At 38.7% G+C, this 278,771-nt stretch overlaps 1 protein-coding gene and 1 long non-coding RNA gene across 7 annotated transcripts; one reads left to right on the plus strand and one right to left on the minus strand.

Moving 5' to 3' along the window:
• The first annotated feature begins 11,739 nt into the window (after positions 1-11,739).
• On the plus strand, positions 11,740-223,927 carry SIPA1L1 (signal induced proliferation associated 1 like 1). Of its 3 annotated transcripts, none has more exons than XM_027749332.2 (22): positions 11,740-11,823; positions 32,377-32,478; positions 143,709-145,527; positions 154,801-154,931; positions 155,546-155,734; positions 162,067-162,241; positions 171,255-171,358; positions 172,586-172,743; positions 176,316-176,892; positions 177,994-178,268; positions 185,236-185,514; positions 194,670-194,819; positions 199,553-199,677; positions 202,393-202,511; positions 204,970-205,409; positions 211,199-211,438; positions 212,519-212,684; positions 215,597-215,840; positions 217,831-217,977; positions 220,413-220,527; positions 221,020-221,101; positions 221,840-223,927. In XM_027749332.2, the coding sequence occupies exons 3-22, from the start codon at positions 144,030-144,032 to the stop codon at positions 221,981-221,983; spliced, it is 5,358 nt and encodes a 1,785-aa protein (XP_027605133.2). In that variant the 5' UTR covers positions 11,740-11,823; positions 32,377-32,478; positions 143,709-144,029; the 3' UTR covers positions 221,984-223,927. The 3 variants fall into 3 exon arrangements, with proteins under 3 accessions (XP_027605133.2, XP_039244995.1, XP_027605143.2); XM_039389061.1 differs by having other exon boundaries at positions 215,618-215,840; XM_027749342.2 differs by lacking the exon at positions 32,377-32,478 and having other exon boundaries at positions 11,754-11,823.
• A 41,745-nt stretch (positions 223,928-265,672) lies between these two features.
• Positions 265,673-276,025, minus strand: LOC120324786. 4 transcript variants are annotated; one of them, XR_005566366.1, is made up of 3 exons: positions 275,837-276,025; positions 269,595-274,258; positions 265,673-268,961 (listed from the first exon to the last, which is right to left on the minus strand). It is a non-coding gene; the product is annotated as an uncharacterized LOC120324786 (long non-coding RNA). The 4 variants fall into 4 exon arrangements; XR_005566365.1 differs by having other exon boundaries at positions 265,673-265,853; positions 268,845-274,258; XR_005566367.1 differs by having other exon boundaries at positions 265,673-269,697; positions 274,099-274,258; positions 275,837-276,022.
• Positions 276,026-278,771: the final 2,746 nt, after the last annotated feature.

Below are 278,771 nucleotides of genomic sequence, written 5' to 3' on the forward strand. Positions count from 1 at the left end.
CCCACTAGTCTTGCTTCTTCCTTCAAAGACTTTTTATGTCCTATTAAGTCTTACACAATTTTCAAATCCCACTGCTCCCTTTCCTGCTTTCCCATTTTGTTTTAAGCCATGGCATCAGATGCACATTATGGACACAACTCCTTGTAAATACTGAACTGCCCCTTTTACGGTACTCTGGGAATGTCACTTATTCCCACTTTTCAGGCTGCCAGAGCCACAGAGGCATCTTTGTGTAAGCCATAATCAGGCCTCATAAATCCAAGCATGAGATCCTCTTGGCTACAGCTGTGTTTTTTAGGAGTATGATAACAAAAATAACATTAAACAAAATGAGCAAATATTGGCTCATCTAGTGTCACATCAGCAGTACTTTGGGTTGCCACGCAAAAAAAAAAATAAATCAGGATGCTGGGAAGACAGAGTTTCAGAGTGGTGAGAAGCCAGGCTCATCAGGGAAGACAAGTGATTTAACATGGCCCTTCACGGTAAGTGCCTGCAAGCTAGCTGATTGCTAAAGCAGCATTGAGAGCATCTGTAGAGGAGGTTACACAATCAACCAGGCCAGCTAGCGAAAAGGATGCTGTCATGGCAATAGCTGCAACAGTTTCTGTTGGAAAGGAGGCAGATTCCTGTTAGTAGTGTTCTTAGACATCTAAAGATCACCTAGAGTAAGCATTACCTGGTTTTGTAAGCATTGCTTGGTTTACCTTTTTTGTAAGTTTTTTTAGTTTGCTTTCTTTTTGTCTGCCCAAAGAAAGAGGATCATATGAATTGTTGCTCCTTCACTTGCCTCTATCAGCAATCCTTAAGACAAGACTTTCCATTTCAGCTACATACAGTGACTTAAACCCCAAGCATGTGAATTATAGGACAAATACTATATTTTGTGGGGCTGCCCATTAGTAAAGTTAAGCATGTGTTTGTTCTCTGGGGAAAGAGATGGGAGGGGATATCCTGTCACGAGAAGCCATATTTGAACAGCCAACAGAGATAGCTACAGAGTTGTTGCTCTTCAGGTAGCATTCTTAAAATCAAATAATCAAAACCAAATTTTGAGTTAGCTGCACAGAATGCTACTCGTGGACCATGAGGCCAATCCATAAAAGTACAGTTAATGACAACATATGAATTTTAAAAATGTGATTTTTCAAATCATCAACCTTAAAGATAATGATAGCTGTAAAGAATAGCAGATGGAGAGTGTCTTTTTCTTGCCTAGTCCCAGGCTTTGATGTTAGAGTGACTGGTAAACACTAAACCATAAAGGGTTGCACACAGTTTACATGAAATACCCTGAAGAAGTCAAGATTGATTTCTGGGTAGGTTCAACAACAAGATTACTTGTTGTCATATAGCTTTACCATGCTACTAGAAATCCTTCTACTGCCAATAAGAAATTACTCTCTGAATAGTAAAGATGTGCCAAGAGCCATAAAGCACTGTACAGATCTGATTCCATTCCTGCCAGTGCTCAGATGAGTAGTGACTCCCGCTGATCTGAACTGTGATGTGCATTAAACTGTGACAGTACGTGCATATTGACACAAAAAAGGTCTAGATCAATATAGCCACTTGCAAAATTAAGGGGATACATTGATATGGAACTAATATTAGGCAATGTAAGAGAGGAAATTTGAGCCCAAGACATTAGTGAAAATACTGAAGACAGAAGTGTTATGGGAAGTTTAATATCCACACAGGACACAACAGTACAACGCTAAAGCTCTCACCTGGAAGATAACATCAGGAATATTTTACTCTATGTGCTTGCATTAACTGCATGTTTACATTTTCAGAAGGGCACCAGGGACCTAACAAAAAGCAAACAGAAAAGAATCTTCCATCATATCTTACTTCTAACCAAATGTATTCGTCTGATGTTAGACCACGAATCTGATTTCTATTAAACAAGCATAAATCTCAACAACCCCCATCTAATTTGATGTTGGTGATGGATTTCACAGAACAGCTTTTGTCTCCCCACTTCTTAGAAACAACAGAGATAGATGAAAAAAAATGCTGGAGAATTTGCAGCAGGAAAACTTGCAGAATTATTGTCCATACATTTTCAGGTGTAATGATCTTGTACAGTCATAAACTATTTCATTGCTTACAAAAATGTTTAGTGTTATTTGTTCCTTACATAATTGTTATATTTGTTTCATCAAGGCTTAAAATTACTAATAAAAGCAAATTTTCAAGCAGTGACCTAGTAGAAAAATAATAATTCTTATGCTATTTGTCAATAATTTACAATGAAGAGGTGATACACTCATGAAATAAAGAGTGGAAAGCAAATCAGAAAAAGCGACTAAAAGTATTTGTACACAAAACTCATCTATTGTAATTTTGGAAGTCCAATCTCAGTAAAGGCCATTTAAGTATTTAGGCAAGAAATACCAGCTAGGAAAAATGTAGTGGTGCATTTAAACCTATTGCCTTCAATTTGGAGAGCGTTGCCAACAACACCACTTACAAGGAACTTTAATCTGCTCAAGTATAGATTTTCTAATTACTACCCCAGGGCAACTACCAGAGAGAATGGCCACATATAGGATGTCTAGACAACTAACGCTTGCCTCATTTTTACAATACACTTACATATCTATTGAGTCTAGAGATCACAGGAGGCCAGAACATGAAAGTTGCTAATCCATTAATGTTCCCCGTTTGTTTCATGAGAGGGTTATAAATTGTTTCAGTGTTGAAATACAGTGACTTCAGGAGTTATCAACAGATGTCTCAGATTAATGAGTCATAGTTACTGTAATTCAGACAGGTTATGGTTTTTTTTCTTCACAGAAATTAACTCCACCAAACAATATCATAGAAGAACAATCACTGCAAATTTAACTGTCTAGCAGGGCAAGAATTGAAGCTCTGCGTGTATTCCTAGTATACGAATGAAACACGTAAAATTGAAATTGTGGAAAAAAATGCAAAAATCATAAAACTTGCAAAGATTCTGTCAAGACAGGAAGTCCTGCAATCCATGTGCCTCATAAATAGATCAGCAGACCCATCTGTGTCATTAGGTGACTTAAGGGACACTGAACTGAAAGAACATATATTATTCTGCTAAATTGCATGTGAACTCCTAGGGGTTTTTTTTCAAAAGTTTGAAATTTGGAAAAGAAGAAATCTGTTCAAACTCAAAATACCTATAGAGCCAGTGTTTCAGGCCACCCAAAGTAAGGAGAAATGTAAAGTAAGTCTGGAGACAGGGTGTGTGTGTATGTGTGCAGTGATGTCACTAAGATGTCTCATTAAGACAGACAGACTTAGATTTTAATCCCAGGAGGGCTTTCAGAAAACTGAGAAAGAAACATAAGGATTTATTCACCAGAAAGTGGGACAGGGAATTCTACAGTTATGACAACAGCCTGAAGTATAAGCATGTCAGCTGCTCTAGATCAGAGCTGATAAGAATATCCTGAACTCTTCCTCCAAGTTTCAACTGAGGGGAATATATACATACATTTAAAATAGCCCCATTAATTTCTGAATAAGTTTCATATGGCATTATGTAAGGCTTTTATATTTTCTTGAATGAAAATTAACCTTTTATTCAATTTAAAAAAAATTTGACTCTTAAAATCCATTGTTTTCTTCCCTGCTTTCACTGAAATGAAGTACACATTTTGGCTTTGGCTGGCATTCTGAGATCTAGTTCATTAGTCCCTTGGAAAAGATTTTTCTTAAAACAGGATCTCGAGGCCACTTTTTTTCTCAGTTCCCTCCCCCAAATAATCACCCAAGGTCCCATTTTACAAGCTCCTGTGTATTTTTTTTTCAGGAGATGCTAATACCACTGGTATTTGATAGTCTTAAAATGTTGTCAGTACCTCAGGCTCTCAAAGTCCCAGCCTAGTATTCATGCTCAACAGTCTCTGTAGCCACATCTATCTAAGGTTTATGCAAATACACTTGGGATTGTTCCTGTAAATAATTTTTGTGTGATTAAACAGCTATTTTAAAAACCATTAAGCACTGAATGAACATTCGTATCAACCAACCGGATTTCTGAAATCTGAACTCTGAAACCACAGTTTACAATAAAAAATTATTTTATTGATTCTGCTTGTGAAAATGCTGAGAAACTTGAAGAGGGACATATATGCAAGACTGAATATTTGACCCTTGAGAAGAAAATGTTTATCAAGTAGCAAGAGGATCTTCCCTTAGAATATTACTTTCAGGCCATAGGATACTTTCAAAGCTTCTATGATTTAACAGACCTGCAGTAATCCTGGGCTAGGCCAGACTCTTCTGTTTTCTACCTTAGCAGCAAAAATAAGTCTATATTGGTGCACTCGCGTTACTGAAAAGTAATCCATCATACTTACAGCCTCATTGATTTACTTTAAATAACTCTTTAGTTTCTGCAATAATTCTGGCTACCGGTGTAGATTGATATAGGTGTTATTGCAACATAACTAGTTAATAAAAAGCTTGCAATACATATTTGTAACTTTATAGCATGTTTAAGAGTCTTATGGTAAAGAAGTTCTACAGCAAAAGACAGAACTGCAATTCTCCCTCTTTCATGTATTTCATACGAAATATAAACTACAAAATCATATACCTGGCACTTTTCCTTTACAGATCCCTGCACTTGTCCTTTAAAGACTACTTCAGTTTCCTACTTGTTCTGAAGTTGAATTCCAATTGCAATTGTAAGTTGAATGGCAGTTACAGTTCTAACATGCTCCTTTTTCAGTGCAAAATATCTGGAAGATGAATTCAAAGCTGCTGAAACCTGATGTACACACAGCAACAGAAGACGATGGTGGATGCTGAGTTTTGGATGATCTTATGAGATCTTAATTTATCCGTCTCTTCCAAGTACCCTCCCAAATCCTGCAACAAGATTTTCAGGCCCTGTGAAGGCAGAAAGGCCAACCAGAATGTAAAGATAAAAGGATGGTAGCTGGAGCAGTCACATACTCTATGGAAACCCTATGGAATGGATACCAGAGGAGAGGAAATTCTGATTTCCACACTTCCCTCCCTCACCCAAGTCTTACTTTAGACAGAGTGGACACAAGATGGGAAGGACTTTTCCAACAGAAAAAGGAGAATTCAAGCATGAGATCGATAGAAAAATCTGTTGACCCAGAGTGATCTAGGATGAGCCATGTAGAACTGAATAACCAAAACAGAAGTACAACTACTCAGCATATCTGGCTTCACTGTCTTAATGTACTCCGTGAGTACAAATATACTTTCATAATATGCATAGTAACTATAGGGGGCTTAGCTCCTTCAAAATAATTTGGAAAATAATTTCATGTTTTAGCCATGCTCCAGTATCTTTTTGTCAGTTTTTCGATTTGAAAAATCACAAAGTGTTTTTTCCATCTTCTTCCTGATATATGAAATCCTCAGACAAACAACAGAATGACTAACACCCTTTGCTATGGAAAGAATGAAACTGAGTATTCGGAGAGTTCCAAATGCAGAATAAACAAACTGATACAACAATTTCCCCCTCTCTATCTAATATGGTGATCTCAGTTTGAGTTTCAACATCAATACAGAAATCCTCAGACAGATCAGTTTTCCAAATAAAGAATCTCTTTAAATGTCATATTAGAAGAAGCAACTTACTCTGCTGAAAAATTGAAGCCACTGATACCACAATATTATCCTCTCATGGTAACAGTACGATCTCTTTCCCTGCAAAGTAATTGTTTCTTCCATAATAATTTAAGCCATGGAAGCCTGCAACTTCAATTTTTGATTCTAAGAGAGTTCTCAGAATATTTCCAAGCACTCTTGGTGATTGGCAGCTTTGTAAAAAGCGATAGCTAGCCCAACTATCCATCAAACAAATGAGTGGTAAGTCATTTGGAATTTCTCCCAATGTTATTCAGTTTTCTGTAGAATTTAATTCTGTTGCGTGTAGGAGAGGTTTCCCAAAGGTTAATAACTGTGTCATTTTATATTTTGCTCAGAAAACTGCGAGCTAGAAAACCATATTTCAGACTAATTGTGTATAAAATACTTTACAAAATAGTCACCTTGAATTATGGACATACAAAAATGAAATGTATCTGAAGGATTTTATTTTATATTTTCTTCAGGATGAATCATTCAGGTTTGTTTAAGAATGCTGCTCAAATTTTCTAGACATTTCTAAGGATACTGGCTTTTGTTTTCCTCTCCTTTTAAATGAGTCTACTAATAACATCCAAGATAAGACTAGGAGATACCTCCATTCCTTAGTATTCAGAACCCAGAACCCTTTGCTGAAGATAAATGCTTATTACAAGTAGCGATGAGAGGTCACTCTTTCATTTTGAGATCTTGCCAGCAGAAGGGGTGCTGCTCTTTTCTGCCTGGACTAAACTTGCCATAAACACGGAGCACTTGGGTTATGTTTCTCTCTGGAGCACATCAATCTCCAGCTACAAGTTCCACTTCCCAGGCACATGCCATAAGCATTGCCGTTGTAAGCTCTTCTTGGTGGGAATGTTCTCCATGGGTGTTGCTAAAATTTTGCCATTTCCCAAAAGGAAGACAGGATTTTTGGTGCCAGAGCATAAAAGTCAGTCCTTGGACTGACAGTTTTTGGACTTTACATGAATATCAGCCGGAATGTGTTTTTCATAAAACATAGAAACAACCCTCCTGATTTGCAGGAGTATTCACATTTCCGAGTGAATTCCTGGGGAGATGTGCTTCCTGGAAAAGAAGAGCTGTCCCTTGCTAACCACATTGGAAAAGCAAGTGCTAGCTATTCAATCTGTAAAATGGGGATAACAATATCACCTTACAGGAAAGGGGTAAAAATGTATTTATTGCTGTTTGTGAAACATTCTGTTCTGATGAATGCTCCAGATCAACCTAGTTGGCAAAGCATCCGCCTGTTTCCAGAGCTAGTGAATAACAGTGTGCAGAAAGGAAGGCGTGGAGCTGTGCTCTGATTCTCCAGGCTTCAGAGAAGCTGAGGAGAAAGTTACATAATTGCAATTTATATTATAGAGCGTGTATGCCCAAGAAATCTGAAATAAAGGTATAAGCAGATGGCATTTGGGATATTACTTTTGAGTATTTGAATTTTCATCCCTAATCTTTTAATGCATGGGAAGGGAGTTTTTGATTAAATACAGTATACAATGGAATTCTGCTTATGTTGTTTTTAAATACTTGAATAGTATGATTCGATGGCTGACATTGCATCACATCACTTGCAAATTTATAACAAAAGAACCCCCTCTCCACAAACGCCCCTTTTGCATTACCTTCTTGTTAGACAAGGAAGATTTCTAATTTTCCTTCTCTTTTCCTACATTTTCTGCTAAGCCTGTAGTACTATGACTACTTGACACACTATGCTGAATTAGCGTACATTGGTCTAACCATCTATGTTCTTGCTCCAGGTACTGAATTAAAACCAAAAGCTAACACCAAAATAATATTCTTAAGTATTCTGATGTGCATCCAAATAAAATGTGGGGGTTTTTTTGCATTAGCCAAGGTTATTAACTGTGCCTTTGCTATTGAAAAGCCTTCTTGATTCATAAAGTTAATGTCTATGTACATTGGTGCCTCTGTAAATGCAGACTTGGGACATGTTCTGAACGTGTGTTTTGCAACTCTTTTCTGAGGATTATATAGCTGTCTAGGTACTAAGTGGCTCATTTTCTGGGCTTCTTTTCTCTATTCCAGTGGTTTGGCATTCCATCAAAATGCATAAGAATAATGCAGATCCTTGCAAATTGTGAGAAAGGGCCTGTTGACTGTGAAGCAGGACAGACAGGCTTGGCAGGAGGGAACTGCAATGTGGATGGGTGCCTCTGTAAGCCCATGTACGGCTGAGAGGTCACAATCCTGGCCTGTTCGACTTGACACCAATAATTTCATTTTGTACTTCCTACTTGACAATCCCTTCACACCAGCCTTCAGGATCACCTGCACACTTTCCTCCATGCTGCTGCTTTGTTGCAAACGCTCCTGCATACTTTCTCTCTTTTCAAATCCTTGTTGATGGAAATCCTTTCTACTAAGTTAAATGTACCAAAGTCTGAAACATTTCCTTACATTTATCAAAACATACATTTTTTCCACTTCTAACTAATGTGTATTTCTCATGTTGAGTTTTAATGACTTCAAATACTTTTATGCCCTATTAGTAATTACCCATGCCAATTAAATGGAACAGATTTACTTCAGGATGAATTCTTATAAGCTGCAGAGAGGGTTTAAAATGCCTCTGAAATCCTTTAGAGAGTTCAAATGATGAGTTGCACAGAATTATAACTGGTGAAGTCAGGGAGTGTTTATATCTACTTCATGTCAGAAAAGGTCTGTTGGTGAATGACAAAAGAAGAACACAGAAGTTATAATTCACAAGATGCTGCCTTTTCTGCCAAAGCTGGCTAAAGAAGTTGCCCCTTGTTCATGCCCCTTGGGTCCAAAAGCAAAACCGGCCTTTTCTTATGGCAGTATAACTGTTTATGTGTTATAAACTGGATCACTGAAGTGATCCGTATGAAAGACAGTCCTCTAATCCCCAGACCAATAATTCTAGAGAATACTCTAAAACCCTAAAGCCTTCCCCACATATACAGACTTCCTGAGGACATGAATGAGAATATGGACGTTTTCCATACCCTGAAACTCATTGATCTTGGGCTCTATCAAATCATCACTATGTGAATTACTTAATCTATTTTTCTGGTGAGTTGTATATCTAAATCGTAATGCTTCTTGGAAGGGTGTGCTGTTACAAACTTTCACATGTTCATTGTTCAGCAATGAATAAATTCCGCACTCAGTTTCAGGGTAGTTCAGATTCTTAGCCAAATTTTCCCTGTGCTTCCAATATTTCCAGTCAGATCTACTCAGAAACAGCCCTACTATCTACCCTTTCATAAAACCAGATCTTCAGAGAACAACATAAATGTTAATTAATTTACATTCACCTTGCTCTTCTGAGGTAAATAACTGTGTCATTTTCCCTTTCTGTTTAAAGGAGAATATTAAAACAGAAATGAAGTGACTTGCCTATGGCAACACAGCAAATTAGTAGCAGAAGAAGGTTTGGCATTCAGAAATTCTTGGAGTTCTTGAGGCTTGTCTCCACGGGGAAACCAACTGTGTATCCTTCATTCTGTAACAGCTACTTAAGCAAAGGCCGATGTATGAGTGCTCTTAAGAAGGGAGGAGAGTCCTTTTGTTCTGGAATTAGTTGTGCATTATTGAGGCAAGACAACTATTTTGGAATAAGCCCCCTCTTATCCTTCTTATTCTAGATCAGCTATTCTGATGACTTCCTTAGATAGAGGAGGTAAACTCTGAATTCTCCTTCTCTCCCCGCTTCAAACCCAATTAATAATTGCTTAATTATAAAGACACAGAAATGTCTGTACTTGCACAAAAAGAAAATAATCGAGTTCTGGATATTCTGACACCACAGCTCTAGACATCATGCATGGGGAAAATGTAGCGAGACCAGCATCTCACACCAGCAGCCCTCACACTGGGACCTCTGCACTACCAGATGTCGACCTCTCAGATCTGGGATTCAGGGAGAGACTACAGGAGCCTGGGAGCAGGAGCCAGCTCTGGGCTGAACTGCAGCCAAGGGTGTGTGCCTTCACTGTGGCCTCATCTCAGATAGCTCGTAGGCTGGGCTGGTGTTTGGTGTCAGAGACTCCCTTCCTATGTGACCCTTCTGAATATCTTCCTCATCTTAAGATCAGACACATCAGCAGCGTGTGAAGGAAGATCATAGAAACAGTTTGGGAATGTGCTTGCCTCATTAACCTCAGAAAAGAACTTGCAAGCCTTACTATCTAATTTCCTCTGATGAAGGCAAATTCAGTAACTGCATACCACAGTTCCTGATGCTGCAGTCACATACGGTGCTGTTATGTGTATGTACCAGAGGACTGTAAGACTCTTTGGACTTCCCTCTATAAGAGTGGGGCTACAGCTGTCAATAAAAAACTTTTAAGTAAAAATCACTGAGCTTTTTAGGTGGGTGATATAAGGTAAACATATTTAAATTACTGAAAATGTTCCTGTTTATTTTCCTGGTTTGTCAATTCTGATTTTTGTTACATGTTGGAGCACCACTGGGATCAGTTCTTTGTCCATCCATAACATTTTTTCTGCTCATGAAAATGACACTGGGAGTGCTTTTCTGACCCCTTAACACCTGCAGGAGTTGTGACTTCAAGTTGGAAACCCGTAAGAGAGTGATTGCTCTCTGGATATCCAGGTATTTTTACAATACTAAACACCGTGGTATTTAAACATCAGTACTGACTCTTCAGAAGACATCAAGCCATTTAGAGCTGTATGTAAGTTTTGTTGGTCTTTGCTGTCCTGACATTCCTGGAAAGTCAATGGGGGAGTGAAGCTACCATCTCTGCAGCAGAGCAGCTGCTCAACACAGCTCGGCTGTTCTAGCTATCACTGTGCTGCACGTTGCTGGAACACTGCCAGCCCAAATCAGAGGTGTTTTCTGGAGTGTCCTTATTTCAGGGAAAGCTTCAGTCACAGTGGTTTAACTGAGATTGGCAATGTCCTATCAAGCCGAGGACAATAACAACCACCAGCAGAGTATCCAGAATGGGTTACCCAAAGCTAGTTTTGTTCAAAATTTTGGCCATTTGAAAACAGAGCAGTGTTCCTGCAGAAGAAGGGGTGATGTTGATGTATACTAATTTTTTAATTGTTGTTAATTTGTTATCTGTGGTGGATATCTAGAGAGATAATCCATTTTAATTTGGCAGCAAAAGAGCTTGGGATATACTATCCGGTACCGGAAGGTTTTGACTTTGTGGCAGCAGTTGCAGCGACCTTCTCGCTACAGGTCTCCAGGAGGATGGAAAGCGATGCAAAGATCAAAACGGGAAAAAGCCAATCAAAACGGAGGGAGCTAGGCTAGGGCCTGTGCCGCCCGCTGGGCCCGGCGCTTGGCTGTTGCCATGGGAACGCCGCCGGCGCGCGGGCGGGCGGCGAGGCGGCCTCTCTCGCGAGAGCGGCAGCGGGCGGAGCGCGGCGGGGTGAGCTCATCCCGGGCGGCGCGGGCGGGAGTGCCGCGTTCAGCCCAGCACAGCCCAGCGAACGGAGCGGAGTAGAGTCGAGTCGAGCTGAGCCGAGCCGAGCCGAGCCGAGCTGAGCTGAGCTGAGCCGAGCCGAGCCGAGCCGCCGGCAGCCGTCGCCGCAACTTTGTTGGGTGAGTTGCGAGCGGCAGCGCCGAGCCGGGACGGGCTGCGCGCCGTGCCCTCTCCTTCCTGGCGCGGAGCCGGGCGTGGGGAGCCGCCGTGCCGGTGGCCGAAGGGGTGTGCGGGCGGCTGGGTGGATGTGCGACGGGGGGAGCGGCCCCCAGCCCCGGGGCTGGGCCGCCCCCAGCCCGACAGCCCGGGGTTAATGGAGACGAGGGCAAGGGGACCCGGGCGAAAGTGGTCCGCAGAGTCCCCTCCCGCCGCAGCTCCCGGAGCCGGGTTGGGGGCGCCCGCCCCGTGCGCCCCCGGGGCGGCGGGAGCCCCCAGTGCCGGCAGCCTCGGGGCGGGTCGGGCGCGAGTACCCCTGCAGCGAGCCGTGCCGGGTGCTGTATTCCGGATTTGTGTCTCTTTCCCCGCAGGAGAGGCAGCGTGGAGCGGGAGCAGCGCGGCCGGAGGCGGCGGTGAGCGACGGCGGCCCGGCCCGGCCCGCTCCGCTCCGCGGCTCCCGCGCCGCCCGTCCCTGCGGAGGCGGCCGCGCCGAGCCCGCCCTGCGGCGGGGGACGCGCTCCCCCGCGGCCCCGAGCGGCACACGCCGCTCGCCTCCGCGGTTCGGGAGATAACTTGGCTCTTGTTCGCCGCTGTAAGTTGCACTTCAATGTTTCCCCCCCCTTCTTTACTTTTTATAGCCAGCGAGGGTGTAGTGGGGCTGGTTTTGTTCTGAGCCGATGCTGAGAACGCAATAATGATAACAATTAGGTGATTTGGAGGCAGTGCCAGTGGGGATGTTCTGAATGCTCAGCTCACGAGAGGGGGATGGAGGAACAAAACGTTTGCGGATGGTCGATTTCTTCACTGGGAACCTGGAAAAGTGGGAAAACAGGGAATGCCTTAAACTGGATCTTATGGGGAGGGAGAAGGACGTGGAGAAGCAAGGAAAGGTAGATGAGAAGGCGATAACCCTCCTAAGCTGAGTTCGTTTGCTCTTTCCCGGTTTTATTCATTACATGAAGTCCTGATGTTAACGTTCTCATGCTATATTTAAAAATATCTGTATTATTTGCACTGGATAGCTGTGATGCAGCTTCATTTAATAAGGAATGCTCTCATTCATGTCTGGTAAAGCAGTGATACAAAATGGGAATTACTCAACTTAATGAAGATCTCCTTGTATAACCTTGACCACAACATCTGTATATTTTAGATCAAGGGGGCACGTTTTTACCAGTAGAATAACATAGAGGCATTTTTTTGATAATACTGTTTACCAAATTGCATTTAAAATTTTTGCCAGCAAAATTGCTTTAAAAAATTTTAGTGATACTGCTTTAATGAACCCGTTACTGCATGCTGAATGAAGTGCATTTGTGAGTGTGGAGCCTTAGTTGATAATACAATGCAAATTTGTCTTCAGAGTAAAGGTGTCAGATTTCATTAGGTTCCAGATCTGTATGGGTGAACCAAGATTGGTGTTTTCTTTAGAAAGCAGCCCTTTCATGATGGAATTTCGATTTAGTGCCTTTTTTTTTTTCCTCTTGCTAACTATGGAAATTAAGCATTTGTTTAATTTAAGACATAAACCAGTTTTGTAAAAGGGAAAACAGTCTTTTACTGTAAGTACTAACTGGGCACTAATATTGTTTTCTTTAGTGGAGAGTGTGGTTATTATTTATTTGGAATGTATTGCTGGCTACACTCCATTCCCCTTCAGCTGGAGTGGTGGGAGAGACGTTAAAGTACTAAGGTAGAAGTTTGTGGCAGCTGTAATCGCAGAGAGAGATCTGTAAGTTGTGTTTCACTGTCAAGGCTTTTATGCCTTAGGCCATCAGATGCCATACCAGTTATTAATGCAGAAACACTGTGGGAACTTCAGAATAATTTTTTCTTGGTTTCAGAAGAACAACCCCATATGTTCTATTTAGGTAAAGCTAAAAAGAAAATTTTCATGATTGAATGTTTTATATATGTACTATGTCTCCTTTTTAACTAGGTAACTAGGGATGGAAGATTTTTTTTCACCATTTTAACAGTGTTTGTTTATGGACAGTTGATTAAAGGATGTGCACTTAGTTGCACAACGTTGTATTAAGAAGGTATTACTGATGTTAATAAAATGCTTAGTTTCAACATTGCTACTTGGGATAGGCATACTTAGCTCTCAGTTGTGCTTCATAGAACCTCTTAGATCATGAAGTCAGAAGCAAAATGGAATGTCAGCTCTGACTATTTGAGGGCTGCAATAAAATTTCCTTTATGAAAAAGGCTAGCAGGTGTAGAGGTAGGCAGTGACACAGAACTGTGAAAGGGTGGAGCTGCAGCCAGGAGTGAAGACTTAATATGGAGACATGTAATATATAATCTGTTTTTTCTATAATAAAATGTATGATCATCGTTTCACCTGTGCATCATCTAAGTTTAAAGAGCTTTATCCCCATCTCATGTTTGTCTGAAATATTATTTTAAGGTTTGGGATTAACTTTTGGATAGCGGTTGTTTTAAAAAATATGTCCAAATGTGGCCTCTTCCCACTCCCACAGGTTTTCAAGGAGGGTTTTTTCCATCATTCTTATAAGCATTCTGCTGCCACTTTGGGAGTGTTTTGTTCTTATGTAGCTCTTACTGTCCTCTCAGTTTCGTAAATCTGTCTCAAGTATTTCCTTTAAAATGTCTGTTTTAGAATTACTAGTTTTATTAGTATAACGGCATTTTTTTTAATAGACAGGAGAACAAAACTTAAGAACATAAAATATTCCTACCAGTTATTTGGAATTTCAGTAAGGTCGTGTTTAAAGAGGATGATTTTGGAAATACATTGGGAAAACGTGAGGTAGGCTAGTAAGAGAAAGGGTTGAGGCCCAGTTGAATTTCTTTTCTATTCCTCTGTTTTGTCCTAGAGCATGTCTATTGTAGAGAAGAAAAAGGAATAGTCTCCTCCGTATCAGTAGTTTAATCCCTTCAACAAGAGGGTTGGTGCAAGGTATTTAGTTAGAAGTCCTGGATGCCCAACTGGGGTAAAGAAGCAGAGCTTCTGCCTTCTTTAAACTTTCAGTCACACAAGTTGGTTTTCCTAATGCTGACATTCTCAGAAGTTGAAATTTATTCTTATTGACCCTGAGTGTTGGCTAGTTGGCAGATAGTTTTGATCTGTCATTTCTTTGGCTTTCCTGGTTTTAGGCAGATTCCTTTTATTTCTCAGCAGCTCTCTCATTTAAATATTTAAAAAGTCAATAAGTCATGCTTTAATTATCTTAATATCTTTTAATATCTTTGCTTTGTTTACTTCATTATCCATATTTTAGATTTTTGTTTTATTCATTTATTCTGAAAGCCATTTGTTTAACTTGTTAATAAGTTATGACAGATACAGCAGTAGTAAGTGCACTTATTTCTTTTATCAGTGTAAATACATATATTTTAAAAACTGCTAGGTGAGGCTTTTGTTGATTTGGCATGTAAAATTAATCATATTCCATATCTTTCTGTGAGCAAAAAAATGTTATATTGTTCTCTTTTGTGTTTCCAGGGAGATTTGACTTCAATGACTTGCACTTTAGAGGGATATACTTGACATCAACTTTTAAATAGTCTAAGATTGATATTTCACTGAGTTCAGTTTAATGTTTGGGGACTTTCAAGCTGGAGGTTTATAAAGTGGGATTTGATGGCTCTGTGAGACTTCAGATATTCTCTAATGAGAGGCAATCAGTGTTTTTTGGGAGTGCATCCTTACCAGCTTGTAAACCTACACATTATGGCCACTGGTGATGCTGAGTGACAATAATTTTGTGCATTTGACTTTGATTTTTAGTTCCTATGCAGCTGGCAGCACAAGACTAATGCTGTCTGTAGCAGTTTCGGTGCATATTTGGTAGTAGTTTTGCACTCTGAACTTTAGGAAACCCTTTAGGAGTTGCAGAGACTAGAATTGCTTGGGTTTTTAACTACCTTTGAACATGAATCAGCAGATAAAATGTTTTTAGATGTCTGTCTTTGCATATGTAAAGCTAAATTATGTCATTGTCTCAGTCTCTTTAATTTTGAATTCTGTGGCACCAGAATGCTGGGTGAGTTATTTGATTTAGATTCTGCCACATGTCTTTTATGTTAAGTGAGACTAAGCATTTACAAGTCTTTGTTTTCATTATGGAAGCATGTTTTAAAGAGCACTTATTTTCAATGCAGCAACAGAACACTTTTCATATTCTTGGTAGCTGTTGAATGATGATTGCTAACTGAGTATTTGTCGTGGTTGTTTCAAAGGTCTGAGTCCGTAAGTGGATCCTCTCTTGCAAAACCGTGTCTTCATACTACTTGAGCCCATGTTGGATGCTGAAGTGCTATAGTCATAGCTCTTGTTCCCTGCACAGTGGATGGATGTCTGTTTTCAAGAGAGAGATGAAGTTCCTGAAAAATGCATGACTGTATAGAAAACTTTTGTGAATGTTTATAATACAGAAGGAAGGGTTGTTACTGCGAGTAGTGGTTCATGCTTAGGCCTGAGATGCCCTTTGAATTTTTTGTTGATGTTTTAATACTCTTTTACTTTTGGTCTTAGGCTCTGTAGAAAGGGAAGAACACTTTCTTCAGATGAATTTTGGAGATTAGTGGAGTGCTTTTTGAAGACCAGGTTTTATTTCATAAAGTTGTCAAAAAGTTATATCAAAAGTTAAATAAACTGCTGGCATGTTTTAAAGTTGGACTGTTCTTCATGATTCCCTATGGTTTACCTTCAGTGCTAAAAAACCTTTTGGTGGTGGTTGTTTAAATTTTGTGTAATTTGTTTACCTTTTGAGGTAACATGTTTTTTACCTCAGAATACTCATGTTGACCTTGTTACTGCAAAACTGGGAAATATGTTGATTTTGAACTTTTGCGTTAACATGGACTTTTTTTTGTGAAAACTTTTAAAGTTAACCCCGAAATATTTCTTATTTTTCCTAATTGGTGATGTTATAGTGGATAAAAAAGCCTCAATCAGCCAAAATTGGTGGTAAACAAGTTATTTTTCTAGGCGGCTAAAAAGTGTGGGTTAAAAGTTAAGCATAATTTGAAGAAAAGTTGCCTGTGGAGTCTGCTTGTGAGACTTAGTTATGTTCAATATACTTGGCTGGTATTATTTTGTGACTTTTAGTGCTTACTTTTAGAGTGGGGGAAATTGGCAAACATCTTCCTTTGCTGTGTAGCCTCCTTGCTGCCTCTCTCTGTGCAGTGTATGGGGGGGTTCCAGGACGTGCCCAGGGCTGCTTTTGTAGCATGGCTCTGTTCTCTGCATTTCTGGAGTCGTGATGGATTTTACAGTGCCATCAGCTAAATCAATTGTCTTTTGACTTTTGAATAAGTAATGACAGGCTTATTGTATGCTGATGTGAAATAGGATTAATTCAGAACTTTTTTTGAGAGTGGCAGATAATATCTGTAAAACGATTGCTGCGGTAGTGGAACTTTCTGTATGCTAGTTGTTCACACCAGCAACTCTGATAAATATCTTGGGTTTTCTTGGTGGTGGTAATACAGACAGCTCTCTCTAAAGAGTTACAGGCATTTTTAAGGCATGCATTTGTTGTTTGACCAAAAGTTGCTGTGGCAGTTTAACCCTAGACAGCAACTAAGCACCACACAGCTTAGACCCAGGAACATTTTTATGTTTTTCTTGGAACTTCTTCAAATGATTGCAATTTTATTTTCGTATTGCCAGTTTTTTATTTGGTCTTATTATAAGCTACTGCTCTTATTTGCTCACTCAAAATCAGTTCACCCTGTCATATGATGTGTTGGTGCAGATCCATGATGACTGGTGTTTACAGGAGGGGTTATTTCCTGGCTTTTTTTTTCTCCTTTCTTTTTGTTTTGAAGAGTGCTTCTTTCCTTCATTTGATTTCAAAATTGCTGCTTGTATGCATGGCTTTGTCACTTGGTCTTAACATTAGCATATCATTTGGCAGAGAAGAAGTGGGTCTATGGCTGAAAGTAGGGGTGTCAAGTCTCCCAGATCGACATCTTGGTATTTGGGTAATTTTACTTCGGGCAGAATTTAGTCTGGTCTCCTAAACTAACTCCTAAATGTTCCAAACACAGATATGGTTTGTCCCCTTGGACCATTATGACCCTTAAGGGTTGGGCCACATTTTGTGAACTTCTGGGGAGGGATTTTTAACTTAGTTTCCTCTAGGAGAATTCTAGTTTATGCACACCAAAACAACTATAGAAATTAACTGTTCTGAGGGTGGTTAAGCATTTAATAGACCCCCCAGTACTGACTGGTGAATTTCCGTTATTGGAGACTTTTAAAGCTTGACAGGACAAAGCCATGAGCCACTTGGAGCAATGTGGAAGCCAGCCCTCCTCCAGCAGGAGGTTGGGCTCCTGAGTTAAACAGCTGTGGGCTCTGCAGGCTGCTAGCTGGTGGTAGCTGGAGGGCTCCTCAAGAGGCACTGCTCTTGGAAATGCTATTGTAGGTACAACTTAAACAACTTTTAAAAATGAAGACCATCCTTGTGGCAATTTTTTTTTTAACTAATGTGAAGCACTTTTACTCTGGCGTCCAGCTCGTTTCATGTCTCTCGCAGGGGTAGCAGTACTACCGCTGGTGTCAGTGGCTTCCTAGTGCTGGCTCTCAGGTTGCAAACCTGCAACAGGAAACCCCATTTCCTTTATCTGTGGGCATGCAAGAAGAGGGGGGGGAGCTGGGGTGTGTGAGTACTTATTTATTTTCCCTCAAGAGGCTCATGTAAGCGGAAACATACACGTCTTGAACGTTTGTCTTTTGGCAGGGCCAGAGCACAAATTTGCTCTTGCTGAAGAAACTGTGGCAAAGATCAGACTTTATTTTTTGGTTTTTCACGTTTCTGAGGTGTAGCATAACTTTGTCGGTGTGTTTTTAAAAAAAAAAGACAATGGGTGATGAAACTGAAACTGCAGGCTTAAACATGTTACTGCTACGCAAGCCATTACAGTTCTTATCTCGGAACTATTTAAAGATCTCTTTTTGTTTTTGTGGACAGTGCTTTTCTCCTCACTTTCTGAACTACCAATCTGATTTTTTAAAAATTTTTAAAAGCTGAAGTGTTTGTTACTGTTTTTGGAATATTGTTGCGTGTGTCAAATAGAAGACAGTACTAGACCCAAACAAATAAATCCTGGAGTGCCTTCCCTGCCTCTGCTGGATGCAGTTGAGATTTCTGCTATTTCTTTTCAAATTGGAAGGGCTGAAATTGGATTTTATGCATTCAGTTCATGCAGAAGAACTGCATAATTGTGCTGAAGAAGTTATGGTTTAGCATTCTCATGCCTTGAAAATAAACATATCTTCATGAATCACATGATGCTGGCACCGATCTTCTACTTTCCAAATGTATTTAACAGCTTGTTGTATGAATCAGAATAAAATAGTTCAACAGACTGTACTGTATTGATTATACCCTAGCTGGAATAAACAGTGAAACCTGATGCTTTCCCCAGGCTTTTGCTAAAGCAAACATTTAGAAGTGAGGAAAAAAGGAGATACATATGTAAAAACTGTTAACATAGTTTGTCCTTTCCTTAGATTTTTTTTTCTTTTCTCTTTCCCTTCTTTTGCCTTGAAGAAGGAAGTGATGACAGAAGGTCAATCTTATTTTTTTTTAATCTCCCCCCCCCCCCAACTTCTGCATCATCTTGCAGAGTAATCATCGATTCGTACTTGACATAACTCTGGAAATTCCCATGATGTCCTGAATCTAGTACTGTTTAGTGCATTGCCATACACAGATAGTAGGAGAGTCTTTGCTAGGATGCCTCTGTTAAGAAAAGGAAAATTGTAATATAGTCTCAAAACATACCATCCATTTGAAATTGAGAAGGCTTTTTTTGTATTAAGTTCTGTGGGTTTTTGGGGCATGCCTGTGCAGTGACACAAATGGTTCTGGTAGGCTGGAGTATTACCTGCCACAGACACTTCCACTCTGCTATTTGAACTGCAGGATACATACTATGGAATAATTTGAGAGCCTTAAGTTAATTCTTGTCTTATTATACAATTACCTCCCTATCTAGGCAAAGCCAGAAGATCTGTAGAGCTTTATAGGGTTATCACATACTAAAATCATCAGGGTTTCTTTTATTTTAATCCTGGACTATTGTACTTCTATTTTCATCCAGAAAAATTTTAAGGTTAATTAATATGCTACATAACGTTTGAGAACAGAAGATATTACTCTGTCTCCAGACAACAGTATTGGAATTGGCTGTGAACATGCAACAGTCTACCGTGTATTCCAGATTTAGTCACTTGTGTATGTAGTGTTGACGCACTAAAGACTTTCAAATTTGTTGGTAATTTAAAGCACATCTCCTGTAAAACAAAGGTGTGATAATAAGCAGTAATTAAATGTTGCGGAAGGGTGCTCATCATTGTTATTTTAACAGAAGTTAGTCATTATCTACTGATTGCTGGCATCATTAAATCTAATTTTTTAGTATGTAAGTTGATGCTTACATACCTGAGCAGCTAGGTTGAGTTTTTCCATTCTTGCATTGTTGAAGTATCTTTTTTGTTTGTGAATCTTAAGTGTAATGACCTACCTCAAACTGCCAACAACTTTATGCCTGCCAAGGGCAAGAGGGCACATGTTGTGGATGTGCTGTTAAACTAAGAGACGTAGTGCATCCATTCTGAAAATAGAGGCAGGGGGAACAGTCCATTTCATTCAGGACAACTTTGAAGTTGTGTAGGGCTGGCTACATGAAAAATAATGCAAGGTAAACATTGCCTCTTGTAGAAATACAAAGTGCTCAGAGATAGAAAATATCTGAGGTGCTGGATGAGGGAAGAGACTTTTACTGTTCCTTTATTTTTTGTAACTTGCACTTTGCTTAAAACCAAAAAACAAAAGCAATTTATAGCAGTCACCAAATATTCCTATGATGTAATCATTTAATCTTTCAGTTACGAGTAATAGGAAGAAGTAATAAGAATTAGCAAGGGTGAAACTTGAAAAAGTAATGGGTGAAATAGAGAGCTAGTGGACAGATTTAAATTAAAGTAATGCTTTGATCACTTATTTGTTTGGAACATATTGGAAGGTAGCATTGTGAACATTAGGGAAGCTGGAGAGGATAGTAACAATAAAAATTGTTAGATCATTGTCTATTTATACTAAAGTTGGGTTCATATGAGGAAGAATCGTGATTGTAGTGTTGTTTGCCTTTGAGTTACCAGTGTTTCTAATGTGGAAGACTAAAAGATTTCTGGCAGAATAGTGAGCTTCTACTTGACATGGCATTAAAGCATCCAGAGTTAGCATGACTAATACTTTTTGGTAGAGAATAGTACTGAAAAAGCGATTTTTTGAGTTGTGTTTAAATACCGTAGCTAAAAATGTATGAACAAGTGAATCACATTGTGTTTCTGTCCCTCCCTTCCTCTCTCCCTCTTTTTCCTGAGTGTTATAATTTAGAAAAGAAGGGTCCAGAGATGTCTAATTTTTCTGGTTTTAAAAGTGAAAGAATTGAAGATCCATTTGAACAGGGGTGAGAGAAGAATCAGCACAACTTGATAAAAATGATGCTAAATGCTTAAAATTCTGACTAATTTCTTAAGTTAAATCCTGCTTTCCTTCAGACTTCTTAGCTTTTTTCCAGGTATTGTCAGAAAACACAGCTAAATTCTTACTTAAAACTTAACTACAAATAAGAACTTTATTCCTTGTAACAGAGAAGTTACACGAGGACAGTATAAACTGTATCTGAGTGTGTGGTTTTTCTTGTTCACTTTTTTACATGGGGAAAGAAAAGGGCTTGTGGAACAGTGCTCTCTATTTCAGTAGCATTTTACAAGTTTCAGTAAAAACTTGGCTCTGCAGCAGTATGTGGGTGTTGTGCTTGCAGGTAAAAGTAATATAATGTTAGTGTTTAATAGTACTTTTGAAAATGAAGTAATGGTATGTGTAGTATAATGCAAAATACCCCTAAATAGTGGTTGGTTTCTGCATTATAGTATTTTCTTGTTGCTGATAAAGGAGGTACAAAAACCTTTTTGTGTCAGAGGTTCAAAGCTATTTTGCCAGGTAGAAGAAATGTCTTTCTGAAGGTGGTGGGTTTTTTCTTTTTGAATCTTGCATTAGTGCTGAGTGATTGTTCTGTTGGCTTAAAACGTTAATAGCTATCTTGTTTGCTGTAACCCTTCTTCGTTATCGCCTTAGTACTTAGCTGAGATGCCAAAAGCTCTTGAAATACATGACAACTCAATCAGGTTAGCTGCTTGCATACTGGCACCCTGGGTTGCAAGTCAGTGTTTTGTTATCCCCGTGCTCAAAATTTTGAACCAAAGACTTAACGATACTATTGAAGTACTTCTGCTGTTCAGATTATAACAGTGTTAATTAGTGCTGAATTTCTTTAAGATGAACGTATACAGTGTTAATAAAACTACTTGTGAAATTGAGCTTTGTCATTCTCTCACTGAATGGTTGTACTGAATAGTTGCTTGGCTCTTCCTCAGAAGAAAAATAATTGAGAAAGGCTTGTAGTGTGCCCCTTGAGCTGTGTAGCTGTCCCTTGGGGAACGGATCATCTAGTCTCAGTCATTTCTTCTGAAACACTAGGTGGTCAGAGACTTGGCTGCAGGGGGAGGGACTGTTTTAATAGCAATATACAACTTCGAGCACGCTCTCTTCTCTTGTCTTGTGAACGCAAACAAGTTGTCCAGTCTCATGATTACATGTGAGGAGCAGGAAGGCTGCTGGGACAGAGAGGGTTTGTGTGGGGAAGGTTCTGTAAATGATTTCTACTGATGACAGAAACAATTACTTTTGGGATGAAATTTGGTTTCCTTACACCCACCCCTCCACTTAGTTTTAGACTATTCTACCTGACTTGATTTAGCAAAAAAATATGGAAAATGAATCAAGCAGGATAATTAAAACATTGACAACAGGTAAGTATTTTGTACTTGTGTCTGTACTTTCATGGACTGGAAAGGGCTAGAGCCCTAATTGGACATCTTAGGCAAGAATACAGAGTTATCTACATAGCTAATGTGATGCAGCATAGTTGCATGATAATTGTGCTGCTCTGCAGTGTGTGTATTCTACTTCATTTATTTATTTATGGGTACTAACGAGATTGTATTTTGATGTGACGTTACTGTAATATCAGTGCCTTGATGAATTCATTCATTAGTTTACCTCACTGACTTTGTGGAGCAAGGAAATGCAGGTGCCCTTGAGCAAGTTGTTTTAACACACACATGAGAAATCTGTAAAGCGTTCAGAGCAGAAGCTGCCTTGGGCTTTAGATTTCATCCTACTACGGGCAAATTTATTTATAACTAGCTGTAAAGCTGTGCTGGAGACTCTTGAGCCAGCTCAGAGGAAGGTAATGACTCCATCTGCACTTGTCTGCAGCCCGCTTTCTGCTCTGGAGTGGGTCTGCTCGGCTCAGACTCCTGCTGTTTACCAGGAACGGTCCGTGGCCTCATAGGATCTCGTGCACATCAATGGCCCTTAGTAAACTTGAACAAAACCACAACAGTTACAAATTAGTGCTCAAACCTGTGCCCTGGACTGATTTTATTTACTATTATATCTTTAGCTCTCAGTGCCTGCATGGCACAATGTAGCACACTGCTGAGTTTGTAGTTGCAAGTGGATAGCATTTAATAGCAGTACCATAGCACTGCATGTGAGCTAACCAGCCTCCCCTTCAAGCTAAGGGACAGTGTTGTGCTGATGCGGCTGTTGCATTTCTGGTTCTGGTGGTAGTCCAGTGGTTTTAGCTCAAAGGTCAGAAGATCAACGGTACCAGCATAGTAGCTGGCATGCTACAAATTAAAGTAATACTAGAATAGATTGCCTTGGTTTTTAGTTGTCTGCTAAACATCCCTATTTTAGTGAGCTCTTGTGCATCTTGACCTGTAGCAATAGAGAATGAGAAGGTCTATAAAACCGCAAAAAGAATGAAACAGGCTGCATCCAATATGTGTAAACAAAATGTGTAGAAATTGTCAAATCTAAGACCATTAAAATGTATTTTAAAGTATTCCTTTAAGTCTGGATTAATATCTGGTGTAGGCTCTCAAGTCATGTTCAGGAAGACTTATGTTCAAAAGTTACATGTGGCTGTACTTCAGATAACATCCTTGCTGCCCCTGTGCCCTGAGAGTCAGCCAACATGCCTTACATCATCACTCTTGCAGTTTCTTCATTTAGTTTTTGTTTAGTTCTAGCAAGCATGTGGATAGTGCCCTTTAGCTCAGCACTGGCTCTGGTATCTGTGCTGCATGGCACTCGCTGCTGAGACTGCAGTTACTGTATCGTACGTTTCTGATAACAGCTTTGAGGCAAGGTTGCCCTCGAAGTTTCTGGTTTACTATGGAAACCAGCTTGTGTGGTTATGCTCTGTGTGTGGCTGCCAGTTTGTCTTTCTCCTGAAAACTTCTTTCTTCTCCCCAACTTGCTAAATATTTTGACTTTTTTGGTGTCCTTATGGACACGTAGGGGTGTCCAACAGGCCTTGTAAATGCAGACCAGTGAGTGGATAAGACTGAGTTCCAGCATTGGCAAGAACTGCAGCACACATTGTTATTGGATACCAGAGGTGTGATGGATGCAATTGCATGGGAGGAACTTCAGCTGGAGTGTGTATATTCTTATATACCAAATCCAGTCAAATATGAGAGAGATTTGAAGGTACCAAGGCTTTCTTAGTTCATCTGCTTATTCTGTACATGTTTCTGCCAAATCTTCCAGAAAAGTGCAGAAGACAAAATGTAATGGGAGCCTGTAGTGGTACCTGTAATTAGGTTGCTTAATAGTTTCTGTCATAAAGTGTCCTGTGAGATTTTTCTTCCCTGACACCCCCCCACCCTCCACCCCCTCCTCCCCATAGTTAACACTATGAGCAGTTTTTGTGGGTTTTTTTTGGTAGAAGAAGTCGCTTTGGGTCAGGGAAATGTCTTCTTCCCTCCAGAGTATTTTGAAATACCACCCCCCCAGTGTTACTGTTGAAAAATGGAATACTGGTTACCAGAAGCTTTCTCATACTACCTTTTCTCAAGAATCTTTTCATTGTGCTACTGAGGCGTTTCAATGTTCCAAGGCTCGCCCGACAAACTTATGCGAATACCTAGAGTCCAGCAGATGAGCACAAACAAATGGGATCCTGCCCTTTTGCTGCCCTCCCAGTTCACTGTGTCCAGACAGTCTTGCCTTCCTTCTTGCTGCCTGTGCTTTCTAGCAAGTGTGTTGTAAGGCTTGGTTGAAAAGAGTTGTTGGGATGAGTATGAAAGATGGTTTTGTTCTTGCTTTTGCTTGTCTGACCTGTTAAAACTTAAGCATTTTTTTTCCTTCAAATTTTTTTCTTTTCTGACTTATTGTTCGGGTCTTACTGGACAAGTGATAGGAGACACTATCTAAAGAACATCCTGACTTCTAGAAAAGGTTGAATCTTCTGCACTTGTAATGCTTTTTGATTGTTGGTTAGTAAGTTTGTAGGTAAAGTGGAATTTGTAATGATGTATTTTTAAACTTGAGATTGCAACCTACAACATTATAATCAATGTGAGATCTTTCCCTTCTTAAAGAGGCAAAACTAAATGTTTCTATCCATCTGAGAAGGGAAGGTCTTTGAATAAATTGGTATTGACTTTGGTTGTCTGTGACAGTGGCACCATGTGAAGCAGTAACTGGGCCACAGTGCTCTTTCTTCCTCTCTCCTTCAGCAACTGCCATATGATGTGCAATGTGGGCTCACTGGGCTCTTGCCTTCCTTCCCATTGCTCCTGAGAATGGAGATCTTTGATTCCTTTTTCCTTCAAGAGTTGAGAAGGATACTGGTTTCTTTACCTGCACTGGCAAGGCCTAATACTAGGTAATAATGATTCGTGAATCTTCTAGGATCACAGCTTTTTATTTGGGCTGCCATAACACAGTTTTGCAGTTTAGGCGACAGTGATCTGTCAAAGTCTGAACCTTTTTCAGCCATTCAGCATCAGTCACCACTGGAGTGTTGGATTGTATAGCTGCTTTTATACAATAGTTGTACACAATGCTTTTAACTTTCCTCTTGGTAAAAAGAGGAGAGAGCAGTAGTACATGAAGCCATATATATAAGTTGGGTGAAGTGTGTGTAATAATATATATCCAAACTTACCTTAAGGCTGCAAAGTTAGAACACTGGTTCAGTGATGCTGCATGAAGGGCTTTAGGACTCCCAATACTGGGTCAAAAGTACAATGACCATATGTAAATTATCAATATCATAAATTATTCTGTTGGCTGTAATTAAATCAAAACAAAAATATTTAACTGGTAGCAGCATGACTTATTTGTGTTAAGCATTAACTATTTAGACCACTATAATTTCATAGTGGATTAGATATTATGCGCTTTCCTACCACTGATAGCAATTTGGTATCATATTCCGCCACACTTGATAAAATTTATACATGTGCCTGAGTCTCATTTGGATTGAATTTGTCATGATCAGTGACAATGCAGAGATTGCTGTTAATCCTTGTGAAACTAGCATTTTGTGTCTTGTAACTTACTGACAATTTTATCCCTACAAATGTTTGAGAAAGTTTACTTATCAACTGTATTTGTACCTAGCAAATAACTCTTTTTTATTCAGTGTTTGAGTGGTTAAAGAAGGATTGATTTTTGCATGCATAGTAGAACCATGGTTGTCCAAAGTTATGAAAGTGTGCTCTAAGAGTGGTAAACACTGATCTTCATTACATTTATCTTTTTGTTCATCATCCCTTCTTAGCGTTAGGCCAAACCCAAAGTCTATTTCTAATTTTGTAAAAGGGGAAAAAATAATGCAGTCTTCCTGAAGCAGATTCTTTCTTGAATTCTCTTTAATCTTTTTGACAGATATGAAACCACAAATCTTTTTATCTGGAGAATGTAAAAAAAAAAGGGGGGGCCATTAGAGGAAAAGACTTTTATGGGATCATAAATGTTCTGTTTGGTTCTGTCTTATTAGATATTGCTTGGAAATTGAATCTCCTTCTGAAGACATTTACATGTTCCAAGTTCTCAGTATTTGACCTGATTCCATTATGAGCTATTTATATTTCAAGATATGAATTGGGCTCTTTTAAAGTCTTTTGACCTTTCTTTGGAAAAGGGGAAAACATACTCTTCTAGGCTTGTGACTAAGTGTATTTTTTTAAATAAGGTTTGTAAGTAGTGTCATGGACGCTACATGACATGTGTGAGTCTATGGTGTCCAAAAGCACAGGGTAAAGAGATTCAACTGTAATAATGCTGGGAAACTTTTGACAGAATATTTGTTAAGGACATGGCTTCAGATGATTTATTTTTATTTTGAACTATGGCATTTATCCACAATGTTCAGACAGAGGAAGAGGTATTTCTCTTTCTCTTAGCGTTTCATGTGCCACGAAAGAGAAGTGTCTTCTGTTTGTCTTCTACAACTGAGGAACCTTTCCTTGGCCTGATTATTGGATTTCAGTAACATATGTTTGTGGTGTGATCATGTCTAGAGGCATCAAACAAAATGAGTAAAATACGGTGTAAGTATAGCTCAGATTTTGGAGATGAATGTGTTTTTATTGAGGCTAACTTTCACTGACTGCAGATGCTCTGTGTTAGTTGGCAGGGATCTCTGTCCAACCCTGCCTGTTCAAAGCAGGGTCAGCTGGAGCTGTTGCTGGGGACACTGTCCAGTTAAATTTTGGACATCTCTGAGGATGGAAACTCCAAAGTTCCCGTGTGACCCATTTTAGTGTTCAGTCGCCCTTAAAGTAATTTTTTTTTTATGTTAACAGGGTATTCCTGATCAACATGTTGCAGTACCTGTCAGGAGTCAAGGGAAAAGATTCTTCTGGATACTATTCAGAACTTGTTTCACTGTTTGATTTCTGAGCTCTTTGTTTTTGTGAGCTACATAGAAATTGCAAGCTAGAGCTACTCATTGTGTCTCTCTGTTACTGAGGAACAGCATGACAAATTCAGGTTTTGATCCACTAGTCAGATACAACTCTTACCTCATGTGTCAGGCTTTCTGAAAAGCTTTTAAAGAACGTTATCCATATCATTCAGGTTTTGCTGGCCTGTAGAAGCAGGTGACATAGTCCTTCTGCAGGTATGTCTGCACAGAAATGTCCTGTCTTTCTGTAGAAGGTTGGACACGTGCTTTAGATGTGAAACTTGCATTTAAAGAGTTAGTTTTTATGTGTACCTGTGAGTCTGCTAGAGGTCTGTTTTTCTGTTTTCTGGGAGTGCAGCATCTTTTTTGTATGAAAATGAGGAAAAATGCATAAAGACAGTTTACTGCTTCACTTTTGTACCTCCAGAAAAGCTTGGTACCATAGTCTGAACTATACTGCATGGAAACTGCTATTTTTTTGTGCCTTGCTGTTCATTCATTTATTTGCCACTCTTGTGACCATTGCTAAAAGCACAGCTTGGAATTACAACCAAATTTACTGCTTATTTTTAGGTGATGGTTGTTTTGTATCAAATATGATGCTGTGCAGGTGGTTTTGGAAACCTCACTCGTTCCCCATGAAGCTATTTTTTTTGTACATATCTCTCCCTGTTGTGCTGTAGTAATTCAATAACTTGAATAATCAGAAATTAGCATCAAATTGGGATGAAAGCTTCCATGGGTAGTATCAGAGTTGTAGATTTATTTAGGCTGAAAGGGACCTCTGGAGGACTTCTGCTGCAACCTGCCCCCCTGAAAGCTTGAACAGCGTCAATTTTAGTGTACAGTGACAGTGATTTTAGTTTAGTCTTTGCTATTATCTCCCTTTAGGTAGATGAGAAAGCAGAATGATCCCCCAAGTCTTCTCCAGAGTCAGGTGTCTCAGCCTGTCCTTGTTCCTCATGTACTTCAGCCCCCGAACTGCTTGGTGCTCTCTCTGATGAACTTTCTTTAGTCCATCTGTCTTGTACTGAGCAGTCTAAAACTGGGCATGCTCATTTAGCTGAGATCTCACTGGTGGTGAGTAAAAGTCAATGTCATTTGCTGGGTTTAGACAGAGCACCAACAAGCACTGCAAGGCAGATATTTTTAACTTAATCTTACCTAGAGGTTGAGATTTTGCATTTTCAGAAATGTCTATTTTTGTTCCTAGATTCATGAGGAACCTTTGATTGAATAATTTTTTGCTATATCACTGTTTCCAGAAAGGGTTATTTACATCATTTAGCTTGAAGTAGACTTTCTAATTCATAGCCAAACTTATTTCACACAGCTGCAGATTTAATCAATATATTTCCCTGCTCTTTGAAGTTTTTTTCCATCTAAATTGAACTGGTAGTAGTCACATACCGTTTTAGTTATCCTGCTGATGTATTTTGCCTTGTGTGGCATGTTATATTGGTTTATGTTGCATTTCTTCAAGCCAGCCATCAAGCAAACTGTTGTGGATTTCTGACTTTGAGTGGAAAAGTAGTTTTCTACCTGCTTTATTCTTGGTGTTAGCTTTCAATTTATAAATTAATGTTTGTTTGATCTGCATGCAGGGATGGACTTTGCACCATATTCATGGACATTTGACCATGTTATAGTCAAAGTCAGTAAAAGTCGTGCCAGAATAAATGCTTATAAGACAAATATAAGAGTGGGCATTCTAAGAAACAGTGAGTAGGGAAATGAAGCAGGGAACAGAGAAGAGACAGTAAAGATATTTTTGTCCTATGCAAATTAGTCTTTCACATGAACCACTGAAAAGAGACACTTTGCCCTTGATACTCATATCTTTTACCATATTGCTTTTGCTGTCTAACAGGCTGCACGGTGCTGCCAGAGCAGAAGCAAGCTGCCATACAGCTGTCTTGGTGAGGAGTCCAGGTCATCCAGAAATTGGACCCTTGGCTTAGGGTCAGACCTCTCCTATGGTAACATTTTCAGTCATATGACTTTGACTTTTGCCAAAGACTAACTTTAAGTGAAACTCGCTGGCACCTGCGCAGCATTATTTTTTGGCAACTGCAGCTCTTGTGCCATGGGTTGTTGGCAGGTTGAATCACTTGCTTCATTTATAAGATACTTTGTAGTGTTTCAGGATGTAAGGACAAATCAGCTTGCAGCCTATGCTTGTCACAGCTGTCTTGCCTTACACCTCATGGGAAAAGATTTATCAGGCATAATTATGTTTAATTGAGCCACTCTTGCTATCTTGCCAATGTTACTTTTTTCTGTTAATTTGATGAGTGGACACAGATGAGATAAAAATGTAAACAGTGCCTATTTGAATGGCTTCTTGGATTATTTAAATGATTCATTTAATCTGCCATGAAATTACGTGGGTTGCCACATGGAGGGAGATTCAGCTAACTTGAGTTCTCTACCTCTTAGAATTTTATTTCTGTGAGGAAGGTTTAGTTTTTTTTTTCACTTGTACAGGATGAACTTACTTCATAATGCATCTGCAACTTGCTTTCTGTAGTCACAAGTGTGGGCTTTCTAAACTATGATTTGTTCTTTGTAAAACAACTTTTAAAACATCCACAGTGTTCATGGTTATAAACTTTTTCAGCCTTACTGTTGAAATAATATTTGTAGTAGATGTAGGTCAACTAAACCTCACTAAACTTGTAGCAGCTCACGGTTTGGTTTATCTGTATAATTCATGAACATTTCAGGAGAATGCAAGGCTGTATTTCAGGGTGGGGAGTCTGTGCCTTAAGTTAAATAAAATAGGGGTGACTTATTTATGGGAAGCTGTAGAGAAGTTATTGTTTCTAGGTCTGTCTGGTGTCCTGGAAATGCAATCTTGAAATACAAATGCTGAGGAATTGGGAATGAAAATAAGAGGAAGGGAGATAAATCTGTCATTAATTCAGACTTGAGTTTCCTTAGTGTGAACTGTTCTGTATGTGGAATTGCTTGTAGGATGGATAAACTGAGGAAAATTGCAGTATAATAAACTTGAATTTATTTTTCTTTCTTTGCCATTAAGTGCATTATTAAGCATCTTTTCTATTAAAAACTATCTTTTAAGTAGTACAGTTTTAAAATGGCTGGAAATATTTAACTAAGCCAATCTTTAGTTGGAGAGGGAGGTTTGCCTATGTGTGAGAATTACTTTGAAACTGCTTTCTGTCATCGTTTTCTTCTAGAACAGTTGCCTACACCAGATAAACATTTAGGATATGTCTTGATTGGAATATGAGTTGAGTTGGCTCATTTTTGCTTTTGCTAAGAAGGTTGAATACGAAGACCTTGCTGTCTGTACTTGGCTTTCAGTATATGCCAAATGCGGGTTTAATTATGGAAACTAGACCTGCTCTAAAGCAGCTGCAGCCAAGGCAAATGCAGTCCTGTTTCACTTTAGTCCTTGTCTTCCCAACTAATGAATTCAAAGAAATAATCTAGCACATGTAAATGTATTTTAGTTTTTGGTTTCCATGCCTTTAAAAAAAGCCTCACAAAACACCACCCTCTCTCCCAAAAAGCTGATAGGAAGAAAAGAGAAATGCCTGGTAAAATGCCTTTCCTGTCTTGGCAGTTATACAGTGGTAGTGCTGCTCTTCTCATGCCCATGTGCTTGTAGAAGGTTCAGTGTTTCTTGCTCTGATAGCAGGTGCAATGCTCTGTCAGGGAGTGCCTGGAGAAGAGAGGCTCCCAGGTGGTGATACGCCTTTCGCAAAACATAAAACATAAAACCTGGCCTGGGTTGAACTGAATGCCTTCCCTCCACATCGTGCCTGAAACTGTAAGGGATGCCTGTGTTTAAAATTTCTTACGCTTGCTAATAAATTTGTATTCTTAGTTGCTTATGACTTCATCAGATTGATCGAAATTTTCTTGAGCAAATAGAATTTGTGTAGCACTGAGGAGCAGGAGGCACTGGTGGGACGCTAGTACTTATCTGCAGAGGCAACTTAGTGCTCAGTGGGCAGGTAGTCAGCATGGCAGATCTCCCCCCAGCTGATGTGTTTGAAAAGTTGTGTAAGAATTGCTTCAATTAATGAGTTTCATCTTTTTGAGAAGTCTTTCCTTGCCTTTTCACTGGTGGGAGAATAAATGGTACAGAATACTAACTTGATTAGGCTTTGTTTTCATGTGTTTTAGTAGATGAAATTAAGACTGTTTTTAAAAGCTAAACTCCACTTTGCATAGTTTCATCCACGCTAAGCAGTAGATCAAACAGTAATTAGCTGAACACTTGGCTAATGACCACCAGAAGAGGAAGAGGAGAGAAAATCGTCAGGAGAGTGCTGCTGTTGAACCTCTACCAGGTTGTATTTTTGTTGAGAGCCTTTAGTAAGAAAAAGTGCTACTGATTTGGCATACTGCTTTTTACTGTGTCTCCTGAAGTGTGACCCTTAACTCCAGCCTGCAGAAAGAGGTAAAAGCTGATACTAGAACACGTGTTCCAGGTATAATCAGATTTCCGTATTTTTAAATTGAGGCTAATAACAAATGTTACTAATGTTTTCAATTTTTTAATTTGTTGTGATAATAATGACTTTTGGTGAGGTTGTATGTAAGAGGCTTCTTGAGTGTATACATTTGCTGAGACATAAACATTTCAGTTTTAGAATTTACTGATTTGCAGTTCTGACTGCGTATAAAGTAAGAGGTAAATTAAGTTACAAAACTTGAAGTAGGTCTGTACATCTAAGGCTTCTGCTGTACACTGCTGAGAGACTTAGGTAAGGGTCACCTTAAGTATCAGAGGAAGGTCAATTAGGAAATAAAAATCACCACCAAACAAAAACCCACTGGTTATTTTGGCTAATAAACATATGGATCTGGCAAATTCCCCTGCCATCCTAATGTATCTGTTCCTTTAGCAGAACCAAGTGGTTAAGAGCCATGTTACTTCTGTGCTAGTTTAAGTTACTGTTATTACTGTGTGAACTGGTGATGTTTTCAGCAGGCAAGTGTTCAAACTGATGGTTCAGCTGAAGGATGATCTTGCCAAAAGGGCTTTTTGCATTTTGAACAAATTGCACAAATTGATTCCTTTTGTATACCTAAAGGATTATTGAGGCATATGGTGCATCCATAATTGAACTTTCCATGTAGTCTTACTCAGTTTATCAGTTTGCTCTGTGAATTGCTTATATGGTTGCAATTGTGACTAAAACTTTGCTTGAAAAGGCTTTTACAAAGGAGGAAAACAGGTTTAGAGTACTTTTTGGAGGAAAAAGGGATTTTTTTTGGGTGTGTGTTATCTCTGTCACAATGCTGTTGACATTCAATCAAATCTCCAACTTCTGATATATTTTAGATGAAAACTATTCTTTGGACTTGACCAGATGTCAGCGTGACAGGAATGAAAATCTGAAGATTTTTGTGAACCCACAACTATCTAAAGGAATTGATGAGCAGGGTAAGAATTCAACTTGTGTAAACCTTCCTTTTGTGGGTATCTGGCTACTGTAATACAGAACATACCACTTCCTGCCACATAAGTGGAAAGAACAAAGGAAGTTATGAAGGATAAGGACAGCAGTCAAATTCAGTTTCAGCATAAGGCAAAATATCATCATTCTGAATAGCTACCCTTAGAAAATGTTAGTGGCAGACATGAAGTGCTTTCCAGAGTATAGATACATGATGGCAGAACACTAAGTTTGTTGAGGAGGTTAGTTTTTTGGTGTCTGTTTGTTTTGAAATGTGAGAAAAAAACTGAAGTGGCATGTTGGCTATGACGCTTGGAGGAAGCAGAGCATTTTCTTATAAATGAGGTTTGGTATATCGAGGTCATGACTATTACTCAGGAATAACTTCTGGGAGTTGCTTTGAGATTGAAGTTGGTTAGAGCATGGTGCTGATGACACCAAGGTCATGGGTTTGATCCCTGTATGGGTTGGACTTGTTGATCCTTCTGGGTCCTTTCCAACTCAGAATGTGATTCTGAGTGATTCTGAAATAGCCTAAAATGCATTTAATTTGAATTTGAAAAGCATTTTTTCTTGTCAGATACTAAAGTTTTGCCTGATGATTTTTTGGCATGCAGTAGAAAGCTCACATTATGAAGAGGATTGAACAGAAGTGGGCTGAGAATGAAACCTTCTGTTTCTTTTGAAGGTCTATTCCACAGTGTATTGTTAAACGGTATCTGGATTTTTCTGTGTTTAATTTCTCTTGACTCCTTTATCTGTATAGCTATAGACTTCATTGTAACAGTTTCTGACTTCTTGTTCTTATTGTTAATGGACTCAGAAGTAGAATGACGTTTTAAAAAAATGGGTTGTAGGAATTCAGAAGAGTTTTTGATGGACAGGAAGAATCATCCTGTGGCAAAATTGAGTTAATACAGCGGTTTTACATTTGAAGGTCTTTTATTTCTACCAAAGAAAATGTAGTTTCTGCAATGCAATGGTAACATGGATTTGGCTCAGTTTTTCTTTTTAAATAACATGATAGAGTAAGGGAAAGTGCTTTGCCCATGTGTAGGTACATTTTTTTTTTCTTCATGTTTCCTAAAGCAAGGACAGCTGAAGGAAGAGTAAAGGCAGTTTAAACATACTGTGGTGCTACAGATAAGCTAACAATTGTTTAGGTACTGTTTGCTCCTTGGAGATTAGAAAATTATTGAAAATGTTAACTACTTTTTTCCTTAGTGCCTTCATTTGAGGAGTACTTAGGAAGGCTCTTCAGTGTAATGAGTTCAGCTGTTTTTCCCTAAAATAGCTTATACTTTGTCTTCATTTGCAGTTTGGACTGGTTTTGATAGAATTTTCAAAATTTCCTATGTAATTCCTGCCTAAGCTAAACTGTAGAGATATCGCTTGTTAATCTATTGTATGCCAAATGGCCCTCATTTTCTAAATTTTAGTGAGCCATTTGTATGTGCCCAAAGGAGCAATGTGTTGTTAAGACAGAATATAGCGTGGAGGGGGCTTTTGTTTCGTTTCTGTTTTTGTTTGGTTTTGTGTGGGTTTTGTGTGTTTTTTTTGTTTGGGTTTTGTTTGTTTGTTTGTTTTTTTAAATTTGAAAGCTGTAAGCTTATACAAGCACCTAAGACTGAAATGTGCTTAAGTGCGGGTTTTGGGGGCCAGGATTTCATTCACTCTCCTTTGCAGTTCTGATATTGAGAGATGTCTCAAAATGGTTTGACAGCCTAGGAAAGGGACTTGTAATTCAACATAATATACTTAATGATGAACTAGGGTGCCTTATGTGTCAGATCTACACCTGAAACTGCATAATGACTGGCCTTTTCTACTGCTGGATTTTGCATCTGGGCCCCCCTGCCAGATACGTCACTGCTGCACAAGTCATTGAGTCATTTTGCTGTCTCAGTCCTCATCCACCTTGTACATACATACTTGCACAACTGAGAAGGCAGTAGAGAGGCAGGAAGCTGCACTGAAAGATTTGCTCATCAAATTACATCCTAAAAGTACAGTGGTAACTTTAGATGTTTCTGGGTGTTTATATGTTGCCTTCTCTGAAGGCTAGTAAAGCTAGTAAATATGTTTTTAAAGAGTTGGTATAACTTTTATCTATAAACCCAGAAGAACACAGGTTGTAACAAATGCACCTTTGAGGGTATAGTGCAGCTGCTGTCTCACTCTGGGAAAATTCACAGTAACAACAATTCTTCTGTAACTCTTGGTTTTATATCCTTCTACAATGGGGATATTAATTGAGATTTTTGTGGGTTGTTTTGGACACTAGAAACTGGGATGAGACAAAGTGTCTTTCTTTACACAATGCAGAGCTGTGGGGTGAGAATAATCTAGTTATGTTTTAAGCTGTACTTGAAATCTGTGGGTGACGGATCCCTTGGTTCTCTTTGTTTTTCCCTCTTGTTGGGAGTGGGTCACTCGTTTTGTTTCTCAGTGCAGTTCCCACCTAAACAATGTCAGTGAGGTATTTATGTATTTATGAATTTTCTGTGAGTTCCTGTTACGAAACTTACTGTGTTTTTGTCTCCTCTTTCAAATCTATCCCAGAGGGTATTACTGCCAGCTCTGTGCGTGGCAGATTGCTTCTGTAAATGCATTCCAACAGGTGTGTTATTTTTATTTTCCTGGCATTTGTTTTGCAATTCAGTATGAACATACTTTACATCTATATTTCAATCTGGTTCAAACAAGTTTAGTTCAAGTAGTGGTTGAGTTGTGGTTTTGATGGAATGACTGTTTGGCAAGTATTGTCTGTAAACGCTTTGGTGTTTTCTGCACATAGTATTTTGGGACTGCCATAATACAGTTGCATAATCTTCAATTATGTGCTTTACAAATAAGAGATGTTTTTATGGATTGAATACAAGCCTTGAGCAGTTGAAAGTTTGGTGTATGAAAAAGAATCTAACTTTTTATTTTTTTTCATTATGTGCATATTTCAACCCAATATAAACCTGCTCATGATACAGGAATGTGTGGGATTTGTTTCAAATTTTATAGGGACTCCTTAATGAAGGAAGTTGTTTAGCTTTGCTAGTCTGTAGTTTCAGGTGACTCACTTGTGACCCTTGTGACATTCCACCCTCTGCCCTGCTCCAAATGGTGTCTAGAAAACTGTGGTTTGATGGGAGACAGTTCTGGTAGCATTCAGTAAATGCATATAATATGTACTGAAAAAAGAGAGAACAACAATTGTTTTGTTCATTTGAGAGTGAATTAGATACATATTAAACAATACTGTTTTACGTGTATCAGTTCTGAGGACTGTTAAATCTAAGCCTGCTAAATCTAAGCACTGCTGACGTGCCCACTCCCTTATTTGTTTTTAATATGAGAGGAAAATGTTAGAGAAGTTATTACAAGTCATATACAAGGTACTACAAGCTGTTATTTATAGTGTTCTAGTACCTTAAGGACTTGCCAGCATTGGAGATGACAGTTTTAGGGTACTCTGTTAAAAAGTGCCTGATCTTCAATAGATTCACTTCTTGAATCAAACTGGAATTCTGACCTCGATGTTGTCCTGTGGTAAAAGTTATATATTGCAGGGAAGAAACTTGCTTTTAAATTCCTTGTTAAACTTTAGTTATCTTACTGAGATTTCACCAGTCCTTGTATGTAATGGATAACTATTTCCAGCTAGTGTTCATGATTTTAGCTGTGTCTTTTTTTAATCCCTCCAAGGCCATAATTATCCATAATTTTTGTTTGTGTAGAAGCCGTGCTATATCTCTTAACTTTTTCTCTAGTCTCTCTATCTTTTTGAACAATGCAAGTGACAAACAGTAGTCAAGAAAAAACTTGTGGTGATGATTTCTGTTCTGTTTTCCCTTCTAAAATTTGAAACTTGCTAATACATGGATTCACTTGAGATTACTTTACCCTTCCTATGGCATTTATTGGCAATAGATTTAATCTAACAGTTTATTTCACAATCAGCCTGTTGCTGTGCAAGCCTTCTGTAGCTAATCAGAATAATCAGACAAGATTATTCTCACTAAATCTCAAACTTTTAGCTTGGCAAAGTTTACAAAGTTTCTTCAGCTGTCAGTTTACTCTATATTTATAAGCATAGGTCAAAGTGCAGATCCTTGAGGAAGGTTATCAGTGCATCATCCTCTTCCCTTCTTTTCTCATTCCTGTGTCACCATTTGAAAAAGCTTATTGCCTCTGCCTATCTCCCACTTCGTATTTTTGGATCGGTTGTAATTTCCAGGTAATTTGTTGCTCTCATTGTGTAAGAATTTCGTTTCTGTAAGACCCTTCAATGAGAGATCTTGCTATTCTCCTAAACTTCCATGTATATTCCTGACCTTTTTGGATATGTTACATCAAATAGTTTTTGTGTTCTTGTTGTCTCCTTTAACAAATTCTAAATGGTTGGACTTCTCTTTATGGAAATCAGGGTGCTTTACTACGTAACTTATTGTAAAGAAATGATGTTTTTCTTTGAACAGGCAAGCGAAGTAAGATGAATAGTAAAGAGTATCTCTAGCAGAGCCAAAAGGCACACCTTGTAGTTGTGGCAATGGCATGAGATAACTCTGAATGCGTTTTAACCTGTTTCATTATGCTGCCTTAAACCCAAGCTGCTGCACGGTAGAACTGGAAATATTTGAGACACACGTTCCCTGCCAATTGCAAGGCAACCACACCCTGACTTGTTTGCTACCCTTAGGAAGGTGCGTTTTTCATTTGTAAACAGTTCCTCATTGTTGCTGCATAATAAGAAGCCGATTTAATGACATTTTTGAAAGAAACAAGTACTGTAAATCTCAGCTGTACTTAACAGGGTCTTTTGTTTGAGCACTTTAAACTGATGAATAAAATGTGTGACATCAATTAGGTTTAACTGTGTATGTAGTACTGTGATAGTGCTGGGCCAGCCCTTTGTACCTCTTCCCTGCACTCAGGTGGAGGGGAAGTCTCCCAGGGTGCTGCCTTTCCTGAACCTCCCTCCTTGCCCCCTTCCCTGGCTGGGTAAATCGGTATGCTGCATATAGACAGGTGTATTTTAGACCTGTCAGTATTCCAGTGGTTAGCTGACAGTCAGAGCTGTACTATGTAGAGAGATATGTAACAGGCAAGATTTGAAAGCCAATATAATAATGTGAAGAAATCATTTGCACTAGATTTTGAGGATATCTGAAATGCACCATGTTACATTTCAGATAGTAAGGGAAAGATGATCAGAATAATTCTAGTCTGTTTGCCTTTAGAAGTATTTCTCTGAGACTTGTAGATAACCTATAAGAGAGTAAATCTCCGGGCTCTGGGGCTGCAAAATGCCAAATATAATACTTGTGAAGTATTACATGAACAAAGTTGTCTCTGATAGTGTCTCAAGTGATATATGTTATTTCTAGAATTATATTCTGAATAATCACATGATAATCCTAATGCAATTAGTGTTTCATGGATTATAATGTTTGTGTAATTTCATTTTGCTTTTGAAAATTAATTGCAAAAACATGATGATGCTCTGTGATACTTCTGAGATAAGTCTGTTCTCTTGTATTGCAGAAAAACCCCACATGACTTCAAGATAAACCAAATAAATCCTTCAAAGTTTCATGTTAATATCCACAAAGAGAACATTCTCCTTTGTGGCCTGTTCTTGTTGTACCCAAAGAATGATTTTATTTTTTTTGCTGATCAGTGGCTATATTGCTTTCTACCAAAGCATCTAATATTTTGTTTCTAGATACTTTTATTGTTAAAAAATAGTACCTGTTGAAGTAAACTACATAAGTGTTGTTTTCTGAAGATATGGTCTCCCACATAATTATTTCTCAGAAATAGAATAGAGATCTCTGTAATATAATAATGCAATAATGCTTCTTCTGTTGTTCAAGAAATATCCCATGATATTTCTTTTACTAGTCATATATCCCAAGTCATTGTTGCAGATAGTTAGCAAGCATACATTTTAATTTTTTTAGTTTTTTGCTGCCTTAAAAGATCAGTCAAACTTCTTTTGTTGGCAGCTCAAGTACTAGAAAACAAAATGGTAGTTTCTATAAAAATGGACCAGTGTGTAGAACTGCTGCAAAATGACTGATGTGGTTCTGTCTGAAGCCTGAAGAAGATAAGAGACTGTCTAACTGGAAACATTGTTCTTCTGTGCACTTGATTGCCTTCAGTTTACTTGCTTTATGTTTTAATTACTGCTTGTCATCTACTACTTTGGATATTCCATACCTAGCTAGGTCCTGGGACTCTGTTCCTGTTCAGCAGTAGTTCCAAGAATCTGCCTTAGCTTTCGCAGATGAGATAGGCTGCAAGTAAATGAAAGTAGTGGAAAGAAACCCCACAAAAAAAAACATTTACAGGTAAATTTCTGTAATTTAATGCTATCTCTCTTGTATCTACCTTATATTTTGAAATTGATGCTTGTAAGGTTCTTTGCCACTGACTTGCTCTGCTGATGTTAATAGTTATCATGACTTTGGAATAGGGAGGTGACATGTAAAATGCAGGCTGACCATAAACTGCAAACTGACTATAAGGAACTGAAAATAATTTGTAAATTAACTGTAAGAGACAGTAAAGTAATCTGTGAACTTGCTGCTTCAGCCAGGAAGTTACTGGGAGGCAAAATGGTCCCTCCAAATTACTTGTTGACAGTTATTTCTTGACGTGGAGCAGTTTTGGGTAATCTGGGAGAATACAAAATGTAGGAAGTTATATACTGTTGCTGGATTTTGTGATGTTCCTATCATGGATTAATATTTACTGTATTTTTGTATACACACCCCACAACCTTCTCCCCTGTTATAAGTAGAGTACTACTTTCTGCTGTTTATGTCTTGTTAAATGTTGGGAGAGGAAGTGGAAAGTGTGATATGGCTAATCTACATTAAAAATAATTAAAACAATAGTTGTATAGTGTTTTTTTTACTGATAAAAGAACCATTTAAATGTATTTATCTTTGTTGTAATTAGTTTAATGTGAGTAATCACATTTCCACTATACTTGTGCAATAAGCTGAGTTTTAAAAACAGAAGCAGTATTATCTTGATATGCCATGATACTATGTGTAATAGTCTGTAATAATAAAAAAAATTTTAATTTCTAAGCTGTATTAAAGAAGATTTTTCTTAGCATTTGGAGTTTAGTGTTCTAGTAAAGAAATTTTAACAGGCTTTTGTGAATGAGGAAGATGTTAGTTAACAGATTTGAAAATAAAAATATTTTAAAATTAATATTGGTGATCTGAGGCATCCCTGGCATATTCAAGAAAACACATAAATGTAATCTGTGTACATTTTAATTGCATACGAGATCAAGCTTCACTAGGTATGTTATTATGGCAGTTAACACTATATGGGATTGAGCATTAGGGTTGAATCTCTGGGATCTCTGGTCCAGAACAGTGTATTTAATGAATGGTTCTATTTCTGACCTTCCCTTAGCAAGTTGCAGTTGTCTAGTGAGGTTGAAAGATTTAGTATAAGGATTTTTATCTTCTGAAACTACATACTGAATTTTAGAGATAAATTGTAAGATTCTGCAATTGAAAAGTTAATAAAACAGAAAATAATGTTTCTTCCTAAAACATATTTGAAGTAGTTCACTTATGAAAAAATTACAGACTTGTAAAAATCAAAGAATTTGAAGCCTGGTCAGCGTACCTGATTCCTCATATCCACTGATAATCAGGAACAGGACTCTTTTATGTTTCAGCGTCTCATCTGCATACTGTATTAAGGCCTTGAAACTTCTTAAGAAAAGCAGCATTATAATCTCACATTTCTGGAAATCTCACATTTTAAACCCATCATTATCAGATGGGTTTAAAAGCAAAACTTGGTTGCCATGACCAATTAATGTAGAACAGTGCTATGCTACCAAAGGTTCTTTCTGTTGTTATTTTTGTTATAGTCTGTAATAAATTATGTAGAGATCAGTGCTGGCAACAAGAATTTCAATTTTAGACTTGTTTAATTTTTTGGACTTTGCATTCCAAGAATGGGGAATTTTTATTCGAAACTTTGAAATGGTTGTAATTAACGGCCTCAGAAATTTTTTTTCTTATTATTTTTTTTCTTATTATTTTCTTTATTATTTTTGAGAGTGAATTTTCAAACATCTTTTGAGTATGCAAATAGTTGAATGAGTAGTTGTAATGGTTTTTATTTACAATTGTACATTTGCTCTGAATTATTTTCTGAATTTATATTTTGCTAAATAGGTTCTTTTATTGTTGCCTTCTGAAAAAATTGCTTTTCACTGCTTTTAAAAAGCGTATAACCCATAAGCATAAAGATGATCTCATAAAATGTTACAACCTTTTAAGTCCATTTGTTGCCTCGGAATAATTGCATGCAAATACTACATGCAAATAGATATTTACGCAAGAAGGTTTTGACTTGATGAGAGTTCTACATGGATAATGAACAGAAAACTGGTTTTATGTGTCATACAATTGACCATGAATGTGTGCTTTGTGCTTTTATTTATTGTCCACGTTTATAACTACCTGCCTTGACTTTGTGGGGAGCACAGTGCCATATTTTGCATAGTAATGCTTTTTATTTTGCAGTGTAGAGTGGGGTAGATGATCTTTTGGAGCCAAATAGTTTGATCCAGATTCAGTGAAGTTATAGATGTATAAAAATCAGGAGCTGGACTCGATGATCCTAGTGGATCACTTCCAACTCAGCATATTCTATGATAAAACAGCAAAGTTCATTTAACAAAGAGAATGTGATGTGGTGGGGTTTTTTTTATCAGTTCCTAGAAGAAATGATAGGAATGACAAATAATGTAAAACAACATGAGAACTTGGTTCATGTGTTGAACATGGTTCCACTAAGACCAGCTTCAACATTATTATTACCAAGAATATTAGTATAAGCATATATAACCATATATACTTATAATAATATGTGTATATGCATATTTCAGAGTGCTTATGGTCTTCATACTCCAGAAGAGAGTTGCTGCATGCAGTACCTATAAAGGTTATTTACTCTCGTGTCTGTTTAATGGGTCTGTTTCATCAGAGAGGTCCGTTAGTTCCTGAAAATAGTATCTGCTCATAGAAATCTGAGCAGCAAAGTCCATCTGGTAGCTTGAGTTATGAGTTAAGCTTGCAGCTATGTCAAAGTACCAGATTTCAGGGAATCAGCTTTTGAGGAATCAGGGAATAGAGGATGGTGCATTTCTTATTGTGTTTTGTTTAATGTTTTTATATGCTGCTACTAAGTGTGTTACTCTGCAAAAGATGAGCTGAACTGAAAAACTTCTATTGCTTACTGAATTTATAAGTAAAAAAAAATTAATGTGAAGACCTTCAGTGCTGTTCTTTTTGTCCTTTATATGAATCAATTTTTCTATTCAAGATACAGTTCCTCATCTGTTTCCAGTGTCAAAGGACAGACAAAGAGCTTTAGGAGCAGTAATTACTTAAAGGCATGTGAGAGAGAAATATCTTGCATTGGAATCTTCTGTCTTTGGTTGTGCTTTCCATGTGTGGTTTTTGTTCTTTCTGTATTATTTAGTGGTTTTTTTCCAAATGAAATGTGGAGTGAGACAAACTCCATAATTTATTTTTAGTTATAAGGCCTTTAAAGACTTTGCTACTCCTCAAGAGAAATGAATTTTCATAGTATGGACTCTGTTTGCATATATTTTATATAACAGACTTCAGTTTGGGCTAATATTTTACTGACATCAGCCACTGTGTAGCACAGAGCTGCTCTGTGAGGAGTACCGACTTCTTTTGTAGCCTGCCAAAAACTGTATGTGTGTTGGCGGCATGAATGCCATCCTTTGGATGAATTTTTTTTCATCCCAGGATTAAGCCACAAAAAGTGGAAGGAAAAAACAACAATATTGAGTCTGTTATTTTAAAAAAAATTATATAAGTTAGTCTTTCAGTACAGACACGCTGAAAAATAAAAACCAACAGTTGTGTGATGTTTCTTCACATTTGGACACCTAATACCTTTTCCAAAATATTTTGAAATTTATGGGTGATTTCTTTCTATAAGAAAGATTAAGACAAGATTAAGAATTTCGTTAGTGTTCTGAGTAAGCAGGACATTTTGAAAGTGTATATTACCTAGCTCTGTAAAGTTCTTTGGCTTTTAGAGGTAGTAGATGCTTTGCAATTCGTGGTTTGGCTTGCTACCTCAGCAGGGAATAATATTAAAGTTATTGTGTTCTTTGACCTAAAATTTTGTGGCAATTACAGTTTGTGAGCAGAAAAGATAGGGTGAAGGACAAAACATAAAAGTTATTTCATGAATGCAGTGGGATTTGAAATGTCTGAGAATATAAAGTTTTCATTAAATATCCCATTTCCTACTACATAGTTGTCTAATACAGATTCTGATTTCCCTGGTGGAAATGCATTTTTCTGAAACCACGAGCAAAAAAGTAATTTAGCTAAAATTTGGCCAAGAGTCCTAAAATTAAGTTTAAAACCTTTATTGAAAATGAGATTTGATCTTTGTGGTAGGTTACAGAGCTGACTGATTCCAGACACTCTTTAAATGTGCATCTTGTTCAAAAGGCAACTCCCACAGTGCACAAACTTGGAGAATGTCCTATGTAGCTTTGGTTTCAAGCCGAAGGTAAACCAGGGCTATAATTGCACTGCTGCTTCATAATTTCTTTCTGCTGAAGCATTCTACTTACCTTTCTTGCAGTAGTGCTAATAGATTGGCACATAAACAGTGAATCACATCAGCTTGTGGGTCTGCACAGGCCTTCGTTATTTGACTTTTTGGATTGTTTTTGCTTCTCAGGCAGAGCAGTGAAGTGATCCAACTTGCTGCTTACTACATACTGGTGTGGACACAAGGAAAAATTGAGGTTGTGTGGCTGAGGTACAGCATCGTATGCCAATGAGTGCAGTGTTGGATTGTCCCAATGCACTTGTGAAATGTCAGTATTTTACTGTCATAGAAATTTGCTTTTGCATATCATTTTAATGCAAGAAAATAATCTAGCTATATGAAGATTAAAACCAGTGAGTTTCTGTGTTCTGAAATCTTTTTAGAAAAGCTTCTCAATTCTAAATAGCTCTTTTCCTTTCTTCCTTTTTCTCCTTTATAAAAACAATCTGAAAATTTTCTGCAGTTTTGTTGCATTAACTTCCTTTCTATATCTGGTCATTATTTCCAGAGAACAGAGAACTACAATAGATTTGTGTTGGTTTTTTTGTGTGGTTTGTTTTTTTTGTTTGGTTTGGTTTGTTTGTTTTTAATATAGGAAAATTTGTAAGACAAGAAAATACGGTATAGGCTGATAGGGCCCATGCAATTGAAGTTCAAAAAAAAAAAAAGTTCTAAATTTTAGACTAGTGATAGACACAGCATATCAGCACGAAAGACATTTCCTATCTTGTGCTGATTAAAGTGTATTTTTGAGGGAATGTATTCAAGTAAAAGTACTGAAAAAATAGTATTGAAATCATAATTGCTTTAAAAACATAATTTTCTGTATCTTGAATTCATTACTTTCTTTATATTCCTGTTTGTTATTTTGCTTTGCTTGCTATACTCCATAAAAGATTTGACTGTATTGTGCCTTCTCTAAATGTTGCTTTCTGTAAAATGCATTGTCTAAATTGTTTGTGCCTTTGCTTCCTTGTGGAAAGGATGTCCTGTAGTTGTTTACACTTCTGGATTGCCATACTTTCTCATCAATTTTGTGAATGCTATTGCATCTAATATTCTCATGCTTTTTCTTATGATAGAGGTTTGATGATAGTGAGTTATTGGATTGATCCTTATTGCAGATGGTTTGAAATGAAAGCTAGGCTGAAACTGGAAGTAAAAGTGAAGTTAGCAAATATTTCTGAAACATATGTTACAGTGGGGGGGTTGTTCAGAACGGGCAGACACTGGTTGTGGGAAGAGAGGTGTAAAGAGGACAGAAAGTGACAGCTTGTACATGTTGTTGAGGGAAGGGGGCCCTATATGACTGGGATGAGGAGGTGCAACTGTGTTGTGGTAACATTGGACATACATCTCCCTCCTTTCCTGTTTGTGCTTAAAAAAAAAGTGATTTGCCTATTCAGTAGAGCTGCTTTTAGGCACCAAGTATGCTCACTTGGAAAGTAAGAATAGCAAAATGTCTCTGGGTTTATGTTGGTTTCTTTATCCCTCGATTCCAAGTGGGTGGTTATCAGGAAATCTTGCAGTCTTGTGTCTGGTAAAGATAAGAATAAAAAGCATGAGTGCTGGGAAACAGTTTAAGTCACTTACATGAAATTTAGCTTGAGAGTCTGCTTTAGAAAAAATGGCCATATGCTGAAAAATGTCAACACATGTTCATAGAAATGAGTAATTATCAAGTGGAACTTGACTTAGTCTCCCTTAGTGCTCATATTCATTTAAAAAAAAATCCATAAAATTACTTTTTCTAAAGGAAATTGCTAAAGTTTGTTTGTCTGGTTCCTTAGATAATCAAATCTTGTGGTTAATACTGGATAGTGAAATAGAAAAGATGGGGCTGTAAAATAGGAAAGATGGTGTGATTTCTAAATGAATATGTAAAAAAATCAATTTTCTAGGATGTGGATGTGAGTGCTATTGTGAAGGTGGTGCAGATGCTCATAACTGGATTATTGAATATGATGTATTCTTATCCTCTTTTAAAAGGCAATGAAATGTGCTCAGCCACTAGTATTGAATGCACGGTTGCATTAGGAATTCATGCACTGGTCTCTCGGTTTAGGAGGATCCAGGGCTATCATTTGTCATGGGGTTAAGGAGACTAAAGTGACTTTTGGACGGTGTGGGACACATAGAGGCTATATCTGGAGTTATCTGGCCTCTTTGTTGTTGCGGAAGTGCACCAGCAGCTTTTTTTCCCCCCCTAGAGTATTTATAACAGTTTGCTGTCAAAGCCACTGCCTGTTTTGGAACTGGAGGCAAGGGGTTTGCCTTTGCATAGCAGCTCACTCATAATTGAATGTTTGCATTTTCTACGGGTACTGTGAGACTCTGAAAGATAAGGAGGAGTGACATAAGGATTGGATGCTTAAGCTTGTTGCAAAATGCCCATGTTCACAAATGTTTCTTGTTTCCTTGGGTTTCTCACCTTATGTGTTTTAACTGCATTCTGATTTATTATAAAAGGTGTTTCTAAACTCTCAGTAGGTACATTGCATCTTCAGCTGCAAGGCTAGCTATTTAATAATACAGTGTATTATTATAGTGTATATAGTGAATATAGTGTAATAAATGTTGTAAATTTTCTGATTTTTTTTTTAACTTTTGTTTTTTTGTTTGTCTTTGTCAGATCACCATAAAGAAAACAGTGTTGCCTTTTAATTTTGAGTCTAATATTCAGTAAATTGCTTTCAGGAATGTGGTTGTTTTTAAGGTATAAATCATGATAAAACAGGGAAAAGGAGAGTTTGTCTGTACAAAGCTTTATTAGAGACTACTTTCTGACTATATTGAGAAAGTTTTATAAAGGTGGTGGGGATGATGTGAAGTGGTTCAAAGTGTTGCTTATTTTCATTAGCATTACCCTACAGTTCTTCATTTTACACCTTTGTGTGGATGAGACAGATGTCTGCACCTGTTGAGTCATGCCATCGCTGTATGACTGCTCAGATTCTCAGAAAAACACTGTATCGAGGCAGACCAAAGGCGTGTTTGACAAAGGCCCTGTATTTCACCCACAACCAAATAGTTCCCCCTCCCCATCTTCTCCGTTTCAGCTGCAGGGATTGTGTGAGTGCTGTCTAAGATAGGCTGGCTTGGATCTTGTCCAAGTGTGCCTTGTTTATTTGCCCTTACAAGTGAGACTGAAGTTACTAAGGGCAAATCCTTGGCTGTAAGCAAGTGGTTTGGGATATTAATATCTCCAGCTAAACTGACTGTGTACAAAGTTTGTCTGGGACCTGGATTTGCCCTGTAGGTTTGGTTAGATTTTTTTTTTCCCTCTTTTTCAGCCTTGAGTAGGTTCTCTTTCAAATGCCTACTCTGTAGGACACAAGGTGGCAACCAAGGTTGCTTTGTTGCACAGAGGTGGCAGGGGTAACAATGGCATGTCTAAAGAAGACAGCAAAGGGCTTTGTTTGCAAAATACAACCTTTGTCTTCTACTGTTTTCACATGCAGGAGATGGATTTTCCTAGTTATTAATTTTATGTAGTGTTGATTAGTATTAGAATGATTCATACAGTGATTTGGGTTGGAAGGGACCTTTAAAGGTCCCAGATATTAGTCAGAATATTGCTGAAATGGAGTCTGGGTTTGTGTGTTGAACAGGTATGTTTTCGTTGTGTGTGCTTTCAAGAAAAGGAATGGTCTGAAATCTTAACTTCCTTTTCAAGTGAAGCTCATGTCCTTTTAGCTCATGGCACATTTAGTTTCTGCATATCTTAATGTGTGTTTCTGGGCTGAAGTTCTTGTTTTAGCCAGGCTAGTTTTTAGCAGCACTGTTGATAGTTGTATTTAGAATGCTTTGTGTGATATGCTTCAGTCCTAATACAAAGAAAACCCTGCAGCTTGTTTGAACAACAGTTTCTCTGCAGCTAGATTGGTCTGGTAAATAGTTTTCAAGTGTATGTTTATAGACTAGTGTTTTTAGAGCTCTCAGAGGGAGACCCAAAAGGACATCCAGGTAAGTTCTGGGCAGCACAGCAGTGAAGAGTAAATGCACAAGTTCTGGTTGAGACAAGGCATTGTCTTGGATCAGGTCCCTGTTTGTCTTTGTTTGGAAAGATGGAAAAATGCTGTTTCTTCTACAAGGCCTAATTAGATGTTTGTGAAAAGCTCTGAGAAGCTTTTGATTAATGACTGTATATAATATGTGATTATATCACACACAATAATAGAGGGCAAGAGGAGAAGACTGGCAATGTAGTTCTTGCAGCATTGTGAAAAATTAAGGCCTTGTTCTTTTTCATGTGCTGTCTTTACATTTAAACATAATTTCTTCTGCTTGTTTCCCCTTAATCCCAGACTAATAACAAAACAAGAAAGAAACAGGTCTCCTTTTAAAAAAGGAGGAAGAATAAGTGTAGGGTAAATAGTTTTGGCTAGTTGTGGTGTGGTGGTGTTTTTTGTTTTGTTTTAGTATTTAAACTGTTTTTTCTATATTCTGTTTTTACTACGTTTGTAGCTGGTATATAGGAAATCAATCCATGAAAACCTACCTTTTTTTCCCCTTCTCCCTTCCCCTCCTTTTTTTTTTTTTTTTTTTTTTTTTTTTAAAAGGCACCAGTAACTGGTGATATTGTTTGTTTGCAGGCTTTTCAGTACTGGTTACTTAACTTCATACAGCTGTACAGCTTCACTCTGTCTTCCTCAGTTTAAAATTGAGGAATTTTGAACCTCAGACACTTATTCACCCTCCTCTCCCCCCTATTTTTTTCTAATCTTCATATTACCACAGTTGCCTCTTGGCTTCAGGTTTTTATTAGCTGCTTTTGATTTAACATGCACACAACTCTTTTTGCAACAGAAATGTAGTTTCTGAGCAGGTGAATCTGAGGAGGTGTTTCTGGCAGCTGTAGATGACAGATTTGGGATTTTGTTCGAAACTTGTTGGAGGTGTGGTGGAAGGACTTGCTTAGGAGGGCCAAGGACACTGCACTGCAGAAGCTGGCCAGCAGAAAAGAAGCAGACCTGGGAAATGGTTGCTCTGCCATCCATTGCATCCCACAGGGTTATGCAGTGGATTTAAATGTGCCATCCCAAATAAGAGTACTAGGTGAAATTCTTCTTCAAGAACTCATTTCTAATTTTTCTTTTGTATTTAAAAAAAAAGAGATGGAACCCAGTGGATGCAAATAATATGCTGGAGGCAGAAGCCAACAGGAGAAGTTAGAACCTTCTCTGCCAAAGTTCTGAGCTTGGAGTACTTAACTTATCAAGAGTTCTGCCAGAGAAACATGTGGTTTGTCAGCTGAACGTAGGTGGCTAGCAAGTATTTAGTGTGAATGCTAGCATACTTTTTTTGGTAGTAATACGGGAATATAATGAAAACCAGTAATAATGGAGAACCATCACTTTTATGGGAGCTTATGTGTGCGAAACTTGTGATGAAAAGGAGACTGTTCTTCTTCCGAATGTTGTCATTAGTATAGTTTAAAGGAAGGAATGGGTTGCTTTGGTAGAAATATTAATTTATTCCCAAAATGTATTTGTTTCTAATACTTTTAAATCCTAAATTGGTGCTACTGAACCGTACCTTCTTGCTTTCTCCAAGAAACTTGCCTGTGTTTTTGAGAAAAACACAGCAATATTACTTTCTTACACTGTATTTCAACAATGCCTTTGTAATGGTTGACGAAATGAAGCAACTCGAGTATATGAATCTTTTGAAAAAAAGAAAACCCCCCAAACCAAACCCCTCACCTTCCTTAGCACATTAAAATTGTCTGAAGTGAAATGCATTTTGGTTTGGTTGTTTAATGTTCAACTCCATTATAGTGGCACAGTTTCACAGACTTTCTCAGAGGGTGTTTGGGTAAAGGTTGAAATCCTGTAATCATAAATAGTAGGTGAAGTAGAGACCGATACACAGTTGTAGATTGTATTTTGGCCATGTGACTTAGTTCAAAAAAATCTAAATTACAGGATTAGACTTATGTACATGTATGAAAATTTTTCATGGGCATCCTAGGTTTTTTCTTCAGAGTGTTAATTGCACTTAAAATTTTTAAAAAAGAATTTAGCATTCAAGAGACACAATTTAGCTGAAAGAGACACCATTATGCTTTTTTTCCCCTGAAAAAATGTTTTATGTACCTGGAAATACTTCTACAGGCCTTTGTGGATGAAAGGCACCTTTCTGCTTGTTTGGAGTATATAAATGGCAATATATAGAGTGTACAATGAATGTTTCTCTTACTGAGGAAAATGAGTGGTGAAACAAGGATTTTCAAGTAACTGCAAAAAATTAAATGTAAAATGCAACAAAAAGGAGAAGCGTGTGAGGAAAGTGAAGGTAAACTAGACTGTAAAAGTATGACTCGAACTGTTGTAGAGCAGCCTTCATGTTCCGAATGTCTGCCTTTCAGGTTATGACGAAAGGGCAGCAACAGCAATGGGGTTGTTTTTCTCTTGAGTGAGTTCCAAACCTCCCTTAAAACCTGTTCATTGTATTAGTAACGGAGTGCCAAGACCTGCTTTTTTAGATGTTACCATTCTTACTGCCTTCATGTTTAAGAGGATTGTACATTTCCTTCAGTTGGAAGTAAAAATCCAGGGTAGATTCACATTTCAATCAATTTAAAATTTATTCTTTGTGGCAGTAGGACATAGGACTGCTTTTTCTTGATGATCAGTACAATCTGATTGACTCAATCTGTTCCTGGTGGAATTGAAATGCAGGGAGTGCTCTGTTGTGAAAATATGTAGGCTTTCTATAGTAAGGAAGTCTTGTTCGGTGGCAGGGCAATGTGTACAATAACTACAGAAAACAAAAGGCATATTTAATTCTTGATGGAAGATTTGGCTGATATGTTGGAATTGTTGTATACAGAGACCAACAGCAATTACCAACTCACATTTCAAGTCATTGTACAATTGCCAGTGGTGCCGAAGTTCAGAGGCTGGTGGCCAAGAGACAATTGGAAGTTTATCACTAGCAGTTTCCTTGGGTTAGCTTTCAACCCTCTTCTGACTCTTGCTAGTTTTTAAAATGTAACAGGAATAAATTATGTGAAATTAAAATCCTGTATCATCCTGTTCATTTACATTGTAATTCTTGGCTTCCTTGCTCCATGGTTTTTTCCTTTTCTGGGAAACAAACAAACAAAAATGAATATAAACTTTATTTAGTTAGCCAACAGAGATATAGAGCTGTAATTTCAGAGTTCAAGTTTTGTCAGTTAAAATACCCAAGATTGCTTAAGTCTAACTGTTAGCATACCAGAATAATTCTGGATCATATGAAAACAAATGAGTTGTAGTTATTATTGAATAGGTAAGTCCAGATTAAGCAGAAGGACAGAAAAATACAATATCACATGAAAATTATTCACAGTCTTGGCAACTTCACAGTAGAATTTGCTGGGGAATATTTGCACTTTTTCCCCTTCATGAAGTTCAACATTAGCACCTTATTTGATAAAAATGTAGGAGAAAATGAACCCTGTGCATCAGGTGCTTGATAAAAGACCACAGACTTCAGTAGCAGGCAATGCCGAATGGCCAGGGAACAAAAGCAGTACAATGGAACAGATGGTTTAAGACTTCTTGTGTAATGATGAAAAGACATCACATTTTTAGATGGCTTATACTAAGAGACATGCTTCCTTGTAAACTTGAGTTGTTTTATAGGGCAAAATTCATGTCTACCAAAATCCACCAAATGGGCTTTTAAAAAACCAAAATTTTGTTACATGTGAACAAGGAAAGATTAGCTCTTCCTCGGAAGCAACATGGGTAGTAGCGGTATAACTTTAATGTGTCAGTTTTCCTCTCCACGGTTGGAAACTTTCTTGGGGGCCATTTGGAAAATTTGTTGCTTCTTTTTATTTGATCTTGTAGTCTTTTGCCATGTTTTAAAGTTGAAAGATATTTTTAATAGTCATCTTTTAAACAAACAAGTCTCTTTCTATTAAACTCCAAGCCCTGAGTGCCAGTCAGTTGAAACTACTATCGGAACAAAGGCTTGAGACTTGGTTTCTGGGAAACATTGTGTTTGTGCCCTCTGAAAGTAAGTTTGAAACTTCCTGATTTTAAAGATGACTTATCAAAGAAACCCAGCTGTGGAAGTTTGGCTTGTGCAATTTTAGCTTTCTGCTTTGCAAACCATTGCCTCTTGCTTTTTGGGAAAGCCTTTTTTGAATCTCTGCATGTGTGATCATTGTGTATGTCTGTTCCCTTTTCCTTTATGGTTTATGTGCTTTTTGGAGTCTGTCAGGTTTACTTGTTAGGTGATACCAGAGAAGCCGATATATATCTATTACCTATATATCTATGTATCAAACTCCATTATGAGGGAATTAGAAATCCCCTTCATAACTACTACTCCAGTATCTTATCTTTCCCCATGTCTTCCCTTCTCATGATGCTAGTCTGTGTCTGACTTGACTCTGTCCGGGTCAGCTGAGCCAGTATGAAGGTAGCCCAGAAAGATGGGTGCGGAGAGGAAATAAGTTGTCTGTCAGGTTATGGCTTGTGGCAATAGCAAACTGTTAGGCAACATGAATTAATCTGACTTCATCTGCTCAGGGTGTGTGTGTGTGTATTTAACTGCTGATGCTTCATTCAGATTGTTTTTTTTAATGTCTTCTCCGAGAAGGGATGGTAGAAATAAGTGGTGAAACACTGCAAGAGGAGGGAATTGCAGTTCTGTGTTATGACAGGTGCTTAAAAATTCAGGAATCTGGTGTTATCCTTTTTTTCTTTATTTGTTATGGTTAACAAATGTCTGAATATTGCTCAATCTTGCTAGTTTTTGTATGTATATAATGTGCCATAACTTTAAGGAAATGCTGCCTACCTTCATGGTGCTAGGGCTACTGGAGTATTTTGTGTAACTCTGTGATGACATGTAAAAACTGTGCTGCAGCAGTACAACCACTACACTTTCACCAGTGCTATGAGTGCTTATCACTTGGCTAAACTACCTTGCTGGCTGTGACTGTTGTGTTTTATTTTTCAGGCAGTAGTGCCTTGTAAAGGGTTGCAAAATGGCAATGGGTAGGGAGAAGTCTTTGTAGTGGTGAAATAAAAATATTTGAAAGTTCAAAGGATCACTTTTTCTAAGTGTGGGCTAATGTATTATTTTTCCCCAAACAGTAACCTGTCTTTCTCTAGTTAAATAGAATTAATAGAATTATGGAGATAAGCTCAAAATGTGAAAGTTGTATATAGCTCTTTTAAAATGTTTTCTGATGCTTATCTCAAACTCTTGAAGCACATAGTCTTCTTAAAATTTTTTTATTTAAGTCTCTTAAAAATGCTTTCTCCCACTTCTGTCAAAGTTTGTGTGTAAACAGTCCCAGTGTGCAGTAAAAAGCCTGAAAGATAAATAGGACAGCTGCTACTTACAGTAGAAGGAAGAAAATGTGCTTTATAATTCTTACATACATTTAAAAATTGGTTCATTGGGATTTTTCGTTAATTAATTCTATAAAGTAATTTGGCCCTTGGGATAATTTTAGGGGGTTGTAAATACTCAGAGTATTGGAAGTTTAAAGAACATTTTTATGTATTTGCGGAACTAATGTGTTAAAAGTTCTTCTGGCAGCTACATTTTCGCATCGTAAGTGGTGGTCATGATATCCTACCTTTCACAGGTATTCTGCTGCACCCTTTTTGGGGGAAACCCCCCCATAACTCAGTTGGAGTAATAGAACTGAATTGAGGAAACCTTGCTGAAAAATTGTATACCTGTTGTTGGGAAGGAAATAATTTTTTTCCTTTATTGTCTTTCTAAGAAAATACAGTTTGTGTTAATTGGCTGCACAATGACAGAACCTTTCTTGTTTCTTGAAAAAGAAGCTAAATTTTTGAGTATTAGAACAGAGTTTCATTAGAAGATGTGTTATAACTGATTAAAGGTGAGATGTTTGCGTATAAAAAAACCTCTCAGCAACATCTGTTTTGCTAGGGAGTTTAGGAGCCTGTGCTGCTCCGGTGTAAGGCTTCCCAACAACAAAGCAGAAATCATCTGAATTTTTTCTGTGTTTCTTGTTCCTGTTCTTTTTCAAACTTCATACATAGAAACAGATGCTGTCACTTCTGAGGGCTGTTGGATGTATTGAATCTGTTGCAGTTCTGCTGCATCTTTTCTGGGGAAACGTTTGCTTTGAAGAAGTTCACCTTCAGGCAGCATGAGGAGTTGCATGGCATTTGATCTCATGGTGGCCCTGGACTGATTTTCCTGTCTCCTTCCCCCCTCTCAATTAGCTGTAGAGGATGTTTGGAGACACTGAGGACTTGAATGTTCCTGTCTGAGTGTTAGCAGCAATATTTATTGGCATTTATCTAGGGGTCATCCTAAAATGGGAAATGAGGTCGATGACTGCTGCTGGTATGGGGACTGGGCTGTGAGTTGAAGCTGCAATGACACTTAACAACCAGGGCAGAGGATGGCACTGTCCTGAAACATGTTCCATTCAGGCAGTGGTGCTTTAGGACCACCAGGTCACAATGTGGTGAGGTAGCTCTCAGGGATGCCTTGAGTGTTAACCCCAGGTAATTTTCTTGGTAACGCTGCTGCTGGTGTCATTACAGAGTTGGTTTAGTTTGGTTTTTACGATTGTCAGGCTAGGATGGCTGCGCTATTTTGGCTTGGGTTGATGGAAAGCACTTCTTAATAACATTGTTGGATTGGAGGGGGCTTAAAAGCTTGAGGCTGTTAATTTAGTCATTTGGAGCAGATTTCCTCTGCTGGTAGGGAAGGTATTTTTAAAGTCGCTTCCAGAAATTGCTTTTGTCTACCTGTGTTGCTGTGCCTGAGTCTTTTCTGGATCAGGTGTGTGTTACTAGGGAGATGATGAATTCCTGGGCTCTGACTGCAACAGCTTAAACCAACTGAAACACAGGGATTTGCGTACTGCATAATTAAATGATAACTTTACAGAATTCATGCAGATCAGATAGAAACAAGCAATCCAAACTAGGATTGCACAATAGAAAGTGAACTTGTACCTCCTTAACTATGTGGCATCTTTCCCTCTGGCAGAGACAGCAGAGTTTCAATATTAGTTGCCTCATACTCGCAGTATCACAAGTAGTTTAGGTAATTATGTCAGGAACTGGCTTTGTTTTTGCTGTACCTAGTACAAAGTAGGCCCTATTTTGATTTAATTTGCTATGCACTAAGGTAGTAGAGGTACTTAATAGTGTTTAATTCTTACTATGTGTGCTTTAAAAAGCACAAACACAGGGAATTTTCATGTCCTTTGAGGAACATTTTGATACTCTTACTCCAGAAACCTAAGTACTGTGTTTCACAAAAAAATTGAATGCTTTTATGCTACACCCTATCTTTCATGTAGCTGCTGTTCCTGAGCATGGTGTTCACATCACTTAATTGCTCGGTGACTATTCAGATATAACCCTTGTATGGTTTGCTGTCTAAATCATCTGGAGGGTGGTGGAGTTTTTTTGTGAAAATCTGGATGGTACAGTATGTCAGAGCAGTAATTTACGACCTGACTGGCTGAAGGTAGACTGCCTTTAGATAGACAGCATAACTTGTTACATGAGATTTTGTAGCTCACCAGAAGAGAGAATTGTCATGTGCTGTATTTGTGCATTCACACATCCTTCTTGTGTTTGCCGGTGTGATTATATAATGCATTTCTTGGGTTTCCTCAGCGCATCAAGGGGGAGTTGGGCACTTCATTGTGGCTGGGTGGATTTGAGTAATAGCTAGGCCTCTCTCGGGAATGGACCTGCAAGCTAAGCTGCTCAAAGTTGAAAGCAGATCTTTCCTCTTATTTCTGAACTGACACCTGAAAGGAATAAGATTAACTGGCTCTTCAGCCCTGTTTTGTGGATTTTCAAAAATAGAATGCGTGAAGGAAATCCCTCATTGAACCGAAAGCTCCATAAAAGGATTCTTCTCAAATAACACATCACCCTGCTATTTTTATTCTGTACTTTAGTGGTTAAGGTGAAGGTAGAAATGCTGAGTGAAATTGCTATTTAATGTATTGCTCTCATACCCTTGGGAACAAGGGTTTATACAATAAAACTAACTTCTTTTTTTTTTTTCAAATAAGAGAAATTGGTTTCACTAATTAATTTGAAATGGGAAAATAACAGTATATATTTTTGAAAGGGGAACCAGTGGTATTAATTCGATTCTCAAGTCATTTGATACTTTAAGGCATAATATAAAACATTTTCCCATGATACTTCAGCAGAAGTGCCTTTTAAATATGTACATGCCCAATCTTCAGGCACAAATGGTTATGCCATGGAAGAGGAGAGAGGTAATAATTAGACACAGGACACTAATGTGTGAAATGAAAGGGGAAATTCTGTGCTGCTCTTGATGGCTGAAAGCATCAGTTTTACTGTGGGTTTTGTTTAGGATGGTGGTGCCATTCTGTGGATATATAGGAGGATCCCTGCTAGAGTGCTTTTTATTTCTTGTGTCTCGTCACAACAGAGACTTGTAAAGATAAGCTAATGTGCTGGGAATAACAGATGGGGGAACATTTTCTTGTCAGACTCTTTCCAAAATTTCCCATATACCTTTCCACTTCTGAAATTGTTATTATTTTAAAATCTTTATTATGTCTCTCCTGTATATCTTCTGGTCTTCTATTCCGTCTTAGAGAAAGAACACCGTAGTTGTGCTCTTAGGATCCTCAGTATGGATACTCTTCAAAATCTCACATGAGTTCAATTTCTGTTGTTTTTTTTTAGAAGGCAAGTTGCTTCTGCCTAACCTAAAAGCCTTGCACAGCCCTCTCTGGACATGTTTCCTGTTCTAGTGAGTAAAGCTTTGATTCTGGAGATAGAAGAATATTTATTTTTTCTTCTTTCTGTGAGAGAGAGACACATATATGTACACACACTTTATTATGACACATAGGTCTACCTATACCCATGCCTGTATCTATCTATCTCAGAAATAAAATAAAAAAATAACATAAATTAGATATCTTTCTGTAAGGTATGCTTCTACCTAGCTGGAGATGAGTTTTGTAGTACAGGTTTCATTAATGCAGTGCTTGTTTAAAAGGCTAGGTCTTTGCTGATTTATAAGCAGCTATCATAGAATCATATAACAGTTTGTGTTGAAAGGGACCTTAAAGATCATCTAGTTCCAAACCCCTGTGCTTGATTTTAAGTGCAAAACTCAAGATAATGATAGTCTTTGTGCAACAGGGCATGCACCTTCTCAATAGTACTAAAGTTTTATTAAAATTTTAATTGTTTAGAGGAAACTTACACAAGCTGGAAGATAGACAGTGTTTCTTCCTGGTGCTTTCTCCACTGTCCTTGAATAGGAAAAAAATGGTCATCTCTCTCAGTAAGACTGTTTCAGGTTTCAGAGCAAACATTGATCTAATCTCAGGGGAAGTGCAAGTACTGTCAAAACATCTTTTCCTTCTGGGGTGGGCTATTCCTAGGAATTTGCAGTTTGAATGTAATTTTGTCTGGCTTAAAGCTGAAGTGCATGGTTATAGTAAATGTGACACCTCAAGACAAAGTGAGAGTTTTATTCACAGTTGCATCCTGAAATAGTATTGTGATTTGGCACTGAAGGTACCCATTTAGCATAAAACTTTACTGCATAAGTCATATTTCCAGAATTGTTTTGGTCTTGTTCTGCTTTGTGTGTTACGAAATGTATGTTTCATTGGTAATGAAGAGCTATAATACAGTAAATGTGGAGAAGATTAATTAGGAATGGTTGCTTTTCTAATTAGTTATGATGGTAATCAAATTACTTGATACTGAAAGTAAGAAGTCTAGATTTTCTTTTTGCCTGTTCATCTCTTGCCCAACATTTTATATTAATTAAATAGTATCTAATGTTAGTCTTGACTTTCTGATACGTACTAGTGCTGTCTAATGAAGAAAGTATCTGTTGGTAAATGCAGTTAAGTTTAAGCTAGGAAAATCCATTGCTATGATAAAACTCATAACTAGTGATTGTCTAATTGGCATTTTTAATGTGTTGAAAGAAGAAATCAAGTGGGTTATTAAGTGTAGTTACATGTGAGTTTACTAATAGTCTGGCTACTATAAAGAAAGATTTGGGTTGTTGAAGATGTATTTCTGTCATTAGAACATTTGAAATTGAGTATATTTAAGATGTTAAAGTTCTGAAGGCTTTGAAGGGACCACTAGAAGTCATGTAGTCCAGTGCTAGGATGAAGTTAATCCAGGTGGCTCAGAACTTTTTCCAGATAAGTATTGACTTTTTCCAGGGGTGGAGTTTCTACAGACTCTCTAGGCAGCTTCTAACAGTGTGTTTGATGTTCCTGTCCAATCCAGGAAACAGGCTGCTCTGAAATCATTTTGGCATTTTGTTTCTGTGAGTCATGAAGACTTCTGGATTCTTGGGGTCTTTCAGAACTGAGTAGCATTGTATCTCTTGTAACATCTCTTTTTGAGATGCAGGTTTGAAAAACCTTTGGATCCACTGTAGTTGTGGAGAAGGTAGCTGGGACTGAACTTTACTTGGTTTGCTTAGTGCTGGGAATGAAAGTCACAGCAGATGCTTTTTTCTACAAAACAATGCACAGATGGAAAGAACGGATGGAGAACTAAGTAATTGACTTTTGATTACCTGTGGAATGATTTGTTGAGGTTAAGGATTAACTTATGCTTTAGCGCTCCTTCAACCTCACCTGAACCACTCATTCTTTATGACATCATATTTTCCTTACTTTTGGTAAGGTAAGATGTATGTGGTATTTATTATGAAAATATTTGTTTATTATGATATCTGAAAATGCAGGCTACATGTTTTATTTTATTCATAATTAGCCAATTTACTAGTCCTTTTCCCCCTTTTACTTTGATACTTCTGACTACATCTAGAAACTTTACTGGATGCTTGTCTCTCTTCGTATTAAACGAAACGGAGCAGCTAGTCAAAATAAGACTAGTTATGTCAAAAAGTATATACCTTATATAACATTATTCACTAAATGTTTCCTCAACTTTGGTCTAAGCATACTTATCTGGAAAGAGTAATTTTCCTAATACTGTGCTGCTCCTTGGATGATTGCTCCCCGCAATTGGTAATGTAGTAGTTGCAGGAAGGCAGGAATGCCTACTTTTTAAAGTAATAAAAGGAAAAAAGAAAATCTATTTCTGTCTTGATTTAGTAGTAGTATACTCCTCTTTACAAAATAAAAGAGACCTTTGAGCAATATTAAGTTGCTAAGTTTGTGTTCTGGGTAGGTGGTTAGAGCATACTTGTGCATTGCAGGAGACTATGAATGTGTTTCAAAACCATAGCACTCTAGCTGTGGACTCCCAGTAACTGGCTTTCCTCTTGTGTCCCAGAAAAGTGCTCCATTGAGACCAATTTCGGTAGGCCATGCTTCTCTCTTTGAGTTGTACTTTGTTATCGAATGACCAGACTGGTGGATGTTCTTGCCCATCAAGGGTTGTCTGTTGCTTTATCAAAAAGGACTTGTGATAAATTGTAGAATTGTTCTGCTATTTGACATGCATACAGTTCTTTTGATTTTTATAATACTCAGGTTGAAGATTGCCCTATCAGAATGCCATTCTTCACCTTAGCCTAATGCTGAAAATCGCATCTGAATCTTCAAGTTTATGTTTGCCCGTCTAGTGTCTAAACTGGAGCCCTTGCCCTTGTTATGCTTTGCAACAGAGGGGAATAGTGAAGACTGTCTAGATACCTGAGCTGTGTAAATGTGACCGTGTCAATGGTAACAGCCAAGAGATATTCCAAGAGAAAGGAAGTTGTTAAACTGAAGAACAATATTTAATTTGGCAGTAAATGTAATGTTAATAGGTCTAGGGAGCCATTAGCTAATATTGTGGGGAAAAAATTGTAGTCCAGGAAACATGTGGGGTTTTGCAACTTTTGAAACTTAAGAAAGAGTAGATTCTTTGCATGACCAGATGTGGGTGCCCAAGCTTGGATTCATACCTTGCATATTATGATGTCTATAACCATGGAGGTTTAATCATACCTTTACATAATTTCTGGAGCTTGTCTTTTACAGGTGACTGAGGCAAAGCTCTGAAGTGTTCTGTTTAACTTGGTATTGCAAAAGTTTCCATAATCCACATTTTATAGATACATGCTAAGCTGGTAATACTGGGCATTGCATTCCCATCTATTCTTGTATCTTTGGAAGCCAGAGATGTAGATGGTAAAGAGGATTTGCTTGTAATGAAATTTTTAAATGTTAATTGATCATGTAATAGGTAAAATTATCTGTTTGATACAGATATTGATACAATAATTTTTGCATAAAAACAAGATGTCTGATACTTAAAATAGTCCTCAGTTTGATTTTTATCCCCATGACGCCTCTTCCAACCCCCAAGAGATGTTTTCTGTCATTTCCCAAATTTGGCAGTTTTCAAAACTGTGGATTCTTTCGTCTTTTCAATGAGGTTCTTACTGTCAAGACTGCTTGCAGTCCTTCATGTTAGTGTTGGATACACCAGTGAAAAAGAAATGTGCAATTTTCTTCTGTTTTTCCTTAAGAAAATGTATGTTAATTCCAGAGTGTTCTAGTCAGTTTTTCAATTATGATGCACCTTAAAATAAAGCCATGGTGTTGGATTTCCCATTGTGGCAAGATTTCTTTCTAGGAAATACTCAGAAATCTTCAGGTTCTGAACTGTAAATAAAAGCAATTGCAAATCAAAATTATTTATTTTTGAGCTAAAGTTTGGTAATACCATTGAAACCCTCAAACATTTAGATGTGTGCTGGGATTGGGGGCTAGACTGACCTGTTGGTTCACTGACAATATTGTGTGATTGAGGCAACTAAAGCCCTATGGTGTTAAAGGTCTTCAAGACCCAAACACTGAAACTCCACTCCATTTCTTTAGAGTCTCCAAACCCAGTTTTATCTCTATACCTTAGAACTGGTCTCATTGTAACTTCTTTTCTAAAGAAGTCCTGTCATTTCTAAGCATTTTGACATTCTTTCTGTAAAAGGCATGTCTTGTTGTTGTTGTTTTCTCTGTAGTCTACATGTGCTTTTTTTCTCCAGGTGTGTGTTCTTTGTTACCGTTTGTTACAAGGGATACAACAGTGCAACAGCATACATGCGAATACACGCTGCTCTGTAAGGCTTCTCAGAGGGATGCAGAAGTGCACGCAAAGAAGAAAATCTACAATAGGACAACAGAATGGTCATAGGATTGCAACTATGAGCAAAATAAGCTAACATTTAGATTACTCAGTGGAGAAAAGCAAGATGTCTCAGAACTGGGGACAAAATCATAAGTGGTACCAGAGGTAAAGTCATCCACAATGCATGGAAAGAATAGGAAGTTGAAGGGTTCAAACTAGTTCTCTGCACTATCTTGTCCACTTTCTGGGTTATCAGAACCCAAGTCTATTGGCTTATTTCCATTACCTGTGTTTTTGTAGTTTGATCGTTAGAATTCTAATGTATGTACTGATTTAAGTATTTTGATGTAAGGGATGTTAGAAGGACCGCAGAAGTAATCTTTTAATGCGTATTTAGATCTCCATTCTGAGAGAGGTCCTTTTTAAAAGGAGAGTGAAATACAGGCACTTGATATCCAGGCATGAGTTTATTTGTGGTCAAACAGTTATATTTATTCAACTGTTTAACCTGTTTCCTTTTTTCTCGTGGACAGGAAGGGAATTTGGAATGCACAATATATTAATGAATGTGATGATTTCAGTGACACATCTGTTTCCTCTAAAACATACTGTAAACATGCTAAGTGACACGGTGTGATTTCAATGAAATTCTGGCTATTTGAAAATCAAGGCCTGAATATACAAAAACAATTAATATGAGATCTTGCATGTTCCACATCTGGGATATACCAGAGGGAACTTCCTCTGGTGCAGTTAGGAGCACTTATGCACCATGTCCTATAGCTCCATCATTGCTACAAAATCTTCTAAAGGTCAGGTGAGAAAAGTGAATACAGCAGTCTCCTCACTTCTGTCCAACCACAACAGTTTTGCTCTTGAATTTCAACTGCAACTGTAGGGAGTGCCAGGTCTCATTGATGTGATGGACACACCCAGGGTGTGTGCTGAGGGAGTATCTGGCGTTTTATAACTCCTACTCATGATGTTTCACTGGTTTATCTTAGAACGGAAGAATTATCTCCTAGCTCATCTGGTCGTACCCTTAGCTGCCTTGATCGTAGGACTGGAAAGGAAACTGTGGTTATCTTCTACAAATGGAAAGTCTGGAATCAATTATCAGGAAAAAATATCCCAAAACAAAAACTCTTGAAATATTAATTAGAGTGGCATTTAGTTAAATCTTGTTTATACAAGGCTGAGTGTAGCTGCAAACTAGGAGTTAAGAGGGAGAAGTACAGCTGTGCATACATGAGCCATAGCAAAGAACTGCCCTAGTGATCCTGGTGTGGCTGTTAGCCACGCTAGTGGACGAGTATCTATCTCTGAGCATACACCTGGGATCAATAGCAGCATGGCAATCACTGAAAATAGGCTGTTTATTGATAAATTTAATCTTACTTGAGAGGCATGCAAAAGTTGTTTTCAAATGATAAAGAGCAGTGCTCATTTGGCCTGGCATAACTGGTGGATTTCTTAGGCCAGCTAGGAGAGTTTTGGATGGCGAAGGGATCATAGAATATGCTGAGTTGGAAGGGACCCATGAGGATCATCGAGTCCAACTCCTGGCCCTGCACAGGATACCTCAAGATTCACACCATGGATGTTTCTTTGTTGGTTAACAATTATAAAAGAGCTCTATTTTATTAGCAAAACAAGTTAGAAGGTTTTAACCTCTCATAAAAGACCTACCATAAACTTTTTTAGACGAGGTGATGTTTTCCTTGGACTGCACTGCAAATTTTTCATTTCCAATTTGCTTACTAATATTTTTTTACCAAAGCCTCATGTTTACGAAGGGAAAACTAGGCAATATGCCTAAAATGTGTTGGTTTTTTTGTGTTTGGTTTTTTTTTTTTTTCAAGTGATGATTGAGACAGGATTTTCCACCAATGCTTTAATTGAAGTAGCTGAAATGGGTGTATTGCATTTCTCATTTTCAATTTCAAATTTGAAAGCAGATTAAATTGAAAGTACACCTTCAAGTAAAAAGACTTTGCATTCTTACTCTAGGTTTAAGAAAACACCATAAAAATGAGAAGGTAGGTTTTATACTCAAAGGATCTCCTTACAGTCTTACAGATATTTTCCAGTAGAGTCACAGTTTTGAATACTATTACTGAACATTCAGATTCCTGTAGGCAGCTTGTGCAATCTCTGCCTGCATACAGAATTGGGGCATCCTGGGGATATTTTTTACACATTATACAGAGCTCATTAGTACTGAGGGAATGGTTGATTGTGTATTCCATGATGGTGGTAATATAAGCAACGCTGGAAAAAAGAGGAAAAACTCACCTTGCTAAATTATCTGATTGATTTCTGGCTATAAAATTGCAGCCTTTTTCCCCTTTGAGATTAGGTAGAAATTCCTGAGTGAAATATCTGGAAATCGTTCTAAATACATAATATTTTGGAATATTGTAATTATTTAGGGCTGACTCAAAACAAAGATGCTTTAATTTGACCAAACAAAAAAAAAAGTTAAAAAAATATTTTCCATTTTACAGTTTAGCAGAAATTTTATTTTACCTTAACAATCAACAGCAAAGCTTAACGAGAATTAAAAGCATGGAATAGCTAGTACAATGTGTTAGGTTGAGTGAATGTGTTAAAGGTGCTCCAGACAACATCAGTGAACAGGTTTGCAAAATAAAACTTCATGAGAGTTTTCTCAAGTCAGGTGTACATATTGTTGCTTATTGTCTATTGATTTACTGGTATTTTTTGGCAGGCAGTTGGGATGTGTTTTACATAGTGCATACTTAGATGTTCAGACTCCAGTATGATAATTTTCTGGTCCCTTTTAATATTTGCTTATAACGAATGAGCCAACTTAGGCAAGACTAATGGATAAGCAGATGGGATGTTGCCAAACATCCATTTTGGATATTATTTTTCTTTTGCTCAACTAATTTGTTTTAAGATTATGGAGTAGTTACTAAAAGTTCATTTTTTTTTTTTAATCATCAAAGGAGAGGTATCTTCCATGAAGTTAAAGTTAGTTCCCAGTTGTAACAATGGGAGGCCATGTAATCTGTGACCAGTTCAGTTAAATTCAGCAATAATATTCCTGTAAGTAAAATTACTCACATGCATTTTGCGGGGCTGTGGTTTTTTTTTAAATTTGGGTTTTACTGTATTTTAAAGTAGTAGTTTATGAAGGGTTAAGTAGCATTGTTACCTAAAGTTTCAGAAGTAAAAAATTACCTGAATTTGTCCTGTTTCAGGAAGCCCGCTTGAGAACTGTTAGCAGCTTGTGTTCTGTTCTGGTTTTGCAACATTATGAGACTGTAAAGAACAACTGGCTAGCCTCTTGTGGCCCTGGCTTCCCTTGTTGCAAAGCAGGGAGGTTATGTGTACCTGAAGCTCTTGTTTAATTTTAATCTGGCATAAGCTGAGCGACTAGTTCTTCCAGCCACAAAAGCCGAAAACCTACAACAGCAGTTAATTTATGTTCACACATGGAGGCTGTGTAATTCTCGTTGTTTGCCTATTTCAGAAGTTTAGTTCTTCCCTTATCCCTTTCTTACAAGACATAGAAACATTACCTTTTATAAAGGTCACTTTCTTGGGGCGTATCTTTTATGAACACTTTGTTAAAAGCAGGAGAATTTAAACTATGATTTTGTTGTCTTTAGTCTTATTTAGCAAGTAGCTGTATCTGTGTACTGTTTTACAACTCGCTCCAATTGAACCTGCTTTTTTCAGCCTTGTCATCTTTTCTCTGGGCTCATGTAGCAGTTTATGAGTTGGAGGGAAAGACGGATCAGATACTTTGTTTCAAAGAAAGGTGTTTATAGAAACATTGCCGTGTACAAAAGTACTTGATCTTTAAACTGCAGCATTCCCCTTGAGACTGGATAAGATTTTCTTCCTTGAGCTTGGTTTGCAGAATTGTTTCTTTGTACTGCTTGTCTCTTTCTTCTGTTACATGTTTAAGTTCCGGCTTGGCTTGCAGTGCACTATTCACTTCAGTGGCTCCGTGGGTAATGGTGAGATCAGCATGTGGGAGGCAGAAAGCTTCAGAGGCACGGATATCTGTCTTGTACAAGTGGAAGTAATTTTGGTAGATACACCCTTTGCCTTGCTGGAGATGTCTGAAACCAGAGAGAGTGACATGCCTAGTTAACATGGGATTCTATTTACGTTGACTAATATAAATAACATTGGTCGTGACTTTACTTTTTAACTGCCACTTTTTACCAGAATCCCCAATTACCTCTGCTTGATTAGAAATAATATTTTTGTTTCTTTCTTTGTCCAACTCCTGTGAACATTAATATATTCATACCTTTTATGTTCATTTCCTGTAGTGTCTCAAGATCTGACATCGAGCTATGGTGCTTGCAAAGTCCACCAAACCCAGTGTTTACTGATATGATTTAGCATTTTGTTTTAGTTCTATGATTTTTCTGCTTAGCTTGTGGGAGAAAAGGCCTAAGATCACCAGCTACTCTAATGCCTTTTTGTTTGGAATTTGGGGTTAGGAATATTATCTATTTTATTGGTATGGCAGAAGGATGCATTTTGAATTGATGTGAATTTTACATTTCTGATTCAAGATTAGAATAACACAATCTGACACTAAAATAATTTTGTATGATTTAACATTTTGCTGATATTTAGCCTTTTTCCCTATTTTGACAGTAATGCCTGTATTAATGCACGTATTTGAGTAGAACTGATTGTATTGCATGAGAAGTCAAATAATTATTTCCCTTCTTTCACCTTTCCAAAAGGAAATTATAAATGAGCTGCAGCAGTGTCCTACAATGCCCTACAAAAATCAGTCACTTCCTGAATGTTTCTGTTTTATTCTATATGTAAAAAGGAATATGGCATTGTGTGTTTCATTTATGATAAAACAATTATGATAAAACAAGATATCAGCATGGATTTAAGTCAATGTAATGTAGATTAGATTGTATGAAAAAAAATCTGGGGGGAAATAAAAGCCCACTTATTTATAAATAACTTTTTTTGGATGTGAGAAATAAAATAATGAAGAAAGAAACTCAGCTTTGTCAGTGGCAAACTGGTAGTTGACCAACCTGTAGTTTAAAAGGTGGTGAGAAGAGCGAGGTTGGTATAAATGACTCTGTGCAGCAATGGCCATGGACACAAATGAGAGCTGTGAGTCAAATGTCCAGGGCATCTGAAATGCAAATATTCACTACGTCGGGACTGACTTGTCAGCATCTTGTGCATAAATATTCTTAGAATCATAGAATCAGCCAGGTTGGAAAAGACCTCTAAGATCATCAAGTCCAACCCTTGATCCACCATGGTTACTAGACCATGGCACTAAGTGCCACATCCAGTCTCATCTTAAAAACCTCCAGGGACAGAGAATCCACCACCTCCCTGGGCAGCCCATTCCGATGCCTGATTACCCTCTCTGTAAAGAATTTCTTCCTAATATCCAACCTAAGCCTCCTCTGGCACAGCTTAAAACCATGCTTGCTTGTCTTGCTGATAGCTGCCTGGGAGAAGAGACCAACGCCCATCTGTCTACAACCTCCTTTCAGGGAGTTGTAGAGAGTGATGAGGTCTCCCCTGAGCCTCCTCTTCTCCAGGCTAAACAACCCCAGCTCCCTCAGCCTCTCCTCATAGAACTTGTGCTTGAGTCCCTTCACCAGCCTTGTTACTCTTCTCTGGACCTGCTCCAGCACCTCAATGTCCTTCCTGAACTGAGGGGCCCAGAACTGGACACAGCACTCAAGGTATGGCCTCACCAGCGCTGAGTACAGGGGAAGAATCACTTCCCTGGACCTGTTGACCACGCTGTTCCTGATAGAGGCCAGGATGCCATTGGCCTTCTTGGCCACCTGTGCACACTGCTGGCTCTTGTTCAGCTTCCTGTCAATCCAAACTCCCAGGTCCCTTTGTGCCTGGCTGCTCTCCAGTCACTCTGTGCCCAGCCTCTTGTGTGTGAGTTTACAGATGTAAGCAAAAGGCACCTGAAAGAAACATCATTGTTCCAAAACAGTGAATTTAGATAGTGCTCTTTCTGCAAGTTGTACTGAGCACTTTACCTCCAGCAAGAGCTGAGACCACAGCTAACCTTCAGCCTCTCGCTGTGAAGGCCAAACATTCTTCTTGCTGACAGCAAGGAACTGGAAGACTGCACGTGGATCTCCTTGGCAATGTTTGCATTTGAGTTTCCTAAGTTCATCTGGTACCTTCTTGTGCTTGGTACAGGCCTTCATGCTAACTCCTTGCATTTTTTGCCCTTAAACCATAAGTAATAGCTCTTGCCAATGTGAGCCCTCTATTGCATGTCCTCAGAATGTTTCAAATGCTTGTTAACTCAATCCTCTATGGCTATAACTTTGAAATATGAAAACATTGCTTTTTTCACTGTTTTTTGTTTGCTTTGTTTTCTGCATACCTGATTTTCTTAATCTGTTATTTTTTTAGGAGCACAGATAAGTATAGAACGTGCAGGTGTCTGTACGTATATGTATTTTGGTCCATGGAACATATTTCAGATTTCTGTATCTGATAAAGTACATCTGCTGCTAAGGTGGCCTTCTGTATCTGTATTGCTGCAGTAGCTATGCTTGAAATTCTTTATTTTACAAGGCTCAAAATGTACAAATTAATTTTGTTCCCTTTGTAAAGCCAAGTCACTCTTTGAAAGATGTAACATGCTGTCACTTCAGCACTAATGATGTCTTCTAGATCACTAGGGTGTTGGCCTGATGTGACTTGCATGGAATTTTTTTTTTTTAGAGCTGCATTATCTCCATGTGGGAGCCTGCAAATCATTTATGTGTTTCATCTGTCTGTTGCTGGTGAAACTGGTGATAGAATCCTGTTCAGAAGCAAGTTGGAATTCATTGACATAACATGTATTCTTTTTTCATCTTCCTCTTCCCCCCCATACAGTATCAAGTCACTGCATACTATTACTAATTTATGACCTCTTCGGGGCATAGTAGTCATTTGATAAGATCTGCCTTGGTCTACAGGGAAATTACTGGTATTTCAATCAGTAAGAATGATACCCGGTGAGCAGTATACTAGTTTCCCTTGTCTAGGTCACAGACAATTAAAAATCCTTAATAAACTTTTGGTTTCCTGTGTTTTTAAAACATGAATTTGTTCCCTAGAGCCAAATATATTAGATATTTACAAGTAGTGTGCCATACATGTGTGACAACTATACTTCTAGTCCAATTCGAAAGTTGCTGAACGTGTCACTCGTATTGTTATTTATTAGCTTTCTATACATGGTATTTTTCTTTTAGAAGTATATTAAATTTAAAAGTTATTTAGAAGTTTCTTTTTAGATATATATTAATATAGTTATTGTAAAAATGTACAAAAATTTTATAAATTGGGGTTTTTTAGGAGCTAAAATACAATTTAACATCTTTTGAAGGTGAAAGTCTTCAGTAGACAGTTTTGTGAGCAGTCACTTTGAGTGATCAGCTCATTGCATACCAAGTCTTAGTTTTCATACATTATAGGACCTGGACCCACTGAAGAAAAAGTACATGGCGGTGGGGCTGGAAATCAATTGCATTGTCACAAATCTGACAAATGCTTACTTACCCTTTCTAACCAATACTACCACCCCTGCTGAAGTTTCAGCTAGCAGTGTCTGTATTAATTGAGTCATGTGGATCATAGTCCTCTTGTTCTGTGTGAGATGCACTTTTATTAGACTGTAGTTTAATGGCTGGATGTGCTGGATTAGGCCCTGGTGATGTGACGGAAAAGGATCTTGTTTGAAAAGCCATACTCAATTTACTGGTTTAGGCGGCATTGGGCATAAGATGGGATTCTCAACAAGAAGAGAAACTTTGGAAAAGGACTTACTAAAATGTAGGTGATTAATATTGTAGCTCCCTGGCCAATTTTAATCAAGCCTGAATTTACTCAGTTAATACTGAAAACTGTGTTCTTGTACCCCTCTGCAGTTTCCCATGTAGCCTGTTGCTAATCTGGGAATTCTGGAAGGCATTCAGCAAACTTGACTGGAAATTGCTTTTTATGTCAAAGCTAACCTGCCAGAGAAGATGCTGGGTTCCAGCTGAGTTGGCTCTCATGATCTGGTTTACTATGTCATCAGCTGGCTATTGATGACAGAACATGAAAGGGCTGAGAGAGCGGGAAAAGCCAAGACTCCTGCCCTCTCAGCTCCCACTTCTTCCAGGAGCAGTGTGTGTTACTGGGCTGTTGGTTGGATGTGTTGAGGAGTCCCTGAGGGGGCCATGGACACCCAACGAGTGACTCTGACCATCAGCTTGTCTACCTCGTTTATGTCTCTCTGAAGTGGCATAATTTTTGTTTCACAAAAGCGTGATAAGGAGGAATGTTTGAAGACTTCAGTAAGCGAGTTACACATTGAATATGGATTAGTTCTGGTCTGTAAGGTTGAGCAATGTCTCATGTGATCCATGCAAATCCAATATGCTAGCATAGTTTTTGTGTTTCTGTGGTTGGCCTGGTAAATTTTATGCAAGTCTGACTGTGACCTGGTTAATAAGTTGAAGACAGAAGGTGAAAGTTTGGTAAAAAGAAGAGGATGTTTAATTGAAATTGCAGTATGAAGGCAACCAGGAATTCTTAAGTATTTCATTTTCAGACTTGTGAATCGCTGGGGGCTGTTTACTCTAGAAGGGTTGTTGAGACTTACTGTGAATTAAAGGAATGTTTAAATATGACAGAAAGTTGTATTTTGGGGATTGAAACCCACATAGGTGTAAGAAGGCAGCTTTGCAGATGTGAATTCAGGATCAGTATTTTCCAAGTATTTTTAAAATAAAATTGTTTGAATGAATTACGTGTTTAGTACTTTGGCTGCTAAAAGACATTGTTAAATGTTCTTATGAAGGCACCAGCTTCTCTAACCTATGAAGGTTGGTTGATAAACATCCTCTTACTATAAACATCCTCTTGACCATCTGTGAACTAAGGCCTGAAAGGAAAAAGGAGGAAGGTGGAACCTTTTGCTTGAGTGCTTGTTTTAGGGCAGATATAACATTATGTATGTATTTTACTGAGAAACAGATGGTTTGTGAAATGAACCTAACAGAAATACAGCTGAAAAAAAAAATCCCTTTCTGAGTCCTGCAGTGTGGTATTTGTGCTGTGAATATAAGCATGCTTAACAAAATATTAACAACTGTAATTAAAGGTAAATTGTTGGAAATCATAAATGGTTGTATTTCTCAAATATAAGGACGTATTTATAAACTTCTTCAAGTCCATAAAAAATTCTGAAAAAAGTGAGTAGGCTTTAGCCAGTAATTCCATTAAGTAATGGGTCTGGCATCTTACTGTTCTCCCATTTCTTCCCCTCTCCTTCCAGGTCTAGGCACAATTGTTGGCAAACTAGTGAATGTGAATCAGAATTTGGCTTGATGGAAAATTAAGTGTAAACACAGCACACACATGCTGGTAGACAATTTCTAAGAGAAGAGTTCCTATAATATTTTCTCAATAGCCAGAATTATTTTGTGTTCATCACCATACAGACAAATTAGTCTTCCATTATACTAACCATGTTTTCTCTCGGTGTGAACTGACTTGGAATAGAGTTTACCTTGATTATGCTTAGAGGGTAGGGTTCCCCCAAGGGCCTCACAGATGTCTCTGGTGTTTCTTCTCCCTGCCTGGAAGCATTTCAGGACTTGTGTTAAGTGGTGAAATCATGAATCTGAAGGGGGGTTTTTGTTGTTTTGAGTTACCTTTTTCTTTGAAGGAATGTTTTCTTTTAGTCAAATTGACATTCTTTATTTATCTCTGATGTTTATAATTACAGCTATTTCTTTTTCCTGAAATGGTCCTTTTGTATGGGCTCTAATAGTTGTCTTCTAATTACCATGCAGAGTTACTTAAGATTTGATTCGCAACATACTGAGATTTATTTTCTGTAACCTGCATAACACAAAATGTGACTTACTTGAGTGAAAAGAGTGAGTCTGAGCATTTGCTCTCCTGACAACATGCTTTGGTGAAGGTGCAGTGTTGATACTCCTTTCCTCTCCTCAGTGAAACCATATTTGCAGCCTACTACCTGGTGCAGGGATCACAAAGAGCATTCTTTTGGATAAAAGCAATTACATCTGGAGAAGTGCACTCAAGTAACGAGTAGGTTTTCTTTTGAGGTTGGTCATGGGACAGTTTTTCATGTGTTGAGTCTAGATGTGAGGAAAGGCCCTTACTTGGGCTTTATTAAAATCCAAATATTTCAAAAAGCCAGGGAGATGTGGGAAGTACTTATGATCAAAGTATGTTTGTGTTTGAAAGCAACCCGAGACTGCAAATTGAGACCCTATTGCACTGTAAGGGAAGAAGTGAGTGGTCAGCATGATAGAAGCCCTTCTCCTCTGGAGTAAACTGTGTTATTACTGATAGCTTTTCTTGGATATCTTACCAGCTATTTTGGGTATGCAGTGTGCAACCAATCTATCTGGAGATAATACTTGTAAAACTCTTAAAAAATGTTAAAAATGTATGCATCTTAGAGTGCTGTATGAACATGGTGATTGCAATCCTATGCTGTGTATGGGTTTGCTGTGTGGTATCTTCTCTGTGGCAGTGGAGTGCCGTTTTCATAGCACTTTGGCTTTACATGGCTGTGGTGACTGACCCTGGTGATGGGAAAGTTCTTTCAGGTCATCCTCTTAATAAAGTATGTGGTGCCCTTTGAAATAGCATAAAAATACATATATTTAGATTTGGAAACTTTTCCTTGTCAAGAAGAGACCTTTATGTGTACCAAGCCAAAACTGCAACTGCTAATTATTCTGTACTCAGACACTGAAGTGAGATGTGGGCTGGTGGATCTCTTTATTCAAGATTGCAAACATATATATTTTTTTTAACATGTTAGTAATGCTGTGTTCTCCAAGTGTTTGAAACTAGGCTGGAAGTCGTTCTTGTATGTAATTGGTAGCTAGTAATTTCTGATCTTTCTTAAAAATTAGGTCCGTGGTACAGTTTTTTTAATGCTGGAAGTCAGCAGACAAGGCAGAAGGCTGGCTTGGCTGAACAGGGATCTTCTTCTGAAGCTAAGGCAAAAAACCAAAAGTGTATGCCCAGTGGACACAAGGTCTGGTGACACAGGAGGAATACAGAGGGGTTGCTTACCACTGCAGGGAGAAAATTTGTGTTGCCAGAGCTCAGCTGGAGTTGAACCTGGGCAGTACTGTGGGTGACAACAAAAAGACAAGTGTTATAGTAAATGGGGTTACATCAGGCTGGTGACCGGTCACTGGTGGGGTTCCACAGAGCTTCATTTCAGGCCCAGTTCTCTTCAACATCTTCATAAATGTCTTGGATGCAGGACTCAAAGGCATACTAAATAAGTTTGCCAGAGGTACTACATTGGGAGGAACTGTTGACTCCCTTGAAGGCAGGGAGGCCCTGCAGAGAGACCATGACAAATCGGAGGGCTGGGCAATCACCAACTGTGTGAAGTTGAACAAAGACAAGTGCCAGATTCTGCACCTGGGCTGGGGCAACCCTGAATGTACATACAGTCTGGGGAACGAGACACTGGGGAGCAGTGCTGCAGAAAGTGATTTGGGGGTCCTGGTTGATGGCAAGGTAAATGTGAGTCGGCAGTGCCCTGGCAGCCAGGAGGGCCAAACCTGTCCTGGGGGGCATCAGGCAAAGCATCACCAGCTGGTCAAGGGAGGGGATTGTCCCTCTCTGCTCTGAACTGGGGCAGCCTCACCTTGAATATTGTGTGCAGTTTTGGCACCACAATATAAGAAAGATATGAAGCTCTTAGAGAGTGTCCAAAGGAGGGCAATGAAGATGGTGAAGGGCCTTGAGGGGAAGCCATATGAGGAGGGGCTGAGGTCACTTGGCTGGAGTTCAAGCCTGGAGGAAGCTGAGGGAAGACCTCATCACAGTCTACACCTTCCTCATGAGTGGAAGTGGAAGAGCAGGTAGTGATCTCTCCTCTCTGGTGACTACTGACAGGACATGAGGAAATGGCATGAAACTATGTCAGGAGAGATGTAGGTTAGATATTAGGAAAAGGTTGTTCATCCGGAGGGAGTTGGAGGCTCCCCAGGGAAGTAGTCACAGCACCAAGTCTGACAGAGTTCAAGAAGCATTTGGACAACACTCTCAGGCACATGGTGTAATTCTTGGGGTGTCCAGTGCAGGGCCAGGAGTGATTCTGTGATACATATGAATGATAAGATTTCTTGCCACAGGTCAGGAGAAGGTCCATTAACAGAGTACACCAGTCTGGGCTAATTTGGTTTGTCTTCTGTATGGGACATCAGGCCTGTAGAAGCTCATTTTCAGTTCCCCTTATGTCAGTAACCTGCTATGTTTTTTTTTCAAATGTTTCTGCTGAATCTCTTGGAATAAGAGTCAAAAGTGCATCCAAACCTAACTTTGGAATGTATTAACAGATTTTAAGCTTGCTTGTACCTGATAAAATTGGTGTTTCAGCTAAAGTTCAGGTTTTTTTTCCCTCAAAACGATCAATAGTAGTCTGGGGTAACTAGTAAAGCCAATAGGATGAGATTTTTTGTTCGGATGTCTTGGAGCTCAGCCCACTCTAGGAAATTGCTGTTGTAGCAGTACTGGGCAAGACCTGTATTTTCCTAGCAAAATGGAGAATTTTTTTGCTTTGGAAGTCCAGAGTGTGGGGGTGCAACCACACCAGCCTGGCACAAGCCCATGTAGCCCCTGCAAGGGCACACTGTGCTTTTGTCCTCCCCCAACTTAGCTGTTCTTCCTACCGCCTGTGCTTACAGATGTGTGCAGCTGCAGGGTGGGCTGAGTCAAGGGATCAATCCTGCTGAAAGCCAGTACTTCCAAAGAAGGGGAAAGAGAGCTTCCCCCCTCCCCTGCAGCAGCACATACGTGCTTTATAATGGGTTTGACTGGCCCTGTATGGCCTTAATAGGATGTTTCTGAAATCAGCTGTTACTTATGGTATGTCTGGGTTTTTTATAGGAGGATTTGTTCAAGTTGTGCTTGTGCTCCATGTTCTTGCTCTAGATTGTTTGAATTCCATGTAATGCATTACTGATGTTTTCTTTTCCATGCTTTTCCTAAGCCCATCAGAAGCTAACAATCGTGCATCTATAGTAATGAGGCTGTTATATTGTTAAGGCTGGATAAAAATAATTTAAGACCTGCCATAGGCTCTTTGTAGACACTGTCAGTGGCATCACATAATAACACTATAGATTTTCATAATGGGTCTCCAAAAGTATAGAGGGGAAAAAAATGCTGTTAGGTAATTCAAATGGCCACAATGCAGCTGAGATGGTATTTTTTTATTTTCCTATTCATGAAACAGTTTGAAGCTTTGTGTGTTCTCTTGAAATTGAAACATTTTAAGTAAAGCTTGCTGAATTTCACTTCAGACATGCAGGCAAGCTTTTTTAAGATAAGAATGATGTGGACAGTATCTCAATAATACTTGTCATCAGGTTTGTTCTTATTTCATGTAAGAGAATGAATTTTTTTTTGTTTTTTTTGCTAAAGACACGTTCCTGTATCTATATATTTGAAGGAATGTGACATGTTATGTGGAGTGCATAACTCCTACCTAATAGCATTGATATCTAACTCTTTTGTTTCAGCTCACTGAGTTGTGCAACTTTTCCGTTGTTGGATATGAATGGACTAACAAATCTATGAAAAACTAAAGAAAAATATGTTAATTTTTTCCCTCAAGATTTATAGCCACTATTTATTTTCACATTCAACTGGTGGAATATAAACCTTTGCTGGCATGCTTATTTGGATGAATCATGGGATTAGGCTCTTCTCAAAGCTTTTATTTAGAAGGATGTACATGTTCTGCCCTAAGGGATATAGGGAAGCAGGTGAAGAATTGATTTGTGCCTGTGGATTCCTCGCTGTGGTGGACAACGACTCAAGTAGACTAGAGCAGAAGATGCTATTTGGATTGTGAAATTATTTAAAAAGAAATGTTCATTTGCAATGTGTATGGGGTTTATGCCGCTGTTACTAATTCTTCTTTTACATTTGAAATTTTTAGCCTGGCATAAGATTAGAGAGTTTTCTCCTTAATGGAAATTTCTGGCAAACAGTTTCTAATAAACTGATATGGATAGTGCGTGCTTCTGGGTGGTGAATGAGTCGGGTTCTTCTGCTCTGGCTGCTGAAAACAATGTGACTCTCTTCTGGAGGAGTGCTGCTGCTGGTGGAGGTGTTTGCATCTCCTCCTCTGTGGTTCTGTGGCTTGGAAAAAAAACGTAGGTAGGCTGCCTTACTGCCCATGTTGTGCTCCCCACACACCATTTTTAGTTTTATGGAGCTTCTGCGACTTCTGTCATTTGTGGTGGATTACACTGGGCTGGTGCTGGAGGTCTGCAGTTTATAACAGTGGAAAACTTCTCCTTAAAGAGTATCTTTTTGTACAGTAAAAGTAAACTTGGTTTTCTACATAAAATAAAAAATCCCCAGCAAAACTTGTGTTTTCATTATATTAAGTCATTCTTTTCTGCTCTTTTATTTCTAGGTTGTTTTTCCCAAACACTGATGAATACTTACTGAAGTGTAGAATCTCAGTTTTTGACAGCATGGAAGTGTTTCATGTACTTCATTAAGCATGGATAACCTTGCTGTTCTGTTTCTTCATAATCTAATTTCCCTTATTAACAATTTTCTTATTTAAGTTTCTTTCGTAGTATTGCAGTTTCTTTAGCAAAAAGATTGTCTAGTATTTATCTTATGATAAAATCATGAGTTGTTCTGCATTGTGTTTCTCTCTATCCAAGGGTTTTAGTTACAAAGTGTTTTAACTGCAGCATTTGTAGATAAACAACTGTGCTATTTTAAGCCCCTTCCCCTCCAAAAATGGTAGCAAAAGGCCCCCGACTTCCTTGTATCTCCATCTCCTAACTTGGGTTCAGTCTTGTATCTTGTAATTACTCATTTACCTACAGACCATGGTACTTTCAAACATGATGGATCTAGTGTCAGGATCAGTGTCAATGTAGTACCTTGATGGACTGGGTAATCTTTTGTGGCCATGAATGGAACAGTTGAAGCTGGGAATGAATTTTCATGGATCCCTAATAGTTAGCTGTTAATAGTCTCTAGATTCACAAGGTACTTTTTTATATTTCTCTTCTGTTTTGGGTTTATTAAAAGTATTATGTTCAGAGCGTTCTGCAATTCTCTTCCCTTTCTTCTCACGAATAAATGAGCACGGAGTTCTCAGAAGGTAACATCTCCTTTTATTAGTGAAACTGCAGCAACTTTGGAGTCAAGGCAGATTCCAAAACTTGTCTGTTCAGATAAAAATCTGATGTTGAAGAGTCTGCTGCTGTTCATAGCTGGGTATGTAGTTTGAGAGAAATTATATTAGCATTGAATTTTCTTTTTTTTTAATGTGTAGTTTTGCTAATATTCTGTAGCTGGTTCTGCTGCAACTCAAATATTTTTCTCATTTGAAACTGAGTATAAATCTAATTTGTTTTTCCTTCACCCTCTCCTCAGAGATATATCAAATTACCCTTTGTTTTAGATTCAAGCTCTTCATGGAAATTAATCGTTCTGACCCCCTGTGAGGTAAATATTATTTTCATTAATAGGAAAATTGCAAAGCAGACAAGTAAAATTGCTTACTTGAATTATGCAGAGCTCTAGACACATGGTCAAATTGCTAGACTGCCTGTTTTCAATAAATTCTTTACAAAACTTTTTTTAAAATTTAAGCTATAATGATATTGATACTGTCTAAGCAGACAGAAAAATATTTTTTTTTTTTGTTTCCTGAAGTGTTGTGTGACTAAGAGGACAACTGAAATACTGTTATAGAACCATATATCTTGAAATGTGGATAAATGAGCTGTCTACTGAGAAGAGTACAAAACAGTTTTAAATTTTCCTGAGGGAACAGTCAAAGAGTCCTTTTAAATTTTATTTTAGTCTGGCAAAGAGGATGAAGGTCCTTGAATGATGAAAGTCCTCCACTCTAAAGAAAATGACCAAGTCTACCAAGTGAATCAAATGGGGTGGGGATGGAGATAGAGGGTGCTTGTGTCTTATAAAATAACAGATTATCAGTTCCTCTGCGGTGCAGGAAAGAATATCTTGAATTACTTTTGACTCTTTCAGTAGGATAGAGTTCTGCTTGATCTCAAAGGCAGCATAGATAATTTTTTTTTTCCCTTGAAGGAAGACTTGTAAAATAGCAGAGCAGAAGTTTGGTTACATATGCAAAAAACTTCCTAGGTAAAGAATTGTCTTGTTATTGTAGTTGAATTTCCAATTAGGGATAGAAGAAGATATGACTTATGGAGTGTGAAACTTCCTGGAGATGACTAGAATTTTCAGTTTGACACAGTTTTAAGGCTTTTGAAGACAATAAATTCTCCTCAATAGTGGAATTTTTCATATTTTTTTGGATATTTTGAAACTATAGTGAAGTAGTTAATATCTCTTTTAATGAATTTTACAGGCAGTAAGCATCTATATGACTTTTAATGTGAAGCTTCCTGTTGTAGCAGTTGTATGGTGTATGTTTCTGGTGTGCTGTGAAGGGGACTGGAGGCTTATAGAAGTGATGCTCAGAGCACATATGCACTTAACCAGAATCTACATTTCGGTATTCCTGCCTTAAATGTCTTTTGTGGTAAAGGGTCAGGTAGTGGAGCTTCTGCAATGTGCCTGTATGTTGTGAAAGATTGGGCAAATGTGGTTTGAGGTGTTGTTTGCTGACAGACGTTAGTACGTGCCAGTGGGAACCCACTGGTTGATCGGTATGCGTTGGTACCCTTCAGTAACAGTGTCAGGGCTTTTACTTTGTTCACTGTTAGGCACTTCTCTGCCTTCTTGTTTTGGGCACCTAATTTGTCTAGCTAATGTGTTGTTGCCCAAATTAGGTGTATTACCAGTTCATCAACATGTTGATGAAAAGCCTTCATATAAAGAAGAAGTCATTATGGTCCTTTGCCATGGGTGCTAGAAGTTGGAAGACTAATATCTTAGACTGACACTTGGCTGCTGGGTGACCCTGGCAACTCCTTTTCTTTCTCTTGCCTTGATTTCCTTTTCTTAGCATTTGGTTTAATGATAATTACCTTATCTGCAATGCACTTTGAACTCTTATCAGCTGATGAAAGTATCCTAACAGCAGCATGCTCTCTATGGTGCTTTCTCTGTTTTTATTGACAAACAGCTTTAAAATTCCAAGTCAGTTAAAACACCAGCTCAGTCTTTCTTTTAACAGCAGTCAAATGGATTGAAATTACATGGGGAAAGGGATGGGGGAACAGAATGAGGCTTTCAAATTGTGAATGTGCAAATTCTGTGCTTTTTACTTATTTCTCCAGTATTTTTGCCATAGACAGATTATTAGTTCTTTTTTTGGCAATAGTAACTCCTTCTGCAGTGTAAAATCCTGTCGTTCTCTCATAGCTTAACTGTGACAGCTAGGCTGAAAAGCAATAGAACAACTTTATAAATAGAAAAACTAACTTTTAAATTAAAAGGAAATACTAGCATAAAGGATTGGTCATTACTTAATTTTAGTGGGAGGAAAGAGTGGACTTTGTTTGCATTTGTTGTTGGTTTTCTTAATTTCAAACTGATGTATTTGCATTCCTTACCTTAAAGTGTTTACTGTTGTCAGGAATAACTCCAAAGTTCGTATTTTTATGTTTGTGCTTTGTAAATTCCTTGATGTTTCACTTCAGTTAGTTCAAGTCTGGACAAAAGCATTAGTTCATAGACAAGGAGCTCTTTCAACTCAGCAGTATCTTCTTCATGTAGGTATTTTACTTGTAAGAATGTGCAGTTATATTTCAGGTAAACATGAAGTCATTTGTATCCTGTTACAGTCTGTATGGGCCTGGCTGAGCTGGAGTTCATTTCCCCATCACAGCAGCTATCACAGTGCTGTGCTTTGTGTTGGTAGCTAGAAGGGTGTTGATAACAGACTGGTGTTTTGGCTCCTGCTGGGCACAGCATCAGCACTGTAACATTCCTTCCTCAGTCGAGGGCAAGATCCTGGGAGGGGGCACAACCAGGCCAGCTGACCCAAACTGACCAAAGGAAGTATTTCATACCATATGATGTCAGCTCAGAGAGACAACCTAAGGAAAGGAGGAGGAAGGGGGAACATTTGTTCTTTGCTATGTTTACCTCCTGAGAAACTGCTGTGCATGCTGAAGCCCTGCTTCCAGGGAAGTAGCTGAACGTTGCTTGCTAATGGGAAGTAGAGAATAAACCTTGTTATTTTCCTCTTTGCTTGTGCATGTGCAAACTTTCGCTTCTGCATTGGTAAACTGCCTTATCTCAACCTATGAGTAATTTTCTATCTTGTTCTCTCTCCCCTGTCCACCTGGGAAGAGCAGCTTCGTGGGCACCTGGCATCCAGCTGAGGTCAACTCACCACACAGTCACACACTGTGTGGCTAGAAAAACTGGCCTCAGCCATGGTGGTTGTGAATAACCAGGAAAAGTTATGACATAATGCACTAAAATGATGTTGTGAACATCAGAAGAAGCCTTTTCTTGTTAAATGAGTTTAAATGAAATTTTGTTCCGTTACCACTTTTGAGGAAAATGTTAAGAATTGCAGTAATTGACTCCTGTTGACAGGGCAGCAGAGTAGTTAATGAATTAAGTGCAGTGTTACTAATTTTGATTGATACTGTGTAATTATGATGTCAAAGGTATTTGAATTTGTATCAGGCTGAAATCTGCACGAGACTTCTAGTTTACCCTTGACGAGAGGAAAAATACATAAAATGGGAAGACCCAGACACTCCCCCAACCTGAGCTATCTTACAAAAGTATATGAGAAGGTAAAAAGGTTTCACTAGTTCAGCTTGCCTCTTTGTTAGTTGCACATCTCAGAGAAATTCCTGAAGGTCTTAGTGTCTGAAAAGCAAAAGGTAAATGTTGAATTTTGATGTCAGCAGCAGCAGAGTGTTGTCTGACAGCCTTCTGTGCACTTCTAGCTTTTTTCTTTCCTAATAGCCTTAGTCTGACTGGAAGTCTTAGGTCCTGAAGGTAAAAGACAGCCTTCCAAACTACCTTGAGCTGTTTCTAGTCTCACTAAGAAGAAATAAAACTTCATTTTATCTGAAAGCAAAATTTATGGAGAATACAAGAGATCCAATTATTCTGGCAGTGACTCTTGAAGCAAATGTTCTTTAGCTTGATAAGCCAAGCATGAAGGAGTACACTTTATTAGGATGTAAATTCTATGTGTGATTAATTTGTTGTGTAATATTTTAATACATTTTTGTTCATTAGAATTACATGTTTATTACTATGTAGAGAGGTTTTATTAATGTGTCAGAAGTAGTATTTCACTGTTCACTAAGGTGAAAGTCGAGATGGTTGCGATTTCAAAGTTTAGTAGGAGTCTATACATCTTATTTTATTATAAACAACTCTACTTTTTCTAGAATAAGGGATTTCAATTCTTATTACTTTTTATAGACCTTTATTTTTTGTACTTGTTTCTGCTTTGCCTTACTTCCCTTCTTGTTTTTGTGTTTTTCAGCATTTCATATTCATTGTTTCAGATCCTCCTTTTTCAGGAGATTCTACTGCTGATAAGGTTTTTTTATAGCTCCCTTTGATACTTCATCCCTATTTGCCTTTCCGACCCAGAAGAATTTGTGCCTTAGTGAGCTTCAGGAGCAACTGTTTTGCATTTTATGAGTAATTTTAAGAACTTAGCTGTGCCATCTGAGTGTGCTGCTTTTGCTTGCCATATAGTTTTGTGCAGGTCAGCTAGCTTGCTGCTTTTAAATATCCTATCTTGTCTGTGTTTCTGATGTGTATGAGTCATTAGTGCTTAACAATCATATAGTTGGAAAGTTGTATAAAAATGGAGTTTATGTTGTAGTAGTGTTATTTATCAGTTTCTGTCATTCAGCATCTTCAGCAGCAGCATATGTTTGGCTGGAGATGAAACTTAGGGCCCTGTGAAAGCTTTGGTTGGAGATGGCCCCTCGCAGAAGTGCTGCTCTGTAGGCTCTTCTCTATTGTGGCAATGTTCTGTGGTTGCAGGGTTCATTCACTCATCTGCTGGCACAGGGCTTCGAAATTACCAGTCAGAGGAATTAGGTGCTGAAGTCCTATCTCCTTGTGACTGGTGTTAGCAAAATAGTTTGCAGGCTGGTGTCCAACACCATGGGAGCAGCACCACCTTTTTCCTACAGTGAATCATCTCATGTTTATTGAAGTTCACTGGTGAAACTTGTCCTGGCTGTCTTTGTTACCCTGCTAGTAATTGCAGTAATAAATCAGCTCACAGACATATGTCAAAAGCCTTTTGTTTTTATTGTGAAGGGAAAGACAAACCTATTAAAAATATTTCCATGGGCTTCTTTATTTAGAAATTGTAATGTGTATAGGTGATGCCTTCCTAAAGTAAACTGAGAAGGATATTTTCCATTGATGCTGCTTCCTTCTTTCTTTTGCAAATCTGGATTTGTTAATAGGACATCCTGAAAGGCCTTCATATTTCTCTTAGGAGATGAAGGGACTGAGGGCTACGTAGGGCAGGGAGAAAAATATTTTTTTTTCTAAGTCTCTATGAGAAAGATACATCTGAACTTCTTGTGATTATTTTTTCTACCGTTTTGAATACTGTTAGATTTAGCTGAGATAGTTATTCTTGGTGTTTTTTTAGACAGCACTCTTTCCCCTTATATTTTTGAGAAGGCTTTGTCTACAATTTCAATACTTCCTGATGTTATTAATTATATAAGGCTTCTAAAGCTTTGAACTGCTGTTCTGCAGGTGACTTGCTGTTTTGTGAGAATAGCTTTTGCAGGTTGTGGCAGAGAAGTGGGAGAATGAAGCATTTCTTGGGTAGGTGGCAGATTTTGAGATCAGAGGCATGAATTTGCAAGGATTCCTCATCTTGCTTGTAGTACTGCATATGGATAGCTGGAACATAGCAAACAGTCCTTGAATTGTCTTTAAGAAACACATTTGGTTCTTTCAAGGGTGATGTCAGAAAATAGCCTTTTTCAGCAGGACCAAGTTCTTTCTTTCCTCCCTCCTTAAATACGCCTACACTGATGTTTTTTCAGCTCTACAAGTGTGTGTTTTCTCAGTCTCTCTGCCGTGTAGGCGGCCTTCCCAATCACAATTGAGCTTCACAGGCAATCTTATAAGAAAAAAAACCCCGTCTTTACGCAGCAGGTCTATAATTTAACACCAAAGGAAATGGAGAGTTCTGGGTTAGAATTGTGGTGCATCTTAGTAATGGTTGAACAGGTGAAGAACTTGACCCTAAAAAACACAAGGAAACTTTTTCTTGACCAGAAGGCTGACACCCGTGGAAATAATTTTTTTACCTGCTGCCCAAATGATTTGACAAAATGTCAGTAGCAATCACAGAGTTGAAATCTTACACTTGCTTCATTGGTTTAAGTTATAATTGAGCTTTCTATCCTAGGATTAGAATTTGATTCTAATGAAAAAGACAAACTCTGTTTGTTGGTAACATGAAAGTTAAAATGCAGTTCTTCCTGGAGTGTTACCTTATTTTAAACATGAGTTTAGTTTTCTATACCTTTTCAAAACTGCTTTTGCAGCACTGGATCATTATTTTTTGTGTACTGCAACTCTTTTGATGATGTTTCTCATTTTTCCAAGGTCTTGATTTCACACAATATTTTGTAAATAAACCTAAACTTAACTTGCAATAAAAAAAACCGCTCAGCTGTATTTGTAATTGCTCAAAAGAAGATAGCAATAATTAATTTCTTGAACTCTGTTGATAATGCTGTCTGGCATTTCTTAAAGAATTTTGGTTGATGCTAATTTTCTTGCTACCAGGTAGTCAAAGTTTATTCAACTCCGTAAAGAAATACTGTTGGGAGAGTAGCAATGCATGGCTTAAAATCATTTGCTTATCAACCTATCAAATTTCAGTGACAATTATTACAAATAGCACTTGTACCACGGTTTTATGTGCAATTTATGCTGCCATTGAAGCTGAAAGGAACCATTCTTGTCTGCTTATCCTGTCTTGTACCTTTTCTGCCTCATGTCAGCACAAATGCTCATGTAGCTGTCTGGTGAACTGGACTGGGGAAAACCAGGTTGGAGAAATGATCTAGGTCTTCTTTAGTCTACTTATTTAGAGTTGGATTATAATCTATCTCTTTGATGTGATTCACTGTACATCTTCTCTAACACGTGCGTTTGGTGGGAGTAGAGGAGGACAAAAATTCATTGGTGGTATGTGCTCTGCCTCCAACTTGTGCCTCTGCAGAGTTCTAGGGAATGCAGCATACATCTCCATGGTTACATCTGTTTGCCCAGTCTAATTTTAGAGGCCTCCTATCATCTAGAGATGCAAGCTTTTTGTAGCAATAGACAGAGGTCAGATGTTAACGCTAATGCTGAAACAATACAGATTATATTACAGGACCCAGTAAATAGGAAGGACCGCTTTGAAACCTTTTTTTTTCTTGCTGCTCTTCAGAGTAGCAAGACTTCATAGAGGACTGCAGCTGGTGACTTAGATAAATATGTGCTCTCCCTTGTTTGACATGTGTGATAGTTTTATGTTGAGCAGTGAGGAAAAAAAGTGGGCCACAGCACTACTAGATGTCCCCTTTCTTTCAAGTGTTACCCAATGTGTGTTTAATCTCCAAATGCCTGGCAGAATGTGTTCTGGAAGAAAATAACTTGATTCAGAGAAGCAGTGATAAAGAAAGGTTGAGATTGTTACAGTGAGAAACTTGTTGTGTAGGCTCCCTCAGATGTGTGAGTTAAGTGCAAAAAATTAATAGATTCACAGTTTTATAAGTCTTCATTATTGCTCCTGGCTTCTTACAAGCAAAATTTTCAGAGTACCCTTTTACATTTGAAAAATATTTTACTTGTTCATTCCCATTTAGATTTTGTTCATGCCCATGGTCTTTCTGTTTCTAGGTTTCACTGTTATGATTCATCAGGAGTTGATCGTGACATCCACCTGGAGCTTTTGCTAAAGCTCCATGTGCCTGCCTTCTCAAGAATTTGAGTAGGTAAGAGTGCATGTTCTGCTTTCTGTACCATCTGACCTTTTGGAGTACTGCTAGTTGCCACAAAATCAGTGTTGGCTTTGTGACTGCTGGTAGCGCTGGTAGTGTTTCATACAATGCATAAGGAGTGGTCTCCAGCAGGATGGCTTCCCCTGGTAGGCTGGCTGCTGCCGAGTGCCATACTCTATTCCAGTCTGTTGCTGAATGCATCCTCTATACATGAGAGCTTATTCCAGGAGGGAGATGCAAGGGGACTAGATGGCTACTCCCTCCCCCCCTTTCTACTATGTGTGTGTTGAAGTGTTCGTAACAGCAGGTTGGACTCTGTTCAGGCTGTGACAGAATGCCTGCTTTTGTCACGTTTTCTAAAACATAGTAGTTTTTGTAGGTGGTTTCTTTTGCTCTACTTGTGAAACTTATGTTTTAAGGAAGAAAGGGATGATTATTCTGAATGTGCCTGATGCTTGAAAAAGACTTTTGGTCTTTTAGTACATGATTTGTCCTTTTGCAGAGAAATGTAATATACTTTTAGGAAGTTTGTGAAAAGATAAAAAGGATGCTACAAGTGTGAGATGCTCCAGTTCTGCCCATGCAGCCTTGTCCTCTGCCTTGTATCTAATGCAAGTCCTTTGCAGGTGTGTAATGACCTGGTTCGAGGTGACATATGAAGAAGGTTGGAAAATTGCAGTGTGCAGTTTTGGAGGGTGAGGGAGAAGGGATAGAGAGCAGTATTGTTGGTTTTGCAAAGATAGGCAGGGTTGGATTTGTTTTCAGATGGATCAACTTCTTGAATTAACAGGTTGTGCAAGCAGTAGTGCTGCCTGAAGGGAGGTGACCAGAATACTTGCTAGGGACTGCAGGAAGAACAGCATTCGAGATCTTAACTTAGATCAGTTTAAGTAGATTTGCAACCAGGCAGTAAAACCACAGCTCCCCCCCCCGAACAAGTTTTAATCATATGTTTATTAACAAATATTAAAAACTATAGATGTAGGGTATGCAAAGGAAGCCCAGTTGAAGTGACAGTGTAAACACTGCTGCCAAAGACAAACCCTCCCTTGTAACATCAGTTCATCAGTCTGTTAGATGTCTAAAGAAATAAATAGGTTTCTTATGTGAGAGAATCTACCCTGTTGCTTTAGAGGATGTTGTTGTGTCAAAAGTGTCAGTTTAAAACTGTTCTTCTGAAATAGTGGCAGCAAAGCTGCATTGTGTTGGCAGAGGCTCAGCTTCTGAGGTTTGACTTACTGTAGTGACAAAACCTTTCCTTCAAAGGACATATATATTGGAAACAAATATATTTGTTCACTGACCTAGCGGAGCCCTTGGAAAAGGCTATTTTAATTATTTTGTCTTTCCCTTTGAATCATCTTACCTTTTAACTTGGCACCATCTTTAGTGTTGATTTTTCACACAATCATTATTGTGGTTTTCTGTGATATGCAGCACTCCAAGTTACTGACTGAGGAGAAAATAGTGTCCATTTCTCTCCCACGATGCCATACAAAAATTTGTTTTGTTTTTTTATTGAAGCTTGTGGTCCCAAGAGACTATTTAGGATCAGAGCAAACCTGAACACTGTGTAGTGGGGCACAGACAGTGAAAAAGGGCTGTCTTGAGTGATGAAGTAAAAGCAGTCTTAGCTATGAATTTAACTTACTGGTGGAAGGTAAGTGAGCAGTTTTTCCCCCTGCTATGTTTGGATTCCACAGTTTAGGATTTTTGTCTTATACTTTCCATAAAAAATGTAGAGATACTAAGGTGTAAGACATTCAGCAGCATAAACTTAGTTAATACTGACAGAATAAAACTCGTAAAATTCTACATACAACTTAAACTCAGACTGCTTATTTCTTTTTGACCTGCACTTGAAATGAAGAGGAGGACTGGGGGGAGGAAAGAGAAAGGGATGGCCACTGTGTGCAAGCAGACCTTAAGTTACATTTTGTAGGATGGTGTTTAAAGCTGCTGGTTTTATCGGTATTGTTCTTTTGCTGTTGACAGGTTGAAGCCCCATGGCTTCATTTGTCCCTAGTAATAAAGACTGTTTGGGTGGGGTTGAGGTGGGAAAGGTTTTGCCTCAGTGATTCTTGCTTTTCCACAAGGATGTGCTTAGGGACATGTAGTGCTGTGCTCCCTGCAAAGGGAGGCAGAAGCTATTTGGGTACCGTTTCTCTGAGTGGCCAGGAGGAGAGATGTACGAAGTTGTGTTCCTTGCTTACATTTTGCAGGTCTTAATTTTTTTCCCCAGAGATTTCCCCAAGGTTTAGTTGGTGATTATATAAAGGTTTCTGTTATTAGGACTGTGTAGATTTGCAGTTAAAGTTGTTTCCCTGAGGAGTCTAAAGAAAGTTAGGAAAAACGCATGCAATTAGTGCTTACTGTCTTGACCTCCTTATAAAGAAAGGGTGTTGCTTGAGGAATGCACATATATATTTCATTTGCATGCATATGCACCTGTGACTCAAAGGAAATAGGTGTCTTGGATGCATGTATGTTCCCAAGGTGATGCATGTTTGTTCCCAGGTTAGTGATTACCTTGTGTAATGTTTTTATACTGTGGTATTGTAACGATAACTGCAATAATTATCTTTAAATGGAAAAGAAATAGAAAGTACTTAGTCTGTTTTTACATTCTTTTATACTTTAACAGAAAAGCATATAAACATAAAATATGTAAAGAATGTAAACATGTAAAGAATGTAAACATAAAAATGTCATGAGTTACCAGAAGTTCGAATGTGGTAGTTCAGAGATTAGTTAAAGTACTCTAGAACTGGAGAATAGCAATAAGACTATTCATCAAAACTGAATAATGTTCTTAATAGCTAACTGTGTCTATTGTAATAGGAAATGTCTATTGTAATACAGAAACTAAGTGTATATGAGTGAATGAAAAGAGAAAAGCCTGGATCCCATTAATTTTTGGCTGCCCATTAGCTGGTGAGAGTTTTATGCTTTGATTGCTGTTTTCATACTCCAGAATGACTGAAGATTTAATGATATGGATTGTAATGATCCATACTCTTTTATGTTACAGGCACCTGTTGACTAGGCAGGCCCAGAATGAGGCATGCTGTGTCTGCAAACTTCCTGGTTTCTGAATAGTTAGGCACACCCAAGTCAGCATTAATCTAGCTAGCCTAGATTAAAAATGATTGCAAGGATTTAACAGCATGGATTTTAGCATAGCCTGTTTGAGACTGGCTGGGACTCTGGGTGCTTAATCACTGCAATCCTATGCCCTGGAAATTGTCTGGGTTTTGTAAAACTGAGTTCTGTGGCTTGCATAAATGTACAGAGCTCTTGGTAGATTAAATAGGTATATTATTCTGTGTACGAATTTCCCCTAGCTTTACATTTAAAGTGTGGAATGTAGTGTAACTTAGAACTAGTAACTATGTACTTAAGACTATGTATGATTACAAATATACACTGATTAACAAACAAGATGTTTTCTTTTGTTGATTCTGCTATATTAACATTTTGTAGGACTGGCTGGTGAAGAATGAACAACCCTGGTATTTTGATTTTTTGCATTGTTCAGCTTGCACATTGCTAAAGTACATTGTGCTGTGCTTCTTAAACTTGAATAGCAGCACATTTTTGCAGTTAAAATATTTTCATTGTTGCAGGTTAGTAATAAGATTCAGCAATTAAATAAATCTGAGACATTAAATAGAAGTGGAATCTGTGAAGCAGAAAAAACCCCAGTAAGTTCAAGGACAAAAAAAATCCACCCAACAAACAAAAAACCAAACCAACAAAAACAAACAGTCCCTCTTCCCCCAAAACCCCCTCCCCCAAAGTAAAACAAACAAAACCCAAACCAAACAAAAACCAGCAAAAAACAAACCCCCAACAGAAGAGACAATAGATTAGGAACATTCGGACCATTAGTGTTATTCCCCTGCTTTGTTTTTTATCCCTAGAGAGCAAAATACTTTGTTCTTTTGTAAAATGTTTTGAGAACATATGCAACTGCTACTACTTTAACTGCACTGACCATTAAATTTCCTAAATTCATGCTTTAGAACAGATACACCAACTTGAAATACAGAATTTCTAAAGAAAGCTTCAATGAAAATATTTCTCGGTATTCAGAGATGAACAATTCTTAAATGATTCCATCTACCTAAAAGCAAAAGATGTCCAGTCACTGGCAGTCCTTCTATAACTCTCTTTCCTTCTCTTGATCACTCCCTTCTTATCCTTTAGTATCTGTCTTGAACTGTAAAATCAAGAACTCATAGCAGTTTCTCTGTGCCAGATGAAGTAAAATAACTGCTTTGCCCTCTTATTTGATATTCTTGCTTGTGTAGATATTAGCTTGCGTAACATGAGCCGTGACTGCGTGTTTCAAGTTTTTTATTGGGGACACAGATTCAAGGAAGCTAACTAGTAAACTGGAATGATGCACAGAGCTGTCACCTGTGAAGATCAGAATTCACACTTTCCACTTGAGATCAGAGAAGATCGACTTGCTTTTCAACATAATTGTATTCACTGCTTATGCATAATGCAAACCCACAACTTACCTCTGCTCCATTTGATGGAAGATAAAGATCAGTGCCTACTAGACAGTGTGATGCTAGTTTTACAGATGCCATCAGCATCAGGCATTAGTCATGTTTTTTTTATGTATATAGCATAGAATACATGTCTGTACACATCATAATGTGAATGATGCTGTATAGTTTTTGCATTATCATAGAATACCAGACTGGAAGGGACCTCAAGGATCATCTGGTCCAATCTTTCTTGGCAAAAGCACGATCTAAACAAGATGGCCCAGCACCCTGCCCAGCCAAATCTTTAAAGTATATAATGTTGGGAAATCCACTACTTCCCCAAGGAGATTATTCCAATGGGTGATTGTTCTCATTGTGGAAAAACTTCCCTTGCGTTCACTTGGAATCTCCCCAGGAGCAACTTGATGCCATTATCCTTTGTCTTTTCCATGTGATTTCTTGTAAAAAGGGAGTCTCAGCCATCTTTGCGGCACTAATAGTAATGCAATTAATAAATAGTGCTTCCTATTAATGGGTGTAGATTTTATAGCCTGTTGATCTATTCAGAGTTATGCCTTCTATATGCTGTTTGCCGAATTTGTTATCAGTCACTAGTTCATTCCATCAATTCCCTATGTAAAGACTTGGTACTAATATACAGTTCTTCGGTACCTTGAAGCTCTGCTATTTATTATATTGACCTTTAGTCTTTTTCAGTTTATATTAGAAATAGGGATTTTTTAAGCAAAGGAAGCTTATGATTTTCTAACTCATCAGGGTAGTTGAAAATTCAGTTTTGGCTTTATGTATGGCATTTTTATAGAAGCTTAACGTGTTTGAGCTGTAGCCTTTTCCAAGCCTGTTCATCTCCAAAAAAAAAATGGAAAGGTAAGAAACCAGGTTGGTCATTAAATCTCATCAAGTTACATTTTAGCATCTATATATATTAGAAAATGCACAAGAGGAAAATTTTCTCTAAACTGGCAAGTCCAGGGTGACAGAGTCTTTTAAAGTTGAGGAATTGCTTGGATAGAATTAAATTGGAATGTGCTATGGTGGAATTTTTGGTTGTATTGCTGTTGGGTGTTTAGCATATGTGTGTGCGCAAACCTCCTGAGATATGTGAGAATGGTCCTCTCCCTCAGCCACATCAGTGTCCTGTTGTTTGTGAGGCTGAGTGTCTGGATGTGTCAGCTGGTCTAGGCTGCACCTACAGTGTGCTGGACTGGCCAGCCTTTAGTCCCTCCACTCCCTATGCACATGAAATAAAGGCAGGAAAGCCACTTCCTCATCCATGTTGGACCAACCTGTTTACTTGGTATCACACTCGTGGAATTGTTTGGAGGCTTCTGGTTGTATATCTGCGACACAGGAAATGCTGGAGAAGACATTTTTTTCCCCCTTCTTCTTTGCCTTTTTTTTTTTTTTAACCCAACCTTGTCAGTATTGGTGTAGCATAGCTCTTAAAGCCCCTGATTTCTTTGTGTGACAGTGATACCTTAGGGGAACAACCACTTGCTGCTGTGCTCTTTGTAATGCGTTCGTAAAGCCTGTAGCTCAGAGGTGTAGTAAGTGTGTGTATATATATGTGGTAGTGTAGGTATGATTTTTCAGGATATGAAGAAGTTTAATATAATTTTTTTCTTTGTGCTCTTTCTTTTATTTTCTTACTCTATTCTTTTTTCCTTTATTTTTTCTACTGCTTTTCAGCATTTATTTTCTTCAGCATAGCTTTCTCTTTTTACTCCTCTTTTTCTCTCTTCTAACACCTGTGTTAGAATTCTTTGCAGAGACTTGCTGAGGAGAAAGTTTGAAGTTGAGAACCAGTGCACCTTTCCTTTCTCTGAGAAGGGAGAACTGATGCTTTAGCCTCTCCTCTCTGAAAACAACTTGCTATTGGGAGGAGGTTGTGTGGAAAGAGGATGAGCTGCAAAATGACTGTGGCCTGAGCGCTTTCCTGTCTGGGATTAATTAAGAATTAGAAGCTTATAGTATTTTTTAATCATTTACATGCTCAGTTGTGAGGGAGCGTTCCTCAGAAATCTTTACTCCTTGACTATAAAAGTCAAGGAGCCCTTTACTATAAAAAGGAAGCAGCAGTAGATTTGGTCAGACTGAAAACGTGAGAGAGAAGAGCAGGTAAATGCAGTGGCTATTTAATATTTTTGCTATGGAATTGTGAGCCAAGTGCTCTCTCTTGGGTTATTCTGCAAAGCAGTTGTCATTTCTTCTTTAGCAAAGGCTATTCTGGCTATTTTAGCTTTGCTTTTATTAAAATGGCTTGGATGTAGAAAGTAATGTTGACGCTCATGACCATCTTGATAGACACTGGAAAGGTATTCAGAAGAGCTAGGTTAAATATTTGGACAAGTTGGATACATTTTCTTGTACATTAAAATGTAACTGTTGTTTTTCATCTAGAAACCCAGTGTTACAGTTATCTTACTGTATTTGGTCAAATTGAAGTTCCCTCTCCGAAATGGTGCTGCCTCTGACAGAGCACAGCAACTGATGTAGATGGAGGAAGATAGGACAGATTTATAGCTGTAAACTTTAATGTCTTCTATCTCATGACTTTCTGAATCAGGAAATCCAGTACCTTTTGTTCTTTGCCTTTCTCTTGCCCTTCCTAATTCTGCAATAGCTTTTTTTACTTGGGAAGAGCAGAATTGCGTATGGTACCGATGGTAGAAATTTCATACGGTGATAAGATAGAGAACCAGCGTTCTTTTCAGTACAGTTCCCAGTGCTATCAATGTGTGGGTGTTAGTTTTGTGTTGTTGGGTTGGGTTTTTTTGATGGGTGGGGTTTGGTTTTTTTTTTGTTTGGTTTGGTGTGGGTTTTTGTGGGTTGGGGGGGTTATGGGTTTTTTTGGGGGGGGGTTGGTGGGGGCTTTTTTGTGAGCTTTGGAGTATAATATGATAGATACAAATGTCTTCACAGTCTTCAATAAAAAGAATGCTGCAAGGAATTGAGAAATGCCAGGTTGTATTGGTAATGGGTCTGCTTTTCATATTTGATTATCTGTTTGCTTATAGCCACCTAACAGTGGGTGCTTCAGAGCTGTGAATCATTGCAGCATGTAAAATTTTTGAGAGTTTGGGCCCCTATTTTCATGGTTAGGGCTTAAACTTTCCTATACTTACCCCAGATTAATAATATCTCTACTGACATATCCAAAGGCATGCCTACTGCATTTAAATTACCTATTTCTACTGTTATTCCATGTTCATCAAGTAACATGGTTCTTCATTTCTGTATGATATCTGTGCAGTTACATACCTTCAGTCCATAGGGGCCTCCAGAGAATGAACTAAATGATCTCAGTGCTCTAAGGACACTACTGGAATTGTTCATTTAAAAAGCAAAGAGGATTATGGCTGACCTTCTTCTAATATTTTTATATAATCAGGATTTAAGTTGTTTTCTAATTTTGCCTATTAAATGAAAACTGAGATTTAGTCTTTCCCTTGAATGACTGAATTCTGAAGCAAATCAATGTAAAAAAACCTTTTGAGATCCTTAGAGCTTTACTGTGCATGTGGAAAATTGCAAGTGTATATTAATACATACTTTGAAATTCTGGTATGGAAGGTCTTAACAAACATCACCTTTAGACAAAATCTGAGGGTGCTACAAAAGCTGCTTGCTCTTTTGTAACCGAAGGACTACTGTTACTGCTTTTGTTTTTTTCTGACTTTTTTTTTGGCCATATTTCTATTATAACAAAAATATGACAAGTTTTCATGTCTTTTGGTAAGCTGTCAAGAACTGACTCCTTTTCCTTCCTTTTTTCAAATGAAATCAACCTTTGAGGCTGAGGTTTGGGTTTGGTGCTCCAGCTATGAGCCTTATAGGGACTGTTCTGTCATCTCAACTGAAAATACAATTTACCTATAAAACAATTTTATTCTGTGTTACTACCTGTACAGTGATTATGCTTCAGTTCTAAATGGACTGGTGAGTCAGTTCTAAATTGACTGGTTGAAACAATACATCTTGCTTGGCATTCGGATTGTTGGTAGAGCTCAGGATCACCCTAATCATGGCTGATACAAATTAAAAAATACCCTTCTTTCATGCTTTTTATTTCAACCCAGTTATCTAGTAAAAAAGTTTTTATATTCTTCTTATTTAATCTGTATTTGATTGCGTTTTTACAGTTTAACTTTGTGGCTTACAGTATTAGTTTAGTTTAAGCACAAATACACCACACCTGCCATTTCCATTTAGTGTTTGAAAAATAGTGTTTGTACAGTAAGTACTTCTGACAAGGAATTACAGAACTATATTGAAATGGTTTTAGTAGTAAGTAGTACAAAAAATCAGAAACAGCTGTATCAAAATACTTTGTGATAGAAGAGCATACATGAGTACATAGGATTTCTTTTCAGTTTCATGATACCAAAATTTAAATAGCGGGCACAGAGATATTAATTTGTGTCTTATATAAAATATTGTATTTGTTATTACACTGGAGGGTGGTTGTTTATAGAAATATTGTTCCTGGTTTGAGCAGCTCATAAACTCATCTCTATCTCTAATGTAAGTTTACATGAATCAAAGATGATCCCGAGTGTAAGAAAGCACTGTAAATTCCTTTTGTTAATCAGGGAAAGTATTTTGTATTATCAACTAGATTTTGTAAGTATTTAAAACCCCTTTTATTAGTCTGAGACATTTTGCAGTCTGTGTTTTAATTCATGAATTGTATTTGTAAGAATATACAGAGATAGATAGGTCTGTCACAGGCAAGAACAGGAGAAACCTCAGAATCATTTGCCTTTATTGTAACAGTACAATCAATATAATATGTAACACATAGACCAATATTTTGTGGTATTCATATAAACCAGATGGAGCTTTCTTGTATTTGGACAGGTATAGACATAAATCCAGTAATAAATTAACCTTTACTTGTTGGAATGGGGTCTAATGTAAAATCATCTTTATTCTGACAAAATATTTCGGACTTTCTTGTATTTGGACAGGTATAGACATAAATCCAGTAATAAATTAACCTTTACTTGTTGGAATGGGGTCTAATGTAAAATCATCTTTATTCTGACAAAATACTTTTGAGAGAGAAGCTTAACTACACCTTATCCCCATCCCCAAAACAAAAAACAAGTTATAGGGAGTTTTATTCATGGCACTGTTAGGCTAATCTGGCTAATCTTTTCAAGACTGAAAGCTCTTGCAGTGATATAGGATTTATTTTCTGGACTTAAGTAGATGTTTGGACAGCTGTTTATTCTCTAATATTATGTTTTTCTTTTTCTATTTTCTATGTATTTTGTGGTTAAGAGGAAGAATTCTTAAAAGATTTACCTGATATGTAGAAAAACTGTTGTCTAAAAATGGAAATGTTGGACCAAGAGCCATGAGCTTTGAATTATACTGCTGATTTGCCAAAGATTAATAATGCTACTACTGTCTCTTTTAATCATTGGACTCTCTGCATAAAGTGTTTTTTTACCTTTTACAGGCATTGGAGCTTCACAAATTTCTTTATCATACCAGGGAGTTGGTGGTTGGGAAGACTTGTTGGTCAGTAAGCTTGGTGTTGCTATAATTGAGCTTACCACTGTTTGTTCTGTCTCACAAATTCACAAACAATAACCGAGTGGGGACAGAGTGGCTGGAGAGCAACCAGGCACAAAGGGACCTGGAAGTTTGGATTGACAGGAAGCTGAACAAGAGCCAGCAGTGTGCACAGGTGGCCAAGAAGGCCAATGGCATCCTGGCCTCTATCAGGAACAGTGTGGCCAGCAGGACCAGGGAAGTGATTCTTCCCCTGTACTCAGCGCTGGTGAGGCCACACCTCGAGTGCTGTGTCCAGTTCTGGGCCTCTCAGTTCAGGAAGGATATTGAGGTGCTGGAGCAGGTCCAGAGAAGAGCAACAAGGCTGGTGAATGGACTCAAGCACAAGTTCCATGAGGAGAGGCTGAGGGACCTGGGGCTGTTTAGCCTGGAGAAGAGGAGGCTCAGGGGAGACCTCATCACTCTCTACAACTCCCTGAAAGGAGGTTGTAGCCAGGTGGGGGTCAGTCTCTTCTCCCAGGCAGCCAGTAGTAGGACAAGAGGGCATGATCTTAAGCTGTGCCAGAGGAGGTTTAGGTTGGATATTAGGAAGAAATTCTTTACAGAGAGGGTAATCAGGCATCGGAATGGGCTGCCCAGGGAGGTGGTGGATTCTCTGTCCCTGGAGGTTTTTAAGATGAGACTGGATGTGGCACTTAGTGCCATGGTCTAGTAACCACGGTGGTAGTGGATCAAGGGTTGGACTTGATGATCTCAGAGGTCTTTTCCAACCCAGCTGATTCTATGATTCTATGAAAATGTAGGAGACAAATACTTTTGAGAATTGTTTTCTGATGGAAAATGCAGTGTTAGGAGAGAGATTGCCTTCTATAGGACAATGGTTAAATAATCACTGTTCCCTATCTTCCATAGCATTTTTCTCTCTTCAGTTGTAATGGTACTGCCCTGTTCAGGTGGATGTGGTAATTTGTGGGGGTAACTTGTTTTACATTTATCATGTTGTTTTAGGGGTTTTTTCTAATTTGTTTGCCAGATTCCTTATGTTTTTTCTGTTAATGCCGATGTAAGAAGGTTTGTTTTTAAAGCTTTACAGAATCTGTCGTACATGCAGATAGGTAACTGGAATGTTTTGAGTTCTGTTTCTGAAATGGATGCTAATTCATCTGAGAAATAGCATTTTTTTTGTACATATGCCAGTGATTACCTTCTTCCCTCTTGCAGTATTGCAGGTGCCCTTTCTATAACTGGAGGAGTTTTGCATTCCTTCTTGTACATGTCTGTTGGACCCAGACTTCACGGTCTGGTTTCACAGATGATTTAGAATAGCCCTGGAGATGTGATCAAAGTCTTGTTCTGTCCTTCAGCAAATATTTTTACATGGTAAGTCAGGAGTCTTGGGTTTTCGGACTGCTTTTATATCTTGTTCTGGCTTTTAGATCTGTGAACTAGTAAATATGCATACGTACTTTAAAAGGAAAAGGGGAATGCTGTCTGTTTCTAGCTTTATGATTGTTATAAGTGCTTGCGTTTGCCACTTGGTTTCATAACGCCAGTTCATAGAAACTGATATGTATATGTGAATAACTTACTGTTCTTAAATTTCTGGCAGAGAAAACTGTTAATGAAGGAGTTGTGATGGTGGTGGTCTGAAATGTAGGCAAGAGTTACTGAAAATCTGAATTTTTTAAAGGGCTGAAAGATGATGTCATACTTCGGTATGTGCTGTTGACACTTCAGACTCACTCTGAGCATCTGTTAGAGCTGATGTAGATACTTGATGGGTTTTGGTATGAGTTGGAATATTATTGCTGTTTCATAGAACAGATGAAAAATAAAATCAAAGCTGAAATACATGCATGATCAGAGCCAAAATAAGTGTGTGCATACACAACTATAGTTAAAGTCTAAATTATTTTATATTAATAGATGTAAACATGATACCAGCTGGAGTAGGAATGTAACTGCTGTCTAGAAGAAGAAAACCCCTCACATTGAAACTTGGTTTAAAATTGTGACTGCGTAGAGGTGAATTGCCAAGTGTGAAAAGCAGTAGAATTAGTATGGATATCAGCAATACTGAAGAGTATGTAATTTTTCTGGTAACTACACTGATTAATTCTATTTAAAGAACTTCATGTTAATTTTACAAGAAGACCAAGAAAAGAGGAGACTGAAGTTGGAAGGAAATTTTTCTGTTTGAGATGGGGAGGTGAAGGGGAGGAGAAATTTGTTCATGTGCACTGTCACCTAAAATAAATCATAAAAATGAGTTTATACATAAAGCCCCCTTTAATTTTTTTTTTTTTTTTCATTTACTCTGGTCACTGCTAGGAAAGTCAAATAACTCTACTAAGAAGATGAGTGTTTTTTGTTTTTTTTTCCTTCCAGTTGTTGTCAATCTGGTTTTAGTAATTTTAGAACTAGATTTTAGGATCTGTTCCTTAGAATACACAAGGATGATGTATGTGGTATTTCAAAACTAGGACAATGGTGTTGACTAGGCTTGAAATACCTTAACTTCTTGTGCTCACTGGTCTTACCACTTTCCCAAATTGTATTTGGCTTTCAGGATCAATATCAGGTTTATAACTCTAATCTGATCCTGTATTGCTTCTCAAGTTCCTTTCTGCTTTATTACTCTTTAGATGGCTATTTTTTTGTATATATGGAGTTTTTATTTACTTTACTTGATCTCTTTCAGACTTACAGTATTTTGTTTTGCTCTCACCTGCATGGATTTTATCAAGCGCAGTTTAGAAGCCTTGATTTCCTAAGCTTGCCTGGAATCAGGATTGTCTCCTTCATACTTCTTACACCAAACTGAGGAGGAGCAGAAGTTGCAATTTGCAGATCGTTCAATGAGGCCGCTGTTTGATCACCAACATTAATAAACTAAGCAAAATTTGCTACAGGTCAAGTTCTAGCTGGACCTGCCTGAAATGCTTTCTGGGTTTGGGTTTTTTTAATACTGATCCACTGCTTTAGTTCTCTGAAAGCAAAATTTCTAGTAATTACCCTTATCTGCACTACTTATTTTGGATTCATTGTCTCCAGGTTATGTTGAACAGTGTCAGAAACATCATTTACATAAGCTACACCTGCTGCTTCACTAAGACATTTATTCAAGAGAGAACATTATATTCATTTGTGGCTTCCTGACTGTAATTTATCTTTCTCCTCTAACTTATATTAATTTTTGCCCCTCTTCTTTTCCCCCAGCAATATATCTAGGTCTTTCTAAGCATCAAAATGACATTGTTTGTCTTGCCTTACCTACATAATTTCCCACTTCCTTATTATTGTTAAAGGACATACACCCTGTTTCATATTGCTCTGGGATCCTTATCTTTTAGTGGTTTTCAAAGCAGAACAGTAATAGCTTAGAAATCATTTGGACTAGTTCTTTTATATAGTCTAGTATGCATTATTGTAAAGTAGCTGCATTAAACTATGTGTTAATTTTTCTAATTCAAACATCAGTTTGGTTTTTTGAGGAGAATTTATTTTGAGTATTACTTTGCTGATTTTCTTGCTTCTTCTTTATAGAGCCCTAGAGTATTGGGGCCTCTGAATATCGAGACCAGATTCTAAAATTGGCTGGTAATTCAATGTGCCACAAGTTTAGTCATCTCTGGAGGTTTTGATGGCCTGGGTGGGATCCAGAATCAATCAATGTGGCCTGTCCAAACCAACATGCTATTTAAAAGCTACCATTAAGTAACTAATTCTTAATGAACTTGAGAGCAGTGTTGGTATTTTTCTAAATTAAAAAGAAAATGCTTTTTTTTTTTGTTGTATGGGACTGTGATGTGTAGCCTGCCGCCCCCAAAGAAATGTTGCAGAGCTCTGCTGGACTGGTATTTCACTCAGGAAGACTTTGAGAGAATAACTAATTCCGTGTTGGTATTGCTAACCACCTACTTGCATGTACAATGTTTTTCTGCAGTTCCTGTCTGGGCAAGACTAGGCATGACTTAAAGGTCTTCTTACCTGAGTCAGAACAGTATAAAAGAGCACAGAGAAGGAGGTTCTTGGCTTGCAGAGATATAAAACGCCATACAGATGAATGGCCTATATGACTGTTTTTGTTGTACTTTATCTGTCATTTGAACAGACTTGCTGTAGCTAAGAAACATAGAATATTGCTATAGGATACATTGAGTATCTTATAAATGTATGTATATATGTAATTGTAATATAGATCTTGGGACTGCTTGGCTGATAGGTCTCCCCATGTTCCTGACTGGAACCACTTAGTAAGGACTGTGCTTCAAAAAATCTGTTCAAATAGCCATAACACAGCTACATGTGCTGAAAGCTGAAGCCATGGTGACGGGAAGTGATCCAGAAATCTCTTTTTCTAAATGGTTGCTGTTTGACAAATTTCTTTTGTGAATTACTGAACCAGTGTTGAACATCCTTTGCTGGTGTTGCCAATTACACCTCTCGAACAGAACACTAAAAATCCCAGCTCCAAAACGATACTGTTTCTCTTCCTTTGTTTAGTTCTGTCAAATAGACTATGCTGGTAATTTCAAGACATTAAAGAGCAATGGAAGATAAACAGATGCAAAATCAGTCTGGTTTAGTACTTTTTCTTGTAAGTTTTCTGATAACTTCTAATTGACACATGGGCTTCTGTTTAATCTGTCATGTCTGGGAAGGCATTTTAAGTGCAAAACAAGTAGAAAATAATTTCAAATGGCTGAAGGACTGAAAATATAGTTCTGCAAGCAGAGTTTTCGTTAGTTTGCCTTTTTTAATTGGAAAGAAAATTTAAGGATATTTACTAAAAATAATAATTGCACGACCTAAACCAACAGAATTGTTACTGATTCTAAGAAAAAAATTGCACTTTTCAGTGAGTTTTTTCTTTTCTATTTATTTTTTCCTCATTGTTAGTGGAATTAATCTCACTTATGAACAGCTGTTGAAATAATAAAATGTGTTACTCAAATTGTAGTTGTAGTTGTTCCATTTTCTTGAAAGTCCCTAGCAAATTTAAAAAGAAAAACCAAAAACCAAAGCCACCAGAGGATAAAGGAGACAGCTTACGTGACAGAAGTTTCAAATGGGAGAAAATATTAAATAGAACGTCTTGAGCTTGACCTACACAGTAATTCACTGAATACTTCTGAACTGGTGCCCCCTTTGGAAGGGGTGGTTCTGACTTGCCCCTGTCTGCTGATTTGATGGTTGTTTCAGGGTCTTTCACCCAGGAATAGTGGGAGAGCATGGAGGGGTAAGTCTGAACTGCGTTGCACGGCACATGCACTTGGTATTGCCTTGTTAAAGACAGAGGTCATCTCTTAGATGTCTTGCTTAGTTCAGCTCATCAAATATTTCATGGTGAGTTGGATTATGGTGCAGGTTCTGGTGCATTTGGAAAAAAAATGTCCTACACAACTGTACAGTTTCGTTCTTGAAACTGTTATTTTGGGGTTTGGTTGAGATGTTTTACTACTTAAAAATTGTCCTTTTCTGAGTGACTCTGCCTGGCGAATGGGGTAGCATATCTTGAGTTGGCTGCCTATAGCCACATGCCCTCTCCTGCCCTGCTGAATTGAAAGCAGAGTTGTTCATCAGTCAGTCCTAAATTTTCTGAGATTTATAACCTAGTGTTGCGAGGCAAGTCTGCATAGGTTGGTCTTAATTGCTGTTCTGAAAATGGTAGTCTCAAAATCTTATGAGTGAGAGCTCTGATTTGCAGTGCAGGAAGAATACCCAGTATTTTGTTTAGCTTACTCCACAGTTTAGATGAGTAGCTCTAGCAGTCCCATCACTTGGAACTGAGAAGAGGGGCTGTTGTACTGTGAGAGAGCTGTCCCAATTCAAGTCCTCTTTTGTCTAAGACTTTTATCTTGCACAGATTTTACCCACTCATATTAGGTTCACTGTTCTGGCAACTAAGTTTGCTGAAGGACCCTCATTTTGCTTCACTCACAGTTTGCAATGCTGGCCAGACTTTGTAGGGTCAGATGGGGCACCTGTGCTTATTCCAGTATCTGAGCGTGTCTTCTCGCATTGTCTTCATGTGCAGCATCAGCCTCCATGAACTGTGGCTCTCCAAAATGGGAGCACAGGGACAATCTGTTCAGTACTAGTAGTGCTGTCTGTGTTGGCATCCACTGCAGAGCAGAGGGAGGAAGCGGTTATGATTCAAACACCAAGGCTGAAGAACAGAAAGGAGGGAGAAGATGCTAGGCTAGGAGACAGAGGGCAGACTCTTGGAAGGAAGGAAGAAAGACTGTAAGAGCCAGAGACTGTTTAAAAGAAAAAAGGGACTAAGGAAGGAACAGGACAAGGAGAGGTGAGAGGAGTTGATTTAGAAGCAGCAAGCAGCAATGAGTAACAAAAGAGGTTCTGAGGATAGGAAAAATGCGAATAATTACTTTTTTGGTTTAAAAGAGTTGTGGATGGTTTGGACGATTTTCCTGTAAAAGTACTGCTGTTTGATGCTGCTGAGATTTTGTGGCAGGTGCTCTCAGTGGAAGGTTCTTTTTTCCAGGAATATTGTTCTCCAACTGATTGGCTAGCTAGGTCTTGAATTAATGAACTCTGAACAAGAGTATTTTATCTGTATATTTTGTTTAAGTTTGTTTTACTGGCTGCTGCATCTTTTAAGAGAGATAGATTGCCTGTGTCCTTGTTCAAATGCCTGTGGTATTTCCAAGAGGAACTGTCTGTAAATGGAGGTCTTTTCTGTGAACATAAAATTTATAACATGAATTAGTTGAATGCATTAATAGGAATGTGGGTGTGCAGAGAAGTCTAAAATGGTAAAAAAAAATGGATTTTTTTGTACATAATATGATTTTCATGATTCATAGTTGAGAATAATGATCCATGCTCAGGGGAAGCTCCTTTTTTTTTGCTTTGGTCATTTGAAATGAATAGTATACTTCTATTATAAGCTTAGACAGTGATAATAAAAGTAATGCTTGTGTCTCTCAACATTTGTGAAAAACAAGTCTCTGCAGATTTCTGAATGTTTTTTTTAATGATGAGAACAGTAAATCTGTCCTGTGTAGTGTCTGGGTGAGCTGTCTTATATCAAAACATTATTAATTGATTTTTATATTTTACAGCTGTGTTTTGGGAATAAATACTGGAATAAAAGCCAAAAGCTCCACTCTGGATTGTAAGAACCATACCAGAGAAGAGTTAAGGGATTGATTTAATTTTCTGGGTTTTTTGAGGAGGAGATAAAAGGAGGCACTTGAGTTGCCTACTGAACTTGGTTTGCTAGCAGTCTCAGAACTAGTTAGATCATCACAGGTGTATAGTATCCATTTCTGTGCAAATATCTAGGTTTATGAAGATAGGCACCCAGTGAGGTCTTTATTTTCACTTAAATCCACTTAATAAATTCACTTAAGTTGAATTGTGGAAGTAGGGGTTCACTGGAATTGCTCAAGAACTGCGAATTTGCTTCTTCAGACGTGAATATTATGAAGGCCAATCATTAAAGCTTCTCTTCTGGAAGTACTGAGTTTTACATTCTGGATGCATTCTATACCTTAATCAGTTCTTTAAACATTGTGTTTTGTCTTAACTTCATTCTAAAACTCATAGTGTAAGGTCAGCAGCTAGTGAGATAGTGTTTGTAGCACATAATACAGTATAGATAAAGGACTATACATGCTTGTAATGAGGCTTGCTTCAGCTCGAGTAAGAAAAATAATGAGAGTTTTCTCCCTGATTTAGAAGCGCACATTTTCAGGAAAATAAACAGCTTCACAAATAGCTATGCAATAGGAATTTGTGGAGTAAGTTGACCCTTACATGTATTTTTCCCTCATTAGGAGACATTCCTTTGAGGGTTGTAACGGAGGCTAATTGCAATTTAGTTGAGCCATGACTTTTCTGTATGCATGTGTTACAGTTCTTTTTCTTCTCTAACTTGGAAGGCATACACACATTCTTAAAATCTTTAGGATATAGTAAAGTTTGTTCTACTGGTTTGGAAACTGAGTGTGTTTGTAATGTGAGGAGATGACTGAAGGCCAGAAATGAAGAAGATGGGAATGGAGGAGATGGGAAGTTTCTGTCTCCCTGTTCCTGGCAGCAACCAGCTGCCAACTGGGCTGAAGCTGTAATGTTAAACTGCAGTCCTGGACTCAGTGTGGCCCCCAGTGCAACTTCTGTGGGCTTCAGAGATGTCAATATCTGTTTTGTCCCTAACACAGGTTGGATAGATCAATGGGAGGCATTTAAACAGCTTGAGAGCAGAGACACATAAATCAACATTGTTTTGCAGTGCAGAAACATGTGAAAGTCTAGGAAAACAAAGCTATGTATTCTCCCACTGTAAAATAATACTCAGAAATCCTGTGGTGCAATACATTTTAGGAGACTGTTGAGATGAAATATTGAATTCTCTGGACTTGAGGCTACGAAAAGTGAAGGTAGCATCTAGTGCCATAATTACTTCTTTTTGCATGTGTGTGTTGTGATGTAGTATCTCCTGTTTTCCCAACTGCTATATGCTCGTGGAAGCGTCTTCCTGCTAGGACCCCTCTGTGGTCTCTTGAAAATAATACAGTGTTTATCTAATAAAACAGCAATTCCTTTGTGATTGAATGGGCTTACTGAGGACATGGGTCAAGCCAGGAACAGCCCTGATTCCGCAGTCTACCACACTGTGAGAGGGAGGACAGGTCTGAGCGTGAAGGTGTTGGAAACTGCACTGGTAATGGATTGATGTGATGTTCCTTCTTACTTGAATTGAAACATCTGTTTTTATTCCTGTCTTTCACTAATGACTGCTACCCAGTTGGTGTTCTTTATACTAAGTTTCATGCAGAAAAAGAATGGAAGAGTGGTTTCATCTTAGACTAAAAACAGGGCCTTGTATATTCCTCTATTAATAGGAAGGATTTCCATCTACTGTAACATAACTGTATAAAAAATTTTGTACAGTACCCATAACTAAAAACATTATCTAAGTGACCCAGAGAATAGTTAAGGAATAGGACTTGCCTTTCTAAAAATCAGAATCACTTTACAGACTACTCAAAACAGGAAAAAAAATGGATTATCTCTTCTAACAATCCTTTGAGAGGGAACTGGGCTGTGGTTATGCAAGCAGGTGTATGAATTTAGTAGTCATAGCTGTGGTACCATAAAAATGCCAGTTGTGACCTCTGTTGCTTTCTATATAATTCAAAATTTAAAATTCTTATCAGACTTTTTGAATGACAAATATGGATGGTTTATTGCATAAACCCTTAATGGTGAAACCTGCAAATAATAGCAAGATTATTGAAGCCTCCAACACAGAAATCCTTGGACCTTTGTCCCATCTAAAAAAACCCACATTCGTGCCATGAGTAACAAAAAAGTGGAAGCCTTAGTAATTGGTTTAATCGCTCATATTTCATATGAAGGGATTTCATAGTATTTCTAGTGATCTGGTTTTCAGATGTAAAACTACAGGGAGTAATTTATGTGAAGGAATTTGAACTAGGAGATGATTTTGCAAAAGCCTTGATTTTTTTTTTTTAGTGCGTTCAACAAAAACTTCAGAACTTCCTTTTTCTTCCACGTGCTTTATGCAAACAGTCTGTACTTGTACCAAAACTATTTTTGTTTCACGAGTATAATTCTTACCTGCAGTTTCATTTAATCATCCAGTGTTAGTTAGTTTTTGAAATATAGATGTAGTAATTTGAAGGTTTTTCTATAATAAATAATATAGAAATATCCATCTGGAACAACAGCCAGTAAAAATCACTGCTATGAAGTCTTTGATAAGATTATTTCTCAATCAGTCTCCAATTAAGTTTTGAAACTTTTCAGAAACTATGGAGTGGATCTGCTTTGCCTGTCATTAAATTTTTGGTACTTGCAGCTGTGTTTAATACTTGCAGAAGTTGGATATGATAGGTTTATATTGAACGCTTAAAGCAGGGTTCATCAAAGGCATTTGCACCTCACATGCCTCCTTGATGCTTAGCAGCAGCATTTTAAATTGTTTTGGAAAATGAAAGCAGTTTCACCATTCCATTATGACAATCAAGTGATTCTAAGTAGATATAACCAAATACTCCTGCTGTATGGATATTTTCATGCTTTTTATCACTATAAAATATTCTCTTCTTTATAAAGAGAAGAAAATCTACAGGCTGTCAGTGACTTTCAGGTGCCTGTCAGTATATCACCAGAGCTCTTTTCATGTGTACACATTAAAAATTACTGCATCTGTAGGGAAAATATTTAAATTGGAGAACTTGTAAATTTTTATGGGTAAAAATATAGCCTTGAAAGGCTTACTCCTTTAAAATTGCAAGTGCAATACAATATAGGCTAAATCAGAAATGTGGACTTAATTCACCTGAGCAATATTTACATTTTACTGTGATATAAAATGTATATAGAGATTACCTTTTGAGGGTAGTGCAAATTTGGGAAACAATGAGAACTTTCAAATGCAAGTTTTATAACACAACTTTTGTGTTAGCATAACAATGCATTTTAACTGAGAGAGAATGTATTTGGAGTGTGCAAGAGGAGAACCTGAGCTTAAAAAAAAACAACAGAAGGGACAGGACACAGTCTCTTTAACATATAGTGACTTGTATACTAAATGGAAGATTTATGAATGAGGCTGGTGTTGCATTTTATTAGTTTGTTATTGCTTTATGGATTTTTATTTTAATTCTATTTTTAAGACTCCTAAATATTGCCTGAAAGATCATGCTGCAGACTTTGTTTTTCTCCCTTTTGCAGATGTTCATTTTCCTTGATTGTATCTAAAGGGCTTTCTTGTGTCTTAAGTAACTTAAGAACTGTGATATACAGTGTCAGTTTGAAAACTCTTTATTATGGGGGGAGAATGTAGTCGTCTGTCAGAAAGGTGCTTGGTTTCAAAGGGGAGTCTGCGATGACTGCAGGTTTCTTTATTTTCTTATAATTGTCTGCACCAGACTGTCTGAAATCTGCAGTCACACCTTTTACTTTTTCATAGTAGTTCCCTTTGTATGAGTTTCAGTAACATTTTCTGTTATAGATACATTAAGCTTGTTTACTTTCTGTTTTTAAACTCACTTGGAATTCTTTTCATAATTTCAGATATGTGGCATTATCACATCTGTTTTTCCAATATCATCCAGTAATTCACTATTTTAATGCAGTTACATTTAGATTAATACAGAAATCTGTAGGCAACCAGTTGGTTTGAGCAAAGTATTTTCTTCAGCTCACATAGGTGTCCAGTTAATTGTGTGTCCATGGTGTAAAATGTCAAATCATAAATCCACTGTAGAAAATACTTAGGAATGTCTAGTGTCTTTTTTCCTACAATTTAGAAAATACAAAATCAGTCTTGACGTAAAAATATTCCTGGTAAATAACAAGATAAATTGGAAAATGGGCTTAATCTTATGTAAAGTATTCATGCAAAGAGATGACAGTGGTTTAACTAAGCCAGCACAGTGTGATTTCATATATTCAATTGCTGTCATTTGTGTATATTGAACTCACTTTCCCTCAAGGTACTTTGAGACAATCATTTGACTTGTTTTTTCTATGTCAATTTTTCTATGTTTAAGAGTATCTTTGAATATTTTTCAGTTAATGGAATTAAGTAATGGATTCAAACCAAATGTTATTGTCTTTGTTCTGTTCCTCCCCCTGTGTGTGCCCCCCATCACATATGTGCAAAGGAGATGCTTAGCTTCATGCAGTGGAATAAATTTTTGTTACTTTGGGGGGTTTAACTTCTATATGCAGTAGAAAAGTTATTCTTCAGTGGTAAATGATTGTGTAAAATGTGCTTTTTAACTTGCACCCTGGTGAGTTACCATCCTCAACAAAGAATTTGTACCTTTCCTAAGTATGTTAGGTAACTAGGTGATAGGGAGTTTGACTTAAACCAGTCACATCCAATGTTTTTTCCTGAGTTAAGAGTACACTTTAGAGTGACAGCCATACAAAAGTTAAGGACTTTGCAGCTTACTAGTTGTGTTAGAAGTAGGTTTTAAAATATTAGGAGAATAGTGGTTGACAAAGTGAATAACTGGTACAATGGGCTGAAAAGAAAAATAGCAGTGGCAGAGGAAAATAACTTTCAGTATTGTATTTTAAGGCTTTTATAACAGTCTAAAAACCCTGTATCTATAAATCAGTTCCAAGATTGTGGTGAAAATTACTTTAAAAAAAAAAGGCGGATAAATTGAATGAAACACTTTGAATTGCTCAAACCCACCTTCCTCCCTCAGGTGCTGAAATTCGTATGAACTAACAAATGGAGAAAGTTGTGAGCAGACTTCTGTGATGCAGATTAATGATGTCCACGTTTCTAGAGGGAAGAGGTGATGGGTATGAGAGTAGCCTTCCTTTCTCCATCTTGGAAATCTGCAGCATAGGAATGTACTCACACTTAAGCCGTCCTTTCTGGGAATTATAGAGAGATTTATTTCTTTAACTTCTCCATGCGCAAGAAATCAGTGCATTGGTCTGGTTTATTTAGAGAAAGTTAAGATTTGTATAGAGTGCTTGAAGTACTTTACTCTCCTTGGTAATAGTCTGAAATTGGATTGGCCAATTTGCTGGCATGGACTGCATTGCTGGCAAGAAGGTCCTCTTGTTTTGACTAGTTGTCTGCTGTTGCTGATACCAGATGAATCCTGCTTTCAGGTTAGGCTGAAGAACATCTTTCTGCTGTGTTCACACAGAATGCCCTTGTAACCAGCCTCTTTGTTGCTTTGGTCTCCATCAGGTGACTCTTAATTTAAGAACATGTGTATTAACTCATTCCCTGTGACTGTTTTTAAGTGGAAAGGGCAGCTTTTATTTATTTTGGTTCATTAATAGTATTTCCTGGCAACTTAATAAGGTTGATATGCACATTTTCAGAATACAGGCTCATTAGAAGTTCCTGTGACTCATGGACATACAATTTTTCATCCAGTTATTTTTTTTTGAAGAGAGAGTATTAAAAAAATACCCATACAGGCACGTATGGGTAGTTCCCTTTTTACCATTACAACTTGAAAGATTTCTTGTAGGAGGAGGGACATTACTCACTTAAGAAAGTGTACTTCGTGCATATGCTGTTAGTGCCTTGTTGGTCAGTATCAGTCTCACTCACATTCTCTTCTTGTGCAGATGAATTATTTCAAGCTGTCTCCTCCATCTGTTACCAGATTTGGGAATGCAGCTTTCCAAAATGCACCTGCATAGTTCTAACCTGCACTTAAAACGTATAGGCAAAAATATACCTTCTTAGGCTTTTTATTTCGTATGCCTATGTTGTTTTCTTTGTTTCTTTTACTGGTGTGCTCAGTGACCTTATGAGAAGTTTATAATGAAAATGACTTCTAACTTTTATGTGAACACGCTGACTTCTTTCACTTCCACAAATTTCACTGTACAGCTGGAATAGCTGTCCTTCACTAGTTTTAACATGAAAAAGGACTAATTTATTAGCTTGATAGTCTTTGTATTTCTGGACTTAAGTCATATTTGCATCTGGTGGAGTTTGTGGAAGGCTGTTTTCTCAGTACAGAGACCGTGGAAAATCCACTGTATGAAATCATCAATAATATTTTTTTCAGTAAGTGTAATTTACCAGATGGCTCTGAGCCCTATTTAGCTATCTGTTTTTGTTAATCTTGCTTTGCTTCTTAAAACCTCAAAACTTAATTTTCCCACCTGCTGATCAGCATAGGGTCATAGGAATTGCCATGTTGGGTCAGACCATCTGTTCTTGGAGTAGAAACAGGAGTAGAAACAGATGCTTGGGATGACGATGCAAAAAAAAAATAATCTACGATAGGTGGTTATGACAATAGAATACTCTGGGGTGTATCTCTGGGATCCTGTCAGTTTGACTTATGCCATAAAACTCAGAGACTTTGGTGTCTATTCCTGCTCTTTGTTGTTCAAATATTTTCTATTACAATGTAATTTTATCTTTTGTTCTTCCCTTTAAGGCTGCTAAGCTTTTGGCTTGGCAGTCCTGTATCCTTTAGCAGTATGTTCCCTATGGAGAGGTATGAAGAAGTATCCTTTTACATTGACAGTAACTTGTCAGCTTTCATTTAGCTGAACATCATCTCTCGTTCTTGTGGTATTCTGGGGCAGAAATTCTTCTCTGCCTTTCATGTGCCGTTTTCTGTCTTGGAGGGGCTGGAGAAGTCTTAGTCTTCCTGATTTTTCTCCTTCATAGTGATATTTCTGTGTTGCTTGTTGTTCTTGGGCCCTGTCTCTGTAAGGCTTTCAACTAAACTGCAGTAATGGATGATTCAAATTTCCCACTGTGTTGCAGTTGAGAAAACACTGTTGATTCCTGTGAGAGAGAATATTTATGCCTTTGAAGATGTATAATTTAGCTTTTAATTGAGTTTTAATGGTGAAGGTGGCTTTGCAAGGGGAACGTTGACTAAACCTGTAACAGTACTGCAGGAAAGTGCTGCTCTGAACACCCAGGACTACATGGTTGGGGCAGGACCCCTTTTTGGGGGGCTAGAGTGATGTCTATGCTTCCCTTGGCAGTCATAAATTCAAAATGAGAAGCAACACTTTTTTTTTTCTAACTGCAGCTAGAGTAGTACTTAAAGGATTGTTGAACTGGGGAGTCAAACTTTTTTTTTTTTTTTTTGATAGTACCAGCATTAATTCCCAAACCAGAGGTTATGGCATCTACAGATGGGCATGGAACACAATAGAAATTACTTTGTTGTTTTTTGGTATCTTGTGCTGATCAAGAGCAGTTGGTATAGAAACCAACTGATGTAGATCAAGATTATAAATATCTCTGCAAAAGGGGTCTTAGTTCTCTTCATTCTTACCAGTTTTGCAGCAGGAGGCTTGCTTCTTAGTGGAGTATTGCTTGGGTATTGCCAGCCTCCGTAAATTGCTTACCTTTTGATGCATAGGTGCTTAGAAAACTCATTGAACCTCAAGGTGAGTGCAAATTAGTCGTGAAGAAATGGATAGGATTTGAGTGAACGACTGAGAAGGCAAATAAGAAATTTATTGGGGGAGAGAGAGAGACAGCTTCTTGTGAGATACATTAGTAAAGAGAAATGAAGTGTTGAACCCTATCCTAACTAGCAAGGGAATGCAGTTGTTTTTCTAACCTGCTTCTAAGCATTAGAGCCAGGCGTCTTTGTTGTGCTGTGTTCAGGTTTCCAAGGAGATGTGAGATATTTTTGTGAAACTGAGAAATTGAGAAATCATGGGAAGAGGAATTTTAAAATGCATGTCAAACCTCAAAATACAGTTGCAGGAAGGACCTGTAACGTGCAATATTTTAAGGTTAGAACTTAAATGCCATATGACTGAAATTTTTATTTTTGACCAATGGTAAAGATTAGTGTTTAACCGAGAGCTATTTTAGGATGGTAAACAACATTCCTTTCATTCTTAACTGCTTGGAGAGGAGACCAAGTGCCACGTAATGGATGCTGCTTAGTCCAAAGTTTTCAAGAATTCTTTACTCAGGATCAAAACCTCTAAAAATGTTACTGAGAATTTGTTTCTTTAAAGATGCTGGAGATCTAATTCTTGAGCTAGCTATTTGTGTTGAGGGTGTTCAATGAATGGGTTTTGCATATTGAGCAACCCAGGAATGTTCTGTGTCTAGGACTTTAAGAGCTACATAAGACTCTATGAAGTGTTTAAGTCCACTTCTTGAGGAAACTAGAGATTTTCAATTGACAACAGCATGTGATGCATATTATTTCATTTTGCATGCAAAAGGTACTCAGATGCAAGACTAATGCTTAGGAGTTCTCGGTGGTTGCAGTGAGTCTGAGTCCTGTGAAGCTGCCAGACAAGGGGGCTAATTTTACTTATTGTGAAGACATGCCATGTTTTGTGAAAGACCTCATGAACTAGTAATCAAGAGATGGACTTCGTTATTGGTGGTGGCATCACAGTTTTTGTTGCAGAATGTTTTAGTGCAGCATTGTTAAGGTTAGCTAAATGGGATTGCAGCAGACTTACCAGCAAAAGTAAGTGATTGATTATCATTCGTACTTACTTAGTGCAAATTGCTTACTTGCTGCTGTAAGGCCTGTTTGGACTTAGGATTTATTCTAGTCATATATTGTTGTGGATTTGATATGGTTCTCCTGGCTGTTTTTCTATTTTTTTTGTTTATTTTAACCCTCTCGTAATTTCATTTTTTATGCCTGTGCTGTGGGCTGATCTCTCTTTTTATTGCTGTGGTTACAGTACTATTTGTGCACCTTTTGTGTGGCTGGCAGGTTGAATGGGCATGTAGGGCGAGTAGCAGGAAATCATCGGGAGATTAACTACGAATATATGAAAATGTAAGAGGAGAAGGGTAAGCAGAAACTAAAAATACTACTATGTGGATTGGAATTTGAGCTGGAAGCCATGGGGGAACTGTAGTACAGGCTCAAGGTAATATTGAGAGGGAATAGATTTAATGGGCATAGGTAAAAAACATTGGCTCCAATTTAAGTATAACTAATATTGTAAACCAATGAACCAATGAAACCAATGAAAAACAATGAACTATATGTCTATTGGAAATCTGTCTTCCTCAGTACTACTTGTTTAGGGAAGCTAGCAACCCATAGCATTGTTGGATCCCCAGCTGCCATAGTTCTTGTTCCGTAGGTTAATGAGGATTTTCTTTCCAAGCAGGCAATAACATGGAATACCCAATTTATTAAGAAAACAAAAAGTATTTTTTTTTCTATGTAAGAAAAAACAATATGCAGAGCGCTGTCTTAAACTTTTTGGTAAAAGTGTCCTCCCTGTTTGTATGTTTAAAATATCTTCTCTAAAAATGCTTTTAGTTGGCATATCTCTTTATGATGGCTTCATAATGATTTTTACTTTTAAGACTTAGGTTCTGGGAAGAAGGATTCACCTGCATTTACTTAATAACATGTCAAACCTTAATTCCATCGTGTCTCCAATGAAGATATTTGAACATTGATATAAACAAGCGAGATGAAAACTTACTTTACTTGCATGAATGAAAATATTTGTAATATCATATTTGAAAATACTATTGTTCTTGAGAAATCACAGAATGCAATGAATCGCAGAAGTTTTAAAGAGTATGAAACTGTTAAAAGATTTTATTGATGCAGAAGAAAGGATGTATTTACAAGCTGTCTCCAATTGTTTTCACTTAAACATGCTGATTTCTTAAAGTAGCAGGCCTGTGAACTGCTATGGTGATGTGAGCTTTGTCTTTGCTTCAATAACATATGTTTGAGGTCAAGATAACAGAAAAAAGCTTGAGTTACTTAAAAATGGATTGAAAATGCAAAAGCTTTGGGAAATAATAACAATTAAATATTACTGAAGGTTATATTACCTGGTGTATAGGGGCAATTAAGGTGTTGCTCATGAATGTAATGGCTTCAAACTGAAAGAGGCTAGGATTAGATTATATATTAAGAAGGAATTCTGTACTGTGAGGGTAGTGAGGCACTGGAACAGGTTGCCCAGAGAAGTCATGGGTGCTCCATCCTGGGAAGTGTTCAAGGCCAGGTTGGATGGAGCTTTGAGTAACCTGTCTAGTGGAAGGTGTGTCTGCCCATGACTGGGGGGTTGGACTAGACGATCTTTGAAGGTCCATTCCAACCCAAACGATTCTATGAATCTGGCTTTATATATGTAGAAATGGTGAAAGTGTGAAGGGGGAGTTATACAGGGGTCAACAGATGAGAAGAATATAGTTTTTTTCTGTTGTCATCTGAGTTACCTAGCACAAAACGAGCTTCAGATTCTGCAGACATGCTTTCCCAGCTTCACTGTAGAGAGCAAAGTGAAGGTTTTTCTGAAGTGAAACCTCAAAGCTGAGAGGAATTTCAAAATGAAAATAAAATGATCATCTGTCAGGAGAGATTCATTAGCTGCTATTCAGTAGAAAAATCTGAGCAAAATGCTTGTGGTCAGCTAAATGTATATGAACGTGTTACATTTTTTTCCTTGCATGTGTTATGAAATGTGTCTAAATAATTTTGATTTAGGCATGATTGCAGTTGGTTAATGTCCATTTTGTATTTAAAACTTTTCTGAAAGAAAATGTATGCTTTTCTGAGAATCAGTTTTATTTTAAGGAGTGATAAACACCATTTTATACATAGATGAGGTGAGTTCTTGTCTCTTCAGTTATCTCTCGTATAAAACTGACACCAAGTTTCTTTAAAGGTGTGGTTTGCTGCTGTGAACCTTTAGCTTGTTAAAGCTTGTGGGGATAGCCCTTCCTAAACATAGTTGTTTAATAATTTTATCCTTGAGAATAGTGCATAGGGTGTGTCAAATTGCATACATCTTGTCTAAGGAAAGGTCTTGATTGTGGTGTATATTTTGATGTAAAGTCAGAAGTGTCTGTGACAGATTTAGTAATCAAAATAGTAAATCTACTTCAGCCAAATTCTTTTATTCGCTATAGCAATCAATGTGGTGAACGAGGCAGAGATACTGCAGAAAAAAAATGCTATTTTAAGATTTAATAGAGCATTTGTAAAATAATAATCCATATATATGAAACAAAAATTTGTCTAAGTAATGATGCAACAGCTGTTCCAGATTAGTCCTTTGGTTGTAGTGTTTTAGAAATTTTACTTGATAATCTGTTTTAGAGAAAACTGAAGTATTAATGACTAGGCTACAGCAAAATGCTGTGGTCCCCTCAAAGGGTGTATGTCAAGCAAACCATCTGACTTTTTCTTTTTCTCTGGTGTGAGAGAGATCTCTGCTTTTTCGTGCATGCGTCATGTAGGTGAATGACATTTGTTACTCTGAGTAATGATCCCTACTTGCGTAGCAATACATCAGCAGCCTCAAAATGGGCTGGTTCCTTCTGAGGTGCTGTCTCCTGTCTGTGTGTGTTTGCAGGTACAGAACACCTGCCTTCTGGTATCAGAGCTGTGTGCAGAGAATGCAGCAGAATTGCCAAGTGTTTAATCTCTGAACTTAAGAAGGTGGTTATGCACTCCCCCATAAAACAGGGCAGAAAGGAGGTCTGTCTGTAAGAGGTAACTTTAACATGCACAGTAGCTGTGACAGTGTAGGTTTAATGCTTTTCCCTACTGTCTTTTGCAGAAGAAAGTGTTTTCTTTTGCACAAGCTTTCATCTTTTGATTTCATCTGCAAGAAGAGGGAAAACAGCACGCTTTCCACCTAATTACATTTTATTCTTTACATAAGAACTTTTGTTTCACATCCAGGAGCATTTCAGAGCCATGCTGTGGCTGTCACACTTCTTGCTTCCAACCTGTCCTCTCCCCTGAAATGCTACCAGTGATTATAGAATCACAGAATTGTTTAGGTCGGAAAAGGTAAGATGAGAGTCCAGCTATTAACCTAACATTGCCAAGTTCATCAGTAAGTCACATCCCCAAATGCTTCATCTGCATATCTTTTAAATACCTCCATGGATGGTGACTCCCACTTCCCTGGGCAGCTTTTTCCGATGCTTGTTCCTGTGGAGAAGTGACCAATCACCACCGTAGTACAACCTTATTTCAAGTAGTTGTAGATATTCAGGGAAATGCAGTGGTATGAATCAATGCATATAAAAAATGCTGGTGAAACAGTATTGTTAAGTATTGGACATCGTCTCCTCAAGGAGACCTCCTAACTGTGGTGGCACAGTATATATATATCTGCTTTTTTCCTGGAGACTTTCCATTATTGTGCAGTGAAGAAATCACCTTTATGGTGCTCCATGTATAGGGTTACCTGTGCTGTGTGCATTATTCATTTTGTAAAATGAGTGGATGTCTTTAATGCTAATTAAACATCATCCTCCCAGGAACCAATTATCCGTAAGCAGAAACAGCAGAAGCATGATACTGTGTTGCATCCCAGGGAGGATGAAACATTTCCCAATCTAATGCTTCTGCCTTGGCTAAGTCGTATCCATTTTATCCGTGGTATTTACATCTGAGAGCTACAAGAAGAAACCTCAGGGCATAGTAGTGCTTAATATATAATAAATACTATTTGCTTTTTTTAATGACTAAATGAAAATGCATTTTAAGCTTTTATCAAGAATCTCTGTAAACATTTTTTACACAACTTAAAAACTAATCTTTAATGTGTTTGTTAAGAGGCCTGTTTAAGAAAATTTTCTCAGTCGTTCTGCCCCCCCCCCTCCTGACTTAAATGGGGGAGGAAATGGCTGTAGCTGAAAGCTGTTTAACAGTTTCTTAATGGAATGGTTCTAAGAAGGAGACAAGAGCAGTATAGTAGTACAGACCTTTGGTAGTTTGGGGCATTAAGTTAGTTAGTGATGCCAAATCCAGAAGGTGACTATATGCAGGTCAAGACTGAGGCATATTGATGGGGCTCAGAGAGCCATTTGTGCACTGGTTCCAGGACTCTGTTTCCTGTTAAGTTAATTAGATGCTTATGACTTTTTACAGCTGTTTAACCAGCAAAGGGATATCTTAACTCCATTGTGATGTTCAAGAGGCATGCCACATATTGCTCTCATTAGTTCTTCTCATCTTTACAGCAAAATTAGGGAAGTATTTGAGTCTTACTCAATCCTTAAAAATAAATATTTAAAAAAGTTATTGAGCAAAAAGCATAATTTTTTATTTCTCCCTAAAATTTATCGCTTGTCTGTTTAGCATTCACCTTTATTTTGTTTGTCATCAGTCCTCCATTTGATATAGTGTCTCAGCTGCTAATATGAATAGACAGTGGAGAAAACATCTTCTTTGATCTGCATCTATTCCTTTCTTTACCTGTGTTTCATGGAGTTTTTAAAAAATGAGTGAGACTGTTGTTTCTCCATAGGGAAACAGCGTTTTCGTTTTTTGCTTTCAGCTCAGTACGGTGCTGCTGTAAGGATTACTCACTGTTAGCTCTGCAGGTTGCGCTGGTGAAAGTGTGTTTGCAGAACGTTTTAGTGCATCTAAAAGAAGCTACTGGAGAGCGTGGTTCAGCTTTGGAGTTTTTTTGGTTCCCCCTGCCAAAGATACCACATGGCTCATTTAGTGAGAGGTTTTCAGCATTTGAAACTCTATATTCCAGCAAACAAATTGCATTACTTTTATAAAGTGAATAATCTCACTGATGGATGGCACGTGTTATGTCATGGTGTTAAGGAAATTAATTCTACCAGATGCTCAGCTGTCTCCTAGCCTCCAGCTGCTGCTTCCCTTACGCTTCACACGCAAAGTGCTTGGAAAGTATTTGTGGTAATAGGGAAGGTGGATTTTGGTGTATTTTAGGCATCTTGGACTAAAAAAAGAATTTGATATTTTGTGGATTGTGTTGCTTTAGAATTGTTTGGTCTGAGTCCATTTTTTAAATTGTATGGTAACATTAGAATAAAACCAGTAGTAACAATTAAAAAGACTGTTTCTTTTTGGTCTACTAATTATTTTCTCTGACATATGGGATGATCCTTTTTCTAACATTGTTCCTCCATATTCTGTAAAAACCCCATAGAAGTTGTTACTGTCTTCAGAGTTGTATATATACAGTTTCCTTGTGGACCTTAGAGCATTCAAAAATGTTTTCTTCAAAATAATTTTTTTCTTTTATTTAAAACAACTAAAGCTTCTTACTGACATTGAAGTTGTCTTCCGAAGTGGCGTTTGACTCTACTTTTTTAACATCCAGTGAGCTATTAGTTTAATACAAAGGTGTTTTTTAAAAAAAAAAAAAAAATCAGCGTCCTGATGCTCTGTTACTGTTGTTTTCATTGGTGGTTATGAAGAGTTGTGGAGTAAATGCATGAATCCCTGAAGATATGTGCTTTAGTAATAAATTAGGTTATGGCTTTAATGATGATACTGCATAGGCAGTTTTTTTGCAAGGAAATTCAGTTCAGTAGTACTGGTGTTATAACTTGGTCTTTTCAAGCAGTCATTATGCACAGTAAAATTCACAGCACAGAGGAAGAATGAAAAGTGACAGTTGCTTGTTCCAATTTAAATGGCATAATAAATTATGATCCGTGCGAGAACTTTTAATTGATCTTTTGTGCACAGGTAGTATCCTGACATACTGCCAAATGACGGTGAATATGAATGAAATTACTAAATTTTTAGTTAAATGCACAGATTTATTTCTGAAACCCTTCTCCTTGAAACAACACTTCAATAGAAGGCTAAATTTAAAGATGCTTACTAGATTTTGGGGATTCTCTTTTTATTTAAATATCTACAGTAGTTTAATGTACTGGAAGAATCTTAGTTTTAAAAAGGAGACCTTAACAAATTCCAAGTTTTGGTTGCTTCGGAGTTAACTTTCTTGATTTTATGGTTTTGAGATGCAAAAGCTGAAAATAACTGAAACGCATTTACCTGTGTTTCTCTTCTGCTGTACTAACCACTTGTGGAGCTGCACAGTTAAACTGAACCTCACTTTCAGGTTCCCACAGCCACTCTTTTTTTTTTATTTCAGTGTAGCTCATGTTGTGTAGAAAAGTCTTGAAAGGCGGCTACAGACAGGGTGAACTATTTCATGTTGGTGTGAAAGTAATGCTGTATCTGCTAAATAAATAGGCACCCAGATTTTCTGCTGTCTGATAGCCATGTCAGCTCTAACAGAGGGAGTATCCCTCTGGTTAAGTCTGCTGCTTTGAATATAGTTCTACCCTGTTCTCTGTGTTACCTTGTCAATCTTGTGTGTCCTTTACCACAGCTTTCTGCATGTCTCTTTGAAACACCCTGCTCATTTCTCTGCTTTTTGTGCTTCATCTCCTACTGCTGCTCAGTACTTCTGCATGGTCTAGAGTTACACACCCTGATATGTACTCACTCTTTGAATGGATTCAGCTGCCCACTTGGAACATCAGCTGTCTGAGCTGATCTATGATGACTTTTCTAGGAAGGACTGTACTGTGCTGTGCTTTCGTGTGTGCATGTTTTGAAAAATTGGTAAACTAGTAAATGGTATGCTGTGTTATATTTCAAGTGTAAGTCATATAGGTTTTTGTTTTGTGCTTAGGGTTTTTTTTTTTTATAATGAAGTTAATTTTTCAGAGAGCTTTGAGAACCACCTTAGTTCTTCAAAAATAACAGCTTTATAAGATTGTGCCTTTGGGGAGATTGGGTCACTAGTAGTAATTTGAAAGAATATTAAGGTTACTGAGTAGCAGTGTGATAGTTGGTGGCTTTGCTTAATTTACTCTGTATGATTTCATATGTGCATAATTGCCTGGACCACCGAACTGGCGTCAAGTTAAACACTAGCTGCCCTCCGTCCTTCACTTGATATGCCTTTTGAAATCTGAGTGTGCTACCAAAAAAACCTAAAATGCTAGCTTTTAAAAGGTATAGAAGATCCTATCTGGCAGATCTTAAAGAATATCAAGAACTCTGCCTAATTAATAGTTTCTAACAAAATTTGAAATAAATGTTATAAATAAGTATATGTCAGTAGTTAAGGAGTATGTCTGGCTTGACAACTGAGACAGTGTTTGTAATCTTGTGAGCCCCATAAATGGAGAATGTCTGATGCTATCTATTCTTTAGTTTTGGGTCCAGTAACACAACATCTTGGCCAAAAGATTGAAAAGTTGAAAAATATTTGGAAATGTATTCATAAACCTTGCTTCAGCACATCTGCTCTTACTCACACCTGAGTCACTAGCCTTTTCCGAAAGTACCTTTTTGAAAGATAATTAGCATCATAGTGAATGTAAAGTGTGAGTGTATTTGTGATCTCAGAGTTTTGCAAAATGGCTGTTTCCCCGAATTTGTACATTTTGCATAGTATTTGGATCAGGTGTTGTTTTACCACAATGACACCGGGTTTGTTTTCACTGTGATCTCCAGGAAGAGAGGCAGAAAGAGGAAAACTACTGTAGTATTTTCATGAATCATCAGGAGGAACTTCCTTTTCATCATGTCATATTGTCATTAACAAAATGCTTTAAAAATTCTGAGAATTTTTCCTGGTCATCATCATCAGCCTAGGTGGAGTTCTGAAGTACGTTGTTGATGTTAGTGAACTTTGATTTTACTGCAATTTTGTGTATTATGTAAAATGAGACTATAGATTAGCCTTCTATTAATAGTTATCTCTTACTCTCATGTTTCAAGGTTATATTTGTCATTAGCATTTTTCTGTCTGAGCTACACTTGGTAACGTATCTTTAAGGGTCACAATTAGGGATGCTATCTTATGTTTTTCATTATTTAAATATGGCATACTTTATCTACAGTATGCAACATTATACTTATGTGTTTTGGAAGAAGTTGGCTGAAGCTGTACCTAAAGTGATGGCTTTATAGTCAGTCATTGAAGGATGTGATGAATTGTCTTAAGCTGTGGATATGTTGTAACCTTCCTAAAATCATGGATAGGTTGGATGATGTTACATGCTGGAAATGTTTAAAACAGTAGTGCTTTTTTTTTCCTTCACTGATGAATTATATTACCACTTTTTAAAGCTTATGCTAGGTACTAGGTTAAGCAGTTAAAACAGCACTTGGTAGACAGTACAACTGATTTACCAATCAAATTTTTTCCCTGTGTGTGTGTGTGTGTGTGTGTGTGTGTAAATAATAAATACATTAAAAAGGATGTCCTGTTCTTTGAACCTAGACTGTAGGTGCTTAGAATCTTGTGTACGAACATAGTATTTGGAAAATGCTGTTAGGGACGGGGCCTTTCTTCACTTTTCCTCAGACAAATTTTTCCAGAAAAGTGGTAATTGTTGTAAGCCTTAAAACATAGTTTGTATTTACACAAAGGAGGTCTGAAAAGTTGAAATAGTATAGCAGCGGGTACAGTGTTTACAGATTCTCTGTTTCACACTACTGACCATACTATTAACCTGATTTCCCCTCTGCAGGAAAACTGAGCAACTTCACGTGTAGTCATATAATATAATAATTGTAGAATGGAAAGCTTTCTGATACTTGCTTTAGAGATACTGGAATTAAAACAGAAGACATCTACTTCCACCTTAAACTCTCAAAATTATTATGGATTGACTAAAGTCAATATTTGAGTTTATAGTTGTCACTTAAACTCATAAATTCCTGTCCCCATCCGTAAGTTATTAATATATATATAGTTAAGTAAATGTCCTTGACCCTTCATCTCAAATTTTGTAAAATAGACTCTCGCTTTGCTTTGTATTTATTTAATTAGGTTTTTTATTTTCTTGGATATTGATTAAGTTGGGATATCTTTACCAAAACTTTTGAAAGTGGGGACACAGAAGGTAGAAAGAGAGGTCTTGGTTTGTTCCTCTTTATTCTGTGTAGAATCCTGCAAGAGAAGAATTTTGCCCTATTTTAGCTATTCTTGGGTTTTCTGATATTTTTCCAGCTGTGGGCTCCATAGAAATTGCACAGGGAGGTTCCATGGGAGCCTCTTAAAGGACAGATTTGGGAATTGAATGGTCTCAAGGAACAGTTGATCTGAGCAACCACCCTCCTTATAGAGGAATCCAGTCTTGCTTCAGCTTCCTGTTTCAATATCTCCATTAACATTTTAAAATGTTTACCTACATCTTCTGGGGCAGGAGGTGTGCTTGGGGAAGTGAGGAAGGAAGAGGAGGGAAGAAGAGGAAAAGATGTGATGCTTAGAGCAATACTGCACCACATTAATTCGAATCTACAATGGAGAAAAAAACCAACTATCTACAGAACTTATAGGAGCATTTGCAGTGGAATTTCCCCCCCCCTTTTGTTCTTCCTTTTTCATAGATATTTAATTTCCATAACACAGGGTAATTGTTAAATGCATGCTGAGGGCTGGGTTTGGTTTGTGTTTTGTTTTGGTTTTTTTTTTTTTCTTTTTTTTCTTTTTTTCTTTTGCTACTTATGTTTGAAAGTGTATTATATGTAGACTAAAACCTTAGGAGGAATATGGTAATTCTGTTAATGGCTTTTGTTCTGAAACTAAAATATTAAACTGATAAACGTGGTGAAATATTTAGGAATGGCACATTGTTTTTTATACTTTGAAGCTAACTTGTGATGTAGTGTTTATTAATGTGTAAATCTGGATTGAGTAACATCCAAGATGTTTCTGGGGCTTACATGAGCGTAGCACTGTGATAAACTGCAACTTGAATAGTTACCTAAATTGCAACTTGAATGCTTACATGACTGCTTTTCAACCAGAACTGGAAACTGTTGGTCTGAAACACCTACCCGAAAAACCAGTGATGGTATGGGCTCTGAATTATTTTGTTTTCAGGTGCATAATGTCTGTGTCTATTAGGTGGTAGGGTATTTGCAAATAATTTGCCGCTAAGGACAGTGAGCGTAGTGATGCTGATGAGGAAGCACCTGTGTTAATATGCTGAACTCTGTCTTAGGCACTGGCCTGTGGAGGTGAGAGGAGCACTACTGGTTACGAGCCTTAACAGTAGTCAGAGCAATCCACCATGTAGCTGAACGGAGCAGAATCTGTTCTCCATTATGTGACTTTCTGGTGGATAGAATGCTGCATTGGCTTTACTTCAAACTTGCAGAAAGGACATAGCATTTTGGCTTGAATTCTCAGTAGCAAACATTGCGCTTCAATTTCTGCTGTGTGCTGAAGCTGAGGAGCTGACATTTCAGCAGCAGAACGATGTCTTCATAGAGATGATGAGTACAGGCTGAGTCATGTAATCTTCAGCTTCAAAAATTAAAATTAATCTGCTGTACATAAAGTTTTTCATTGCTGCCAGCTCACTCTGAAAACTTAGTTATACCATATTTGCCAGTGTAATTGCAACTATTTTGGCTGGCTCTTCTGTTTTTGTTTGGGTTTTGTTTTTCTTTTTTTTTTTTTTTTAAAGAGAGAAGTATATGTAGCTTTTCCAGCAGTTTGCCAATAGTTTGCATCTAAACAACCACGATGTCACCTTCTCTCTGCCTTCCTATGCTAGTCCTTTATGAGTTTGAGGCTTTTCCTCTTAGCAAGTTTTATTGTTTGTCAAAGGAGGTTTTCTCTTTGTAGGTCAGTTAAAGTCACTTGGAGGTCAAACAGCAGTGTGGATTTTCTTTTCAGTCTAGGATTTTAAGCAAATGTATTTGGTAACACAAAGTGGAGAAAAGTTTTAGGGTGTTTGATCTTTGCCTGAAATAAGGTACACCCATGTCTTTAAATGACTGGATAATCAATTTGGGAAGGGGAAAATCTGTTTCTCTGAACTGTATTCTATGAGGTCTAATACCCATTGATCTGCTGTTTCTGAAGTAAATTATGTAGTATCTTTGTACATGAAGGTCTGTTAGAGGAACAGTTAGGGTGTGATATGAAGCTATGTGGAATACCCTTGAAATCTGGGTGGCAGAGGGAAATAAGGGAAGATAATTCAATGGTTTGAGATTTGGAATCTCCAGTGTAGGAAGTTGCTTGTTGTGTTTCCATCATAGTTTTTATGAAAAAAGAAATTATGGGGAAAAAAAAAGCTGGAGGAATTTCTATCAATAAGGCTCAAGATACAAGGTTGCTTTTAAATTCTTTCAGCTCTGTCAGCATTTTTGTTTATTTCTAATTCTACTTACTGAAGTGATTCTGTTTTCATCTCAAATTATTTAGATGTATTAAATTATTGGTGGTTCCATGTGATGGTGGTATTATGTATGAATTTTCTGACACTGCCTTTGTGCCTGGGCAATGATTCCAAATTCTTCCTTGCAAGTGTCTACCTGCTTCTGTCTCGTGTATATAGTTTTATATTGCCCTGGACTCAATCAGGACTTTCCTATTTAGCCAAGGACTTCTCTTTCCCATACTGCCTCTTCCAAAGTCCAGGTTTGTGTGCTCTACTACTTTCTTTCTGGTCACTGTAGCCAAAGCTGCCATTGAGCATCGTCCCCAGCCAGGCCTTCCTGGTTTGTGAAGAGCAGATCCAGCTGTACATTAACCCTGATTGGCCCATCCAGTACCTGTGTCAGAAGCTTCTCTGTGTCACTCTGTAATACTGCAGTCACGTTTGAAATAAAAACATGTTTTCCACTGTGTTAAATACTAAAATTAATCCTAGTTGATTAAAAGAAAATGTGATACTGTATACAAAATTGAATATAAACTGTAACCATTTGCTTTTCTGTGTCAAACAAATTGGGGACACCTTTTTTAATGACAGTAAAATACAATGAAGTTAATTTCTTTGCACATATCATCAGTATTTTATAAGACAGAGGCAGATTATCTGCAATCAGTACAAACTTTAGAATCAAAAAATTATTTTTCACGTGTGCTAAATCATCATGTGTGAGGTCTTCATTGTGAACAAGCTGATAATATTTCTGTGGTAACAGTGACATTTGCCAATTTAGTCTTAAGTTCCTTCTTTCTCTCTGGTAAAATGTAATTTGTCCTAATAGGGAGCACACCATTGTTCCATAGAGGGTCTTTTTACAGAGATGAATGTTAGCCTTGCAGACCATTTAACTAATGGTTTTCTGATGTTCTGATGGCTTCCTTTTTTTTTTCTGTCTCTCTCCCTTCAGGGGAAATATTTTGAAGAGGAAAATCATGAAATGTAAAAGCTAACCTTAAAACTTGATTTTTTTTTTTACTACTTCAGTTTACCTCCTGACTTAGGTAAGAATTATGTGTATTCTGTGCTTTACATTTTCAACTGCAACTTCCTCCATGATGTCTTAATGGAGGCTGAAGAGGTCAATGAATGGCTCACTACCAAGAAACATTAGTATCATACTAATGCAGTTTATTTGGTGTTTTTTGCCTAAGTGTAAATGCTGAGGTATAAATAAATAACCTAATAGTTTTGGTGGGATTGAAACATTTACATCCTTATATGAAAACTTTACATCCCTATCATGTGATACCTTCATCTTTCAATTCAAGCTTGCCCATAAAGAAAGATCCCCTCTTTATGATGCATTTATGTTAAATATTAATTATCATGTTTTTGCTGATTCTTGAACTGTTTTCTGTTGGAAATAGTTAAAAGTGTTTGGTAGCTATGAGACTAAATAAAAGGAGCTAGAGAAAATGTGACTTGAAAGTGATGGATATTTTTGCTGAGTAACAATTCTTAAATCAAGATGTTGGTCATTACATGTCAAAAGTTGGTGGGGAAGAACTGTGAAATGCTGTAGTACCACTGGTTTAACCTGTACATCACCTATTGGAGATGAACATATGGCAGAAGTGAGCCTTATTTAAGAAGCAGCTTTTGGGCTGCAGTTCTCTTGCCTCTTAACCACTGACCTTTCTCTTCTTATGGAATTGCCTGTATTTTCTTCAGGTCTTCTGTCTGATCTGACCTTGTGACACTGCCACCTACAATCTGGTGGTATCCTGGTTGTACAGGAAGATGTACTTGTTGCCAGTGGGCTCATCCATGATGTCTCTTTTCTTTTTAAAGGCTACATTTTTCATACAGCTGAAAAACAGATGGAGTTTTAGCTATTTTTGTCCTCCTAGGCAGACAGAAATTTTCTTGTTATCTTTGAGGGGGAAATCTGGACCTGTAGTTCTTGATGTCTTTTCTTAATCTAACCCACTTGGCCAGGTAAGACAGTAATCATTTCATATGATGGCTACTCTCTTTTAAGAGCAAGTATAATTAATGTAAAGTATTTCTTCTGTGTGACACACGTCTTGTAGATTTGAAATATGGAATTCATTTGGCTTGCTTCCACAAAACAAGCTCAAGGTTGTTTGTGGGTTGGAATTTTTCGTATACAGCATCTTACTCATCTTTTGTATTTAAGAAAAATTATATTTTTCCTACTGTAAATTTAGATTATTTTCTTAATATTTAACATGAGGCAGGGCTTAAAATCTGTATAATTTTTTTTACTGTAAAATTAGACCTTTTCTTACAGAACTAATTAATTACACAGTTTTTAAAAATACTTTATCTTATATATTGTTTGCATTTATCATCTATTAGTTACTTAACGACTATTCAGCTTTATTTTAAAACAGATAAGAGCAATTCTTTTGGAAGACTGATACAGTCTTCGTTACTTGCATCCTACATATAAGCTACTGATTGATGGTTTTGACATCTATCATATTCAGAAAATTTTAAAAAGTGTTTTTTGCTCTTTTTTCCATCCTTCCCTGCCACTGTGACTTAGTAAGCCCTGGTCTGCTTGCTAAAGATTCACATACTAGTGAAAATGTCGTTGATTGCTGGTATAGTTGGAGGGTGTTGTGTTCTGCTTTGTCATCTCATGTTTCTTGACAACTTCAGCTTTTAGCAGCTGCTGCACACAAATTGATGTTGGTACTGAATTATTCCCCCCTGTGTAAGTGTGAACATTATTACTGCGTGCTAAGATGGAGGCTGTAGAAAATAATAAAATGAGCAAAAAGTAATACTGCATCCTGCCCTTTCAGCCAGGGACCCAAATCTCTAGATATAGGACAAAATCTTTTCAAGTGAAATCTGGACTTCAGCTCATCAGCAGGTTGATTAATATCACCTTCTGTCAAACAGCATATATCTCGGGCAGCTTGCTGTACATGCTAATTTCTGTTTTATTTTTAGCAAACCATTAGTCTCTCACAGGGGAGCGTGGGAGTAATTGTCAGTGCTGGTGAAGGACTGCTATTAAACCGAATTGCTGTAGCAGGTGTTGGGTGGGATCTCCTCCATTCTTATCGGTGAGCAGCTAGTGGCTTCACGTTTAAAGACATGTGAAAAGCAGCCCTGTCACGTGAAGATTTCCTAGCCTTCCTTGTGCACTGTTAGATTGGGTCTTTTGACAAGTATTCCTTTTGAAGTTTCTGTTCTTTGTCAACATACAAGAATTTTTCCTATGTAAATACTTTCACTAGTCTGTTGGTTCATTTTTCAAGGGGATCTTTTGTAGGGGGACTGTGTTTAGTATGGGTTTGCTAAGGAAGTGTGGCTTTTGTGACTAGATTTGCCTGTCCATCAGTCCTTTTCTTTTACTTCTCCCTCTCTCCCAGAAGAAAAAAAAAATCCACCAATGACTTGAATATTAACTGGCTGCTGATTTCCATTGATGAGAGGTGTAAAGCTCTTGGGATGGAGTAAATGGTTGTGAAACTGGTGATTAAGTAGAGGAGTAATCCAGACATCACGGCTGGGTAAAATCTAGACCATACCGATCCTGTGTGGCTACACATGGTGCTGCCCCTTGCTTTGCCAAGCAGGGTGCATCTGCAGGTTAGCTCTAGCTATAGTGTTTCATGTACAGAAATGATATACAGATATATGTACTGGGGAGAGGAGAGCACCAGGACTGTACAAATAAATGGGACCTGTTGGTCTTGGCAACCACTGGTAATGTCAGTCAGATCTGCAGGACAGGAGGTGATGGGATAGTTTCTTTCCATCCTGCATGTTCTCTTCCTGCTAACCCTTGTTTTGTCCATCTCTTTTAGTCCAGTTTGCTCTACTGGGGCCACTGCTGTTTCAGGAGTTTGTTTCAGTTACCTTGAAAGTTGGAGCCTACAGCTTGACTTCACAGGAACTCCTCAGTTATCTTTGATTTGTCGGTGTTGGAGTGCAATAAAAAAAAAAAATCCCAAAGCGTAAAACCCACTGAATTTATGAAAGACAAGAAAAGACAGGAAAAGATTGTACAAAGCAGAACGCAGGGTCTTTGCTTGGCGTACTCCTATTCCTGCAGTTTACCCAAACTGCTCCTCCTTTTGTGAGTACTGTCATCATGACCAATTCCTTGACAGGAAACTTCTGTAACTTTATCGATTCCTTTATTCCAGTCTTCTCTGAAAAGCTTGTTACACACGTGGATATTCAGGAAGCTCCTGGCATCACAAGACAAGAGCTCAAAATAGAGTTCTCAGCAGGGGAACTCTTAATCAAGCACTAAGTTGAGAAGTCTTCGGCAGAGTGATGATCCAGCTCTTTTTAGTGATGGGATCAAAGCTAATTAGGATTAATGTTTTCCTCCAGTTCATAACTACCTCAACTTCTGTAAATGAAAAGCAGTTGTTAAAGCACCATAAACATTTGTTAAATAATTGGTCTGAGAAGTCAGCTGCAGGACCTTGCAAATTATGAAACTCTGTAAGTTTTCAGTCGGTAAGGAATCATAGAAAAAGAATTTTGTTTAGAAAAATTTGGAAGCGTAGGTAATGTTAGTACATTCTATTTATTTTTTTCTGTCTGGTGGTTAGAGCTGTGGGTATCAGATAAAAGCTGTTGCTGTGTTGTAAACTTGGATATTAATTGGATGGCCAGCACAAGTTCTGTGCGTTACTGAGATTTCACATATGAATGTTCTCAGTAGGATTTTAATGGTGCACAGGACTTGTGCTTCAGTCTCCTGACTCTGTAGCAAATTCTCTCTCAGTTACTAAACCAGGGCAAAGAATACGTTTCTGCAAAAGGCAGAGAAGAGTTTTAGTTCATGCTGTTCTCCAGTTTCAGTGGGTTTTTCTTTCTTGCTGCAAGTTCTTTATTGATGTAGCCATAACTCCTTGAAATACCACTGCCTTTTAATGACTTCCTTGTCTCCTGCCACTGGCATAGTACATAGAACTAGTGATGAAAACACAGTGCAGGAGTACTAAAAATTGAACCCAGAAATGAATGTGGCTTGATATGTAGGAGGATTGATGCCCCAATTCTAGTGCCTTACTTAGAAGAATAAAAAAATTAATCCTATAATTTGGAAGTAATAGAGGAGGAGGCTACATTTGCAACTCACTGCTCCATCTTTTAAGTACATGGTTTTCATGTTTCTATTTTCGATTTTTATTTGGTAAGTGAATCAGTCATTCTGTTGTCTGTTGTGAAAATCTTTGATACATTCCAACATGCATCCTTAGTAAGGAGCATGGAAAGAAAACCAATTGCTATGCAGGTTGATAAAGCCACTGACTAAAGTTTCTGTCTCTACTTCACAAGAAACCCCATAGTATTCTTGATTTGTGAATGTGTGCGCACTTGTATTCATCAAGGATATAGAAATCAACTTTGGGCCTTGATTTTGGAGAAAAAAGAAATAACACTGTGGTTTTGAGGTAATGGAAAGACAATGGGAAATAAATGCTTGTAATTACATTGAATATACCTGCATGTTTGCTTCTTAAATGGAAGACGAACTTGTGGATTGTTTCACACTAGATTTTTCTTAGTCTTGCATTAATGGTTGACAGTGCCTTTATTTCTTCCTACATACATATAAAATAAAAAGATACAAAAGGGACCCCTATCCTGAAGAGAAATCCATACTACTAAGATGTCTATTTTTATTTTGGCTACTGACTTCATCGGAGAAGCAGAGCATAGTGTGCTGCATACCACAGTAGTGTGTTCTCTGACCAAAACTGTAGCCTGTTGATAAAGGGATCTCCTTAGTGGTGAACTTTTCCCCCCCCATTTACTTAAAGGATTTAATATCTAGCTATTGCATATCTTCTGTGGCACAGCCCAGTGTATTGCTTGGTTTGGTTGTGTACACAGTGGTTATTTCAAGTAATTATTTGACTTTAAAGTCATCTTTGTTATACTAACAAAACCAAAACCACTTTAAAACTTTTTTTTAACAGTAAAAGACCTGTGATCTTCATTCTGTCCCCACATTTATGTTTTAAAGGTTTAACAAGAGGATTAATTATAATAATTCAAGTTCTATCAATAAGGCTTTTTTATGCAGAATAGTAGAGTGAATATGGGTTTAAAACAAAACATTTTTTTTAAGCCAGGTGCTTATGAGTCCAAAGTTTGATTTGGATTTCTTAACCTGTTAGTTCTTAGATACTTTGACATGATGATCTGCTCTCAAAAGAAGACATTCGGAGGTGTTGGCAGTGTTTGACAGAGGAGTTTGATTAAAAGGATCACCAGGTCATAATGAAGTTCTGAGTATAATCAGAAGGAAAAAAGAATAATTGAATCTTTTCCTTTTCTTGCCCATATCAAGGTCTTTAAAACCACTTGTAGGAACTCTGCATTTTTGTAGTGTCCTCAGCTTGGCAGTCATAAACGTGACAGCATGGGAGTGTTTGAAAAAGACTTCAAAATTTTTTCAAAGCATCTAAGAATGCTCCAGAAGAGTAATTTTTAAGTTTCCACTATATGTGAAATTACTTTAACTGTAAAATACAGTAGTACAGTACTGTCTGCTTACTTATGTTGTGGTTTGAATGGTGATATGGTTAATAAATTATTTATACTGCCAGTTCACGCAAAAATGCTGTTTTTTACTAAAGGGTTGTTTTTCTCCCACTCTCGTTATCAGCATGTTTCGTTGTGCGCAAGTATTTCCAGGTATTTGGTAAATCTCTGTATGCACCAATGGCTTATCTCTGCTCGTTTTCTCCTCTGCTGATTAACTATTGATCATTAGCCGCAGGAATTGTGTGCTAATACAGCCTCTCTGCTGGAAGTTAGGTTGTTGATCTACAATAATATTTGTAAGAATCAATACCCTAGAAATACAGCACTTTACTGCTGCCACTTCTTCTCATTATCAGTCAGCATCTGTTCAGACTGCTCACCAAATTGTTACACCTCAAAAACAGTACAGTAATTTGTTATTCAGTGATTCATTTCCCACCGGTCTAATGCAGGTCTAATTTTTTTTGGCCTATCTGTATAGGAATTCCTGTATATCAGTGATGATAAAGGTGTATTTTTATAGTATTTTAAGTATGTACATTTTAGCTGCTGTGCTGATACATAACTATTTCAGTTAAGAAATAATTTTCATATTAATATTTCAAATAATTTTCTATTTACGAACTTTTCGTTTTGGTTTTTAAAACTGGAAGCTAATCTTTCTGAGTGTACTCACACTACCTTCACAAGTAGTAGTCATGATTGTTTCTGTTTCTCGAACTTCTGCATCATCTCTGCACTGAGCATTGCCTTCTGTGTTACTGTGGATGTGAGTTGGATTCTGCTATTATCACTAATGCTTTGGGTTAATGTACTGCAGCAGGAGCTGTATCACAATGAAAATAGTGTTCATACAATGGAAATAAATGCAACTTTTGAATTACTGTTGTCGTGGTTTAACCCCAGCCAGCAGCCAAACTCCACACAGCTGCTCGCTCACTCCTCCACCAGTGGGTTCGGGGAGAGAATCAGAAGAGTAAAAGCCAGAAAACTTGTGGGTTGAGATAAAGACAGTTTAATAGGGAAAGCAAAGGCCATGCAAACAAGCAAAGCAAAACAAGGAATGAATTCACTGCTTCCCATGGGCAGGCAGGTGTTCAGCCATCTCCAGGAGAGCAGGGTCCCACCACATGTGATGGTTACTTGGGAAGACAAACACCATCCTCCTTCTTCCCCCTACTTTAAATACTGAGCATGTGATCTGGAATATCCCTTTGATCAGTTTGGGTCACCTATTTCAGCTGTGTCTCCTCTCAACCTGCTTTGCATCCCCAACTTCCTCTCCAGCGTGGCAGTACAAAAAGCAGAAGGGACCTTGGTTCTGTGTAAGCCCTGCTCAGCAATAACAACAACATCTCTATATTATCAACCCTGTGTTCAGCACAAATCCAAAACACAGCCCCATACTAGACACTGTGAAAAAAATTAATTCTACCCCAGCCAAAACCAGCACACTGTACTTCAAAATAAGTGTTCTTTTTAAAATTGAATTTAATCCACCAACCATTTATGGTTACAGAATATTCTGAGTTGGAAGGGACCGACAAGGATCATGGAGTCCAACTCTTAAATCCCTTATACAAATTCTTTAGTCAGGGAGGATTGCCTTAATTTACTTTGGGTATGTAATTTAGATAAAAACACAGTGCTAAGTAAGAACTGAAGAATTAAAATACTCTTCCGTTCTTCAAAAAAATTTTTTTCTGAATCTGTACTAGGAACATGAATAATTTTCACAAATATATAACCAGGCTCAATAAAACTTAATTCTCACAGCAGCAATAATCGTCATATTCAGTCCATAAAGTGCAATGAGCTGGAGAATTTTAGCATCATGTATCTCAGATTATTACATATATTCAAAGGGATGTTCTTCCATGATTCCCAGATGCTTTAATCTCTCAGTGATCATTTTCAGGAGCAGTAGAAGAAGATCCATTGACTTAATTTTCATATGTGTTAGCACTAATGCAGCAGCATCCCAGTTTCTTTACCTGTGACTTTCATGCAGCTTACGTTCTGCCTTTTTTCTCTCACTGCACTTTCTTGCTTTCTTCACATTCCACATATACTCAAACTAAAATATTTTCTCATGCCATACTTTGAACTTATGACTTTTCTCCTTGAAGTTAAGTAAAATAGTGGGAGTTGATGCAGTGACTTTGTATGAGTGGGAAGTTATGATACCAGTTCTAAAACAACTGCCATTTGAAAAATGGCAATATCAGTCTGTTCTCAGTGCACTGTTTGCACAGTTCATTTAGAATATGTCAGTATCATGAACTGATTTTTTTATTTATCAGTTATACAGTACTGTGGCATAGTAGCAGTGCACAGCTCTGTGACATCTAGTGTATGCAGATTTTTCAGTTTAAGATGGGTATTGTTGCTGGTATATAATGTACTTTTCACCTTGAAATCAAAGCTTTCCATTCTGTTTTAAAAAGCAAGCTTTGTAGTGAAATGTGAAGTAGTTCCACATTTAGTGGCTGTAATGAATGAATGGATAAAAAACATCAGGGAAAAGAAGGTATTAGATTTCTTGTTTTCCCAGGCACATCCTTTTTCACCACTGTTTATTTTCTTACTGTTTGGATCCTCTGACTATTAAAATAATCTTGTACCTTCCCACTCTTCTGGTTTTGATTTGCATTTTCCTGTTGTCTCACATGGTTTTGTCAAGAGGTTTTCTGTTGACAAAGGGGTGGAGGATGCCACTTCAGCTAGTTAATGTTAGCCTAGAGAGTGTGGTTTTGTAGACTTCCTCTATAATCAGTGAGGACAAAGCCAAAGTCTCCTTTAGGGGACAGTTCAGAGAAGACAAGACTTAAATGTTTGTGTTTTAGATTCAATAAGGACAAGACTTTCAGGGAAAGAACTTTCTGTTAGAGAAGTTGCTGTGATAGGAGAAATCCTCAAACTAGCTTTTAAAATAACCTGTTAGATGTAGTCCTGATGCTGTGATTGCATACACTTGCACACTGCCAAAACATGAAAATGCTTATTTTTGTAATTTGATATTGTGAATAGCTGATGTCTGAGCAATAGATCTTAAATGTGTATTTTGAAGTTAACTGATTTTTGAAAGTAATTTAATTTCCAGAAACTGCATTAGTCTATACTAATTAGTGTATACTGTACCTCCCCAGACATTTCCTATTATGTGCCTTACCTTTTGGTTTGTTTCAGGGTTTTTTTCCCCTCAATTTATTGGCTATTCTGACCTAATGACCCTTTTTTTAAAGCCCTCGGATTAGAGTAGCATGTGGATTTTGGGAGACAGATTTGCAATACAGAAGTAATAGCCAAGTTTTTAACTCAAACTTACAGGCAGTGCAGGTGTAACAGTTTTTAAGGACTTTGCTACTACTTTTCATCTGAGATCGTAATAGAAAAAGCATTTATTCCCTTAAGCTGATTTCTCTTATTAATAAAACTTGATATTTTAGTCTTAGGTAAGAACATAGCAAGACCTGTTCTGAATCAGACAAGTGCTGTATCCGTTTCCGTGAAAGAGAAAGGTAGGAGCAAACAAATAGTTGCACACGTCATGCTATGTTTCCTAGTTTGTAGAAGTCTGACTAAAGAACTTCCTCAACTTCATGTTGAACTATTCGCACTTGAAACCTCTGATGACATTTTTTATATATGAACTTACCTGACAGCTTTTTCCTCTTAAGTTTCGGCATCCATAAGTCATGGTTATGATTTATAATTAATTATGCATCTTTGTTGGTTGCTTTATAGAAATTTTCTGTTTCTACAGTAACAGAACTGTTTGTAATATTTCAGTGGACACACCATGACTTTGTAGCACATAACTTCTCCCCACCTCTTTCAGAAAGTAAAAAAAAAAAAAAGCACAACAGTCTAAAGATTAAAAAAATCTGGTTCATTTCACTGTAGAATTTCTTCCACTAACTGTATTATTTTGTTCTAATAAGAAAAAAAAATCAAATTTACTCTCTCTTCTGAGGTAGTGAACTACTGAAGATTGTCAGAAATTCCATGTTTAATTTCAGAGAGAGATTAGTAATTCCTCACACTTCATATGTTTGAAATTTGTAACTAGAATGATTGCTTATCTCAGCACAACTTCTGGCAAGTCTGTATAAAAGCACAGGTGAGCAGAAATTGGTCTAAGTGCTTTGCTTGGAAGAAAACCAAATATTTTCAGTATAAAAGTGTTTGGAAGCACTTGTGTGGTCTTAGGAATCTATGCTCACCAGGCAGTTTTAAAACTGTGATTTTATTTTGAATCATCTGTCACTACTAGAAAAACTGACTCACTGAATTTGGTAAATGATGATCATATGGTTAGCATGAAGGATAAAGTAGTGAAAAAAAGAAGTATCTGTAGAACTAGCCATGCAATGTTTTTAGGTGTAACAGTTTCTTGTTGTGTGTGACCTACTGGAAGTAGATTGTCTGCTGTAATCTCATTGCTGTGCTTACGGTAGGCTTGACAATTAGAGAAGGTTTAGTGAGGGTTATAACCCAAATTGACCCGATGGGGTCTGATTTTTATTTTTCCTTTCCCCCCAACCCTCCTTCAAACTGATATATGCACATAAGAAAGCTTAGTTACACTGGCATATTTCTGTAAAATCCTAGAGACTTAAACTTATGTAATTATTGAAGAGGATTTCCTTCAGTAGGAGGATAAATTGTGTTTTGGGAGCTCTGGTTTCCCCATCTGCTTGGGTTTATTGCTTGTTGGAAATCTCTCTTCTCAACAGGTCTGTAGAAATTCAGCAATTGCCCCTGTTAGCAGTGAAGGGCTTTTGTTCTATCTCATCTTGTGAGAGACACCTCTCATGTTTCTGCTTAGATTCAGAGGCTGTGGCTTGACAATGTGACTTACTAGTGAAATAGTGGTAACACAGGAGTTCATAAAAGTATGCAGAATCTGAATTTTAGAAGTGTGATGGTGTCACTCTTTCTGTGCACTTACAAAGCACCAATTTAAGTGTGACATTAGTACCTTTGCCTGTGTTCAAACCGCACATTTTGGGGTTAGATTTTGTGAAGGATGTTTGTCAAAGTAGACCCTACACTGCTGCTATTGTGACCAAGGGGAAATTTTGAATTATAATGAAGACTGAACATTGCTAACATCAGACTGTTTACTGAATCAACTTGTCATAAAAGACAACCATTTTTCTGAAAGCTTTTCCCCAGGAAAAACTTCAATTTCAGTATAGAAAGATGAGTTGCTTTCAACAGTGATGGTATCACTGAGCAAAGTTTCCTTAACGGAAGAAGGTATAAAATCATCTAGTCTTCAGAGGGTGAAATCAAGACCTAATTTATCTTGAAACGTAACAAGCATATTGTGGAGCATGGGAATGATCCCTTTCAGATCAGAAATCCTACTGAGAAATTATTTGCTATGCTTCACAATTGCTGACATTTTCAAGTAGTTTTCAGATATTGTTCTGCCCAACAATAAAATCCCCATTCAGAGTAATAGAAGAGTAGACAAAGAAGCAAAAAGAAAGTGTGCATGCTTAAGAAATGCAGCCCTGCAAATCAAAGAAGGCGCATTTGGCTTCAAAGTACTGTTTGTATTGCTAAAAACTCCCTAGAACTCAAAGCAGGGCCTTCCAGTTGTGAGCAGATGTGGCTCCAGCTGATGCAGTAGGAATCATTTCAACCCTGTGTGAGCAGGGAGGCACATTAGCCTTCCAAGTTTGCTTTCTGTGGAGGATCTGCAAGGACCTGGGGGTTGCAGTGGCAAGCAGAGCTGAGGAGGATTCTGCAGGTGTTACCATCCTCAGCATAGGGCGGAGCTGCAGCCTTTATGCTGATGGATAGTTCAAGCCAATTCCTGTGGTTTAAAGTTGGCTGCGATGGCTTTTACCAAGTCATGCGTGGCTGGGGAAAGTCATCCCCCACATACACACATCAAGGGTGAAAAGTGGTGTGAGAACAGTATTTCTCTTTTTCAGAAAGGATTAAGAAACATTCTTGCTGAACTGTTATCAACGTGATTTTATATAATGAACCATAATCAGAAATAGTATGCAAGCCTGATTAAGGCTGTTGATGCAGTGAAACAGGAATACACCCACACATGTACTTTCTGTAGGTAATTTGCTTTTGAAGGTTTGGTATTGAAATCTAAATGATCTCAAACCTGTTTTCGTTTTATGAAATGTTTTTCATGCATGTGAACCAAGAACAGATGTAGATATTTCCTTTTACTGACCATGGCTTGGGGGGAGGAAAAAAATCACATAAGGCAGAAAGACTCTTCCATCATACTTAGTTTTGAATGCTAAAACCTCAAGTAGACTTGCTGGACTATGTTTGGGATTCAGTTAGAAAGAGGTAGGTTTATTTTTCTTGTCTATGCAAGTTATTGTAGCCCAGCTTACAGAGAAGTTAATAAATCTTATAAAGAATAAATTGGGTCTTGGGCTGGACGGGCAATTGATAAAAGACCTGCATGTACAGCTGGGCAGGTCAGATACCCAGATTTACTTACACTTTAAGACAACTGGTATTATTCAGCCATCCACCTAAATTTGCCTCTTAGGTTTAAAGATGCCTGGATGAAGTGCCGGTACTGCTGACATATGTGTACTTGTAATAGACTGATTCTTATTTAAATTGCAAAGTGTGTTTTGTAGGTGTCACTGCCACCTTGCTTGCTCTTTTCAGTTTGTATCCTGATTTGCCACCTTGACTGTCTGGATTCATGACTGGAATTGCTTATTTTGCTTCTCTACCTGGTATTGCACTTTGATGTAGATCACTTTACAAAATGGGTTGTGCACAGATTTTCACAATCACTCCTGAAGAGTTGATGTATGTGGCCAGCTGGGTATTACTTTCCCTTTGTAGTTGCTGGAGACAACTCTCTGCCTTCAGCAGGTGACTCTTATGGCTGTCTTTAAATTTTAAGTACTGCCTATTTGGATGTTTTCAGTTGCTTTTATTATATAGTCTATGTTAGGGCAATAGAACGTAACATACCGCCATCATCAAACCAAAGGGTGTCATCTACCTGTTGGTCACTGCTGAGAGATCTACACGACAGAATTTCTAAATAACCTTTCTCCTTTTTCCACATGTGAAGAGTTCTTGCTCTGTTTGTCTTCTGAAATCCAACCTGAACACCCACTCGTAGCATAGCGCTCACAAGAAATGAATCTACAGAAATATTTATATCTAGCTTTATTATTTTCTAAACAATAAATGTTGCAATCATGCCGCATGCAGATTTCTGCTGGGTATAACTGCATGTTTTGGCAGGTTTTTTTTTTTTTCTTTCTACATTGTTTTATTCACCACTTGAAACATTTTAGATGCAGAACAGTAATTTATGTACAGCCAGTCTGGCTTTTGCCTTGTGTTTTTTTGTACATTCCCATATGCAGAAGGAGAGTGACATTGAAATATTCAGTTAGCAAAGTCTGAGGCTTGTGTAGTTGTACTCATTCCCTGCTAGGTTTTTGGAGCTGTTTGCAGGTTTTTACATCATTCTTTTGCATTTCACATTGAAAGTTTCAGACATCCTTTTCAGTTTTTAAGGTGATATCATTAAGGAATGTAACACACTCCTCTTTGTCACCTGGCGATAGAGCACCTAGTGCTCAGAAATCCTGTCAGTTGTTTACAGGTCCCATCTGTATTTTTCTGATATATTTTCATACCCAAAAAATTGGCAAAGTCTTCCTTAAAACGGTGTTTCTTTTAGTCCTAATGTTAAAGGACATTTTAAAGGAAAATTAACAAAAAAAACTATATAGAGGCCTATGTGGAGGTTGAGCTCTTTATTACTTTATATTTATGAAGGTGGTATTTTGGAAAGTAAATGTGTAATGCATATATTTGTAAGATAAATGTCAATGACAAAAAGCTCTTTATATGCTTTTTCTCAAAAACCGGAAAGTGAATTATCCCCAGGGATCTCTGATGTCATACCCATTTATGTTATATAAGAGTTAGAGAAGCCTAAAAGTTTGGTTGTTTTTTTTTTTTTACTGGTGGATTTAATGTTCCTCATAAGTTTAGATTTACACAGCATGTATCTCAAATGGTAAGCTAAGATGGTTTTCTTTTTTTTTTGCTCTGTGAGATGACTGTGTTTAGCTCTTAATGAAACCAACCTAGTAAATAAATGGCTGTGGAGGGGTCAGCTGAGTGCATTTCAATTTGAATGTTCCAGTTGTCCACAGTCATATAATTTAAAAAAAAAAATATATTTTTCAAGTATCTTTCTTTAAGGTTTTTAATTGTCTTCCTTCCTTGGTGTTGCACACTTGGCTGCATATGGCAGTTATTTGAAACGGAAGCTGCGGTACTTCTTGCAGAGCTTATTTGAGGATTACAAGCTTCTTTATCTGTTCAAACGTGAACTGTGAAAAGGATCTCTTTCTTACTCTGTGTAGCCCTTGTATGACTTTATAGTCTGGACTATGATTTTCAGTATAATTATTTTTATACTGTCTTTACTTGGATAAAGTTTGAATTAAGCCTGTAAACACTAGTTGTTGTGGAAACTCTTGTTTAAATGATGTGAGGATTAATTAAAACATTTGCTTATGTTATATTTATGTACTTCTGTCTAGAGAAGCTTTTGAGAGATAACATTAACATCTTGTGTGTAAATAAATGTAGATGTAGGTATACAAAAATATACGTGCTATATATACCTACACACAAAAACAGAACATCTTTTCTAGGGGAAAATATTTTAACTTTGTGTTACAGTCTTTGTCATAAAAGAATACCATTTAGGCAGGTCAATTGACTTTTTTAATAGGTTGTTTGGGGGAGAAAAATCCTTTTTTAGATGTGTACTTTTAAATACTATGTTTCAGTAATAGCTTGAACTTGGTTTTCACTTTACAAACATAGTGTTTGATTTTATGAAACAACTTCCAGTTGCTTTCTGGTGTTTTTTGTGGGTTGTTTTTTTGTTTTATTTTTCTTTTTTTTTTAATATACAGAACTGTATACAGAATAGAATCAAATAATGATCTACTTTGTATTGTCACATTAACAGATTCATTGAACACCTATTAGTCATTTGGAAACTCGAAGAAATGATACTTCATTTGATGAGATGCTCAGCTGTCTTATGAGTGGCTTTTGTTGAGGAAGCAAACTGAGGTCTGAAATTCGAATCTGATGGTGTTTGTCTACCCGATTTGGGGGCCATGGCCAAACAGGCTGTGTGGCAGAAGGGTCCTGGGGATGAGAAGGAAGGATTATGAAGGGTGATTGCTGGCAGTTGGCTTTAGAGTGAAAAGAAACAGGATGTGACTGGCAGCTGAAGGGGCCTGGGGCACCAGCAAAGGAATGATGGCAAGGCAGGAATCAATGAACACCATTGGTGTGGATATCAGGTAATAATCCCCCCTGCTCCTAATTCTCCTCTCCACCACTACAACAGTATCTTTAAAGCAGGAACAATAGCTGGAAGAGCTTCTTCAGGAATGTGTGTGAATATGAAATGCTCTCTAGGTGATTAATATGGGGGTTGTTGGAAACAAAGCGCATTAATTTTAGGTAAAATTTAACTTTCACTTCTGAAAAACTGCTTTTGTTTCTCCCTTAAACACATGACTTCATGATCAGTCAACCTATGGAGAAATAGTGCTCTGTGAAGGTTTGGCAGCTGGTTGACTTTCATGAAGGCAGCAGAATATTAATTTAGGGAGGAGCAACTGCAGTGATAGAGCAAAGGAATATAATGGTGTTGGGAAAAAGATATTAAGTGCTAGCAAAATGATGGGTTTATATTTTTTAATAATCCTTTTATCAAATTAGTGACAGTCCAACACCTATTAAAAACATAAAATTAGCTTTGAGTTGCACTCCAAACTACTTAGAAGCAACTGGAAGTTTAGAGGTAGTAGGTTAAGCATCCTCTTTCCCCTCTTCCAAACTGAGGTCTTTCACTCAACATGTTTGTGGCATGTCACGAGATGTGGTGATGACTGCATGTACTAGCTTGTCAGATATGGCCAGCATGAACGTAGCCAGTGGTGCAGCACAGAGACTGCAGGCTGAGCTCTTTCTCTGTATTGGTCCCGAAGGTATGCTGGAAACAAACTTGGGGCTATGCTGGAGGAGAAAGGAGGCATTTGAGCCTTTGTGCTATGATGCAGGTATGAGCGAGCAAAACTCAGGAAGGGGAATCCGTGGTACTTACTGTAATTTACAGCTCTTACGCTGAACTGTACCATGTATCAGCCCATTTTGGGGGGGTTTGTTTCTTGGTCTGTGTTTTTTCCTTTGGTTTTGGTTTGTGATTTTTCTTAGGTCAGAGTCTTGCAGTATCAGATGTTAGTCATTGATTAACTTGGGCACTTTGCAGTAAATTGTAAGAGTCCACACACAAGGGAGAGCAGTCTGTTTCTGAAACCACTATCCAGGGATGCAATATAGCAACAGCTAGAAACTGAGAAAGAAACATATCTTTAAAATAAGAAAAGGGAGGGGTATAAATCAATCTGCTTTGTAGTTGCTAAAAATTTCGCTTTCTGGAGAGACAGTATCTGTGAGCTAGAATATTTTGCTTGTATGTATTGGCACTGGCTTAGAGCTGCTTCCTAGGGAGCAAGCGCTCCTTTCAAAAGTAAACTGTTGTCATTAACAATCTCGTTCCAAGAATAGAATGCAATTAGCATACAGGAAGATTTGTCAGCATCTCCCTTTCAGATCCTGTAAGTTAGCTTCCAAGAAAGGGATTCTGCATTTAATTAACTAGATGAATGACATTGGTACCAAAATGGAGCACGAGTGTTGGAAGTAGGAATGACCATGTGCAGTGCCTTTTCTCTCTCTTCTTGCTTGGCTAAAAGGAGTTTTAAAGGGTTTGCTTCAGCAACAGTTACTTGTACACTTGGTAGTTGTGATACTCATGTCTTGATTAATGGATATGAAATGGATGTGAAAACAGAGGATGCAATTCTGGCTTTGAGATATCGTAGTATTTCCATGATGAATAATGAGTAGGAAGTCATAATGGAGCAAAATATACTGAAGTGCACAGGTGGGGCGTTGCTGTATCTGTCACAATTTGATAGCTTTTATTATGCTTCATTTACCATCCTGTTATGTCATGAGCATTTACCATTGACTGCAGGAGACTATGATTATTAAGTGTGACTTCATGGCCTTTTGCACAGGGAGGCCAGCTGGTTTGCTGTGCTCTGAGCCAACCAGTGGTTTACAGCTGTGTGAGCAGGGCTCGAAACCTGAGGGAGCAAATTCTGCTGAGTGCCACAGCAGATACACTCAACTCGGCACCCTCCTCTAGTTACTGCACGCCCTCCGGTTATTTCACCATGTAAGCAGAGCAAGTTTGTGTTTGTCTGTAAAAAGGCATACTGCAAGAGTGCAGAAACTAATGGTAGTAGCTCACATTAATTACTATTACTTCCTAAAATCAATGTAACCTTGCCTAAGTTCATGTGTATTTGCATCAGCTACTTCAGCAGAGAACGAAGGTAAGAATAAAGCACTATTAAATCTCAGCAGATCAGTGCAGGTGATCGTTGTATGTATGGCAACAGATGGCACACAGTGTCCTCAGGGCATAGGTTTTCTTCTGATAGTTAGGGTGTGAGGAAACACTGAGAGAAACAGGGAGAAACACAGGCTTGCTGACTTGTGAATCGGTGGCAGATTTTGTTGACACCGTAAATGGGGAAGGTGGAGGAGAAGGAAAGAAAGTTGAGGGAATCTCTTTCATCCTGTGCAGAGCTGACAATTATCACAAACTCAGTGAACAAAAAAACCAGCAATTCCTTTAAGTTCAAAAAAATAAAACCACGAAGTTAGTAAAATACCAAATACTATTCTTCAAATAGCCTTTCAGTTGGTAAAAATTTCCTCAGAAAGATGAACCTTTTAACTTTTCTGCAATTATAATGATGAAAGTAATCCTGGGAAGAAAAGGATAAAGTTAATAATAGGTAACCACATAGAGCCAAGTATTTCTAAAGGCTAAATTGAATTTTTCTCCTCTGAGGAATTAATTTTCTGCAATTAGACATTATTTTGTACATATAATAACTTAATTGGCTGAGAAATTAATATTCCCTTCTGGGATTTGATCTGTTGTAATTCAGGTAAGAATTTGTGACACAAATAGATAAGCTTTCATGTATAAAATATTTTTCTTTGTTCTCATTTATTTTTCTGGTTTCAGGGGAGCTGCTAGTTTTCCAGGGTTTATGACAATGCCAGTTCTTTTCCCAGTAAAAGTTGACAAGGATTGCTACCAGTAATGTGTGTGTGTGGTTACACTGCATTTCCTAAGTTGCCTGTATTTCAGTAAACCCTGTGGAACAGAGATTTCATTTATGTTTTTAAAAACTGCTTGCAGGAAAATGTTATTCTGATCACCTTATCCTACCATTTTCATGATTTTAAAGTGTCTCTGGCAATATGTTGCATTTACCATCCTCTACTGTATTTTACTGTTTGGGGTGGAGCAGGTGAGTGTTATGGAGGCTTGGCAAAAGTGAGACTTTCCTAGAAGTAGAAAACTGATTCACTCATTTCCAAATGTTTAATTATAAAATGCCATTTTTAATGAGGGCTGATGCTGAAGTATGAAATGTTCCTCTGGAACATTATGAATCATAAATAATTTGGTGCCCCCAGATCTCTCTCTCTCCCAACATCAGAGTATTAGGATCATTAGCACCCATGATTCTACAATCTAAAGTCTCATCATGTTCTCAGCAGATAACAGAGTAATTACTAAATCTCTTCAAGTAAGACTCAGTTGTGGGTAAAGTCACTACTTTGTAAGGAAAAAGAACGTGATCCCACATAAACTAAAGCTAGGAAAGACTGTAATAGAAGGTCTCTGAAGTGATGTTTCAGGCTTGATCTCCTTTTCTCCATTCACTTGAACAAGTAGGTGTTGAATTATCTCATTTTGCTACCCGGATCCAAGATAAAAACTGATTACTGTGCAGTAGTTGACATTTTTTTACTATCCTGAGCTGATTTGAGTGAGATTTTTTCTTGATCAATTGCTTCTGTTCACTGCTTTGTATTCCAAAGGTGTCTAAGTGAAATCTTGACTGATAGGTCTTCATTTTTCTGGTGGCTGACTTCAGTTATGAGGAATATAAAACCAATATCCCTTGACTTACCTACCTTTTAAGAATGATGTAGGACTGCAAAACTATCTTGCAATTCATCTACAAGGACCTTTTAAGTTTTATCAGAATAGTCCTTTGTCCTACAGCTATAACACCAGTTTTGGAGGAGGGAGCAAAGTGATCAAAGAGGTAAAATAGAAAGGGAAAGAATGAAGATAGGCTTGTAGCTCATTTTGAGTTGAGAATAGACACAGGGTCTGCTAGTGCTGGTAAGAAGCCAAGACTAAACTTTGTCCTAAGAATCTGAGACCCATTTTGAACAGATCCTTGGACTGCTTTAGTAGTTATTGTATGTAATCTGATAAGCAGATAATTGGTTTTCCAAGCTTATTCTCTTAACTGGTTTTTAATTGATATTATCAGTACTAAATTTTCATGTACCCTTTCAGTAGTTTTTGCATGTGGTTTTCGTTTACAGCTTTTTATATGTAGCTGTTCATCTGAGTATTTTTTTTGCCTCCTCATTAAGTTCAGATGAATTGGAAAAGTGTACATTTTCCTGGTTATGCTAGTTTGGCCTTGCCATATTCTGTTTGCATACTCATAGCCCCACCTTGAATTGTTATTTTTTCTATATTGAAATAGTAACAAAATACAAAGTGTTTCTCCTCACAAATGCTGCAGTTGTCTTTAGAGGTAGGTACTATGCTGCCTATCTTGCTGTTGTAACAAATTTTAATAGATCACATATTCTGTGTTAGCAATTTTGCTGCTTAATATTTAATTTTCTGCAGGTTTTCCACTTGAAAAATAGCACCTGTTACTGGTAACTGATGGTCATTTAAATCAAGTGTGATACCCCCGTCTTTGACGCTGGCATGTTTTGCAAGTAATTAATATAAGAAAAGATTAAAGTACCGATTGCCATTATTTTTTATTTTCCATTAAAACTGGTAACTGGTGTACCCAGGACTTGTGCTTTAGGAGTTTTTAATGTTATCAAATGCAATATTTTCACTTTATTTTGATTGGAGCTAAACAAACCTTTTAGACCAGACTGTTAAGTCTCAAATTAGACAGTGGGGTGAGAAGGTCTAGAGAAATAAACACAGGCAGGTGGTTTCAGTCTCCACAAAATTTGACTTAAAAGTGATTTAGTCATATAAAGATAGACACAGGCAAGGGTGGAGTTAAGGTCTTCTGTGTATGATATTAACTATTACCTTAATTATTTATGGCCTGTATTCCAGCTGCTGCAGCAGATGAGCGAGGACAGCTGCAAAAACCTGCAGAACATGAAACAGGTGGTCCCCAGAGTCAGAAATTTTTAAAGCTGAGTCAGGAATAGAAAATTTCCTTTGGAAAATATACTGTGTGGTTCTGTAATTAATGACAGTACCGTACATACAACAGGTCAAGAATAACTTAAATAGACCACTTAGTTGTATTTTCTCATGTATGACTGCATATATGTTTGGGGGTTTTTTATATATATATGTATATATGTATGCATATCCTTACTTATTTAGGATTGTTGTCCTGGAACTTTTTAAAGGAAAAAAAATAATTTGGGGGGATAGGGGTAACTGGTCACCAAATTACCAAACTTGGTAATTTTTAGAGTTGCTAAAAATTGAGAGTGAAATTCTGCCCTTAAGTTAATGAGAAACCTGTAGTAGTTGTCTTCTATGAAGACAGGCTGAGAGATCTGGGGTTGTTCAGCCTGGAGAAGAGAAGGCTGTGAGGAGACCTCATTGCAGCCTTCCAGTACTTAAAGGGGACTTTGAAAAAAGGTAGGGACTTTTTACATGGACAGATGATGATAGCACAATGGGAAACAGTTTTAAATTTAAAAAAGTGAAGATTTAGATTAGATGGTAGAAAGAAGTTCTTTACTGTGAGGGTGGTGAGGCACTGGAACAGACTGCCCAGAGAAGTTGTGGATGCCCTATCCCTGGAGATGTTCAAGACCTGATCAAGTGGGTGGCATCCCTGCTCATGGTGGGGGGGAGTGGTTGGAACTAGATGATCTTTAAGACCCCTTCCAATTTGAACCATTCCATGATCCTATGACTTTAGAAACATTACAAGGAAAAAAGCCATTTATGTAAATGGCTGTGCAAATACAGTAATACCCTAAGTGACTTGTACTTTCTTGTTGTATGTGATACAGTCACTATGCATTTTAAGTATTCCTTACATGTTGAGCTTTATATAAACAGCAGCTATTTCAAAGAGGTGTAGTATATGGCAAGTGAAGTTAAAACATGATGTCTTTGGAGGCAGAAAGTGCCCTGGCTTGGTATTTAATTAGTGTGGTGCAAAGTATTGCAGTTCTGAGACTGCAGAAAGTACTAGTTTCCCCAGAAGCATCAGAAAGCCTTGATTTGTAGACAATACTGTATTGTGAATGTAGTGCTGGTTCAGCAGCATCTCTTTGCACACATTTGGCAAATATTTAAAGGCCACATTTTGTGTAATTGGTTCAGCCTTTGAAAATTATTAACTTCTTTGTGTTAAAGGATGTACAGAGCAGTGCAAGATTTTTATCTTGACAATCCCATGCTTTTGTCTTCTACTAGCAACGATGTATTTGTGGATTATTTTTTTTAGCTCCTCAAAGGGCAGTATACAAAATGCTTTGTAATCACTTCAGTACTGATGAGGTATGGGAAACCATTTAATTTCTATGACTTTGTAAAGATGGATTATACAGGAGCTGTGGCAGACAATATTTTGTTAGCCAGGAAAAATGAAACTTTTCTTATCAAGTTACTTAAAAGTATGTGTTTCTGTTAAGCTTTAACCTTTTTTGTTGTGAACTCTCTGCAGAGGTGATACATGCTTTCTGGACTATGCAGCTAATCTGCAAATAAGGCTGTGCAAAGCACAAAATAAATGTTATTGACAGCCATTCTCTCTATTATAATTTTGTAATCTTTGTGCTAATAAGCGTTTTTGTTAGCATGTCAGTTATTTACATTAATGGAAAAGTTGAATAGGCATTGTTAATACCTAATTGCAACCAAGGATGTATGACCTGTAAATGGCAAATTCTTTTAAGTGTTTAAGTAGTTCTGATTTGGCTCCTATCTAATTTCTCTGGGAAATGCTGTATGTGTCCTTCAGCTGAGGAAATTACCTTCCTACTTGTGCATTGTAACAGTACTACTAATCAGTTCATAAGGAAAACGTATTTATGTGTGGAATCAAAATCTGGAAGTTTTCAGGCGGCAACTCAACAACATTTAGAAAATTCCTCACCACTATATAACACAACTCTGCACTTTTGAGATGATGATCAACAGGATTTAAAAGCATGTTTATTAAAAATATTAGTTATGTGTAATAATTATTTTGATAGTTTCAGTTACCAAAAAACTTATATATTATTAAATAAATAATTATTTTATCTCTCTTTTTTCTACTCTAGGCTTAAAAGAAGCATAAATGATGGGATTACAACTGACATTTTGGAACGCGAGTGATGTTAAAGCAATTTGAATGTATTGGATCATGGCTACTTCTTAAAATGCAGAAGTTCAAGGAAATTATTACTTATCAAAACCTACTGAATATCTGAATTTTCTGGACATCCTGCATTTAACTGTGTCCTTAAGTATCCATGATTAAGATCTCATGCAACCATTGTATATTTTGGAGACTATTCTCCGAAAGAGAACTGTGCATTTAAAAAGCAGAAATGATTGTGTCTTCTCTTGGAACTTACTAAGGTTGAACATACTGAAAGACCATGACCAGCTTGAAGCGGTCCCAGACCGAAAGGGCTGTTGCCACTGGGGTATCAGTTGGAACAGATGGCACCTCAAAAGTCCACTCGGATGATTTCTATATGAGGCGCTTTAGGTCACAGAATGGCAGCTTAGGATCTGCAGTCATGGCGCCAGTTGGACCTCCTCGCAATGAGAGTTCCCATCATGTTACCTCTACTCCTGGAGTCCCCAAAATGGGGGTCAGGGCAAGGATTGCTGATTGGCCCCCAAGGAAGGAGAACATCAAGGAAACAAGCAGATCTAGTCAAGATATTGAAACGTCAAGTTGCCTTGACAGCATGTCTTCTAAAAGCAGTCCTGGGAGTCAGGGAAGTTCTGTTAACCTGAACGCTAGTGATTCTGTCATGTTGAAGAGCATCCAGAGCACACTTAAAAACAAGACCAGACAATCTGAGAATCTAGATTCCAGGTTTCTTACACCCGATGGCTATCCCAGTTCCCCAAGGAAAGCTCTTCGCAGAATACGACAGCGCAGCAACAGCGACATTACCATAAGTGAGCTGGATGTGGATAGTTTTGATGAATGCATTTCACCCACGTTTAAATCTGGCCCATCTCTGCACAGGGAGTATGGCAGCACATCTTCCATAGATAAGCAGGGAACTTCAGGGGAAAGTTTTTTTGACTTACTGAAGGGCTATAAAGATGAAAAGTCTGATCAGAGAAGCCCAGGCACAGCTAAGCTTGGTGAGCTCCTGATTGCCAGTGGAAGCAAAGGTTCAGGATTCTCTCTAGATGTGATAGATGGACCTATTACTCAAAGGGAAAACCTGAGACTCTTTAAGGAAAGGGAGAAACCACTCAAGAGACGCTCAAAATCAGAGACAGGAGATTCATCTATTTTTCGTAAGCTGCGCAATGCCAAAGGTGAAGGGGAACTTGGGAAGTCTTCAGATCTTGAAGATAACAGGTCAGAAGATAGCATCAAGCCTTGGACTTGTCCGAAGTGTTTCGCTCATTATGATGTACAGAGTATTTTATTTGATTTAAATGAAGCAGCAGTCAACAGGCATAATGTTATTAAAAGAAGGAACACAACAACAGGTGCATCTGCTGCTGCTGTAGCATCACTTGTCTCTGGACCCTTGTCCCATTCTGCAAGTTTCAATTCTCCAATGGGCAGCACTGAAGACCTGAATTCAAAAGGAAGTCTCAATATGGACCAGGGGGACGATAAAAGCAATGAACTAGTGATGAGTTGTCCTTATTTTCGTAATGAGATTGGTGGGGAAGGGGAGAGGAAGATCAGCCTTTCCAAATCTAATTCAGGTTCCTTCAGTGGGTGTGAAAGTGCCTCATTTGAGTCGACTCTGAGTTCTCATTGCACAAATGCCGGAGTTGCAGTTCTGGAAGTTCCCAAGGAGAATCTGATTTTACATCTAGACAGAGTGAAGAGATACATTGTTGAACATGTAGACCTTGGTGCATATTATTACCGAAAATTCTTCTACCAGAAAGGTAGGTAAATTTTATTTCTCCTTGAACAGACATGCAAAATTCAGTTGATGTTTAATAGTGTTTGCAAGAATTATGTATGTCTTTAATCATCAGTGCTTAAGCATGGTATGTTTATGCACGTTACGTGCTATATCAAATAGTCTTTCACAGTGCTGGAGTATAAGAATGTTGAGGATTTTATTACTGATATATATGACAGAAATGGCTACAAATTATAAATGTCTTGAAACACAGCTTTGTTATTCTTGGGAGGGGGCAGGGGTTGACATTTGAAAGATTAAACCCAGAAAATAAAATTGTAAAATAGAAGAACTTTCTTCCTTTCGTAGCAAGACTTGATGTACTGAGGATTTACTGGAATGTGCATCTTGGAATAAATAATAATTGGTATCTTACAATAAATAATCGGTATAAACAGAGATAAAATTCTGTCTTCCTCACTCACTATTTTCATTATAGCCATCATTCTAGAAAGAAAATTCTAATCTGTCAGATTTTGTAGACACAAACTATCACTATATAAATATCAGCATACACACACATATATCCATGTTGCAATGACAACAACATATTTGAAAAGCCAGAATACAGGTTTTTTTTATCACATGGTTCTGCTGTGAAACCAAGGATTATAATTTCCCTTGGAGGCATATGGGAGGGATTAAAAAAACCCAAACAACAGACCAAAGTTTTTTGACCTGTAGAAAACAGCAAAGCCCAATCTTTAACCAAATACCCCTCTCACCAAAGTGATGGTGGCACCATAAGATGAAGATCTCGCTGTCTGTTCTTCCTGATTCTGGAAACGATCAAAAAGAGAGTGCAAACCAAAGTCCTTTAAAGTTTGAGTTCTGTCTGCAGGTTTGTGTGCCTCACTGTGGTATCTCCTGATGGATAGAACTGGTCTGACTGACCTGAAGAGTGCTCGTTCCTTACCTACCAGTGATCAGGACCGGTTTTCTTCTCTTTAGTGAACACATCTCAGAAGAGCTTGTTTCCTGCAGATAAAAACAATAGGGATGCCTGGTTAGAATTAAGTCAGTTAAAATCACCCTATAACTTCTTAACTGTATGTTATTGTAATAATCTCATCTCCCATTTTTCTCTTGCCTTCAAAATATGTCCGTCTCTCGCCTCTTTATCCTTGCATTGTGGGGTGGCTCTTGTTACTCTTTCCGGTCTCCTCTTTCTGAGGTTTTTCTAGGACTGAGCAGTAGCCTTTGCTGCATGTTTTTTGACAGTGTTGATCCACATCCTTTGGAGACAAAGAAGTTAGGAAAAATATTGGTTTCCTGGGAGCAGTAAACCAGATGTGCGATATAGGATGAGGTATAGTTGGAGGGGAAACCCTGGGATTAGAGACCTTTGTCCGTGATTACCTTCCTATATGTCTACTTTTGGAACAATTTGATACCTTATCACTCTGAGTTTCGTGATCAGCAGCTAAAGGTGTGGTTTCACGCTACAGCTGACCTGATTTACCAGCATTTCATCAGTAAAAGGGGAAGATTTTATTCCTCTCCCTTGTACTTGTATTTCTCTTGTTTTCTGAAAACATGATAAGCCAGTTGAGTTTACTAACCAGAAGAAATCTTGCCATCACAATAAATTTGGGGTTTATTGCATGGTTATTTCTCTCTGGTTTTGGTGAGGCATATTATCTTTCCTTGCAGTCAGAGAAGTATCAAAGCCCTACTGCCAGGGGAGCAATGAGAGTGAACAGCAGAAGAGGAAGGAGGTGTGAATGGAAGGAATTTCAGCCTTTAGGCAAAAGCAATTTATGTTTCCCTTCTCCTTAAGGGAAGCCACACCCTTATGCTACTACAGTTACAGTCACCATTACATTTCCATTTCTTGTAGTTGTAATTAAGATGAATTAGATAAAATCTACATAATTTAGTCCTAAAGGCATTGATGAGGGGTAGCCAGATATAAAAACATATGTGTATGGAGTGGGTTTGGAGGAAGAGAAGAAGCTGTGATTTTTTTTTTCTTAAGCTGTAAAACTGGGTTTTAAATTCACTTTCCTTGTGTCCAGTCCAGCAGGCACAAGCCAGGGATGTTGATTCTACCAGAGACTTTTGTCTGAAAATATGTACTTCAGAAGCCTCATTAGATATGCCCAAACCCCAAATTTCTACAGGTGCAAAACACATTTTGTTGACCATGCAGAGTATCATTGTTCCCTAAGCAAACTTTAGACTAAGCTGATGAGATGGGATAGTGATAAAGCAGCATAACAGGAAAAAAAAAATCAAGGAAGTCAGTTGTAACCGATTTTTTTTTTTTTTACAACATGAAGCAGGTAGTGATGCAGAAGTTTTCTTGCTGAAAGAGGAGGTTGGATCTTTATGATATTATAAATGGAAAGAGTGCTGAAAGACAGTTTCAGTGGGATTAGCTCATCAAATCAGCAGGCCTTGGGTAATATTATAGTCTTAGAAGTATAAAGCAAAGAATTCTGATTCAACAACAACACATTTTATAGATCTCAAACCAGGAAAATTTCACAGATTTAGAGAACCCCTAGTGATCCTAGAGCTTACAAAGAGTAAAAAGTGATGTTTGAGAGAATTGTAAGCCTGAGTTTGTTTTTATTCCAATTTGAAATAGCAAAGCAGGTAATTCGGGACTATATCAACAAAGAACTGCTAGTTAAAAATCATTATTGATGGCAGTCAGCATGATTTAATGGAAAGTAGGTCTTGCCACAAAGAAGAAAAAACTCCATAGTTAATCTTGTGTCTTAAAAAAAAAAGAAAAAAAAATGAAAGCCATTGCATTCATATAGTCTATATTTTAATTTCTTCAAGGTGATTTGGTGAGATGCTGATAGTGACCTGACTGAAATCTTAAACTACGTGAAATCAATAGTTCATTTTTTACAGATATTGTTACTTGAATGATAGATGCATCTCAAATTTTAGCAGTGTATGGGGGAGGTATAAGTGAGCTTACAGTATTACTAACATGGTCCAAATTAATTAAAATATTTTAATCTAGTTAGTGTAAATATTTGCATGTGACATTTATGGATGAATCTTGTATAAATTCAATTAATGGAAGTGGATGAGCTTTTGTACATAAAGGAAACTGGTCCCTCTATAGAGTGGTGGTATCGATAAATAATATTCTGACCAAGTGTCCAGACTGTTGGAGACAGTTTAGAGGAGGTTAGAAAAATGCTACAGGGTGCAGATATTGGGAAAATAACTTTATAATGGCACTTCCCAAGGTTGGATTCACGTCCTTTACTTTATATCTGAGCTCATTGTGCAGATTCCCTTTTTACTCAGTGGAGAGAAATGAACCTTGCTGGATCATATGAATTGCAGTGTCTTCTCTCTGTTCACGAACAGAAGGAACTAATTCACATGGAGATGTTTATTCTAACAGGAAATAAACACTACTCTTATGATATACAAAATGTATTTGCAAGGTGACTATTTAAAGGTATTTTTTGAAAGGTATATTTGATAGAAGGACTTAAATGAAAATTTTGAGTCTAGAGATTTATAAGCTGAGCTAGTGCATAAAAAGAGGGGGAGAGGATGAAGACAGGGCAAGAAAATACTGGTGAAAGTTGCACAAATTTGACCTTGGAGTAAGATTAAAGTTTGAACAAAAAGGTTAACTCTACATAGGAAAAAATCTACTGAAGGAAGTTGTTCATTATTTGAATTTTACACAACGGTCATGGGGTTTTTTGCTTGATGTTTTCCCTTCTTCTCTTAAGAGACAATTAGAGGCAATTTCTGACCTGTTTTAGTTAAGATAACAGGGTCTTTTCTGGCATCTCTGTTTAATATGATCAAGTCCCTTCTTTTAAGATGCCTCTCTATTGAAGGGGTTTGTAGTTTGTGTAGATGTTTGTGTTTGTAGTTTGTGTAGCTGGACAGAATAAGACTGGCTTCAGTTCAGTATTGGTGTGCTCTGTCACTTGTGCTGTAATGTGTATGTTTTCAGCTCTTGCTGCACAGTTGCGTGCAAGGGAAACTTTGTAATCTGAACCCTCTGAAGTGAAATCAGAATATTGGCTGAAATACCCAACTGAGATCATAAGTAACAATAAAAATGTTTTGAAGTATGCTGGCACAGGGCAAAACTTAAAAATTCTGTGATTACTGAAATAATGTTCTCTCTAAACATGGTGCTTTTCGAATTAATCAGATGGAAAACAGATTGGACTCGTTTGGGTTTTTTTCTTTTCTACATAGTGGCACCAAATGTAAGGTGCAGGGGAGGGGATTTCTAGATGCTACCTGTCAGTTGTTTTGGGGCTACTTTCTGCACTACTTTTTCCTTGGGGACCATTCTAACGTTTTTGTTTGTTCTATGATGGCGATGAATATAAAACCTTGCAACTGATCTTTTAAGAAAATAAATGTTAAGGCAGCTGATGAACTTCAGCTTTGATAGAAAGTATATTTTTTGACAGAAAGGAGAAGCAAGTTGTTTAGGCCTTCTACTGAAATGTAAGAAAATTTATTCTTGTCTAAGAAATTGAGATTTTTTTCCTTAAATACATAACTGCCTAGCCTACAGAAATAATTTTTGTACCATTGACTGCAATGTGTCAGTGTATTTAAAAAAAAAAAAAGAGGGAGAGAAGCAAAACTCTTGAACTTGCTGCTTCTAGACATAAAATTACAGTTCCCAGAGAAGGGAAGAGTTATCTGAGGTCAACCCAAAACTTCTAGTCCTATCTTCAGGCAATGGCCAACTTTCCAAGTGTACTTTGCCAGCGTCTGGAGATGCACAGATAATGGACTTCTCAACCTGATGATAATATAATTTGTATTTAGTAATCTTTGGATGTTTATCCACATGTCTGTTACTCTGGATAGACTTTTAGCATTCATAGTACTCCTGCAGCAGCAAGGAGTTGTGCAGCTTGACCACACTGGTCATAAAGATCCAGGTTTCACTGGCTTTGTCTGGTGGCTTCCAGAATAAAGATTAGGGTCAGATTAAACAGTCTCACTGCTAGGTGAAAAAGTTTGCATTTCTCCCCTTTCCTTGCTATGTATGATTTTATAAGGCTCAATCATGTTATTCCCCTCAATCATGTTTTGTTGCCCTTCTCTGAACCTTTCCCAGTTGAGATCAGGGCACAGTATTTGAGACAGAAGTGGTTTTATGTAGTATCATAATGTTTTCTACTTAGAAATTCTGAATGTCTGACCATAACTTAATTGAGACTTAAATTTCTTTCCCAGGGGTAAAAAACTTTGTATGTGTATTCTGGATAAAGTCTTACAAATGTTTGTGCATTTGGGTAATGGGTCATTTATTAGCAATGAAGTATTTTTCAAGGAGAGCCATGCTTATTAACCTATTTATAGCTTGATATTAAAGACTTATTTATAATCAATATTAAAGCCGTAGAGGTAGAAAAATTTGTTTCTGTCAACTTGTCCAAGTGCTGTTTAGAAAAGAGAACATATCACTCCAGAGGAGCAGTCTGTTTTCTCTGTCTCCCCAGTTGTGTCTGGGAATTGTGGTTCTCACAGAAAGAACCAAGAGCATCTGTTTTGCTTCTGTCATCCTCAGGCAGCAGTCACTAACTTTACCATTACCATTTAGGACAAATTTTTACTTACTGGCTTAGAATGAAAGACTTGACTGAGAAGTAAAATAGTTTTCTGAACTGGTTTTATAACAGATGAGCTGTTGGTCAGCTTTCCTTTAACTGCCTTTGCTCTAATGCTTTAAATTGCTGCATATTCTGTCCAAAAAATGGTGCCTTTCAAGTGTGCGGCTAGACTTGCAGAAAATTTGCAGTTAGCAGTTTAGTCCTGAGCAACAGTCTGCAGACATTATAGGACTAAGCTCTGAAAATGCTGCCCTCTTGTTTCCAAAGAACTGCTTGGCAGAGTTTTGCAGTGTTGTAAATGCTGAGGTAGGATTAGAGGAAAATGCTTGATGCCAAGTTTCATTCTTATGCAAAATGTTTAGGATTTTTACCTCTAGTCTGATTACACAGAATACGTCACATGAACATGATATCTAAAATCAAGTGCATTTACTTGGATTTTCTTTGCAAGGGAAACTCATAAATATCTGCCAAGAAAATAAGTATTTTCACTTAGGTTCTTTCATTGGAAGTATCATTTGAGTTATATGATAAATATTTAAAAATACGTATAGTCTGTTTTAATGACCTAGTACAATCAATTATTTCTGTTTGGTATGAATTTATAAATTATTTTATTGCTGTTGCTAGTTGTTCTGATTTGTATTTTATTTAAAAGATTTTTCAACAGTAGTTTGAATTAAATAATGTCAAACTTGAGAAGTGTTGCTTTCAATCAGCTGCTGTGTGGGGTGGAGAAAGAAGCTGACTTCTATGGTATTCATGTTTGGCATAAAGTTCTTGAATTATAGTTGTGATGTAGCCCTAGTTTTCCCAATAAAACTCTTACATAGCTACCTTTAGATTGGATATTAAACTTTGTGCACTTTAATTCTTTTCTGCAACAGGAAAGAGAAAATTGTTGGATGGAAGGAGATTCAGAATGTAGTGGAAAATCAGGTGGAGATGCAAGAAAAAGTGTACCACAAGGAACAGTAGTCAGATACAGGGATATATAGTGTAGCTTGCAGAATGAATGCAGATGTGGGGGAGGAGAGGAGAAAGAATGAAGACCAAGGTAAAGAGAGAACAACCTTGTAGTAAATGTGAATAGAAGAGAGAACTGAGGACACGCGTAGGAGAGCAAGAAAGATAACTGCCCTATGCAAACTGAAGGGAAAGAGTATAAAAGACATTTCCTATTAGCAGAGAAGTGTAAAATTCCACAATTCTTCATGCATTTTTTTCCAAAGCAATAGGAACTAGTTAAAAAGCTTAATCAAATGATACAGAATAGTGTCTGTATTTTAATGCTGCTTCAAACATTCCTCTTACCAGCCTTCCTAAATGTGTTTTTAAGAGGTAAAATAATTTCTCCTGAGAAAATTCTTTATCTTAATTGCAGGCTAGAGTGGTTATAGGATATAGAAATTTTACCATTTGTGCAGCTGTCAATGCAGAAAACTAATGTAATGTTTGGAACTTTCTAGTATGTATTACCACCGTATCTTTTTTCTTTAAACTTTCTATTATAAAAGCAAAGCCACATCACTCTTTTTAAGTCACTAAGCAGTTTACTGTGGAGATGACCAAGCTATCTCAGGTTTTGAATATAAAATTCATCTAATGTTCTCAAAGACTGTGTTGCTTCTGCATTGACCATGTCTGCCATAAGCTGGTAAGCTATAAACATCCTGGGGAAAAAAGCAAGCTACTTAATGGAGGAAGAAGAAAAACTAAGGTGCTAGTAAGATAGTTTGGAATTTTGAACAATAGAACATCACTGGCATTTACTGGGCTCATACCAGTGAATTAGTATAAAGATTTAATTAGGCTTATGTGAATGATCTAATTATTTCTAATTTCCCCATTCACAACTATTTCAGACATCCAAACCTTTAGTGCCAGTATTTACACAATGTTCCACAAGATATTAAAAGAATTTTGGATTTTAATTGTTTCTGTGGAGGGTATTGGCTTCTCATGACTTGCAGAGGAATTTGGTAGAAAGCAAGTCTTACAGTGCTGCGAGCATGTTTCTTTTATGTCTTGCTTGCTTTGAAATCTTAAATGGAAAATGTTGAGGAAAGGGCAATAAAATACCAGACACTGGGCAGAGTAGAATAGAGCTCCCAAGGGCTTAAAGGGCTGGGATAGCTGTGTGAAGACAAAGGTGTAATTCCAGGGCACAAGTAAGTTCATAAGGAGAAAGCACCCTGCTTGAAAAGTATTTGACGTGTTAGAGGAAAGTTTTGCAAGAATCAGTAAGTATAATTTTTAAAAGAAATACAGTAAAAAATGAGACTTTTTATCACCACAAGTGATTATTAATTGGAAAAATGACTGGCATTCACTTTGGATGGAATATGTTCAATATCTATTTTTACTATGTTTAAGGATGCAGTTCTTGATGATGTTAATATATTTTACATTTTATCTTTATAGTAGAATAGCTCATATTAGACTAGCTCATATTAGACTGCTCCTAAAATTCTTATTTTAAAGCTCTGGTTATTTTAAGAATAACAAGTAATCTTTATGTAGTAGTCGAGGCAGTATGGTTACATTTCCTTACAAGGTAATTACATCTTTTTTCATTCCGTTGAATTTCCCATTTCTCTGAATTGCTGAATTTTCAGATAGCTCTTTGTATTTTTTTGCATAATATTTATTCATATATGCATCATATGGAAAATGATGACATGGGACTTATTTTTCTTGTACACTGCTTGACTTTAAATTCAGTTGTCACTTAATATATGTGCAGTTTTGTTTATGTGTTGCTGCATTAATGGTGATGTACCTCTGTCATGAGTCAAGATAGTTTGTAATACTCAGAAGGCTCAACAGAAGAACCTTCAACAACAATCTCAAAAATTGTTGAGCTTTAATTTTTGTAAATGTGCTTTTCTAGTATTTTTTCAGTAAAACTTGGCTTTACATGTCTGTAGTTAAATGAATATAAAAATATATTTCAAAATAGTCTGCAGTTCAGCTAATAAACAATTTTGCCAGCCCTGTTTTCTCTCTGCTGCCCTCCCTACTAGGCTAGTTTTCAACTCAACTTTTAGTACTTTAAATTTACTTTCAGGGTTGTTGAACACTTCACTGTTAAATATTTATGCTCGTCATTTTGTTTCGTGTGCTTTATTCTTGTGTGGTACTATGCTTTGATATTTTTTACTATGAACAAGTCTTTTTTCTCAACTTCATCAATTTTTCCTCTTTTAGAACTGAATTACTTTTATGGAAAAAGCAAAAAAAACCAGTCAAACAAAAATAAATATTTTATATCCTTTGCTAAGTGCAGTTGTTTGCCATTTCTCTTTTAATGTAGGGTGTTGAGTTTCCCACTTTAGTGCATTTGACTTCCTTCTTTTTATTTTTAAGAGGAGGGAAATCGGTTATACTTACTTAGCTCAACATGAATGAAACAGATGTCAATGTAAGATGTAAGAGGTATATCCTGTTCTAGGCCTATTTAAGCAGTGATGCCATGTTGAATTTCAGCCTTCTTGTATAAACAGAGCTCATGATAGAACTGAAGCACGAGAGTGACATCCTGGTACTACTTAAACTACCAGCTCCATAGAGTCAACAAGAGCATATCTGCATTCCCAGTATAACAGTCAAGTGTGAAAATATAGTTGATGTATAAGAAGTAAGGCAGACTTTTTTTTTCTTTTCTCCTATGCAAGAACACTGGAACTATTTTGGGGCAGATGAGAACCTGGGTCCGGTAGCTGTGAGTATAAGAAGAGAGAAGCCAGAGGAAATCAAAGAAAATGGACCTCAGTACAACTACCGGATCATATTCAGAACCAGTGAGGTAAGCAGTTCAGGAGTGTTAGTAATAGAAGCTAGAAGCAAGCAGGCAAAACCAGGTGGCATGTATGGGGTTTGTGTGCTTTTCAGCATTGATAATAGATTTCTGTAAAATCCAGGAACCTCCTGACAAAATTACACCATATGTTTATCTGGCACAGAATATATGTAAATTAGTTATTCCATAACATCCAATACAGAGGAAAATGTGAAGGTCATTTTGGTTGAAGATTGAGAAACTTATAGGAGCTATATTAGCTAGAAGCAAGCAAAGAGGAGGGAAATTACTTTCTCCACTTTTATACGTGACCGTGAGTAGACCTGAGAAACATACTTTTTTTATTTTTCAGTGCTCTGTTAGAAATACTATACTAATACTAGTTTTTCTACGTAGTAGTTTCCTGTAAAACTTAAATCTGATGAATCATTTGAAATAGTCTGATTACTGTTAGCTATCAGTGAGTGATATTTTGTGTCTGTTTCATGTCAACAGAAATTACTTAATGTCCTTAATCTCTACTGAAAATTGAAAAACCAGTATGTTTTGTTCCACTGCTGTTGCTAACCAGTCTCAGTGCATAATTCAGTCTGTATACTATTTTTGTTTTGTATCCTTAGCTCATGACATTAAGAGGCTCTGTGCTGGAAGATGCTATTCCTTCCACTGCAAAGCATTGCACAGCCAGGGGACTGCCCCTAAAAGAAGTGCTGGAGTATGTGGTTCCAGAGCTGAATATCCATTGTCTAAGGCTGGCCTTCAACACTCCAAAAGTCACAGAACAGCTTATGAAGCTTGATGAACAAGGGGTAAGTGCAGAGTTATAGAATTACATAAATGATTACTGCCATGAGTTGCAAAATTATCTTTTACCTTTAAGTGATTAGAGTCAGTCTGTTGAAATGCCTCATTTAAACTAAAACTTGTCATCTGTAGGGAGAGTTGGGTTGCATGTAGTTACCCCAAGGTTTACAGAATATTTGGTATATAGGATATCAAGTTCGTTTCTCTGTGTAGCGTAAAGTTTTAGATTAATGTTATGGCAGTTGTTCATTTTAATTTACGTCAAAAGAGCCTATGTTATTGTTTTTCAAAGACTGTGAGGGGGAAGGAGTTTGTTCTGTTTTTCTATTGCTATTATAATAAGAAGAAAAGTCTACCATGTAACTAAATGTTTCTTGTAGTATTATATTGGCTCAGCCATGACCAAGGTACTGCCTGTCTCTTTTTGTTTTGTTGGGGTTTTTTTTCTTCTCCTGAAACAAACTACATGGTAAAATGTTCTAAGCCTCTCCTTCATACAAATGGTTTTCAATTAGGTGATAGTCTCCTGGTCTTTTAAAGATGGAAGTGAGGCTCATTAGCTATACAGCTTAGACTTAGCAAAATGAAAGTCCATGAGTAAAGTGAATATTATGATTAAAAACTTCATTAGTAACATTTAACAGCTCTGAGTATGCCTATTTTCCCTAGCAACCTCTCTTCCCATGCCTCTCTAGTGGATGGACAGCAGGATGGGAACTGGGTCCCTCCAACTGTAAGAGAAAATCAGGTTCATGATCACCTGATGAGCATTGAGTCTGTAGGACCCAATGAGATACTTCCCAGAGTCCTCAGGGAATTGGCCGATGTAGTTCTCAAGCCACTCTCCTTGATATTTCAAAAGTGATGGCAGTGAGATGAAGTCCCAGGTGACTGGAAAAGAGAAAACATTGTACGCATTTTTAGAAAGGGTGGAAAGGAGGACCCTGGGAACTACTGACCTTTCAGCCTCACCCCTGTGCCTGGGGAGATCATGGAACAGGTCCTCCTAGAGGTTATGCTAAAGCACATGGAACTGATTTGAGCCAGCATGGCTTCACCAAGGGCAAGTCTTGCCTGACCAACCTAGTGGCCTTCTATGATGGAGCGACTACATCAGTGGACAAGGGAAGAGCTGCGGATGTCATTTATCTGGACTTCTGTAAAGCCTTTGATGTGGTCCCACACAACATCCTTCTCTCTAAATTGGAGAGAGATGGATTTGATGAGTGGACTGTTAGATGGATAAGGAATTGGTTGGATGGTCATGGAGGGTAGTGGTCAATGGCTCAGAGTCCCGATGGGCATCAGTGACCAGTGGTGTTGCTCAAGGGTCTGTATGGGGACCAGTGTCATTTAGTATCTTCATCAGTGACACAGACAAAGGGATCAAGTGCACCCTCGGCAGATTTGCAGACAACACCAAGATGAGTGGTGTGGTTGACACACCTAAGAACAGGACGGCATCAAGAAGTGGGCCCATGGGAATCTCACAAGGTTTAATAAGACCAAGTGCAAGGTGCTGCACCTGGGTCAGGGCAACCCCCAGTATCAGTACAGGCTGGGAGATGAACAGATGGAGAGCAGCCCTGTCGAGAAGGACTTGGGAGTGCTGGTGGATGAGAGGCTGGACATGAGCTGTCAATGTGGACTTGCAGCTCAGAAAGCCGATCGTGTCCTGAGCTGCATCAAAAGCAGCGTGGCCAGCAGGGTGACGGAGGGAATTCTGCCCCTCTGCTCTGGTGAGACCCCACCTGGAACACTGCATCAGCTCTGGGGTCCCCTGTACAGGAAGGACATCGACCTGTTTGAGCGAGTCCAGAGAAGGGCCACCAAGATGATTACAAGTGTGGAGCACCTCTCTGATGAAGAAAGAGAATTGGATTTGTTCAACCTGGAAAAGAGAAGGCTTTGGGATGACCTAATTGTGGCCATCCAGTGTCTGAAGGAGAAGCCTATAAGAAACATGGAGAGGGACTTTTTTAGAAGAGTGTGTAATGACAGAAGGGGGAATGGCTTCAAACTGAGAGTAAGTTTAGATTAGATATTAGGAGGAAGTTATTTGCTGTGAGGGTGGTGAGACACTGGACTAGGTTTCCCAGAGAAGTTGTGGATGCCCCATCCTTGGGAGCGTTCAAGGCTAGGCTGGATGGTGCTCTGAGCAACTTGGTCTATTGGAAGGTGTCCCTGCCCAGGGTAGGAAGGTTGAAGCTATATGATCTTGAAGGCCTCTTCCAACCCATGATTCTATGATATCTAACAAAAGTCTGAGGTGAAATTATCCTTATTTCATATCCTATATGTCATTAAGCTCCCACAGTTTGATATATAGTATGGTTTTCTGTTAATACTTAAACTTTTGAAAAATCATTAAGGACAAGTGATAGTTAAATTTTTATTATCTGCATCAAAGTATTTTTTGGTTTTGTGGTAATGAAACAGTTTGACACTTCTAACAAAAAAAGGTAAGCGCATTCTGTACTAATTAGAAGCTGCATTTTTTTTATCAATTCTAAGCTAACAAAAAAAATGGGTAACAGCTGCTCTGCTAATTAGGTACACAAAATGTTGTTCACTTCATCTTGCTGAGTGTCACACTGTTTCATTACGGCATGAACAGGTGCCCATTTGATACAGCAAATAAGATGTTTTGTGAATTTAAGAGTTAAGTCTAAAAAGTCACCTTAGCCTGATTTAGCCATTAAATTTCACCCAGTAATCCCTTCATTGAGCCAAATTTGCATGCACCAGTTTTGCTTAGAATAAGATGTCTTTTTTATATTTGAGTGAGGTCTTAAAGCAATTGGTTGTTTTCATATTTAAAAATTTGCAATTCTGTATTTAAATTTATCTGCTTTCAGCTTCAAGACTTCTGATATTTTTCTCTGCTACATCTTAAAAGTCATTTTGGTGTGAGATTTTTTCCCAGCAAAGGTTTTGTATGCAGTGATTAAATCATCTGTTGGTCTTGTTTATGATAAACTAAACAGATTGCACTTTTCAAGTCTTTCGCTGCAACAGATTTTCTCTGAATTTCATATCACTTTTCGGCTGAGCTCTCTCTCTTCTACTCTTTCAATATCTGCACATGTCATTCAGTGTCAGAATAGGAATATTCTTCTTGCTCTAATTTTGTAGTGGTGTTGTATATGAAGTTGCACGTTCTTTACTTAGATTGCTAGAGTTGTGATAACATCTGCATTCCGTACATATGGTCCACGTTGCTTGTTACCTTGATATTCTTTTATTGGATTTACTAAAATGCATTCATTTGAATGGTTCTGTGTTACAAAGGAATCCAGTCACTTCTAGGACTGTGCTAGCTTCTTTAATAATTACCATCTACTCTTTGCCTTGAATACAAAGTTCATGGTAAGTTACTGTAGGCTTGCTTTCAAATCTGAGTTACAAATTTGAATATCAGGGCAATTACTGATTTATTCCAGTAGAAGTTAATCTTTGTGGCAATTCCTCATTCACAGAAATACTGCAAAATGTCAGCTGGTTCTTAATATAATTCCCTGTTCATAATATAAACTTGCTGACTAGTTAAATCCAAGATATACTTTCTGCTGTCTTGCACTGGGTGCTAAATAAATACTTAAAGTCCACTTTTCCTACATATATAAATACGTAAATGCTTCAAGATTATTCAAATGAAGCTGCTACTTTAGTAGTTTTACCACAAGAGAATTCATTCTTCGACGTCTTTTTTATCTTTTTCTTGGAGTTAATATACTTCTAAGGACCCTAGATTTATCAGAAGGAGGCATAATAATGGGGACTGCATCCCTTTATTTCTCCAGAAATGTGGTTTTTGTGATTCAAAAATACCAACTTGTGTTGTTCTTAGGAAACTTTTTTTTTTTTCAAAAATCAGCAAAGCTAAGAACACAGACAGAAGGTATATCCTGCTTAGTCCTTGTTTAGTTTCCTAGACTGACATTTTCAAAGTGGTAAAGGACAGTTGCTTGCTTGCTCATGAATCCTGCAGATCCCGTTTATGTTTATGTCCTTGAAAATACTTTCTTCGCCTGAAATTAAAGTTTAAATAGTGTGTGGTTGATGAGGATGGCTGTTTTTGTCCTGACTTGTTTAAGTAACATGACTAGAAACTACTGTATTTAGCAGTGCAGATAAGGTTTTGTGGTCCCATGAAACACTTGTATCCATCCTGTTTCCTTGGGCCTGGAGAGAAAGCATATCTGAGTAGCAGACACCCAAATGGTCCAAGGTAGGGCCTGCTATTGATGATGTGGAAAGTGATGACAGTCGCTCTGGCAGGAGCAGCAGCAGTGCCACCTTCTCACCACCTTTCCTGGCTCCCCCCTTCCCACATGTCAGCAGTAGCTGGACCAGGTTTTCTGTGAGGGCACATGTGACCCTGTGGGCAAAGGCACGAAGTTTGGCTTCTCTGAGGCAGTAAGAATGCAGTGAGTGGGATCATGTAGTTCACCAGCTAAGCAGAGATCACAGAAATGTACCCGTAAACCTCATCTATTTTCCTTGATTCCTGAGAAGATTTACGTCTTAATCAAACACAGAATCATGCAGAATGTTTTACAAAAAAACCTCCGCGTACCATCCATCTGTATCTGAATTATTTTGAGCATTGTGTGCACTGATGATTGGCTTGATTTTTTGGTATTCTTTTTAGTGAACTGAGAGTTGAAATAAATAATCATCATAATAAATTATAACATTATTTTGCTTGTGCTCGGTATTTGTTTTACCAATACATATCTTTGCTTCAAGTTTTAATACTTCCAATACCTAAAGGGGGCTACAAGACTTCTTACAAGGGCAGATAGTGAGAGGACAAGGAGGAATGGTTTTAAGTGACAGAGGGTAGGTTTAGATTAGACATTAGGAAGAAATTCCTTACTATGAGGGTGGTGAGGCACTTCAACAGGTTGTCCAGAGAACTTGTGGATGTTCCATCCCTGCAAGTTCAAGGCCAGGTTGGATAGGGCTTGGAGCAACCTGGTCTAGTGGAAGGTGTCCCTGCCCACATCAGGGAGTTTGGAACTAGATGATCTTTAAGGTCCCTTCCAACCCAAACCGTTCTGTGATTTTATGCTGTACTTGCATTTTGTCATAAGAAATTTGAACATGTTTAGAAGATGCAAGTCAGGTAGTCAGTGTGTCAGATGATAAAATAAGGGACATTCTTTAGTGGGGAAAATGAAACGGCTTAGAACTGTGACTCATTACATATATTCCTGTCATAATTCATCTTTGGTAGTAAAGGAGAATACAGTAAAGTTGCAATTTTCGGAGTTTTTAAATTTTAAAATTCACTTTAATTAGAGACAGAGTAGGCCCACTTCTGAGTGCCTTCAAATTATCCCACCATAAAATTAGTGAATTTCAGTATAATTATGTGTCCACATTGTCCTAGCAAGTTCAAAATCCTTTGTCTCACAGCTTGAGATAGAATCTTCTCAGAGCAAATCACAGTATATTCAGATGACTTTGCTTGCAGTGCTCTTGCAAATAACTGTTTTCACTACCCACTAAGCTGTAGCCCGAACTTGTAAATCTCATGCCAGTTTTGATAGATGTTCTTATGATTTTGCTCTGACATATCTGTTTGGTGTTTATTTGAAATAGAGCCTCTGCAAAAATTCATGTGTGGGAGGGAAGATTATTTACCCAGCAGTAAGAATGCATTTCTACTGGATGAATTACATGCGTAATCTCCAAGGCTCTCCCTTGCGCTCTCTCAATCAGAGTTCCTGCCTGTGAAATTTGTTTTGGAGACAGCAGTAAATGGTTCTGGATGCTGCTTTCTTCCTTTCTGTTTGTTTTTGTAGTCCAGATTTACATGACATCAATTTGCTCCTTTTTTTGTGTGTGTATCAATTTGTAATTGGTGGGAAGAGTTTGCTTTGAAGAATCACAATTATGGTTGGGTAAAAAATTACTTTATTCACATCTTCAGCTTCTGCTGTATTAGGAATATCAAATAAGAAACTAGAGGGAAAATGGAACTGCAAAGAACAAATATATTTAAAGATCTATGCTAGTAAATAGTGCCTTTAAAGACATTCACTATTTGCAAGTTGCAGTGTTGTCCTCCTGAAAATAAGCAACATTAATGTTTGTTTCACTTTAGAAAGCATTTTGACATCTTCAGATTAAATATGCCATCATCACAATTACAGTGGAAAACAATGAGAGTATTTGGATCTAGATTAACTTTTGAAATTAGACTGATAATTAGGTATTTTTTCTTTTTATGAATTGGGTTTATTAAGAGGTGGGAAGTGAATTCAATACGTAAGTTGCTGCATCATTTGGTATACATATAAGATTTCAATCTTTTTCCCTTTTGCAGTTAAGTTACCAGCTTAAGGTGGGTATCATGTACTGCAAAGCCGGGCAAAGCACAGAAGAGGAAATGTATAATAATGAATCAGCAGGTCCAGCCTTTGAGGAGTTTCTTCAGCTCTTGGGAGAACGAGTTCGACTCAAGGGATTTGACAAGTATCGTGCTCAACTGGATACAAAGAGTGAGACTTTTTCATTATTTCCCCCCCTTAAGTGAACAAAATGCATTGTATGGTTGCTAACTGACTCTTTGCAGAGAGTTCTTAAAAATAATGTCTTTGCTATAGGAAGACAGTTGCTCAATATTATTAGTGAAGCAGAGCATGCGTGTAATTTGACCCATATCCATATGGTCTCTCAACTCTGATAATCATTGGATTTTTGTACTAATTTGGTATGAAATTACCACTAAAGCCGCAGCAAGAAACCAGTAACTGCGGAACCGTTATTGGTATTGCAAATCAGTGTGTTGTGTAATGACGATCAATACAGTTGATATGTCATATTTTCTTTTAATGATATGCTTAGAGACTGTCACCCAATCGTTTTGAGAACCCATCTATGTCACTCCACTTTGACGAGTTGATCTGCTGCTTTTCTGATGTCTGTTGCATGCAGTTTTTCTTCTAGGCAGTTTTGTCTTAGTCACACTGTCAAATGTATTCCTCCCTCTGTGATTTTTCTTTTGAGTTACGGAAATTAATGTGGATTTGGCAGTTAAATTATCAGCTTTAACTGTAAAACATATTGCAACAAAACTACAGTGGTAAGATGATCTTGGGTGACCATATCTATAAAAGAAACTCCCTGCTTTTGGAATCAAAAGTGAAATACCTATTTATCAGTTAGCACATGCTATATTCAATTTGTAGATCTATTTAAATTACTCAGGGGTAAATTTTGGTCTATATGCCTTGTCTTTGAGTATTAGAACTAACCAGTTCCTATGGAAATCTTTTGCTATTTTGCTCACTTGTGGCAAAGGAAATTAAATAAGGAGTTGATTCATGAAAGCTGAAAAGCATTCATCAACTTCAGTGCAGCAAAAGCTGTGGTCTTGTCATGGGTCTCCTAGCACACATACAGTAACTTGCTGTGCTTCAGTGCTCCACCATTCTACCCTGTGTCCTTAATTCCTGCAGGAATAGTGTTGCCATCTCCTCAGGCTGTTCTTGACCAGACTGATCATCAGTCCCCAGAGAATTAAAAAACCTGTGGTTTTAAACCTAAATTAATAACTATTTCACACACATTTAATATTGAGCCTGCTTTCTTTTACTTGCAGTATTTATATTTCCTCTGTTGTAGTTACTCACTTAAGTGCATTTCATAGAATCATAGAATGGTTTGGGTTGTTTCAACCCCCCCTGCCATGGGCAGAGATACCTTCCACTAGGCCAGAGCCCCATCCAACCTGGCCTTGAACAGTTTCAGGGATGGGGCATCCCTAGCTTCTCTGGGTGACCTGTTCCAGTGTGTCACCACCCACACAGTAAAGAATGTCTTCCCAATATCTAATCTAAATCTGCCCTCCTTAAAGTAAAATCCTCTCTTCCCTTTCTTCTGGTTTAGTCAAGACGTGAAAAAAACCTAACCCTTATTTTGGTGTCTGGTTTCTAGTATATGTAAATGCTGTATGATTAAGAGTTGATTCATCTGCTCAGATACACCCATGAAAGCGTAACTGTCTTTTAAGTACTTATTTTGCATTTTCTTCTAAGCTGCAAAATTTTCCAGAAATGTTTTGAGTTCTTTCTTGTTGCTTCCAACTCGAGGAAAGAATTTTGTCGGGTTTTGAGTTCTGGTACTACAGTCTAGCACCTGTTGAATGGAAACGTGAACTTTTAGTTGAACGAATTTCTCGCAGTTCTGAGAGTTGTCTTCTTGTAACGAAGATTTCTCCTCTGTGTTGAGAGCTGGTAGGTCACGTTGCTAAAGTTTTCACACTGCTCAGTAGACCTGCCCAGCTCCATTCTGTATCTAAAAATACAAAAAGGCTTATGTGAACACTTCACTGTGATTGGCGAGGAAGGGTAATCCTCTTGAGTGGAAACTGCTGCTTTCATGAAGGGTTTCCTACGTTTTGTTTCAGTCAGGGTTTACAAGCTCACATGCATGGGGCCTCATCAGCTAGAACCGCTTAGGAACTCTTGAATTGTCTGAAATCTTTTGAGTTATGTTGTCTGCAGACTTACCGAGAAAACATAGGACTACACAGCATGCAGGAGTTCTTAATGAGTAGGTTTAGACAGCAGTAAATGTGAACAATGGCAGCAAACTTTTGTGACTGATCTTGATGGTGGTATGTTTTCCTTTCTGCTAAAGTGCAGAACACAGACTGGATGTCATGAAAGAGAAGGTGTTTTGGGGACACAATACTAAGCTGAATTCAGAAACACTTAAAGCATATTCTACAAGGAAATGGAAAAAAAAAAAACAAACCAGCAAAACAAACCAACCCCAAAAAAGCCACCTTGTGGTAGTCAAAATGCTAAAGACCAGAGACGATCTCAAGAGCTGCATCTCAGATGTGGGGAATATGTGAACAGCAGAATACAGCCAGGTGATACATCTTTGATAGTTACCCTAAGTAATCAGTCTTTTTGCCGTGGCCCAAACATGGAAAGACCTGCAAAGAAGGAGGTTGTGGTTTTAACTGTGATTTAGGTTTATAGGTTTTGTTGAAACAACTAGGTTTACAGCTAGGAAATGAGCTCCAGCTCTGTGCTCTTCTGTTGCTAGAGATCACTGTCTTAGAATACTTTTTGCAGTCTCATTACTCAGGAAATTTTCCTGCCTAAGAATTCTGTTCGGTGTCAGCACAATTGATTGCAAAGACGTGCTTAAAACAAGTATCTGTTCATTGACTCGTAAGAAAGGTCAAGTCTGTGTAGGCTACTTGGCTAGTTTCTATACCTCTGACAATACTTTATAAGCTATGGAAAGCAGTAGCATGAGGTAAGACATATGGAAAGATTTTCTCTGGATGAAGGTGAGCTGATTTGTATATGTACTCTGAAAATTTTCACCGTATTTTTAATTTATGCAAATTTAGAAAAATAAAGTTGCTCTAGCAAGAAGCGGTTTCAGAACAGTTGCTGTTCTTAGAAATTTTTTGGAATTAGGGGCCTAATTGGTAAATATCCATAACAGAGTCATTTTTTTTAAAAGGAGAAATCTCATGCATCCTATTAACTGAAATCCTGTTTAAGTGTATTGGATCCTTGAAGGGCTTTAGCTTTGGATCTCTGCCAGTGCCACTGTGGAAAAGAGATGCTACTTTTCAAGTTTTGATTGTTTATTTCTAGAATTACCAGAGGGGAAGTAGTCTATCTCCTGGCAGCCTGCAGGCTTCGGATAGGAATTAGAGCTTGAAAATGTCACCTATCCTACAATGGCTAGGAAGTTTACGGGCATCACTTTAAAGTCATACACATCACAGTGATCTTTCAAATTATAACTTCAGTCATTTTACTTTATTTTCTAGTTGTAATGCATACTTTATTTCCCTCCCCCTCACTTAGTCATATTTCTCAGTTTTTTAAATTGGTAGATGGGATTATCTCGATAATGCTAGACCTGGCTTCTGCCTTGTGGAGAAGCTCCCTGCAGCTGTTACAAGGAATAAGGCAAAAGATTCTGTGAGCAATTAAGAGCTTTCACTGAGCTTTGTGTACAGTTCCCGCATGAGGCAGACAAGTTCTCCACTCTGGTGTGGACTCTTAGGACCCTCAACAAGTCATTAATAACTCCATTTAAAAACAGGTGGAGATTTCTTCAACATCCAGTTGCTCTGAGAGGGAGTCAGAGTCTTCAACTAAGAGAATCCAGATCTGCTAATGAACTTATAGGGCTTCTGTGTTAGAGCAAAGTCTAGAAACCTGCACAAGCCCTTCCCCACCAGGAGGAACTTCTAACTATTGAACGGCAGTCTTCCAGCCCCTCTTGAACTGAGAAGTGAAAGCAACATCAAGAAAAAATCTGACTGCAATACACCTGAGCCTATATACTGATTAGGAAAGGTTTTGGTGAGTTATCATCCCTCTCCCATTATACAGCAGAAGGATTTGAAACCATTTCCCACATTTCAGTTGACTACTCAAATCACTTGAGTGAAAAGGTAACAACAATTCATATATTTAGAAAGAAAGATGTAGCTTGTGTTATTTGGGTGCGTAACACACTCTACACTTACAAACTCTGCATTTACAAACACATGCACTAATTCTAATCAGACTAATGAAAATGCCTTTCCAAAGCTTTGTGGCACAGCAAATGCCAGCACTTCAGCAACATCAGGTAAAGGACACGATGACTTAGATTCTTCTGTTGTGATTGGCCCAAAGAGAACCAAAAATTAAGTTGTACCCCATAAAGAGGGATTTGATCAGGGATAATTTAATTGCAATAAAAAAATTTGCCAGTATAAGGGATAGAGGACTCACCTTGTGTAGTTGACTGGCATTACTATGTAATATGGATTTCCTTTGTAAGCAGGAGGTAAGTTCCTGATGGAATGTAACAAAAGCCAACTTCTTAAAAACAAAACCTACCTTAAATAAGGCTTTCTGAATTTTAAGCTTTTATTTTCATGAATGGATGATAAGAAACAGGCTTTTACCACTGAATGGTGTCAATTCTTTTATGTTGGGGGGTTTTTTTGGCACTCATTTAGTTTTAGTTTCCCTGTCCTGTTCATAGCAGACAGTCCCTTTCCACCCTTAATTACAAGAGAAGCCATAACCCATTAAGTTTGCACCTTCATACAAGAAAATAAGAGTTTGCTGACATCCAGTTTCCATGATCTAGGCCAAAGAAAAGCAGATTGTTTAGAAAATACATTATGAAAAAGTGCTGTTTTTTTCTCTTCAATGCTAAGCAAGAGGATAGACTTGGAAAAAAGGATCTTGGGTTGAGGAGGAAGTCAAAATTCCAAAGTGGTAGGAAAGGGATGTGTTCATTTTATATAAAAGAATTTTAAAGAGTGAAATAATATATGCAACAACAAATATAATGCAGGCATGCAGAACTTCAGAAATAGCAGCAAACAAATACAATTCTGACACTGAGGGGTTTCAGCTATTAAGATGCTTAAGAATGTGTTATGAATGAGACTAACTCCTGTAAACAGATGTGTTTAGTGGCAGCAACTTTCAGGGTTGAATAAAATATGATTACACAGAATGTATGCAGGCCAACTGCCCTGGAGAGGAGGAGAGTGAGGGGAGACCTCATTGCAGTCTACAGCTCCTTGTGAGGGGAAGAGCAGGGGCAGACACTGATCTCTTCTCTGTGGTGACCAGTGACAGGAGCCAAGGGAATGGCCTGAAGTTGTGTCAGGGGAGGGTTAGGTTGGATGTTGGAAACAGGTTCTTCACCCAGAGTATGGTTGGGCACTGGAACAGGCTCCCCAGGGAAGTGGTCACAGCACCAAGCCTGACAGAGTTCAGAAAGCATTTAGATAACACTCCCAGGGACATGGTGTGACTCTTGGGAATGGTCCTGTGCAGGGCCAGGAGTTGGACTTTGATGATCTTGTGAGTCCCTTTCGATTTAGGACATAATCTATTCTATGGTAATATTTAGCATATATGTCCAACAGAGCGGTAGTGTGGTTGATGCAGGAAATGAGGGAAGTTGATTAATGTGAGTTGTGGGAGTTTATTTGACAAGATTATAAGTTTAGCTAATAATGGTAGGTTTCTGTACTAGATGTTTATATATTGCATGACTTTCTGGCTAAAACGCAAGAAGAATATAAAACCAGAACAGAAATTATTAAATAGATGAAAAATCTAGGGAATGAATGGACTTCGAATTGACATTTCATTTCTGGGGTTGTCAATAAAACTCAGTATTTGTGATGAAATAATACAGATAAATTACCTTCCTAACTTGTACTGTATAACATCTTTCCAACCATGTGGAAATAAGAACAAACTTACTCTTGGGTCTGTGACATTTGCTGGGAGACCAATAGCCAAAGGAGGTCAGAGGTTCTTTAATTGCTTAAGAAGCAGGAATAGGGCTGGAGGGAAGTCCCTCTGGATTTCTCTGCATTTGTGTTACATATGTACTTTTGAATGTTACAAATTAAAAGATTCTGTCCTCGGAAATTCTGTCTGAAAGTAACTTGGGTACTACAGAAGTTAAACATGAGTGCTTGCTGTAATCCTTGTATATGACAGAAAGAAGAGCAGTTTTGACAGCTGCTGACAGCAAAGGTAGAGGGGAACAACATTAAGTTTTGAAAGTTTTTATTCTCGTGCTTTTACTTGTGAGCCCTGCAGCAGTTTATAGCAATGGCTGTCGTACCTCATCAATATTATTTATTTTTTGTTCTCCTAGAATTCCTTGCAATGTTTTCCTTTGAAATATTGAGTTAGATTTTCTACTTGTAATGGTTTTTATACAGTTTTCTAGTGCAGAGGTTGTTTTAAGCTGCTGTGGAAGCAGGCTGACAAAGTCCTGTGGATTCAGTGAGGTGAATTTGTCAGCAGTATGCTGTGTCAGTCAGTTTTGAGCCCTGTTGGTGTTGGAAAAAACACTTCAATGTGAGTCTGTTAAGACAGTCCTTGTGAAGATAGCTGGGAATCACTGGAAGTACAAAAGATTAAGGTGGATTTAAGGTGATTAATGATGGAAGGAAAAAAAGTTCAGATAATGTCTCAGCTAAGTAGCCAAATCCAGTAATGGGGCAAAGCTGAGAAGGCATCATAAACTAGTGGCAGGAGGGGATGTCTTCAGTGTAAAAAGGTGCTAATGAATTTGTAGATCCCTCGGGCCTCTGTTAACTAGAAGGAAATTGAAGTAGATTGCAGTGCTGGCTTACAGTTCTGACCTTGAAATGATGGCTATTATTCCAGTACACAGTCCTGGATTTTACTGCAGTGGCTGTAATTTGATTTAAAGCCAACAGCTGTAATTATTGTATTGTACTTCAGAAAAAAGCATGCTTTACTTGAAAGAAAAAAGAAATCTCAATGCTGAGAGAGATGCACAGTCTGTAGTGGATATGGGCTTCTGTTTGTAGTTAGATTTGAATGAGATTTAAGCTGTGAAGTACTTGGAAATAATTGGAATTATTAAATGTGTTATTTGGATTATAGCCTGATTATTTAGTTTGCAGAATCAGTGCTGTTCTGAGAAAGAACCCCTTTTCTGCCTGAAATGAAGTCCAACCAGGAAGGTTGAAAGTTTGGCTTGAATATTTAGATGTTCTAGTGTATTTTTTATCAGAATTGCCTTATTCTTTTCCCCCAACCCCTTTTGGGTCCTTTCCCCGCTTTGGGGGACCTCCATTCCCCTGTGTGTCTCACTCACTTCCCTGTCTTTTCGCATCTGCTCCCGCTTTCCAATTATTTGTGATATTTTTGTATGAAAGATGATGCACAAATTAGCATCTTTACAGACAGACAAAGCCAGTAAGAAGTTAAGTTGATGTTTAGGTGACTTTCAGGTGCATCTGTCTCCTTCAGTGTGCGTTGCAATGATCAGGCAGAGGATGGAGGCTGCTATGAACGGAGTGGAAGATGAAATTATTCCCTTTCATCTGTCCTGCTGTTCTCATTAGCATTAAAAAGAAAATATTTAGCAGTTAGCTAGTTTATCCTACTGGCAATGTTGAATGCTGGAAAAGAGAGCCCAATCTCCTTGAAACATTAACTGAGAATTACTATTTTTTTGTAAGGTTGTAGGAATCTTTTATTTCTAATTTTAATTTTATTCTATATAGATGATCTGGAAGTGGAAAATTCTTATGCAGCTCTAATGTAGAAGACTTTCCATTTCATTTTATGGATGATTTTGTGCTTTTTCATTTACAATAACGCTACCTCTGTTTTATTATTCTGAATCTGACAGAAAACAAACTTCTCAAAGTTTATCCCCAAAATCTGGGTAAATAAACTGTGTATTTATGTTACTGTAAATGCCTCACAAATCTCAGAGCTATTATCTTCTTAATATCATGATCTTTCTGCTAATAAAAAACCCAACGTGTAGTTTTTAACAGCTTTTTAAAATACGCTGTTATAAATGTTATCTATTTATATAATTTAGGGGTTATATAATTTAGCAGCATGTTTATGTAACTTCAGATAACCAGGATGCTTTTTTCCCATATATATATATATAAATATAAAACTAGTTATTTTTAAAATTCTGTATGAAAACAGGCTTTTTGCACTGTGGACAGTAGTTGTATTTGATAGAATATACTCACTATTTCATCTTTAAATGTCTTACTGCTTAAATGAATGGAACATTTTTCAAGGTCACTTTTTTGAAAGAAAGAAAAAGTAAAAACAGAAGTTCACAGTTTGTGTCTAACCAAGTGTTGTTTTCAACCAACACTTTGTAAACTCAATAATATCCCCTCTTCCTTTTTATTTTCTAAACTTCATAATCCTAGTTTTTATCATTTTCTTTCCACGTGAAAGTCTCTCCATCCACACATAATTATTTCTGTGGCCTGTTTCTGGATCCCTTCTCTTTCTTCTATAACTTTTAAAATAGGGTGGCCAGAACCCAAAACAGATGAGAGTACCTTTGATTAATATACTAGCATCATAATGTCATTGTTGTGGGCTTTTTCCATCATCAGTTATAAGCACGCTAGCATCCTGTTTGGAGTTTTGATGGTTCCTGTCCATAAAGCACCTGTTCTAGTGAAGGTTTTATCTGACTTCATTACAGTTCATTTAGAGTCCTGATATTTATGTTTAAGAGAACCTATTCTGTTCTTATTGTGGGTTATTGTCCACTGCTTTAATTATGCATGAGATCATGGTATTATTTTGCAGTATCTGTCTGCTTTCCTTTCTGAAGTTGTTTTCGCATTCCTTACAGTTCAGTTTCATTCCAAGAGTGGTGCTTGAAAATTATCTCAGACTTTGTTATCACTTTTTGTGCTTAAATAGGCTTTCTTCAGGGTCTCCTCGTATAAATTCCTTGTTCCTAACAAGTTTTTCTTTGGGAAAAGTATGCAAAATTGTACAGGCCATCTATACGCAGCATTTGCTTTGGCAGATGAATAAAATCTGAATAAGTTCTTATTTGCTGATATACCAGCTAGGATTGAGGATGAACAGGAATTCTTGTCTTGGCTGATGATTTTCTTTGATAATAATGATGCTTTGTTTTTAAACTTTTTTTTTTTTAAATAATGCTTTTATTTTTTCTTTTTAACTGCAGCTGATTCAACAGGTACTCACTCTTTATACACAACATACAAGGACTATGAAATCATGTTCCACGTTTCTACTATGTTGCCATATACTCCAAACAACAAGCAACAGGTAAGATGGGCTATGCCTATTTAGAATTGTTTTTTCCTCCTTCTCAGAAGAAGATGAACTATTGAATATTTATGACAACTTTCATTTGTTAGTAGCAAAGAAAACACTTAAGGAATCAAAAGTAAAAGTGGCCATCTTTTTGTTAGGGACATGAGCAAAGCAGATCATTGTAGGTACATCATAGGTAGATTTTTCTCCATTGGACTGTTTTCTATTTAATTGTGCATTACCATTATGCATTTACTTAGTAAACAGTATACAATAATGTTAGTAGCACATCTATGTCACATAAATAAGAGTTCATATCTTATCTCAAAAGAGCCACAGTATACTTGATGATGTTAAATAATTTTAAACCTTTTAAACCAGCTAAGTCAATTGCCCCTTTAAGGATTACATTCAGCAAATTCTGATACGCACAGGATCAGTTAATGAGTAGGTGGTCCAGCACACTACACAAGAAGACATGAGTCAAAATCCTTTTGTCAAAGTCCTTTTTTTTTTTCCTCTTTTTTTTTTTCTTTTTTTATTAACTATATTATGCTGAAGAGCTACGTAGGCTGATCTGCTTTGTTACACTGAAGTACCTTAGTGTTGTTTAACACTAAACCATCATGTTGTGAATGATGTATATGCATTTTGTTCTAGAAATGATGCTTTGTATTTCTGCAAATAAAATAGAAATTTTGTTTTACAATGGACTTTGCTTTGGTACACTAAATGTTCTACTACTTTGTAGCTTATCTTGTCTTCTACTGTAGTCTTGTATTTATTGAAAGAAGCATACAGAAAATTATTATGAAGTACCTTAAGGACAATGACAACTATTTTCAACTTGAAATAGAACCTACCTTTGGTTTGTAAAAAAGTGTGAAATGAAGAATGTTTTCCTTCTTCCATGTGTCACTGATTACTCTTGATACTAGCAGGGTTTGTTGTTGTTTTTCCCCTTTGTTTAGCTTAAAATTTTGCCTTGCAAGTTCTTCCAGTATGCTACATATGAAAATGAAATTGTTATGAGAACCCCCATGCCTGAAATTTATTAGATGAATAACCAGTTCTGGTATTTGTTACATAAATCCTCAATTATTTCAGTTTTCAGCTTGAAGTATCATTTGGGGAAAGAAATTGAACAATAGTGCTTTAAAATAATGAGAAATAAATAATTGGAAATTTGTGAAAAATCTGTATTTTAACCTATGCATCTTTTTTTTGTTGTTGTTAAAGCTTCTGAGAAAACGACATATTGGAAATGATATTGTGACAATAGTTTTCCAGGAGCCTGGAGCACAACCATTCAGCCCAAAGAACATTCGATCCCACTTCCAGCATGTCTTTGTCATTGTAAGAGTGCACGGTCCCTGTACTGACAGCGTTTGTTACAGGTAGCTATTGCTAGATTCACTGAAAACATGGAATTTGAGTGCAAAGGGAGTTGTCATTCTTCTCTTAAATTCTCTGTAGGGAAACATAATGAAAGATAGGGGTCAAGGAGATTTTCGGTCGTGTGAATTTAGAACACTATTGTGTATAAAGTATGAGTGTTCATGAAACACACCCAGTGAGGAAATTACTGCTGTCAGTATGTGTGTACACACACATGTGCACATACATGTGCATATCAGGCATTTGGAAATTATTTTAAAATTGCATTCTCATTTCTTTTTTATTCTCTTTATTAAGACTATGCTAGAATAATGTTTTTGCAATGAAAGAAATAGAACAAAGAACAAAAAACCCCTACTTCTTGTTCGTATAATTCGGTCATCTGAGCTTATGTTAAATTTTTGAAATAATGACAGTTAAAAAGTATGACTTAACCTTTCAGAAAGAAGCTGAAAGGTCTCTGAAATATCTTAATTTCTCATCTCGTTCTTCAACAAAAAAATTACAGAGAATTATGCAGCCAAAAAAATCAGTCTTAGTGTGACCTTTAAAGTCAATATGATTAAAAGAGAAAGTGGTAATTTTCTGTTGGTTACTATCAATAGTAATTGATAGTAACATACAATAAAGAATTGCAAAATGAGATTCCTATTTAGCCCAGTTTTTTAATCCAAATTACAAGCATCTGTTACAAGCACGTCCTTTTGTGATCAGTGAAACTTTTTACCTTTTGTTATATCCTGAACTCCTGAAGTATTTTTATTTTTAAATGTTGACTGATCTCAGAAAACTTCTATAAAGCTTTTTCATTTAGAATATGAAATGTCAGAGCAATGGATTTAGAAGAATAGGTATCTTGAAATTAGGTAGCCTTAGAATTAACTTGTTTTCGCTGAAATACAAATGCTCACTTAAGTGTTTTATTTATATAAAAGGGTTTGTTTAGAGGAAAATCTAAGACTGCAGTGTCTGAGTTGGTGTATTCATTATTTTTCAAGTATGTATAGAAGATTCAAAAGCTTTTCCTCAGAAGTTTTGCTAAAGTTCACACAGCATTTCTGGAATTGATTCTGAACTTTGTACGTGTATTAACTCTCCTGGAGTAGGAATGTTCATTTTGACATGCATTTTTAGGCAACTTACTGACAAATTCAACTGCTACATAATTTATGTGGACACAGCTGATTCTTAAACTCTTAGACGTATGTTTCAGCTCTGTACAGAAAATTATTTTGAAGTAAAGGGAAGGTAGGAAATGCATCCACAAGGGCTGCAGATGCATTTTCCATTTGAATTGCATATTACAACATAAATAAAATCTGCTTTGGGCTATTATTTTAAGTAATATGACTGCATATTTTCAGTTTCTTTCTTTTAAAAGGCATGGGAAAGATTTATACTTGCTAAACTGTAATAAATTTAAATATCATGAGGGTTATATTTCTGACCTTCAGACTCTTGAATTGCTTAATTTTTCAAGTGTTTACAACTGCAAGGGCTGGAACTGTTTACTTAGTAGTCATTTTGACTTTCATGATGGTACAGGCTTAAATTTTAAGGGGAGGGGGAAGAGGTAGGAAAAATAATTGTGTGTGATACAGGAGATCACCAGGACATTGTATGTTCTCTGTACTGTCTTTAAGATTATAATTATTTCTTTTTCTGTCCTCTCATTGCAAACTCTTTGATTTTAAATTTATAGAATTCTATTATGAAAAGTTTTTCTAGGAAACTTTTCGAAGTAAATCTGACCTCTTTTTCACTGAATTATTTAGAAGAGTTTCATAGATTCATAATTTTAGACAAAACAGGAAACCATATAGCATAAAAATGTACTGGAATTTATATTAGAAAACTACATGAAAGGAATAAAATTAAGCACTGTCTCAGCCAGTGATTCTCCCTCCCAACTAAGATAAACAGTATTTCAAAAGTCTGGTGGTCTCTGTCGGCATCACTCAGTTTTTAAAACTTCTCAGGCATGTGTTAAAGATTGAATTCTTACCCCTGTGATTCATGATACTGAAAATGGAATCAAGCAAAATCTTACTAGTAGTTTTTCATTGTATCCAGTAGTTGTGTTTAACACTTAGGATTCAATCTCTTCATAACAGACTCCTTAGGACCACTGAAGGTGAGTCAGATAGTTGCTTCATGAGCACCCCCTGTTGCATACTTTTAGATATACTGTCATACATTTGGAAGAAATTTGACAGTAATGACATCTCTCAATATCAGTTGCCAGAAAATTTAAATAAAAAAACCCCTCGATACAACAAAACCAAACCAACCAAACAAAACACCCCACCACTCAAAACGAGAAGATATAGTTAAAGAAAGGGTGACTTCATTTTTATTTCTGGTGTTCCTATGTGCTCCCGCAAAAGATTTAATCTGCAGTCTCAGTTACTGGTATTTTGGGGGGATTTCTCTGATTATGTTTAAGGATTCAGATGGAAACAAAATGTGAAAATAATACCAGCCAGTCTTCTAAATGAAACACCACGTACTTTTCTAATGTGATCAAGTTTCATCCTTCTTTGCCTCCATTACCATGGTATTTTGGCCAAAATTAGTTAATGCTTTTTTAGACCTACTTATAAATATGTAGTAAATCCTGTTTAAGCTGTTGGAGCATTTCTTGTCACAAAACTATCAAAGTAGAGTTGTCAGTCTCTTCTTAGGACAAATTGCCAAGTGAATGATACTGTATTAGAATGTCAAATCTTCAGTGATGCCAAACAACTCATCTGATTAATATCAAAAGGGAATTGATAATTGAGAATAGCTAAGCTTGTCCCATTTCTTAAGGCAATCTTATTGTCAGTCTGTCACTTGCTACAGAAACTAAAAGGAAGAAAGGAAAGGAAAAAGAAAGTATTTATTGCTACTATGTATCTCCAAACTTCTGAAAAATTTCTTATTTCTAGTATTCTTGGAGTCTGCTTCTATTTCTATTACTAGCATGCAGTATCAGCTAGTGAGGTTTTCAGTCTAGGAATTTAAAACACAAACAGTAGTGTGATGTACATAGGCATTCAGTCACCAGAAGATGATTTTCACGGTGAAACTGGCCTTGTGAGATGACTGTTGCCTTCATCTTTTTAATACGTTCGTTTAATCTGTATCTCTAGTATTGATCATACACTTTGCATTGCTTTCAGATGAACCTTTCAGCATTAGGTTAGCTGAATTCTAAGCTAGCCTTTGTGTGAGTTAGAAATTTTCTTTTTGTACTAGATCCAAACAAAATTCAGAAGTATCATACATGAGTGAATACTTTATCAAAAAAACCTACAGTTTTGCACTTGAAGCTCTTTTTAAGCTGTGGTAGTGGGAATGATTCAAAAATGTCTATATGCAAAAAGAAGTGGCTTTCTGGTTATTCAGTAAGGGGGGCATAATCTCCACACTGGCAACATTAATATGTAAATATAAGCATATTTCTGAGAAAAGGAAAGAAAAAATTGAGGGCTTTCGGGAAAAAGAGAATGTATTTTTTGTATGTAGAAACTGCTGAATTTGCATAGAGTGAAACATTGTTTCTTCCTTATTCTTTTATTTAATTTAGTGTTGCTGTGACAAGATCCAGAGATGTACCATCCTTTGGACCACCTATTCCAAAAGGTGTGACGTTTCCTAAGTCAAATGTGTTCAGGGACTTCTTACTAGCCAAAGTCATTAATGCAGAGAATGCTGCTCATAAATCAGAAAAGTTTCGCGCAATGGCCACCAGGACCCGTCAAGAGTACTTGAAAGACTTGGCAGAGAAGAATGTCACCAACACACCTATTGACCCTTCTGGCAAGTTCCCATTCATCTCACTTGCTTCAAAAAAGAAAGAAAAGTCCAAACCGTATCCAGGAGCAGAGATCTACAGTTCTGGTGCGATTGTATGGAGTGTCCATGCAAAAGACTACAGCAAGGGTATGGAAATAGACTGTCTCCTAGGCATCTCTAATGAGTTTGTAGTCCTCATTGAACAGGACACAAAAAGCGTCGTGTTCAATTGCTCCTGTCGAGATGTGATAGGGTGGACTTCAACGGACACAAATATCAAAATATTCTATGAGAGAGGTGAATGCGTTTCTTTGGAGAGCTTCATCAGCAACATTGATGATATCAAAGAGATCGTCAAAAGACTGGAGGTTAGAATGTGTTCTCTTGTTTGGTTCCCCTTCTTTGCTTTCTTCTCTCACTCAGCTGCCATGTAAAGCGTCAATTTAAATAATGCCTGGGGTCCCTAAAACTGTTTTAATTGTTTGTCGTGAAATCTATAAGGACTTTCCTGCTCTTATTTCTCAAAATCTAATATTGCTTTCACTTTAATCAGATAACAGCCAACCTCAGCAGGTTGTGTGTGTGTCAAAAATGTCTCAATATATTCAAAAGAGCAGGATGCATAATTTGCTCCCACACAACAAATACAGAAGTGTCACATTATTTCTTTTCCTTGTTTTTCTCCCCTTTCTCTGTTTTATAGGCTTGTTGTATCTTGTTTCAAATGAAACTGCGATATCTTTGAGATTGACTTAGGATGTTGCCAGCAGGGTGTAGTCCCAATCCCCATTGCAACCTTCAGATATTCTCTAAATGCATGTAATAAACTAAAAATGCAGTGAATCATAGAATCTCTCTATAAAACATCTGTCCATGTAATTTTTTTACCTATTAAGTTATGAAAGAATGTGTTATGTTTCACTGTCTTTCCTGTAATTTCACAACTGTAGTTGTATAATGACCAGAAAAAAAAGGAAACCTAGACCCTCTTAAATTGTTTTTGATGGTATTCATGCTCATGGGACATAAAAGAGCTGGCATAGCCACTAGTTTACTGTGCTTAGTAGCTACATGCCACCATATTCTGACTGAAAGTAATATTGCAGCTTACTGAAACAGCTAGAAATGTAGAGTGGTTATTTGACTGCTAAACTGTAAAAGATAGAGATGCTTGTGTAAATCCACGTGTTTTTCTGTTGTGTGCTGCTATGTACCTTCTAAAATTCATGTGGTTTCAGTAAAAGTTCCAAGGCAGAACTTGGCTAACCAGATTCTACTGAAAATACCAGTTTGAGCGACAAGATCCATTTCAACTGATTATGAACCTAGATCTGCATTATATATTCCTTGGTTGTGTCCCACCACTGTCTTGGGAGTTGGTTGATTTTACAAAAATGGGGTGCTTAAAACCTCTGTTAGCACTGGAGGTCTTTCAATGCCTTAAATTCTGTCTTCATTTCAATTCACAGCTTGTGACTAAGGGCTGTGAAACAGTGGAAATGACTCTGCGTAGGAACGGTCTGGGTCAGCTGGGCTTCCATGTGAACTATGAAGGCATTGTGGCAGATGTTGAGCCCTATGGCTACGCGTGGCAGGCGGGACTGAGACAGGGCAGCCGGCTGGTGGAAATCTGCAAGGTGGCTGTAGCCACTCTGAGCCATGAGCAAATGATTGATCTTCTCAGAACATCAGTAACAGTGAAGGTCGTCATTGTCCCTCCATATGAAGATTGCACACCACGCAGGTATTTTATAGTAACTGTATTTGCTCTAAAATTGTATCTTATTTTTTGGGGTTGTGAGGGCAGAAACACCACAGAATAAGTGTTAACCTCCAAAAACCATGGTATAATTGCAATATAGCATCTAGTATTATAAGGTGAAAGAGGAGAGCAGGAAAAACCACCCATATTCAGTCTCCAGGCCCCCCAAAATATTAATTGAATACCAAAATTTAATAAATGTGTGAAGAAGTTCATGGAAATCAAACAACTTTTTGGTGACAACTGTGAGTTTAGGATTCATCAAAATGAATCATACGCTTCCCTCCCTGCTGTCTCATTTGTAATTTGTAATGCCTGTGGATATAATTCTTGAAAGCTATGAATAGACTTACATTCTTCTATTTTCACAGTAAGGCTGTAAATGATAAGGGTTTATCAAAGGTATGGATCTGACCAGAGAAATTGCTTTAAACAGTAGTTCTTCTTTACTCAGTAGTAGATCTTGCTGCATCTCTCACTTCCCATCCATATTAAGCCTGAAGCTTGTGCCAACTATACTATTGCTTTTATAGCTTTAAAAATTGCTTGATCAGAAATAAGCAGTAATACATGCCTTTTTTTGTTAAACTGTGCATTAAGTTCCTCCATTTTTCCAGAATTCACATGAAAGTTTTTATAATTTTTACTGCTTCCATCTGAACTCTCAGCATTTGTCTGTAGCATTCGGCCACATCACTAAATCTGATTCCCATATTCCTGACATCCTGTATTTAAATCTTGCAAATGCTATATGATTAAAATGGAATGATCTTTAATAGAATAAATTTGCCTGCAGGCTAGCTGAAGATTTATACTAGATTTGCCAAGAAGAAGCCAGTACAGTTACCAAAGTTCAGTGTGTTCCTTGGACTGAGAGAGAGTGTTTTGCATGGCTGTTTTCTAATCAGTCAATATCTTTGTAGGGTAGTTGCTAAATCTTTGTATACTTAAGGTTGGGGTTGAACTTAAATGCATATTTATTACATTGATATGAAATCATGTCTCTGAGCAAAGACCTTTTACTTCTATAAAAGAAGAATCCATGTTTGTTTTTACTGTGAGCTGTATTAACTCCTTTTGTAAATGGTAAGAAAAAAAGGAGCAGAGAGAAAAAAGTTTTATTTGTCCTTCTGTTGTCAGTGGAAAATTGAATACATGTCAGGAATTAAAATGAGCAGTGGCATAAGGTCACTCATAAGGTATTTGGAAAGCTTTTGAACAGTATTTAGCAGCCCAAGCAAATGGAAAGTTCAGCTGCAGTCACTGCAAAAGGATTAGAGCTGAAAAATCTGTGTGGAAAGCACAGATCCTATTATTCCTGAACTAAATTAAGTACAGCCAAAAGCAGGCTTACCTTTAGTTTATCCAAACCAATAGCAGTAACAGAAATGACTACACTTTTTGAAATGTTGCACTCAGTATCAGTGAGTTTTGTTGTTGTCTTGTAGTGAGCAAATGTTCATGGTGGGTTATTGTTAGTTATAAAATTCCATAAAGCAACTCTTGAACCTGTTTGCTCTATCCAAAATCATAAAGGTTGAGGAACTGTGTCTTGAATTTGTGGCTGTCCTACAAAGAGATTTAAGTTAAATGTTTGCACAAAGCAATTTCTCTTTTGGCAATCAGTTTTCTGAAATTGGAGTCCTTTTGTTGTGTCCACTGGAGGCCATTTAGTATTTCTACTACAGTAACTTCTGCAGACTGTAACTAAAATGAAGTTCCATTCTGCTTGGAACAGTACATTCATATGAGAAGCAGTCCCTATCCTAATAAATTGATTGGCATGAAGCTAGAGGAAGAGCAGAGATGCAGTTAGATAAGCTGACTTGACAACAGACACATGTACAAAGCCAGTAGCAGATGCAAAAATACAACCAAATACCCCAATTCGTATTCTAATGCCCTACACAGAGGCAGGCCTTGTTATGGTTATATCTCTACTAAACCAGTCATTAAAGCATGGCTACTGAACTCATTTAGTGGACTGATTGCTGACCTTGAAGTTAAGGACACGGCATCCAGAGGAAATTGTGTATTCCTGCTTCTTAAACTGTAATTAGGTTGGGGAAAAAAAAAAGAGAAACCCAACTACTGAAGTACATAAGCACTAGGAGGAGAATAGCAGAGAATATGAAGTGAAAAGAAGAAACAAGGATATCAGTATTTTAGTTCAATTTTGAGTGGACTTTGAAAACAAATCTCCAGATCATCCCCATCTGCTGTGCAGTGGATCACATCAGAGTGGCCTGGGAGCACTTTCAGATGAAGCTTAACTACATGTGCTTCAGAAGCACAGCTCATGCCTTCCAACTACTAATTTAATTTGCAGGTCAAGACTAGAGGGTAGGCAAAAGTAAAACCACAAAATAAGTTTATTGCAGACAGCAAGACCTCAGCATGAACTGTTTGTCTTCTCCTATTAGCCTGTACAACTTGTTATCTGGCCATGCCGACATTAGCAAGTTCTGTTTTGTTTTCTGTTTTAGCTGGGAAGAGATACTGATATTTCTCACCCCTAATAGTGTAATCTCTTAGAGGAAGAGCTAGAAGTTCAAAATTTTGCACTGATTGTTTATTTTTCTTCCCATTAGATAGTGATGTGTGTAGATAAACAAAGTAATCATGATAAAAATATTTGCTCAGATATATATAAACTTGTCAAGAGAAATACCAACATTATCCTCGTGGAAGATGAAGATCATGTCTATTTTCCAAGTATCTCATTTCAAATACATGCAGAAGTTTACCCTGCTTCTTATGTGGACTGCATTAGCTTATGTGCTGTTCTAGTCCAATTTTTGTACTGTCCTGTTCCTTGGGAAGCAATGGGCATCTTTTGGGCTTGGCACCTACAATTTTGAGCAAGTGTTTTGTTTTCATAATGTGCAGATTTGTCAACTGAGGTACTCCAAAGCCAAAGATGTTTGAAAATTAAATGTAGTGCCTTATTTCATGGGACTCTTGTCTTTTAATGTGTGTGCATCAGAAAGACATGTCTCAAAAAGAACAAACATTTTAGGTCTTATTTGTCTGGGTGCAGGTAAGTTCTAAAGCCCACGACTTTTTCAAATTAAGAAGTGGAGATACGAAGATGCCCTTCCAGCTTATTTTTTTAGCTTTTATAACCCAGTAATCAGATGAAGAGTATCAACTCGACCAACTGGAATGCTGCAATGGATGACTACAAACCATTCTGAAGGGATAGACAAGGAGGGAGAGGTTTTGGAGTAGCCCTGTGAGTGTTTGATTGTCTAGGGCTTAATGATGGTGACAATAGGGTTGTTAATGGGTAAGAATTAGAGGGAAGGCCAACAAGGCAGATACCATGGTAGGAGTCTGTTATGGATCACTCATCAGGAAGAAAAGGCAGACTGTCACCATCACTTAGTCTTTTTTCTTGGGTGGGACTTCAGCTTACCAGACGTCTGCTGGAAATACAATACAGAAGAAGGGGAACAGCCTAGGAGCTTCCTGGAGTGTGTGAAAGATAACTTCCTGACACAGCTGATGAATGAACTATATAGGGGAGTTGGCCTGCTGTACCTGCTGTTTATAAACAGAAAAGGTGGGTGATGTGCTGGTTGGAGGCCATCCTGGGCACATGAAATGGCAGAGTTTTCAGTTGTCTGAAGGTAAGGAAGAGGGATCAGCAGAACTGCCACCCCGGACTTCTGGAGGGCAGACTTTGGCTTGTTGAGGAACCTGATTGATAAAGTCCCTTGGGAGTCAGTGTTGAAGGGCAAAGAAGTCCAGGGAGGCTGCATGTGCTTTAAGAAGGAAATCGTAAAGGCTCAGGAGCAGGCTGGCTGCATGTGGTGAAAGATGAGCTGGCGGGGAAGAAGACCAACCTGGCTGAACAGAGATTTGGCTGGAACTCTGGAAAAAAATGAGTTTATGACCTTTGAAAGAAGAGGCAGGCAACTCACGCGGACTACAAGGATATTGTGAGATTATACAGGGAGAAAATTAGAAGGGCCAAAATTTCCCAACTGGAAATTAATCTATCTACTGCTGTAGAAGACAATAAAAAATGTTTCTGTAAATACATTAAGAATAAAAAGAGGACCAAGGAGAGTCTCCATCCTTTATTGGATGTGAGGGGAAACAGTGGCAAAGGATGAGGAAAAGGCTGAGGTACTTAATGCTTTCTTTGCCTTGGCCTTTAATAGTAAGACCAGTTGTTCTCCGGGTACTCAGCCTCCTGCCCTGGAAGACAGAGACAGGGAACAGAATGAAACCCCCATAATCCAAGGGGAAATGCTCAGTGACCTGCATGCACACACAAGTCTATGGGACTGGATGGGTTCCACACAAGAATACTAAGAGTGGTGGTGCAAGTGCTCTCCAAGCTATTCTCCATCGTTTATCAGCAGTCCTGGCTAACCAGGGAGCTCCCAGGTGACTGGAGGCTAGCCAGTGTGATGCCCATCTACAAGAAGGAGGATCCAGGGAACTACAGGCCTGTCAGCCTGACCTCGATGCTGGGGAAGGTCATGGAATAGATCATCTTGTGTACCATTGTGCAACATGTACAGGACACTCAGGGGATCTGGCCCAGCCAGCATGCGTTTGAAAGGCAGGTCCTGTTTGAATAACCCAGTCTCCTTCTGTGAGAAGGTAGATGGTAGATGAAGGTAGATGAAGGAAAAGCTGTGGATGTTGTTTACGTAAACTTTAGTAAAGCCTTTGACACCATTTCCTGGAGAAACTGGCCACTCATGGCTTGTACGGGTGCTCTGTTTGCTGGATAAAAAAAAATGGCTGGATGGCTGGGCCCAAAGAACAGTAATGAATGGAATTATATCCAGTTGGCATCCAGTCACTAGTGGTGTTTCCCAGGGCTCATTACTGGGGACCATCCTGTTTAATATCTTTACCGTTGATCTGAACAAGGGGATCGAGTGCACCCTCAGTCACTTCACAGATGACACTATGCTGGGTCTATATGTCTCAGTCAGATGACACTATGCTGGGTGGGAGTGTTCGTCTGCTGGAGAGTAAGAAGGCTTTGCAGAGGGATCTGAACAGACTGGATTGATGGGTTAAGGCCAACTGTATGAGGTGCAGTATGGGGCTGCATCCAGCTGGCGGCCGGTCACCAGTGGTGTTCCCCAGGGGTCTGTGTTGGGTCCAGTCCTGTTTAATATCTTTATTGATGATTTAGATGAGGGGATTGAGTCCATCATCAGCAAATTTGCTGATGACACCAAACTGGGAGGGAGTGTCGATCTGCTGGAAGGCAGGAGGGCTCTGCAGAGGGATCTGGATAGACTTGAGAGATGGGCTGATTCCAATGGGATGAAGTTCAATAAAGCCAAGTGCAGGGTCCTGCACTTTGGCCACAACAACCCCTGCAGCGCTACAGGCTGGGCACAGAGTGGCTGGAAAGCAGCCAGGCAGAAAGGGACCTGGGGGTACTAATTGACAGGAAGCTCAACATGAGCCAACAGTGTGCCCAGGTGGCCAAGAAGGCCAATGGGATCTTGTCCTGTATCAAAAATAGCGTGGCCAGCAGGAGCAGGGAAGTGATCCTTCCCCTGTACTCTGCGTTGGTGAGGCCACACCTTGAGTATTGTGTTCAGTTCTGGGCCCCTCAGTTCAGAAAGGATATTGAGGTGCTGGAGCGGGTCCAGAGAAGAGCAACAAGGCTGGTGAAGGGACTGGAGCATAAGTCCTATGGGGAGAGGCTGAGGGAGCTGGGGTTGTTTAGCCTGGAGAAGAGGAGGCTCAGAGGTGACCTCATCACCGTCTATAACTACCTGAAGGGAAGTTCTAGCCAGGTGGGGGTTGGTCTCTTCTCTCAGGCACTCAGCAATAGGACAAGGGGGCACGGGCTTAAGCTCCGCCAGGGGAAATTTAAGTTGGATATCAGGAGAAAATTCTTTACAGAGAGAGTAATCAGGCATTGGAATGGGCTGCCCAGAGAGGTGGTGGATTCACCATCCCTGGAGATTTTTAAACGCAGATTGGACGTGGCACTGAGTGCCAAGATCTAGTAAATGGACTGGATTTGGACCAAGGGTTGGACTCGATGATCTCGGAGGTCTTTTCCAACCCAATCGATTCTATGATTCTATGAAATGCTAGATCCTGCATTTGAGTCACAACAGCCCCATGCTACAGGCTTGGGGGGAGGAGTGGCTGGAAAGCTTCCCAGAGGAAAAGGACCTGGGGGTGTTGGTCAACAGCCAGCTGAACATGATCCAGCAGTGTGCCCAGTTGGCCAAGAAAGCCAGCAGCATCCTGGCCTGTATCAGAAATAGTGTGGCCAGCAGGACCAGGGAAGTGGTTGTCCCTCTGTATTCACACCTCAAATACTGTGTCCAGTTTTGGGCCCCTCACAAAAGAAAAGACATTGAGGTGCTGGAGTGTGTCCAGAGAAGGGCAATAAAGCTGGTGAAGGGTCTGGAGCACAAGTGTGATGAGGATTGGCTGGCTGAGGGAGCTGGGGTTGTTTAGCCTGGAGAAAAGGAGGCTCAAGGGAGACCTTACTGCTCTCTACAACTACCTGAAAGGAGGTTGTAGCAAGGTGGGGGTTGTTCTCTTCTCCTAGTAATAAGTGACAGGGCCAGAGGAAATGGCCTCAAGTTGTGCCAGAAGAGGTTTAGATTGGATTTTAGGAAAAATTTTTTCACCAAAAGGATTGTCAAGCATTGGAACAGGCTGCCCAGAGAAGTGATTGAGTGATCATTCCTGGAGATATTTAAAGGACATGTAGATGTGGTGGTTGGGACATGGTTTAGTGGACTTGGCAATGCTAAGTTAAAGGTCGAACTCAGTGATCTTAAAGGTGTTTTCCAACCTAAACAATTTGATGATTTTAATATTTGTTAAATATATGTTTCTAAAAAAGCAAAATCTTACATTTACTCTCCCATAGAATTAATTCACCTTCTGTGTTAAGATTTCTGTTCTTGTGAACAGGATGTATTTTTTTCTTCGTTTCCAGGAGTTCTTCAGAAAACTACCGTATGCCAGTGATGGAGTACAAAGTGAATGAAGGAATGTCATATGAATTCAAATTTCCCTTCAGGAATAATAATAAATGGCAGCGAAATGCAAGCAAAGGACAGGGACCTCATGTGGCTCAGGTACCATCTCAAATACAAAGTCCAGTGCCATCTAGGATTGGCTCTGGAAAAGGAGAAGGGAAAATGCCACCTCCAGAACGAGCGGCCAACATTCCCCGAAGCATCTCTAGTGATGGGCGCCCACTGGAGAGCCGGAGGTACGTGTTTACTTTGCCAATGGCTTTTCATTGCTGCTCAAAATCTTGTCAGAAAAAAATCACAAGAGTTTTATCTAAGTATCTGAAGACTGCTTTTAATCTTGGTTTTATTTAGTCAAAAGACAGCATGAATAGCCAAAAGGAAATACCTTTCCTGGTGTGATTAACCACAAAATGAAGTATTCTGGGATTTTGTTCCCCTGTGTTGGTATTCTGAAAGTGCTGTATTGTTATTTAAGTTTTAAATGAGTTACAATCAAAGTTTTAGAGCTAAGAGTTCATGAACTACTGCATTTTGAAAAAAGAAATAAAAAATGTATCTTGTTCATAGACTTGGTGGAATTGCCTAAAGCACCCAAGGCAGAAATAGCATCTGACAGAAATTTTAGCAGAATTCTGACCAGCCTGGAAAGCTAATTTTTCTGACTGAGGAGTGTTAAGAGTTTTTAGGCTAGAGAAGAAATTGGTTTACATTTCAATTTTTAAGGTGATTTGGGGTTTTCTGGGTTTTTTGAGTTTTTAAATCAAGAAAGCAATTATTAAGATAAACGTATCAGGCCTATCACGTCACAGTATTTTCATTCTTTCATGGAAAAATACCTATTTGATAGTATTCAAATGAACTTTCATTGTTTTGATTATCTATACAAATCTGTCATTGTCTCTGCATTTACAATGAGATCTGTGGAGGGAAACAAGCTTTAGCTTGTATTTCTTACTTTGGACAATTCTTTAGGGGGAAAAAACGCTTTATATGCGTTCTGATTATGCTATGTGGTTGAAAAATATAAAGCAGTAGTAATAAGATGTGTATTGTAGAAAATGTAAAGGGTGTTCTAATGAATTAACCTAAAGCATTTTTCACATCGTGAAGAACTGGGGATAAAAAAAATTTGTTCAAAGGTGGTACAGCCAAGACCAAAAAACTACTAAAGTGAAATTGAAAAATCTGTGTAGGACACCTTGTTAAGAAATCATAATAGTTGGTAAGAACTTAATTTTCTTAGTTTCTTTTTCATAGATGTATACTTAAATCTGCCATCAGTATAAGTTGCAAAAGAATATTTGCAACACTGAAGGCACTAATAATTTCACAGACAACCTCACTAGATTGTCTGTGAAGAACGTTGCAGAAGCCACTGAAATGCTGGACTTAGCTCTCTAATGGTATATTTGGACCAACATAAAAATTACATTGCTACAGGCCATGTCTGCCTGTTACAGCTGAAGACAGGTAGATGCTGAATTGGAAGGAATAAGAGCTGAGGTGGTGGGGTTTTTTGCTCTCTCCAGTGCTGTAGAATCTCGCTCTGTAGTTATAGAAGGCATAGTAATTCCTGGGCAAAGTTTAAGGCAGTGTCAGATAATCAGATTCAGTTGCGTTGCTTGTTTTTTCTGACACTTTCATCTCTTCGTGGTATTAAACAAAGAGCTTTGTCTAGAATCTTTAATTGGCTGTTCTGCAACTTGTGTCGAAGAGGGAGCCTTTGGCTGCATTGAGAGATGGGGTATTCACAACTGAGTGTTTCTTGTGCATAAAATCATATGCAGGCAACATCGCACACCTAAAGCATTCAAGGTTTGTCCACTCACTGGAGGCTTCTAGAGAGGGGTTATGGCCTGACAAATGTTTGCGAAGTGAAAATTACGTTTCCATAGAGTCAGTATTAGTTTTCAAAAAGTGAAACCTTGACTTTCTATTTTCTTCTCTTTCAGGGCATTTAGCTGGGTTTTTTCTCCTCTAGATATTCTTTTAAGTATTTTTTATTATTATTCAGAAAGGTTTCTATTGGATCTTTAATCCTTAAAAGTATATTATCAAAGTAACTTTTAAATTTCGCTGGAAATATTTTTGGATGCCTGAAAACTGTCTTCTCTCATCTTTCTGGTCTGCTAAACATGTTAGTCTTGGCTGAATCAAGTTTAAATATATCAGCGGTTGCATAAGTTTAACATCTTTTCAGTTAAAGAAAAATACATTTTTGTCATTTTATGGAATACTGGAGGGGGAAAAAAGCCCAACAATAAACTCACTGCAAGACTCATTTGTCTTTACATCATAAAAGAAAGCTTTGCTTTTGGGGAAGCTCAGATACTTCTTATTGCGCAAAATCTTGAAATCAACAAAGATGAGATTCTCATAGCCCTTGTAACTGTCTCATTTAATTTTTCGCCGTTAACTTTCTTACTTTCCCTAGAGTAAAGATCACCTGTCAGGAGGTGCTGGAATCTGTATATGTTTCTGGTAGAGGTAGCAGCAATGGTGCTCCTCTGTGCTTTACTCCCTATGACTTGTTCTTTGCTCAGCTGTTGATTTGTTGCAGAAATGGAGGACCAAGGCTAACCTGGTAATCTAGGTACCAGGATCTATATTGTGATCCAAAAAGAGCTCTCTAATTAACATGAATATAAACGTGACTCCACTGTATACAAGATAGCTACTTTGTTGTCTTTCTCTGCAGTATTTATGTTCTATAGAGCAATTTTAAGTAGTTTTAGAAAAAAGACAGCTCTTATTATGGCTCACTAGCAAAGCAGTACAGATATTCTAGATTTCCTTATTACATTAGAGCTTCACTTTCGAAAACAAGGTACTGCCTAAGTTTCAGTGGGGCACTTAACTATGAAGATGAGCATCAGTAAGTAATTTCAGTACTAAATTATAGCAGTAACATTAATTTTAATCTTTGACTGTGGTCTAGACATCATTAGCTATCACTTGTGTTTCTGTGGTGCTGAGCTGCAGTTCAGACTTGTTGATGTTTGATCTTAATACTTAATTGTTTTGAGACTAGAGCTTGCCTTTATTCCTCTGTGCTTCTCCCTTTTGACTGCATGTTCTTTGTTATTGAGCTGGGCACAGTGACAGTGATGGCAGATGTCATGTGCCACTAAGAAACAGTGATCTATAGTTCATGATCTGTTTTAAGGAATGTGGCACCTGAGAAACCATGTAGTAAATTGATCCATGTGGTTCTTTGAGCTCTGAACCTGAGGTGATCTTTGGAACTAGCACTGATGGCAGTTGCCCCAGACCACAGGTCAGTACCATGGTTAGCTGTAACTCTAGCAGGTGGGATTTCAAAAAATGAAATAGTCATTATAGTATTTCTGACACATCAGACCTGACACACTACTCATTTTAAAGGTAGCATATTAGCAGTAAATCCATGACAGACATTAAATATTTAGAAAAATCCATGAAGATTTGAGGAGTTTAATTTAAACAAAAACAGCTTAACAGACAAGTGTTTCCCTCTTTGAGTACAAAGTGCTCTGAGAATACAAGTAGTACAGGTGTAATGTTTTTAAATTACCTACTTGTGATATTTTACTAATGGTCAATTTATATAGCTAGAGGCTCTAAATATGCATACTGAGTGAAATAAATTTATTTTTTACCCTTTAGTCCATTTAACTGTATTAGAAATAAATAAAAGCTGCATTACCAATCTTGAGAACAGAATTTCACTTCATATACATAAAACCATCTTGTCTCCCTGTAGAGACTGCTATTGTAGATGGGAGAGTAGGTCGCTTGACAATCTCTGAGAAGGCAGACAAATGCCCAGTCCTGTGTCTAATCAGCAGAGTACTTAAATTAGCCCTTACTAAATAGATTGTCTTCATATATCCAACTTAGTAGTTTATACTTAAATTTTCCCTGATCTTCTTAGTATTCTGGATCCTTGAATGTAGCCATAATTGATGTGGATATTTGTAGGCAGGAGGAAGAACCCAAAACTTTATAAATCATAAAATAAAGTTCTAATGTTACTGCAACATTAAGACTGAAAAATCTAATAATATAAATGCAACAATTTCCAAGTTATGGTTTATTTCATAACAATAATTAGTCCACATGGGACACTATGTAACCTCTAACCCAAAATAAATATCAGAGCGATACATTAGGGAAAATAACAATAAACTACATATATGTGAATTATGCCAGAGCTAATGTTATTGGAGAAGATGTAATTATAGAGCTTGATTTTTTTTTTTCCTTCCTCCCAATTTTCAGTTTTTGTTTTGTACACTTGGTTTCCAAACTTTATCAAGAAAGGAGACGAGATAGTGGAAGATAATAATCTGTTCTTCATTAATTTATCATAAACTGGAACCAGTCTTAACTAAAACTTGATTTGACAAACATTTGAAAAGTATGAAAATCAGTAGTCAAGGCATGCTGCTGGACTTGAGCACTTCAGTGTGCAGTTGAGTACTGTACTGGATGAAAGCTCAAGGCTCTAATTAGAAAACTTCTGAGCACAGTCAATCATTAAACCAAATGGAAAACTGAATTATGGCATAGCTGTGGTAACGCACTGGCAGTAAAATTCCACAGTACAGAATTATTAGGACAATATCATTAAGACTGGTTTTATGTCTTGTTGAGGACTTTGAAGCACAGTCTTGCCCTAAAATTTCATACTTTTTTGACAATGCCCATGTAGTCAGTGATAGTAAATGTACCAGTAGTAGTTTATAGGTTAGTTCTTGCAGATCCCATGTTATATAAAAATCCTAATCTGCTGCTGTTGAACTTGAAGGAGTTATGTTTTTTCTAATGTAAACAAGGTGTTTGTGCTCATCTTGCTACCTGTCAAATGAGCATTGTAGCACACGTTGCCTACTTCACAGGGTTTGAGGATTTGTTATTTTAAGGTTCTCATAACATTCTTCAAATTAAAACACATACTAACATGAGATTATATATTACGCACTTCCTATTAGCTTCAGGACCTAGAGCTGGATGTAGCAGTGGAAAATCAAAGGTTTATTGACACACATGACTGTATGGTCAAACTCTTGTGATCCAAAAACATCTGAGAAGAGCTATGCTGTATCATGACAAATATTGGTCGGTCTTGTTTAACAGTGGCCATCAGCAGGGACCAGGGAAAAGTGTAAGAAATGCTTACAAGTGTAAAGGAAGATTCTTTACCCTGTCTGACAGCTGTCTGCCCTTTAAGACTGCCTGGTGCTGGGTACACCTATACTGCTGCATTTAATAGCTGTGGATGGTATCTCTTCATCCAGGTGCCTGCTATTTGGTCTTTCAATACTTATAGGTTTCCTACTTGTTCTTTTGTCGGGAGAGATAATGAGTAATCATTGTTTGCTTGATCCAGTACAATTCATGCTTGGATGGATTGAAGCAGATACAATAAGTTTATCTGTAACCTGTGAGGCCATATAGCCTGTTCAGTGTGTCTTCATATGCAAGCTGTTCTGTACCTCTGGTTGTCCCATTGCCTGCCTCTATATCTTTTCTTGTTAGAGTATGTGTTTTCTGAAATATGGTGATCAAATTGAAAAATACTTGAGAAGGTATATGGTGTGGTGCAAGAAGGTACAACATGACATCCTGATTGCATTTTCTTTTTCGTTCACTATCCCCTTCCTCAAACCTGCTGATTTTTTGTTTTATTCCTTTTTGAATGGATTGATTTCCTTTAAACGTGAGAGCATAGAGACAGTGTTTGCAGAGAATTGTCACAGCTTACAGTATTAGTAGGATTGCAAAAGTCAAACACATGGAAGGTAAGCATGCCAGCATTAAGATTTGCTGTGCTGTTTTATTCAGAACTCTTGTGTAACCATATTTTCAGATGCTTTCATTGATTAAATTATGAGAATTTAACAGAGGACATCTGCCTCATTCAGTTCACACAGTGGATGCAGCTCATTGAAGAAGAGCTATTTAATATTTTATTGTCCTCTTCATTACTCCATCTCTTATTTACTGGATGACATTCAAATCCTATTGTAAAGATGCAATTACTCCCTCTAAACTTTACAGTGGCACCCATTACTGTAGTTTCTGAATGCTTCACGGGTATTAATTAAACTTAATTTTCAGAATTCTTGTGTGAGAAGATATGTCTTTGGCCCTCTTCAGATTAAGAACAAAGGGAGAGAGATAAATAATGTTCTAATCATTTGCTGTGTCTTATTTTGGGCATCTCACATTTGGAAGTGTGCCCAACGCTGTTAATATTTTATATATATTGAAATTACAGCTTCAGTTGACTTCAGTGCTTTAGTAAGTTTTCAGCTCAGAGGCATATTGGGCCTTGGAATCAAATAAGGCCTTTGAAAAACTTGCAATTAGTGACAACTAGTGAAAAATGGTCATTAGCAAATATGTCAGTGGTCATACTGTGGCAAGTACAAAGTAAGATTTCAGCTTGCTAAGTCAGCACTGAAATGCCTTGACTGTAAGGCCATTTTCCCTTTTCTGCCACATTGCACCTCCTTCGCTTCTGAGCTGTGCAGCTCTTGCAGGAGAAGTTGTAGCACAAACTAGGACCTGTGCCTCATGGAGTTTTAAGGGAGAAGGCACCTGTGTATGATCACATAACTAGACTGCCTTAGGCCATAGGCACAAAGTGTGCTAGACATTTTTCATATGGTATTACATACCTATATATAGTGAAGACGTGGGGAAAATTACAGCTAATGACATGGAAATTAATTTATTGAGAGCAAGATGGATGCTTTCAATGTCTGTGTTGTCATACTAAACAAAATAAATGTATATCCATCCCACTCACTGCCTTCACAAAAGACTTGGCAAGACTCAACCAGTTCTTTCAGGGTGAACTAGATCTGCTAGAACTAAATCATGCATGGTATAATCCTAGTTCAATTGACTGCAATGTAATTGTATCTGTTTAATGCAATGGATGCTTGGCCCGTTTTTGAAGTCAGTTGTGGGACTTATGCACTTAACTATTTTGGAATTTCTTTTTAAAGCTGTCTTTTGAAATAGGTAAGATCTTACTTTAATATGATTTTTAATTCATAATAAAAGACAAGCTCAGAATATCTTAGCTACAGGGACATGCTGCTAACCAAATACACTTGTCTTGGGATGTGGCTTTCATCGGTAGTTTTCAAAGGAGCTCAAAAAGTAAATTTGAACTAATTTACTCTAAAGTTCTTTTGTCTTAGTTACGTTTCACAGAAAATGAAGTGTCTTGTACTATTAGTGGTTTTTAGTGCAACTGTGAACTGTACTAAAAAAAATTATTTCTGCTTTAAGTAATAGAATGTCCTACCTGACTGGTTTTCACTGCTGTTGTTCAGACCACATTTATAATACAATTTTGTTTGCCCTCAAGGTCTTTCATCTTTGTAAATGAGTTATAACTCCATGACACAGTTCTGAAATCTTGAGATTCCTTCTGAAAAGTGCTGTCACTTTTTGGTAAGGCATAGGAAGTAAAGAAAAGGCACAGCTGAATCTGAAGTGAAAATGCAAACATTTTCCAACAGGAAATAATTTTACAGAAATTATTCGAGAAGTAATTGGTTTCCTTGCCATCAATTCTAATTTGATATTGGGGAAAAAGGTCATACTTTTAAATGGTGTATTGCTTTGCAGTCATAACTGAGTTTAAATGTGTGTGCCTATATAGGTGAGTGAATGCTACCGCAAGTGTGTTTTTTGTCAGACAAACTAATTTTTTTTTCTCTTTCTAAGAGTGCTTCTGGGAAAATGAACTGCTTGGTTTACGGGTCCCCAAGTTTCCAAGTCTTGAACCATGTTCTTTGCAATCAAGTATTTCAGAGTTGTGGCTTGATAAATGTGGGATAAGTTAAATTCAGTTTGGTATTCTAGAAAGGAATTACTGGATTCGGTATGATATTCATCATGGTCAGGCATTAGATAATTCTTTTATCAAAAAAAGTTACTATTAGTCATATGCACTTTATGGAATTCCAGATGATCAAGATGTTTGATCCAGTCCTACTGCTCTTTCCATTTTAAGATTTTGTTAGTTTACTGGTTTTTGCAATAGTACTGAGGAGGACAAATTCACATTTGATATGAGTATATGTATATATGCTCATACACACTACTTGGATATATACACATACATGAGTAACATTAATCAGTGCAATGGTGGTTTTTTAATTTTCAAAAGTTTTTTTTAACTTTTGAAGTTCTTACAGTATTGTGGTGAGAGCTGATTTAAAATCTGCCACTCCTTTACAGATACGGATTAAATGGCTAGGCTAAGATCTTCTAAATCCCCAAATCTGAGTTGTGCACTGAGGCAACTATCTGTATGTTTCACTGAAATCAGTATCCATTTTTCAAATATTGAATTGCTATTTAACTTGTGCAACTTACAGTATTTTTCCTAGATAAAATGAGTAAAGGTTTTGTGTTCATAGTAGGGGTTTGATGTTCATGAACTCAAACTCCACTTAAGTTACTGTGAAAGTTCTGAATGGCTTCAGTCACCACTGAGTAGAACAAAAAACAGCAAAGAACTAACTAGCTAAGAGCACTGAATTGGGTTGGGGTTTGGGAAACAAAATACTGACAATTATCTAAAAAAGCCTCCAACTATACAGGCTATATGAGTCAAGCAGTATAAGCCTGCTGCTTCCAGCCGTTCTGCCCAAGTGCATGTGTTGCACTTCTAGACTGTTTGCTGTATGGTTATTCTGACAGTTGTAGGCTTCATATGAATCAGAGTTCTGATATGTCGAGATAGTTTTATATTAGAATGTTAAGCATTTAGGAGAATTTCAAGGTGTTAGTTATAGTTAGCATTGCATTTTTTTAGTCCTTTTGTCTTAATGAGGACAATTTGGTGGCATAGAGATAAGCTTGATACTCCTGGAAGAGTTTGCGTAGACAGCTCACTATAGTTAGTTTAAATTCCAGGCAGGAGTTTGCTGTGAGAATTGGGAATATTTTCTTCTGTTTGGTAGTGCAGGAGTTGAACTCGATTATCCTTGTGGGTCCCTTCCAATGTGGCATATTCTGTGATTCTGTATTTTGATGAGGAGTGTCATGCTTCATTATTCCTTACAATCAATTTGTAACAACAGATCATGACTTTAGAAACTGGGATTTTTTTCTAGTGTGTGTCAGGATTTTCTTTCCACACTGACCTTTCTTCATTTACTCCCCTACATCCAGGTTTTTATAGTTAATTTTCTTCATGGTTTCCAGTAGATTAATTAGAGGAAAATGTCTGATCCTTCAACTGATACAATTTCTACTGTCTCCATGATACCATCATTTTCTTTGCTGATGCGACAATTTGCATGGTAGTGTTCATCATGCTTTGCAGTCTGATATTGCTGTTCAGTATTGCTGATTTGACTGGTTCATTTCCTTGGAACAGACTGTCTCCTGGCTCTGACGTCTATGTCACAGTTTCGTCCATTGCCTTAGCAAGGTCGCAACAGTGCCGTAATTCTCCAAGCAACTTATCGTCCTCAAGTGAGACTGGCTCTACTGGAGGCACATACAGACAAAAATCTATGCCAGAAGGGTAGGCACCAGCCTTTTTACATATTCTAAACATATTGTTCTCTGTTTCATTTGTTGTAACATATATTAAACTAAAGGAGTGCTTACACAGCCTCCTGTGTTTACATGCATTAAACCATGTTTATTTTCAAATATCACTGTCATGCTTCTTGAAAAAGCCAGTTTTAAAAATCCCTTCTTTCCCTTTCACCTTTGCAATCTAACCTCTCTCTCTGATCCTAGTCTACAACTGCTCAGGTTACTGTACAAAGAGATCTTTATGTATTTAAAAATCTTGATTAAAGGTAGCTAATGAAGTGTGACAGATTGCTTCATTTCACAGGTTTAGATTGTGAAATTAAAAAAGTAATAGGTTTGGGACTTTGCAGTCTGCTAGTAGTTGAACAGTGTAGAGTGCAACTAAGACTTCAGATGTGTAGGCACAAAAGTGCTAATTAGTCCACAGCTGGCTTCTTTTTCATGTATTCACAGTCATCCTGTTTTAAGGCTTCCAACATTCCAGAAATCTTCAAACTCTCTGAAGTGATCCAGTGTCAATGTAAGGGGCAACTTGCAGAGGAATAAATTAAATCTGTATCATTTTCAGAGAGCACCAAAAGGAGCAATAAATCAAACATCTCCAAGCAGAGAAAAAAATAATTGACAGCAGAAGAGCTGTCCGCCACATTCCAAATTACTTTCTGTAGAGAAGATAAAGGGGCAAAATTGCTCATAGTTCACACTGCAAAACTTCCTCTGAAGTATTCTTGAGTACTTTGCAGGTCATTATGTGCAATTCATTTTGGTTTTATAAAGTAGAAATACCTTTTTCTCTATTTTAAAAAAATATGTTATTAGTAAGATTGAATGCCTTTGTCAGGAACTGCTTAGTACAAGGCACTGTCTTTTGCCTGTTTTAGGTGCTCTGTGTCAGTCCAGAGAATGCTGTTCTGATCATGTATTTGAAAAATTGCTGCTTCTTGCTCCACAGCACTGAAGATTTGCCCTCCCTGTCCTTCCTGCAGCTCAGTTTGAGGTTTTATGAAGAGTCGATCTCTTCTCTGCTGCACATCTTCATGAAGGCTTTGATTCATAAGACTATAAGGCCTGTTCTGGTCATTGTTTAAATTTGTGCTTAAGTCCTACTCACATTAGGAAATTTGCTCTAAACCCATTAAACTTTGCTGTAGGGAAACTAGATAGAAGTGTGTCCAGAGCTCTGCAGCTGGAAAAAAGCACATAACATCTGTATATGCTGCATACTTTCTGGCTTATTCACATCACACCGGCAGCACTTGTGTTGCCTTGGAGCAGCTTGCACTCCCAATATCGTCTGCTCTTTTCCAGCTATGTCATTTGCACTACAAGAAAGGTATTGCTGCCATATGTCCTTAGACCATCACAACCATAACTGCTTGAGTAGGAAGGGGTTTTCAGACACTCTTGGGTTTTTGTTTTGAATTGGCCTCAGAGCACACCAGCACCCATCCCAAACCTTTTCCATCTTTAAGTTAATTATACACATATGTTCACTACAGAATTCTTTAAGCATTTTGCAAGTTCAGCAAAGACATGTGTCCTAGAAACCTTGAGTATACAGTCTTTTTGGTTTTAAAGTTTTAATTCAGTGGAAGGAAACACTGTTTAAATGAAATAATGAACGAATTAACGCATGAATTTTGCATCTTCCTTACTAGATGCTCTTTAAAAAGAAAACACTTACTAAACTCCAATTATATTACTATTATGTTCTGTTCCTATAGCAAAAGCAGTTTGCCTCTCATACTGTCCTTGTAAATATGAATCATATTTGCTTGGGAATTCCTAAACATTTTCTACCAGGCTCAATGGAAAGCATGAAAAATGTGATTAGGAAGGAAACTTTTCCTTGCCTCAATAAGCAGTGTAATGTCTGTCACATTACAAAAAATCATTGCAGTTCTACGTACGTGTTCTGTTGAGATTCATCTGAAAGACCAGATTCAGGGCAGCTCTGTGGTGATGTTCAGTGTTCAATTGCTAAGATGTTAGAGAAGAGGTGGGCTGGAGTAACGGCCAAGGAGAAACCATGTCCTGAAGGTAATCTTCCAGATGTGAGGTTCCACTGTACTCTAGGTACTACTCAGTCCCTGAAGTGTTCCAGTGCAGGAAGTCTCAACTGCATTACTTGTGTATACAATTATTTCTTGTTACATAGTATCACAGATTTGGAAAGTTTGTGAAATTTAAATGACCAGAAGCATGGGTGTGAGTCCAGCAGACACTGGTGCAAGCAGTAACTGCTGCCTCTACTATATTGTTCCATATCCTAAACTGGATATAGGCAGAAACTTCACTGCCTTCAAGAATATCCAGGTTGGTCTTGATGTATATATGTGTTTTGTATACTTATGCTGTGTATACCTGAAGGTATGTATATGTAATAGTAATTACTAAGTAATATGTAATAATAATTTTACCAAAATAGTAAGCTTCATCGTATGATGTAGATAAAATGGATATTTAAACAATTTCACTGTTCTTTTAATCCAGATTGATTTCTCCTTCAATTTTTTTGGGGTTCTTTCCTTCATACCCTAATGGGCTGTATATTTAAGCGGCATAAAATATAGCACCACTTGCATTTATTATTCCTGCTGTTAAAATAGCCCACATCATGCAAAAAGGCAGTCTAACGACATTTCTTGCTACTGAGTTAGTAGAGCAGTGATTCTAATGAAATAAAATTAGAAATATGGTGGGTTTGTATATTTCTAAACTTGAAAAAAGATCCCACATCACAACATATGCCAGATGCAAGACTGACTGCTTTTATACATATGAACATTGTGGAGGTTAGGTACAAAGACATTACAGGAGAAAGTAAAATATCGATTCAGTGTAACTTCATTGCACCAAGGATGGGCTTTTGACTTTTAGATACCAGCTTCTAGTTATTTTATCATGAAAACATATTCTTCCCATTATAGTTTACAGATCTTGAAAGTTTGAAAATTACCTCAGATCAGTGCTTAAGAAATCCGTCACCTTTTAAATGCTGTGTTTAGGCTTTTTATGTGTATGTTGAATTGGTATTGAATTCATCGTGTTTAATTTAGGTATTTGATCAAGTGAAATCCTACCTAGTCTATGTGAATAGAAAAGGAAAAGGATTTACTCACTTCATGTAATTTCCTTAATGTAAATAGTTTGTATCCAGAAGGCAGATATATACAGGTTTTCATCACTTTTTTTAATTCATCAAAATGTATGTCAATAAATTAGAGAGCAGTGAACAAAAGGGAAGTAGGGTCATGTTTGGGTAAATTTTTAGAAGGCCCAGATTTCAATATGCAATATTTTGAAGGTGTGCTGCATGTTACAGGCATGTTCCAGCTGCTTATCTTTTAAGGATGGGAATGGGATTTTGTTGTTCTGAGTCATATGATGTTTCTTTGGTGGGTTAACAAATGCCTGAACTTGTAAGTGGGAGAACCACATTGAGCTTGTTCTGAACAGTTGGGTGGGTGTCTTAGGTTGGAGGTCGTATGGGGCAGTCTGTAGCTTGTAGAGTTAAGTAGAAAGGACAGTTCGGGTATTTTATTTTCTGTTATTTTGTTATACATTAAAGCTGGAGAAACTCACTGATATATAAATGATATATCAGCTTGAAATTCTGTGTGTTATTCTGTGCATGTGGAGTTCTCTTTTTCCTTAACGGTATGTCTGATTAAAAAAAAATCTCAGAAATGCATTGTTCTTGATGAATTCTTGATGATTGATTTGCTATTCTGAACCCAACTATAATTCTTACATACTTTTAAGTGATTTATATGTAATACAGAACTGTAGATTTAAGTTTTACAGGCTTTTAGGCATATAAACCCTAAGAAAGGCTTTGGTATGGCACACAGACACTGTGTTTCTGAACTGGTTTCTGTAACCTATCTGACTAATCTGGCAGAATTTACAAAGTCCATAGAACAGATTCTTCCTTTTGCTCTGTATGCTTCCTTTTACAGCAACAGTTGTACGTCTCACTACTTTTCTACAGCTGTATTTAGCTTGCACTAGTCCACTCAAATTATTTTATGATCCAATAATTTAATAATTTACAGAATTCATAATCCCCAGGTTTTGAGAATCCATAACCAATACAGTCACCTTTATAGATGCTCATTTAAAATATTTGGCAGTGTAATGTTGTTTCATACAAATCCATGTTGTTGGTGTATATATGTCTGCATCATGTAGAGGTATGACCTTACAACTCTTTTGGTTAAAACCCAGCAAAGTGGCAAAGATCCATGGGATTGTCCCAACAAACTTCCTGATGCTTTCTTTGACTAGTTTGATGTAGTGCTTTCGCAGTTAAAAGGATCCAAACTTTTACATTTTACTTGTTGTGATGAGTTTTTTGTAACCATGTAACAGTCTGGTTGTCTTTTCATGTAAACATCTATGTAAATGAAAACTAACAATTTAATTTCATGATGTTTTGGTCTGTTTTTTTTCAATTGTATCATTGTAACAGCTGTTCTTGATCAAAGATGCTCAATAAACTAATGTATACTGTAATCTTATGCATTAAAAGTGCTAAATGGGTCCAGAGAGCTACCACAAAAATTAAATGGTAAAACATTATAAATCCCTTAAGCATTTGTGCTCTGTATTGGTCTCTTGTTTGACAATGGCTTAAAAGTGCTTTTTTCCCCCCTTATGTGAGATTTATGTATATTTAAAATCATTATCTGCTTTGTTTTTTGGGGAAAACAGGTTTGGAATTAGCCGTAGATCCCCCGCTTCCATTGACAGGCAGAACACGCAGTCAGATACGGGCGGTAGCGGCAAATCCACACCCAGCTGGCAAAGAAGTGAGGATAGTATCTCTGACCAGATAGGTAGGTAATGAATTCTTTACAATGAGCAAGTGGTGCTAACTGCAAGGTGACCTTGGTAATACCTCTCTATGCAGAGAGAACACCCTCTTAAGCACTGTGTTTTCGGTGTCTTTGAAAGTTAACCTTGTTCATCAGGATGAATAATTAGGTCTGGAGCACATACTTAAGCTTCCGCAGTCTGCTTCCTTGAGACCTGTAAGTATCACCTGAGGAAGAAATTATTTCATTTCTTCATTTGATTGTGGGACTAAATCTACCTTAATGCTCTTACCCTGAAACACACTGTCTTTTTAGAAGCAGTTGGGTAGACACACTTGTTAATTTGTCTTGCTGTTGAGGACTTGTTTGACCTTCCCCACTCTCCTGAGTAGCTTGGCTTAGTTTAATTTTTGCTTAGTTTGTCTAAAACGCTTGTGATGCTCCTTTTCAAATATATAAATGTAAATTGACTGTTTGATCATTGAAACTATAAAAATACCATGTACAAAATGGAAAAAATGCAATTAAGGTTTAAATAGGAAGTCAATCTATAGCTAGGTAATCGCCTTCCACCAGTGTATACATTTTCAGTGCACACGGCAATTAAGCTGTCAGCCTAGGAAACACATTAACAACATAAAACAGCTAGGTACTAAGAATTTATATTGTTAGGCCTTCATTTGAAGTTTTTGTGCATAGACCTTTTGCTACAGCTATGGCTTGACTTAAATGGGTACCAGTAAGATTAACACCGATGAAAATGTCCTGTCTACAAAAAGCATTGATCTAACATGATGACTGTGGCCAAGGTTGCTAGATTGGTTTTTTTTATAACTTTTTTTACCATAGATTAACCAATTCCATACTTTTTCTATTGCGCATATAGGTCATTTTACTGCATCAGTATACAAATGGACTAGTGTTCAACACAGAATAAGCTTCAGTGAGATCAGGAGTTTAAGGCGTATGCCAGCCTCAAGTTCTGAAGATGTACTTAGTTCACATACCTTCACAACCTCAGTAAGCTGTGCCTTGTTACTGAAGCCATCTGTCAGTACCTCCCTCACAACTCCCCCCCATACTTCTCACTGAAAAACTGTGATTATACTGATGTGCAGTTCTCATTTTGACAGAACAATTTTTAATCACATATGTTTTGATATGGAGTGATGGTAACGACACACGTAAAACTGATCTTTTGCTCAGCTTTACTTTTGCAGACCAATAGTTGAGTATTGGTGCTGGCACTGAGTGGAGCTGCCAACAAGTTCTGTTCTACAGTGTCAGGTGTCAACATATTAGCAAAATAAATAAAGCCAAAAAAAGTAGGAAAAATTGTGTGGTAGAAGAGATGGCTCCAGCATTTGGCAAAAGCTGGGAAATGCATACTGACATATAATCCCTGTATTTTATCTTTGTGTATTGTCCTGCATTCATAGAGTCGCAGTTGGAAGCTGCATCTCTGACTGGAGACTTTATTGCCAATCTGGTGAATCTAGGTGAAAGTTTGGTTCTATGACAGATAAGCACTTTTCCATTTGGGATAATCTGTCTCAAGGTAAATAAGGCATTAGGTGTAGTGAATCCACACACTCACTCCTTCCTGGCCCATCCTTAGCTACAGAACACCTTTGTTCTTGATTTGCTGACACTGCTTGCTACCACTTGTCCAGGGCAATCAAATTTGATGATAATATTATTGCTATCATCATTATTATTCTTTTAAAACCCCACAACTTTCATTTGTTTTTAAAAAAGGTAGTAATGCTTCAGATTAAGATGAACAAACTGTTGCTGTGTTGAGGAAAGCACTGCTGTTTACCATGGGTATTGATAAGTATTTGATGTTTGTAAGCACATACTCTAATTAAAAGGAGCATTTTTTTCAAGTGCAGAATATATGTAAAAACATATGTAAAAACTTACAGCTGAGACACATTCTTTTAAATTACTGACCTTGGGCTCTGAGGAGGCAATTACCTACCTAACAGGCTGTATCTGAGCACCCTCAAGACTTCCATATTTATCTCCCGGGAAAAGAGTAAATTTAATTGCCAAAATGCACTCCTGTGAGCATACACGTAAGATGAATGATTTGAATTCCATCCACTTCTGTCGGGCTTAGTTTAATAAGTATTCCTTTTGTACACCTATGCAGTTCCCACATTCGCAGCCAGCAATGTTTAAGAGAATACTATGATTTCGACAGATTTTTTGCTATCTCTTCAACTAGAAAATTTTTATTTAACTCACTGTAACTTTGATAAGAAATATGTGTAGTAATTGTACTGGAAAAAATGTGTTCATTTAAGTGATCACTGTAGACTTTTGCTAGTGTCCTGCCTTGCGTAGAATGCCATTTTAGGAAACGTGGATCTTCAGTCTTTTTAATCTCTCGCTAGCGGGCATCATGCCTATAGTGATACAATGTCAGTACACTGTGAAAATGAATATTCCACTGTTTTAATGCTCTGATATAGTGCTGTTTGACAAAAGGGACATGAAACCATTCAGGTTGGTCTAACAAAAGTCAGGCTTCCTTTTTCATGAAGTCTTAGTGATTTACGCCAGGCAGGATTGGGCCCTCACTTCCTCACCTGTGTTTTGTCACACTATGTATTAGTTTTTGGCCAGTGGTGGTATTGGAAAAATTGCTGTGTAAAATGAGGTTACACATCTTTTTAGCTTGTTACACTGCATATGCTCTTCAGTATATCATTGTGTGCTATATTGCAGAACCAACATGCCATCTCCCAGCAGTATCAAAAGTACTGCCGTCCTTCAGAGAAAGCCCCAGTGGAAGACTGATGAGACAGGATCCCGTGGTACACTTGTCTCCAAATAAGCAGGGTCATGTAAGTCATCCTGAAAAAGGAATTATTTGATATTTTGTTTTTACTCCACAAGCTCTTGATTCCAAAAGTGTAGTGCAAAGTTAAGTTTAGAGTGTCAGCTAAAAAAGGAAAGGAAAAAATCCCACTCTCTATTAAAACCTGGAGAAAGCAGTAGAGCAGGCCTGTTGTTTTCTAAATCCTACAGCACAGCACATTGAAATATTTATTAGTTAATAAAGTTTTGCTGCCAGTTGAACAGCAACTGCTAGTCTGTTACCTTGTGATAAGTAAAGGATTTGTGGAAATTTTCAAAGCTATTCCTAGGCCTCATACATAAGACTTAGAGTTTACTAATATATCTTATAATGCAATGCCCAGAAAGCTGCTTTTTCAAGACAGAATAACGATCTTGCTTTTGCTTTTGTATTTTCTCCATTTTCATCACATAGTGTAACTATTAATTCCTTTCCATAAGGAAATTAGTTCCTTCCACACTGTTGGAAGTCTGTCTGAAAGGTCTGCTTGGAATCCTGCTGAAAACAAATCTTTCTTGTTCTATTAGTGTTCAGGATCTAAAGGTAAATTCTGTCCTTCTGTCTCCACAGAGTTAGATATTCACACATTTATGGAGACTATCACTTCCCAATTTACATACAAAGAGACAGATAAATGCAGTAATGTTCATAAATTTAAAATGTCTTGAAAATTATTAAAGTCACTGGAATAAAAAAACCCACTCTTTAAACTTTTACCCAATAAGCTGTATCACTTGTTTTTTTATTTATATATACAACCGGCTTAAATACAGAGTTGTGTTGCATGATGATACTAAAAGTATTAGTTGCATTTATTTAGATGTGAGAAAGTCTTTAATTGGTTCCTGGTCTTTAATTTGCTTCTGCTTACCAGCGTTATTCTTTCAATACAATTGGCAGTGTTGCTTTTAGGTTATTAATTCATAACAACACATATTTATTATTTAAAATAGAAAACATCAAAAAAACCCAAACAACAACACACCTGTCTTCATATTCTTAGAAGTACAGAGTAGTTTTTGAATTTAGATTGACCTGTTTTCCATGAGATGTATTTGACAGCATAATAATGTAATACATAACTCATTAGCTTGAGTGCAAAGTGCAGCACTGGAATTATTAATGCTTGCATTCTTCTTGTTTAGTCATTGTTAAAGTAAATCTTTGTTATATGGACAGATGGATGGGGGAGTGATGCATTTCCTAATGAAGAGCAGTGACTTTAATTGGAGACAAATAGGAGTCCAGATCAGCTTCATATTCCTCCTGTTTTTCTGTCAATTCTTGCTTTAGTATAATAAAAGACATGGATGCTGATGATTTCTCGCTCTCAGTATGCATGCATTCTCTATTTCCCTCTTTTCAGGTGAAAACAGAAACAGTATCTATTTTTTTATATTTGTCTGGGATCTCTGCCCATGTCTGTTCAGTAAAACTCTAGGGGTAGACAAATAGGAAAGTTCTAGGTCTCCTTTCCATCCATTCCCTTATTCCTAGGCTATCTGGTGATCAAACAAGTCGATTGCTTCCTGCTTCAGTTCTGATTCTGTAGATGATCAGAACTTAGATAAATTCTTTGAACTTCAGATGGATATAAATACTCCAGTGGTAGATGAGCTGCTAAGCAACAAGTGTATGGCAAGAAATTCTTCCCAAAATGGGATATTCCACCAATGCCCACTATGAAATTGAGGGCATTCAGTTTGTCTGTAATAGTGAGCTGTAACCAAGAACAGGGCATACAAACCAACCAGACACTGGCATGCCCTGATTAAGTAATTTAAAAGCTTTACATTAAAACTTCCTTTCATGCAATTCTGCTTTCTGGAAAATAATTCCAAATTCGTTAAATGGTGTTTCAGTGGTCATTTGCAAAGGACACTCCTGCTGAGGAGGAAATACACCCTATTGGAGAGGGGAGGAAGAGCAGTGGTTATGATCTTCTTTGACCTTTTGATAGGCAATTGGATTATTAAAATAACGGGCACTTTCTGTGGATTGGTTATGTTTTATGTACTAAAACATTGCAGTCTTAAAATTAGAATATTTTTAATTACCATAGTTATAAATCAAGTCAAAGTCTACATAGCTCAGCCAATTTCATTGGACTGGGCTGAGCAGAACTGTGCTTGGAAGGAACCAGTGTAAAGTATTTTGGGACAAAATACAAATAACTCTGGCTTTTCCTGAATAGTTAAGACATGACTTCCAAATCCATATGAAAAGTTTTGTATGTGCACCCGTAACAGAGCACATGCATTGCGTTGGAATTAAATTTTTAGAGTTTATTAGTCTCCTCAATGTACTTATCCCATACCTCAGGGTAGAAGAGCTATTATTGTACAGCGGTGACTTTTATAACTCTTTATTTCCACCTCTCAATTGCTGTAATTCTGAAATAAACCTACAAGTGTGGTTTTTTTGGATTGTTGTTTCTTCTATAGTCTGACAGCCACTACTCCAGCCATTCCAGCAGCAATACTCTCTCCAGCAATGCCTCCAGTGCTCACAGTGATGAGAAATGGTATGACAATGGAGAGCGCACCGAATCAGAGCTGAACAGCTACAACTACCTTCAAGGGACTTCAGCTGACAGTGGCATAGATACCACTTCCTACGGACCTAGCCATGGCAGCACTGCCTCCCTGGGAGCAGCGACATCTCCCCGTACAGGGCTCACGAAGGAGAAGGTGGCACCACTGTGGCACAGCTCCAGTGAAGTCGTCTCCATTGCAGATAGGACATTAGAAAAGGACAGCCACATGGACCGGAAAACTGAATCTTCACTGAGCCTGGATATTCACAGCAAGAGTCAACCAGCTTCCAATCCTCTAACAAGGGAGAATAGCGCTTACAGTCTCAGTGATGCTGTCTCACATACAAGGTAATTTTCACCTCTCATGTGATTGATGTTGAAGAGAAAGGTTTCTAACTATGTTCACCAGTGTTTTGAAAGATCTCTGTGCAGAATGCTTGAAAATTAAGACCACCTTTAGTCTTCGCATCTGCTACTGCTTGTAATACTAAAAGTCTTTGAGAGCATATTCCATACTGAACTGCTGCTCCTAAACTACTGTAAGACAGACATGGCTGATGTGTTCTGTTCATAGGGAATATCTTGCAACAACTGCAGTTCGTATTGGATCAGAAAGGAGATCAGTCCATTTCTTTAATGAACAGTTTAATATGGGATTCTTTTTTAGTCTTCCAAGTACCCATTTCAGATGTTTTGCATTTTTCCCCCCAGTCTTTTTGTTTAGGAATCTGCTTGCAGTCAGTATGATCAATACTGAGAGCAAGTTGCTTGGGAGTGCTAGCATGTAGATTTTAATCTCATTCTGCTGCAAGCTTGTGGGTATGACATTACAGTCACCTTCCCTCTCTTCCTCAGTTTTGCCACTTGTAAAATTAGCAATATCAAGTTTGTGTATAATATACTTGAACACCTCAGGTAGAAGATACCCACTTTACAAGTTAATCAGCACTGGTAGAGGCAGAAAATGTTTTAGACCATTTTCTTAACCCATTTTCCAAGAAGTATTCAGTGTGCTTTTTGAAAAATACTCCTACTCTGTCATACTAGCAACAGAGAAAAAGCATAGGTCTTTCAGGGAGGATGCATGATTATAGTAATTTGTTGGCCTTGTGGAGCCTGACTGTTGCATTTTTATTCTTAAGGCATCTCTGTTTTGAGTGTGTAGCTAAAATACCTACAGACTGGAAGTCTGAAGCAATTTTTGCTAATTGTTTTGAACAAAGCTACTGTTTGTGCAAGACTAGATGTTTATCAGACAGTTCAATAGTTCCTCATACAGTAGCTCCAAATAAGGGGTTGTCATAGAGACTATAATGGTCTCCAAGTACTTTGTCATGGTAGTTCTGACTAAGAAATCTATTAATGGCGGTCCCAGTCTGGTTTTGTGCCTCTCTTCATTGGTCATTTTTGGCACCAGAGCTCGTACTCAGTTGGTATAAATCCCACCCAGGTGTTTGAGACTGGTGTTTTCAGTAGCTATTGCATGCATGAAGGATTTGAGGAAGTCTGTAGAAAACACTGTGCAGAAGGATTTACTTAGATTTTGGACATGTTAGCATGTGCCCCTTCCTTGAAGATAAAAATCTATATGGTGGTTATCTACCTTTTATTTTAAGATAAGCATGCTTATGCTTATGTTCATTTTCTAACATTCAGTAGAATTTACCATATGCCCTTGCAGTACTTGTCTGAATGTAACTAGCAGTAGCATGAAATGTGAGATTCTTATATGCCACTTGTGACTAATAAAATTGTCACTAGCATTTTCATTTGGAAGGATTTTTTCAGAATCAACTTTTAGAATCCTGGAAAATTTATGTGACTCTTGGAAGTTCTGTTGTAAAGCTGTGCCTAATGGGAATGGCATCTTTGTACATCTGAGGTTCTGGTTTCTTCTTTGAACTTTGCAAACATAAGTCTAGGTTGTTTTCTCATTATTTATAATATTATAACATTGTGTCTCCAAACATGGTATTTTCTCTAGTTGGTTTGGATTAATACACGTGATGTTTCTCTGATGATATTGAAATTATTCTCTCCCTGTATTTTTTGGGGCTGTTACTGAAATTTCCAGATAAAAGTTCCCCAGGCTTTATGCTGGAGATAACAGTTGAGGTTTCTTTTTGCCAAGTTCCATTTAAACTTGGATGTTAATAGTGCAGCTCTTTACAAAAAGGAGTAGTAGCAGTTTGTAGAACACATGGGGCATAATACTTCAGAAATACTGCAGTTCTTCGACCCACATCGTTTGTTGTGTTGGATTAAAAACAGGACTCATGTTCCTTCTTTATTATTGCTTATTTTTGAAGACTAGAGCATGTGTTTGATGCCTCACAATAAAGCAAAGGCACAGTCTGGGCTAAAAAGCTTTTCTTTTGTTTCTTGTGGCACCCTCAGTTGGTGGTTGCACACTGAATAACAGTGCTGACCTGAGGAAACCCCAGGTCCAGCTGTTTGCTCCCCACTGTCCCATAGTTCTTTCTTTGGAGACACATCAGCTTGGAGCAGGAGTCTGGTGAAACTGGTACTTCCAAAAGGTAACCACAACTTCCTGCTTCAAGGAGGTGAAGAAGGGGGGACTAAAGAAAGATTCTGAACGGGCTACTTTTCATGAGAAATGAACAGCTTAATTAGTGTATTTTTCAATTTCTAAATTGCTATCCTTTGCTGCTTCTCACTTTTTTACCTTTTGCCTGTGGATGCCAGAATGTCTGTTACATCTTTAGAATTGAGTTTCTGAGCAAGAAGAAAAGGAATTTGGCCCTAAAAAGAACTCTGTGACAAAAGAAAATAACTACAAATTAGAGTGTTTGTGTCTGTAGAAGATGAGCGATAATTAGTGTTCAGATCATTTGATGGTGCATAAAAGAACTTGTACCTGGGTAGTGGTGGCAAAATGTAAATTATAGTGATTAACTTCTACAGCAGAGCTTCTGGCTGGGTTTTATTTTTCTTCTCCACCCCCATTCCAAAGTCCTTCCTGATGATTGTGCAGATTTCTCATAGCATCCCAGGAGAACTGCATTATGTAGGCCAGTAATTACACAGAATCATTATAGCTGAATGTCATTAAATGAAGCCATATGTGCTGATGGCATGAGTTCCTTACAAAAAAAATAAAATCAAACTTTTATTTCTACCCAAAGTATACAGTTTCTTATGATCCTCTTACAAAAACTAAATGGATAATTTTGGCTATTTGTAATAAGTACATTTTTCATTACTTCTAATAATTTTAAGATACTTAAAATATTATTTAATGGTTCTGGTATACTTTTATGAATGGCTCATCTGCAATTTTTACAGTTCACCATTTAGTATTTGAATTTTTTCATAATTCAATTCTTGATGTCTCAATAATAGAGGTGGGAGGTAGGGGACCAATAGTGACTATCTCTCTGTTCTGAAAATGAGGACTGAATCTCTTCTAGATGTAACTAAGCTGGTCCAGGTGTCTCTTAATTCTCTGCTTGCTTCCTGGTGTCAAATATTCTAATAACTTCCCATCACTACCATAGTGCTCCAGCTCCTATTTAGTTTTTGTAGAGTTTATCCAAAGCCTTTTGCTCTCCAAATATTCTCTCCGTTAACAAGTGTGTCTTTTTACCTATCAGTACCCTACTGGCCTGCGTGTGTTTACTTGTAGGGTTAAAAACTTTAGTCATATCCACAGTTCTCTGTATAGTTCCTGAAGCACAATATTCTACCAAAAATACTATATTGTAAAAACCACAGCTCAAAATATGCAATGCACTTGAAAGAAAACTGTATTTAAAACTGTATGCTAATTTTACTTGCAATTGCCAGGCCACTCTTAGCATCTAGTATATGATACATTCTTTAATAAATATTAAAGTAATAATACTTAAAATACACTATGTATATCTACAATATGTTATATAATAAAATATTATTTTACGACATACATATGCATCTTATATAAATTTTATGTTGAGTATAATGAACATCAGTGTTTACTGTCTTTGCCTAGTAATATTAAGGATCAACACTACTAGCCTATCTAGTTGTTGTTATTGGTTTTTTGTTAAGAAATGGTTTCTCACAACTAGCACTTCCTTGAGCAATACCTGATGGATTAAAGAATTCTGAAATGTGAACAGAACTTTTACCCTACACTGAAGCAAAAGATTTTCCACTTCTTGAGTGCATTTAGAAGGGAGTAAAAATGAGGGAAAAAAATTGCCCCATACATTTTCTTTAAGGTTGTGTATCTTCCCCAAATCCTGGTGGTAAATTTTGTGGTAGTGATGCCTCACAGATGGGCTTGTTTGCTCAGCATGTGTAGGAGTTTTCTTTCAGTATTGAGAGAGAGAAAGGGGGAATGAAGAAAAATTTACTGCCTCTTCCCCTAGCTCTTAATTTTTTTCTCTGCTTTCTTGCTATAAATTATGTTTACTTGTATCTGTTACAAATACGAAGGTTGCGGTATGCAGCACCATATATACGGGAAAATATCTTCCTGTATTTTCTCAATCTGTCATCTTGTATATAGGCTTTTCAAATGTACAGATGAAGGGAAGGAAGAAATATAATTCTCTAATACAAAATCTGCATTTTTGTAATTTGATTTGCATACATATGGAGCAGTACATGTTGCCCCTGATGTGCGGGACGGCACGGCATGGGCTGCAGCAGACAGTGTTGCTTGAGGTTGGAAGACTACAGTCCAGACTCTTCATTAAATCCACAGCATTTCACTGCTGGGAATCATGGTGCTTAACTTGGGCCATATGAAAATGAAGTATATTTGAAGGTGATTCTTTAGACTCCATCTGTTGTCAATGAAGAGAAAGGAGAAACTCCAAAGCATTAATTCTCCCTTCATATCTGAGACACCTAGTTTGAGACAAGGACAATCACCTGCTAAGGATATTCTTCATTGACTACAGCAGGAGCCAGACAAGTGGCATAAATTAGATAACTGGCTCCCTAAGACTAAATGTAGGTGATATTGCTTTCCCAGGTGGAAAAAGAAATTTAACGTTAAATTCCTTTTTTCTGTTTCAGTAAGAGAAAGAGATGTGAAAATGCATTGTTCTATCAAGTTATAAAAAAATTGGTGAAGAATTTTCTGTTAAGCTAAGAAAGAAGAGATTATTCAGTGACTTTATTCAGCATTCCAGCTAATTTTTATTTCTCAGTCAGAAACTGTTCTTTACCATGGGGCCATCTCTTTCAAGTTCCTTCACTGCAGTGTTGGATACAGGGATGAAAATGTGGCTAAGTTGTGTAGAGAGCTGATAGAAAACTGGTCTTCAAATATATAATGCTGTTTCCGTACTCAGGCCGTACACAAAGGTTTCCTGTAACTGTGCTGATAAATATCTGACCTTTTAAGGTTGTTATAGTAAATGTTGTCTTAAGACCTAGCACTCCTGGTATGATGCAAGTTGCATCGGATTTGAATATCAGCATAACTAAAGGGTGTCTCCCATCTAAATAAAGGCCCTCTCCTTCTTCCAACAATAAGTTGCAGTTGGTCATCACAGCTCCATTTTCTATCTTGACAAATTGTGATATATGTTAAAAACCTGCGCTAACTTCTCAATTTAAGGGTTTTTTGGGGTTTTAATGTTTTGGTTTTTTGTTTGTGTTTTGTTTGTTTGGGTTTTTTACCAAGGTAAATAACTGCTTTTCAGGCAAAATCCAAGAAACCCTGTTTTGAAAGCTGCATGGGTTCTTTTGTTTGTTGTGAGGTCCTAAAGAGACATTTCCTGTTGCTTAAGTTCCTTCAAAATATGTTTTCTTTTACAGCCAGGAATTCCAGCAAGAAGTTGGACTTAGGTTATTTTTTGCTAATTCTGCTACAGTGTCATGTATTACTTTTAAGCTGCCTAATGACAATGAACCCTAGATTTCCCATTTTGTGAAGGCAGATGAGAGGAGGGTGGTATATTGTATCCTTAGTGGTTGCTTGCACAATTGTTCCATTACTATGACATGTTTAGTGATGCATTGGTGGAAGGCCCTCAAGAAGAGCAAACTGGTTTTGCTACTCTAGCCACTATTGATAAGAATAATGTCTCGTACCCAGAGTTCTGCTTTAAAAACAGTTAAATAAGGCACATATATACACATTTCAGGCAATTTTTGTCTTTATTATGTTCTTTTCCTAGTACCATGAGCTCACGACACTCTGCCAGCCCTGTTGTCTTCACCAGTACCAGAAGCTCACCTAAAGAAGAACTTCATTCTGCCACTTCTCCCCAGCTTGCACCTTCTTTCTCCTCCTCCTCTTCCTCCTCGTCTGGTCCTAGGACTTTCTATCCTCGCCAGGGTGCTACAAGCAAATATCTGATCGGATGGAAAAAGCCAGAAGGGACAATAAACTCAGTGGGGTTTATGGATTCAAGAAAGTAAGACTGCTTTTTTTTTTGTTCTTGTTTGATTATTTGATTATAAAGAAGCATTTTGATCTTTGACAGTTTTCTGTATAGAAGAGCTCAGGACTATTTAATACAATCCTTCGTCTTCTGTAGAACTTAGTATTTAATCTAGAGGTCTGCAGTTAGGTTTAAATATTTAATAGTTTGCTAATCTTGTTCCCTGTTAACTTGTAAAAGTTTTTTATTATTATTTCTAGAGACCTCTATGGATTTCAGTCCTATTAAAGCTTATCTTTCCTTGGGACTTCTTAAAGGTGACTCAAAATGCTGTTTGAGCAAATATTAAAAATCTTCTTATCGTAGAGCCTGAGTTTTACTTAAACCTCTCATCCATGTAGTAGTACGGTACATGCTGTGCATTAGCTCTGTGGCATTCCACGTTGCCTTGTTAAGATTGCTGCCTGTATCCAGTCTAACTGGCTTAAAGCTTAAAGCAAGCCAAGATATCATTGCATTACAATATACAAGTATCTCTTTTGGAAAAGAAATTGAGAAATAACTTTCTAGAGAAAATACTGTTAAGTCAAGTATGACTTAGAAAGCAAGTGGTTCAGAAAAGCCCATTTCAAAGTAATTTATTCAACCCTTCTTGGCTGTTATTGAGTGAGGCACAGTATCCCTAGATTATACCAATAACTAGCTGTCAAAAGAAAATGGTGAAACTTTGTGATAACCACATTATAAAAAGAAAAATTTTAAAAAGGGAAATATTAAAGAAACTTGGTGATTTGCTACTTTTGGGCTCATTGGAGACTTTTTTTTTTTAGTTTTGTATGGAATGCACATTATTTTAATGCAAGGGAGAATTAATTACAGTAACCTTTGAATTATTTTATTGCATTGCTAGTTTGTTTTTAGACAAGCTTATTGCTTCAACAGGCATCCATTAAGATGAGTCTTCACTGAAGTAGTGAAACTTCTTCCATCCTCTATGCCCCTTACTTAATTTTTTTTCTTTTAAAAAGTTGAGTGTTCTGTAATTCTTGTTTCATTCATGCCTCCTGCCTCAGGGCTTTGAGACCTGAATGTGTGTGTTCCGTTTCATTTCAGACGTCACCAGAGCGATGGCAATGAAATGGCCCACCCTCGGCTGCGCGCTTCAGCAAGAGATCTGCGAGCATCACCCAAACGAACATCCAAGTCCACTGTTGAAGAAGAGCTGAAGAAACTGATAGATCTTGATAGCCCAACACCTGAATCACAGAAGAGTTTTAAGGTATGCTAAAGAGAGAGAGAGGATCTTTTCTATTCTCACTCACAACAAGAAAATAAAATGCAAAGCATTCCCTGAATTTTCATCATGGACAGAAGATAATCTGTTTGTAACAGACTAGTAGGGAAATACATTTGGGAACTGTTTTGTTATTACAGTCTTTGCAATATTGTTAGTTTTGTGTGCAAATTTAAAGAGACTAGTATGCCAAATTACAAAGAACATTTAGGACTTCTTGGTCATGGAAAATCCTGTAGTGTTGTCTTATATATTTGAATTTTTCTTCTCCGATTGCATCACCAGACAGTGACTTACAGTATTGAAACTCCTTACAAAAAGCACACTTTTATGCCTCTCTAATCCTGTTATCAAAAGTGATCCCTGAACTTAAGCATATATTTATACAGAATAGTTAGAAACATTTATTGGTGTGTTTCAAAATGTATTTTATAACACATAAGTGCATATATTAATTTTTAGAATCCATAATTTGGAAGAGATGACTTGGTTTCTAGTCTCCATGTACAACCAGTGCTTAACAGCTCATGCTCATCATCCAGAGCCCAAATTGTTTCCACAGCAACCATGCAGAAGAGAGAGCTGCGACTTCTTTTTTTGCTAGTAAAAACCCAATGTAGCTTATTAAAACTTGTAAGTGCTAGGTTCCATACACAGATTATTTCAGATGTTGCCTTTGAAGCTGGAGGAAAAAAACATTGTCACTGGCAAGATACCTTTTTCTTAGGTTTGTAGTAGCTCTGAGGGGACTGGGACATGGGTGATGTGAACATCTCCTGTTGGTTGTTTTAAGCAAGAGGATTGTTCTCATTCCCTGAAATTCTATTCTGTTTTTAGAGGTGACCTGAAGATTATGAAAAGTATCTTCCCAAGTTTCTTGTTTTTTTGCTTTGGGATTAGTGAACAAGTTCTTACCCTGATCTTTATTTCCTGGTGACTGTAACAAGTATGTTAACCTAGGTTGCACTTTTGATACATTTCAGCAAGTTAAAAACATTCTATCACTGTCAAATTGCATCTTTTCCATTTTAAAAGTAACTGTTATTTCTGCCGGCTGTATGATTTATATTTTATCTTACAGAAAGAGTTACTCTTACAGCATAAAATTTTTTGACACTTTAAAAGGAAAAAAAAAAAGATAAAGAATGATAATGGCCTGCATTAGTTCACTGCACCAAAAATCCTCCTCCTTTCTGTCTGTTGGCTGACAAAGGCTTCATTTGCTAGTAGAATTTGTTCTAGTCTGTGGTTTTATTTGTCTTGTATTATCTTTTCAGCATTCCTTATGTCATTACCTACCACTTAGGCATTGTATCTTCTCAGACAAGTCACCCTTCTTTTTCTCTTTCCCCTGCTCTGGTACCAGAAGACAACTCCTACTCATATTGCCTATGTTCTGAGTCCATCAGGTGTAAATATCTATGTAGCCTTTTAATCTCAACGTCAGATATTAACTGTGTTTCCAGCTCCTAATTCTTTAATGCTAGGTGAACTATACCACCCTCAAGTAAATGCTTCTTGACTTAGCAGCTCTTTCTTTTCCTTCCCCTTTACCACTTCAGGTCATAACATGAACCTGCTGACTGAGCTTTTAATTTGCAGGGGTGGGGGTAAGCAGTTTGATCCTCCATGTGACATAGTGACAACTATGTACCCATCTGTGTACCAGAAGTTGTAATTTCTCTAGGCAAGGTTCATACTGTGACAGGTATGTCCTGAGGGAGGCAACACAGAGGGGAGAATTTGACATAATAGAAAATTGGCACGTGGCTTGGCTTCTTTCCTTGTCTTTTGATGATAGCAGGGTTTTGGAAGTAACTGATGATCCTTGATCATAAAACCAAATCGCATAGCAATCTTGTCATACTAAAATTTGTACAGGTGGGGAATGGGGTGTTTGGTACTGTACATGGGAAAACCATCTGACCTTCTTCCATGCTTTTCTCCCACCTTGTAGTGTGGGATTTTGATCACAGGAATAGAATACTGTCTGCATTTTTTTTGTCTTTCTGAAAAGAGAGGACTATTTTTATGTGCAGAGAGCAACTCTATGTTTAATCACTCTTTTTGGAAGTCCTATTATGTCCTTTTTTTGTTTAAACTTACTTACAGAGCAAATGAGCGTGGTGAGGTCTTCATTTCTGTTTGCCATTTCTCCATGAAAGCCTTCAGATGAAATTTCAACCAAAACGTAAAGAAATGTGAAGTCTTAGAGATAGTTACGTTGCTACAGGTTTCATGAAAATCAGAGTCTCTGCTGGTGGGAATGGTTATGATAGCAGCTCACTGGCACAGGCCTGAGAGTGCCTAACTCCAGGCTAACCACAGCATTGCTTTCTCCTGTGTGGAGCATGGAGGAAGCTGGGATGATGGGATAAGGCACAAGTTCTCTTATTCATGGGACTGTTTACTTAATTTCGATTTAAATAGTTCTGAAGAACCGCGGTGGTGATGGGTGTTCCTAATTGTTCAGTAATATGAGACTTGTAATTAGTTGGCATTTGCTGGTACTCTGCCTGCAGGCAGGCAGCCTCCCCAGGGCAGCAGGAGAACTCTGGTTTATGCAGCACTCAGCCTGTTTCTGTAACCATTTCTCTGCTACACATCAGCTTGGAGTCCACAAGGGCTGCCTGAGATTTCCACTTCAGGAGAAGTTTGAGGGGTGTTTAAAAGGTAGAATGTGAGATAGGGTGAAAACTAGGTGTTACCTAGTTTTAATCTCCTTCAAAGCCGATTCTTTTAGTTCTTTTTCGTATCCACTCTGAAAAAATACTATGTTAACACTTGCTTTCTTATTAAAAAAAAATAAATTAACACTTATTTCAAAATAGACTTCAAAAGTTTCTTTATTGATTTTTTTTTCTCATTTCTTTTTATTTGTTTTTATGAATGTATAGTCACACACTCTGTCCTGTCAGTCTCCCTTTCCCAGCACTCCTACCACAAGGCGTGCCTTGCAAAGGACTTTGTCAGATGAGAGTATTTACAGTGGTCAAAGGGACCACTTCTTCACCTCGCGGGCCTCACTCTTGGACCAAGCCATGCCAAATGATGTACTGTTCACCAGCACATACCCTTCTCTCCCAAAATCACTGCCATTACGGAGACCATCATATACTTTGGGAATGAAATCACTACATGGTAAGTGGATTTCCCATTTTTCAACTTCCATAGGAATCCTTTGTCAATTATGTTCAGGAAAAATGTTTGTTACAGCAATTAGTAGTTCCATCTTGATTTTGCTGAAATGAAGAGAGTCAAGTCACATGACTGAAAATATAAAATAAGACAGGAATTTAATTTTTTTCCCTCACTTTAGTGGTTGTAAGACTGCATGACTGGTCATGCAATTACCTTGTGGAGGAAGCACAGAAATTTGCCTCACTGGCTGCGAGTTTTTACTGTTTCTTACAAGAGTCACCTGGACAATGTGGACAACGGACAAATAATGTATGCCTGCTTATCTTCCAGTGACAACTTCAGGTGTCAGTTCCTTTAGTGTGGGATTATGGGAACAAAATAAGATTAGGAAAATATTGATATGAAGGTGGATAGATACTAGTGGACATTTGAATATACAAGTACACCGATACAGCTTTTATTGCCCCAACTGTTTTTAAATTTACTCCCTTACCCTATCTGTTTTACAGGACTTGAGTTACTTATTTTAGTCACACAGCTAACTAGAAAAAAGTTACTTGGTAAACTGCTGTCAAGAAGACACTCAGCCTTCCTCCATTACTTTACTGAAAAGTCTCAGTAGGATTATCTCACGGGTTGTGTGTTGCTGCATGTGAATGTCTCAGTTGGTGAGAAAGGGAATTTTTGCAGGTTCCCACTGTACCTCATAACTAAATGTGTTTTCCAGAAATAGAACTAGATCTCAGTGTAGGATTCTGCAATGTTTTCTGAAGAAGTACATATCTGCTCTGATTTATTCATGTTTTAGTATGTTTCAAGAGGAAGATGCAAGGCTATCAATAGATTCAACTCACTATACTGGGACTAAGCACAGTCTGTATTTAGATACACAGGATGCATTTGACAGTGAAGACTGATGAAAAAAGTCTATTTTAAATTCTTTTCGTCTGTCTGTGATCACCAGGCATCAGTTTTCAGTGTTGAACCTGACATTTTCATGAGCTTTTGTGTCTGTATAACATGTTTCTTGCATAAGAGTTAGGAAACTGAACTCACTTAATTTCTGCTTTTTATATGTACTAAAATAACTTTGCAGACTTGGTTACGCTTGTAACTGGCTCGTGGATTTGCCTTCTGAGGGCTTGGGGTCAGAAGATTAATGATGCCATCTGAGTAGAAGTGGAAAGCAGCACTTGATCTCTTTTCATTTAGGTGCCTGTATTTTCCAAAAAGAAAACCACAAAACCTTCTTTCGCTGTCATGTTCTCTTCCACACCAAACTGGTAACTTCTCCTAGAACATAGCCTTTCTACATTTGTCAACAAACCAAGATTTTCTGTTTTCCATAAAATGTGGGGCCTGCATGATAAAAAGACCAGCTATCTTGAGTGGCACACAAATTGTCTTTCCATACACACCTTTACCTTTTGCTGAAAGAAGAAATTAAGTTAGCTGGATATTTAATACCACAAGTATTTGTTGGCTTCCAGCTATTCAAAATTCTTTCAATTCAAATATTCCAGAGCACATCCTTTTTTTTTAACAGAGAAAACAGTGAGATAAAAATACTCATATTTACTCATCTATCTTAACAAAACCCCTAGATTTGTATTTTTACAGGAGCAAGTAGGTGCCAAGGAGTGTAGAAGCCCCAGCAAGCTGCAGAGCCCTCTAAAGTATCTTCAGCTTGTGCAGAGGCAGGAATCATTGGGTAGAAGAGTATTGCCCCCAGCCCTAGCACTGGGGTAGGCAGAGATTGGCTTTTGAAGTGCTCATCTGCAGAGATTAGAAAGGAACCAAATGTCCTGGTGCTAGAAAACTGGGTTGTAACGTGCTGTATCTGGTCAACTGGAGTTATCAAACATTCCACTGAATTTTGGTTCCAAAAGTGCTATGCCAGAAAAGTTAAAAATAGGGTATGCAGTAGTATTAGGAAAGGAATTTTGGGGTGTTTTTAATGGAGTTTATAATCTATTCTGCATCACTGTAGGAGAGTTTTCTGCCTCAGACAGCTCCCTCACAGATATCCAGGAGCAAAGACGGCAGCCCATGCCAGACCCTGGTCTTATGCCATTGCCTGATTCTGCCTCTGATCTGGACTGGTCAAACTTGGTAGATGCTGCCAAAGCCTTTGAAGGTAAGTTCAGAATATTAACAATTAGGAAGCTGGTCTTTGTGCATGCTTTGTTAAGGAGTGTGGGTTTTGTGGTTGTTTGGGGTTTTTTAATCCTGACTTTTGCTTTTGTTGTTCTTAGTGTTTCTACTCAGTCTGAAGCGTAAGTTCATTTAAAATACCAACTCAAGTCTCAAGAGCCTGAAACTTTATATGTAATACTCAGATACCATTTCTTCATACTTTAATTCCTCTGTGCTGTGATTTGGCCAAATCTCTGTGAAACCGGCCACTTCTTATGTCATGTAGAGCAGTTGCAGGCATCACAGCTGGTGTGGAAAAGACATTTGGCACAAAAGTACAAAAATAAAGTCAAATGGTAGGGGGAAAAAGCATATGAGCACACTAATGATTGCTTGCTTAACTGCACTAGCAAGAAGTATACGTAGTGCAGCTGAAGTTTGCTACCAAGATAACTTGGGAAATATGTAGTGTTGGTATGTACTTTTCTGTTGCCATTCTTCCCTTTGCATACTCTGAATACATAGATTTGCATGTGTTGTTTCCTCCTATGGCACTTTCTATCTCCGTGACACTTAGTAAACTGAAGAGAACTGTAAGCTGCTTAGATACATTTGAATTTAAAATTAATGCAGTTTAGACCTAAGGGAATTTACCTTGCTATAATCCAATGGGAAAGTCTTTTAGGCTTGTTAACAGGAGTGCCTGTTCCTAATATCTGCATAAATATTGTCCCACCTTCATGGAAGTGTTTTCACCAATCCTGAATCTTTTAGACATTATTCAACATGGTTGGAGAAGGCTGTGAAGTAACTTGATTTTCTTGGCTGTTCTCTGGTAGTGGCCTCATACATCATTAAGTTGTCTACATGGGTGTTTAAGATGTACGTTTATCCTCTGCTCTGTTGCCACACGAGTAATAGGAGCAGCATGGCTCATATTTCTGCCATGCAGTCTTGGGGAAGAGTATTCAAAGTAAGCCTTGGTCCTCAAGAGGAGATGAATTTGTAGTGATGGTTTTTTCACCGCCACATAAGGGTGAAACTCAGGTTTTAATGCATTTCCCTGTGATTGGAAGCTTCTGTTTAAAAGAAACCTGTTTCTTAGTGAGATTTATTTGACTGTGCTCATTAACCTGAATCCCTCAATTTTGTAGGCCCCAGACTCACTTGTGTTTCTCTTTAGAAGTGTGAAGACAGTCAGTGTGGTCAAGGTAACAAACTGACAGGTCAGATGAAGAAGAGCTGGGGTATTGTGTTGGCTGGCACCTTCATCCCACTGCTATGAAAATATGTTCAAATTTGACTGGAGAGGGATCTCAATATAATCCTGTTGGTCATTTGTTATCTGGTCTCAATATAATCCCAGTCTCTAGTCTCTGCAAGGTGCCAGTAGGGATTGACAAATACCAAGGAGCCTAAATTCTGATTTGTGATCCTGGACACCCACCTCTTCTGCACCATTGATTCGTGTCTTCAGCACAAGACCCTGAAGTTACAAATAGTGATATCTGTACCAGCTGAAAGAAAAACTGCCTGGATCCCTGAGCTACACCAAACTTTAGTATTTTCATTCACAAGGGGGAAAAAAAGAGGAGCAGGAAAAACTCTTATCAAATCTTAAGGCACGTTAATTTTAGCCTTGTTGAAAGCACAAAATAAAAATCTGCCAAACAGAAAAAAATGATACTGTTCTGTTTCCGGTGAGAGCCCAACAACTGCTGAGAGAGAAAGAGGTTAATTTATTAAACTAAATGTGTTGATGTTACTGTTTGTGCTAGGAAACTCCAGAGGTAGGAGGACTTGGTAGTTTACAGTCACACCACATGTGATACTGATACTCAGATGTGTTAAAACATCTGAGCAGTTATGGGACAAGAAATACAGACACAAGGCAGGAAAGAGGTTTAATGTTTCAATCTGAAAATATTTTATAAGGCATAAGGAAAAAATTTCAGGGATCCTTTATGGAGTGAAACAAGCTAAATATAGTTACTCAGTTATAGGGTAGTGTCATGCCCTTGTACCCAGGAAGCTCTGCGCAGCACTACTTGTTACAGCTTGGCTTCTTGTCCCTCTTGGAACTGGCCTTGCGTGGACCCGCAAGCACTGCTGGGGTATCTCTGCTTTGCACTCTCCAGCATCTCCCTCCCAGAGAACTTTTTAGCCTGAGAGTGATGCTTGGTCTCTGTGAGCATACAGTGCTGTGCCAGAGCTAGTACTTGCTTGTTGAATCCAGTACAGTAGAAAACTTGGTGCAAACACTTGCAGTGCCAATTTGCTTCTGTCAAGTGGATATTGGTATGTCATATCATCACCTTATCTTGCTTGAGACAGACTTAGATTGCTTTGAGATCCTGCAGCATAGCTGTTGTACTGTGCATGAACAAATAATCATTACTGCTGCCATTGTTTTTCTCTGTATGTTTACCTTCCCAGTTCAGCGAGCTTCATTCTTTGCTGCTGCTGATGAAAATCACAGGCCTGTGAGTGCTGCCTCCAGTAGTGATCAGGCTGAGGACCAACTTACTGCACAGATAAAGCCTTACACAGGGTAAGTAAATACACCAGATGTGCAGGCTTCATCATTTATGAACCGAAAATCTCTATTTGGAAGTCATCTCCAGGCTTCACAGAACTCTTCATGAGCTCTCATAAAGAGGGAGGTGAGAAGTGAAAAGAGAAGAATCATAAGTCCAGTTGAACCTTTTTGCAGGTTCTTTGTTGTCTGAGGTGTTCATGAACCTGTCCAAAGCAATGGTAATTCAAGGCACTTAAAATGAGTTCAAGTAGAGGGAGGTCAAGTGATGGGATGGCCCCAATTAATCATGAGTTAAATTTTTTCTGTTGTTTAATGTGCTGCATGTGTTCCAGGTACTCTTTATTTCATTCTTTTTGTTCATTTTGTGAATTCTTAGTGTACCCGAGTGCCACTAAGTATACCAAGTGCTTCATAAAGCCACTTGGTATAGACAAGGCTGTTAGCTACCCTATGTGAAGACAGTTAATCGTATCAATACCTATTCTTGTTTCCTGCTTTCAACAGTAAAGAATCTCCTCCAACTCTCGCCTCTAAAGTGGACCAACTGGAAGGTTTGCTGAAGATGCTGCAAGAAGATTTAAGGAAGGTAAAGCATTTCATCTACAGAAGGATCTGTAAGACATATATTTAGTGCTACTGGTGGTGCTAATAACTGTGTAATCCTGCTTTGCCATGCCTGAGCCTTTGACAGTCTCATCCTTGTATGAGAAAAAGACATTTCTTTGCTACTTTTCTGAGGCTTCTAATTATGCATGGCTAGGATAGGGTGTCTCAAACTGTAGGTGTTTGATTCCTCTGCTTAAATTAGGAGGGTGATTTACAGTACCTTCACTCCTAATTCAGGTGACACTGCAAAAGACTTGAAGTTAGTCCATGTAAATGCATCCTGCTGATGTTGAAAAGTTGACAGTGTTATCTAAACATGTAATTTCTACTGTGAAAACTTCCCGTATTTTGTCAATGCCTGCTTGGTCCAAGAAGGATCTGCTGTGGTGAGATGAAAAGTCTCTTGCAAGAACATCCCTATCCCTTAGTTAACCATCAGCACTTGTACATACAGAACAGGTCATGCCCAGTTCCATTGGACCACCTGGTGAGCCAACTTCTGTATTAAATTTAATACAGAGAAATCCTGTTCATGCAAGAAAAACACGAGGAAGAAAATGTCACTAATGTCCCTTGGATGTAGACCCATGTGCTGTTGCACATAAAATCCTTATAAAGAATGAGACTTATGCTCTTTTAATAGGTTCTTGCTGCTCTAGATAGATGGAAACATGACCTAAAATTTCCACTAAGATCTGTATTTTTCCTTATGCCTAAGGAAAAAGAGGACAAGGCCAGTCTTCAGGCTGAAGTGCAACATTTGCGGGAAGACAACTTGAGGTTACAGGAGGAATCCCAGAACGCAACCGAAAAACTGAAGAAATTCACTGAATGGGTTTTCAACACAATTGATATGAACTGAGAATGGTGTACGAGGAAGGAAACTATCTATGAATATTATTACTGGGACTTAAGCTTTAATGCCACCTTAATTATGACATGTGAAAGTATAGTCAGAGCAATTCCCTGTTCTTCATCCTCCAATAACCCTTTTTTGCATCTCTGCGCGCACTCAGAACAATTGCAGATCAACAATCAATGTCTGCCTTTTGTATAAAAAACAAAGTAAATAATTTTAAAAAGGTAAAATAAAAGTTTAACTGCTAAAATGTGAATGTCTATTTTTTGCACATTGTCTCTTTATCTGTTATGTACAAAATGATTTGGAGGCAGGATCAGGCTTACTGTTCCATGTGCCTCTGTTTCCATTAACTCCTTTCTCTCTGTTTCAGGTAATCTGCTTTTCCTTGCAGCTTTAGCAACTATTATGACATCTAGAAAATTAGAAAGAAATGTTTACTTTACTGCTCTTCTAACATTGTTTTCTGAAGTATGCCACAGACAAGGGGATGTAATGCAATGTTTTAGGTGTCTCCTTAGCAATTTGCGCTTGATTACTAGTGCTACCTTCCCATACATTACACAGAGCGCGTGTCCATAGTGTATGGTACAGTACAACCAGCATCATAACGTTAGGAGAGAGACTAGAGAGGTGAGCCATGGGTGAGGCGTATTATCACACATCTATTGCATTAGCATTTCTGGTGGCCTTTGTTCCCTGTGGAAACAATGGCTGCAAGGACCTTTACAAACAGCAAAACCAGGCATGCTGCAGTTCATGTCAGGCAGGCTGGGACATAACTGAGTACTGTTGCTGGATCGGTAAAGTACAGCCCCCTTCCCTTCCAGGGGAGTCTGTTGCTTGCATACATGCAGAAGACTTAGGCTGAAGTTGTAAAGAGATTAGGATTTCTTTTCCCTGAAATGTGTCCATGAAAAGCCACACAAACCATCTCTGTGTACTGCCCTCCCATTCTGTTTCTCTGGACTTCTCAAATCACAGCAGATTTGAGAAAAGTTTACTCAAGTTGTGTTTTATTGCATGAGAGATCTTATAAATCCCTTACTATGGAAGATAGAGGAATATGTAAAGGGGAACTAGAGAAGTGTATTTTTCGACACACTGGGACAGGATTGGAGCTCCGAAATCCCCAGTCCCTAGTGAAACTGTCTAGCGTGAGTTTTCCCAAACTGCCTCATGCCAGCAAAGTTAACTTCTTGTTCGTTGAAGGAAAAGCTAACTTGCCACAACGTGTTACCTCTACAGAAAATACCTTTTAGGTGTCAAAATATGACTTTTAAGCGCTGCAGTCTGCACATCTGTGCAGCATGCTGAGAAACCTTTTCTACTCTCCCTTCTGAGGATACAGTTACTACCTTAGTAAATATTGCCTTGCGTAAAGTGCAGTGTATTTGGGGGTTAATTTTGAGAGCATACTCTCCCTCCCCTTTCCCACATTCTCAAATAAACAGATTAAAATCATTGGCATAATTTTGTCACAGACTTCCATGCTCTTTTCAAATCCCTTTTTCATGCTCTTTAATCTTACTGCACACAAGTACACACTACACTTCAACCTCAAACTTCATTTGTGATGCTAATCCCCATGGAGTTCTTCTCTAATGTTTTGTCATGGAAATGGATCTCTTTGGAACTATTTCTGGAGTGCTTTTGTAAAGGTTTAGAATGTCTTGGGTTTTTTAATGACTTGATGAAGGAGATTTATATAATGCCTGATATTATTTGTAAATGGGAAATATTGCTAACATCTCTGAGCATCCTGAAGTCTTGCTTTTATTCTCTTTTATTTTTAAGTTTGGTTTTATTTTATTTCAAAAAATATTTTGGGACTTGGGGCAGACTATTTATTAGAGTTTTGCAACAGAGTTCTTCTTGTATGATGCCACTGAAGGCTACTTGTAAAATTCTGACAATAAAACTCATTTTAAAGGTTCTTCTAAACCATTTTCTTCTGATTTTGTTGGATTTGTTGTTTAAGACTTTCCAGAGTGTCCATGTCTTCTTGCTTTCTTCTCGTACCATTCTTCTCAGTACTTATTGATACAAGAGTTCCATTCTCTATCAGATTCCTAGTTTTTATCTGTTTAAAGGCCATTACTTTTTAGGTAAAAACCACTTTATCCCTTGACTTTTTACTTGTATGATTGCACCAATGTATTTTCTTCCCCCATTTGCAAGGGTTTGCAACCTTTAACAGAGACTGAGCTTCACCAGAATGACAGTAAAGGAGAGGCAGTGCTTTTTTATAATTTATCAGGATTTTAGTACTTACTTGGAAAAACTGAAACCAGTGTAGGTGGAAATCAAAGTCTCCTGGCACGCCAAACGTATGAGCATGTAACAATAACATCAAGTGTTAAGGTTGGGGGGGGAGATAATCCATTTGTTTTGTTTTCCAGATCTCCTTCTTTGACTTGGGAGATGGCCTTGGACGTGTTTTGAACAGACTTTTTTTGGCCCAGTGGATCAGCATTCGGCACAGCTCAAAAATGTGGAATTAGGTCAGTCTGCAGGAAAGCATCTTCCAGTTCACTGAATAGATTCCTACAAGGCATGTGGGGAAAGTAAATTCATCTCTTTCTAGCAGAAAAGTTACCCAACCAAGAGAGCTCTGAGGCAGCAAGAGCAAATAGACACCATCTGATGAAAAATTGAGGTTGAACCTTGGAAAGAAAACTAGATGCTGTCTCACAGTTTGTAATTGTGAGCTTGATATTGGTAATTGAGTTGAAGGAGAAAGTTTCCTTCAGGTCAAGGAGTTGCCCTGTCCATATCCATAATGAATTCATGCCAGAGGTTCCCATGCTCCACCACACACACTGCTAGGTCAGCCTAGACCAGGGCAAGATCTAACTTGGAGGCATCTCCTTACAGAGTGAGTAGTTACTGACCTAAGCAGAAGGTGAGTGGCTGTGGGAGGAGTGTGGGTAACAAGGGCTGCCTTCCTATTTCCCCCAGTAGAGTGATGGTTTATATTCCTGGAAACAATTTTGTATTCCTTCTCTACATTCCAGTGCAAAGGTGCTGTTCTCCTTGTGACAGTTTTTTGGATAGCTGAATGGGGCTGGTACAGCAGCAGAAGTCTGTCTTCTCTCAAAATCTGCCAATCAGGGTATGGGAGGGTGTCACTACAGAGGGGCTAGAGCTTGCATGACAGGTAGTACTCTTATCAGAAGTGATGCTGTGTGTAGGTAACAGATCAGAGAGTAACAATGTTGTGGTAAGAGGTGAGCTGTGAGGAACACAGGAGCAGAGATTGCAAGGGGAGAGGCTGGTGGGAAGGGGACTGGGAAGTTAGTTATGGGGTTAAGGGAGAGGAGGTGTGGGGATGAAATACAACACTTTCAAGCTTTACTCCTCTGAAAATGTGGTTACTGTTGCTTCTATGGGAAGCTGTGTTCCAGCCCAGTTAATGAGGATTGTGAGAGAATGTTTTCCCCAGCTTTTCTTGTTGAGGGAAAAAAGTCCCCATGAAGCCATCACAACCTGGGAGGATTGACTTGTCTGCTTTTAAAATCTTTCCTTGTCTCCTAGTGCCTTCTTTGGGTCTGACAGCTAGTAAATCCTCTTTTAAAGAAGTCGGCTGTCTCCTAGCAGACAGTTCAGCATGGTGTTAGTCCTGTATGTGAGCAACTTGCTTTGCTGCAAGACAGCAAGGGAATAGAGGCAGTTGCAGCTTATCACCTGGTATGGCAAGTTGGATTCCTTGGAGAAGAGATGACACTGTTCCTCTTCCACTGCTGCAGCTGGAGCAAGGACATGGGCTTTGCTGAAGTTGTCTAATGGACAGGAGCTGGGCAATGAGATGGTGAGGCTTGTACAGATGCCTTCACCTGTTCCTGATGGTAGCTGTGGTGAGGAAATCCTTGCCGTGCTTTTTAAGGCAATGCTGGAGGGAAAAGAAGCTCAAAAGAAGCTCATAGAAATATTCATAGCTCTGCAGTAAGAGCAAGATTTAGTTGGGCATGAGGGCAGTGAGGCTGGGGAGTTCGTGTGAGTCAGACTTTTTGAAGGCCAAGGTCTAGATTTGGAGCTCCAAGGCAGGCATTGGCTGATGGCAGCCACCTACCCCCCATTTCTGCAATGAAAACCAGCTCCAGCCAATGTCTGGGAAAAGCAGATCCTCTCCCACTTTTCACAGCAGCAGCTGGGGAAGTCGTGCTCAGCTTCAGGGAGACAGAGCTGGCTGCTGGGGGCCTTATGGGGTTTTGCCCCACACGGTATGCAAGGTCATAGCAAGTAAGTCCCACTCTCTGGCTTTTCACGTGCTTGCATGGACCTGTTTCCCTCCAGAAGGTGATTTCAAGTGTGTCACAACCAGCTTGTGTTTCTCCCAGATGTTTGGTGTCTGATTTAAAGTGGGCTGGGTTGTTTGTGGCACAGCAATGTGCAGACAACTCAAGTGGGAGCACTTATGGGAAAGTAAAGCCAGGGTGCTGCACCAACTAGTAATTAAAAAAAGGTTTCACACCACAGGGGCAAAAAAACAGGGACTTGTCCTGGTGCTGTTTTCAAGTTCATTCCTGTTCTTTCCTCTTGCTTCTTCCCACCTGCTCCTGCACTTTTCTTCCAGCAGTTTGTTCATTTTGTGTGGTGGCTACTGACTGCTGTTCTACCTCCAGGGATCTGGTACAGCAAGAGGGACGGCTGCACTGATCCTGGCAGCAAAGCTGTGGCTGACTGAAAGGTGAGACTGAGTCGAGCAGTTCAAGCACTTGGCTGAACTGAAGAGCTCGACTGCTCACTTGATTTTGTGAAAGAAGTCAAGGCATATTTACATCTTCTTTCTATCTCAAACCCAAAATGAGTTTGCTTAGCTGGAGCTGGGAGGCTCAGTGATAACTTAGCTGTATGGAACAAGCTATGTCATGCCCAAATTGCCGTGTGCCAGAGATAACGCCTGGGATGTGTCTACCCACACACAGCAGAAACAACCAGTGTGTGCTTGCCTGGCCCTTCCTCCCTTGGGGTTTTGGCACAGTCCAGCTCTGCATAGAGGAACTGCCCAGAGTTCTGCTGTGCCAGCTTCTGCTGCAGGCACATGGATAGTGGTTTAGGGACACTTCAGTCTCTTGTTTGCTTTCTGACCCATCACATTTGATCCTAACAGTGGGATTATATAAGTACATATCTATTTGCTTTTAACATTATTTGCAGCATCTTTCTTTTTTTTTTTTAGAAAAGGTTATGTGTTTTCAAGCTACTTGCAAGCATTTGACAAATGCTGTTCTTCCTTGTTACTGATTCACATTGATACACTGGTCAGTCATCGTAACCTGCAAGTCTTAGTAGCATTACTGACTGGCAGATTGTTTTGTGACCTTCTTTGCTTCATATTCTTCCTCAGGGCAGGCTCAACATGCAGCCAAGGGAAAAAGAAGGGGCAGAGGAGTATGTAGAACTGCCTTCTTGCCTCTTAATGCTTGCCTGTGTTCTGCCATGCTTACAGCTGTTGCAAGCTGAGAATTTTGCATGTGTGAAGTTTTCTAGCTGATCTAGTCAGCTGGAAAGTCCCTCGTGGAGAACAAATATCTGAGAGCTGCACTGTATTCTGCTGTTTATGCACGAAGGAAGAAATTGCCTCCTTGATGAGGTTACACCTGTAGCATGGAAACATGAGTTTTCCTCTTTGTGATTTTCTTTCAAGGCTTCCATGGCCTAAAAGCAACACTGAAACTAGCATTAGTTCCACAGCTCTGATTTGTTTGCCCTGATTTCACAGTTAAATCTCAGTTCTCCACTCACTAAAACCTTGTAGTGTTTAGCCATATTTGGTTTTTAAGTGAGCAGTCTTTATTAGACAGTCAAAATATGGGTCATAGCTTACACAGAGAAGAGTCATCAGAATCAGAGATGTAGTGTGGGTTTCTGGTCTGCTGTAAGGTGTCCTCCCAAAGTCCTGCAGTCCTGTCATGCTACCTGCATCATGTTGTCTTTGTGGCTGGAGCGGGCAGAAATGATGGGAAGTTCCTCAGGGAAAGGTGCTGGCAGGCAAAGACATCCCCGACTAAGGTCAAGCAAGGACAGACAGGTTCTTCACACAACAGTCAACAGAAGAGCTGCAGCTGGCCTGGACAAGAGCCCTTGAGGTGTTTTCCCAACAACCCAGTGGCCAGCAGAACAGGAAAATCCAGGGCTGCTTGGTGTGAGATGCCAACCATTTCTTGACGAGAAAAGGGAGAGGCAGAATGTAAGCACACCAGTCTCACTGAAGTTTCTCAAGTAAGAAGCAACAGATGCCTTTGGAAAAACAGAGAAAGTTTTGTTTGAGCTTCATGAGGTGTTGGGTTTGATTTTTCGGAGGGGCGGGATTTCTTTTGTTTTTTAAGGGATACTGCTCACTTGCAGTCTAGTCTATTTTAAAATAGACTAATTTTTAGTGGTTTTGTACAGGGCAGATTTGAAAAGATCAAGTGGCAGTGTTTAAATACACAAAGGCAGCGTCAGTTTCACAAGGTGCTGAAGTGGGTTAAATGCTGAATTTCTGCTGCCTTCTGAACCTCATGTCTGTCCTCACATGAGGGGGGAAATCAGCAAGGTTTTCCCTTACATAGCTTTGTATTTGTGGGCTTTGTAGCCACAATTAGTTCAAACCAGAAGGCTTGAAGGGAAAGGGCCATGCTTTCAGAATTGTGTCTCTTTGGGTTGGGAAAGAGAACAGAACTTGAGTCCTTTGGGACCTGAAAAAAGGTTGCAAAACAAGAAAACAGGCCCAGATTTTTCAAAGGCACCACAGGGCTGGCTGTTGGGAGTCTGAGGGAGATCTCCCAAAGGGCCTGAGCAGGCAAGGTGCCCAGCTGGCAGCAAACCCTGCATGCCTGCCAGGAGCACAGGGCAGCTCTGTGCTCTGGAGGTCCTCGGCCTGCCACTGTGTCCTTGGCCCAAGGCTCCAGACTGAGCTCAGAAAACTATGGGTGATGTATTCCTTTTTTAAATACAATTAATTTACATGCCTGACTTATGTCCAGTTGCATGGAAATGAAAAGTTAGTACAACATACAGGAAATTTTATCAGTTAAAAAGAATAAGTATAATAGAAAACGAAATAAGTTTATTAGACCTTACTGTTTGAAAAGAAAAGGTGTTATCTTTGGCTAGTGAAGTGAAATGATTGATCTAGATCCTCCATGCCATAACTTTTAGAATTGCTAAATCTTTTTTTTTTTTAAATCTAGGTTAGAAAAAGTGGGATACGTTTTCCTTCTTCAGTTTCCCATTGGTTTCTCAGCTATAAATGAGCTGATCACTGTATTACACTAGTTGGAAAACTGAAATGAGGAATATATTCCTTGCATCTGCATGGGGAGCGCCTGTTGGTGAGACACAGCTGTAGAGTTTCAGGAACCATTGATTCCTGGGTCTTAGTCAGTGGTTTCACGCATTCATTGGATTACCTGTTTTTTCAAGTGTCAGTAAAAAATGTCCCATTGGAGTTATTTTCATATAATGCTAATACTGCTAGCAGACTGTAGCATATTTATGTCTATACTAGTCTGTGCTCGCATTATTTTAAAACGGTAGGATCAGGAAACTCAATTTATACGTATGAGTAGTGCTGGGAACAGGGCCTGGAGAGCCAGGTTTGAAAGACTCCCAGATCTGTCATGCTGCTCACATGAGATCAGAGGAGACAATGCAAAGGTCCCCTGCCAAAGTACTCAGTAGTTCTGCACAGACAGTCTTCAGGGCACCAGTGTTCATCATTTAACTGCTACTGTGTACTGATGAAGTCAAAGCCTTGTATGTAAGGCATGACTAAAAATCACTTTCTGCAATGAATTTACAAACCAAGGTATTCAAAATCAGTAGCAACCTTTGAGGACATCCTAATCTTAGTGCCATCCACTTTCCTCCAGGTTCTCTGTGGTCTCGGTCTGATAACACATACCTTAAGCCACCTGACAGGCAAATTGTGGGATGTACAGTAATCCATTCATTATTTATTCATACAAGGCTTTGGTAATCAAACTATTCAGAGCCTTGTAATAGTATCTATCAGCCAGTCTTGCAGAGACTTCTTAAATCTTAATAACATATTTGCATTGCCTGCCATGGGAAAATGTATTAATGGATTTGTTTTCATATTTTCAAGGAATGATGTAGCATCACAGACAGAACTAGGCTGATTCTGAAATAAATTTAAAGAAAAAAAAATCAAAATGCAGAGACATAGGATGTTATGTTTCTGGCCTGTCTGTAGACATCTGTATATTTAATGCCTTGCTGATGGCAGCTGAAAGTTTCTTCTGCTGTCATGTCTATGCTGTGAGATAGTTCTGATTTAATTTCTGAGACAAGGCATATTAATAACTTAGTTCTTATTAAACTGAAAAATTTTTTTGTTATCCTCATCTAGGCATGAATAAAATAATTTTTAATTTATTTGATTTAGTATTCTACTTTTAATTTATTTGATCTGAAGAAGTACTCCCCATCTGGGGTGCATGTGAGCTCCTGGGGTTGGGAGTGTTGGATGGAAGCCAGCGTGGCTCAGTGTTCCACACTGGGCATCAAGGTACAGATATAAAAGCAGGGCTGACATACAGGGTTATTCCCCTAGAATACACCTGCAGCAATTTGGTTTAGGGACTTCTTGACCAGAGGAGTCATGATTGTATGCAAAAGCTCTCGGTGGATTTTCTTCTGTGAACTTTTGATTTGTGTCTTTCAGAACCTGTGTAAGCTTCCTGGATCTGTCCCACAGAGGCTCTGCAGCTAACCCCCTGCTAGCTTATTTGGCACCCATCAGTTCACTTGACTCTCCTCCCTTTATACAAGCAGGGACAGCAAATGGTCACTCCTTATTTACTGTCTCCAAACTACTCATGGTTTAAAATACCTTTACTGTATCATCCTTCAGTTGTCTTTTCCAGTCTTAGTCTGGCCTTAATTTTACTTTTTGTATGGAAGCACTTTCAAATCTTTCTCATTGCTCTTCTCTGAGGCCTTTACATTCTACTAAGTCCTTCTACAGATGGCAGGACCAGGAATGGGTGCAGCCTTTGGGATGAAGATTCACTGCTGTGTTATTCACTTTCTCCACTGTGTTCACACTATCCCTTCCCAAAATATTCCTAACACTTAATTTTCTAACTGCTATGGAACATAAACTAAGTTGACATTATTTCTAAGAATTGGTTCAAGAGTCCATCTTGATATAATGAGGTCAGCACTGTTTTTCTCATGTCCTATATTTTGAATTTCTAGGTTGCAGTTTTTCTGCTGTCTTCTCACCTTGTCACTTGCCAGCATATGGTTGCTTTGCAGCTCTTCACAGATAACCCTTCTGTTTTACTCAGCATATCCTCATGCCACTGGGAGGTTTGTCACATTTATTACCCACTCGTTTTCCAGGTAATCTACTGAGTCCACCAAACATTGCTTGTCAGAGCACTGAGTCTCAAAGACAGTGAGATGTTAACAGGGGACTTCCAGGACACACACTAGCATCTCTTCATGCCCCTTGGCACGCCTCCCCACCTGTTTTTCTGCCTGCTGTTCTGTTCTTCATTCCAAAGATTACTTGGAAGTCCTTCACCCATGACAGCTGTGTGTTCCTCAAACCTGTCTTCTCCCTATCCTGTTTCCTTTCTTTGGGTTTTCCAACTTCTTCTCCAAGTGCAGCATAGGATTTGGTAATCCTGTTTCTCAGGTCTCTCCTTCCAACTTACCTGCTAGATGTTAGGGCCCCACTCCCTTAACCATTGTAGGAGTTCTGGGCATACACATCCCTGCATTGTTTCCACTTCCAGTGGTTCTGTCCCAAACCATTTCCCCATATGCATCATCCCTCCAAGTGTCTGAAGAGAGTGCAAGACTGTTCAATAGTTTAGGTGTTCTCTGGGAGGAATAGGAGTAGGTGGACGATGGAGACTGGACTTTACTTTGAAGAAGGTGGTTGAAAGAAGCCTTTTCAGATCTACATCTCTCTCCCTCTCTCTCTCTTAATCATCTTCATGTGTGGGCTGTATGCAATTCTGTCACTCATTTCCATTGCCATTGGTTCCACTTTCAACTGGAGAAACCCAATACTCACTGAAACAGCAATGCATAAAATAGAACCTAAACGACCATCACCAGGCTAGAAATTCCCATCCCTGAATCAATGCATATTTTACTTGCTGTAATGGTGTAAAGCTCTGGAGAGGAGCAGAGAAGCAGTTCCCCAACTCAGCCCTTTGGCACTCCTATGGTTAGGACTTTGCAGATGCAAATCACAACTCTCTCTTGCCCAGGTAAAACAAAGTACTTGCGCTTATCCCAGAGAGACAAATCCTTTTATGTTCCCCAAGAATAAGTTAGGCATAATGAGACGTTTTCTATACCTAACATCTGTGATAAAACCAGGAACCCTTAGTAGGGTATTAGCTGATACAACGATACTCTAAAGCACTTTGTAATTCACTTTTTATTCATGAGGTCTGACAGCTATTTCCAAAGTGTGTTTCAGAACTGCATGGCCTCCATGGAGAGGCTTCTTCTTGCTGTGTCAGGTACTTTGGATATTGAGAAATGATAAAAAATAGGTTTGCACGTGGCAGTTTTCCTCCAAGTCTTTTAGGAAGGCAGAAGAAAGCAGTAAGCCGTTGGCAGGACAGACCCAGGACTTTGGCTTCAGGACTCTTTTACACTCTTTGGGCTCATAATCACATGGACCTAACTGCTTCTCCCATCACTGCTGTGATTTCTTCAGGTCTACGCAAAGCCCTTGGAAATTGCCTGGTCCAAGTGGCTTTCGCAGTGCCACAAAGCTGCTTCTGTTTCACCCTCCAGTTATTGCACTTACCAAGCATCCAGTCGGGGGAACTGCCTTGCAGTGGCTGGGAGCTACTCAGATGGTGGCAAAAGCCCCTTGATTTGGAAAGGATTTTCAGCAGTGGAGAGGGTTTCTGATCCATGCTGGATGAAGTTAATAGGAAGATCTTCACAGAATTCAGGATGTGCTGGCTCATATTGGGTAGGATTTTGGCAGATTGCATGGCTGTCAGATTGCAGTGTTATGTGCCTTCGATGGCAGACAGGAACTGGGAAAAGAAGAGCAGATTGTGGCCTGCCAGGCAGCTGGGAAGTAGCCTGCTGCAGTAGGAAGGATCAGACATGGTTGAGAACACCAGCTTTTGTAATGATGAAGGGGAGGTGGGCAGGAGTCGCAAAATACTAGCCTTGTCTTTAGCATGTTTTTCTGACCATGATCTTAAAAACAAACGAAACAACCACTGGAAAGATGAGGAATGTAAGACCTGAAAAATGCCCGACATTTGCAAAGTAATTTTTGCATATCTAGGGCTGAGGAGGTGTTAGCAATGTTTTTCCTGTGGCAGCTTGGTTAGGGCTTCTAGCCAACGTCCAGTGGTCCAGGGAACTCAGCAAGATCTTTGACCTTGACCACAAGAAATCAGGCCAGGTTCTGTGTAAGTGCTCTTCACTTACTTTGACCAGACCATGTCTACTGTATCTCCCTATCTCACAGATGTTGTAGTTAAGTGGGACTGGTGCTCTAGAACAGGCGACTTTCAGTTGCTGCTGATTCAGCCCTCCGAAGGCTTCTCTAGCTGGCCCTGCAGGCCACTCTGCACATCCTAAGCCACGTGGAGGATATTTCCCCCTTCCCGCGAAGTAAAAGGGGAAAAAAGGGAGGGAGGATCCTACACGGTCCCTTTGATTCTGGGGGTGACTAACTCTGTTGCGGTCAGTGTAGTCACCGAGACCACGGCTGTCGGACTTGCACTGGGACCCTGTACTTGCAAGGCAGGCTGTAATCCCTGAAAAGGGCTTTGGCCCAGAGAGTGGGCGCAGTAGCTCCGGGTTGGGCACACCGTGTCCAGGCACTGCAGGCTGCTGAGCTGAGCTGCGCCAGTGCCAAGGGGAGCCGCCGCCGCGACCTGGGACCTCCCGGGCAAGTGCCATCTCCGGGCCCGCCGCCGCGTGGCCCCCTCTTTTCTCGGGCAGGGCTGTCTTCGCTCAGTCTCCGGAGACAGCCGGGCGAGGAGCCGCGATGCCACAGCGCCGGTGGCGGGGCCGGCCCTGCCGCGGGCTGTGCCGCCGGGAGCTGGGAAGGGCCGGCGCGCCCTCTGCCGGTGCCTGGCGCCGAGCGCGGCGGGCCCCCGGCCTCGGCCTGTGTGGGCATTTCGGGGGGAATAACCTTGCGCAAGTCATTTCATGTCTCTGTCTCAGATGCCAGTGACAACAGGGGGCACGGGAGCGTCACTTTCTTTGCGAAGTGTTTTGAAATCTGCTTATAAAAAATGTTACGTAGGAACAGTGCTCTCTGCTAATAAAAAAACACTGTGCAGGAGCATGTTAGCACTGGAATGGTGAAGGGATGGTGCAGCCACACACTTGGGGACTGTGCTGAAGCCCAGTTTACTATAATAAATTGCTCTCCTTTGCAGACCTGAGTGCTGTCTGCTGGGAAGAAGATCCTGAAGCTTATGATTGTTGGTTTTAATCTGTAATCCACATGTTATTTACCGCATAAATGTTGCATTCTGTTCCTTTAAGAAATCAGGGCTGATTTATCTTTGGGTTTCAGCTGTGTTTCTGAGGGGCAACTGTGTGTTTCTCAGCAAGTAAATGCTATTGATATTACAGAGCTGTCATGATCAAGAAGAAAGCATGCTGGTATTTTGGCAGCAATTCCCTGGTAAAAGCAAGCATGTAATGCTCTTATTGCATGATTTTCCTATTCTCCTCTCACATCTTCTACAGATGCAGGTTAGAGATTAAAAGAATTGCACATCCTGGTTTTCTAGCAAAACTCACTTTTCTCAAGAATGCTCCTTTAACTTTCTACAAGAGGCAGCCCTGCACTATCGCTGCTTCTCCTCCTACGTTTTTATGGATGTAAGGTGTTTTAGATGTGTAGTGTGATTGTCATAGGCCATTTTCCTCCTGCCGTGCTCAATCAACTCTGTAGACAGCAGAGCTTCTCCTCAGCTGGTAGAATCAGCTGTCAAGTGATAAGAAATGTGCAGTTCCTGCTTTTTACATCCACTATTGTAGACAAATGGATGTGGTTGCTAATCTTAAAACAGCAGCAGAAGCAGAATACACCCCAGTTGTGCCTTAGTGTTTCTTGGGATGAAGTTTTCAGTTGTTCAGCTGGGCATAAGGTGGAGGTGGGGTCAGTTTAACCTATAAGCATCATCTGTAAAATTGCTGCTAGAAGTGTTCTTTAGCTAAAAGAAAATGGCTGACTGTTTTTTGATACTTCCATTTACGTAAGCTAGGTAAGTATGAAAACAGTGCTGGAACACATCATCCATATATGAATAGCTGGTTTGCTCACAGGGCTTATGAGACAGAGTTTTTGCCACATTAGGAGGTTCTTTCCTAGGGGCAGCTGGCAGCTCACTGGAACCAAGGAGCAGCTGGATGCAGTGTAGGGCTGCTACTGCTGCTTGGGACCACAGATTTGCAGCCACACTGAGCACATTGATTAAAAAGAAAGGGTAATGGGAGGAGGTGTATGCTCTGGAGGCCTGTGCCCCAGCAATGTCCTGAAGGCCAGCCCATTCTTCCCCCTTTGTGTATGTCTGTTGTCATTACTATCAAAATCTTTCAGCCCTTTTTCTACTGTAGGCTCAGAGCTGAAGCACTCATCTGTATTCAGTTAAGCAAGCTGAAAAAGAACAAACAGTTTTGTGAAAAATTTGTCCTTACAGATTTGGCTGAAGAGCATTCTATCTCTACAGTTCCCCCAGGGCACAAGACAGGATTTGGTACTGAAGTGGTATGTAGTACCCTCTAGTCTTCCTGGCAACAAGCAGCAAGAATTGGAGACAAAACTGCATTTACCTACTGCTGGAAATTCATCCTTCCACAACTGTCTCATTCTTGCTAGAAGGAAATATGGATCAGCAAAACTGTAAGTACCATGAAAAACGGACTCCACTCCTACCCACAAAAAGAAGGCGAGAGAATGCCAACAGGTAACCTGCCAAGCCAGTATCTTTCTCTGATGAACCTGCTTCTTTCATCCTTCGTATCCTTCTGCTTGTAAGAAACATTTTGAAACTCTTGGACTCTATGCGGGCAAATGCAATTCCCTGAAGGTCTGCTAATGCTGTTCTGGGAAAGAGACCATATAATAGCAGTAGCAACTTTGTGCAGAGACCTGCCTGTCCTCCTGGCATCTGCAGTGCTTTGCATTATCACTACTGCCACGATGACATGGGGATGGTCTTTATCATACATAACCTTTGCTGCAGCCCAGTAAGGAGGATGTGGGATAATTAAACACAGAGGTCTTTCTGCTCAGCAAATGCAAGTTATTTCAGGTACCCCAGCTGCTCTTCTTAAGGAGACCATCAGCTGCACCATGAGGAAACAAAGGGCCTGTCAGGAGGCCAAAGGTGATGTAGTCAGCAAGGCTGGTCCAGAGATCACATTGACACTCAAGAGGACAGCTTGACATACATCTCATTTTCCTCTGGCCTCATCCTTCAGATCAAAATGGCCTCTTTGGCCACCTCTGAAAGGTCATTTTTCTCTGTCCTCCAGAGCTCTCAGTGTTTGAAGCCAGGTTGAAAAGGCTCATCAGTCCCACAGGTACCTGGCATTCAGTGCATAGCAGTGTTACAGAGCAGAAAACAAATATGTGTGTAGTTGCAGCTGGGAATCTTTACATCTCCCTACAACAATTCATTCATTTGGGCAGCAGCCGTGGAGGAGTTTCATAAAACTTAACACCACAGGTCTGAAATAAATGTGGTTTTCGTGCATCCACATTGCCAAGTGAATAGATTATTAATTATGCAAAACCATAATGAGTTGAGTGTGTGGTCCACACCAGGCCAGCTAGCCCTAGTCAAAGGCATTGTTAAAGCCTGATGTGAATTTGGAGAAGAGACATGGACAGACGCTGCCCCCGCTTAAAAGCTGTTTTAATGCTGTAGTGACAGTATGCTTGGGATGGGTTCCCCTGACTTCTTACCCTTCTCCTCTAGCTCAAGTCCTCTCAGGAGTAAGAAGCCTGTTCTTTGTGAAAACCTAACCCTGAAGTGATCCCAGGCTCCAGCGCTCACACAGACCTCTGCAGGTCTGTGTTCAGCACCTCCTCGGCAGCCTGGGGGAGCAGAGAAGTTGGCTGATGTTGCCAGGCCCTCCATGCAACCAAACCTGAGGGAGGAAGGCATCAAAGGGCTCTAATCTCAGTTTCTGGTCAGCAGAGAATAATGCCTGCCATGCTTTGTTACGGACCAAACTAAACCACCTGTTGCCAGGGCTTGTTCCGCCTGTCCGCTGTAAGGCACCAGGGATACTTCAAGGAGGCACCATCAATTATAGATCTGTAGCACCGTATACAATTCAATGAACTTTCCTGATCCTCTCACAGCCATTGCAGTATAAAACTATCAAATAATAATACTAACAGCACTCTGCTTTAACACAGGAAACAGAGTAATGTTGCAAACTCTTGCCTAAAAATGCAAGGATTAGATCATGAACTAGTAGCTGTTTTGGCATGGGGTGGCCTGGAGTCATTCTAGTCACCTGCAATGTATACTTGAGGGTCAAGCCTTAACTGACTGTTGTACATGAGGGACAGAAGAGTCTTCTCTTTACATCTAGGGCTGCTTGTGTCACAACGTACTTTTAAAGATCTCCCTCAGATTTATCCCTTTGCAGAAAGGGATAGGCAGAAATCCAGCTCTGCAACTCATTTTCAGTAGCTTCTGCTATTCAGTGGTTTATTGTCCAAGCTTACCTCCTCCCAAAATACTGCTGTACTTAGTTTCAACCTTAAAGTATTTCTATAAACTGCATATCCTCTGACCTTGTCCCTCCTTTGAGTTGTTATCCTCCCCTCAAGGGACTTGGCTGCTAATATTTCAGAGCTGATGATGATGAGACTGGTCTGGGCTGCCCGCCTGTGTGAGTCAGCAGAGCAGGAGTGCTTTTGTCCGGGCTTTACATCATTCATACGCAGAGCCCCTGGCAGTGACTGATACAAAAGCCTGCCTGACTGTGCCCAGTGCCAAGCTCATGAGAAGGAAGGGCCAGTGCAGGTAGAAGCAGATTTTCCTTGTGGCCCCCACCTATCAGTATATCATATATGCTTTGTGGGGATGTGTGTTCAACACACAAGCTTTGATATACTGTACTTCTAAAAGTAAGGACTGCTTTTATTCACAGCCAGGTTTTGTGGGGTCAGACTAGCACAAATATACTTGCAATGTGCTACTTTTGGTATAATGAGCCCTGCCTCCCCTCAGCTATGGCAGCTCCATCATTCCCTTGCCAGGGCTATATGCACCATGTGCTCTCAGCTGGACCAGCTACCGGGGCTCCAGACCTACTAGTATTAGCCCAGGGACCCTGGTTTTCCTTGGATGTCCAGGACAGGGACCATGCAGCTGTCCAGCCTTTGTAGGCAGGCTCAAAGCAACAAACCAGTGTCCAACTTCAGCATCATGCGTAACACTGTACTGGATGCAGCTGTTCTGTGGGTTCAGACCTAATTTCCCAGCTGCATTATGTCACCTGGAGTCTGAGCAGCTGAAGATGGGGTATGATGGGATATGATCTCCCCTGAGAGGCCAGAGTATGCATCCTTTGCTCAAACATCTCCACTCCAGGTTTCCTACACTTTTCTGCTAAGGAAGCATGTGTGGTGCCTGCTGCTTGCACCCACTGGGTGGAGCAGCTCCCTGCCTATTGCCTGCTGCCTGCACATCCTCCCTAGAAAGGTTGGGTTCCAAAAAATCACAGAACACAAAGACAGGAAAGGGGCAAGATGACACTGAATGAAGAAAATGAACTGCTTCTGGCCAGCTAGGGACAAAGCTGAATTTTAACAGCAAAAAAAAGCTAGCAAACGTCTCTGTATAAAAACAAGGTGGGGAAAACCAGTCTCCATAGCTATTGCTAGATCAGGAATGAAAGGGCAACTTCAGGGCCTCAAAGCCCCTTTAAATCTGTCTTTAAGAACAAGCAAGCAAACATAAAAGCTGAAGTTTTCGTAAGCGTTACCCTTGTAAGCCCCAAGACAGAATTAACTCAGTGCTGTAACACCAAGGCAGGGTGTCACACACAAAGGACTCAATGGCTGTGAAAAGAACTAGTCAAGATGGTTTAATAAAAATAATTTTCTGTAAAATTTCTATTTTAAAGTGAATGTTTAGGGAGGTTTTAACTTTTTATTTTAGTAACAAATTGGCAAGTAAACAAAGCAAAAAAAATCGAAGCATTTTGACAGGGAATTATTTCTAAAATCTGAATAAAAGGGGGTTTGTTCATTTATTTGCTTATTAAACCCCTGATTCCTCCACTTATTCTCCTCCTCAGAAAAAAGATTGCAGGGAATTTTTTAATATGTTGGCTACCTAAAAATGTCAACTTGAATAAGTTTTCTTCATCTTTGTTGTGATTACCACAAAAGAATGAACAAATTCAAAACGTATTTCTCCTTTCCCCGGTAGGGGAAGGAAGACATCCTGTCATAGACAGCAGCATTTAAAGGATGCTTGGGAGGTTTTACAGTCTATTCTCTTTCTTTTTCCCTGAAGCTGCACCAAACATCTAGAGAAAAACCCAACAAGAGTGAACGATGCTACAGTCACCAACAGCTCCACCCCATGGGGAAGGTGTCCTGAGAAACACAATTCAGGATCTTCAGGGCTTGCTGAGCACTCCAGGATCAGTGGTAAGGAAGTTCATCTTCAGCATTGGTAAAGAAATTACTGTCCCCTTAACCCTTTCTTTGTCTGGGTAGCAGCTGTGCATCTTGTAGGTATAGATCTCTTGGACCAGTTGTCTCTTCTTCTAGACCTTTCTGTTCAACCAGATCTAGCCACAGGAGGCACACAGCCCTGTGGGGGGAAAGCCTATCCTACATTACTCTGTTCCCCCATAGAAGTGAGGGTACCCTGAACCCATGCCCTTCCTATGTATTTACTATTCTGTTTTGCCAAGAGATGCCTGTATCTCCTGTAGGGACATGCAGTACGTAACTGTGAGATTGACAGGCTGATATGTTGTCCGTTCCTGTGACTGTCAACATGGAAGATTAGTCTCTGCATCAGTCCAACCCCAATGAGGTGGTTGTCGCTTTGAGGACCAGGTCAAATTTCTGTAGTCTCAGGCAAGAAGATGTGTCATGGTTTAATTACCACTGGTAAATAAGCCCTATGCAGCCCCACCTCTGCAATGGGATGGGGGAGAGAATCAGAAGTGCGAAAGTGAGAGAACTCGTGAGTTGAGATAAAGACAGTTTAATAGGTACAGCAAAATCAGCGTGAGTAAGCAAAGCAAAACAAGGCATTCACTGTGTCCCATGGGCAGGCAGGTGTTCTCCAGGAAAGCAGGGCTCCATCATGGATACTGGTGACTTGGGAAGACAAATACCATCTCTCTGAATGTCTACTCCTTCCTCCTTCTCCTCCCACCTTTACATGCCAAGCATGACACCATATGCTGTGGGATATCCTGTGGTCAGTTGGGGTCAGCTGTCCCAGCTGTGCCCCCTCCCAACTGCTTGTGCACCCCCAACTCACTGACTGGTGGGATGATACAAGAAGCAGAAAAGGCCTTGGTGCTGTGTGAGCACTGCTTAGCAATAACAAAACCATCTCAACACTGTTTTCAGCACAGGTCCAAAATTTGGCCCCGTACTAGCTACTGTGAAGAAAATTAACTCTACCCCTGCCAAAACCAGCACAATACAGTGAGGCTCTTCCTATGGGAGCCTATGAACTTGTCTCAGCTAAAACATATCTTTGTGTCTCACTAAAAAGCTATAGGTATCAAAGTCTTTGAGGTGCTATGACTCTTTATTAACACCAGTCCACATTCTGGGTCCAAAGCAACTACTGTGCCCCCATTATTCCTGTGGCAGAACAACTATAAAAGATGAGAGGATAGATGGAACTAGAACATACTTTAGCATCAGGAATGCTGCTGCTGCATTCTTCTGGCCTAGCAATAGTAAAAACAGAGAATTGTTTTCTCTTCCTTCACCACTGCATTTTTTTTTCCAGTGCCCAGTGCAAGCCAGAGAGCTGTCAGTCCCTTTCTCAGTTGAACTTCCAGCTTTGAAACTGGACTGATCTGTTTGCTACCACTTTTATGCTGTAGGAATTTCTAGTAACATGGGGGGAAATCTAACCCACCTACAGCTTTGATCTAAGTCTTTTCAGAACACAGAAAAAAGCTAAAACCATTTCTTTAGCTGGGGTGGTCAATATGGAGACCATAGCAAAAGTCTGTTCTACGTTTTGAAAAGATATTTCGTATAATTTAATCACATGATTTTGTACTGCAAAACATTGACTTCTGGAAGTAGATTTTCCTGAGGTGGGAAGTAGGAGGTAGACATAACTTATGAATGGTCTTTACAGGAGTGAATGAATATACGAATGGAGTTATTCCAGCAGTAGGATGGCAGACCCATGAGTAGACAACAACTTCTATTAACACATAGCCGAAGGAGGCAGAATATGCAGAAATCAAACAAAATGGCATATCAGGGTGCTGTGTAGGAGCTTGACTACTCAGGACAGGGAGAGAGAGAGGATTCTGGGTACTGGGGAGTAGGGAGGTAATTAGGAGATGTAGTTCAGGGGCAAGTTTCCTTCATGGACCCAGGACAGCCACTATGTTCTGTGCAGAGAGTAAGTAGAGACTCTCTGTATGACGCTGAATGATCTTCTGGCAGTTAAGAAATGCATTTTTATTGTCACAGAATGCCTGTGTATCAACACCTTCCTTCATGGCTCGTTCGAGAAATCTGGCGTCTCATCGAGTCCTCCTTGAAATGACTGGTGCGGGCGAGGGAGGACAGCTTGTTAAAATTCTTTTGCTGTTTAATTTCTTTCAGTGGATCCTTCCCTGAAGAGCTTCTAATGAGGCTGACCTTTATTAGCTAATTAGGCTCATTGAAATGGCACAATCACATTTAGGGTTTTTTCCTTCTGTGTGTACTCCAGATTAAGTTCTCATCATTGGGCAGGTTGGAAGGGGACTTGTGAGGAGGTCAGGAATCCACCTCACCTCCCTGCCACAGCGACATTGGCAGGGAAGCTGTGCCACATGGTGCCAAATAATGGTTTTGACTACACTGTGATAGTATTAACTTAATTCTGTACCTATTTTTAGTGAGTTGTAAGCTTATGTATGTGCAAAATAGTCACTATATACCAGAGACCAACCCAGATTTTAGAAACAAATTCAACATTAACAGTGTAGTATAACAAAAACCACTGTTACAAGAGCAGTACAGTCCATTAGCCTGTGCAGTACTGTCCTGCTTGAACAATGAATGGCAAAAGTTCTGAACTTCAGAACTGTGCTGTAGACACTGTCACAGGAACCCATGGCTGAGCTCCCCCTAAGGATGAATGGGAAGTGCTTAAGGTTCAAAGTCAGTAAATTCATTAACACTTCAGCCATCCCCAAAAATGTTTTAAGCAAGGGTTTAACTCAGTGGCATTGTATTCCTTGCACCTTGCATACTTGTTTGTCTTTTTTTCTACATGAGTTCAACTTATAACAATCAACTTTAACAGGAAAGTTTCCCAATAAAGCAAAGCCATTAAAAAGAGGAAATTACAGTATTGTAAGAAAAGCTTAGTAAATAGCTTGTACTTAATAGTAAGTGCCTCAACTGTGACACACACATTAAGTCAGTCTTAAGGGAATTAATGTAATTCTCCGAGGTCTTATTTTTTTCTCTTTTGTGAAAAAGCAAAATGTGTTTCATTAACATTTTACATGTAGTATTTCCATCCTGCTCAATTCCCTCTTATTATCTTGTGTGCTGTGGGCTAGACACGGTGTTGCTTCATCAGCCTACCTTCCCCTGTGCTCATCTTGAGCTGCAGGACTGGCAGCATCTTCTTTGAAGAGCCAACGCCAGCCTGCAGCTTGTCCATTCTGCCCACATGTGGCTCCAGAACCTCTTCCCTGGTCTGTCCTATTTAGGGGGCTTGGTATGTTCTGGCCTAGTGTGTTTGCCTGCTAACAGTAAGTCAGATTTATATTTGTATCTTTTAGCGTAGACAGAGAAATGAATAAATGCAGCTTGTAATCTGCTTTCTCTAGGACATTTGCATTGTTAATGTCATTATCCTCTCTGCTGTGTCTGCTTCTCACCTCTGGAGCAGCATGGCAAGTGGGATAAGGGTAGAATGGCTGAGCCTCGTGTCAGCTGATTACTGAGGACCAAGGCAGGCTGCAGAAAATCCAGGGTGTTAGTGTGAGGTGACTTACAGCATGGTTGAATTACTGTGAGTAATTCAGTAGTGTGCAGGTAGTGCACTAAAGTTACTAGAAAGATTCTGTTAAATTTCTCCATTAGACTGATTGCTATGATTTGCTGGGGACTAGATGTACTTATGGAAGCCTTCCCAGTAATTTCCCTGCTTAGCAGCTCTACTTTTTGGAAAGGCAACAGAAAGCTATGTGTTCAAGGAGAGGGCTGAAAGCATCACAAGTCTGACAATAAATGCAGGCCTATTCGTGACATGATCCAATAACTGTAGAAACCACAAATACTTCCAAAAAACCCTGGCAGAGTTCTCCTCCCACGAGATGAACTACAGCATTTGCCAGAGCCAGTGGCTAATGCAGGTTCCTGGCAGGACTGAGCAGCTTAAGCACCATTTACTTGCTGCTGCCTAAACCAGGGAATCATTCCACATTTCCATGTCCCTCCCAGGAATGGAGAGGGATGGATTAAGGCACAGACACAGTACTGTTTCAAACATTCCCATGCTGGGAGTGAAATTATTTGCTTTGAATTAAAGCAACTCAGAGACATCCTGCTGGCTCTCCCTAACACAGCCAGGAGAGCTGGGCTCAGTCACACGGACATGTTCCCATGCACATGTCTTGTTCTGCCACAGCTCCATGGCAGGGACTTTTAGGTGCATGGCACCGGCTCATTCCTGATCGATGTGACTTGGAAACCCTCAGAAATGTTTAGAACATAGGTTGGTTTTATCCTTTTTTCAGCGGAAAAATTCATCTGAAAGTATAAAATTCCTTTATACAAGCGTTTGAACTCTGATATGCACTCTTAATTTACCAGCCTTCTTTGTACTTATCAGAGAATATACTTTTATTTAATGTGTGACCTGAGAGATATTCCTGTTTGACCAAGAAAATTTATGGAAATGGTGCTTCCTAAAAATACAGGGACAACAACATAGACTGTCTTTATAATTTTTACTCTGCGCTCATTGTAATTCACACTAACCACTGTAGCAAAAAAGTCATTTGCCCTACAAAACTTTAGATATCAATTTGTTTTCATCTTCTCTTGGTAATAACAATGTACTGTGGCTAAAATAGACAGAAGGTTATTGTGATCTACAGTATAAGTTATTACCCATTTCACAGCTCATCTTGCTGTTGCTTATTTGTGTCACCAAAATTTTAAAGCTCTTTCCTGAACAGGGTCCCCAGAAGGCAGTTAGAGTTGCCATTCGCCACAGTTCAGGTGTGCAGTACATATTTTTATTACTAGGAAGTACCCTGTTTACACTGAATTTTCCTGAGCAATGTTGGCAATGATGGTCACAGCTGATTTCTTAAATGTAAGTTAGGTCATCAACAGTGTCATCCCATTGACTTCACTGCTTCAGTGGAGGCCCCTCTAGGAGCAAGGGATGAACCCCTATGAACCGATGCTCTGTCAGTGAGTGTTTCTCCTGTATGGAAAAAATTTTGTGTGGATACTCTGTCATCCACAACTGCCAGTTATTGCTAAATATCACCAGGAGATGATGCAGGGAATCAGAATAAGGGACATCTGTAGGAAGTGGCATGGTCTAGTGCCATGATCTAGTAACCGCAGTGGTAGTGGATCAAGGGTTGGACTTGATGATCTTGGAGATCCCTTCCAACCCAGCTGATTCTATGATTCTATGATTCTGTGAAGAACTGACGGGACTTCTGTTGGGATTAGTATTGCTCATGTTATTACTGCAGTAACTCCCACTTGAGTGTATGTAGATTTTGGAGGTGATAGCCTTTATCTTGCTCCCTTCCTCATTGCTCCTTCACAAAGTCTGTTTTCACCAAGCCCCAAAATAAATATAGCTGGTGACTGCAGGTTGTCAGCAGAGATTTTACTTCTCTTTGTAGATAGACTGAGATGTGCACATGGCTCCATCTGAACACAGAACCTGGGACAAAATGCAAACTGAACACTGCAGAGATCTTAAACTTCACACTAGCATTCCTCTTTCAGTCCTTTCTGTTTTACTGTCACTGCTTTTGTACAATTATTTCTTTGCTTTTTCATAATTTGTTTTATATCAGTGTTACTGATTTTGTTGTGATCTGAATTATCTGAAAGTTAGTAGGTTAGTATATTTGTTATCTTTATGGATCCATTTGAAAACTATATTAAGGGTATGTGTTGAAGGAGTGGTAGAGGGTGAATACCGGAGATTCTGCATCAGATAGTTGCAGTCTTTGCCCACTGTTTGAATAAAAGCTATAGAAAGCCACAGGGATTTGTTCTGAGAATTGTGGGCAGCCATTTCCAAGACACAGTCATGTGGGTTTGAACTGCTTGAAATTTTTTTGAAACTCATTTGAAATCTGAACTGGTTTTGAGGTCAAACTATAAATAAACCACTCAGTAGTTCAGTAAAGTGTTGAAGGAGGACTTCAGCAATCTGGGGTAAAATACAGAACTTTGAGCTATCTAATAAAATCTCTGATGCCATTGACTTTTGTCAGCATATTAACAACATAAGTTGTCTATACAAGGAGGTCTGGGCTTCCTTGGGTGTCAACATCTAGGTCTTGAATTTTGGTTTCACCTAGGGGAAAATCTGAAATTCTCTTTCCTGAGATGTCACATGAGCATCAGGTATGTAGTTTTCAGAGTCAGATATTGTTTCAATAGGGTGATTTAGTATTTGCTACCTACCTGGAATATTTTTCTGCAACTCAGTTGCACTGTCTCAGGTTAGAAAACTACTTGGTCCCAGGGCAGAGAGTGCAGGTGGCAGGACTGGCTGGTGCACAGCATCAGCCATTGTATTGCTGCAGGACAGCTGGGCCACCACAGTCCTTTTTCACAGCACTTCAGGGAGCTATGCCAGCCCTGGGGCTGACCATGCAGCAACTCAGTGCCACTGGGCTGGAGCTGTCTGCCAGCATGTGGCTGAGAGGGAAAAGGTTCCCTTTGTCCTTTGCCATCTTTTCCACCCTGGAAAGGAAGTATGGTGCTAAAAGTCAAGGATGTTTGATGTGCCAGTGTTGGAAGTAGAACTGAAAGCTGGACAGGACTCTTGGGATAGCTAGAGCAGATAAACTGTCTCTTGTCAAACATATAAAGGGACATTAAAATTTCTCCTTCATCCTGTTTTCCACCACCAGCTGGGATAACACAGAAACAAAACTAAAAAAAGAACTGTGAATCATTTTAATTAGGGCACTAATGCTTAATAAAAGTGTAATGCAAAATAAATTATCTTTAGGTCACCACTTAGAAGAGCTCATAGGTGGTCCCTGAACTGGAAAGGGATGGCTGGACCTTTTTTCCCTCCATACGCTGCTTAACCCTGCAGTCCTAAAGGGCAGTTATTCCCAGCTCTCTGAGAGAGAGCTCTGCCCTCTTTCCAGCACTGGCAATGGCAGTGACAGCTCTTGGATGTCATGACCAAATTCAGCAGGGGAATGCAGAGAACCAATCTGAGGGCAGTGCGTGCCTGCTCTGCCCATCTCCGCCCTATTTCATCCTATGTGTTGCCTTGCTCTCAGATAATAGCTTCTTATGTTTGCAGCAAACTTGCATCAGAGTGGACCCCACCAGCTTCATCCCTCTGGCCAGCACTGCTTTCAGCTTTATGGAGCTCTCCCGTGGTGGTTTTGCTATTCAGATAATTCTCTGAAGGAAAAGCCGTCACTTTACAAATTCACCTGTCTCCCCCTCTTCTTTTACAGTGTATGTTTGTGTATAAATACACGCACACACATGTATACTTATGCATATATGTATAACTGCTCTCTTCAAGGGCTGTTAAGGGCAGCAGCATAAATTTACCACTTTCAGATGGAGCTTCCTGCAGACCAGTAAGTCCTGACTGTGTTTGCTCCTTGTGTTGCTGAGGAATCACAGGACTCACTGGCTAAGGATGATGTTTATATCACACTGATTTGAGCAAAGGTAAAAAAAAACACCCACAACATTTTTCTAGTCTTCAACAATCAGGATTAATGTACGCTGGTGAAATGATGGGGGAAGCTGGAATACTAAGGAATACTAAGCTGGAATACTAAAGAAGATGAGATAAATAATTAAAAGTGGATGGTGAAATAGATGTCATTTTTTCTCAGAAGAAAAACAAATCTTTGTGGCAAAGGGTAGAAGGGGGGAAAGGAGAGAATGCATTCGTGTTCTGTATCATTTTTGAATCTTTAAAGAAGGACAATATTTCCTGTTGTGATGAATGGACACTGGGAGATAACTACCTCAGTGCTTTAATTAACTGTGTTGAAAGTCCCTTCTGTTATTTAGATCTTGGGTTGTGTATGCATTTTTTTGTCTCTGCTGTAATACCCAAAGGGAAATGCCAGACTTCGCGTGATCAGTTTGCTGAATGGTGTTATCTCATTCCACACTTATGACTGTAAGGATGTGTTTTAGGTAAATGGAGAACAGATTTCATACTCTTCATAAATCCTCCCTTTAGTTCCAGTGTCTTGGCCAAAGGTGTGTAAGTTGATGATGCAGATAATTCATCTATCCTGGCTTCACAGGATAGATAGAAAAAGTGACAGGAGCGTGTTTTATCCAGTATCATACATTTTACTTGAAAAACACAGCTCTAGAAGGTTTGTTGACTACAAATGTGACATGTTTTTTTCCAGTTAGCATGTATGTATGCAGAGCAGCACTTTGATCCTTTTTGTTCTTGGGTTGGTGTCACTCATTTGAACTCCATACATAAATGCGTGCACTCTTCTTCGTCATGTAATATTTATATTTGCTTACACTCATGGAAAATGGGTTTTGAGCACACACATACATATATTCAGAGTTTTTCCCAGTCACTGGAGATGGAGGTGTGTTATGCACTCATTTTGAAATCTCTTTGGCAAGAAAAATGTCAGCCAAATACAAAAGAGGGAGAAGAATCAGATAGTAAAACCTTCTTGCATTAAACAGCTTCTGTCAAGTCACTTTATTGCCCTGTCACCCGTACACACCACATCCCACAGCTGAAGTGTGTCCTTGATATCCTTAGAATTAGTATGATTTCCCCCACACATTCTAGAACCATAGATCAGTCAGTCCTTACCATCAGCACCTGACCTCATGAGACCTACCTATGCTTTGTGACAGACACACCATTTTTACCAAAAGGGTTGGTATTTCTTCCAGATCATCGTACATGTTTATATGTACACACTCCAAAACTGCTCTTCCCTTTTGTCAGCAAATGGCTGACTTTGATCGTGTTGGCACAGAGGATTGTGACCTGCCCAAGAATTTCTTTTCCATGTTGTCAATACTGCACAAAATTCAACTCCTCAAATTTTGCTATTTCACTTAACATTTTAAATAAAACCTCAAGTTGACAGTAGCATTGTTTTTTTCAGGAGTGTATAGTCTACTTTTTAATTCCCAAGTGTAATTACACATCCCTCTCGGAATATATTTTTGTGTCATCTGAACACATGTTTCTTCAGTAATTTGTTTTGGATCTTTAAACTTGACTGTATCTGATGAAGGCAAATGACAGGATAACTGCCAAATTTCCATTATTTGCTATTTTCTGAGTTACTAAGTATAAAAATACAGACATGAGGAGGGTGAGCTTGGAGGACACATTTGAGACCTCCAAAGCTATTGCTGGGATCAAGGAATTAAGACCTGGCATGGTGTCAAAGAAGATGAAAACACCTTCAGGCCTTCAGAAAGGAGAAGGATGTGGGAGGTGAGCGATTATTTTGAAACACAGTGGCAGTGCTGACTGTTCTGGGAGAGACCACAGAGGACCCAGGAGGGTTTGACAGCAAACCAGACAAAACTGGTTTTGTTACCAGTTCTGGTAACCAGAGAGCGTTTTGTCTCAGCAAGTGTTCATACTAGGAAGGAAATAAATATGTTTCTCCAAAAATTTGGACTAATCCAAGCTTCCCTTTCTAAGCCTGTGCTAGTCACACACGCACAAAACATGTCCAGTACTTCATAGCACCACACAGAGCCCACGGGGAACACTTCTGGTTTACCTTCCTCATTCAGTTCAACTTAATAATCAATAATTTATTGAGTGAACAGATGACTGGTGCACTGTATTGCTGAGTAATATGTTGCTGAGCTTAGTGCAGGAAGAGGATTGTGTCCTGGGACAACTCGGTGCATGAGGAGTAATTTTTCCCTGCATATTTGTTTTCTTTTGCATGGCAGCACAGAATTAACAGATCACGAATACCCAGTGCATGCCCCTGTTCTACAGGCAGCTCCAGGAAAGCAGTCAGGCAGTTTGAGGCTCTTAGTGAATATACAGTAAGGAGATACACTTCCCCCTGCAGCTCTTTAGCTTTCATACAAGAGGATGTCTTGCACAGGGATGACTATCTGATGGGAGTGACAGAGAAAATCGTGATCTGTACAGTGAGAGCTGTTGCCCTTAATTACCAGAGCAGGTGAGATGATAATCTTGTAGCCTTATTGCACCTGGTGTCCTCTTGTCTGATCTGTCTTCCTGTAGCTGCCGGTGGTATTTCTTCAGCTTGGTTTCAAGTAAGTACACCGTGCAATATGACTGAGACAGTGCAATTACTCCCATTACTAATGCATATGCATAATTAAATCCAGAGAGCTAATTTGCTGCTTTGCAAACTTTTTATTACCCAAGGGGAAAAATGGGATTCCCAGGGAAAACTCACTTGCAAAGTAGAGGCTGAGTGATGCAGAGAACTAAATTCTAGTGTTTCAGTGCTTAGCTCTTAGGTGCTCTTATGCCCAGTGAAATGAAAAGCCTGTCTGAGGGGATATTTAGGTGCCTAATTTGAGCAACAAAAGCTATCATGCAGAGTCAGAGACTCTCTCAGATGGCCAGCAGCAAATGCCAAGACAGGAGTAGGAGCCACATGTTTAATTTTGAATAATGGGGGCACTTCCCTTCATTCATGCTGCGCATCCCAGACATCGATGACCTAGGTGGCTGCCCCAGCTGTTTTCCGTAATATTTACTGGTTAAGTGAAACTCTCCTGAAAAAAATTCCCTACCAAGATTTGCTAGTACATTCAGGAATGACAGAAACACACCACAACCAGCTCTTTGGAAATGCTTTGCCCCTCTTCCTCCCTCCATCTTCCTTATTTTAGCAGTGGTAGTTTATACCACCTCACCATCCCCTTCCTGAAACCATGGTCTGTGCTAGCTCTGGGTTGTCAAAATTCTCATGGGATCCCAGTTAGCAGATACAGCTGCTAGAAGGGGAATGCTTTATCTGTGAATCCCTGTAGGACTGAAATATTGAGTTGTTCAGTGCTGTCAGGACTTGAGTATATTTGGGCAGACCCAGAAGCAGAAACTTAAGCAACTAAAGAGCTTTACTGATGGGATCTTAGGTGTCATGGGGATACAGCCAGTGCCAAAGTTAGGCAAAAGCTAAAAAGGGGGCTCTGAGGATTTGCATTTTGAATGAAGGAAAAATCTCTCTGTAGATTTAGCCTGCATAACTTTACAGGATGGGAGGCATTGGGGAACCAGCATTGTATTATATTAATTGTCTGAGCAAAGTGAAGACTATAATTCCCCTCAGTGCCCTTCTGTCTGTCAAGGTTCTTGTTTGAAAGCTGAAGACTGTTTAATTTATAAATGCGTGTAACAAAGTCCTCCAAGATGCACTGTGGGTAGCATTTCTTCCCTGGACCTCAGAGAACTGACTGATGGAAACAAACAGGACTTCCCATCATGACCCTTTATGACTCTGGATTGAGATACAAGATAAGCACTACATGTAGTTGAAATACATGAATCTGCTGCAAATTGATTTCACTTCACAGAAACTCAGTTGCTTTGCTTTATTTCTGTGTAATTCATTATCGAATGAATGTAATTACATTATTGAACCAGGAGTATTTCTAGTACCAAAAGACATTAAAGGCTAATATAAAGATGAAATATGAAAGTCTAGATTCCTAAAGGAGATAACTGTGAAATATAGTGCTATACTGGGAACAGCGAATGGTTGGAAGAGCAACCAATGGTCCTTGGAGGATGGCAAAAAAATGTGTATGTGAAAGACTTTTTTATGATGCATTTGGAGGACCCCCAGTTGGCTAAGGTCCAAAATTGAGATTTTAGTAAACTTGTTATGAAACAAGGATTAAAGCGGCTGAAATACCTGTTAGTTCCAATCAGAGATACCCACGAGCAGGGCTGATTCAAGGTCTCTCAGTGACTTGTACAAGGCTTGGCTTTGCTATGGTAGAGGGATAATATCCTACTGATTTGTCGTGGGTTGACCCTGGTCGGATTCTAGGCAGCCACGAAAATCACTAAGAGCTGGGAGAGGTCACACAGGCAAGACAGACTCAACATGGGGATAATACTAAAATTTATTACTAATAGGATAAGAGCTAAAGAGTGAGAAATAAAACAGCCTTAAACACACTTTCCAACCATCCCTTCTTCCTTCCATGTTCTCCCTCCTCCCCCTGCAGCAGTGCAGGGAGACAAGTCCACCCATAGGGCAACTGGTCTTCCAAGTCTGCTGTCCTGTGGGTCACCCTTCTTCACAGCCTGCTTCACCATGGTCCTCACCATGGGTTACAGGGGGGTCCACAGCTCTGAGTCCTTCCTCTGTTCCATGGGGTTCCTCCCATGGGAAACAGTCCTTGATGGACCTCTCCAACGTGGGTCTACACCCCCCTCGGCCACAGGTCTTCCATATCTGCCATCCTGAAGGTCATTCCTCCATAGGGTGCAGGGGGTCTCTGCACCCCAATGTTTTTTTCGTAGGATGCAGTCTTTAACAGGTGAGTTGCACCTATGTGGATCCCCCACAGGGCCATGAGTTGAGTCCTACAAGTCCTGCTCTGGCGTGGGCTCGTCTCTCCACGGGCCACAGATCTTCCAAAGGACTCCGCTCCATCCTGGACCTCCCACAAGGGTAACAGTCCTCCTTCATGCATCCACTTGTCTTCGCATGGGCTCAGCTAAAACGTGGGGCCTCCCTGGCCTGTCCCAGCTCAGCCAGGATGGGAGGGGGGGGCAGTGCCCGCCGATGGGGCTGGTCCGGCCCAGCTCAGTTCCAGCGCCGTGCCTGCCCTGGGCCAGCTGCCGTGCAGCCCCGGGCTGGGGCTATGGGGCCCGGCCCCGGGCCCAGAGGCTTCCATCGGCAATGCCCACCCCCCCCCAGCTCGAATTTCTTCTGCGCAACAAACTTTTTTAAACATGTTTTCACAGAGGTGCAACAATTGGCTCTCCCTTGGCCAACAGCAGAAAGTCTCTCCTATAGCCAGCTATTGTTGGCTCCACGGGGGGGGGAAACTTCTAGCAGCTTCTAACAGAAATCACCCCATGTAGCCCCCCCCCCCGCTACCAAAAAAACACCAGCCACAGAAACCCACGACATGATTTATCTGGCAAAGGTGAAAAGATGGACAGAGCAGGATGAGCAGCCAAAGAGGTTAAGGGAAGATTGCTTGGCCTTGGTGTCCCTCTGCCTGGGAATCAGTCCTGCCACTGGAGTGGCACCCTCTGGCTTGGGCATCTGCCCCTCATGGACATATATTGCCCTGGGCAAATACCCAACTTGACCTTTACCTAAGGTCAATCTTTGAGACTTCCTATCACTTATTGCCTGGCTGAGCTGTTTCGCACACCAGATTTTTGGAGAAGCACTGCTTCTGTTAATCAGATCGTGCCTGGGCATTGATGTTTGGAACCTAAAAGCAGAAGGGCCCACCTTCACATTTAAGGCAAAATATTTCTTTATCACATTTCCCAGCAGGGATAAGGAAGCCAGCAATGGTGGGAACCGAGCCAGCGGGTTTCACTGCCCACACTGACAGCAGTGCCTCAATAGACTGACACTAACAGGGGTGAGCAACCCTCTTCTATACAAATGAGTGCACAGTTTCCATTTCAGTCCTTAAATGCGAGTGAGGATTTTCACCTTGTCGCTCCTGTGCTTGGCACACTATACGCATTTGCATCAAAAATCTGCAGTTCTTCTGTGTTGCTTTTCTTGTAGTTATGAAGGGTCAGAGGTCGCTGTGCCGAAGTGGCTCTTTCAGTTGGAAACTAGGAAAACTAGGACAATAACCCTCTGGCATACCGCGAGTAATGATAATAATGTTTCTTTTTTAATGGATTGTACATAATTCTCATAACAGCCTTTTCATTTTGGCATTTATCATCCTCATCTGAAAGCAGCTGGTGTTGCTGAAGCACAGAGACAGTAGTCCATGCATCCAAGATGAGGTTGGTGCTGGAAGGACATTGCAGGTGATGCTCAGTGCTGTACTCCTTTACTATCAAACACCAAAAGAGGGGCCCTGTCATTACCAGAAACGGGAAGTAATGGCTAAAGATTATTCGAGCAGGTAGAAGAAACATAAATAGATCAGGAAAAGCATGAAGGCTGAAGAAAGACTGAAAACCAAATATCCTGAAAGCTTTTGATTGAAATTTTTTGCCTGAAGGATTTCTGGAGTCTAACACTCTTCCATGAAGTAAGCCAAAACTAATGTCCAGAAGCAGCACGAAACCAAACCCAAACTTTTGAGATTTGGGATTATTATATCTTTCCATTTACATCAATCAGTAGTTAGAATTTTTTTCAGAAACGGTGTTATTACTCTGCATATTCAAGACATTTTATTAAAACCCTGAAGCATAGAGAAATGGAAAATACAGTATCTATCTACTACACTGCTATCTACTTGGCTTTAGCAGGTACAGTATCTGCTTTAATTGATAATGATGTCTTGATCTCTGCAGATCAAGAATAAAAGTACCATCCCCACTATCAATCCTTACGTAAAATTTTCAAATCATCCATTCAATATTAACTAAATATAGCTACAGTAAAATAAAGAAACATTTGTTTGTTTATATTCCCTCAGCTATGCATTATTCTGTGTGTTACATCAAAGATTTCCTTTCAAATTCACCTGATTCAAAAGGCAGAGTTTCTCCTGACTATGCAAGTTAGCAGAGGAAGTGGCTATATTTTATCAAATTCAGTTGAACCTTTCTTGCTGAAGCATGTTCAAAAGCCAACAGATCTATTTTTGTAATTTATTGCAGTCCATTCTACTGCTGGCCAGTTGAAGGAAGCTATTTTTGAAATTTTGCTATTTTGTAGCAAATTAACAAATTTAGTTAGTAGTGAAAAAGTTCCAGACATCTCTCTGATAAGGGTTGATAAATGAATGCAAAAGAAAACTGTTCTACAAAAGGGAGTGAGCTGGCCTGGGAGATGCTTGCACAGAGTTCTGAAATAGCATCACAAAAAAGAAAAGCTCTGCTTTGAAGTAAGAGAAGGACAAAGACTGTCTTTTGCATATGTCAAGGCTTTGGCATGTACATTTTTTGGTATTGTATTAACTGACCTATTGTATTTATTATGAGAGAGGTCTTGAAATGGGTCTCAAAATATTAGTCTGAGGGTTTTAGCCAGTTCAAAGAAAAAAATCAGGGCATGACTGAAATACGTCTGAGAATATCCCTTCTGGCTCCTTGAGGGACATAAAACTTCATTTTTAAAAAAAAAAAGAGGAAATCTGCTTCTCATCCAATTCAACTATGGTGACCATTAGAGAAAAACCTAAACCAGCATCCTCATGGCTAGTCTGTGACTTTGTCTCCCTTGTGAGCTGAACAACAGTGTCCCCCTTCCAGGAAGAAGGGCACCAGTTACATCACAGTTCCCAAGACTAAGAGCAAGCAACTAGTTGTTATTATATTTAGCAAATAAGAAACCTTCCTCCTACAGTTATTAAAAGACTGGAGAACAGGGGAGAAAATATGTGGATGGGTTCACCTTTTAAGATGATATTATCTACTATGCTCCAGATGTCCCAGTGACTGAGGATAGCTGTGCCCTCCAATCCTCTGCACACCAAATAGGCTAGAGTTCTGCCAGGACTTCCACAGGTAAGGGAATACAGCTTGGAAGATTACCCTAAGAATGGTGACAACTGGGCCCTGCTGGGATGGTGACCTTGCTCTGGGATGGGCTAGATCAGGGTGCAGAGGTGGGTCTGCAGCCTGGGGCACACCAGCAGCACTGGATGGCAGTGTTACACAAGTTCAACCAGCATCTTTCAGGTTTTGGAATAAAGGCAAAGCATGCCGTGCCTGTGACTGGAAATGTGTGGGTTTTTAAGAGGGCATCTGAAAGTCCTATTGTGATATACTTGACCAGATTCCCTTAATTTCCTTCTCCCATCCTGTCTCTTTTCTTTGGGGATTGCTTTCCCGTACTTTCTTTCCTCCCAGCTCCCTTTCTCTTCTTCTTAGTGTGTTTTGGAGTGTTTCCCATGTCTCTTCTGAACTGACTAGGCACTGGAAAGGTCACAGAGATAAACAGCAAAGCTTTGCCACTACAAAAGCAATATATAAACCCCAACAATCATGAACCTAACAAAAACGATCTCTTTTCCTCCTTCCAGTTCTTTAGCTTTAGGCAGCAAGGACCAGGAAGGGCAGAGTGCCTTGGCACTAGGCCAGTAAATGAGCATTTAACATTAAGCCTGCCAGAACCAAATATACTGCAGGGAAAATACAGAATTTGTGCAGCTGATAGTTTACTTGTGTTATGGAGTTTGCCTGTCACTGGTAATAGCACAGGGTAGCGATTCCAGGGATGGTACTAAGCCAGAGCAGCATGCTTGTAATTCCAGTACTGATATACACACCAGCACTGTCCAGAGATGTGTGGAGTATCCCTCTGGCAGAGAGATGGTAAGGCAGTAAAAACTCCTGAATAGGTATCATTGTGGCTTTGTTCCACCTGCCTGGATCCTAAGCCAGGATTTTTCTTCTGCTTTTCATCTCATTTATCAGTGTAATACTTGGGTCACTCTTTCATACTGCAAATATAATTACAGTGCAGTTATACTGTGTGACTCTGTTTCATGATACCTATAATTACCATTCATTCATGTTAGTTAATTCAGTGAATGAATTACTTATCAATCTGCTTTCTGAGTTCCTATTTCTCATTTTAATTGCAATCGTACTTTTTACACATATCGTACTTTTTACACATATATCTGAGGGTTCATTGTATGACAGTGACTTGTATGAGGTTAAACTTCTGATTGAGTTCAACCTGTTTGGAAGTATATGGTATTTTTTGTAGAGCAGTAGTATGTCAGGTCAATAAATAAAGTTAAATCAACATCCAGACTGGTAATGCACACTCATCAGTTCTACTTGAAGTCCATGCCCTGCTGAAATATGAGTGTTTGAGAGCAGTGGGTTTGACTCTTATTTTCACAAGCCTCCCTGTTTTATGTGCACTGCTCTAGAGGTGATCCAGGGCTGCCTGGATTTCAAATGATTGGCAAAAGTCGCAACACATGGCAAATCCTTGGGATCAGAAGAAAAGTCATGAAGAGCACTGCTGTTCTCCTTCCTGCCCGTTCTGTACAGCTGAGGGTATTCTGCTGGATTCAACAGGGCTTGGCTTCTACTCAGTGATTATGGCTTTGCATTTGCATTGGTACGATTAGTTTGATGTGACCTTTTTAATTTTAAATAAAAAGGTTTTGCCCACTTTAGTAGCTTCCGAGGATCAATTACATTTCAAAGGGTTCCCAGGCTGAAGTCTTGCAGCCATTTGATGCTAGAAAGTGGCAGGCAGCAGCTCCCTGCATCCTTCCTTCCCCTCTTCTCCTGCCTTTGTTCTTTATCCTCAGATGAAGTTGCTGGAAGAATCAACAGCACCAGCGCAGACAGCTGAGAAGGTCTGCCATACATTGCTGAAGAGCTTCCTCAGCCAGCCTGGAGCCACTTCAGCCCAGCCATGCAAACAAGCCTCTTCCTCTATGCTTTTCATCTGCTTGACTACCTTCCCTCAGGCCAGAACTTCCTTCAAAAGCACTACGCACCTCACGCTCCCCTTCTTTTGCTATTCTTCTCTACCCTTACCCCCACCCCCTCTTTGCTTCTCTCAGCTTCCTGAGCTGGGTGTCCAGCAGAGATCAGAAGGAAGGAGTGGCTGTGTACAGCTCCTGCACAGCTGGCATGGGACCACAGAGCCATCAGAAGTTGGTTGCATCTATTCTTCCTCAGACCCCTCAGTTCCTTTTCTCTTGGATGCCTATACATTTTTCAGACAAAATATTTTTCTCCTGGGGAATAAGATTTGAAACCGGGAGACAAACTGACTGCATATTGGAGGAAGTTGTCAGTTGGTTCATGTACCTTTTTGAGTCTGTGACTGTAGGGTTTTCAGAGGATCTTGGAGTACAGAGGCAATCACACCTTTTTAAAAAGCATTGGGAACTCATCCCCTATATCTCTCAGGACTCCAGGACCCTGTCTGAAACTCTGGTATGGCAGGTGCTGTGGAAAGGACCAGGGGAACACAAACCACTTCAGTTTGTCATGTCGAGAGGCTTGGTCTTAGGTTTTGCCTTTCAACTTGGTGACTATCAGCCACTTTCCAGAAGGTTGCCCTAGGGTGGAGAGAGGAGGAAGGGGCCAGTGATGGGAGTGTGCCTTAGCCAGTTTGTGAATTGTCTTTGTACATGTATGAAAATTAAGATAATTATATCCCTTATAATAAGAGCCCATTTGTGTACTTTTGCTGTTTGTATGTATCTAGAAGGAAATTGCAGGCAACCGCCTGCCAAGTATATCCCTAGAAATATTTTTGAAACTGTCATTCACAGACGTTGGATACCAGAGGCTGTTTAATCTTTCTCCCACTCTTTCTCTCTAAGCCCCCATCTCCCACTTTCTGGCCTGGTTTTTGAGTGAAAAAGGTTTGGTTTTTTATTGCAGTGTAAAGACCTAGTATATCACACTACTAGTCCCATTATGTGCCACCACTAGTTCAGCTGACCTATGGATGTCCAGTACTGTAAGACAGATGGATTTTTGTAACGGATATGCTCATTCTATAGCCATCATTTCACCTTATTCATGATTTGCATTCAAGTGACAGAGAAAGAAACCTAGAGAGGAATGTATAAGGAAAAGGGTCAGTACCAATCCCTGTGCATCCATGTTCTACAGCTTGTGGAGCCTCTGTTCATTGTTACCAAGAACAGAAAACTTGAAATCACCTGGACATCCCGATGTTCACCACAGTGAAAACAAGTGGAAACTGCGGTACTGAACTGTCAAACTCTACTATGGGGAAAAGCAAGGTGACACCTTGGAAAGCAAACACAACCCTCTTCAATAAGCACTGACCAGTCAATTTTATACCTTAAAAACACAGAGTATATTATTTATATTTGAAAGTAGTGAAAACATGTAGTGTGATTCTAAATTGGAAGCAGGCATAGATCAATTCATTGCAAAGCCAGAATATGGAAGTAGAACACATGGCCTGCAATGCTGGTGTTGTTGTATGTTACTAGGAAATCTTAACAGAGAAACAAATATTAGCAGAAGTAGAGTATTTTCTGTGCACATTGCACATAGTGACTTCAGTTTAAGAAAAAAAAGAAAAGGCAGCTCTATGCACACTCTTCCTTGCACATTTCCATCTTTTATTCAGGACAGATACTCCAACATCTATTGATTTTTTTCCTACATGTTTTCTGTGATTTGGTGCTTCAGTTGTGACTATTAGTAACTTGGATTCCTGGAGACAACAGGATCCCTAAACACAGAGCAAGAAATTCCAGGCTTTATGCAGTCTAATAAGGATAAAGTGTGCATTGTACAGTGAAAAGCACAATATATCTGTACTTTGGAGTCACGGGGATTTTTCTATGGAATAAAATGGATATATCAAGTTGGACCGCTGAATGAGATGAAAACTATTTAAAAAAGAAATAGACATTCCTGCTTCTAGTTGTGCTATTTTTAATACTTCAGCAAAGGTCATTTCTTATTACATCTGATTTAATTTGTCCATCTTTTGTTCTTTCTTTATTAAATTGCAATTTATGTATTGGCAACTTCTGAATTTCTAGGTGAATCTAATAGCTGTGAATCTTGGATTCATAATTTGTTACAATGCTCAAAGGCAAAGAAAACTTAGTGGTCTTTCTGAGGAACTGATTCATTTGCTCTTGTAAGTGGATATATAAACATTATGTTCTGAACGGCTTTAGCTATTGAAACCAAGTTAGAAGCAAATACAGGACTGTCTGAATTATCAGTTCTGCTTTTAACAGGTATGGCCAAAACCACTGGTGACCCCAGTGCTCCACACAGTGCTGTTTGGCAGCAAGCTCCCCTTGCATAATTTTGACATTTAAACAGTTGCCCACCACATCACATAAAAAGTTCTATCACCAGGCTAAGGGTATTTTGGTCAGCAACATTTATTTACCTTTTTCTTCAAAGTTCCAGTTTTGGAAAGATGTTATCTCCAATATTGTTGTCCAATTTTGTACCTGTTAGAGCAGTTTTTATTACTAAGTATTTGAAGTTTGACAAGGGGAAGTGGCTGATTCTGAACCTGGGATGGGGCAACCCTGGATGTTCGTACAGACTGGGGAATGAGACGTTGGAAAGCAGTGCCACGGAAAGGGACCTGGGGGCTCTGGTTGATGGTAAGTTAAATATGAGTCAGCAGTACCCTGGCAGCCAGGAGGGCCAACTGTGTCCTGGGGAGCATTAGGCAAAGCATCACCAACTGAGCAAGGAAGGGGATTGTTCCGCTCTGCTCTGCACTGGGGCAGCCTCACCTTGAATATTGAGTGTAGTTTTGGCACCACAATATAAGAGATACAAAGCTCTTAGAGAGTGTCTAAAGGAGGGCAACAAAGATGCTGAAGGGTCTTGAGGGGAAGCCATATGAGGAGAGGCTGAGGTCACTTGGTTTGCTCAGTCTGGAGAAGAGGAGACTGAGGGGAGACCTCATTGCAGTCTACAGCTCCTTGTGAGGGGAAGAGAAGGGGCAGGCAGTGATTTCTTCTCTGTGGTGACCAGTGACAGGAGCCAAGGGAATGGCCTGAAGTTATGTCAGGGGAGGTTTAGGCTGGATATTAGAAAAAGGTTCTTCACCCAGAGGGTGGCTGGGTGCTGGAACAGGCTCCCCATGGAAGTGGTCACAGCACCAAGGCTGACAGAGTTCAAGAAATGTTTGGATGATCCTCTCAGGCACATGGTGTGACTCTTGGAGATGGTTCTGTGCAGGAGTAAGGGTTGGACTTGATGATCCTTGTGTGTCCCTTCCAACTCAGCATATTCTGTGATTCTGTGCATTACTCTGCTGACAGAGTTCAAGAAATGTTTGGATGATCCTCTCAGGCACATGGTGTGACTCTTGGAGATGGTTCTGTGCAGGAGTAAGGGTTGGACTTGATGATCCTTGTGTGTCCCTTCCAACTCAGCATATTCTGTGATTCTGTGCATTACTCTGAGTGCTTGCATCATGACTGATGTAGTCCCTGAATAGGACAACACAGTAGACAGGATGTGTACCTCCATGTATCTGCATCGCATGTTGCAGGGACTGGGTTTAGCGAGGTGTTGCACTGGGTGTACCCACTGTGCCTGGGAAGCACCCAGTTTCATGGGGCCAAGGTACTATGAACAGGATGAGTCCCTGCAGCTCTGACCACTAGCAACAGCTGAAGGTAAAGAAGTTTCCCTGGAGCACAGAGTTTTACATCTTTGCACAAATCAAAATTGGTAGTTACCAGCTGTAACAACTGCCTGTACTTGTGTCTTCCTTGACAGCTGAGTGAAAATCAAACAAACCTAGTCCTCAAGCCACTCCTGTGGTGCATACATTTTGAATAAATGAAAAAGCTTCACTTATTTCCTGTTGGGGTTAATGAGCCTTTCATTTGGGCAAGGTGATGCATATCAGGGCAGTCATCAGCTTGTATTTCTTTGTCCAGCTGTCATGTCCTGCTTCAGCTGAATGCTACAGTTGATTCTCAACTGCTGCTGCATTTCTTCTGGCCACAAGGCTGTTCTCTGCTTTGACTGGAGTTGTGTTAAGATGCTCCTTTTTTAATCAGGTCATCTTATAGCATTCCTGTTGCCTACATTTTTTCCTCTTGCTCTGTTTTAAAGTGCATTCTTACATTTCAAGAAGATGGAAATACACTCAGGATGAATGATGTCGGTGAGATAAGAATACAGCCATTTCTCATCCTTAGTTTACTATGACAACATACATCTTCAGTGAGCAAAAAAGCAATTTTAGTTTCCTTCAGCTCAAAGTTTTGCAAAATGTCAAAGCAGCATCAAGTCAGAGCAACAGTAAGACTGATGGCAGGTTCTCAGCCTGTCTTCCAGATGGGTGTACAGTGATACAGCTTTTGCAAGCTCCTGTAAGAAATCTGATCCTTAAGAAATTATTCTCCAACCTTTTAGGTCTTACTGCTCTCCCTGAGAATCTATTTTATGATATGTTTTCCAAGAAGGACCAGAACAGAATATATACATATTCCAGTTTTTAGCTCCTCTAGAAGAGTGATGAGAAAGATGCTCAGCAACATAATGTCTAATGCATGTTATACTTAATTAATCCCCAAATAAATCCAAGGAAAAGACAACTGGTTAAAAGCAATAAAGCATGTTAGAAAATGGATCATTATTTCTGAAAGTTTTATATTTACCCTTTCTGGAGTGGAGTGGGGGGCCCTGAGAGCAAGAGAGGGACAGGGATTTCTTCTCCCCAACTACTTGAAGTATTAAATAAATATTCCCCCCCAATATGAAAGAAAAGCATGAAAAGTTCTTTTGAAAAATTATTTCTCCACAAATCTAGCACAGTATGGGACACTAAAGTTTTATTCTAAGACATGTCTTTCCGTGGCATTACAAAACAGAATGCTCACCTAATCATATCAAGATGAGAAAACTTATTTTCCTGATGATATATAAAGCAGGGAAATAGTTTCAGAAATAGTTAATTGCAACTTTTCTGGGAGTGGTTGCATTCCCCCATCCCCAGAATGGTTAACGGGGAGAGTGCCAGTGTGTTTCTGCAATTAACAATCATTTAACCCCCTTCCCTTTAGGCACAAAGAACCTCATTCTGGTTTGCAGTATTCAGGCTACAGAGATTCAGTTTCTTTAGTAGATGCAGGCTCAAACCACCAGCCACAAAAATTTGCATTGTATTTTGGCAGGTAGAGCTGCTGATGTTCCCCATTAGGTCAGGAAATGTGTGGGGTTTGCCAGTCTCTGCAAGGTAAGTGCTATTTTGGCCAGTGTCCCAGGGCTTGGCATCTTTGGAGGAGTGGCAGCACAGCAAGGAGGTGATGTGGCACTGCCACTCAGGGCTCTGAAATCCCTTTTCCTTGTGGCCCCATCTTAGCTGTTCCCAGGGTGCTCCCCATCTGATAGAGAAAATTCCTTCTGGGGCTGGGAAGCCAGGATTTGAGAAACAGAAAGAAAATAATTTTCTGAAAAAGTTTTGGAATATTAACTGGCAGAAAACACAGCCACTGCCCCCGGGAGAGCGAAGAATACAGCTGCCTACGGAAAAATACCTCATCTTCTCCCAGGATGCACCCTCAGCTCTGGCTATGCATCAAAAATATCCATGAAACATAGAATGCCTTCAAAACAGGTAATAAAAACAATTTGGAGTATGGCAAGATTTCTGTATGACAGCAGATGGAGAAGACGAAGCCTACATATTTTTTTACCGAGAAGATGAGCTACATTGTTTATGGTTTGCACAATGATACAGAGGAAGTACCTGTGGGTCCTATGCAAACTTCCTAAGTGCAGTAACTGGGAGTGCTGAATGAACTGTGAGGACAACAAATGAAAAAATAAGACAGAAGAGGGTCCATATCATAAGTAATCTATCTTCAGGAGGTTTGTAGAAGTCAAGACCAGCAATTACTAACACAGTTCGAGTTGCTTTCCTTGGAGCACTTAAGTAACTGCATGACCACAAATGATGTTGTGACCAGCAAGGTTGCATCAGGACCCATCCTCTTTGAAAGCCTTGAAAATTATTATTAGAGCGCGTTGGGTGATATGAAGACTGCTTAAAAAATTTCCCTTCTCTTGTTATTCACAGAAAGCCAAGAGTTTGGGAGGCTTCAGGTCCCCATTCCGACTTATTGGAGGTTTGGGGTTTTTCTAATTATTAATTTCTTACTTTTAGGGTGTACTTTTTAGAGTTGCTTAGTGAGCACCTTTCTACAGAGGGTAAGGCTGAGGCTCTCCAGGAAAGGATCTTCATCTCTAGCATTTTATCAACTTGAGATGTCCCACTGACTGTCCCTTTGGAGTCCAAAGCCCATACAGCATTCAAAAATCAGTTCATCCCAGGAGTCCTCTTTTGGTAACTGATGAGAGCTGAGGCTATATGCTGATGCCCTTTGTCCCTGCCAGTAAAGGGATTGAACAAGAAACGTCTCTGAACTGAAGCAAAACTGAAGGCTCAGGCTCCATGTCAGTATTCTGCAGAATCTCAGGTACTTTTTACTGAATTGTACCATATGCTGTAAAGCTCCCTGGTTCATAGAGAGCCCTCCTGCATCATGGTGCTTGGAGTCCTCTCCCTCCCCATTTCTCAACTTTATCCAGTAGGTGGAAGGGCAAAAGATGAACAAGAGTCATGTGAGGATTTTCCTACTGGTCTTTTTCAGTTCTTAGCACAGGAAAGTAGACTTTGATACTTGCTTTGGCTGAATTCCTTCATAATCCTAATTTGTAACAATGCTATCTCAGATTAAAATCCAGATATTTTTCTCTCAAAAGTATGGAGAGAGGAAGGGTTGGTGGTAGGAGAGAGTATATTGACTTGCTTGTATCCCGAAAAAGGGTATATGCTGTAAGGGTTTAGTTTATACTCTGGAAAGACAAGAGGTTTAGATTTGTCTGTGTATGTTCTGGACATGCCCATACTGTACTGTTTGCAGCCAAACCATCAAAAACTTCACAGACTCAGTTACCACACTTGTCCAAGAGCTGGGTAAGGTATCCGTCTCCCCTGCTTGAAGCAGAGAAGGCAGCTGTGCCAGGTATTCTTGGGCTTGTGTGCCTGGGAGAGCAGGAGAGCCTGTCTTATGACACAGGCTGTAAGCAATGTGGAGTGAGAATTGTCTGCATTTGTTAAAAAAGCCTTGTTATAGCTGTCCTACTCCCGATCCCTCTATGTCTGATAATATAAATGTTTAATGAGAGCTTTTCATGCTCCATTTTTTCCTCCCTTATACACCCCAGTATATTACAGAATCACTTATGTTGGAAAAGACCTCTGAGATCGTTGAGTCCAACCTTTGACCAATCACCACCTTGTCAACTAGACCAACTGTCATGTCCAATCGTTTCTTGAATGTCTCCAGGGATGGTGACTCCACCACCTCCCTGGGCAGTCTGTTCCAATGTTTAACAACCCTTTCCATGAAGAAATTCCTCCTGATGTCTAACCTGAACCTCCTCTGGCACAGCGTGAGGCTATGTCCTCTTGTCCTGTCACTAGTTGCCTGGGAGAAGAGAATTATGTTCACCCAGTACTGAGGAAATGATGGCACTGATGAAAGCAGGAATAGTGAGGAGTAATTCCCACTGCCGATAGAGCAGCCCTTTCTCTGTATCTGGTTAGGCAACACCAGATCCCTGGGAAGATATAGACTGTCTGGTGCATTAAAGGTATAGAAATTTAGCAGACAATAAACTCCCTTGAGTTTCAGCTGGTTCTCAGAGATCAGAAGGGATGGGTGCAAATAGGCTTAATTTCTGATTAGAACCATTTCAGCACTGTAGGTTTGGTTGAGTTTGATGAGAATTTTCACTTTGCACAAGTTCACAACTAGTGCAATTTACTAATACTGTAGGTCTGGTCAAGTTCAAGAACTTGCAAATCCAGATTCTGGAATAGTACAGTTTGTTGAAGCAACAGGAAAGCAGGTTCAAGATTGTTGGGGATAAATGCACTAATTACAGAGCATTAGTATCATGAGGTGTGAACCCCCCAAGCACAGCTCTGTGTGTGACGTCCTCTTTCAATGACTGCAGAGCAGCAGTTGTTCGAGCTGATGTTGCAGACCAATGCACTCGTGTATGGCCACTCTGTGGGCATCTCGATCTTGCACCAGGTACTGCAAGAGGCTGGGTGGTTCAACATGGGTGGTGGGAGTGGGTGGCTCAGTTTTGCCTCCTTGACTTTTCCTGAATCCTGTCTGTTCCTCATGCCCTCTGAATTCTCTAATCTCAAACTACGATGTCACTGCTGGAGCTCTCCTTCTAACTGCTGCTGACATCCTGACAACTCCATTTCTTGAGGAACCAATAGACACCAAAGAACAGAATGAGGACTAGAAGAAGGGCCCAGACCTGCCACTGCTGCAAGACGTTAACGAGCGCGGATCCCCAGGCCATATCTGGAGCTGTCTGCTCCGTGTGCTGTACAGGACGATTCATCTTCTATTGTGCACAGCACTGGAGGGTGAAAAATTTTTCTGATTGCCCCAAGGCAGGAGCATGGACACGTAGGGGAGCCTTAGTTACAGCATCAGAGAAACTAGAGCCCACTGGAGCATCAGTTCTGCTGCAAAATGCTCCCCTACTCTGCAACAGTTGTGCAACCTCACCCTCTGCCCACAATTCCCAACAAAGTGATGCACAGGCATTCACGGATGCATCATTTGTTCCAGCACAATATTTATTGGCAACTTTGTACCAACTGAAGCTCCCAGAGGGAATGGCAGCAATTCCTGAAGGGAATGGACTCTCTCAAAAAGGGAGGGCATTCAGTATCCAGGTGTTAACGGGAATCTCTAGTTCCAGGCTCCTTGCCATGGCCTCTTCAGGATTGTTCTGTACAGCTGCATACAGAAGGTAGTACTTTGGTGGGGGGAATAGGAACTATGAATTCTGTGTTTATGAACTGTATGTATTATGTATTTACTGTATATACTCTACATATATGAACTGTGAGCCATAGTTCATATATGAACTATGTATTCTGAATTTGGAACATGAATTCTGCAAAGCTAGACCCAAATATGTGTTTAGGAATGTTGTTATAATTTCTAGACAGTAAAGAAAATCAATGTGTAAGCATTTTTGGTGCCAGACTCGAGACACATGCCGTTTTCTTTCCCCATTAGAAGGAGAGTGAGCAGCTTTCCTGTAAACATGATGCAAATCTTCCCATTTGTTTTCAGAGAAGTGCAAAATTCCATGTGGACTCAATGAAAGAAATAACCTACAGGACATGAATGCCACAGTTGTGGTAATATGAGAATATGAGAGTAACAAAATAACAAAATAACAAAAGTGTTCAGGGATCCCCTTTTGCCTGAACTTTCTGTAGAAGCAGCTAAACAAGACAACATCAGCCACCTGGATGATAGAAGAAGAAGAAGAAGAAGAAAATATTAAAACAAAAATATTGTGGTCCTGAGCGAGCCAAAGTGCTTGTGTGAAAAGAATCGCAAGGTCAAACTGGAAAGCCGCTTGAAGTGTGATTGTTCTTTGTGGCTGAAGGCGGCCATGGGAGTGTCTGTATGGTGTGTGTGCAGGTAAGTAACATCTGGCCTGGCTTGGTAGCTCGGACCCTATTCTGTATATAAAAGGAGTAATACCAGTTACAAGACAGTTCTGCCTGGACAAAGTCTGTCTCCTGTGGATTCATTTGCCACAAAGAGTGCTGAGTGAGGGATTTTCGACACAACTTTCCCACATTCATTGTGGTCTCTGATGAACAGAAAGCAAAGGGCTGTGCTGTGTTACCCTCCTGTGGTCTGTCTGAAGTCCTGACGTGCTGTAGGAGTGTCAGGAATGGGAGGCCATGCTTTTATACAGGTATGGAGGGTCAGAGCCAACCCTTGGTGATGGGGAGTAGAGGAGAGGGTGCACATGAACAGAGTAATATCTGAGGAGAGGAGGTGTATCATGGCAATAGAAAATGAATGAAAGAAAGAATGAATGAATGAATGAATGAATGAATGAAAGAATGAATGAATGATGAATGAATGGTGTCCTTCAGATGGAGCATCAATTAAGAGACTTATTTAGGAACAGAACTACCTGCTTTTGAAAAATAAAAGGCAGGGAAAAACTATTGCAAGCATCATTGCATTTGCTTCCCAGATAGAGAGAGAATGAGAGACAGGAATCCTGTTCAAACACAAAATTAGTTGTGGTCTTTATTTCTGGAGATTGTTAATTGCAGTGAGCAGCAGCCTACATGCAATGTCACAAGTCTGTGAAAGCACAAGTTTAAGTAGGGAAGTTAATTTCTTACAAAAGAGACATTGCAATTTTCTTCTTCATAATGAGGTTGGGCAAATGCAAGGTGCTGATAGCCTACATACATACATATTTCCAGAATCTGTAGTACTCGTTAAAATTAAGGCAGAAGCACTGAAGGAAGAAGAGACTGAGTAAAACCTGTGATGCACTGGAGAGTTTTTCTAAAGGAGCGATATTTACACGCGTTGTAACAACCACATGGCATAACACTTCTAAAAAGAGTATTTTACTCTTCATTCTTTTTCACTGGCTCTGGATATTTTTCAGCAGTTGCTGTAAAAGTGTTCTCTGTGTAAGTAAAGTTGTGGGATAGACAATGGGCAGTTGAAGACTACAGGACATTCCCATGGCCTCTATATCCCCTCCTTCCCCCCTCCCGCTGTTGGTATTTTTCCCTGCCCAAGACTATTTAAAACCTTAATCTGGCTTGGACCAAAAATTCTTTCAATGTGGACATGGGTCTAAATGCTACATTAAAACCAGATAATTTCCAGCTATTTGAAAAAGCAGTCTGTTAAAATATTGCCAAAATTTTCTTCTTAAACTGCAGTAGCTAAAACTTGAATACCTACATAGGAATACTGTTAAATGTTGGTGCATATCCTGGGTTGTGACACTATAGTGGGGAAAAAAAAACAGCTCTAAGACAATCAGGTGGCAACTAGGAAGATACAGTGGATTACATCATGACCATGATAGGATGGCCTGAGGCAGCAAGTGAATGGGTTGGGAAGATGAAACTGGGGTTTTATTAGTCTCTCTAACTCCTGTTTTCATCTTTCACATTTTCTTTGCCGTTATTGGTTTTCCTCTTTGAAAGTTCTTCCTGACAGTCCAGGGGTTGTAGCTAGCAATGCAGTGTACAGGCACTGAAAACTATCCTCTACGGGGTCAGTCACAGAGAAAAATTGTTTGATATTACTGACAGAATAAGCCTGCAGCCAATGCTGCGTGCAAAAAAATATTTTTGAATTTTTCCTAATGTAGTGTTGCTGTGTATGTTATGCATTGAACTGATGGTCTCATGATCTCATTTCAGTGGTGGCTGCAAAGCTAGAAACCTTGAATTCCTTGAGATCTCCTACATGACATCCATAAGGATGCTGCAATATTGGGATATTTTCTTTTGTAATATTTAACAATTTCATTTAAAATTATGTAACAACATAGGTCACTAAATGTCAAAAAAGAGGTTTTAAGCCCCCAACAATTAGGTGTGCATGATTCAGCTTAACCTTTCGATGCTCGGTTCCTTCTCAGGTTTAGGAAACAATCCTGAAGGGTAATGGCTCGTGCAAAACTTCCATGAGACTTCAGAGTGCTTTGCAGAAACAGGTCCCTGAGTTTCTTACTCCATTATCTGAGTTTCTTCTCCCCCAGCTCCCACACCTTAGTGGCTGGTCTGAGCTAGTTGCCCAGGCCCTCACCAAAAGAAGAAATGGTGTCAACTCCAGAGAGCAACATATCCCCTCAATAAATTTGTATCTAAAATAGGTGAAGTACTTGTCCCCTGGTAACTACAGAGGAAGTCTGGGAAATTGTCTTAGAGTAGGACCTACCTTCATGAACGGCAGAGGTCATGAGGTGAATCAGTCACTTTGTGTAGGAGTGTAGGAGAACAGTTCTACTAGCTGGGTCACCATTCTCTTAAGATTACATTGTCCTTCGAGGCTGAGCTGGAGAATGAGCAGAGTATTTTTACCTCTGTTTGAAATTCATTTTTGATAATCTAAATTCCTGTGAAATTGACTGGAAAATTAACATATACACCGGTCTAGCAAAGACCAAGCAAGTGCCTCTGTCTTTAAAAAGACACACTGCTGGGGAAGACAGGGTAGAGCCAAGGCTGGTTTTTGTCATGGAGCATAGGATTTTAAACTGTAGATTAAAAACGAAAACTGCTGAAAATAATTTAAAAAAAAAAGATGGCTTAAAACATGTGGCCATGGGTTTATGCATGGAGGCCGGGGGTTGGAAGGAGATAGATATATAGAGAGAAGGCAGAGGTAACAGTTTGAGTTGCATCTAAATGAGCCGAAACCTAGTAGCCTTTTTCAAAGGCAGTCTTGCCCCCCTGTTCCAGCTGCAGAGTCATCTTCGTTTGTTACCTTTGTTTTCCATCAGATCTGCCAGCCAAATTGACCTGTCCTGTAGCTGCTTGGCCACTAGATTGATCTGATGGAAGCGAAGGGAATGTTTGCCCAGGACTTGGGTGAGGAGGGAGTATTTTGGCAGCAGGTGCCTGTGTTAGATAAGGTGTACACTGAGCTTGTGCTCCTTGCTCTGATGGACTGGTGAGTTGGACTGACCATTGAGAGCTACATCCACAGGGGCAGTACTGAGTGAATATACAGGTCCTTGCAGATGTGGACAGGACAGTAGAAGTTTCATCTTCACTGAGAGCTTTCAGGGCTACAAAGCAAAACAAAAGCATAACATTTAGTAAAGGACAGAAGCATGGCTGTAATTTCAAGGTGACATGAGCTCACAGCTAGGCTAACTCTCCAAAGGTAGTTGCAACACCTTTGATTCTTGGTACTGTACTTAGAACAATTCAGTTTGGTAAGTCAGTGTATCAGACATGGAGAAGCAAGGAAGACTTAGCCTGTAGAGATAGAGACACTGGGAATACTTTTTGTTTTTTCTTGATCATTCCAAAAACTGAATAGTTGAGCATCTAGAAAGAGAGAAATGTTTCTTTGTATTCTGAAAGGATGAGGAGCTGATTACAACAGAGTGAAGAGAACTCTGTTTTTTTAGCTTGTGTGAGTAAATTATAGCTAACAACCACATGAGCTATCTGTGAGCCTTTTCTAAATATGCTCTGCTGTTTCTATGTTCTCTATGTCATGGAGAATATTATTCCTTTGCACAACATGCAGTTCAAAGGAGCAAAACTGTAGCATAAGATCTCTAAGTCACTGCAAACACAAAGATTATACTCAAAGTGAGGTGGTCCAGTGAATACTAAGGACTTTCTTTCTCCATCTTTCAATACTTATGTTTTCCTGTATGTTATTGCCATTAGCTGCTGAGCTAAATCTGAGAAAACTTTTTGGGAGGGAGGACAATGAGAGATAGGCAGTATCTAACAAAGTGACTATCTTCTGTGAATACTAATAGAAGTGCACCTCAAGATATTTCCCACAATTATGTATTTGAATGAAACATGAAATTTCCTTTGCCCCTGCTCAATCTCCTTTGAAGTCTGTTAATATTTTAATAAAATAATTTCCTGGCAAAAAGGAAGGGAAAAAAAGAAAGAAATAATGAGTTTTAAACAAAAGCTTTGCAGAAGGTAAATTGTGAACTTGTAACTATTTGTTCTGAAAATATAGTGCTGAGTTGCATTAGCAGACCATGCTCAAACAGCAGTTACAGATATTACATTGTCAAAAGGTAAGGATGAGTTTCATGAAGTTCCACAAAGGATTGCTCTAAGTCTGGTAGCATTCATTAATGAGTTGGATGATGACACAAAAAGAATCATTATTAAATTTGCAGATAATTTCAAGCAGCATGAGACTGCAAGGATGTTAGAAGAGATGATTAATATTCAGTGATCTTGATAAACTGCAGGTATGATCTGAAAAATGTGCATAGCATTCAATATGAATAAGAGCTACATTTAGACTGGAATAAGAAACTGCAGAAACAGAGGACAGCAAGGAACTATTTTCACATCAATTCTGTGGGAAAATATTTAGCAGACTTCCCAGATCAAAAATTGAACAGGAGAAAATAATGCAAAAAAGGGGAACAGCACCCTGGGCTGTCTGTGCAGGTGCAGAGTGCTCTGCTCAGCACTGGTGAGGCATCAGCAAGAGTGTGTACAACTCTGGATACAACAAAAATATGAAACAACTGGAGATGGCCCAGAGAAGGATAATCAGAATGGTGAGGTATTGAAAAAAAACAAGCTGTAATGCAGGAAAATTCATACTATCTAATCTGACACAGAAAAATGGGTAAAAGTCTTAAAAAATGTGAAATTCTGTTCCAAAGAGAACAGTGGTAATCTGCTTTCTACATCCATGACGGACAACAAGAAATAATGAGCTCTAATTTTAATCAGAGATTCATCTTCAATACTAGGATAAAACCTTTTACAGGTAATGTTTAACTAAACAGAATAAATTTCCTGGAGTGTCTGTGGCATCTAAAGCACTGAACGTCTTCAAGAACTTGTTAACTTAGGCATAGCTGAGCCTACCTTGAGCAGTACCATAGACTCGGTGATTTTCAGTCCATTTCTGGGCTAAAAATTGATAATGATAATAATAAGACTCCCATCTTCAACTCAGTAATTTACAAATTTAGTTAAAATTAAATATACCATTCTGAATCTACATCATTGCAATCAGCTTCTGGGGAATTTAGCATTCAATCTCCTAAGAATGCAAGCAGGAACAAGTTGAAAATTTCAGAATTTGTAACCTGTCAAAATTTGGGCAGATTTTCACAGAATAGCATATCCTTGTCACCAAAGCCCATCTCTGTGACACATTTTTACCAACAGACTCAAAACATTGGCATATTCAGTTATAAGAATATATTTAAGATGGGGAGAAGACTTTTTTCATCAAATCTTCTTGGAGCCAGTTAAACTGATTTTGCTGAAACATTAAAAAAAAAGGAAAAAATAATATTAGAATCCAGCCTTGTGCTGATCCATAGAGTGAAACATTTCAGCCCAAGCAGTTGAAGATGGCAGATTTTCAACCATGCCTGCAGTAGTTAATTACCTGCAAGTAGATTTGAGAACTCGCTGTTTCATTAGCATTTATATACTAGCATATATATATATATACACATACATACACATAAATATACACACACACACATATATGCTCTTTGAGATCCTGACATGATATGTATTACACCTTTTAAAGCTTTGTGGAGTTGTTAACGGTGATGCAGATTTAAAGCATTTTCTTAGACAATTAGGGAAAAAAAATAATTAAACTCATGGGGTTTTCTTAAATAGGCCCTATGCATGATTTTGAATTATGCATTGTCCAAATGTTTTGTTCTCACATTCTAGTTTAAGAGAGCAGAACAGTTTGAAATGTGTTTTAATTGAATTGGGCTGTATCAGTCTCTCTTGTCACAGGCTGGCAGGCTGAATACTGAAGTAAGGAGTGTGTTTCAAGATGAGAGCTACCAATGGCACTGTTCTGGCTGGAGAGGAGGAAGATAAGACCAGAACTGAGCCCTGGGATCCATCTCATATTTCACACTGCTGAGATTTGCAAAACTGGCATCTGGATTCCTGGCTTTTTAGGGAAGGGGGATTTGTAAACCTAGGAAAGGATGACTGCACTCCTGAGAGGCAAACCCTCTTATGGGCTTCCTGTGCTCAGCAGAGAGAAAGTAAGATTCTTTCTGTCACAGCTCTGAGCATCTGAGGTTATGCTCCAGCTTTGAATCTCCAAGTGTCTTTTCCCACCGTCCCTAGTGAGAGCTTAGAAAAATCAGGTTTCCTAGGCTAGTATCTGTTTTTTGAGTCCTTCTGCCTCCCACCTCCCACTCGTTTTAGTGAGTGCTGCACAACTGACCCCCACTCAGCCAGATCTCCTCCCTATGCAGTACTTTCTCAGTAACAGACAAGCTGGAACAATAACTGAAAAGTAATACATTAACTGTCACGTGAATTTGTAAGTGAATTTTAAGGACTTTTCTTATTCAAATAGTAGAAATGTTTGACTGCTCAGGCTTAACTGCTGTTAATAGGGAGGGGAAAAAAAAGAAACGAAATTAAGTAACTGAGTATTCACCAAAAGCAAATGCCAAATGTTAATCTTCCCTGCCAAAACCAGAACATGCACTGTGATGTTTAGCCAAAGAGGGAGAAGTGGTACCATGTGATTTAGATAAATCATCAACACCCTGCACATTTTTTAGAGAAAAGATTTTATATATAAAAATGTATGTGCACACGATGTGAATATATATATAGAATAGATACCCAAACACATAGACATGCATTTCAATACTTGAACTGTGTTGGTGGGTACTATAAATCATCCAAGTGCAGAAAAGAAACATGGTTTATGGTGATGTTTGCAGTTTCTTCCATATGGTAAATGCTTTTTCGAAAGCAGAAGATGATATAGTTTCTGCTGCGAAAAATGCATATTTTAATAAGACACAGATAAATAGTGGTGAGAGAGAGATACAGCATACAAACAGTATGATCAGGGCTATGAAAGGCACATACTGTATTTTGCTGAATTTAAGGGTTTTTTTAAATACATTTCATGCCATCCTCCACACTTCAGGCTCTTCATTCCCACTGCGCAGCAGTTCCCATCACAGCTTATGTAATTAATCATTGTAAAACCTACTTTAAGAAGAAAAAATGTCCAAAGGAAACTTTTGCAATATCACAGAAGAAAGAAGTCAAGGATGTTACAATTTAGTCAAAATAAGTACTCCGTCTGCACCTTTTCCAGACCATCAGATAAAGACCAGCTGGAGAAAACCTGAATTCTATGGGAATTCACATATTTCTGCCACTTAGTACCATGAGTTCTCATAATATTTGGACACCTGACATGGCAGAAGTGGAGACTCTACCATGTTCAGAAAAATTTTACAAGTTCAGATCAGATGGATGGAGTTCAGGCAGAAGGCCATTCTTGACTAAAAGACAGAAAAGAATAAACATTGTTAGATATCAAGAAACTGATCTCCTGATGAACTGAAAGAAGACATAGAGAGATCTTAGCATATTTCTAGTTGTTATAGAAAAACCTACAATCCCCTCTATAGACCTGTCTATAGCACAGGAAAGTATGAGACTGTGCTTACCTCCTCACTCCGCCAGTGCTCTGACTTGTTCAGATGTGAGATTGCCAATGCAGAATAGAAAAGGATGCTTCTGCTATGGTTGAGCAAGAACCTGGACATTGAGGAAATGGAGTCTTTCCTCTTCTGATTAGTTGTATTGCTCTTAGTCCATTTTGGGACTCTAGGTAAGACAAAGTGAGGCAGAGCTTCTTACACAAATCTCTTTTCAACACTTCCAGCAAACAGGCTCTCCTGGAATTTCCTAGGTGAATTTACAAAGGCTCTGAATTTTGCTTTCCCACAGTGTTCTTCATTGACAAAAATGAACAGAGGGACTGCTACTAATGCTCCTCTGATGTTTTTAGCTTTATAGAAAAAAATATTCTCAATACTTTTGGGTTTGTGATTTTTCTAGATTCAAGGCACAAGTTCTTCCATGCCTGAAATTCATCACCAAGGCTTTTTTCCCCCCCAGTCATAACAAGTCACTGGGAAGTTTGTTAGAAGTCACACAAAATTTAAGAAGTGTTAGAGCAGGCACAAATTTAACGTTTGCAAAGACAGCTGAAATCCCTTTGCACAAAGGGAGGAATTAAGTGAAGCTCAACAAGGCCAGCACACACTGGCTCTGAATGGTTCCTATTGAGTCGTCTTTGTTCTTTTAGCTTGCATGATCCTTGTAGGTGTAGACATATACATTTTGGCTTGATGCTGTTTAAGTCATGGCTCAGACACTGTCAGTGTACATTACCTGCATTTTTCAGTATGACATGTTCAATTTTTGCAACACACGTTAATGTGGATCAATGGAAACCTCTGTGGGCTGAGATCCCCATGGGACAATTCTCCCTATAGGGAAAGCACTCACACTCATATAAACTTGGCGTATGTGGCATCATCTCCTATGCTGTTTCCTTCCTTAAAGGGTACACACGAAGGACTCAGCAGAGCAAGGCTGATGTGTTTTGGTGTTGCGTGGTTGAAATCATTTGTCTAATTGCTCCCTTTTTCTGCTGAATCCTTATGGAACACAGCACACACAATAGAGTACAAGGAGTTTTTAAAGCATACTTCCATAAAGACAAGCAAGGAATCACAGAGGGGTACCATCAAACAGTATCTGAGAGCACCGTATGTAACACATGGCAAAAGAGACAGCAAACATCACTTTACCTGCCATTTATTGGTCACAATGACAAAATGCGGAATAACTTTTTTCTTCTGGTAGGTGATATAAGGTAAGTAAAATTAACAGCACCCCACAACTTACTCCTGCTGAAAGCTGGCATGAGTCTGTACTGCTTGTACACTTCCAAATTGGCTAGTAAAGCTAGCCATCAGTTCCAGTTATTGAATGTTTACAAAACAAAGGATCCTTCTTTAAAAAGGCTGACGAATTCAAGACTGCTGCTACAGGTTGATACTCAAAAATGTACCATGAAATAAGGAAAGGGCTTTGAGCTGACATTAAAAAAAAACCCCAAATCTATAATAGGTGCAATAAAAGATGTGCTAAAACCTCTTTAAAACTGCAAAGAAACTGTAACATAATGACTGCCTGAAACAAAATAGGAGAGAAGAATTAATCCCCCAGCTAAGGTCTTATTTAATTTGCTTTAACAAAGTCTGTAATGCCTATTGCTCTGCTGTTCTAATGATGTAGGCTAAGACACAGGAGATAAGAAAAGCCAAGACACTGAAAGCTGTTGTAAAACTAGGTCACTGTTAAATTAAACATTTTATGAAAAATATAACCTACCTTGAACAGCTCTGAAAACCTCTTTGCTTTTTTTTCATGCCCTCAGCCTGAGAGAGACACGCTGCTGTACTGCCTTCATGGGAAAAAGCACCAGTTTCCTGACGACTGAACACCCACCCCCCAAGCCAGCTCCGTTTTTTCTTGTAATTAACAACTGCTGAATATTTATGAAGTGTCACAGGGTAACACTTACTCATTGGATCAACAACGCTGTTGGTTTGCAAACTAAAAAGAAAACACTGGCCCTACCTCGGAGCATGGCAACCACTGATTGCAGCTGCACCAGCTTCCGCTTTTCCAAGCTTTTCAAGCACCAGAAGAGGAGGATGCTATTGGCAGAAAGTTAGCGATATCTACTCTTTTTTTTCAGATGATCACAGGGGAACATGCTGTGATATGACTCTTTTCCCCATGTGAAGAAGCTGTTGAAATACCCTGGAGACTCCCACTGCTGAGCTGTGAGTAAGAATTAGCTCAAGCCCTGTGAGCGTTTGTAACTCTAGAGTCAGAGCCACGATATGCAGGGGTTGAAAGTTGTACATTTCAAAGCTGATAAAATGACCTCTTTACAGCAATGAGTATAATACGACTTTAAGAGAGTATTTCTTGGCATGGGGGGAGTTTTCTACTGCTGCAGTCTTCAGTAGATGACAAGATAACTTTACAAAAGGTGTGTTTCTGTACTTGCACTCTATGATAAAGAAAAGCTGATCAAATATTTTCAATAGTAAATGTTAGTAAAAATGAAAATTTTAGCTCAGGTTCCTCAGTTTCAGTATCATTAGGGATAGGTGATGTTCTATACCTGCTGTGGACTGTGGTGATCTCTTCTGGGTTTTAGATCTCATCATAAAGTACAGCAGAGAGGGAACAATAAAAGTCTGCCCTCCTGGCCAGAAAAATGTGTGCCGGTCTCTCCCCATGCATTCTTCCCCAGTGCTTATTGAGCGTAACAGTGTTTCAGATGAAGGTCTTCTTCTGCAAGCTTTGTTGTATGTGCATAGTTCTATATCAACTCGAGATGTCCCACTGATCTAAACGGAATGGTTCCTGCATCTCTAATCATACTCGTCAAACCGCTGGACTCTCCCACGGGGAGAGAGGTTAAACTGAGAAACGATCTCTGTGATGAACAGAGTCTGACTACGTTGTTTTCAGCATAAAGATCAATGCAAATACAAACCTAGCTTGGTTTTATCTGGTTTTAATTATGTATCATTTATTTTAGTAGTTAATGCATGAAATTAAAAAATGTTGCTAAGCCATTTTTCTTCACACTTTTTATTACTTCCATGGACCAAAGAATAGTTGCTACTTAAGAGAAGCCACTAGGCAAAGATTTATTTAATTATAGTATAAAATGTGGAAATAAGACATGAAATATTATCCAAACCTGAAATGCCATTGAAACTGGTTTTATTTATCATTTTCCTTTCCTTTTGTTTGTAATTGTTGGTTACAATTTCTTCTGTTGAGCACGATTAAAATAAGCCCAGTGGTCACTTTTGCTTTAATGTTTCTGATCAGCTTCTTTTTTCAGCATCATGTGCTGCTGTAAGACAGTAATACTCAGCCTGGAATTACTGTCAGGAAACATATTAGTAGTTTCTTTGAGTTGCAATGTTAATATATATGTGAATTATTTTCTATCAATCTCGTATTTTGAAAATGACATTTCTATAGAACATGCATTTTAGTCTGAGTTAACCTGATATATTTAAGCACTGTGTAATGCATGTACACTCCCTTGAGGGAGCTGTGAGAAAAAGACTGTGTAGAGCAGTCATGAAACAGTTTTTCCTGAACAAACCTGATATAAGACACTGAAATATTTAATCCTTGGTATTACAAGTAGTCATACCCCAGCATAATTCAATATAACTATTGATTTAAAATGTTTTGCTGAGAAAATTTCTGTAAAAAAAGAAATCTTTATTTCATAGGTAGCCATTCTCTCTTTCCTCCTTTGCCAGACAACCTTGTGTGGCAAATAATGTATAACATGCTCAGGTTAATCTTAAGGGAACGACAAGTAGTTTAAATTCAAACTTGATATAAATGGAACTACTTTTTAGATTAAAAAGTATCCCAAAAATATCCTGTGATGTTTGAAAGGTGCAATCTCTTTGAACAAAAAAAATCAGGGTCCACCAAGGTCAGAATGTTTTAACCTGCCACAGAAGTTTTTAAATGCCCACAGCTGATATCTGAACCAAATCAATTGAATCAACACCTTGTGAAGTCTGGTAAGGGTCAATGAGCTTGTGTGAGGCACAGCAGAATTTTGCCACTAAAATGCAATTTCGAGTGTGACAGGTAAATAAATGTATATAGTCTGTGATGATGAAGGACATTTTAGAAGAAGCATGTACAAACTGTACAGGCTGGAACCTGGTTTTTGCAAGACTAAGGAAAGAGTAGCCAGTAGAGATGGTGATATTGATCCAGTAGAAATGGAAGTGATGTAGAGTTGCAGCAGAAATAGTTTTTTCTTCTTAATTTAACATTTGAATTATTGAAGCAGTTTAGTGTACCAGACATCACCAGAAAGTGTCCTGGGCAGATTACAACCATAAAATAACAGGATATCCCTGCACATGACAGCTTTTGGTGCCAATCATCAGGCTTGTGAAATTTAAGCCTAATTTTGATAAGATGTTAGGAAAGGGGGGAACAGGGTCACCACAGAAGGGCCTTTAAGACAAGCTACGCAGGTTAATAAAGTAGCCTTTCCTCTGCACAGCTGACAGCCTTCACAACTCTGTGCAGAGTTTCAGCTGTGATAGTGAGTCCGATGTGTGGAAACCAAACCTTGGAAATGCACAAACTTTAGCACAGAGATAGGCACAGGTGCCTCCTGTCAGTGGTCTGCCCTACTGCTTTCCAGCATATGGCTTTCAGACCTGACAGTCAATTTTGGGCACAGTGGGCTTAA

Source organism: Pipra filicauda, unplaced genomic scaffold (assembly GCF_003945595.2).
Source record: "Pipra filicauda isolate LSUMZ 115617 unplaced genomic scaffold, ASM394559v2 scaffold6_size6359152_pilon, whole genome shotgun sequence".
In the NCBI taxonomy this organism is placed as follows: Eukaryota; Metazoa; Chordata; class Aves; order Passeriformes; family Pipridae; genus Pipra; species Pipra filicauda.

Coding starts and splice junctions, on each gene's coding strand:
- SIPA1L1 (XM_027749332.2), top strand. CDS start 144,030: ATGACCAGCTTGAAGCGGTCCCAGACCGAAAGGGCTGTTGCCACTGGG. Junction 172,744..176,315: donor ACTGACAGCGTTTGTTACAG/GTAGCTATTGCT, acceptor TATTTAATTTAG/TGTTGCTGTGACAAGATCCA. Junction 212,685..215,596: donor AATCACAGAAGAGTTTTAAG/GTATGCTAAAGA, acceptor ATGAATGTATAG/TCACACACTCTGTCCTGTCA.